Below are 288,358 nucleotides of genomic sequence, written 5' to 3'. Positions count from 1 at the left end.
TCCCAGCACTTTGGGAGGCCAAGATGGGCGGATCATCTGAGGTCAGGAGTTTGAGACCAGCCTGACCAACATGGACAAACCCTGTCTCTACTAAAAAATACAAAATTAGCCAGATGTGGGAGCACATGCCTGTAATCCCAGCTATTTGGAAGGCTGAGGCAGGAGAATCGCTTGAACCCGGGAGTTGGAGGTTGCCATGAGCCGAGATTGCGCCATTGCACTTCAGCCTGGGCAATAAGAGCAAAACTCCTTAAAAAAAAAGAAAAAAAAAAAAAAGAAAGAATGGTACATATCACAATTACCATATAACTGGGAAGAATTGATATTTTGACCAGCTGGACTGATTATAGAGCTTTTATGGAGGAGAGAACATTTGACCAGGATTGGGGGAAATGAGCAGAGTTATAATAGACAGAAGAAAATTATTCAAGTTAAAGAGAATTGTATTACTCCTTTTCTATAGTGGGATGTGAAGAATCTTACTGGACACATTTTGAGTGTGCCCCCTAAAAGATAACTGTCAGGTATGCATGATGCTTTTTAAGAGTGCACTTAACTTTCTTGTTTTGCTGTGCTCAAAATAATAGCTATGTTTCATGAGCTGGAATCCTAATTTAAAAGAAAACAGTAATACAAATGATACATACATAATAAAATCGTGATGTCTGAAATTTTGAGGAGCAAAATAAGCACGTGCAATGATTTACTTTTGCCCCTAACAAAGTTTCACGTGCAAAGCACATATCAAGATTTTTAGTTTGAGATACTTTGATATATGGCCACTTTATTTTTATCCTGGGTATTGTCAGCAATATCATTGCAAATGAAAAATACATGCTTTATTACTGTGGTAGACTGAATAATGTCCCTTCAACCATGTTCTTATTCTAATTCTTGGAACCCCAAAATGTGTGATGGTGAGAGTAGCCTGGACTATCCAGGTGGAACCCATCTAATCATGAGTCATTAGAAATGGAAGACCTTTCTTACTTGAAGTCAACAGGAGATGTGACTACAGTAGAGAACCAGAGAGACGAAAATGTGAAAAGGACAGAACCTGCAATAGCTGGCTTTGAAGATGGAGGAAGGGGGCCACGAGCCAATGAATGCAGACAGGTGGAAAAGACCAGGAAATGGGCTCCCTGCAGAGTTCAGAAAGAAATGCAGTCCTACTAACACCTCAGTTTTAGTCAGTTAGGCCCATGTGAACTATAGAATTTGCGATAATGTTATGGTAGCAATAGAAAACTAATACACCACCTTCTGTAACCTATCACTTGTCACTTCCATATTGGTCCTTCTTAGGATCCAATGGCCCTGAAAAGGCAAAGAAACACTCTCCACTGCCATGCTATAAGTCAAACTTCAAAGCTAAGTTACTTTTTTCAAGACAATAAAAAATGGTTTTACCAATCAGTATGCTTTCGGTACAAGTAAGAGAAAATCCTGCTTCAAGCTGTCTTTAAGTAACAAAATTTATTACTTACATATTAATATGACAAATATTAATTGAGTACCTACCGTGCACCCAACCACTAATCCAGGCTCTGTAGATACAGCTGTGAACAACACAATGTCTTTGCTTCATAGAGTTTACATTCTAGTGGGGAGGGAGTCAATGTATAAATGAGATAAATGAGTGTAATACTATATTATGTAACAGGAAATCCACTGTAGACTAATTGCTTGAGTTGGTTAATTGAGCTATCAACAATGTCTTCACTTCCCTTAATCTGCTCTGTGATCCTTGGTACTGGCTTTGAATTCAGGCAATAGTAAGATGGATACGGAAGTTTCTGGTGCCTATTCTTCCAGAGGAAAAAGACAAAATATTTCTCCTTGTTGCTGTCATTCGAGAGAAAACTTTTCTCAGATCCCTCAGTTGACTTTTCATTACTTTAGATCTACAAGACTTAGTCACACTTCCATTCGAAACTAATTATTGGTGAGGAAAAAGAAGGAATTGTCATGATTAGCTCAGGAAAGTAATTTGGGATGGAATAGATGTCTGAGTTCACTACAATGGCTTGACAGTAACATGTGAATAGTAAACATTTTAAATATAAAGTTTGTTTTAATTAAATGGCTTATTAAAAATATTTTCTGTATTTTCAAAGTCCCTAGAGAAGAAACAAAAAGGGTTCAGAGGGTTTCATTACTCTCTTTTATTCATGATAGGCAAAAATTAAATAGTTATCTTTGAGAAGCTTATTTGTGTCTTATTTTGTTACAGCCTTACTGGAAAATTTTGTCTTCCAATTACAATTAATTTGAAGCAATCTAGGCATAAATTTATTGTGAGCAGAAGTCATAGATTCAACTAATTATATAATATATTTCAAATATTAGAATTATGTGAAAAATACATTCATGTAAGGGAAGTCATTTAATTTCTAATGTGTAGACCAAAAGGCAAACTAATTAGATTCAGTCCGATAAACCTGAAATATAGCTGTTTTGTAGTAGAAATGAGTAAGTTTTCTGTATTTCTTGCTGAGAGTATATCATTTTTTATAGTTGTTTATTAGAGTTCATACCAATTGAAATAGTTGAAACTTCACTTATTTTCCTTAAGCCCACTCTTCATAAATATTAGAGTTAGTTTCCATCAAATATATTCATTACTAAAAATAGTGAATATTTTTAGATAACACTACATTGGTTGCTTCTAAGTAATGCTACACTGCTGTTGATTTGGAAGAGAATCAAAGAAAATGTTAGTAGTGTTGTCTAAAAGCAAAGTAATTAAATTCTCACTCTTTAAAGGAGGGTATCTAGCATAGATATTTAACATTGCCTAGATGTTGCATTTTTAGTTCTGGATTTTAAGTTCATAAAATATGCTGGTAGGCTGAGCTCTAAGTAACATACACATTTAAGATTTGAGAAAAGAAGTAAGGTTGCAGACTATTTCTGTTTCACTTACTAATTATATGCCTTTCAAATGCTATGAGTGAGGGATAGAAATAGCATTTGAGTTCTAAAAGATTATATGAACTATGTATTTCTTTTTAAAATCAGTGGACAAATTGAAAACCAAGATGAGAATTCCGTAAGATACAGTCTTCAATGCCAGTAACATTCAACTATCTTTGTTTTATCTTTGCCCCAAGGAAACAAGTATTTCCTGGCTATTGAGTGATGTATTCATTGGTGTTGGACTCAATCCAAGAAATCTAAAAATGGAAAGTTCAAGCTACTGAGCAACATATTGGTGATGGCCCACATTTTTAGAGTTTGTTGGAGTAAAGGATACATGACTACCTCCCATTGAATAAAAGTGGGTCATTTGAGCAAGCACTGCGATCTCGGGCTACCTTGGGTCATGTCCATGAGAGGTCTGAGGAGACCCTGGCAGAAGGCAGCGGGGAGCAAGCTGCTGAGTGCCTCGGGGGTGAGCAGATATATACATGACCATGAGAACAGACAATGCGATGCATTTCCAGGATCTGCAAAAGACAGATTTCCAGAATCCCACAGTCTCTAGAAAACTCCCAAATCCAATCCAAAATCAAGAAAAGGTGTTCGTTTTAAACCTCTGCCAGACTAAGGGCACTAACAGCTCACAACAGTCTTGGTCAAGTAAGAATATACCTGCCACTCACCTCTCCTGTGTCTCAGAGGAATTTGGGGGACTAAATGGGGGCAAAATGCACCATAGGCAGGAAAATAATGATAAAGGCTACTAGACCTTTCTTTTCCATTGCAGTTAGTACCCCTGATATAGCTATGTGCAAAAAGTGGCCAGAAATCTAAGCATGAGTGATCAAATGTAAAAGTTATTTCCAGGAGAAGATAAAAGCCTCAAAGCTGAAATCGGGACATTAGTGGTAGGTAGCAAAATAGAAATGGAAGACAACTTGTCAAAAATGCCTACTTTGTGCCAGTTTATGTACATTATCTGATCTTTATGGTAATTGTAGGAAAAGGTTGTTATAGTGCCCATTTTATTAATGATGACATCAGGCCTCAGAGAGGTTAAGTTCCACTTCTGAGGTCAAATATCTAGTGATAGAGAGGATTGAATCCAAATCTGTCCAACACTTTTTCTTTGCACCCTATAGAGGACCTGAGGCCACTTACTTAGCAAGTCTTGATGACCTTTTTTATTTTCTACATCTTCACCCAAGGCCCTCCTGCTATCTACCCATTCTACAGAATCAGACTCCTACTTTTCCCTCTTTTTAGATGTATTTGGAGAATGTAGTCTATCATCCTGGCCTTTTCCTTTTAGAACAAAAGAAAACAAAGCAATGCAGAAAAGGACATGAACACAGTGTAGGAAAAAAGAATGCCATGGAAAGTTAGCCCTCCCAGTATCTCTTTGACTTTGTATTCAGGTTATCTTCTCCTTGATTCACTCTACTCCAGACACATTGACCCTTACTTGTGAGCCAGTCAAGCATGGTTCCACTGCAGAGTCTGCATTGAAAGGCTTCTCTTTCTCCAGATGATCTGTATAGCTAATTCTCTCATCTCTTGCCTTGAGGGAGGTGCTATCATCCTCATACCAGCTGCTCTTTTAGCCCTTTACTGATCATCCTACTTAAAATTATAACTTGCTCCACACTCAGTTACTCTGATCCCTCTTGCCTTTGCCCGATTTTTTTGTCTTATTTTTCCCATAACACTGATCACCTTCCCACACTTACTTATTCTTCATGTTTTTTTACTTCCTGTTTCTTCCTATCACATGAATATAAGATCTTTCTGACTGTGGATCTGTCATTGTTTTACCCCAAGCATCTAAAAGAGTGCCTAGCACATGGTAGGTACGTGCCACAGATTTATTAAATAAATGAATGACTGAATACTGATTTTTACTCCCCACCATAGCTATCACAGACTACTTTGACTTCCTGGCATCTTGCTTTTTGCATTGCTTGCTGGTCTTCCACTAATAATCTTGGAAGGGGGCATTCTTAAGTTTTATCCCACCATACAGGTCTGGGTTTCAGCTGCAGAGTCCTTGAGTTGGCCCAGGCCAGCACTGACTGAGCTCCAGCCCTCATTGTAATAATGTTTGTCAAAGTCAAGTGACAAAAAAAATCTTAATTTTTTATACCATTTCTATTGTCAACAACCTTTAGGGATTTATTAATTATGGCCACTGCTTTTGATAAGACATATAAAATTCAATGAAAAAATACTGTTTTACCACAATGAACTCTGATATGTGAGTAAATTCTAGTATTTATTAGGTAAGCTGTTTTCCAAATTCTACATATTGATATTTGATTTCACTTTGTAATATAGGCATAAACTAATGTTTGCATTTAATATATGGTAGCTGATTTTGCATAAAACTCAGAAATAAATGTGTGTCTGAGATTGAAATAAAATAAATTTAACATTGTCTATGGATGTGAAATTCATAATCCGTGATCCTACAATGAAAGATTTGTAGAGAAAATTATCTATTCAAGTCCGTTCCCATGCGTATCCATTTAGTGAAACTTTACTTGCAAGAATCTGTAAAAATGCTAATAAACCACATCCCTCACCAGCTTAGGCCTAGCTCTTTATTTGTTTCTGGCTTTGAGATAACTTTGAATAGGCAATATGGCATCACCATGGGTAACGAATGATGCATGTATAAAATAGTGACCTTAAAACAGCACATTTCTCTTAAAGGAATCAATTTACATATCATTGCTACTTAAATTTTATGAGCAGTTATGTATCATGTCTTTCCTATATAAACGATGGAAAATTATTTAATCAACATTAATTTCCATGAAATTGTAACTTTGCTGGTGTCCATTAACAAGAATGAACTATATATGGGAAATAGTTTTAAGAAAACAAAGATTAAGGAAAAATGCAGGAAAGATATAATAAAAAATGCACTTTGCTTCAAAGTTAAATGTTTTGGAAAAAATACAGAAAATCTCAGCAATGTGCCTGGGGCATAGTAATACTAGCAATCTCTAGCAGATTCTCCCAGTGTAAGTACATTTAGAACAAATGGTTGTAAATTAGAAGAAACTCTAGTAAGTCTCCAATGAAGGCATAGTATTATATAGCACAGGTAATTAGCCATGATGCATATTTTTTAGTTCCCCCCCTTTAAATTCTTTCTTCCAATTTTAATTTTACAGAATCACAATTTGATGAACTATTAGTTTTTTGCTTACCCATGTAATCCAGAAATTCCTAGTAAACAATGCTACAGGGGTAGATAAAATGTATACATTTAAATTTATACCCTGGATTTGCTATTGTTTGCAGATATCCTCAACTTTCTTACCAAAACAAAATAATGCCAGAAAGACTCTAGCCCTGAATGAACCCAACCATCTACTTTTTTTTTTCTTTTGGATTCGTATGGAATATTATGAAAGGGATCCAGTCACAAAACCAGGTTAACTAGTATCACTATAAACATTGTCATGCAAAACTCAAATGAGTACTTACCACCATGTGAAAATTCCATTGTGTTTCTGTATTTTACTCTCTCATTATCCCTGGCTACTATTTTACTTATTCTTAACTCTCCTTTCATCTCCTTACCCACGACCATCGCTGCACCTTTCAGGCGATGCCTTACCTTATGCATCCTGTCAAAGGAAGAAATCAGACAGAAAGGGGCTCACTTTCCCTTGCTCTGTACTGAGGCTCTTGGTCAAATCCCAATTCATCACTTACTAGCTATGGGACCTGTGCAAGTTGCTTATATTTTTGTGTCCCTCTATAAAATGCTGATAACAATACCAGCCTTAAAAGTTATTAGAAAGATTAATAAATTACATTAAAATATTATTAAAATAAAATTAATATACACAAAAACGTATATCAGAAAAGGGTGTGGCACGTAGCAAGAACAATGTGTAAGTTATCATCATCATTTATTATTCTTTTCCATTAGAACAGAAAAAGTGATCTTTTGTCAGAAATTCTCCACCTGTCCCCATCTTTTCCAAAAGTTTATGCTTCCTTTATTTATTTTTCCAGATCATCAACCTTCCCCACTTCATGTACCTTTCCCATTGTTATATGAACAGGCTCTTCTATATTCTTTCTCTAAAAAGTAGTTTCCCTCAATTCCAAGTCTTCAATTTTTACCCTCATTCTCAGCAAACTTTTTCTGACAAGATTTTGAACAGTGGAAAAGGCCTGAAAATTGTTCCTTGGGTTTGACCACATGGAGAACACTCACAGCCCTCTCTGAAGCAGTCAAGACAGCCAACCATCCCATTCTTGAAACCTTCTCCTTTCTTGGCATCCATAACACTAAAACCACCTTTGCAAAAATTATAATTATGGCAGTAAATGACATCTAATCTAACCCACCGCCACCCCCCCCATCTTCCCTCCCCTTAATCGTTCTTGGGCTTAGGCTAACTTTGGAAAACATTTAGTTTACAGTTTAAATGATTACAGGCCACATTTTCTTAATCTAGTCTATCATTGATGGACATTTGGGTTGGTTCCAAGTCTTTGCTATTGTGAATAGTGCTGCAATAAACATATGTGTGCATGTGTCTTTATAGCAGCATGATTTATAATCCTTTGGGTATATACCCAGTAATGGGATGGCTGGGTCAAATGGTATTTCTAGTTCTAGATCCTTGAGGAATCGCCACACTGTCTTCCACAATGGTTGAACTAGTTTACAGTCCCACCAATGGTGTAAAAGTGTTCTTATTTCTCCACATCATCTCCAGCACCTGTTGTTTCCTGACTTTTTAATGATCGCCGTTCTAACTGGTGTGAGATGGTATCTCATTGTGGTTTTGATTTGCATTTCTCTAATGGCCAGTGATGCAATGTTCATCAGGGATATTGGTCTAAAATTCTCTTTTTTTGTGTCTCTGCCAGGCTTTGTTATCAGGATGATGCTGGCCTCATAAAATGAGTTAGGGAGGATTCCCTCTTTTTCTATTGATTGGAATAATTTCAGAAGGAACAGTACCAGCTCCTCCTTGTACCTCTGATAGAATTCAGCTGTGAATCTGTCTGGTCCTGCACTCTTTTTGGTTGGTAAGCTATTAATTATTGCCACAATTTCAGAGCCTGTTATTGGTCTGTTCAGGGATTCAGCTTCTTCCTGGTTTAGTCTTGGGAGGGTGTATGTGTCGAGGAATTTATCCATTTCTTCTAGATTTTCTAGTTTATTTGCCAAGAGGTGTTTATAGTATTCTCTGATGGTAGTCGGTTATTTCTGTGGGATCGGTGGTGATATCCCGTTTATCATTTTTTATTGCATCTATTTGATTCTTCTCTCTTTTCTTTTTTATTAGTCTGGCTAGTGGTCTATCAATTTTATTGATCTTTTCAAAAAAAACCAGCTCCTGGATTTATTGATTTTTTGAAGGGTTTTTTGTGTCTCTATCGCCTTCAGTTCTACTCTGATCTTAGTTATTTCTTGCCTTCTGCTAGCTTTTGAATGTGTTTGCTCTTGCTTGTCTAGTTCTTTTAATTGTGATGTTAGGGCATCAACTTTAGATATTTCCTGCTTTATCTTGTGGGCATTTAGTGCTATAAATCTCCCTCTACACACTGCTTTGAATGTGTCCCAGAGATTCTGGTATGTTGTGTCTTTGTTCTCATTGGTTTCAAAGAACATCTTTATTTCTGCCTTCATTTTGTTATGTACCCGGTAGTCATTCGTGGAATACTATGCAGCCATAAAAAATGATGAGTTCATGTCCTTTGTAGGGACATGGATGAAGCTGGAAACCATCATTCTCAGTAAACTATTGCAAGGACAAAAAACCAAACACCATATGTTCTCACTTATAGATGGGAATTGAACAATGAGAACACTTGGACACAGGAAGGGAAACATCACACACCAGGGCCTGTTGTGGGGTGGGGGTATGGGGGAGGGATAGCATTAGGAGATATACCTAATGTAAATGATGAGTTAATGGGTGCAGCACACCAACATGGCACATGTATACATATGTAACAAACCTGCACGTTGTGCATATGTACCCTAGAACTTAAAGTATAATAAAAATAAAAAAAACAAATAAAAAAGCAAGGAGCAAGGAAAAAAATAATAAAAAATAATGATTACAGGCATTCCCCAAAACTCAACTGCCTTTGTAAAGCTAACAAAAGGCCAGCAGGCTAGGGGGAGGAGAGGAATCTGAATTCTGCTAAAGTATAGTCATAAAAGATTGCCAGCCATTCCTACAAATAAAATCAGTATTCTAGAACTTAATATTGGCCTTTTCAGATAACTTTTCAGGTTTTTTTGCATGTCTGAAACCCATGGCTCCACCTGGACCTGCCAACTCCACTCCTATGGCCCCACCCACAAGCAACTCAGCTCAAGAGGACAGCTTTGACCTCCTATGATTTCATCTCCACCACAACCAATCATCAGCGGGCATCCATTTCTAGCCATCCCCCCTTCCGCTAAACTGTCTTTGAAAATCCCGTAACCTATAGGCTTTAAAGGAGATTGACTTGAGTACTAACTCCATCTCCCACATGGTGTGGCCAGCCTCGAGTCAGTTTAAGTCTTTCATTACTGTAATGCCATGGTCTTTAATTGTGCAGTGGGCAGAAAGCACCTGTTGGGCAGTTACAACACCATCAGTCTGCTGATTTTCTTTCTATGTCTCTGGCTTCTAGTTCTCAGTTTCATTTTCTTTCTCATTTCCTGCTTTCATTGCTTCTTATTCTACACTTTCTCCTTAGGAGAGATCTTTTATTGCCATGGATACCATCTTTGTGCTCAAAGAGCCCACACACATACACACATATATATTTCCATCCAAATTCTTCCTTCTGAATTTGAACCTGCTCCTCTATAGCATTCCTTTTCTCAGCATGTGACCCGCTATTCTCTCTTCACCCAGTTGCTAAAAACAGAAAATTGAAATCATTTTCATTATGGCTTTGTCCTGATGCCTCCTCTCTTCCCATCACCCAATATGAAGCTCAGACTATTCTGAATCCAAATTTATTTGTTAAATTGCCCTTCATTTCTACATTTTTGTTGCTACTCTTAATTAGCTCTAACCATCTTTCTCATTTGGACTACTCCACAACCAAGCTTCTATAGCTATAAAATGATCTTTTAAAATGCAAATTGGACTCTGTCTTTCTCTTTCATCTCTGTTTTAACATAGAAGAATTACTTAGAGTCTTTCATTTTAACATCAAAGGCCTCAGAAATCTGGTCAGCTGAATCCAATGTCATGTGGTATCACTCTATCACTTGTTTTCTAAGCTGGCCACATTGGTCTTCTTTCAGTTCTTAATAGTACCAAGCACTTTTGTGCCTCAAAGGGTTTTCACATGTTAGTACCTTCACCTGGAATGCTTTTATTTCCACGCTTTACTTTGCTAATCTTACTTATACTTCACATCTTAGCTCAAACATCACTTCTCTACATAGGCTGTCTTTGAGTCTCAGATCTAAATTAGATTTCTCTTGTTAGTTTTGCTCTTATAGCACTTATCACAAATTATAGTGTAGATCAATTTATCTCTTTGTCTCTTAAACTAGTCTGTGAACGCCATGAGAGCGGACACCAGGTGTGCTTTGTTCAATCTCAGGTTTCACCCTCTGTAGCCATTTACTATATCAATAAATGAATAATAAATATGTCAATAGCTAAATAAATGAGTGTTTGCCAGTAAGTTACCTAAGCTGTCTGACTCTCATCTATGAAGTTGACACAAGAATTTCTTTCTTACCAGGTTGTTCTATTAACTGATAGAGCAAATACTTCTACCCAGCATAAATTCGGCACAAAAATTTGCTTCCTCTGCCCCACCCTTCACCCTATCCACGCCAGCAGCCTGATAGAGCAGAAAAAGCTTTACAGTTCGATGTAACTGAATTTAGTTTTTTATTTTCTAGTTATTTCCTGTGTAACCCTTGTCAAGTTGCTTAACATCTTTGAGCCTGTTCTCTCACCTATAAAACTGATATAATAACGTCTACCCTTATAGGATTGTGGCTAGGATTAAATAAAGTAACATGTATAAAGCACCCAGCATGTGCACATTCCATAGATGTGAGTTCTCAGTCTCTGAATACCCAAGGTACCATATATAGCATAATTTTTCAACATTTTCATCCAAAATCACGTATGTTTTTCACAGGTTTAAGCTAAAATATTATTTTAGAAGGCAAATAAACCTGAGAAGCATGTCAAATTGCTATCTTCTAAAGGCATATGAAGCACCTGGGGAGCTTAATCAAAATGCAAATTCTAGGCCCCCACTCACTGACATCTGATTCACTAGATCTGGAGTGAGCCCAGGAATTTGCATTTTGATAAAGCCCACAGAGTGAATCAGGTGTTCCATTAACTTCACCTTGAAGACCAGTATTTTCATGTATCCAAGTTTGAGACATGGTGATATTTTCAACTCCAAACTCCAAAAGTCTGCATGAGCCACAGTTGATAATTGAGCCTATGTGTAGTCAAAGGGCACATTTATTTCCTTAAGAGTCGTGGATTTATTCATGCTGCTTTATGAAATAAACTTAATGTTGAACTTAGGAGATATAAGAGCAGCTGCTTTCACAAAGGCACTGTTTATCAGACTATAAAATAAATTGTACATGAATCTTAACTCTCAAAGCTGTGCAAATTCTCATATCTAGCAAGGAACTCTATCTACCAATGAGAATAACAGGCATTATAGATGTACATATGCTTCAGAAATAATGCATTTTCTAGGAAAAAAAACCTGCTGTTACTCATTAGCCTGACAGGTAGGCTTGAAATTTATAAAGGACATACTTTAGAAGAATCATTACTATACAGTAGTAGTAATAAGATATAAAAATATTAGGAATAAAACAATGAAAGAGTGATGTAAACAGTTTTTTGTGAATTTAAAAAGAAAAATTAAGAAAGTTACAAAAAACTCTTTATAATAATCAGTGTCAAATACACTACCTTATTTTTTCTCATAAAATGATTGATAGTAAACATTTTAGAGCTCAATGGCTTCTATGTAAAAGCCATTTAGTTGTCTTTTTTTAAAACCAAAAGTGAAAAAGAAAATTGAGTACCAAGTTACTAAGACACTCAAGACATAAAAGTCTGTAAAGACTATACAGAATATCCCCAGGAGCCATATGCCTGCAACAAACATCCCAAAGTTGCTTCAGCTTTTTAATAACTGTATGATTGATTTTTGTATACTCCATAAAATATTTTTTAAAAAATGATTAAAATGCATAAATGCATAATACTTACATTGATAAATATAAACTTACTTGCTAAGACATGAAAGATGCAATTTATATCATTCCATCTTGCTATGTTGGTGCATTTTCCTCCAAATTTGTGTAAATACTGTTCTGAGTTTTGCATTTGTAACTGAGATGACTCAAAAACACGTTGTCCTTAGTTCTTGAAATGTCATAATAAATATTTAAACTTTGAGAAGCTATCTTAGAGTCCTCCTTCTTGCTGTTGAAACTAGGGTAAATTTTCTTTTATCTAAATTGAAGAAATTGAAAAGTAGAGCTGAAAAGAATCTCAGTCATTGAAGTGCCTGCTCCTTTCCACAAAGTCTGGCTTCAGAAATTTACCTGTTTTTCAGGATCCAATTTAATCATTCCCGTCTACGAAATTATTCGACTCAAAAGTATCTCTGACAATGTTTTGAACCTTACAAATGCCAACGCATTGTCCTAAATAACCTAAGTCACCCTGCCTCCCTCACATACCATGTTAAATTGATCATTGAATCTCAAAATCTCAAAAACATCTCAGTAGCTCATTCTCCCCTTCTCACTGGTGTGACTTTGGCATCAACCCCTTCCATCAGTCTGAAGTATTGCAAGAGTCTCTTACAGGATCCCTAGGTTTGGGGTCTCTCATATTGTCTCCTCTGTTCTCCACATTCCAAAGTTGTGTTTAACTTACATTAAAATATAAAAATTGTCATAAAATACAGAATTATGATCCAACCCCTGCTTCATCCATCTCCTAATGTGTTCACATACACCAAACTATTTTGCCATCTCACAGAGCTTCCTGTCTCACAAAAAAACAAGATTTTTTGTTTGTTTTAATTTTTTATGAATGACTTTACACATTATATTTATCTTCCTGGAATGCTTTTATTTACATTTTCTTTATCAGCTGCCCCCAACTCCTTGGGAGGTTACGAGTAATATTTCAAGAAATATTAGTCACATAACTTCCGAGAGAAGTCAAGGGACACTGTTCAATTAGGCTTATAAACCAGTTATATCTATACATGTGTGACATTATATTAGAGCCTACATATTTCTTGCCCAAAAGACCTTAAATTCTCCAAAGATAGAGCAATATTTGATTCATCTTTAGATCTTCATAATCTATCTAGGTAGTGGCTCAAGGTATTAATAATAATATCAATAATAATAATAAACACTTCTATAATACTGTGTGAGGCACTGTTTTACTTAATTTGCAAACTTAGATATGTACAATCCTATGATGTAAATAATTTTACTAGCCAATTTTATAGAGGGTAAAATAAGGTACAGTGTGGTTAAATAACTTTTTCAATGTCACATACCTAGTAAGTTAAAACATTAGGGCTTAGTCTGGCTTCAGAACTCATATTCTTGTCTTCTTGCTAACTAAAATTTGCTAACTTGCTCAATAAAAATATGAAACTTAAAAAAAATTCATCTCACTCACTATTACTCTGGCTATGGGAAAATCTGACTCTAGGTTTCTCAAAGTGAACCTCAAAGATAGATCTTGGTTAATAAAAGTTGCAAAATATTTGAAGTTACTAGTGAAGATCTAAAAATGGATACTTTGAATATATAACAGAACATGTCAGTGTGCAGATGATGTTGGTAAAATTTTAGGTAATGGAGTTCTATATATGAATCAATAATGCATAGTATCATGAAATAAAATAATTTAAAACAACAGAAGAATTTCATCTGTGAAATGTAAACAGAGGAAAAACTGCGTGTTTGAATGTATTGTGGTGATGAAGGGAAAGGATCCTTGACAGAAGGATCACACATTCACTTACATGAGCAACACACATGTGTCATTCTCGTTCAAGATCCTGCATCATTTCTACAACTAAGCTTTAAATCCTTACTTCAGATGCCTCCAGAAAAATAAACACAGAAGAAACTAACACTGTTGTTCAAGTAATTTACCTCATAATGTGCAAAACAAATAAACACTAGTAAACATATATTAATTCTGCAGCTGGTTAGGGTATAAAGGGTCATAAACCATCCCTGTTCCTCTAGAAATCACTAAAAAATAATAAAGTAAAAATTATACATAGACATACACACATCTGTTTATATAGATTGGTAGGTTATAGTTAGATGGGTGGATGGAGAGAGAGAGAGAAGAGAGGAAAGAAAAAGAAAGAAAGAAAGAAAGAGAGAGAGAAAGAAAGAGAAAGAAAGAAAGAAAAAGAAAGAAAGAAAAAGACAGAGAAAGAAAGAAAGAAGGAAAGAAAGGAAGGAAAGAAAGAAAGGAAAGAAAGAAAGAAAATCTTGACACAATGAGGTCTAAAGGAGCTAAATTTCAAATAGGAATAAGGTTTTCCTATATAAATAGAGATCTGTGACCATCAGGGTCACAGAGGTAAATCAGTCAATAGAAGAAGACACATGCAGAAGTGTGAATTAACACTTTATGAATTAACATAACAGAATTAACAGAAGTTAGAATTAACAAAAACTTTAAAATAAACATAAATATATGAAACCAATTATTTGAAAAGCTGAAGAAAATGAATGGAAAGAAGGATAACATAAACCATGTATGGAATTTTAACAAAAAACCATACAACTAAAACATGCAATATTCAAGAATTTATTGGAGCACTTTAGAGCTCAATAAAAATGGGCACAAACCATTGTGAAAATTGATTGTATAACTTGGGTTATTTTCGTCATACCAAACTAAATCAGATTTGAGGGGCCAGGGGAAAAAACACTTAGGGGAAATAGATAGCACCTGCTGCAAGAATTAAATTTTTTCCATAAGCCCAGCTGTTAAAACTGCTTATTATAAGCTGAAGCCAGTTACATCTAATAGCTACTCAAGCATTTGGGTATAACTCTAAGACTAGTTTTACCCATTTTTGTCACTCAGCAATCAGAGTTTGTCAGCTCCCCAAAACATTGCTAGTGTCGATGAACTTTTTTCAAAGCAATACATAACATTTCTCTTTTTTAGAAAAACTCCAACCTTCTGTTTATTTTTCAGACATAACGAAGACCACCTAGTCTTGTATGTATGCCCTGAAATAAATCTTTGCTGCACAAATACAACTTTCAAATTTTAAAATTTGTCTTTATACATTGTTTGACTTTGACAACCTGTCCAAGCTCAATGGGCCATTAATATGTAAATAGATGCCCAAGATCATTATTCAGCAGAAATTGGAAATTAAAATTCTAATGAGTTATAAGACTGAAAATAGCAAATATGGTTGAGATTGCGGAGCAAGTTAGGCTTTTATATAATGCCACAGATGTGAAAAATAGTATTATCTCTTTGGAAAACCCTTTTGCACTTTCTAATAAAATTAAGAATTACTCTTTTAGATATATATCCAAAAGAAATGAGTGCTTATTTTTACAAAAAGTCTTCTATAATAATATCCATAGTAGTTTAATTTAATAGCAATATAACAATTATAACAGATAAAATCTGTTAACACCCCAAATACTCAACAGGAGAAAGGATAAATAAGTCATGGTATAATCACAAAATAACATATTTAGCAAAAGGGTGAATAAAAAGAATGAGCTTGTGGTATACTCAACAAAATGAATAAACATCATAAACAGTATATTGAGCAAAAGAAAGTAGATATAAATGAATACATACTGTTCAACTGAAATAAGGTTTAGGAAAGGACAAATTAATCCATGGCACAAGAACTAAGAATAGTGGTTACGGAGAGGGTTATATTGTCAGTCCAGGTGGATAAGGTAACTTTCTAGCCAAGGGATGAAAACATTTTTTATTTATAGCTGTTTGGGTTGCACGTGGGTTGCATGCATATATAAATTATTAAACAAGTCTCTTTAAAATGTGTGTGTTTTGCTTCATAGAGTGTACACCCCAATTCAAAATAGTTTTTTTTGTTTTTTGAGACGTAGTTTTGCTCTTGTTGCCCAGGCTGGAGTGCAATGGTGCAATCCTGGCTCACCGCTACCTCCACCTCCCGGATTAAAGCAAATCTCCTGCTTCAGCCTCCCCAGCAGCTAGGATTACAGGACCCCACCACCACGCCTGGCTAATTTTTTTTTTTTTTTTTTTTTTTTTTTTTAGTAGAGACAGAGTTTCACCATGTTAACCAGGCTGATCTCTAGCTCCTGACCTCAGGTGATCCACTTACCTTGGCCTCCCAAAGTGCTGGGATTATAGGAGTGAGCCACAGCGCCTGGCCCAAAATAGCTTTTTAAAAGTCATACGTAATTTTTAAAAAATAATCTTGTGTACTTCTGATGAAGGAAATATCTGTCAAAACTAGTTGATTGAAACCTTCTTTATTAAAAAATTTAATATGCATAACTTAAATGAATACATCTATGCACCCAAGTTTACTTGGTTATTATTACTGTTGTTTTTAAGATAGGGGTCTTGTTCTGTTGCCCAGGCTGGAGTGCAGTGTCACAATCACAGCTCACTGCTCGCTCCAACTCCCAAGCTCAAGCAATCATCCTACTGCAGCCTCCCAAGTAGCTGGATCCGCAGGTACATGCCACCACACCTGGCTAATTTCTGTGTGTGTGTGTGTGTGTGTGTGTGTGTGTGTGTGTAGAGATGAGGTCTCACTAAGTTGCCCGAGCTGATCTTCAACTCCTAAGCTCAATTGATCCTCCTGTCTTGGCCTCCTAAAGTGTTGAGATTACAAGCATGAGACAATGTGCCTGGCTTTGATACTAAGTTTAAATCTAATATCTTATATTCTCTTGGGAGGTTTTAGTGCTTTTATTTTCAGTCATTAAAATACTTGTCTTCATTTATTAATTTATCCACTGAATGATTATTTATTGGGTTCTATTATGTGTCAGAAGCTGTTATGTAAACAAGATGAATTTTTCCATTCATGGAGTTTATATTTTAGTAAATAGACTTTAGAAAAATCAGTCACAAATAAACTAATATGAAACAAACAACTCATAAACTAATAAAAAAATTAGATAACATAGTGTTATTTTCCCTAAGTTAGGAAGAAGGATGTTATATAAATGTATTCTAGAGATACACTTTAAATAGGATTATTTTTAGAAAAAGAAGGTTTTTCTATAAGTGTAAATGCTGAGAAGAGGTCAGACTAGGGGAAAAAAAAGAATAATTCAGTATAAGAGAAAGCAGGAGCAAAGAGTCTGAAACAGGGATTTAACATCTTCAAAAGTAAAGAAAGCAAGCTGGTAATGCTATTTAATAATAGTGAGCATAGGTGAGAATGGGAGGAGGAATGGGGCAGAAATGACATATGAAGGAGTAACTGAGTATTGAATACATAGTTTTGCAAATCACTATTTTATTTTTTTGCTGTATAGAATATTATTACAGACATACCTCATTTTATTTTGCTTCATTTTGTTGCACTTTGCACATTGTTTTTTCACAACTTGGTTTGTGGCAACCCTGCAACAAGCAAGACTATTGGCACCATTTTTCCAACAGTATGTCCTCACTTCAAGTCTCTGTATTAGCCTTTTTCGATAATAAAATATTTTTAATTAAGGTATGTACTTTTTTGACATAATGCTACTGCACACTTAATAGACCACAGTATAATGTGAACATAATTTTTATATATACTGAGAAACCCTAAAATTTGTGTAATTTGCTTTAGTGCAGCATTCACTTTACTGAAGTTAGCTAGAACTGAACCTACAATATCCAAGTTATGGGTGTATTATTCTAGGAAACAAGAAGTTGGAGGATTTAAAGCTAGGTAATAATGTGATATATTTTTATATGAAAAGACTAATGTAAATGCTACGTGCAGGCCTGGTGCAGTGGCTCGCACCTGTAATCTTAGCATTATAGAGGCTAAGGCAAGGAGATTGTTGAGGCCAGGAGTTCAAGACCAGCCTGAGCAATGTAGGGAGACCCGGTCCTAAAAAATATAGACAGCTGGTCATGGTGGTGCTTGCCTGTGATACCAGTGACTCAGGAGGCTGGGGCAGCAGATCCCTTGAGGCTGGCAGGTCAAAGCTGCAGTGAGCCATGATTGCATCACTGCACTCCAACCTGGGTGACATAATGAGACCCTGTTTCTAAAAAATAAATAAATACTGTGTGTAGAATAGATTTTAGGAAATGTAGAGGATTGTCAGTGATGAAAAAGGAGAAATCAACAAATAATTATAATTTATGTTATTCATCAATGTCACAGTAGGTTCCAAGCTTACCTGCAGAAAGGAGACAATTTGATTATTCAATACAACAAAAGCAAATGAAAAAGGTGTTGCTCTACATCACTAGCTATTACAAAAATGCCAATCAAAACCATAATGACATATCACCTCACAACAGTTAGGATGACTACTATCAAAACGTCAAAAGATAAGTGTGGAGAAAAAAAGGAACCCTTATACATTGTTGATAGAAAAGCAAATTGGCACAACTGTCATGGAAAACAGTATGGAGATACTTCAAAAAAAAAAACGGAACTCCTATATGATTCAGCAATCATACCTTTGCAGATATATACTAAGAAAATAAAATAATCTCAAAGAGATATCTGCACTTTCACATTTATTGCAGCATTATTCACAATAGCCACAATAAGAAAACAAGTAATCCCATTTACAATAGTTACAAATTTAAATACAACATCTAAGAATAAACTTAATCAAAGAGGTGAAAGATTTCCACAATGAAAACTATAAAACACTGAAGCAAGTAATTGAAGAGGACACAAAAAAACAAAAAGATATTCCATGTTCACGGATTGGAATAATCAGTATTGTTAAAATGTCCATATTACCCAAAACAATTTACAGATTCAATGCAATTCCTATCAAAATACCAATGAGATTCTTCACTGAAATAAAAACAATCCTAAAATTTATCTGAAACCACAAAAGACCCAGAGTAGCCATAGCCACTCTGAGCAAAAAGAACAAAACTGGAGGAATCATATTACCTGACTTCATATTATACTAGGGTTACTGTAACCAAAATAGCATGATGCTCTCCCCAGTTAAAATGGCGTTTATCCAAAAGACAGGCAATAATGATGCTGGCAAGGATGTAGAGAAAAGGGAACTCTCATACACTGTTGGTGGGAGTATAAATTAGTACATTTACTATGGAGAACAGTATGGAGGTTCCTCAAAAAACTAAAAATAGAACTACAATATGATCCAGCAAATCCCACTACTGGATATACACCCAAAAGACAGGAAACCAGTATGCCAAAGAGGTATCTGCACTCCCGTATTTACTGTAGTACTATTCACAAAAGCCAGGATTTGGAATCAACTTAAGTGTCCATCAACACATGAATGGACAAGGAAAATGTGGTTTATATACACAAGGGAGTACTATTCAGCCATAAAAAAGAATGAGATCCATTCATTTGCAACAACATGGATGGAAATGGAGGACATTATGTTAATTGAAATAACCCATATAGAGAAAGGCAAACTTCACATATTCTCACTCATTTTTGGGAGCTAAAAATTGAACTCATGAAGATAGAGAGTTGAAGGATGGTTACCAGAGGCTGGGAGGAGTAGTACAGGTGGGGGGAAAGTGGGAGTGGTTATTGAGTACAAAAATATGAGTTAAATAGAATGAATAAGATCTAGTATTTGATAGCACAACAGGATGATTACAGTTAACAATAATTTACTGTATAGTTAAAAATAATTAAAGGTTATAGCTGGAATTTTTATAATACACAAAAAAATGACAAAAGCTTGAGGTGATGGATACCCTATTTACCATGATGTGATTATTATGCATTGTAGGCCTATATCAAAATATCTCATATATCCCATAAATATGTACAACTACTATGTGCCCAGAAAAATTGAAAATGAAAAACACAACAAAGTACGAAAACAATCTCATTGTCCATCAACGAATAAATAAATACAGGAAATATTATATATATGAACAGACACCTTTCAAAAGAAGACATACACATGACTGACAAGCATATGAAATAATGCTCAACATCACTAAACATTAGAGAAATACAAATCAAACCACAGTGAGACATCCTCTCACACCAATCAGAATAGCTGCTATTAAAAAGTAAAAAAGAACAGATTCTGGTGAGATTGTGGAGAAAAGGGAATGATTGTACACTGTTGGTGGGAATGTAAATTAGTTCAGCCATTTGTGGGAAGCAGTTTGGTGATTTCTCAAGTTAAAACAGAACTACTATTCAACCCAGCAATCCCACTGTTGGACATATACCCAAAGGAATATAAATCATTCTACCATAAAGACACACACATGTATATGTTCACTGTCACACTATTCACAATAGAAAAGACATGAAACCAACCTAGCTATGATAGATGGGATAAAGAAAACATGTGACGTAGACACCATGGAATACTACATAGCCATAAAAAAGAACGAGATCCTGTCCTTTGCAGTGACATGGATGAAGATGGAGACTGCTATCCTAACGCAAGAACAGAAAACCAAATACTGCAAGTTCTCACTTATAATTGGGAGATAAAATTGAGTAGACATGAACACAAAGAAGGGAACAATAGACACCGAGGCCTACTTGAGGGTGGAGGGTGGGAAGAGGATGACTATGGAGAAGCTACCTATTGGGTACCATGCTTATTACCTAGTGACAAAATAGTCTATACACCAAATCCCCATTGCACACAACTTACCCATATTACAAATCTGCACATGTACACCTGAAACAAAAAGTTTTTTTTTAAACAAATCATGTTTGTATTACACACACTCACACATGCAAGTATACATACACACAAAGGAACCATATTCAACCTTTAAAAAGAGGAAAATCTACCATTTGCAATGACATGGATGAACCTAATAGATAGCATGCTAAGTGAAGTAGAACAGACACAGAAAGACAAATACACATGATCTCATGTATATATGGAATGTAAAACATGGAACTCATAGAAATAAAGAGTAGAGGTGTGGTTACCATGTACCACTAGGTGAGGAAAAGGGGGAGATGTTGGTCACAGGGTACGAACTTGCAGCTATAAAGTGAATCAGTTCTGGAGATCTGGGGTACAGCATGGTCACTATAGTAATAATAATGTGTCATATACTTGAAATTTGCTAAGAGTAGATCTTATTTTCACAAATCCACCAACAACAAAGCCAGCTATGTGAGATGGTTAATTAGCTTTCCTGTGGTAATCATTTTACATTGTAGAGTTGTATGAAAACATCACTTGTACACCTTGAACATATATTATCTTTGTCTATTATAACTCAATGAAGATAAAAATAAAATAAAATGCATTGTTCTAGTATCCTTTTACTCTTTTAATGTAAGTCCTTAAATAATTTTTGTTTTACTTATTTATGTTGGCAGATGGTATCTACTTCATCTTCAATTAAGATTTCATGAATTCTCACTGGGTGCATGGTTTTGCCCTGGAGTTTCATATTAAAAAAGTGTGTGTTTTTTCTATTGAGTATGTTTCCGAATTCTACAGTCCAGGGGTGAATTCAGTATTTTTTTTTTTTATTATACTTTAGGGTTTTAGGGTAAATGTGCACAATGTGCAGGTTTGTTACATATGTATCCATGTGCCATGTTGATTTCCTGCATCCATTGACTCGTCATTTAGCATTAGGTGTATCTCCTAATGATGTCCCTCCCCCCTCCCCCACCCCACAACAGTCCCCGGAGCGTGATGTTCCCCTTCCTGTGTCCATGAGTTCTCATTGTTCAATTCCCACCTATGAGTGAGAACATGTGGTGTTTGGTTTTTTGTCCTTGCGATAGTTTACTGAGAATGATGTTTTCCAATTTCATCCATGTCCCTACAAAGGACACGAACTCATCATTTTTTATGGCTGCATAGTATTCCATGGTGTATATGTGCCACATTTTCTTAATCCAGTCTATCGTTGTTGGACATTTGGGTTGGTTCCAACTCTTTGCTATTGTGAATAGTGCCGCAGTAAACATACGTGTGCATGTGTCTTTATAGCAGCATGATCAGGCAGGAGAAGGAAATAAAGGGTATTCAATTAGGAAAAGAGGAAGTCAAATTGTCCCTGTTTGCAGATGACATGATTGTATATCTAGAAAACCCCATTGTCTCAGCCCAAAATCTCCTTAAGCTGATTAGCAACTTCAGCAAAGTCTCAGGATACAAAATTAATGTACAAAAATCACAAGCATTCTTGTACACCAATAACAGACAAACAGAGAGCCAAATCATGAGTGAACTCCCATTCACAATTGCTTCAAAGAGAATCAAATACCTAGGAATCCAACTTACAAGGGATGTGAAGGACCTCTTCAAGGAGAACTACAAACCACTGCTCAATGAAATAAAAGAGGATACAAACAAATGGAAGAACGTTCCATGCTCATGGGTTGGAAGAATCAATATCGTGAAAATGGCCATACTGCCCAAGGTAATTTATAGATTCAATGCCATCCCCATCAAGCTACCAATGACTTTCTTCACAGAATTGGAAAAAACTACTTTAAAGTTCATATGGAACCAAAAAAGAGCCCGCATCGCCAAGTCAATCCTAAGCCAAAAGAACAAAGCTGGAGGCATCACCCTACCTGACTTTAAACTATACTACAAGGCTACAGTAACCAAAACAGCATGGTACTGGTACCACAACAGAGACATAGATCAATGGAACAGAACAGAGCCCTCAGAAATGATGCCGCATAGCTACAACTATCTGATCTTTGACAAACCTGACAAAAACAAGAAATGGGGAAAGGATTCCCTATTTAATAAATGGTGCTGGGAAAACTGGCTAGCCATATGTAGAAAGCTGCAACTGGATCCCTTCCTTGCACCTTATACAAAAATTAATTCAAGATGGATTAAAGACTTATATGTTAGACCTAAAACCATTAAAATCCTACAAGAAAACCTAGGCAATACCATTCAGGACATAGGCGTGGGCAAGGACTTCATGTCTAAAACACCAAAAGCAATGGCAACAAAAGCCAAAATCGACAAATTCAGTATTTTTTAAATTTCTAAGTTATGTGGAATTATGATTTATGAACTTTCTGTCAATTTTGCGAAGCATCTACTTTATAAACAACTAAGATCTTCTCTAAGGAAAATAAAAGAATTTTTGAGTGAATTCATGTTTTATGACCAAAAACTTTAAATTGTTCCATGGGGGACTCTGAATAAGTTAGCAGTTTAGATAAGCAGCCTTTGTGTTTTCAAGCTTAAATTTTTTTTATTAAGTAAGAAAAATGTAAAGATTTTACATGGTTATTTTCACCAACTTTGAGCTTTCTTTATTTGTACAGCCACTCACTCTTACTTCACCACATCTAGCCCAGTACAAAAAAGCTGGAGAACAAATGCAAGAAATTCTTGGCTTTATGTTTAAAAGTCCTGATTCAGGTTTGAAACAGAAAAGATTCTGAAAGATATATGATACACTTAGTTTATGTGCTTCCTCACACACTTGTATTTAAAAATTTATTATGTATGTGTGTGTTTTTGCTATACCACACAGAAAAAAATGTCTTTGTAGAATGTTATAGTCTACTGTGGCTAAAAATATTGTCACCAGTGTACTGTCCTCCTGCAGATGTTATTTGTTCTCCGAATTTTATACTTCATTATGCTCTAGATGACATTCAATTGCCATTATCTGCATGATGTTGCCCCAGAGCCTTCTTAGAAGCCGCAAAAGACAATTTTAAACCCCTAACCACAGACCTGAAGTGCCAGGGATTAATACACTTGCAGCAACCCTCAAGCTACAACAATCTAAAATCGGTCTTCTGTCATCTTTCAGGTGGGACAGCTCTAAGAACTATGTTACTCACCTTTTCCCAGACAGTCTTGCAATTGCTGCAACGGTAAGCTAGCTTGATAAGATGGTTTTTTACATCTTATACGGAAGGAAGATGGCTTCCTTCCCTTCCCTGTCTCACTATCTCACACCACTACTGAACATACTTTAACTTCCTCCGACTACTTAAATTTAAATTCTTTTCTCAGGGTCTATTTTAGGGAAAAACAAGCTATAGTGCCTACTATATTTTAAGTCTTTTAGAGTTAGGGACAGTACAGTATTATATTATTCTTCATATCCATAACACCCTCACATGAAAGTCTCCTAAACATAGCAAATACTTCAATAAATAATCAATCAAATTGAATGTGTGGTTACAATTGCAAATATTCTCATAATATTGAGAAAATGTGATCTATCTTTCATAAATCTACTGCACCTTTTGTGAACCCCAGTCTTCACCTTTTACTTCACCTCAATAGTGGGAAAAATCCAAAGAATCTGAATAAGGATATTTGATACATGTTTTAAAAATGAAATAAGTTCATTAAACACGTTTTTAAAGTAAATCAAAAGTAAAAATCATTTGTAATTCCATAATTCTGAAGTAGCCATTGTCAACATTGTATAGCTTCTGTCAATAGTTTTTAAAATGTGTACTGAAGTCTAATTTGGAATCATATATTTATTATCTTTTGATCACAATAATACCATGTAATAATAGAAGGAATTTTACTTCCAAACAAGGTGGTTAACAGGGACTATCTTCATCCTGCCTCCTGAGAAAAATGAAAAGAACAAAGTACATGAGACAATGGTTTTCAACACAGTAACATTAGACATCAATTAACAAAAGACAATGATGCCTGAAAGTCAGGAAACAATAGAGGTGGGCCCTATGATTGCCCCCACATTATTGTCTAAGGAGAGATTTGAGGCTTCATTTCAGGAAAGAACTTACGCAGAGAAATGCAGTCATTCTAAGTAATGGAGATACAGCTGTAAGCTCAGGAAGATCAAGAAAGATGGAATAAACAGAGAAGGGTGCCAGAGAGAAGAGAAGAGAAAAGAGGGAGAGAGGGAGGAGGGGGGAAAGAAGAGAAAGAGAGAGAGAAACTAGCCATCTGCAGAGGTGCCCCTCAAGACTTAGCTATGTATTAATCATTGCATGTGTGTGAATAATCTACTGAGGCTGGTAAAAGGATGACCACAAAGGATTTGAGAGAAGAGCCCCCGGATATCCCACAGGATATAGTAGAAAAATTCTAGCCGAAATGGCAAACCTTATAATTATGGAATATTAGGGAAAGTATTCAGAAGGGTTTTGCCTCAATAGTGGGAAAAATTAGGTTTACATTAAATATTATTCTTGCCTTGCCTAACAAAGTTTAAGGGTGAGAAGTGGGCCTAGTGCAGTGCCTTACACCTGTAATCCTAACACCCTGGGAGGCTGAGGCATGAGGATTGCTTGACACCAGGAATTCGAGACCAGTCTGGGCAACGTGGAGAGATTCTGTCTCTATAAAACTTAAAAAAAATAAAAATAATAAAAAGCCGAGAGTGGTGGCATGCACCTGTGGTCCCAGCTTCACTGAGTGTAGAGTAGGGAAGGGCACGTGAGCTGGGAGGTCTAGGCTGCAGTGAGCCAAGATCCTGCCACTGCGCTGCAGCCTGGGCAAAAGAGGGAGACCCTATCTCAAAAAAAAAAAAAAAAAGAAAAAAAGAAAAAGTGAGAAATGAAAGGATTAAACTCTTCCAGATAGCTCATTGCCAAAAACAAGCTCAAATATTATTTATAGGGAATACCTTTACACAATAAGGAGAAATTTACAATGTTTGGCTTCCAATTTAAAAAGTAGCAGATATGCAAAGAAGCGAGAAAATGTGACTTATTATGAAGAGAAAGATGAATTCATGAAATTAGACCTATAAATGACTCAGATAATAAAATTAATGGAAAATGACAACAAATCGTCTCTTATAACTGGAAACCATGGGTGAACTTTCTTTAAATAATAGATTTTTTAGCCTTTGTCTTTCATATTGGCAGGTAAAAAATCAACCACCAAATTTGAAGCATAGAAGAAAATAGTTGCTGAGGTTGCTTATAATCATTCCTACTCTCTGTATTCCCTTAGATGCTCCTATAGTGCTTAATGTGAATAGTTTGTTAATATTGCTGTAAAATATTATATTGTATAATTTGAAGACAGAATATGTTATTTTATTATACTCCATCAATCTATAATATATTATTAGACTGATGCCCTATCAAAAATGCTTTGTTTGTATAATACATTTTGACAAATTTTACTACCATATGTTCTGTAATAAGTATTTATTTTTGTACTTGCAGAAACTGCTGCTAACTTTTAAAGTTGTTTGGTTTTGAAAGCACTGATAATGGACATGTATGAAGTCCATGCTGTCTGCAGAATTAACCATCACACCAGAGCAATATTGCTTTTTGTAGAATTGTCCTACTTAATGAGCCCAAACTCTGCCTGACATTGGAAATTTCACAGAGCGTAATTAATGTTGAATTGAATTTTGAGCTTTTAGTCAGAATCTATGGTCAAGTGCTTTTAGGAACTGTGTTTCATTTTGTTTTTAATTTTAATTTTATTTTGCTTTAAGTTCTGGGATACATGTGCAGAACGTGCAGATTTGTTACGTAAGTATACATTTGCCATGGTGGTTTGCTGCACCTATCAACCCATCATCTAGGTTTTAAGCCCTGCATGCATTAGGTATTTGTCCTAATGTTCTCCCTCCCCTTCCCCCCAACCCCCCAGGTGAACATTTGAAAATAGAGATGAAAATCAAACTTCATCTGTAGTACAAAAAATGTTAAAGGAAACCCTTCAGGCAGAAGGAAAATGATGCAATTGAAAAGCTGGATGTTCACAAAAGAACATGAGAAATGATAACTATATGGGTAAATACAAAAGATTTTTTGTTATTATTCACATCTCTTAAAAATACATAAAGCAAAAATAATACAACTTATATGGAAATAAAATGTATGGCAACTATAACACAAATGTCAGGGGGGAAGAATGAAAACATAATTTTGAAAGTCATTGTATTTATGGTGAACTGTATATCTTAAAGGTAGGGTGTGATAAGGTCAAGATATATACAATAACACTGAAGCAACTACTGAAAGCACTAGTAAGCCAAAGAAGGATATAAAATGAATTTATAAATAATACTCAATCCAAAACACAACAGAAAAAGAAGAAAAATAGATTTAACAAAATATAATATAAATAGAAAATAGCAATATATCAGATTTTAACTCTATATTATCAATAATCACATTAAATGGTCTAAACACACTAATTAACAGATATTATCAGAATGGATTTTTTTATGATTATTATTTTTTTTTATTATACTTTAAGTTCTGGGATACATGTGCAGAATGTGCAGGTTTGTTACATAGGTATACACGTGCCATGGTGGTTTGCTGCACCCATCAACCCATCATCTACATTAGGTATTTCTCCTAATGCTATCCCTCACCTACTCCCCTACCCCCCAACAGGCCCCAGTGTGTGATATTCCCCTCCCTGTGTCCATGTGTTCTTATTATTCAACTCCCACTTATGAGCGAGAACATGCGGTGTTTGGTTTTCTGTTCTTGTGTTAGTTTGCTGAGAATGATGGTTTCCAGCTTCATCCATGTCCCTGCAAAGGACATGAACTCATCCTTTTTTATGGCTACAGAGTATTCCACAGTTTATATGTGCCACATTTTCTTTATCCAGTCTAAGATTTATGGGCATTTAGGTTGGTTCCAAGTCTTTGCTATTGTGAACTGTGCTGCGGTAATGTATGCGTGCATGTGCTTTTAGAGTAGAATGATTTATAATCCTTTGGGTATATACCCAGTAATGCAATTGCTGGGTCAGATGGTATTTCTGGTTCTAGATCCTTGAGGAATATCCATACTGTCTTTCACAATGGTTGAACTAATTTACAATCCCACCAACAGTGTAAAAGCATTCCTATTGCTCCACATCCTCTCCAGTATCTGTTTCCTGACTTTTTAATGATTGCCATTCTAACTGGCGTGAGATGGCATCTCATTGTGGTTTTGATTTGCATTTCTCTAATGACCAATGATGACAAGCTTTTCTTCTTTTTCTTTTTTCTTTTTTTTTTTGAAATCATAACTATTGAGTAGTTTATTGTGAGGGAGGTGTTAAATAATTTTTATGTATTTTTAAATACAAGGCAGTAATGTATATATTTATTTTATATTTTATTTTAACATATATTTCTTTTATTTGAGGATTCCTAATAAAGGTGTTATTTATTTTTTTTTAATTATTATTATTATACTTTAAGTTTTAAGGTACATGTGCACAATGTGCAGGTTTGTAACATATGTATCCATGTGCCATGTTGTTTTGCTGCACCCATTAACTTGTCATTTAGCATTAGGTATATCTTCTAATGCTGTCCCCTCCCCCCTCCCCCCACCCCACAACAGTCCCCGGAGTGTGACGTTCCCCTTCCTGTGTCCATGTGTTCTCATTGTTCAATTCCCACCTATGAGTGAGAACATGCGGTGTTTGGTTTTTTTGTCCTTGCGATAGTTTACTGAGAATGATGGTTTCCAGTTTCACCCATGTCTCTGCAAAGGACATGAACTCATCATTTTTTATGGCTGCATAGTATTCCATGGTGTATATGTGCCACATTTTCTTAATCCAGTCTATCGTTGTTGGACATTTGGCTTGGTTCCAAGTCTTTGCTATTGTGAATAGTGCCGCAGTAAACATACGTGTGCATGTGTCTTTATAGCAGCATGATTTATATTCCTTTGGGTGTATACCCAGTAATGGGATGGCTGGGTCAAATGGTATTTCTAGTTCTAGATCCCTGAGGAATCGCCACACTGACATCCACAATGGTTGAACTAGTTTACAGTCCCACCAACAGTGTAAAAGTGTTCCTATTTCTCCACATCCTCTCCAGCACCTGTTGTTTCCTGACTTTTTAATGATGGCCATTCTAACTGGTATGAGATGGTATCTCATTGTGGTTTTGATTTGCATTTCTCTGATGACCAGTGATGATGAACATTTTTTCATGTGTTTTTTGGCTGCATAAATGTCTTCTTTTGAGAAGTGTCTGTTCACGTCCTTCACCCACTTTTTGATGGGGTTGTTTGTTTTTTTCTTGTAAATTTGTTTGAGTTCGTTGTAGATTCTGGATGTTAGCCCTTTGTCGGATGAGTAGGTTGCAAAAATTTTCTCCCATTCTGTAGGTTGCCTGTTCATTCTGATGGTAGTTTCTTTTGCTGTGCAGAAGCTCTTTAGTTTAATTAGATCCCATGTGTCAATTTTGGCTTTTGTTGCCATTGCTTTTGGTGTTTTAGACATGAAGTCCTTGCCCATGCCTATGTCCTGAATGGTATTGCCTAGGTTTTCTTCTAGGGTTTTTATGGTTTTAGGTCTAACATGTAAGTATTTAATCCATCTTGAATTAATTTTTGTATAAGGTGTAAGGAAGGGATCCAGTTTCAGCTTTCTACATATGGCTAGCCAGTTGGATTTTAAAAGTCAAGAGCCATCTAAGTAGTTTCTATAAGATGTCCACTTTATAAAGACACAACTACATTAAAGTTTAAAAAAATAGAAAATATACACAACACTAACATTAATCAAAAGAAATCAGGAGCATCTATATTAATATCAGACAAGCAATATTTTAAAATGATATGTGGGTCAATTCATCCAGAGAATATAACCATTCTAAACACGTATACATCTAATAAAATGCATGAAACAAAAACTGAGAGACCTGTAAACAAAAATAGGCATATCCGAAATTATAGTAAAAGACATCAACACTCCTCTCTCAATAACTCATGTAAGTAGTCATAGAAATCAGTAAGAATATAGGAGACTTTAAAAGCATTCTCAACCAACTTTATCTTCTTGATAATTACTGAATGCTACACCTAAGAAAAAGTAAAATATACATTTGCTGGAAGTGCGTTAAAACAATTACCGAGTAAGACCATATTCTATGCCATAAAACAAAATTCAATAAATATAAAAGCTTTCATAAAAAGTTCAAGCATGTACAGACCATATGTCATAGCTATTCCACTCCTAGATATTTACCCAAGAGAAATAGCAGCATTTCCATACAAAGAACTATACACAAATGCCAATACCATTTATTTCTTAATAGACCCAAACTGGAAGGAACCCAAATGTCATCAACAGGTGAATAAATAAGTAAATTGCAGTGTATCCATAAAATGGAATACTTTCTGCAATAAAAAGTAATGAGTCATTGTCACTCACAAAGAAATGGGTAGATCTGAAAATAATTACAATGAGGGAATGAAGCCAGATTCCAGGTCTGCAAAATTCTAGAAAATTCAAACGAACTTATAGTGGCAGAAATCGGATCAGTGTTTGCTTGGGGAAGAAGAAAAGGAGCAGTAAGGAGAGATTATAAAGAGTCCCAAGAAAACTAAACTTTTAAGTGTAGTTAATATTCTCATTTTTCTGATTTTGCTAATAATTTTATGAATGTATACGTATATCAAAATATTGAACTATACACTTTAAGTACGTGCAGTTTATTGCATGTCAATTACAGCCTCAATAAAGCTATTTTAACACAATAGTCATTGTATTAGTCAGGATTCTCTTGAAGGCCAGAACTAATGGAATATATATATTTATTTATATTTATTAAGTATTAACTCACATGATCACAATAGGCCATCTGCAAGCTGAGGAGTAAGGAAAGCCAGCCTGAGTTCCAAAGCTGAAGAACTTGGTGTCCAGTGTTCGAGGGCAGGAAGCATGCACCACTGGAGAAAGATGTAGGCCGGCAGGCTAGGCCAAGCTCTCTTTCCACATTTTTCCGCCTGCTTATATTCTAGCCTAGCTGGCAGCTAATTAGATTGTGCCCACCCAGACTAAGGGTGAGTCTGCCTTTCCCAGTTTACTGACTCAAATGTTAATCTCCTTTGGCAACACTCTCACAGTCACACCCAGGATCAATACTTTGTATCCTTCAATCCAATCAAGTTGACACTCATCACAAGCCCACCCCTTGTCAACTTGAGCCCATAAACATCTCCTAAGATCTTACATAATTTTCAAATAAGAACAACAATAGGGTCACAATTATGCCTAACATAATGTAACTATCCTTTGTACCACCAGAAACACACCAATCCCAACCCAAATACTATTACATAAAGTTAACAATACTTAAAGGCTGATGTAAAGTCAATAAATCTTATGTCACATGATAACGGAGAAAGGAAATAAAATAAGATTTTTTTTAGTACAAGTGTACACATGCACAACATGTTTTTAACGAAAGGAGTAAATACTCATGACAATTGCAGTCCTCATTTCTGCATCTGATTACGTGATCATCACTGGTATTAATGACTACCTTCTTCTACTACCCATTTTGTATTCCCTTTGCCTTTAGAAACAATCTCAGCAGGTCACTTTTTTTTTTTCCTGGTGGAGTGACTCAAAGCTTCATTTGTGAAGGGTCTGGCTCATTTGTAGTCCTGTCTGGATTGGGTTGTTATATATTCCCATTGACCTTAATGACGGGGCAGGGTAATAGTAAGAGACACCCTAATAGGTCTTCTGTATTCCATGCATACTCTTCCTTTCCTCCATTGAAGTAGTAGTACAGAGTAGTAGAATGATTTCATCTTGATAGTCCGGGTCAATAACCCTACCAGTCAGGGAGCCAATGTGGGCGTTCTGCCAACTGCTAAGTATGTCTATGCCAATTATGCATTCTGGCACTGAGGAAATGACCCCAGGGTAAGTCTGAGCTAAAACTCCATTAATCGCTTAACCTCCAAAAGCCCCGACTTCAACTAGAGGACCACAGTGACGTTTTGGATCCCCTGGAGTCAACGTCGCTCAGAGCCAGTGTCCAGTAGTCGCTGAAACGTCTGATAATTTCCCCTTCCTCAATGCACAGTTACCCTGGTAAAAGCCCAGTGGTCTTCTTGGGGAAGGATGGGAGAAAGATTTACTGCATAAATTGTCAGTAATGTCTTGGGGTCCTTCCTAAGGGGACCCAGCCTCCCGTTTATTCAAGGGGTTATCAGTCCATAAACTAGAAATTGATTGAGGGGCAGTGATTCTCTGTTTTTATAATTCAAATTAGTCTTTTGTCCATTTGACCTAGAAATTTGACCTAGAAGTTTTCTGCTTATATTAATTAAGTACGAATGCAGTAGGCTCCCTATCAATTTCACTTCTAGGAGCGCTGTGATTAATTAGCCAATGCCACAGCTCTACATAAGTCAGACTATTCTGATTGCCACTTTGCCTCTGCTGTTCATTACAGTAGCTATGCCTACCTTGCGTTTGATGGTTGAGTGCTGCCACTTGGCCCCTGCCACCTCAGGATCCAATTATTCCCATTGTATTTAAGCTTTGTAGTTGAGTGACTGCAGTTCCCACTGTTAGATCTGACATATGGAGAAGAGCAATTACAGGATTCTTCAAAGATGTGGGTGCTGACTTCACAAATCTATTTCACAAGGCATTAGTCAAGGGTATATTTTCTGGATCCTCCCAGCTGGGATAAGTAGGTCTAAAATGACTAATCCACTCCACCATCCCAATCTCCCTAAGCCTTTGGATCCCTTCCTCTACATTAAACCAAGGGAGATCAGGCATTTCCAGCTTGCTCACAGTGGGCCATCTTTTAACCCATATTTCAGCTAACCAAGTAAATAAACTATTAGAAACTTTCTTTTAACTCCCCGAGTTGCAACATTAAATGTAGAATCCCTACTTAGTGGGCCCAAATCAATAAATTCAGCCTGATCCAACTCTATGTTCCTTCCACCATTATCCCACACCCTTAATATCCATTCCCATGCCTGTTCTTCAGTTTTTGCTTTATAGAAATTAGAAAAGTCAAGCAGTTGTTTTCCAGTGTAGTGTACCTCCTCGTGGGTCACACTCTCAACCTCACCTCTAGGGGCCCGCTGAGACTTTAGTCTAGTTATAGCTCTAGAAGCAAACAGGGGTGTTGGGGGTGGTTCCTGAGGAGAATCAATATTATCTTGCTTGGCAAATGTCTCAGGGGAGGCCATCATTGTTGCCTCAGGCAGCACAGGGTTTTCTCCTCAGACAAAGGTGGAAAGGCTGATGGCAGCATGGGTTGGAGAGGGGATGTTGCCATTTCTGGGGACGGGGAAACTGTTTCTTCTGGCAAAAAAAGATTCATTAGACTTTACAAATTCAGTATTTCCAGCTTCAACAGGGTCCTCCCACATATCACCAATCCAAGTTGCAGGGTCCCATTCTTTTCTAATCAATGCCCTCGCTTTAACAGTAGACACCTGATGAGGCTGTGCATGCACCTTTCGTTGCAGGTCAGCCACTTGCATGATAAGAGCTTGTTTCTGTTTTTCCATAATTTCAGCTCTTTCTCTACAGGAGATAAGACTCTCACTCAGGGTAATCTTAGCAGACTTCAGGTTCAGTATCTGTTTCTGAAGCCGGGAGATAGAATCCCAGAGTTCATCATTTTCTTTCACCACTTTGTCCACTAAACTTAGGAGCAAACAACCAGCTTCATTATGTTTCTTGGTTCTGCATATATAGTACAAGGTATTTTGTAGAATCACTAAACTCCTTGCTTCTCATGAACAATGAGTCAGGAGTGTCAAATGCATTTATTTTGCATAACTCTCTAAACAGTTCAAGCCAAGGACTATCAGTGTTCTCCATAGTATTAGAAGTAGAGTTCTTAGAATTTTTCGGTCTAATCATATTAAGCAGCCAACTCCAGAAACCCCAAAACCAAGAATTCCATCCTTAATATTCTGTTCCTCTAGAACCACTCCTGGTACCAAAATCTGTATGAGTCAGGGTTCTCTAGAGGGATAGAACTACTATATATTTTATATACATATATATGTATGTAATATATATTTTATAGATGTATATATATATATGTGTGTGTGTATATATAAAACGGGGAGCTTATTAAGTATTAACTCACATGATCACAAAGTCCCACAATAGGCTGTCTGCAGGCTGAGGAGCAAGGAGAGCCAGTCCAAGTTCCAAAACCAAAGAACTTGGAGCCCAATGTTCGAGGGCAGGAAGCATGCAGCGGGGGATGCTAGGCCAGTCTCTCTTTTCACATTTTTCTGCCTGCTTATATTCTAGCAGTGCTGGCAGCTGATTAGAGTGTGCCCACCCGGATTAATGGTGGATCTCCTCTTCTCAGCCCACTGTCTCAAATGTCAATCTCCTTTGGCAACACCCTCACAGACACACTCGGGATCAATAGTTTGTATCCTTCAATTCAATCAAATTGATACTCAGTAGTAACCATCACAGTCATACATATGACTTCCAGGAAATCATCATTGAGCTCTTTGAAATACACACATAGAAACCTAAAGAGTACTGTGGTTATAAGAAATGGGCAACAAGAACTAGTCTCCCTTATGTTTCTAAAGTTCTTTCATTAATCCAGAGGAAACAAACCTACTAGCGAGATTTTATCATAATGTCTAAAAAATTTTCCCTGGGAGTAATTCAGTCCTATAGGAACATGCTTTCATGGTTTAAACCTCTAGTTACATTAAGTGCAGAGCAGAAGCAATGCATTAAATGTTTCCTCAGTTACCAAAAGGAATGAATACATCTGCCAATGTTTCTAAGCAAGTCCTATGCCAGGAGAAGAAAACTGATTGGCAAAAAATAATATTTTTTTTTTTTTAATTTAACTGTCCCCAAATTACAAAGGCATATCAATCCAGTATAGCTTCAGATTTACATTGCTTACATACAGATTAATAGTGCTTATGTTTATTTTCATGACTTCCTCCACCAAATTATTTGTTTGGGGGTTCAATACGTATTTTGCATTGGTTATAAGTAATTAAACATGGCTTTTTTCCCCTTAGATTACCAGTGTAGTTTGGATCTTTTATTCTAATAAACTTGTTAACTTTTTCTTCTTTAACTTTCATGGTAGCAAATACTAAATTCTCTAATAGAAAAATAATGATAGAAAATAAACTTACCTTTTAACAATAAATTAAACAGTTCATCTTTCACATTTCATGTTTTGATTTGAGCTATCAACAAATAATCTTACCCACAATATCTCTAAATCTAAGTGTCCTGGAAAAAATATTTTGTTTGATTTTCACCATTTCGTCATATCATAGTAGTTTAAAGGGTTTATTTTGGCCGTATCTACAAGAAGAAATTGTGTTACATAGCTACAGGAATAGACAGGATGGAAGATAGATGGTAGAATGGAAAAGAGACTTTTAGAAGTCACTCAGGTTATTTTCATTTGCAACACACTCTTTCAGAAAAAATAATGACAAAGTATGGTAATATGTAATTTATTCAGCGCTTAATATTTTAAAAACACTTCCTTGTACTTTGTTTTAGGTGCACAAAATTTGGTTTATACTAAGTCACCAGGTATCAAAAATCGATATGGCAAAAGACAGACAAGGCAATGGACTGAGATACAAAACTAGTAGTTGGATAGGTGGGTAGGTAGATTAGAGAGATTAGATAGACAGACAGAGAGATAGAGAGATAGATAGATAGATAGATAGATAGATAGATAGATAGATAGATAGATAGCTTTTAGAAATAAAGACTTATTTTAGAAATAAGATAGATTGATAATGGTACTAGGGTATACAAAATTGTTTTCTCTATATTATGAATTACAATTCATTTTATAAAATGTACCAGGTAATAAACAGCTGATTTTCTATATTATCTTTTAATATTTTACACTCACAAAAAATAGTTATTTTCTTAAAAAATAAACTAGACTACGCTTGGCATTAATCATGTGTCATTAAACAAAGCAATCTGAAACCAATATAGCATTACCTAGTCTTCAAAATTAAACACCAAATTCAAAAAGACTATTTGTGATTGATTCCAGAATATATTACATTTTTCCATCCATGCAATTTATCATACATATCTAAGAATTTTTAAAAATTCCTTAAGAAGCCGGGCGCAGTGGCTCACGCTTGTAATCCCAGCACTTTGGGAGGCCGAGGCGGGTGGATCAAGAGGTCAGGAGATCGAGACCACGGTGAAACCCCGTCTCTACTAAAAAATAAAAAAATTAGCCAGGCGTGGTGGCGGGCGCCTGTAGTCCCAGCTACCCGGAGAGGCTGAGGCAGGAGAATGGCGTGAACCCAGGAGGCGGAGCTTGCAGTGAGCCGAGATTGCGCCACTGCACTCCAGCCTGGGCGACAGAGCGAGACTCCGTCTCAAAAAAAAAAAAAAGAAAAAAAAAAAAATTCCTTGAGAGATTGACTTTGAAAGAAGAATAAGCAAAATATTTTTTCACTCAGGAACAGCATATTTTCCAAGTTTTCAAAATAAGAGTATTATTTTAATAATTTCTGCATTTCATAGATTTAACATTTGTATTGTTACTTTTCTAGAGGCTTTAGTCATTTTGCTTGGCCCATTACAAATCTTATTTGAGAACTTGAAAACTTACATTAATTTGATTAACCAAAGGTCTTGATACATCATTTTTCTGTGATGTTCCACTGACCTTTAGAAAAGTTTTGTTATTTTCTTTATGATGTCTTATCTGATCTCAAAAAGAACGTGAACAAAAGACAGTAAGCCTTTGCACTCTGAATCTCAAGGTGACATTTAAGACTGACACCCAGCTAGCAAAAGTACACCTCAAAATTTATTCTTGTCTCATGGGGATAAGCAAATCATTAATATAAGAAGGTATCAGGCCATTACGTGCTTCAAATGTCAACAATAAAACTTCAGAATCAATGCAAACCTTGACAGGAAGCCAATATGAAAACTGGAGGACAAAAGTGATGTACTTTGAACGGGTAAGTAGCCTCACACTGTGAATGAACTGAACCTTGGAGATTGATTTATCAAAAAAATCGAAACATCTGGATGTTGAACCAGTCTCCATGATTATCACATTGCAGTCGTTTCAGTACTACTTGCATGTCTTTACTCAAAAGATGTGCTGTAGAAGATAACTGTTAACAAGAGCAGCATTTTACATTGAAACCAATAACGAGGTTCAAATTAATAGGAACACCAACTTTTTTACAATACTGTAGAGTTCATAACGTGCGTTTTCAAATAGCATTCCACAAGATCTAGGAACAAGGATATTCACAATTGAAAGAATATATTTATGTGCTTACTTTTGTGATACTAATATTCCAATAATAAACTTAAAATTGTTGAATAAAATAATAAAAAGTAAGAGTTATCTGGTTCTAAATCTTACTTCTAATTGGCAAAGTTTGCAATATATGGGGAACAGTTCTAATTCTTTTTCAATATACTTCTCCCCATTTGATGACTTTCATAAAGACAATGATAATAACAGCTAACAGTAACTGAGCACTTATGAACCATGCATGGTCTGCTATAACCTACTTCTGCTGTTCACATTTTATGGATGAGGAAACTGAGGCACACAGACAACACGAAGTGACTAAAATTCCACAACGTTTAAATGTCAGAACTAGGAAGGACATTGACCCCAGAAACTGCTATGTAACATAAGTCTTATATATTTGGTCATATATGTATGCATGTGTGTGTGTGTGTGTGTGTGTGTATATAATAGTATATATGCTATTTTAATGCATGTACTATTTTAATCATTCATATCTTTGTGTGTGTGTGCATATATGTAATTTGAAATATCGTGACACTGTTGTCATATTACAAATAGCAAAAAAGTAAAGTGGGAGGTAAATGTAGTCTTCAAATAATTATCAACCTTTCTTTAGTGAATAAAATATTTGTATGCCAGTGTTTATCGGCAAGTGACTATTTCAAACCTCAGTGATTGGAAAAATTGTTCTGTATGCTCTTTTTTTTCCTTCCTCCCTTAAAGGAACCCTACAGAGGGTGACTTTGCTTTGATTACAGAGGATTGGATAATTATAATGACAAACAAGACTCCCCAAGGTATACTCACATAAGTCTTTATTAAAAGAAAAGGGTATGATACGACAGGAGAAGGACAGTACAGGCAATCAGTGATGGTTTCGAGCCCCTAGGATCCCATATCAGTCACATAGAATGTGCTTTGTTTTCAGATTATGAACCACAAAGATACACACAAACAGTCTTGATTTGAAGGGAGCCTGGGCAAAACTTTACAGCAGGGTCTTTTGTATCCCATTACTCACCTAAGTAAAGCCAGCTGTGTAACCAGTTAAGTAAGGAGTAAAACATTAATCTGAACATTTCTAAACAATGTAAAAAAGCATGCTCCAAGCTGCACCAAGCCAAGGGTCAGTTTCAGTTGTACAGGCACGGTGTTCATTATTGAGTGAAGCAATTTATTGAGCAGGTACTCAATAAGTATTAGTGGACTCTTTGGACACTCACCTAAAACTTGATACTTCTCTCTTTGTTGAACAGAGAAAAAATATACCAGCCTCCTCTGGAAGCAGCGAGGAAAAATTTAAGAGGTTGATATTTACTGTATATCTTAAAAAAATCCAAAACATCCACCCACAATTTTTTTAAAAATATGAATGACAAAGTTATAGCCATCAAATAAAGAGGAAAAAAAGGTGAGAACATGGGAGCGAACATCCTTCTCTGGGGCTGGGAGATGCAACGGTAGTGTTCCCATTCTTCACGTCTTTAGAAGATAAAAACAAAAAACTGGAAGATGAGAATATTAGTAGGAAGCAATAAGAAATGAGACAACTTATTTGAGCAGCTAGAAACAGGATACCCACCTGTGGCTCAGAAACAATAATGTATAATTCATGTGCTTCCAATTTGATTGGTGCCAACCTGAATCATGAACGGCAGCTCAGGTTAGTTGTTCCTGGGTCAGAAGAGAGGTTTCAAGTCAGAATGTTGCTATGTTCACTATTGTTCCTGCACTGTGAGTAATAAATCACTTTATTATCACCACAACCCCTACATCATAATGGTGACTATATGTTGCATATTGACTTCTAACTTATATATTCATTGTTGCTCTGGCAACATTATTATGCATCTAATAAATGTTGTAACATAATTTTTTTAAACTTTTAAATAAACCTGCATGCTAAAAACTCTCAATAAATTAGGTATTGATGGGACGTATCTCAGAATCATAAGAGCTATCTATGACAAACCCACAGCCAATATCATACTGAATGGGCAAAAACTGGAAGCATTCCCTCTGAAAACTGGCACAAGACAGGGATGGCCTCTCTCACCACTCCTATTCAACATAGTGTTGGAAGTTCTGGCCAGGGCAATCAGGCAGGAGAAGGAAATAAAGGGTATTCAATTAGGAAAAGAGGAAGTCAAATTGTCCCTGTTTGCAGATGACATGATTGTATATCTAGAAAACCCCATTGTCTCAGCCCAAAATCTCCTTAAGCTGATAAGCAACTTCAGCAAAGTCTCAGGATACAAAATCAATGTACAAAAATCACAAGCATTCTTATACACCAATAACAGACAAACAGAGAGCCAAATCATGATTGAACTCCCATTCACAATTGCTTCAAAGAGAATAAAATACCTAGGGGATGTGAAGGACCTCTTCAAGGAGAACTACAAACCACTGCTCAATGAAATAAAAGAGGATACAAACAAATGGAAGAACATTCCATGCTCATGGGTTGGAAGAATCAATATCGTGAAAATGGCCATACTGCCCAAGGTAATTTATAGATTCAATGCCATCCCCATCAAGCTACCAATGACTTTCTTCACAGAATTGGAAAAAACTACTTTAAAGTTCATATGGAACCAAAAAAGAGCCCGCATTGCCAAGTCAATCCTAAGCCAAAAGAACAAAGCTGGAGGCATCACGCTACCTGGCTTCAAACTATACTACAAGGCTACAGTAACCAAAACAGCATGGTACTGGTACCAAAACAGAGATATAGATCAATGGAACAGAACAGAGCCCTCAGAAATAACACCGCATATCTACAACTATCTGATGTTTGACAAACCTGACAAAAACAAGCAATGGTGAAAGGATTCCGTATTGTAATAAATAGTGCTGGGAAAACTGGCTAGTCATATGTAGAAAGCTGAAACTTGATCCCTTCCTTACACCTTATACAAAAATTAATTCAAGATGGATTAAAGACTTACACGTTAGACCTAAAACCATAAAAACCCTAGAAGAAAACCTAGGCATTACCATTCAGGACATAGGCATGGGCAAGGACTTCGTGTCTAAAACACCAAAAGCAATGGCAACAAAAGCCAAAATTGATGAATGGGATCTAATTAAACTATAGAGCTTCTGCACAGCAAAAGAGACTACCATCAGAGTGAATAGGCAACCTGCAAAATGGGAGAAAATTTTCGGAACCTACTCATCTGACAAAGGGCTAATATCCAGAATCTACAACGAACTCAAACAAATTTACAAGAAAAAAACAAACAACCCCATCAAAAAGTGGGCGAAGGACATGAACAGACACTTCTCAAAAGAAGACATTTATGCAGCCAAAAAACACATGCAAAAATGCTCATCATCACTGGCCATCAGAGAAATGCAAATCAAAACCACAATGAGATACCATCTCACACCAGTTAGAATGGCCATCATTAAACAGTCAGGAAACAACAGGTGCTGGAGAGGATGTGGAGAAATAGAAACACTTTTACACTGTTGGTGGGACTGTAAACTAGTTCAACCATTGTGGAAGTCAGTGTGGCGATTCCTCAGGGATCTAGAACTAGAAATACCATTTGACCCAGCCATCCCATTACTGGGTATATACCCAAAGGACTATAAATCATGCTGCTATAAAGACACATGCACATGTATGTTTATAGTGGCACTATTCACAATAGCAAAGACTTGGAACCAAGCCAAATGTCCAACAACGATAGACTGGATTAAGAAAATGTGGTACATATACACCATGGAATACTATGCAGCCGTAAAAAATGATGAGTTCATGTCCTTTGTAGGGACATGGATGAAACTGGAAATCGTCATTCTCAGTAAACTATCGAAGGACAAAAAAAAAAAAAAAAAAAAAACACCCATGTTCTCACTCATAGGTGGGAATTGAACAATAACACATGGACACAGGAAGGGGAACATTACACTCCGGGGACTGTTGTGGGGTGGGGAAGGGGGGAGGGGGGAGGGATAGCATTAGGAGATACACCTAATGCTAAATGAGGAGTTAATGGGTGCAGCACACCACCAGGGCACATGTATACATATGTAACAAACCTGCACATTGTGCACATGTACCCTAAAACTTAAAGTACAATAATAAAAAAAAAGTTAAAAAAAAAAGAAAAAATGAGGAGCTATAACTTCACAAAAGGGAATATGTAATTGGCCAATGTGCAAATGAAAAGGAACAACCTCATTTGTATCAGAAAAATTTAAATTAAATCTATAATGAAATAGCACTATGAAGGTAACAAAATAGATTTTTTTAAACGTCTGATAATATCAGATATTAGAAAAAATATGGAGCAACAGAAATTACTCCAATGCTCCTAGGAATGCAAACTTGTACAACTACATTGGAAAAAACCCCAGAAATTATCTAATAAAGCCATCAACGTGCAAAACTTCAAACAGCAAATTTATTCCTTTGTATTTAGCCATGGAAATTGTGGGCATATAGTGTATATGTGCACTAGGAAATAAGTTCACAGATCTAATAACAATATTGTGGGAGTAAATTTAAAGTCCATCAAGAATAAAATAAATTAACTTATTTTGATTCATTCTGGAATGGTATAAAATAACATGAGAAAACTAAATGGACCTGGACCATTATTGGAGAAATGGTTAAAGCAATGCTGGGCAAGAGAAATAGAACAGAGAAGAAATACAGACTGCATGATTTAATTTATATACAATTTTTAAATAGCAATAGTTAAATTATATTGCTTAGGTATACATTTTTGGGGTGTAGAAATATAAAGCAAAACGAGGGGGACATTACATAAAAGTTGAAAAATGTGGGTGAAGAATGGAAAGCGGCAAATAGGAAATTCCTGTGGAGTCACAATGTTCTCTTGACCTGGGTAGTTTAATTGCTGTTCACTTTCTAATAATGTGATGTTGTATACATTTATGTTATATGTACTTTTCTGTATATGCAATTTTATCATATTTAAAGAAGTAAAAATTTTAATGTAAACGGCTGAAATCTGGAAGTCATATGGTTAAACAAGCAGTTGATGGCTGGTATAACAAGAAAATAAGAAATCGAGATATTATATGCAAAATATTTCAAACAAGAGATTGATAGATTTGAAAAGATGAATTAATATTTTATCTAAATATAACATTTAAAATATTCTTAATGTAACATAAGAAAATTTTAAAAGTCCCAACAAGGCTGGAAAATGGATTCATTGTTTTGTTTTTCAAATCTTAATCTGATTTATGCCAGTATTAACCTCCCAGTAATAAGAAGCATGTGAGAAGACCCTGCAACACCTATTTCTGAATGTACCAAAACAAATTAATTTGTCTTCCATTATGAAAAAGAATTACTAAGAAGCAGAATGAGAGGGGAAAATATAAACAATAACTAGAAAAAAAAGCTTATGTAATATTGTTTTTAAAGATGAATGCAATTGAGGAGTAAGAAAGAATCACAATTTTGTGATTAAATAGCTTCTGGAGGGGAAATCCTTAGATCATAACTGTGGAAAAGCTAGCCATCCAAACTGACCAGAGAAGGTAAAACACATTGGCAAAAAGATGATGCAATAAAAGAACAATGAATATCTGGATGTCATTTCTTCAAGAGATGGAAATATGGAATTAATATAGTGTGTGGAATCTTTGTCAGTTTCTTCAAAAATAAGAAATTAACTGTAAATGTATACAATATTAAATCTTATTTTACAATGAAAAATGTGAACACTGCGTGAGAATGGAAGAGATGACATAGTGGAATGAACAGTAAAAGACTAAGTTAACATTTTTCGTATCTTCCAAGGCATCAATCTCTATTTCCTCCTACTTTCATGAGAGTTACTTATTTAAGGGGTCTCTGCTCCTCTGCTACCCTTAAATGTTAATCTATTCCATGGTTCTATCCTCAACTCTTCTATTTTCTTGGTTTCCCTTGGTAACTTCATCCTTTCTAGTGATTAAAACCACCTACATGTCACAGGTTCCTATAAGCAGCTTTTACTTTTTTCTGTTGTTTCAGTTGCCTGCTGGACATTTCCATCTAATGTCTCAACTTTACATTTACAAAAAAACAAAAAAAAAGAAAAAGTGCAACATTTTTATTAAACCAAAATTTCTTGCAAGCCTGATTTTGACAAACAGCATCATTATCCATGAAGTAATCCAAGTAGAAATCTTGAAAGTATCCTTACTTCCTTATTTTTTTAGCAACATCTTCAACCTCCCTCTTCTATATATGCATACATTATCATCATCATCATTACCATTGTGATTATCATGATACGTTTTCAAATAATTTTGTTCTTTATACAATGCTGCCAAAAATCCTGTCTTAAAAGCAATCCTGGATGTATAATATAGATGGTTATTTAACATTCTCTACTACTCCATAATTTTTCTACTTCCCATTTACAGAATTTTTTTATAATTATAGCATATAACAACCTAGTTTGAATATCTAGTTTATACTAGATATGAGTACGGGAGTTTAAGTATTAACTTTACACAATCACAACGTCCCACAATAGGCTGTCTGTAGGCTGGGGAGAAAGGAGAGCCAGTTTGAATTCCAAACCTGAAGAACTTGGAGTCCGAAGCCAAAGTTTGAGGGCAGGAAGCATCCAGCACAGGAGAAATATGTAGGCTGGGAGGCTAGGCCAGTCTCTCTTTTCACATTTTTCTGCCTGCTTATATTCTAGCTACACTGGCAGCTGATTAGATTGTGCCCACCCAAATTAGGTTGGATCTGCCTTTCCCAGCCCACTGACTCAAATATTAATCTCCTTTGTCAACACACTCGCAGACACACCCAGGATCAATACTTTGTTTCCTTCAATCCAATCAAGTTGACACTCAGTATTAACCTTCACACATGTCTATCTCCACCAGAATACAAATTCCTCAAGGACAAACTGTAGGCTTCAATCCTTAGAACAGTATCCAGTACACTAAATTTTTATGGAATGAATGCATTCTTTGCATGGCTGTTTGCTATAGATTGATCATGTTTAAAAGTAGGAACTATTAACCTAGGATCCCTGGATAGAATTCATAGGTCAGTAATAAAAAGAAATTATCTTACTTTTTACTAACCTCTGACTGAAGTTAGCATTGTTTTTAAGCCAACAAACCACAATAGTACCTATAACTTTGTCACTAATAAAATCACAAATTTGCTCATATTAAGTTTAAGTTATTGTAGATATATGAAATATTTTTAAGCCCATAACTGTTTGGAATATGGTAATTATTAGATACACTGCTAGAACATTCTATGTAACATGTAATTAGACACGTTTATGGCTGGGTGCAGTGGCTCATGCTTGTAATCCCACCACTTTGGGAGGCTGAGGTGGATGGATCGTTTGAGGTCAGGAGTTTGAGACCAGCCTGGCCAAAATAGTGAAACCTCATCTCTACTAAAAATACAAAAATTAGCCAGGTGTGGTGGCACATGCATGTAATCCCAGCTACTTGGGAGGCTGAGGCAGGAGAATCACTTGAACCAGGGAGGCGGAGGTTGCAATGAGTCGAGATCATGCCACTGCACTCCAGCCTGGGCAACAGAGCAAGACTCTGTCTCAAAAAAAAAAAAGTATATACACACACACACACACACACACACACACACATATATATATACACACATACATATATATATATATATATATAATTGTTTTCCTTGATAATCCTATGCATTTCATAGTATTCATTTAAATCTGAGAAGGAAGCTTCAACAGGTGGCTAAATGATCCATGACAAAAAAATTTTAGAAACTCCTTTCCTATGAAATGAACACAAACACACCATTAAGAGAATTACTGTGATTTTTGTGTTAGATAAGCAGATCTTCCTGCTTTGCAAGAAATCAGTGAAGATGAATCAGCTAAGAGAATATGAAAGCTGTCAGTACAATTAGAAAGGGATTTAATATCAGTGATTGAACAAGGAGATAAACAGAGGCATGAGTAGAAATAAAGGTTAAACATAGAAAAAAGTTAAAATATAAGAATGTACAGCAAAGGCTGAAAACCCTTGTGTAGTAGAAATGAGATAACATTGAGCCATTTGATAAGAATCTCTTAGTCTCCTTGAAAATACATAGTGAAAGACAGAAGTATCACCAAAGATAATGACTTGCTCAGATAGATAAAGAAAATTTCAGGCACTTAAGAGTACAAGCAAAAACCAAAAAACAAACAAAATTAAAAAAAAAACACATATATAACTTACAATTTAGTAAACTATTATAAATTCCTCATGAAAGATAAATTAGTTGCCAAAAACAAGTCATAATTATACATAGTTTCCTGAAATAAAACTGTTTTTAAAAGCCCACATTTTGAAGATCTACTTGGCTTTTATTAGCAATTCATGAAATCTGAAATCATTCTGTCTAAAAATAGAAGGAGCTCCATTGGGCGTCGCAAAACGGTTGGTTTTTTAGCAGGAACAAGGAAATAGAATAACACAAAAAGCAGATTGGTTAACATTAGGTTACTTCAGTTTATTTTTCTTGTAAAGGTTGAAATGGAGGGGACTTCCTTATTATGCCAGCTCAGGCTGACTGAGCCCTTTCTGATCGGTTGCTGTGAATCTCCTCTTTTTAGGAAAAACCTATCTATTTGTTCTGCTTCCTTACAGTTTCAGTTGGATTATATGCTATTTGGCGTGAGTGACTCCATTTTGGTTTGGTGTGTTCGGGTCTAGTGCAGGAGCTCAGTTTAAAACAATGGACTACAAAACTGTTACTAGTTTTATACATTTAACCAATCTGCTTAGTAAATTCAACATCAATGTTATGGTATACATGCTATAGAGTTATTTACAAATTTTCTGTTTTAATCTTTATCAGGTTCTATTTACATTTAAACGTTAGATCAATTTCAGTAAGTATTTGGTATCTACCTTGTTAATCAGTGTCCAATGCTGAGGTGTTTCTTGAATATTTTTACCTGCACCTGTTACTACAAAGTAGAACAGAGACTGGCGAATGGAGAAGAAAGGGAAACATGAGGCTGGGTGCAGTGGCTCACGTCTGTAATCCCAGCACTTTGGGAAGCCGAGGCGCGCAGATCACAAGGTCAGGAGTTTGAGACCAGCCTGACCAACATGGTGAAACCTCATCTCTACTAAAAATACAAAAAGTAGCCTGGCGTGGTGGCACGTGCCTATAATCCCAGCTACTCAGGAGGCTGAGGCAGCAGAATCGCTTGAACACAGGAGGCAGAGGTTGCATTGAGCAGAGATCGCACCACTGCATTGCACTCCAGCCTGGGCCACAGATAGAGACTCAGTCTCAAAAAAAAAAAAAAAAAAAAAAGGCAAACATGAACTTACATAATAAAACACAGGCTATTTTCAAAAACATTGGGAAAAATTTAAGAAACTGTGCAAAGTTATATGCAAATAGAATGATGCCACATCCAATTCTTTAAATATCATTTATTCGTGCATGCAAGATGTAAGTATTACTGTGTCAGGCCCGGTGTTAGTTACTGACGATTTTTTTAAAAGGCAGACACCATCAGCACCTTCATGAATGTACCGTCTAGGTCGAAGCAACACAAAATTATAGTTTAATATAGCAAGTGTCAAACACTAAAAAAGCAAAGATACTTAGCATATAACAGAGATAACTAACTTAGTCTGGATTCCTAAGGAAATGATATTTAAGCTGAGATCCAAATGATGACTTGTGTAGAGGATGAGGGAAGAAAGCTAGAGGAAGGGGAAACACAGGCTCCAGAAGGGAGAGAACTTGATATGGTCTAGGAAATGAAAGGTAATCAATTATGTGTACTGAGCATGAGGGAGGAGGCAAGAGGTAAAGCAGGTAGATTACATAGGGCTTTATAGGGAGGGTGACCACATATCCCAATTCCTTAGGGCAGTTAGGATTTAATATAAGTAATAATCGATAATAATTAATACTGTCATTTCCACTCTCAGAAGCTTCCCAGGTTGGTGACATATTATTATTCTAATTCTATAAATAGATAAGGGAAGATCATAGTACCAATTAGGAATTGCCCTTGGCTATTAATATCATATGTCAGAAGTAAGAAGAGCTTTAAAAAGATAGAAGATTGATTTTCTCTCAGGGAAAAAAAAAAGTTACAGAGGTAGGAAGTCCTGGCCTGATTTGACAGCTCCACAGATATAGTCTAACTTGGTTTCTCAACATTCCCAGTGTAGGGGTAAAATGGTAGTATGCTTTCCTCACCCATCACAAGGGTAATGGCTGATGCACCTATACAAAAAGACAGGTTAGCGAGAAAGCATTAAAAATATGTTTAACCAGTTTTATTTGGCATGGGAGCCTTCAGAAGTAATGACCTAAAGACCCAGGGAAAACTGTGTGTTTTTACATAAAGTCTGATAAGACACATGGATAGTTGTGGAGATACAAGATTAGACAAAAAGAGCGTCTTCTAATGGTAATAAACTGAGGCGGGAACTCAGCAAAGTCTGTTTGTTCAGACTATTCTAGGCCTCTATGTGTAGCATTCCTTCCCCCATATGTGGCAGGATACTCTGGAAGGGGGTCTTAATATTTCCTTCCAGAGAAGGTAGGTCAGAGAATAAACTTTCTAGGTTTTATAGCTTGTTTTGAGGGAGAGGAATTCGGGTTTCTATGACTCACTTTGGAGGGGAAAGAGGTATGAGAAAAAGGAGGGTGGGAGAATATCAGAGAGACCTTGTTTCTGAGGCTCTCCCAGTCGTCTTCAGTTCAAAGTACTCAGCCTGCCAAGGGCATACTTTGGTGTATAATTTTCTGAGGCCCAGCACTAGGTATGGCTTATCCTCGTGGTTATCTCATGGGTCCAGAAGATTTCTGAAGCCCCAGTCATCATGTCCACATTCTAGGCAAGATAAAGGAAGAGTGAGGAAAGAACAAAAAAGGCCTATATCTATTAAAAAGGCCTATACATGTTTTAGACTGAGTCACCTAAGACTCAGTCTAAAAACCTTCCATTTACATTTCACTGGCAGAAATTTAGGCATATGGCATCAGTACTTGCAAAAGACAAGTATATTGATATTGCACCAAATAAAATAGGGGCTCTATTAACAAGAAAAACAGAATAGATATTAGGTGGAAAATTAGCAATCTGTACAAAAGGCATTAATAGGTTCTTTATTCTAAGTGAAATGGAAGCCATGAAGAGATTTATGCAGGGTAGTGCCTAATCTGATTACAGTTTGGGTGAGTGTGTTTTTTTAATTTTTTGACTGCCATATAAACAATAGATTACAGAGGGCAAGTGTAAAAGCAGAGAGAACAGTCAAGGGGTTCAAGCTGCAATAGTGCAGGAGAAACATGAAGCAGGGCAAATTCTACTGGACATTAAGAAATTGTGCAAAAGACATATTTAAGAACAAACATCCACTGGATATGATGATTTAATAAATATGGAGGTTGAAGGAGAGGCAAATGGTAGGGAAGGCTTAAATATTGTGGCTTTTCGGACTAGATGAATAAATAGCATTGTTATTTGAAGAACTATGGAATATTGGAAGAAATCTAGATTGGAGACTCAGAAGCTTAGGATCGGTTCAAGACATACTGAGTTTCAAATGCATTTAAGATATTTAATGGATGTATCAAGTAGGTTGTTAAATAGGTGGTCATAAAGTAAATTGGGCAATCATCAGCATATAAAAGATAACTAAAGTTGCAGACATAAGTAAGATTACTGAAGAAAAGCATATAAAATAAGATGAAAAGATAGTCTAGAACCAAGCCATAAAAAACTTCAACATTTAGTTTCCTGTAGAAGAGGATGTGGTTGCAAGAAGATTGAAAATGTCTGATTAAAAAGTAGGAGGGAAAACAGAAGAATGCAGCATCATGGGAGCCAAGAAAAGAGAGTTTCAAGAAGAGAGAGTTTTTAAGTGTCACATACTTGTGAGGTATCAAGTAAAACATAACTGAACAGTATCCATTGGATTTAGAAAATGAAGAGTTGCTTCAGTAAAGGGAAGACTGGATAAGTCGGAATGCACTAAACTGAGAAATAATGGGCAGTAAGGTGATGGAGGTAGTGGAGATGGATTGTACAAATACTACCACTTCAAAAACTTATGCTGTAGGCTGGCATGGTGGCTCACACCTGTAATCCCAACACTTCAGGAGCCCAAGGCAGGAGGATTGCTTGGGCTCAGGAGTTTGAGACCAGCCTGGGGTATATAGGGAGACCCCACTTGTACAAAAAACTGAAAAAATATTCAGGCATGATGGCTTGTGCCTGTAATCTCAGGTGCTCAGGGGACTGAAGCTGAAGGATACTTGAGTCTGGGAGGTTGAGGCTGCAGTAAGCAATGATTGTGCTACTGCACTCTAGCCTGGATGACAGAGGAAGACCTTGTCTCAACAATAAAAAAAAGAAAGGTATATTGCAAAGAGATAATGAAGATAGTGAAGTATGTAGAGAAAAGTGCGAGCTCTAAGGAAAGTTTTCTTTTTAATTGGTTCTTTTACTTATACTTTTTTTAAATGGTAGAGATTTAACGAAGTTTAGATACTGCTAAGAAGGATTCTATATACAAATAGTTTCTTAAATGAGAAACTGTGATGAGACGAATAAGAAATTGTTATATATGTTCTTTATTTCTGCCTTCAAATATACCATTTCAGATCTACCTTTAAAATTAAGTACCCTCAGGAAGATCCCACAACCTCAATATCAATCTTATGAATTAAGAAATCTGGCTCTGTCTTCCACTAAACATCCATCTCATACCAGTTAAAGTTTCTTCTCCTTTTCCAATTTAGGCCTCCTTTTGTTCCTAGAGATTTGCTCTGGCAAATAAGTAATTGGTTTGATCTTCCTTCGCTTATTCCTCTCTCTGCTGTTTGCACTGCTAGAAACAGAGTAGGGACTGGAGGAAAGTAGGCAAGGGTCTTATTTTTAGTGCTATTTAATCCAGTCCTGAGTTAACTTTCTTGGATTCCTGATATGAGCAAACGTACAGGCTGACTTCTTGCTACCTTTCTTCAGCTCTTGCCTCCTGGAGGTACATTATAGATTATCCTGAGTGAGTCTCTGCGAGATAACTCAAGCCTAGGTACATTCCCTGGCATCTGATTGCCTTATGGGGAAATTATGCAACTTTGCTTTGCCAAGCGGTAGATGTGTGGCTTCTGAAATTAACACTCTCTCTCTTCCCTTCTGTTATAAGTATCTTAGCCAGCTCCCTCCATCAGACTCCTGAAGACAAGAAGGATGCATGTATTTCTATGTTTCCATGGTAATATATATTCCCAAATATTTGAGAACTCATGTCAAGTCCTCCCAAGGGTACTTTCAAAAATTCTTACAGTGTTTGATTGAAAAGTTAGAAAGTGGCAAACAAACGTGTCCTTTATTTTTACAAATTCCCTTTAAGAACCTTCCTATATTAGCTTTCTAGTCTTCTTTTATCTAGGTTGTGGTCACGCTGTTCTTTTGGCAATTTTGTAGTAGGTGCTTCATGAATGTATCCAGTCTTTTTGCCAGAATTCTGAGACTACTGGAAAGATCCATTACATCATATTATAAAAATAGTCAAGAGAAGAGGTTGACCAGACAACAAAGAGAAAGCACAACAAATAAATTCAGGAAGCCAAGAATGTGCAAAGTGGAAAGATCTGCTTCAGAGAGCCAGTGTCATTCTGTGAGAAATTAGAAACAGGTGTTTTTTTGTTTTTGTTTTGCTTTTTATGTAAAGGATATTCTGGTATTGTGAGGCTTTAAAATATGTTATCTGTCAAGTGACAGACTCAAATCTGTCCTTTAAAGTAAAAACAAGAGGGGAAGGCAGAGAGAAAGTATGTTGAAAGGTTATGGAAATAATTTAAAGGGAGTGGAGAGCAGCAATCCTTAATAAGGAAGAAGCAGCTGGAAGTGGGAGGAGAAGATGGATTCAAGAAAGATTATGGAAGTACAAATGGCAGACTATAATGACTGGTCAGATATGAAGAAATAAGTAGGCTCAATCAAAGATAATGCTAGGTCTGAGAAACTTCAGAGTGAGTTATGTTAATCCTATATGTTGTATTTTACAACTAATTTTGTTACATATGTGCTATACATTTTGGTGCAATTATTACTTCTCAGAGTCCTAGAATCTTTACTTTACAATTTATATCATAATAACAATTCCATAGTGACTTGGAGGATCTAATATATCCCCAAGAAATGCTAACCCCTCCCTCTTCTAATTTCGTTTTTCTCCATGTAAAAAGCAATTTTTACTCTTGTCTTGTAAGATCCTGTTTTATTTATTATTTATTTATTTATTTATTTATTTTTATTATACTTTAAGTTCTAGGGTACATGTGCACAACGTGCAGGTTTGTTACATATGTATACATGTGCCATGTTGGTGTGCTGCACGCATTAACTCGTCATTTACATTTTTTTAATGGATAGATAGTCTGTAGTATGTGCTAGGCATGAGTCTACCTACTTTTTAAATATTGGATCTTTGAATTTTCACAATAGCCCTATTAAGCAATTACTATTATTATTATCAGCATCCACATTTCACAGATAAAAAATTGAGACTCTAAAAGAGGCCCAAGGTTATGTAGCTATTAAGTAGCAGAACACGGGTTTAAATTCAAGTAGCCCAAGCTTTTAATCATTGCACTCTGTTAGCTTTCTGTCCTATAAGAAGCCATTCATGATCCCTTCAACTACAAGAAATTGCTCCATTCACCCTAGCTTGATCTGAATTCATATGTTGGCTATATCTTTCCATCATGAGTTATCATTATTTTTATATATGTTTTAACTAGATTATCTACTAGCTGGTAAAGTTCTTTCAGGCAAGAACCATTTCTCATTCATCTTTGTGCCTATAACTAAAAAGGCATAGCTCTAAAGTGTAGTTGATAATAGCAAAATCCCTGGAATCAGACAGGCTTGAGTAGACTGGATGTTTCTGACTTGCTGTGTGACATGAGCATAGCGCTTAAGATTTATGTGCTTCAGACTCCTCACCTGCAAAATGTACTAATCTTTCTTGTGCTTGTGAAGATTAAAAGACATAATGCACATCAAAGTTTGGACATAGATCCTAATACATCGTGAGTACTCATGAAATACCTATTGTTTCCATTTTTGCTGCACAGAATAATAAGTACTCAATAAACATTTGCTAAATCATTGACTCCATTTTTGAGACTACATGTAGATGTGGCTGGTATCAAGCATGAAAGAGGCCGTACATAAAGTTACAGGAGAAATGTCTTCTAATGTAATTGCAATCAAATATTTCTACTTTCGTGTATATTGACTAATCATCCATTTCAAGTTTTAACTTGTAAGAAACAGCGGTCAATTATTAACTAGTACTTTATTCTTGTGCATATAAAATTAATATTCATTAGATAATATTCAAATAATATCAGATATGGAAAACATGAGGACAACTTAAGTGGAAAATTCATCTAGAATATTGCAATGTTTTCAACTGTAAAATGAATAATAAGTCAGAAGCCCTGATTAAGGCTAATTATATTTATAAGGAAATTGAAATAAGAAATATTAAGAGTAATCATTTTAATTACAACAATTTGGAATGGGAACTAATGGGTTTGTGAGCTGTTTGTTGTTCTAAATAGTAATAAAAATTCCCAGATTTTTTTTCTAAGAAAAAGGTAGCAGATTCATTCATCCAATCTTGAATTATAGATTTTATATAGATTTACCCTTCTTGGATTCTCATAAGGAAATGTTTAATAAAGGATTTTATGACTCAATAAGGCAAATAGTATTGCAAACTTGAATCTCTTCTCAGACTACGAAAAGGTACAAGAACATAGGACTCCCCTAATCTCCAAATTGCTTTCTCCTATTACAACATGAAATTCAGGCTTGGTCAAAAAATGTTATATGAACTACACAGTGTTGCTCTAGTGGAAAAGCAAATATTATATATCTATATTTCTTTCTTGAAAGTGCTTCCCAGAAGAGCAGTCATTGTATTACGTTGGATAGGGAACAGAGGCATTATTTTAAATAAATCTGCACATCACCTTAAATGTTACATCAGCTTCTCATGGGATTTCTTTTTAGTCTTCACTTTTTAATCTTTCACTTTCATTAGAAGAGTTAGTAGGGAGGATAATACAGATGTCCTTACAAAGGATAAAATGCTGAAGGTGGAATAAAATTAGAGGTAGGGAAATCATTTAGAAGAACATTTTAATAATCTATTTGAACCTTAATGAGGGCTTGAATTAAGATTCGTTTCCATTATCTAAATAAACTTTTTTATTCTTCATAATATTTTTCCTGCAACTTCTAGTAGTAAAGGTGTTTCCCATTAAATGGGCTTACAACTTAATGAAGCAGTAAGTCATTTAAATCTAAGACTTATAGGGACAAAGTAGGTGATAGAATTACTAGAGTTGAAACATAAATTCATTTCATTTCATGAGTCTTGGAGGCTGTGTGTGATTACTCAGTTCAAGCAGAGAATCTTTGAGAACCTTAAAGCAATGAACTCTGAGAAAGAAGGAGCTAGCTTGACAGATTAGAAGAGGCAGAAGGTAAAGCCCCAGAGCTAGGCAATGTGGAAAGTGGATGAACATGTCATGTCATGCAGCAGTGGTAACTCTCCCCAGATTGATATAAGATGTTCCAGAACATGCAGGAAAAAAAAAAAAAAAAAGGAAATTCCTGAGGGCTGTCCTGATATCACTAAATTGGAGTCATTCTAAAATACCAGGCATGATCATGAAGGGCAATAAACTGTCAAAAAGAAACAATGTTGCAGAATTTTTTTAAAAAAAGAAAGAAAAGTATTTACAAAGTATTTACAAACCAAAACCAAAAACCTCAATCAGTGGTTTCCATGGGCTGGTGGTAGAGTTAGTGAATTGACCACTTAATTATAGTAATGGTTACACGGGTGAATACTTTTGTCAAAATTCACAAGACTATATACCTACAAAATGTGAATTTTCCTGGGAGTAAATTATACTTCATAAAGCCTGAGTAAAAAGTATTAAAAGTAAATATGATTCACTTAGAAAGGTGAGCTTGCTAATAAAATAAAAAATAAAAATACATTTATGTGTATGATTTAATCTACATACTCAAAATTAAATTACTGCATGTGATTACCAGAGACAACCAGAGTTTAGAAAGAAGGGGCTTAAAATTGCATATTTAACTCTTTTTAAACTACTGGCTTAATGATGATATGTACTCTTTATGTGTAGGAATTTCACATAGTTCTGTGTCTTGAATGTGAATTTCAAAGGCGAAGATGAGAGAAACTGTGCCTGATCTGCAGTTCCTTACTCACTTCTAAACTGAGGAAGTATTTATAATGTCACAGATTGGTTTCTCAAGAAGCATACAATGACACTGAATTTAGTGGGCAAGGTGTTTATTAGAGAAGAGGGAGTAAGCAAGGTTGTGCCATCAACTTAATGCATACACTGAACTCTGGAGAATGGTACCCCATTTTTGCAGACTGGTGGCTCTGGGCTGACACTCCAGCTGTGCCCTCAGAGTCCATTGTAATGCTCTATTAGGCCAGATACCTCTGAATCCAGTCGGTGTAATGACCAGTAGATAATATGGATAAGGGTCCTCTCCAGCATCTCCTTTGCTGAAAAGTGCATCCCCTGATCTGATATGATGTTATGTGAGATAACAAGCCAGTGGATCAAATAAGTTCAGGTAATAGTGCTGGCTGAGGTCCCGTATGCAGAAAAGGCAAACTCATATGTGAAATATGTCTATTCCTATGAGAATGAAATGCTGGCTTTTTCACGATTGAAGGGCCCCAATGTAGACAACTTGCTACACAGTGGTCAATTGGTCTCCTGGAGGAATGGTCCCATATCTGGCCTTGGCATTGGTCTCTATTGCAGCAGATTGAATATTTGGCAGAAGGAGTGCCTAGATAAGCCTTGGTAAAAGTCAGGGTCCATACTTTTGGGTCTATGCGTAGCCTCCATTTTTTTTTTTTCCTCATAGCTGCTTTATATGTGTTCATCATAACTGCGCTGGCATAGCCAATGACAGAAGATGGCTGACATCAACCTAGTGGTCACTTCGAGCGCTTGCTTGTTTAGCGACTCTTCTGTGGTGAATGCTCTCTGGTGGGCACCAACATATGATATAAACATCTTCACACTTTATGACCACTCCCCTACGTTCATCCCTATACCTATATTCCAGACATCTTTGTCCACATTCTCCCTATCCTTTACGTTCCAGGCCTCTGATCAGGAGCCAGATCATTTGTTACTGCCTATGAGTTTGTATATATCCTAACCTTAGACCACATCTTTTTTCACGCAATGTGCATGACAAGGTGCATCATCTGAAGCTCTTCCCATTAGCAAGATCTTTCTTCACCTCTGTTTTTTAAGGCTACCTGTGAATAAGGCTGCAGTGCAGCTGTCTATGCTGAACTGACCCATACATAAAACAAATTTTGTCTTTTTATCTCCTCCCTGATGGCTGTATGGGATCCCTCATATAGCTGTATATGTGGCTAAGGAGGTGTGCTGGTGCAGTAGTTGTGGGTGCCATGGGAGTCTGAGCTAACTGCTCATGTTACTTTCTTGTACCCGCTGGTGCTACTCATGCTTGATGCCACATGCACCATTGCCATTTTGTAATGGATCATTGCTGGATCTGCCTGTGATTTGGTGGGGTTGACAGGATCCAGCTGATAACTGGCAATTCCCTGGCCGTGCTCATTTGATATCAGACACTTACTCTTTCCCAGGGCCCAGTAGCCAGTAGTTTTTCAAAAGGTATGAAATACTATGTTGCAAATGGCATGGTCTTGAAGCCCAGGGAGGTTTTAATGTGATTGTCTCACTAGGAATCACATTAATGCTCCTTCAGGTTCAAGAACATGCCATTTAAATAATTTCCATTATCTAAAAATAAACTTTTTTATTCTTCATAGTATTTTCAGTTCAAGTTCTAGTAGTAAAGGTGTTTCCCATTAAATGGGCCTCTGACCAGCAGCCAGGTCATTTGCTACTGCCTGTAAGTTTGTATATATCACTAAGGATTTCCACAAAGCCCACATGATATAATTTATATATATATATATATATATATATATATATATATATATACACACACACACACACACACACACACACAAACACACACAATCCAACGGTTCCTATGTTGGTGGTGGTAATCAGTGGTATATAACTATACATGTGTATAGTTATATACATATATATATAATTGGGTGAATGCACTATATATATATACGTATGTATAGTTACCACTGCAAAATGTACTAATTATCTAAAAATAAACTCCCTCTCTCCATATATATATAGTTACCACTGATTACCACCACCAATAACATAGGACCTGTTGGATTGTGTTTCTCAGCAGGCAAGGGTGCTTACATTATAAGGACTTTTCTTCCTCTGAACACCACTGAAAGATGGCAGCTTTTCACATAACTTAGTGTATGAGCTAGGGCAGTATTTGTAGGTTTCAAATATGCTGCCAAAAAATGCAAAGAGGTTAATGGACAATATACTGCCTTTTACAAGGCAGGAGGTGCAAAGTGTAATAATGTATCTTTACTTGGGAGGGGCTATTCTGACACACCCTGCACTATTGAATCCCTAAAAATTGTACAGAAGTGGAAGATTTCTAAGCTTCACTATGTTTATCTCCCACCCACAGGAGTGATGTGTCTTTCTAAGAACTCCAATGTGTTAGGCACCTCTCTCTCAACGGGTCTGGTAAATATCACGCTACCAGTGTAATGGGTCAGCATGATGTTCTGTGAGAGGTCCAGATAGTCAGATCTCTTCATACTGTATCATGTGAGAGAAAAGGAAAGTTAGGAAATCCTTGAAGAAAAACTCTAAATGTATCGTTATTATTTTTGGTCTATTCCATATGAAAGCAAACTGGCTCTCATCTTTCCTTTCTCATTGGCATAGAAAAGAGTGCATTCACCCAATTAATGACTCCATGATATGTACTTGAGGGTATATTTATATTTATCTGCTTAAACAAAGATACCATTTCTGGCATGGCAGTGGCAATCAGAGCTACTACTTGGTTGAGTTCATGGTAGTTTACAATGGTCTTTCAGAAATTATTTATTTTCTATAGGAGACAGTTTGTGAATTAAAATATCATCGGACTACCACTCCTGCTTCCTTTAAGGGTGGCACTAATCTCCTGAGAGTCCCCTTTTTCCCCAATATGTGATATTGTTTTTTTGTTTTGTTTTGTTTTGTTTTTGTTCAGTCTCCATAAAGACTGTCAATAATTGCCAATACTTGAAATATATGACTATATTTCAAGTCATCATGGCAGGATATTGTGAAAAAATTTCAATTAGCAACAATTGTGCCTCAGATAAACCTCATTGGCTATGATACTACTACTGTGCAGGGTGACTTAGATTCAGAGGCTTGGCTTTCCTATTATAATATCTTTTACCACAGAGACCAAGAGTTCAGTATGGGGGTTGCTCCAACTTTACAGTTGCCAACAACTGAATGTTTGTGTCCCCTCAAAATTCACATGTTGAAACTCTAACTTACAATGCGATGGTATTTGGAGATGGGGCCTTTGGATGGTAATTAGGTTTAGATGAAGTCATAAGGGTGGAATCCTCCTGATGGAATCCCTTTCATAAAAGTAAATAAGAGAGCTAGAAAGCTATCTCCCTGACGTGAGGGCACAGCAAGATGGTCACCTGTAAACCAGGCAGAGGCTATCGCCAAGAACCTGCTCATGCTGGCACCTTGATCTTTGACTTCAAGTTTCCAAACTGTGAAAAATAAATGTTGTTTAAGCCACCCAGTGTATCGTATTCTGTTATGGCCGAAGAAGAGATGGAGCTGAAGAAAAAGTCAGAGAAGTTTGAAACGTGAGAAGACGCCAGGCTCTGTTGCTTTTTGAAGATGAAGGGGCAATGTGACAAGGAACTCCGGTGGCCTTAAGGAGCTTAAAGTTTCCCAGCTGACATCTACCAAGGACATGGGGACCTCAGCCCTACAACTGCAAGGGCCTGAGTACTGCAGGCAACCTGAAAGAACTTGGAAGATTTTCCCCCAGATTGTGAGACCCAGAGCAAAGGAACCACCAAGTCATTCAGAATTTTGACTTACGAAACAGTGAATTCATACATTTGTGTTATTTTGAGCCTCAAGTAACTTCTGAGTCTAGGTTAACTTCTACCTTGTTCTTGCAAGGCTATCTTTCAGTATGCTACATTTTGGAACACAGCCATCATGCTCTAAGAATCCCAGGCCACACAGAGAAGCCATGTTTAGGTGCCCCAATCAGGAGGCTCAAGTGAACCTGGCCTTTCAGTCATTCCTGCCCAAGTATCAGACATGTGATTGAAGAAGCCTCTAGGTGACATTAGAGGCTTGTGTTTTTGTGTTCCAGTCTTGCCAGCTGGGGCTTCAGACATCGTGGAGCAGAGACAAGCAACACCCATTCAGGAAACAAAATCTATGAGCATAACATTATTGTTGATTTATGTTTTTTTTTTTTTTTTTTTTTTTTTTGAGACGGAGTCTCGCTCTGTCGCCCAGGCTGGAGTGCAGTGGCGCGATCTCGGCTCACTGCAAGCTCCGCCTCCCGGGTTCACGCCATTCTCCTGCCTCAGCCTCTCCGAGTAGCTGGGACTACAGGCGCCCGCCACCACGCCCGGCTAAATTTTGTATTTTTAGTAGAGACGGGGTTTCACCGTGGTCTCGATCTCCTGACCTCGTGATCCGCCCGCCTCGGCCTCCCAAAGTGCTGGGATTACAAGCGTGAGCCACAGCGCCCAGCCTGTTGTTGATTTATACTCCTTTTTAAAACACATAAATAGTAAGCAGAGCAGAAAGGAAGCAAAAATAATAATCATACATTTAGAGTTTTTCTACTTTTTTTTTAGAGACAGTATTTCACTCTGTCATCCATGTTGGGGTGCAGTGGCATAATCATAGCTCACTGCAGCTTCTAACTCCTGGGTTCCAGTGATCATCCTCCCTCAGCCTTCCAAGTAGCTGGGACTACAGGTGCACACCACCACATGAAACTAATGTTTTTTTATTTTTTGTAGAGATGGGGTCTTGCTAGGTTGCCCAGGCTGATTCCAAACTGCTGGGTGCAAGGGATCCACCTGCTTTAGCCTCCCAAAATATGGGATTATAGGTGTGAGCCACCACACTCAGCCAAAAGAGGATAATTTTCAAAGATCCCATATCTAGAGTGGAAAAAAAAAGATAAAATTCTCTCTAGAATAGTTATGGGGAGGAATTTCAGTCTCAGAGTATAATTGGATTGAATTGCAGAGGAAAATAAATATTTTTTTAGTGCACTACTTTATAACTGGGTCTGTAGCTGCTGTGTGATAAATGCTGCTTCATATAGTTAACCAAAGATAAACATCTAATATTAATGGAATAAGGAATTTATTTAGAGTAATACACCAGTGAAGTGATTAATTTTTCTATAGAAAACTATTTCTAGATTTTGCAATTGTCCAATTTTTCTTTTAAAAAACTATAGAGATGAACTTTTACTATCTTATTTCTGAAGGACTATTTATTTTAGAAATATGTGTATATGTTATATATAATAATATCATCTTTTATTTCTATTAAGCTTTACAATTTACAACTCCATTTACATGGAAAATTTAAATGGAAATGTGCCCACTTTGGGACTTACTTCTCAGAAACAAAAGATGCCTTTCAAAATATTACTGCTTATTTACAATGCATCTGGTCACCTGAGAGCTCTGATAGAGATGTAAAGGAGATGAATGTTGTTTTCATAATTGCTAACACACTGTCCATTCTACAGACCATGGATCAAGGAGTCATTTCAACTTTCAAGTCCTATCAATTAAGACGTATATTTCATAGGGCTATAGCTGTCACAGATAGTGGCTTCTCTGATGAATATGGGCTAACTAAATTGAAAACCTGGAAATAATTCACCATTCTAGGTGCCATTAAGAACATTTATGATTCATAGGAAGAGGTCAAAATAGCAACATTAACAGTAGTTTCGAAGAAGTTGATTCTTACCCTCATGGATGACTTTGAGGGGTTCAAGACTTCAGTGGAGGAAATAACTGCACATGTAGTGGAAGCAAAGTTAACTAGAATTAAAAGTGTAGACCGAAGTTGTGACTGAATTTGCTCATTTTATCATAAGAATCTCATGATAAAACTTGCCAACAGATGAAGAGTTGCTTCTTATGGATAAGCAAAGAAAGTGGTTTCTGGAAATAGAATCTACTCCTGGTGCAGATGCTGTCATCATTGGTGAAATGGCAATAAAGGATTTAGAATATTACATAATCTTGGTTGACAAAGCTGCATTAGGGTTTGAGAGGGTTGACTCCAATTTTGAAAGCTCTATTGATCAAATGCCATCAAACAACATCACATGCTATAGAGAAATCTTTCTTGAAAGGAAGACTCAATCAATGCAGCAAACTTCATTTTCAGAAATTGCCACAGCCACCTGAAACTTCAGCAACCACCACCCTGATCGACTGATCTTGCCTCAAGGCAAGACCTTCCACCAGCAAAAAGATGATGACTCTCTGAAGACTTATATGATGGTTAGCATTTTTTAGAAATATGATAGTTTTAATTAAGGTACATATACTGTTTTCTCAGACATAGGCTATTCCACACTTAATAGACTACGATAATAGTGTAAACATAACTATTATATACACTGGAAAACCAAAAAATTCATGTGATTCACTTTATGGCTATATTTGCTTTATTCTGGTAGTTTGGAAATGAAAATGCACTGTCTCTGAGGTATGCCTGTATAGCAAAACAGCACAAAAATTCCTGCCAGATGGAAAGCAGAAGAAAAGTTCCTGAATGGAAAACAGAATGGCAACATGGCCTTAACTTTGGGCAATGAAACAAAGCAACAGCAGCTGAAAACCCAGTTTACTGAGAAACCTTCCTGCAGGTGAGAATGTTTTGCATGAAACTTTCTTGTGACCTATGAGGTATTATGTTGATGCAAACAATGACTAACCCTTCAAGGACATTCCAGGCACATGGCAAGTAATACAAATACTAAAAATTAAGCGAGTAAATTTATGGTCACATTTTATAAAGCATCCTAATTAACACTGTTCTCCAAAACCTGAGAAGTAAACATTTATTTCTAGTTTAATAGAAAAAAACTACATAAATATTTTCTTCATTAGTTATGATTATGCATAAATTCTGTGGATCTTTGCACCCTGGAAGTGCTCGCAAGTATCATTGAATTTTAGAAAGTGAAGCTATTAATAATTATTAAGGTCTTAAAGTAAAAACCTATGACTCAGAGAAGTTAAGGAACCCAGCAAGGATCAACTGTACAGAAAAAGGCACTAAAGCCCTTAGCTTCTTGATAACACATTCAGTCATCATTGATTCATTTCATAAAATATATTAAGTATTAATACTCATTAGCCACCGTTTACAAGATTTCTGCCTGAAAAGTTTACAGTCAGTCTATGATGATAACTTTTAAGTTTCCAATCTTATATGCATTCAAAATAATCAGAATATTTACATGGTAAAGCATCTATAAAACACCCAGAATCCATTAAGTTTAGTTTGTAGATAATAATTGATAAAATGTAAATTTAGAAAAATACCCCAACAAAAAAGTTTTTTAATACATAATCCGTTGAGAGATTTTTGGAGCCAAAAAAACCATTTTGTTTTAAACCAAAGATTCTTGTGTGCTGTTATTTAAAGGCATACCATACAGCAATGCCAATGTAATTGATTCCCCTTTTATATGCTTTGTTGAATTGGACTAGATTGTCATTCCCCAAAATCCTATGGGAGTTTTTCATAGAAGATATTTCCAAAGTAGCCTATATAGATATACTCAAGATTTAAATCTAGAAGCAGTGGAGATATATTTCTATAGTTTGTATAATCTGTGAAACCAGGTCACAGCAATCATATTCACAGCTGCTGGTCAGTTACAATCTCAACCACAGTATGTTGCCACTTGAAGGCAGGTGTACATTTGTTTTCACCCAAGTTGAGGGGAGCATTGGGACATCCGGTCTTTTGTACTTAGCTATAACAAATCTATTGTGTGTAGTTTATAAACACATACACCCTTAATTTAATCTCACAGTCTTACTCTGAAAAGGCTATTATATGAATTTTGGGGTCATGAGACTATATTTTTAGTTTTGACTTAAGAACACATTAGTGCATTTTCAAAAGTTCAATGTTTCCTTGGGGATTTTATGCCTTTATGATTTATAATTTCTTTTTTTTGAGATAGAATTTTGCTCTTGTCACCCAGGCTGGAGTGCAGTGGTGCAATCTTGGCTCAATGCAACCTCCACCTCCCGGATTCAAGGGATTCTTCTGCCTCAGCCTCCTGAAGTAGCTGGGATTACAGGTGCCCACCACCACGCCTGGTTAATTTTTTTTTTTTTTTTTTTGTATTTTTAGTTGAGATGGGGTTTCACCATGTTGGCTAGGCTAGTCTTGAACTTCTGACCTCAGGTGATCCACCTGCCTTGGCCTCCTAAAGTGCTGGGATTACAAGCATGAGCCACTGCACCCGGCCAATTTATAGTCTTTTTAAGTAATATCTTATATTGGTCAGAATAGGCTAGGTTTTGTTCCCATGACAAATAGAGCCTGAAACTTCCAAGGCTTAAAACAATGGTGTCTTGCTCACACAAAGTACAGTGCAATTCAAGCAGTCTTTCTTTCTTTTTCAGTGATTCCATTTTGTAGCTAGTTCATCAGAAACATGGTACTATGGCAGGGAAAGGGAGTGATGAAGGAGGCACACTGGGTCTTAACTCCCTTAACCAGAAATTACACATGTCACTTCCACTCATACTGTTTTAGAACTACATAGTTGCATGGTCCCAATATAACTGTAAGGAAAGCCAGGAAGTGTGGAGCCAGGCAGATCATAGATACTGTGAGCACCAGTAGCTTCTACCATATATCTGTTGCCTACAGCCACACTGTCATCTCTTTTCTTCATTTGGCAAAAATTACTATTTTCTATCTGCAAGGATTTGTGCTGCATGATAGATGATTCTGTTACCAGAAAGGGGTCCTGATCCAAACCCCAAGAGAGGGTTCTTGGATTTCCTGCAAGAAATAATTTGGGGTGAGTCTATAAAGTGAAAGCAGGAGTACTAGGAAAGTAAAGGAACAACAACGAAAAAAAAACGGCTACACCATAGGCAGAGTAGCAGCATGGGCTGCTCTGCTGCTCATACTTACTATTACCTCTTGATTATATGTTAACAAGAGATGGATTATTCATGAGTTTTCTGGGAAAGGGGTGGGAAATTCTTGGAACTGAGGGTTTCTCCCCATTTTAGACCGTATGGGGTAACTTCCTGACCTTACCATGGCATTTGTAAACTGTCATGGCACTGGTGGGAGTGTCTTTTAGCATGCCAATGTATTGTAATTAGCATATAATGAGGAGTGAGGAGGACCAGAGGTCACTTTCGTCTCCATTTTGGTTTTGGTGGGTTTTAGCTGGCTTCTTTACTGCCTCCTGTTTTATCAGCACGGTCTTTATGACCTGTATCTTGTGCCAACCTCCTATCTTATTCTGTGACTAAGAATGCCTTAATCTCCTGGGAATGCAGCCCAAGAAGTCTCAGCCTCATTTTACCCAGGTCTTACTCAAGATGGAGTCACTCTGGCTCAAATGCCTGTGACAATCCCAGAGATGAATAAAATGTCATCTCTACTTTCAAATAGCCTAATATATTGGGGCTACAGCAATAAAAATCATATTATAATATAGTCATATATGAAGCAGAAACAAAATGCCCCAGATAGAGGCCTAAATCATTTTCTGTGGGCAGGATCACAGAGAAAGATGAACTTAACCCTTATTTGTTAACAAAGAATCCTTAAAATGCTATAGAAGTGATGATATATTTGCTGGGCATTAAAGGAGGAAAAAAGGTTTAGACAAGTTTGATATGGAAAAGAGGGCAGTGAATGAGAAAAGACAGAAAAATGTGAGAAGATTGTGCATGACTGAGGGATGAAGAAGAGAAAAAGAACCTAAACCACAAGGATGTGGGTATATAGTAAAAGACATGTGGACTTCATGAGTATATATGTGATGTATGTATTCACAGTTTGCTCATCTGTGGAATATGAGTTGCTAGAATGTTAAGTGTATTGCTATTTGTTTTTCCCACTGTGATTTCAGCTTATGAATAGAAATCAAGGCAAATATTTTACCAGAGCATTCCAAGTTCTAATCATATGGCTTGCTTTTTCCTTAAATTGTGTTTTTTTCTCAATTTCTTAACAATATTAAACTATAAGTCATAAGATAAATTGGCTGAATTTATTCTTAGCTGATTCTCCCTCCTTTCAGATTCCTTTCTAGTCAAATCAAATTTTACATAACATACCTATCACAACAAAGCAATTTAGAAATGAGTTCCCAAATACTAACTCTGTGACAGTAGGTAAATTAGATCCAGAGTTTTAATTGTTGAAAAAACAAGACTTAAAAAGAAGGTTACAATATCATGCTACAAGTAGTGATGTTTGGTGTTCAGCAATAGGTTAAACAGGTCAAGAACATGGGACTATAAGAAAAAAACAACAACAAAAAATCACAGAGAAGGAAAAGGGAGAATAGGATCAAAATTCAGAAAGCATATGGTCTTTCTTCTTCCTCTTCTTTGACAGGATATAAAAGTGATGAATGAGCAGGAAAAATGTCAATAGCAAACACTCAAGACTATGACCTTGAAATGTGCCTTTATGTTGTTTCTTTTAAATGTTTAACTTTTTTGTAATTAAATGAAGTATTTATAGTCACTGCTAGACATTTCATCATTATCAAATGCCTATTATGTCTTATACAAATGTCTATTTAAGCATTTTAGCATAAAAATATAAAATCCTTTCTGTAATTTTCTGCCCTTTTTTCATTTTCAAATATCATTCTTTCAATAAAATTATCTTCCAATAATTTTGAAGTTATTAATCACCATTATTTATTCATCTTGTGTTATGCCTACCAGCCACTTCATGTATATTATTTTACTTAAATCTTATGAAATCAACACAAGATTGATATTACTTTTATTTCATAGCTACAAAAATTGAAATTCAAATTTTGTCCATTACAACAGACTAGCTGTGGCAAAGACAATGTGAATTTACCCAAATGACCTAACTCTTTTTATAAATTCGTAAAATGTGAAGAATCATAGAACACACCTTAAAATGATTATTGTGAAATCAAGGAGGAGAAAGCTAGTTAAACTGGTAGACAAACTGCAATAGGACTTGTCAAGCCAAAACCTACAATTATTCTTTTGGATAGTTTCGATTTCTCTAAAGTGGCAATTTAACTTAAAGATATTAAAGAAACCCAGTCTTTGGGGTTGCTTAAATGTTGCCTTCCAGCCCTTCCTCTTTCCAACTTTACCAAGAAGCATATTTTAGACAGGGGAAGAGACCAAACCAATGACAGCAGAATTACCATTATCTCTAGCACTATTCGTTGTCAAATAACTAAATGCTGGTTTGAAGAACTAAGTAATCTGAGAAATCAAAAATGAAAGGAATTATAAATGATTTGAAAAAAATCCTTCTTATTTTTAATGTCTTTTGGTGCTGTTTTCTATGCCCTTCCTCCTATGGTGTCAATTATATTTTTTTCCGTCAAGTGATTTGGTTGGTGAGTCTAATCTCCAACAGTGCCCTACCTCTTTCTCCCAAAAAGGCCTCAGCTGAAAAATGGCTCAACACTTTCCCTGCAAGCTCACAATGAGGATCTCCTATTCTCCCTGCATTCGGCCAGATTCTTCTCTTTTTGCATGATTTCCTCTCCCATGCATGGGTTGCACAACTGCCTGGGATATCTAGACAGAGCTACCGCACACCTGACTCCCAGGTCAGGCTACAGAGTACTTCGGATACAGCAAGTCACGACCCATCTGGAATGACAGATCTACCTGCCTTTTGGCTTTCTTCCTTGGTCAAAACTAAAATCCGAAGTGGAGTGCCCCGAGCGATAGAGAAAGTGCCTACAGCTTTGACAGCCGCTTGGAGCATGCTCAGTCGGTCTCCAGGCACCGGGAGGCGGCTCCCCCCCACCATCCCCCGGGCCGGCCTCCACTGCAGCCTGTCCGGCCCCCACCCGGGCCCCCACCCCTGGCGCGCGCTCCTCCGCACCCACGAGGGCGTTCAGCAGCCACGCCTCCCCTTCCCGCCACCGCCTCCTTCTCCGCTGGCTGTGGCGGGCGAGGACACGTCAGGGGCCATAAATAAATAAATAATTCCATTCACCCGTTGACAGCGAGGCGAATCGGCTGCGGTTTGCTGGGAACGGAGGGCTGCAGCGCCCACCCTGCGCCAGAGACCAGATAAAGTAAGTACAGCTGGGGAGGGAGGTGGAGAGGAGGAGGAGGAGGAGGCGCCGGCTAAGAGGAGGGCGAGCCTGCGTCTGCGACCCGAGCTGCCCGCGGAGCCGCACGCGTGTGTGCAAATAATGGCCAGCCTGTGACAAACGTGCCAACGCAGAGTTGGCCAGCGAGCCCTTATATAGACAAAAAACCCCGAAGCGGCTGCGGGAGGAGAGCTCGCGTCAGCCAGTGCGCGCCGACAGCTGCCCGGGAGCTGCGGGGGCGCGCGGGGTCCCGGGCAAGGAGCGCCTCGCGTGCTTTCGGCCAGGAGGTGCTCAAGCTCTTGGCTTTCACACCGAGACTCAGCGTGGCGCGGTGCACCCCAGTCTCCCTGGCTCACGGGACTCCGAGAGCTGCTTCCAGTGCGGCGTGTCTCTAGTGCGCGCCCCGCCAGCATCCGGCCGCCGAGCCCCCTAGGGTGGCGTGGCTTCATTGCCGCAGAAGGTGGAGGCGGGGTGGTGAGAGTGTGTGTAGGGAACGTCTTCTCTTTGAGCAGATGATCAGGACAGGAAGAGGCTGTGAGGGGAAGACGAAATACCGGGGGATGGGGGGGTTGTCTTTCTTCATTTCTGGTCCCCAGGAAGGATAGCAGGGTGGAAGCAGATGGAAAAGTATATGCGGGCGAGGCCTGAGCCCAGCAGAAAGGGAGCTCTGACTTAGCAGGGGTTCAGGAGGGCTTGAGCCTTCTGGTCTTCCTGGGCCACTGCACCACACTGGGGGCGCCAGGCCCGGTCAGGTGGCGCCGCAGGCTGCGAGCCCGCTCACGTGCGAACTGCCTGTTTTCTAAACGGATGCTGCATCGCAGCGCCCTTCTCCACCCCCTTTTCTCCTCTACTTCCGCGAAAAGGATTGCAGACTGCATTGGAAAGGGCAGTAGTGCCCAGTGCCACTTTCCCGGTAGGGCTGAGGAGGGACTTTTGTAGTTCCAATTACAGGGAAATTAAAATTTTACACACACACACACACACACACACACACACACACACACACACACACACGAGACATGGAAGAGGAAACGAGGAGTGATTTCTCTACAATTGTTTTTTGATTTCCTTTCCTGGAGAAATAAGTAGGACTAGGCTGCATTGTGTGAAGGCTGGTTAGTGGCATTAGGACAGCTATTATTTCATGTCCTCATTCCCTCTTGGGTCCCAAAGGAGATGCAGCAAAGGAATAAAATAGCGGGCAATGATGAAAGTGATGTGAAAAAGACTTGACCAGAGGAAAGAGTGACTACTGGATGCCATTTCCTGTCACCCCATGCTTCATGGCTAACCCCAGTCTGAACTCAGAGGGTTGCAAACTTTCCACAGACAGGTTAGCTTGAATGTGTTGTGTTACTGGAACCACAAGCACTAAGTATGCATTTGGTGGAGTGTGGCTGAAAAATGAGAGTTGGGTGGGGACCGCAGAGGGCAAATGAGGGTTGAGCAAAGTGACTAATATTTAGCTCTGGTGAAGCAATCCTAACTCCAGGTTCTACTTCTGACTGAGCACATTACATTTAAAGCAATCCAAGTGAGGGACTGAATGATCTCAGTGGAAAGGAAAGATTATAACCTTAAGAAACTCAGTGTATTGTGTAACAACTTACAAACTCAGAAACTATTTTTTGCAAATACATCAACAGTTTGCAGTTACATATTACTTTTTTCCCCCCAAGGCATGTTTGAATAATAAGTGATCTGAAATTTTCACACCTGTTTCCCGATGTTCAAATTAGTGTATCCTTCTATAAACGCTCAGTTTATTTCTAGACATTCATTTGCTCCTTGATAATGTCTGGCTTATATTTTTGGCTTTGAGCTCTTTTAAAGGGAAGGAGAGCAACATTACCTAAATAAACCTCTCTTGTCTAGAGTCATATGCCTGGATCACAGATCTGAAATAAAAGGCATCTCCAGAATTTGCTTTTAATTCTGTATTCATCCACTAAACATTTTTGAGACATTCACATGGAAAAAGGGAATTAACTTTAGAACAGATTGGTTCTGCACTTTTGTAAGGTTGAGTAATTGTTTAACAATCTGGGCTTTACCTTTTTCTTGTCTATAAAATGAGATTGGTGGTACCCACTCTGAAGTGATATGGGGAAGAATAAAGTGTGTGGTACGTACCTAGGATATAGACGGGCTGTATTTCAGCCCCTATAATCAGTCTAGACACCCTGCCAGGGTTACCAAGATGAATGAGGATGTAATTCTGATCTCAAGAAATTCTCATATAGTCAGTCATCCAGGTTAATATTTCTCGTATCCCATTTGCCTTTTAGTCCATTTTTTTCTCCTCTTGGTGGAAGAAACATATATCCAAGTAACTTGAAAGGAACTCCGCAGTTGTAAGAAATGTTGGTAAGATCTGCTAAAAGGCAAATTTGAGAAGAGTGTCTTTTCTCAGGAACCTGTATTCAGCCCATTTTCTGTCCATTAATAGTGATCCTTAATGAATAAAAACAGGTAATGAAGGATTTTTCTTCATGTTATGAGGGGAGGATGATCCTTCTCTGAAGATTATCTTTGTCAATGAATTGATTTCCATTATTTGAGAGAAGAGTTTGAGCTGCAGTTTCTACTACACCTTGGGCAAACCAATCCACTCACTCCGAAGAGTATAAAGTAACTGTAGTATGTAATAACTATAATGACAACTCTGTAATGCTCCCCATATTCCAGGTGCTGTGCTACTACTCTCTGATAGCACGTAACACCCCTTTGAGGTGGATCTGTCCATATCCATATTTACAGAAAAAAGAATTTATGCCCAGAAAGTTTCATAGCTTGTTCAGCTGATACAGCTAGTAAGTGGCTGAGCTGGGGCAAGCACCGATGCGATCTGTTTGGCTTTAACCACTATGTAATATAGCTTCTGCCTTGCATGAAGCTAAATAAGAGCAAAGACCTTACCTGTTGTTTTCTCCATGGCCCAGTACAGGGTCTGGCATATCATGGTTCAGAACAACTGATTATAGAAAGAAGGAAAGAGGGAAGGAAGCAAACTAGAGGGAAGGAGGAAGAGGAGGAAATAAAAATTAGCAAGCCCAAGTGTCTCCTGCCTTCAACACTGAATCTGGCAGGAAATCCAGCATGAACTCTGCCCTGAGAACACAATAGTTGAGGCTCTTTTGAGGATTCCTTTTCCTTGTCTTGCATCTAATCATCTAGTTTGTGATGCTCATTTATGCAAAATGGAAAATATTCTCTTTGGTCTGACAAATTAGCAAAAGGTGCCCATGAAGGGCAAACATCAAAGAGTGACCTACTCAAGGTGGACCAGGAAAAAAAAAAGAAGGAAGAAATTAAAAGGGCAGACCATAATGCAGGGGCACTGGATTTAAATTTTAGTTAAGCCACTGGCTGGCTTTGTCTTATGTAATGTTGTGGTAGTACTTGTATGGTTGTTCTGAACACCAAAGACGACAACAAATATAAGCTGTTTTATACTGTGCCCGATAAATAGAATGGCATGCAGCAAAGAGTAATTACATTCTGTTATTGCCCTTTGTTCCCCTCCTCCCTTCAACCCATCCCAAATAAAAAGTACCCTCCTGGTTTCCATATCTTGAAGTAATCTGTGTTCATCTGAACTACTTCGTAACTTGATCTGGGCTTCTCTTAGGCTGATTCTTATATTTTACCTTGAATTACAATTATTTGGGAAGGCATCCTATCTCTCTTGCTGGGCTACATGGTCTGAGAGTAGATGGTATATCTGATTCATCTGGGAACCCCTGTGGAGCTGCTACTTGGGACAGGACAGGGCAGAGGAGGGGCTCTGAAGTCCAGCCTGTCTGGGTTTTGATTTTAGCTTTGCCACTTATCAACAAAGACAAGTTGCTAAACCTCTTTAAGTCTCAGTTTCTTCATGTGTAAAAATAGAATGGTAACCAATTTTATATATTGGTTGTAAACATTAAATGAGATAATATCTGTGAAATAGCACTGTGCTGAGCACATGCATAGTAATAACTCAATAACTAGTGTTAGGTATTAAATATTTGGCTTTATGTTTTTTAGTTTGTCATAAGCGTCACTGGCTTATTTTTAACAGATTTTTGGGAACTCTGAAATGCCAAACTTGCCATTAGATGGCACAACAAAGTTGAATTGCATAATAAACCATTAAGTGGACTCCCTTTGAGAAGTCATCCTGTTTTGTCACAGGTTTTCTCAAAACTATTTGGATCAAAGTGATTAAGAAATATCTTGGGAAACATCTGCACACTAGCTCTCAGTGAATAATGGGACTTTTTTTTTTAACTTGTGAAAAAGCTTCATTTTCTCGGTTGCTTCTATAAATGGTGAATCCAGGGGCTGAGTCTACCTATGTGAGAGATCCAGCTATTTAAAATCGTAATATGAGAGACTAGCCTAAAATGGACGATTGTAGAGAGGAATAAATAACACTTACCACACGTATTTGGTAATTAGTTAAGAAGTGGAGGGTCTGTGCATTTATATATCAACTGTAATCATTAAAAATATGCGAGAGAATTAAACAAATTGGAGTTGACTATAATAAAACTAGTCCAGCTGGAGCTGGACTAACTGGGACTTGGGTGCACCATAGACAATTTCAACATATTCACAAATATCAGTGTTGATAAATGAAGCAAATATTTTTGGAAATAATTTTTCTGACCTAATATTAAAACTCCTGCAAATGTTTTCATTAATATTCATTGAAGTCTCAAAGGACCTCATGAAAATCCTATGGGACAATTGAACAACAGCTACAAGATACTGGCCTAAAGGTACTTCCGTTAAGTTCCACAAAAATGTCTGTATGGTTCAATTATAGAGCCTGGTTATTAGTTTTATGTAATAGTTGGCATTAAAATAGCAACTTTCAACAGAAAATACTTTGTCTAAGTGGTGAACACAAATGAAATATTTGTTTAGATACTGATCCATATACAATGTTGGTATTTTGTAGAAAGCATTTTATTACAAGCATTTGCTGTTTCTCCACCTCATAACACAATATGTATCATTATTAATTAGTCAATACCTCTAATCAGATTTCTATTGAAGCTAATATGTAAAAGAATGGTACTTTTTACAAAGCAGCTGCCCTACTAAGTAATTAACTGGAATATCTATATCTTTTTTAACTAGATTAGATAAGAATAAAAAATAAAACTACAAAGCATGCATTTGATAAGTTTCTAAGGGATGTTAACATTTATCTTATTTTAAAAACGATTTTCAAAATTTCTAGGATTTGAAGTTCCATCAATTCTTCTCAAATATGTGAAAGGCAAATTCAGTGATAAATGGCAGTCGGTGACAGTATTTTTCAACAGGTGGGATTATTGACATTTGGGGTGGGACACTTCTTCATTGTGTAGGACTGTCTCTTTCATTGCAGAGCATTGGGTGTCTGTGACCTTTCTTAGTAAATTTGGGCTGCGATAACAAACTGTAGACAGATTAGGTAGCTTATGAACAACAGAAATTTGTTTCTCACAGTTCTAGAGGCTGGAAATCTGAGATCAGGGTGCTGGCATGGTCCAGGTGTTGGTGAAGGCCTCTTGTGGGTTGTAGACTGCTGGTTTCTTATATCTTCATATGGTGGGATGAGAGCGAGAGCTCTCTTTTATAAGGGTACTAATCCCATTCATGAGAGTTCCATCCTTATGACCTACTTAACTCCCAAAGCCCCCATGTCTTAATACCACTCCTTTGGGGATTAGGATTTCAACATGAATTTTGGAGGCACACATTAAGTCCGTAACAGTGATCTATCTCTGTTTTCTATAAGTCAGTGGCTTTCCCTTAGTCATTGTAACAATCAAAAATGCCTCTCTACATTTTAATATACCTGTGGTGGAATATACCATATGGTTGAAAACTGTCAGCCAATAAGATCAAATTGAGATTGTTTAAAAAATTTATTTGGGATCAGAGTACTTTCAGAGTACTTTCAAAATTATTTTGCCTTTCATTAAAGAATGAAAATAATACTCTTGTATTAAAACATTTTGTTTTGAAACAATGAGTTCTTTATTAGTAAGGCATAACAACTGTTAACTTTAATAATCAGGGCATCATTGACCTCCTAGGCTCCAAATTATTTGCTTTGGGCTGTCCATAACCTTTGGCAGTATTCATGCCTAATGCTTCTTGAACTCCTGTTTTGGCTTTCATGTGCTCTTTATTTTGTTACTTCTCTCACTGCTCATTTACTGCTTCTTCTCCAGCTCGCCTTTCACCTCATATTCAATATAAGTATGTGTTCCCCAGTTTCTGTTTTGGGCTTTTTTATTTTTATTTTTTTTGAGGCAGGGTTTCACTGCGACACCCAGGCTTGAGTGCAATGATGTGAACTTGGCTGACTGCAACCACCACCTCCTGAGTTCAAGTGATTCTCCTGCCCCAGCCTCCTGAGTAGCTGGGACTACAGGCGCCCGCCACCACCACGCCTAGCTAATTTTTTGTATTTTTAGTAGAGATGGGGTTTCACCATATTGGCCAGGCTGGTCTTGAACTCCTGACATCAAGTGATCTGCCCACCTTGGCCCCCCAAAGTGCTGGGATTACAGGCATGAGCCACTGAGCCTGGCCGGGCTTTTCTGTAGCCTGCATTCTGTTGATAGACAAAGCTCATCTGCTCTTGACCTCCACTTTCACCTCAGTAGGTATAACTCCCAAGCCATTTGCTGCAGTCCTGACCTTCCCTCAACTTTTAGGCATTTCCAGACATTTCTAGATGTTTGCAGGACAGCTTCTCTTTACTGTGCTTTTGATACTTCCGGTATCCTGTGATCTCTTCCTTCGTTTTTGTCTTCTTTCTTTCTGTCACCCCCTCCCATTCTTCATATTGCTGTCAGCAGTATTCTAGCCTAGAAGCTTTTGAGACCACCCTTTCTCTGTACTTGCGTACATCCAAAATAATTTTTTAATTATTTCCTTCTATTCTGTTGTTGCCAGAGGTTTCAGGTGCTTTTGACATACTACCTACAGTCATGTAATAGTCTCTTAGTGGGTATTCCCACCTCTGGTCTCTCACCCTACCAGTTAATTCTGTACATGGTATCAGATACTCTCACTGAAGCACACCTCCGTTAACTAACACTCCCATTACCCAGGTCCAAGGACTGACATTTCAGCCCCTGCATGATGTAATTCCAAACAGCTGTTCCATGTTCATCTCCCACTACCATCATACTCAACTCAAATAGAACTGTCCTCATGCCTCGTTCATTCTCATTCTACTTCCTGCCACCAAATCTTTGGTCATGCTGTTCTTTTATCTTGAAATGAATCTAACTTCCTCTATTTCTAGCTCTAACCTCACCTTCTAAGCTGAGCTTAAACACCACATTCAAATTTTCCTCTGACACCTCTGGATAGGCAGAATACTTTTTCTAAAATTTCAGGAACATTATGTTTATAAGGTGGTGTTTGACATTATATAATAGAATGTCTTAACATTCTATTATAGTTGATTTTATATAATTATTCAGTTTCTTAATATACTATAAAGTTGTAGACGTCAGGAATAATAATGTATTCACATTTACGTCATCTTTAGCATTTTGGTGGATTATAGAGTTGCAAGAAACTTGGAGGACATCTGTTTCCAGTTTTATGTATTGTTTTCATTATGTTCAATAAACCACCATCTATTATTTAAGTGTACCCACTGAGGCAGACTGTTCTTTTAAAGGCAGTTCTACTTGTGACTCAAATTTTCTTGCTTCTACCTAGGGTCTTTGTTCAGCTTCCTGGGGCCACATGAAATGAATCCCTTTCTTGTTTGAATGATATACTGTACCAATGTGGTGACAGCTCACATTTCTTTTGTTTTCTCTATCAATTTAACATATTCAGTCTTTCTTCCTGTTTTTTGCATGTGACCTGTTTACATTCTTTATTTAAGGCTGCTGTATTGTGGAGTAATTCAAGTTTAGGAAAGTCCACAAATGCATAGAATACTTCAAGGATAATAAGGTTTTGAATGTAAATATTTGAACTGTTGTTCATGATGTAACTTGTCAATATCTCTTCAGGTGAAGTCAGGGCGGGAAATCAAGGTATATATGGTGATCTACCTCTGGGAGAATCCCATAGTTATATCAGGGCTGAACTTTCCTTTCTGTGCCCACAGTTTAATAAATAAATAAATGAATAAACCACTGGAGGATGATAGGAAAGCTCACTTTAACTTTTGATTGTAATTGGAAATTAGCCACTCAGTAAAATTATACTCTTTTATAGATTAATGCCCTAAGTAGTAAAATAACAAACATGTCTTGTGTGTATGTGTGTATAATAAGTGAATTTAAAGACATTGGACCAAATAAGTGGCTATTAAGTAAAGTTATAAAGATAAGCTTTAAGTAAGAATAGCTTACATTTGTTGAACACTTCTATATTTAATACCATACATGTTTTAACTAATTTAATCCTCAAAACCTTATGAGGAAGCATTGTTGTTATCCTCATTTTACAGATGGGCAGAGTAGAGCACAGAGGTGAAGTATTTTGCCCAAGGTTACACATCTTGTCATTGGAAGGGTCTGGATTTTAATCTGTTGAACACAATGTACCTTTTCAATAGTATTAATTTCAAGTATTTCATGCTGCAGTAAATTTTAAGACATTCTTGGGGGGAAAAGTCTGATAATTTTGTTTTTCTTTTGTGAGACGGAGTCTCACTCTGTCACTCAGGCTGGAGTGCAGTGGCGTGATCTCAGCTCACTGGAGGCTCTGAGTCCCGGGTTCATGCCATTCTCTCGCCTCAGCCTCCCGAGTAGCTGGGACTACAGGCACCCGCCACCACTCCCGGCTAATTTTTGTTTTTGTATTCTTAGTAGAGACAGGGTTTCACCGTGTTAGCCAGGATGGTATTGATCTCCTGACCTTTTGATCCTCCCGCCTCGGCCTCCCAAAGTGCTGGGATTACGGGCAAAGTCTGTTAAATATTTTTTAAAACAGAGACTAGTCAGGTATAATGAGTTTGGGTCTGTTAACGACACAAAGTCAACAGGAATGATAAGGCTTCCTTACTATTTGAAGGAGTTACCTGGAACCAAGCTAGAAAGCTTAGAGAAAGTAACAACCTCTTGTGGATTCAAGGAGGCTGCAGAACCAGTAGGGACCGAAGGAACAGTAAGTCCAGGATGTCATTCCTATAACTCAGTTTGCAAGGTGGTAGGGATAGAATACATGGGAGGTGGAAAGACACCCACGGAAGCCTTGTGCTATGGGTATCAGTGAGTGCGTGAACAGAGTAGGGTCTGGAGAATTCTCATAGATGGGTATATATCAAATTTACGTTGAAGTGGGATTTTGAATAAAGCCTCTGACGTATTTTAAGCCATAGAATGCAATACTTTAGCAACTATTTATCCCCCTGCTGTGTTCCAGACACTGTTTTGGATGTTAGAGAGATGGCTGTAAATAGAACAGGTAAGTCCTTTTTAGTCTTGAGTTACACAGATATCAAACATATTTTCAAAGCAAGGTTAAGCAATTTATGTCCTTGAGCCCATTTTTTTTGTAGACCTCTCATGTCATCTTCTCTATGTAGTCAGTCTTACTCTGTAGTTATCTCTTTATTCTCTTCTCCTTTTTTCTCAATCTGTGTCACATGTCAGATCAGAGACTTTGAAGACAGATAGATATAGCTCAATGAAATTTTGACTAAACTACTTCTAAGCTGTTTGACCAAAATCAAGATATGTAACTTTTAGAGCCCCAGTTTTCTCATTTTGGAAACAATAAAATATATTTTATGAGTTGTTGTTGGAGAAATAATGTAGGTAGTCAATAAATGATAATCATAATAATGTAATTTTTATCTCTACCTTTATTTTTGGCATATATTGAGGCAGAACTTCTTTACTCCTGAGGCATTCTATTCTGTACAAAAGTATTTATGAGTTATAATATTGGTACTCCCAGCATGACCCAAGTAGGAAGGTCAGAAAATAAACAAATATTAAAATAATGTGGATCTTTTCAAGATGGATAAAATTCTAGTTTCTGGCACATATATGAGGAGATTCAAGTGCTGATATTGATGGTGCAAAAATGTTTAAGTGGTGAAATTTTCACTTAGTTATAAAGTTAGTAATACCAGTTGGGAATACAACCTAAGGGAGTTTTAAGAGGGAAATTCCATTTAGACATGATAGCGTACGTATGCACATGTAAAAACTACCACAAAGAGCAAGACAATAATCATTCTGTTATAATGACTTAGAGATATTTGTTCCAATGAAAACACATGCCAACATAATTATTGATGTCATTTAAGTGTCTTCTGTGTGTTTGCTGTTTTATATATACTTTGAATCCTCATATTGTCATGTAGGATAGATTATATTCATTTACAGACAGGGAGAATAGGGACTCAGCAAGGTGAGGCTGGCCATTATAGCACCCCAAGAGTCAATGCCTCAGCCAATGTTTCAGTGCAGGTAAGATGCTAATGACAACTGGATCTGGGCTCCCATACATTAAATCAATTCAAATCAGTAAATAATTAAGCATTGCTATATGAAGTACTCTGCAAAAATACCTGGACAAATATGTATAAGACATCTTTTCTGTCTGTCATCCTCCAAAGGAGACTGAAATTTTAGAGATATTGTGTGTGTGTGTTTATGTGTGAATATATATGTGTGTGTGTGTGATTATATATATACACACCCACTAATTAAAGGCACAACCCAGAGTAGGATTAGTGTCAAAATTAATGATAGAGAACATGATTTTCTAGGATAGAGATTGACAAAGTATAGCCCCTTGGGCCAAATCCAGACCACTGCCTGATTTTGTAAATAAAGTGTTTTTGGAGTATATCCACACCTGTTTGTTTTCCTGTTTTCTGTGGCTGCCTTCCTGCTTCAGGGCAAAGTTGAGTAGTTGTGACTTAGCCTGCAAAACCTGACATTTTTACTATCTGGCATTTTAGAGAAAAAAAAATTATTGAATCCTGCTCTAGAATTTCAGAAGATACTTTGCTTTCTGATGGAGGAATCAAAGAAGGCATTAATGAAACAAGTGAAATTTATTTTGAGGCTGAGAGATGGATAGTCTTTAGTTAAGAGAGGAGCTAGTCGTAGTAAGTGCCACAGAACTCAAAATCAAAAGTACACCAATAGATAAATTAAAAGTCTGCTGAAGAATAAGGATCATATTACTGTATATAATTTATATAATGCTATAACCATTTGTCTTTGAATATTTTTTGTAAGTATCTGGAATGCTGATTCTTAAACTCGATGAAACATTTGAATCCACTAATTAACTACTTAAAAGTTATATTTTACTCAATAATCTGTGAGGCTAAAATATAATCCATGTGGAAAATCACTGATCTAGGATATTTATTCACTGGATAAAACTGAGTATTTTGCATTGATGGCAGAGACTGTTTTCTCCCCCATGTCTCTATTTTCATAACATGAGGGAATGCTAGATATAACTCTAATATTTTTTTCTAATCACTGTTTGTAATAAATACTAGATACTGAGCATATAACTAAGTACCAAGAGTGTCCCCAGAGCTTTTCATACCTTAGCTCATTAAAAACTTGCAGTAGCCAAATGAAGTAGATGTTATTATTTGCATTTTTGTAACAGGAAAACAGATGTATCAAATAGGAAACAGATGTATCAAATAATTGACATAAGTCTACAAAACTAGTAAGTAGATCCTCTTTATCCAGTAGCATCCAGAAATGGACTCTTAAAATGAAAAACTTTTTGCGCTAGAACATAGATAGGAATGTACTTTCAGAAGTTTATAAAAGTGAACATCCCAATTTGTTCTATCATGTGGCTTAATTCTTTTCTATTCAAAGCATTGTGCCATGTTTTTTAAAAAGTTGAGTTAGCTCTTAATACAAATGGTTCTGCAAATTTTTATTGAATATACTGATTTTTTATGGAACTATAACTTTCTGCATCCTCTCTCTGTTTCTTTGTCACTTTCTGCCCACAACTCTATTTCTCTTTACCTTGCCTGTTAACATTCAGTCATTTGTAATTTTCTCCTTTTCCTGTAGTATCAGTTCTTAATATCCATATAGGTCTTCATTACCCATTACTTGTTGCAGTGTCTTTGATGTAGCAATAAAGTGCTTGAAAGCATTTTCATAAAGCAGTGACAGCTTCCAGAAGAAAAAGAAAGAATCAATGCAACTTCATACCAGCTTCTTGTTCTGAACTGAAAAAGGGGCAGAAGCTGCAGAATTGTTTGAATATCACTAATGGATATGACAAACTAATAAGTAGATAGGAAAAGGTGAATGATTCAGAGGAAGCCACAGATAATCTAAGAAAATGTAAGTCTGTGTTCCCTGTAGGCCACATTAGCATCTGTGTGAATGTAACCTGGCCTCTTGTGCCATGGGGAGAGCATTAATTAAACACAGTAATGTCCTAGTATAGGAGGATTTATAGACATCAGATCTAAGGCTCATATAAAATTGTTTCCTTTTTACCATTAAATTTCTAAGTAATATATGCTGTTAATTTAAGAAAAAAATACTTCTATGAGGAAATGTGTATTTTTTTTCATTTTATTTTTGTTAATAACACAAATTTGTTACTCTACCTCATCAAGATACCTGAATCCGTTATCTACATTTATTTTCAAATGTTCCAAATAAAGGTGGGGAAGAAACACTTCTAAAAAAAGTGTCACCAACAAATATTTTAAATGCCTAGAAACCTAATTATGACTGTTCATTGGGATACTTCAGTATTTATGATCAAAATTATTATGCATATTTTGTCAGTTACTTTAAGTGTGAATATTATGTAGGGGCCAAGGGAAGTTTCCCCTTTACCCTCTGAAGGTTTGCTGAAAAATCAATTCACAAAAGACAGATTAGTTGGAGAAAAGGCATACAATTTATTATCATGCCCAGGGAAGAATCAGCAAGTGAGTTCCCAGTATCCCAATGTAGTACAGATGCTTATATAACCTACTTCCTAGGGGAATGGAAGATGGCAAAGGATGGATGATTTTAGGGAGATACTAAATGATTTTTAGGGGAATTCAATAGGCTTGAAGAACATACAGTGTCCTGGGACAAAGTCCATTTGTACCAAAGAACCGACAAGGGTTGTTGACAAAAATCTGTCCTGGTTTGTTGACAGACTTCAATCTTCCTTTCTGCAATATGAGTTCAGTTAATGAAAACTCAGGGAAGGGACCTGCAGTAATTGTTTTATTATTTGGCATATCTGGATTTTAGGCAGATAAGCGACTTAGAGAACAACTTCATTCTGTGCTTTGGGAGACATAGAAGATTGAGAGATGTGGGTCGGGGGGCATAGGTAGATAGGGGGTTGGAGGATTGAGGATGGTGAAGGGTGGAGAAGGTGAGAGAGACCTTGTGGTTCCTTCTGAATGTCAAAGTGCCATATTTAGGGTGTTGGTTTCTGAGCCAATTTTGTAACATTTCCATCCAACTTTTAAAAATCTATGAGCTATTTTAAGTTGTTCTACATTTTATTAGGCCTCTTATTCTACTAGCTCTTGTCTTGAAGCGGTAATACTTAATGCTTGCTCAGTTATGCATTCAGATAACCACTTGTGGTCTATAAAACCTAAATTTAAATCTATGATTTTTTGGTACTCTCTTGGTGTCTGAAGGATTTGCAAAATCCAGTTTATACACTCATATTTTTGGAATGAGAAAGGAGAGAAGGCAGGTAACAAACTTAGTGCTAAGTGTGTGCCAAACATACAGTTATGGAGTTTTTACAGCATCACCTCATGTAATCCTTAATCATTCCCTGACAACTTCAGCATCTCTATTACCTGGGCATTGCTATCTCCAATTTAGGATGGCTCTGGCTGGTTAGGAAACAAAGGTTGATTTCCAAAATCCATGTTTTCTTTCGAGGTAGAGTGGAATCCTCCCTCTTTGCACACACAATTTATAGAAGAGGGAAATTACAGGGCAGTGAGAGAAATATTTAGGATTCTGTTCTTTTAAAATATGGTAGCTAAAAATAAAAATCATCATATTTTTAAATGTCAGAATTATACCTGGAAGTCTTTTTCAAAAAACAAAAGCCAAACTTAGAAGAACGAGAAAAATGTTGGCAATACTTTACCTTGTGACTCTTCCACATATACAATTCGTCTTTCAGAAGTGTTAACCTTATAAATTGTTTGTTGGGATTGATGCTAGTATCAAGAAATCAAGTAGACACAGGTAATGTTATTGAATTAGGGCTACATTTAAATAATTGGGATTTAAATATTGTTTTCTTCTTTTTTGAGTGCTTGATTATACTTTATTAAACAGGTGTATTCAGCTCCAATTATTTTCTAATGGGAATGACTACTCAAAAAAAACCTTAATAATTTGTTCATTAGAATACCAGAACTTCATTATAATTTGAAATTCAATGTAAGAGTTCATCTTAAACCTATTCCAGAAGAATTAGGAAGTCCCTCATTATAGACAGTTTAGCTCTTAACTCTAGCCCTCTGATAGGAAACTTAAAGATAGTGCTGTAATGATGTTCCAGCATACATGTTTAAAAACATGTTTCTTTATTAGTAATACACCGTTCTGAAATACATAATTGAGATAATATATGTTTCCAACTGTGAGGCAGTTGAGCTGAATGACAGTTTGTCTTGTTTATGTTTTGTCCTAGCTTGGGCTGCTATAACAAAGTGCCACAGACTGAGTGCTTATAAACAACAGAATTTTTTTTTTCACAGTTCTGGAGGCTGGCAAGCCCAAGATCAAGCTGGTGGCAGATTCAGTGTCTGGTGGCTGCTTTCTGATTCACAGATAGCAGTGTTATACCTGTGTGCTTACATAGCAGAAGTGGTGAGAGAGCTCTCTTAGGTCTCATTTATAAGGTCACTAATTCCATTCATGAGGTATCTACCGTTAGGACCCAATCATCTCCTGTATTAGTCTGTTCTCATGCTGCTGTAAGGACATATCCGAGACTGAGTAATTTATAAAGGAAAGATGTTTAATTGACTCACAGTTCTGCATGGCTGGAGAGGACTCAGCAAACTTAACAGTCATGGTAGAAGGGGAAGCAAACATATCCTTCTTCACATGGCAGCAGGAGAGAGAAATGAGTGCTGAGTGAAGGGGGAAGCCCCTTATACAATCATCAGACCTAGTGAGAACTTGATCACTATCATGAGAACGGCATGAGGGTAACTGCCTCATGATTTAATTATTTATCACTAGGTCCCTAACATGACATGTGGGGATTCTAGGAACTACAGTTCAAGAGAAGATTTGGATGGGGACACAGACAAACCATATCATTCTGCTTCTGGCCCGTCTCAAAACTTATGTCCTCACATTTTATAACACGATCATGCCCTTCTAACAGTCCCCCAAAGTGTTAAGTCATTTCAGCATTAACTCAAAAGTCCAAGTCCAAAGTTTCATCCGAGACAAGGCAATCCTTTCCGTCTATGAGCCTGTAAAATCAAAAGCAAGTTAGTTACTTTCTATTAATAGACGCAACGGGGTAAACACACCCATTCCAAATGGGAGAAATTGGCTAAAACAGAGGGGCTCTGGGCCCCATGCAAGTCTGAAATCCAATAGGGCAGTCATTTAACCTTAAAGTTCCAAAATTATTTCCTTTGACTCCATGTCTCGCATAGAGGTCATGCTGATGCAAAACATGGGCACATATGGCCTTGGGCAGCTCCTCACCTGTGGCTTTGCAGGATACAGCTCCTATCACAGGTGCTTTCACTGGCGGGCATTAAGTGTCTGCATTAAGTGTCTGCAGCTTTTCCAGGCACATGGTGCAAGCTGTCAGTGGATCTACATTTCTAGGGTCTGGAGGATGGTGGCCTTCTCCTCACAGCTCCACTAGGCAGTGCCCTGGTGGGGACTCTGTGTGGAGGTTCCATCCCCACATTTCCCTTCCTCACTGTCCTAAGCAGAGTTTCTCCATGAGGGCCTTGCCCCTGCAGCAAACTTCTGCCTCGATGTCTAGGCATTTCCATACATCCTTTGAAATCTAGGCGGAGGTTCCCAAACTTCAATTCTTGACTTCTGTGCAGTCACAGGTGCAAAACCACGTGTAAGATGCCAAGGCTTGGGGCTTGCCCTATCTAAAGCAATGGCTTGAGCTGTAACTTGACCCCTTTTAGCCATGGCTAGAGCTGAAGCAACTGACACACAGGGTACCACATTCTGAGGCTGCATAGAGTGGGGGACCCTGGGCCCAGACCACAGAACCATTTTTCCCTCCTGGACCTGGCCTGTAATAGGAGGGGCAGTCATGAAAGTCTGTGGCATGCCCTGGAGACATTTTCCCCATTGTCTTGGTGATTAACATTTGGCTTCTTGTTACTTATGCAAATTTCTACAGCCTGCCTGAATTTCTCCCCAGAAAATGGGGTTTTCTTTTCTATCACATCATCAGGCTGCAAATTTTCCAAACTTTTATGCTCTGCTTCCTCTTGAAAGCTTTGCTGCTTAGACATTTCTTCCACCAGATACCCTAAATCATCTCTCTCAAGTTCAAAGTTCCACAGATCTTTAGGGCAGGGGCACAATGCTATCAGTCTGTTTGCATAGCAAGAGTGACCTTTACTCCAGTTCCCAAAAAGTTCCTCACCTCCATCTGAGACCACCTCAGCCCAGACTTCATTGTACATATTACTATCAGCATTTTGGTCAAGGCCATTCAACAAGTCTTTAGGAAGTTCCAAATTTTCCCACATCTCCCTGTCTTCTTCTGAGCCCTCCAAACTGTTCCAACCTCTGCCTATTACCCAGTTCCAAAGTCGCTTCCACATATTTGGATATGTTTACAGCAGCACCCCACTCCTGGTACCAATTTACTGTATTAATTTGTTCTTGTGCTGCTGTAAGGACATATTCCGGACTGGGTAATTTATAAAGGAAAGAGGTTGAATTGACTAACAGTTCCTCATGGCTGCGAGGCCGCAGAAAACTTACAACGATGGTGGAAGGGGAAGCAAACACATCCTTCTTCACATGGTGGCAGGAAGGAGAAGTGCTGAGCAAAAGGGGGAAATGCCCCTTATAAAACCATCAGATCTTGTGAGAACTCACTATCATGAGAAAAGCATGAGGGAAACCACCCCCATGATTAAATTCCACCCACCAGGTCCCTTCCATGACATGTGAGGATTATGGTAACTACAATTCAAGATGAGATTTGGGTGGGGACACAACCAAATTATATCACCTCCCAAGGGCTCCATCTCCAAATACCATCACTTTGGGAGTTAGGTTACAACATACTAGTTTTAGGGACATATATATTCAGTGTACAGCAAAGTTTTATAGTGTCTAATAGTATTACAGTATGAGTGGAACTTTTCTTTACAGTTGACAAGAGAATCTGATCCATGCATTGGCAACTAAAATATCTCTTTCTCGACTCTGAAAAGATATACAATCAAGGAAGTGTGGGAAGACTATCAGGTAGACGATACATACTACCCACTCAGTGGTATTTTATAGGAGAGAGATGATGAGGAAAAAATGAAATACTTCATTGTTAATTGAGAATATGGTCTGGTCAAGAGCATAGAACATCTGTGTTTTAGACAATCAATATTTAAGTTGTAATTTACCAAAGCTAAGAGTCTATGACCAATAATTCAAACAAAAAGTTATGTAAATGAGGTATTTCTGTATGAATAGGGTTTCTTTCATCAAAGCAGAACTGGAGATACAAGATGATGAAGAACATGCTAAGATTATGAACAGTAATACTGCTAAAACTCTTACTGAATGAAACAAATATGATATACAAATGGCAGGTCCATTCTGATCCTGATGCAGCATGTGCTCCGAGAGACTTTTTTTTTTTTTTTTTTTTTTTTGTCAGAGTCTCACTCTGTCACCCAAGCTGGAGTGCAGTGGTGCGATCTCGACTCACTGCAGCCTCCGTCTCCTGGGTTCAAGCTATTCGTGTGCCTCAGCCTCCTGAGTAACTGCGACTACACGTGCTACTAATTTTTGTATTTTTAGTAGAGATGGAGTTTCGCCGTGTTGGCCAGGCTGGTCTCTAACTCCTGACCTCAGATGATCCACCTGCCTCAGCCACCCAAAGTGCTGGGATTACAGGCATGAGCCACTGTGCCTGGCCAAGAAACGTTTTTACATGCACTATATTGGCTCCGGAAAATGACCATCTCTTGTAATCAAATCATTTATGATTTCAGATGAAGTGTTTTGCATGTGTTCTTTATGCTATTAAAGGCATCAGAATAATATAATATGGTTGAAGTGCCATGATTCTTTATTTCATTACATAATCAAACTTTATTTTGAAAAATTATATATTCTTTGCCTGTACAGCTGCTGTAATTTGAATGTGTCTTTTTCAAAATCTACATGTTGATGCTTAATGGCCATTATGATAGCATTATTAGTCGGGACCAGTGAGAGGTGATTAGTCTGTGAGGGTTCCTGCCTTATGAATAGGAGTCAGGCCCTTATATAAATGAGGATCCAGCCGGGCATGGTGGCTCAAGCCTGTAATCCCAGCACTTTGGGAGGCTGAAGCGGGTGGATCACGAGGTCAGGAGATTGAGACCATCCTGGCTAACATGGTCAAACCCCAAGTCAACTAAAAATAAAAAAAAAAAAAAATTAGTCAAGCGTGGTGGTGGGCACCTGTAGTCCCAGCTACTCGGGAGGCTGAGGCAGCAGAATCACTTGAGCCTGGGAGGTGGAGCTTGCAGTGAGCTGAGATCGCACCACTGCACTCCAGCCTGGGCGACAGAGCAAGACTCCATCTCAAAAAAAATAAAATAAAAATAAATAAATAGGTAAATAAATAAATAAAAGAGGCTCCATGCAGTGTTTGGGCCTCTTGCTCTTCTGTCTTCAGCTATTTGAGGATGCAGTGTTTCCTCTCAGTAGGACGCAGCAACAAAGCACCGTCTTGGAAGGAGAGACAGGGCCTCTCACCAGATTCTGAACCTGCCTGCACCTTGATCTTGGACTTCCCAGCCTCCATAAATATAAGAAATAAATTTGCATTCTTTATAAATTACTCATTCTATGGTATTGTTTCTATAGCAGCACAAACAGACTAAGAGAACAGGTCTCTCCTTTTCAAATCCATGAGAAGTCTCAAATTCCTAGAAATCTGAAAATGAAAAAAAAATAAAACCACACATCATTCACCAATTTTTCAGTATAATTTTGTTTCAGTTATGGCAGTGACTACTATTAAAAACTTGCTCTTACTTCATCTGACATTGACTTTTGCCTTTTGTTTTTTTACAATCTCTTGTAAGAGGAATTTTCTGATAAGATTAAAAAGAGGCACATGGAGAGGCCTATGTGTCAAGACTGGCAAACACTCAGATGCTGAGTGTTTCCTGCATCAGTGAAACTATCGCACTGTATAGCAACACACCTGCATCAATAATAATACCAACAAAGTTACCAGGCATTCTTCTCTTTGGTGACTGTTCATACTCTTGGAGTATTTGGATATTGTTGCCATTGCCTCAGAAATCTATTATTGGCCTGTTGCTGAAATAGTGTCCTAAACAGCATAAAGATGCTTGTGTAGCTGACGGTGTTTTCTGGACTTCACTTTATTCATGAGAGATGTGAATTTATCCTTGCGAACTCCAAAGTGCCAGGAAATCCAAAAGAGAGTCTGCTGGAACCTGTTTGTTACCTATCTTGCACCCTGGCCTGGTTCCTGCTCCATGACTTGACTCTGTTGGATCTTGGCATTAACTCTGGCCAGGACCTGGTGACTGTTCCCTGTAATGCCCTTCAATTTCACTGGAAGGGGAAACTACAGATAATAGTCATGGGAACCTACCAGTTCCCAGAAGCCAGCCTGACAAAGAAAAGCATAAAGGACACACAAACAGCATGATGCCTGAGGTAACTGGCTTGTTGCTTTACCACCCTGGGCCTGTAACCTTTAGGTATAAATACATAGAATAGGTATTTTATTGTACAGCATTTTGCTTGGCATATAACAGAAAAATTGAAGGCATTTATTAAAGTATTTACTGAAGGCGGGAAGCACCCTGACAGTACCTAAATAACACATCATTTTGTGGAAATATTTTCTTTTACTTCTTACCCAAGCATTTTGTCATTGACTTTGAGCAAAAGTAAAGAGAATTAAACAATGATAACAATTAAAAAATCATTTGTCATGCAATATTCTGGGTAGACTATTAAACATGCCTAAATTTGCATTTATTCTCTGTAAGTTCTTACATTTTTCTGCATTTATTTTAAATTTGATAAATATTTTAGCTTTTTTAATAAAAAGAATTAGTTTTTAAAATACAAAAAAGAAATATGTGCAGTTGATTTTTAAGTTATCTTATTTGCCTTCAGTTGTGCAAAAATAGGCCCATCGCCTTAGGACTTTGCTTGACTCAATTCTTTAGTTATTCAAGTGTCTCAAGTCAGCTGTTTGTGAGGGTAAAAATAGGGAATGTTCAACAGAGTGACACAAGAGAACTGGATAACATTTATTCTGGAAAAAAGTATAGGTCGTGGAAATTAAAGGAATTTTATTTCCAGAGTGAGCCTATTATATGAGGAGAACTATGATACTTGTAATTTATTTTCACATTTTTCCCAACATTCATTATTTAAAAGGTTACTAGAACTTATTTCTACTATGGCAGTTAATAGCATATTTTTTAGCATCATTACCCAGTTAAAAATCATATTCTGCCTGAGAATTTACTTGAGATAAGTGAGATTTTATAGGTTTTAATTGTTATATGTTATAGCATAAATGCATTATTTGGATAGGTGGCTGGCTAACAGCATAATTAATCTAGATTTTTCCAGTGAATAATATTTTGAGTTAATATTGTGGTGTATGAAAAAATCGCTTCTGTATTTTGGTATTATTTTTAGCCTCACTTCTCTGCAAAATAGGGAATAAAAAATTTAATCTGCTAGTATTCCTGCTCTATTCTGTGAGTCTTTAGTCATGGGAATATATCACCTAAATTAGAGTACATTTGTAAAAATTACAAAGGCAAAATGATTTCTTCTTATTAAATATATGCACCCTTCTCATCCATTTTATTAATATACTCATAAAATCCTACTTGATATTGGACAGGCACTAGGCTCCAATCTATAGTCTATATTCAGACAATTGCTAGGTTTAGAAATTTTCAAGCTTATTTGATTATTGATGCCATTTTTGTAGAAGATTTTAGGACATTGGTATTTTATGGAAGACTATTTAGGAAACATTGACTTAAGGAAAGACCTCTGTCTTTATAGACAAACTAGAATTTTGAAGATATTATTTATAATGCCCTGTACGTACCTGAAGAGTACTTAAACTTGGATTTTATTTTCACAGTTCTAAACATGTGACCTGATCTCCGGTGATTTACAATGCATGTCGAAGTAGACTCTGTGCTTGTTTTCATAATAAAAATCACAAATATCAGAATCATATGGTTTATTAAAATTTTAATATGGATATAATAATAGCAAAATAATAACTGAAATTATTGAGGTCCAAATTAATTGTTGAGACCTAAGGTCTGGCCTAATCGACTCAAATAATTTAAATTGAACATCATTAGGCAGTAAATGTGAAATCACTATTGTTGTTTTATTATTGATAGAATCACTCTTTCTTCCCAAACTTTGGAGTTTTAATAATTAGAAAAAGCATTTGTTTTACTGACATCTTGATTTTCCTAATTTCTGTGCATTGCCACATCATAGAGGCAATATAAAATTTTGAACTCATTTCCTGATAAAAGCTTTTAATTACTGAAATATAGCTATTATTTTACTATTGTTAACTGTCAATTTTTTTGTATCCTTGAGATTTTTTTTTCCTCATGGGGGCAAAGACATTTAGATTATATTGCAGGAGTAGTGAATGTTGAAATCATTTCCCGATATCTTTATCCCAAATTATCTTTCTTTTTAGAGCCATAGTATTATAGCTTATATTGCTACACTGCTTATCAGTACCATTTATATGCTTATCAGCTACACAACTCAGCATCCCTAAATCATTTTTCTCACCTCATTCTAAAGCTTTATCCCACATACCATGTACCCAAACATTTGTTAAACCACATGGCTAGCGTAAATTGCTATACTATTATAAATGTAATACTTTTTCTATCTATGTTTCCGTATAATCTCATTTCATTCTTTCTAGCGTGAGAGACCTGTGAAATTACAAATAACGGTTTATTCAATAATGGGGCAAAAAAGATGAGTAAAAGTCACCTATATTCAAGAAGCATGAGTAAGTTTCCTAAATTTTGGCTAATGTTTGCCAATCTGCTGAAATAGCTGGAATTTTCCTTCCACAGTTTTTGCACTCACCACTGTAATTAAAATAAATATTATGGGAAACTAATTCTTATAAAGTAGAATGCTCCCTTCCAAGTCCAAAATACATCATAGTTTGTAGTCTTAATTGTTCGTTAATCACATTCTTAATGTGTGTGATCTTCCCTTTCCAATAGTTGTTCTGGTAATAAAGTACACATAGATATTATGATCAAGAACCTTCAAAGAGAAATGGTATCACTAGCACTATCATCCTCTTCTCCCTGCCTGCAAATCATTTTTTTTCTGAATTTTGTGGAAATCACCTATTTTCCGTAAAATTTTGACATAATAAATGATATCTTTGATAATAGAAATTATGTTTTACTTGGCAGTTGGCTGCGTTTTCTATATAAAGTTTAATGCTGATATAATTTTGTGATTTTTCTGCTCCTGTATTTTCCCATTTGCAACACCTGATTATGAAGAACATTTCCATGACTCTATTTTATTTCTCAACTACTTTAATAGCCCTAAATGTTAAATGTATCTAATGTGAGCGTTTAACCTTTTAGAGTGACTTCACACTTTAACGTGAACATTTTACCAAATAGTTTTTATTCGAATGAACATTTAGCCTTTACCTAATCTGATTTACAAGATTCCTTTTTGGATTTGTAGGATTCAAACAAAGGGAAATTTACATTCCTGATTTGCATTAAAGATTTCATTTCAATTTAATATCATGCATTGTATTACACAATCTCTGTGTAAAATTGAATCGTGCAATCAAAGAATCTTAGAGGTTATTTAGCCCATTATTTTACATGTTTATAAATCTATAAATTAGAAACATTCACACCAGAAAGGCAGGTCTTTGACTTCCTGCTCACAGATTTTAAGATAATCTGTTCCTACCCACAGACCAGGTGAAGGTGGCCATGTGTACCTCACATGACATGGACTGATTATGCCAGAGGTTATGGACACTACAGTTGCGAGATACTGTTAACTCTGAACCAGTGGCTCTGTTGGCATGTGCAAATGTAATAGATTGCTAGGCAATGAGAAGAATGGGGCATATATTCCAAGTAAGCAATTATAATAATGATTTACATTGATTATCTACTGTCCCAGGCACTATCTTAAACACTTTACATGTGTCACCTCGTTTAATCCATACACCTGAGATAGAGACCATTATTACTTTAGTTTTTACAGAAAACAATCCAAGGCACTGAGGCTTTAAGTGACTCCCAAAAATTCACAGTTAGTAAATAATAGAGATGATGTTTGAGACTAGACATTCTAACCCCAGATTCCACACTTTAGCACTTAGATGATGCTAGTAGCAACTGAATTTTTCCTTATAGAGACAGAGAGGGCAGCTGCCTGACAACACTCCACAGCTGAGTTCTGTGTTTTTTTTTTTTTTTTTCTCCTCTTTTTCTTAAAAACTGCACTGTGTGGATTTTGCTTTTTGCAACCATTGGTCCCTGCCTATGAAAAAGGTTTGGATATTCATGTTATTCGGTTTTGCCATAGTGAAGAACTCTGAGTATTATAGATTCATTGTTGAGATTCTAGATGCAAAGCAAAACTGATTGACGTGGGAATTATCTACTGCTTCATATAAAAACCCTTTCCTCTGAAAAAAAAATTTACAGTGAGGTATGTTTACAAAAGAGGAAGACAGCACAAAATGGTCTACATTAGAATTAATGTTAAGGAAGTAGATATCAACCAGTTGACCTTGCCTGTGTGTTCAGGGCATGCCATGGTATTTGGAAGTCATAGTACTTATTTTTGCATTTCTGTCAGCCTGGAAAGTTGATGACTAAGGCCTTTCTAGTCACTCCTGTTCTTGGTTTTGTGAAAAGAATGGTGTCTGTATTTTCACCCTCGAGGCAGCAGGATAGCATAGACATTGTGTGTCTCCACTGGAAGGAACAGAAAATAGGAAATTGGCAAAAGAAATGATTGAGAGCCTGTGTAGTAGAGGAGGAAGTAGGAGGCAAGCATTTGTGAGGAAGAGAAATCAAATGTACGATAAGAACATGGCTCAAAACGGAAGCATATGGGAGTATTAATCAGAAACCAATAAAATTAGGCACAAAAGTTCACCCACTCCAAACTGGGAGAAATATTTATAGTTTTTATTAATCACAGTATTACTTAAAAAAATTATCCTTCACACCAATGTCCAAGCTTATGGCCTTCTATTTTCCTTAGCTATGCAAAGTTGGCCCATCAATTGTATTTTCAAGCCCAAATACAATCTTTTTTTGAGGCAGAATATATAATTAAACAGCCCGCCGGACGATTTCATTTTTAGCAGTGTTTTTAAGTAACAAGTCTGAGGCAAGACTTGGTGCACTATGGTTTATCCATGGGTCTCCACCATTGTTCTCTAAAGTCTAGACTGCTATTTTTCTGGTAAGTTATGTGCCTGCATTCATGACCTTGAATTTCATGTTCCTCTGTTATTAGGGTTAACTCATGACTGCTCCTCACACTGATTATTGATTGTAGAAATCTGTCTCCCAATCCCTGTGAGTATTGTAGCATTGCCATGTTGTTTATAGTCTTCTTTTCTGGATAGAGCAGTCCTTGAACCCCATCCAAAAGCTGAAGTCTGCCTACTGTAAAGTGATCATGGCTGTGATGATTTCTGGATTTCCTGGAACGTAGGCTATCACCCATCATTCACTCTCCATCCATTGAGCAGGAATCCTTGTTTATGGTGTGGATTCTTCCTAATTATTAGTAGTCATTGTCATATGTTTCCTAGTATTTAATCTGATTTGAATGCCTTACTTCTCTGTGCACCATTTAATGCTCTTCATTTTGTACCAGAATTGCCAGGCTACTAATTGTTTTCCTGTCATTCTTAGATTACAAGGACCTTCAGAGGCAAAACACTTAGATTATGTGGTATGAACATAGTTTTGTTTTGAATTTTAAGGTATACAAATATTATTTTTTAACATTTAACAATTATTAAAATATAAAGTCTTTATATGTATAAAGACTTCAAGGAGTTCAAATTTTATATGCTAAGAAAGTATGATTTTAAAAAATCATGTCTATGGTTTTATTTAGGTAGGGGGGTTGGGGTGGGGATGTGGGATGGTGCCAAGTAATACTTATTCATGAATTCCAGTGATGGGAATCTATCTTTGTTTTGAGGAAATTATGCATTTTAGTTATATTTACAGTATTTCCTCATATGTTTATAACTCTGTCTACTTTTTTCCATTCCACCTTCCAATCACGCACACTTTTGTGGTCTCTGATTCTTCTAGTTGAAGTAAATATAAAATTAATGCCTTAGTTACTGTCAACTTCTACAGTCAGAGTGAAACGCGGTGTGAATGCCCTGTGGGCCTCCCAAGTATTCTGCTGTGTGCTCAAAATAAGGTAAAGGTAAATTATTAAGTGAGCTAGAAAGACTATCTTTTAATGAAGGATAAGCTAACATTAGAAGTATCTATTTAATAACATGTTCAAACATTATTCTCAACCTACTTATATGTTGCTGGGCTTCTGTGTAAGCCACTGTAGTCTTTCTTCCAAGCTGAAAAAACATAGGTTGTTGTTCCCCGAGTACTCTTGGTAATTTAAAATAGAACACAGAACTTGGTCAAACATTTCAGTCCTGCATATATTGATAAAATGTTAGACTTCAATTATCTTTTTATTTCATCAACGAGAATGAAGCACCTCGTGAATCTTTTGTCTATTTTTCTGTGATTGTTTTATCTTCTAATTGTTTTATATGTGTTATATATTCTGTATATTCTGCATGTATTTCAGAAACCTTTCAGATTAAAGCCTTCGTTTTCATTTTCTACAGTCTTTTTTGATATGCGATTATGAATTAGCTAAACTTATTAGCTATATTTCCATTGTGATTTTTTTGTTTGTTTACTTTGTGGTTTTTTGTTTAGTACATGCTTCCCAACATCAAGGTCATAAAGATTCTATCCTAAATATCTCCCAGCACTGTTCAAAACATTTTTCTGCACTTGTAGAAATATTTTATATTTGACAATATCCAAAACAATAACTACTAGCTATATGTAGCCATTGAACACTGGAATTATGGATAGTGTGACTGAGTAGCTGAATTTTTAAATCTAATTTTAATTAATGTAGGTTTTAATTTGCATCATGTCTCTATGGACTACTGCATTGGATAATTCAGCTCCAGCTTTGTTTTTTCACCTATGGTGATCCATCTGGTGTTCTTTTTTTGTTTTTGTTTTTTCTGCATGGCGGGAGGGGAAAGGGTAGTGTCATATTTTCCCCTATGGGTGACCAGTTAGCCTAGAGCAATAAATAGCATTTCCCTACTGAATGCTCTGTGTGTGTGTGTGTGTGTGTGTGTCTGTATGTGCATATATATATATATTTTGGGGCTTTTTATTCTGTTCCTTGTTAAATTCATCTGTCATGGCATTAGCACCTCTCATGGTCGAAATCACCAAAGCTTTTTAATAAGCTTTCATAATTGTGCAAATCCCCCATATCCTCACCTTTATTCTACTTTAGAAATGACTTTGTCATTCTTGGCCATTTGATCTTTCATATAAATTATAGATTAGGGCTTTCAAATAGAAAATAATAATAATAGGAGTTTTCTCTGCATTTAAATCAGTACCTCAATTTCAAATTTAGGGAGAATTGGCGTTTTTATGATATTGAAGCTTTCAATTCATGAGAATGGCCTATCTCCCTATTCTGGTCTTTTATGTCTTGTGTTTTTAAAAGTTATTTTATCTATATAAATTTGATATATTTTGTTACATTTTTAAGGAAAACCTATATATTGAGATATCATATATGTTGTCTTTTAAAAATTACATGTTCTATATTTTGTGGATAAATGCAATTTATTTTCATGTGATGATGTTTTATCTATCAAACTTGCTAGACTATCTAATTAATTGTGTTTTATTTGTAAATTTTCCACCCTATTCTGATAGTTTATCTGTAATGTGTGCAAAGAGAATTTTGTTTCTAACCTCTTACATTCCATTTCTACTTTTTTGTCTTATTATTTTGCAAAGGATGTTTAAGAAAATTACAGAGTGTTGTTTTGATCTCTTAAAGGGATAGCACTAAGTATGATGTTACAGATTTTGGTTGTTTTTTGTTTTTATTTGTGTTTTATTATAGATTTCATTCATCAGATTAAGGATTTTTCTTCTGTTTTCAGGTTGGTAGGGTTTTGAGATTATTTTATAGTTTTTTTTTCTGTATTATATCAATGTGGTAAATTACAGTAATAGAGTTTAAAATATTTATTTATTTATTATTTTTTGACCCTCAAGTATTCAGAACTGGATTAGACTAATCATAATCTTTAGGTTGTGCTATATTCCTGTCATAGATATCTCTGTCTTAATTAATTACTAATATAATGAAAATCATGGAACCTACCAGCCAACTCAATAATTAAAATGTTAACAAAACTCTAAACTTGCCTACATGCGCCTCCATAGTCTCATTTTTTTACTCATGTCTCTTTTTTTTGAGATAATCGCCATTGTTAATTTTGTATTTATCATTCATTTACCCTCCCTTGTTTTTTTCTCTTAATAATAACTTACATATGAGCAAACAGTTCTTAAAATAGTTCTCATACAATTCTTCATGTTCTCTAATTTATGTCTTCTTTTTGATAATCTTGCTACTTAATGGTGTTATGAGCCTGATTCTGCTATCTGTATTTTCTCCTGGTTTTGTTCATAGTGCTGTATAAATTAGCATGACTTTGATCTTTATCATGTGGGAATTATTTGAAACTTGGATTAAGCTGAATTCCTAGTTGAGAAAGTTTGCTTTTCTCTCTGCTGGGGTCTGGGGCATCACCCAACATTGTAAACTCCCAAACATTGTCAACATGTTTTGAATCACCTTTGTAATATAAAGTTGGTAATATGAAATTGGAATAACTATCCGTCATTAATCTGCAGGTGATATTTTTTGTTCCCCACTACTAGCACCAAATTTAGAGGCAGACTTGTTTCTTTGCATTGTTAGTTTTGTGTGTGTGTGTGTGTGTGTCTATATGTGTGTGTACTACTTCAAGCATATTTCTGGTATAGTGACAATGCAGTTTTATTGGGTGACAGCAGGGCATATCACCTTTTACACTTTCTACCTCTGTCTGGCCTTGGGCTTTGTGGCTTGTTGCATGTACCCTTTTGGGTTGTAAAACCCCAAGTTCAAGTCCACCAGTGCATCAAATGTCCCAAGAGGATACCTGGAGCAAGTATTAGTCTTAGCCATCTGGTTTCCCCTTTCAGTTAGTTTTATTCTCTGGATATATTGTACTTTCTTGCTATTTGTTTTTCCTACTGTATGTACACTTTCTAGTTGCTTTCAATGGAAGGATTTTTATATTACAAAGGACAGAGGCTTGCACAAATTAACTCCAATAATGAACTCAGAAATTTGAAATATGCAGGAGTTTTCTGAAGCCTGATTTTATGAGACCTTACGGGAATGATAATGCAGTGTTGATTTTCTTCATGGACTACCAATTTTCCATTCTGTTGCAATGCAAAATGACCTCACACTTCTAGTGCCCGGCACAATTCAACTGATGCAGTCTCTCTGTGTATTACTTCACATTCTTAAGATAGAAAATAAAATTGGCTTAGCCTCAATTATAGATGGTAACAAGGGATACTATTTAAGAATAGTATACGTTACAATAGTTAAAGCTCAAGCTCTATAGCCAGACTGGCTGGGTTTGAATCTCAGATCCAAATCTTCCTAGCTCTGTAATCTTGGGAAACTTCCTTAATGATTGTGTGACTCAATTTCTTCATCTATGAATGAGAATGCTGGGTAATACTACCTACCTCATAGTTGTAGTGAGGAATAAATGAATTACTACATGGGAAAATTTGAGAATAAGAGTAACAATGTGGATATGGAAGTAACTCAAGAAATATTAGTTATTTTTCCCTTTCACTTTATGTGACCTGTGGTCTACTTAGCTGTGGCGTTGGGTAAGGATCTTGTGGCATAAGCATGTCTACCTAGGTACGTGCATTCAGCACCATTGAGAAACAAATTGAGAGAAAGGAAGACAATAGCAAATATGCCTAATACACATTGAGGAAATAAAAACAGAACAACTTGTCAGTTTGGGGAAAAAATTACCATATAATTCTCTTTATATAAAAATACTTAAATGATAGAATTGTTACTTAAAGGAGCAGATTTTTTTCCAAAAAGTTACATTGACTGAGTTATATTATTTGTAACATCTAAAATTTTTGCTATTCCAATATATTCTATAGTTATTGCAAATTCATTGTCTATGAAACGCCATATTGTGTGGGCAGAGCATAATGGCAAAAAAGAATATATCAGTAGGTACAATTACAGATTATAAAAGTAAAATCATCATATTATAGAAAATAATCTTAATTTTTTGTGTAAATAATTCTAAGAAAATGTTAAGCATTTTAAGGAATAATTTTTTATGTCCTCCTTCTAAGTGCCTGAAGTTTTTTTGTTTGCTTTTGTTTTTTAAAGAGAAGAACATATGACTTAAAAGCGGTTATCTGGACCCACCTTAATTCTCCACAAATGAGTGTATGTAGTTATGTTCTGGGTTATTTCTAGGCCCTTGATAACTCAAAAATGTATAAATAAAACGACTAATTATTTACAAATTTCTGTGGTCCTTTACAATGAACCCAGTGCTTTCATTGATTCATCTCATTAATTCAGTGAGGTGGACTAATGCTATAATTCTCTCCATTTTACAGATGAGTACAACTGAGCCTCAGGCACTTTAAGTGACTCACTTGAAGTCACATAGCAAATAGAGTAGATCCTGACTCAAACACAGGAGTGCTGATCTAAGCTCAAAATTCTTCCCACATTTGCCAGCCACCCATCCTGGCACAGAAATGAACATATGACTATCATCATATTAAAATACAGGCCTGAGCTCAGAGTAACTCTAAGATGCAGATTTCTACTCATTTTTCCTTTGATTATTTAGCCTTTGGACTGTCAGGCTCACAGCAGATGACAAATTGGTCAGATTGTGTAAGAGGGAAAGCAAGTCTGGTAAAAACATATAGATTGTGACCAGGACAGTTTTAATTCTTTTGCCACTGAGTAAAATAGATGTAAACTTTTCAACAGAATATATTGCATGTGGGAGTTCAACATTTAGCAACAAGAGACATTTGTAAATATTTATAAATATTATTTGACATAGTTTTTTTCCTAGTCTCCAGAACATGGAGAGAGGCTGTTAAAAGTACTCGACCTTTAAATGCAGTGTGTTTAAATTAATTCATGTTATTACTTCAGTTTCACAGTTGAGTTTTCTTGTACATAAAACTTTTCTCTCATTAGAAATGAAGCCAATCTTGCAGTTCCCCACAGGACTCATATCGCTTACAATGTGCTGTGCTTTATGCATTGACCTGGAACCCAAGAGAGTTTATGTACAATTGGTGAATTAAGCCAGAAATAATTTCCTGTGGCATTATGTCACATCCTCAATGATGAAAAAAATCCATTAATTTTTTGCACTTATTTAGAAAAATTAAATGAATTATAAGTACATAAAGTTTGATAGACCAGTATTTACATTTCTTGTGTTGTATAAAGTACACATCAATTTCTTATGTAAATGAGGTTATCATAGTTATCTATATATATGTGTGTATATACTTGTCTTTTGACTTTTATTTATTAGTCTTTTCGTGTCTGCTATTTGTTATTAATTTTGCTAAAAACAGGCTTTAGCCTGCTGAAGAAAGATTTTTTACCGTTAAATAATGACATCCTTTTGCCCACAAAGCTTCAGAGGAAGCCAAATGAAATGTGGAAATTTTCTCTGGATAAATCTATCATATTTACTCAGTTCCCATTCTTTTTTATACATTTGACTATCTATCTTTCTCCTTACCTTTGTCTCCTTCACAGATTCATGTTTTTCTTTCTATTACCCAACACTGTTATTGAAACCGCTTCTTTTTCCCTTTCTTACTCATTTTTTTCAGTGACAAGTCTCTTCAGTTCCAGCTCAGGCCTTCTAAGCTGATGATTTCTAGGCCTACAACTTGTCCTAACTCGTCTCTTTACCAGCAGTCCTGTGTGACCATTATCTATACTATACTATATATAGACTATATATATATAAAAAATATATATATAAATATATATATATTTTATTCAGTGTGCCAGTTTTACAAACTTATGAATTAATATCCACCCAATCTTCCATGTTGGAAACACTAGGGTCATTCTTGACATTTCTTACTATTACATGTAAATTTTCACTAAACCCTTAAGACTCTGGGTATCTCCTTGAATCCAACATCTTTCTATTGTTGTTGCCGCTACTTTAGGTGAGATCTTTAATATTGTCCACCTGAACTATTCTATAGCTCCTCTCTTTTCTTTTTTATAATTCTTCACATTGCCTCAAAGCAGTTTTACTAAAAGACAAATTTAATGTTATTCCTCCCATGCTTAAAACCCCATATTGACCTCTATTTGTTGTTTTCATCCTTAGCTCTTTTTAAATCTTAAATTATCTTGCATCTTATACTATCATATATTTTTAGTGTAAATTTTTGTCCCTTCTGAACACTCACTCAGTTCCTTAGGGCCATCATGTACTAGCCTCCATCAAGAATTATGTCTTTGAATATTCTGATCTTTATATCTGAAATGATCTATCCAGTCTTCTTCTCTAAGTCATGCCTTTCATGACTGAATTCAATTGTCCCTTTCTGTAGGAAATTATGCTGGAGTCCTATAGGAATAATTCATTGCTTTCATAGAGCCATAAACAAACCCTCTGGTAGCTTTTAGCACATTTGAATACAATTATATGCTTATATGTCTGCCTCCCCTGCTATGTGGTGAGGGAAAAAACACATCATATTCTTTGAGTGTGTGTGTGTGTGCGCGCGCACATGTGCGTGTGTGTGTGTGTGCGTATTTTAGTCCAGTACCTAGTTCAGGGCCTGGCATATGAAAGGTTCTCAATTACTGACTAAATAAGTGAATCAATTAATTAATGGCCCATCTAGCCTTTGAATTGAATTTTCCAATCCTTAGGATATAGCTGGAAATAATCCCTAAAGACTACGTTTGATTCTCAAAAGAATTTTTAAAATCTTCATTTACATTGCTTGGAGGTCAGTTTGTCCATTTATCTGGTGGGCATGGGCTGCTATAATGAAATATTGTAAACTAGGGAGCTTACACAGAGACAGTTACTTCTCACAATTCTGGGATTGGAAAGTTGAAGATCAAGGTGCTGGCCAATTCAGTTCCTGGTGAGGGCCCTTTTGTTCTGACGTAGAGATGGCCATCTTCTTGCTGTCCTCACATCATAGGCTTGGGAGAAGCCAGCAAGTTCTCTGATCTCTTCTTATAAGAACATTAATCTCATTATGAAGACCCCTCTCATCACAACCTCATCTAAACCTAATCCCCTTCCAAAGGCCCCACCTTCTAATACAATCACATTGGGAATTAGGCCTTAAAAATAGGAATTTTGGGGGAACACACACATTCAGTCCATATAATTTTTCATCCAACTGTATCTATCTGTCTCAATTTCTGCCATATACAGTGGTAGAACAATACTTGGAGAATCCAGGAATCATTCAAGGTTTTCTCAAATAATTATAATAAAATGTTCTATTCAGAAGCTATGTGCCTATTAAAATGATAATATCTTCTCATATTTGTTTAGCTATTATAACCAGTATCCATATATACATGTTGTACATTAAACTATTAAAATTATCTACTAATAAGTAATAAAATGAACGAAAATAAATTCTTTTTACAAGGAACATTAAAATGGAAGTGGTAGACTGTATTATAAGCCATTGCTATAAACGCCTTCCACTGTAAAGCACTTAAGAGGATGTGCCTAATAGGAATTCTTATCTTTCAGATTTTATTGTCGTTGCCACATATGCTGTATGACTTTCTGTGTCTAAACATTTGATTTCCCAATTTAGTATACTTTTTTTTTTCACTGTGTGTACCTATTGATATTTAGCCTGTCCTTGAAGAAGGACAACTCAGAGTCCACCCTTTTTAATGATGCTATCATGATGACTCTAGCTGGAAGAATCTATTTTCTCTTTTGAATTTTTTCTCACTGATAGAAACATGCTTCTGGAACTCATTGTGTATTATCTTGCCCTTTAAATTTTGTATTCATTGCATGTAAACTTTTTGAAGAAACACAGCATTTTTAAATCTTTGTATTCTATGCAGTAGGTACAAATTGTCTTATACATAGTAGTCACAAATCAACAATTATTGAAACGAAGAACAAAGGAGTGAGAACTGGATTAGCATTGTGGTAATTGCGATACACCCTGACTCTCCTTCTTTCTTTTTGAATACACCACTGAAAATTCGGCAGAATGATGGCTGTCTATTGTGGTCACTTTCCTTGGTGTGGTACATTTTCTCTTTGGGAAGTTTATAGTCTCATCTTGAGCATTATTACAGCTTAATATTAAGTTGCATGTATTGGTTCACTTGTGGAATACTCTTAAAATATAAACAGATTTCCTGTCTTTCATGGGACAAAATGTAATCCAGTACATTTTGCAAATGGTAGTAGTTAGACACAGTTGGAAGATCATGCTTTAGAAGCACTGGCTATTTACCAGTGGTATGAAAATTGACAACTTAACCTCTTTGAGGCTGTTTCCTCATCAGTAAAATGTGTCTGGTGAAATCTCTTTCATCAGGGTTGTTACAAGTATTGAGTGAAACACATACAGAAATTACTTGGCTCACCCTCAGAGTGCTCAAAACAAGTCAGCTTTCTTCTTCCAACTAATGGCTATGAACTAAACAAGATGATTCGTATTTAGCACAGAGTCAAATTGCACTATGAGAAAACCTATCATAGTAGCTCTGAGACTTCAAGTTTTGAAAATTATTATGTCAATGGAATATATATGTATCAAATTTCTAATAGAGTTATTTTTTTACACAATAACTATTTCATAATAAGTTTGTAAAGTTAGAGTTTAATCTTTCCAGGTGCTAGTTAAAGGGTAAGCTAATTCCTTGATAAGATTAAATGATTAAAATCAGTGGTTTCATGGTGTTCACAAGGAGAAGGCCTTCAATTTGCTTTATGTCAAATTGCATATTTAGAAACATAAAATACATTAGATTTGTTTCAAGGACAAATAACTGAAAAATTTGCTGCATATGTATTGTATTCTTTTTCAAAGGGGATATTTATAGTTACATTTAACCTCTTAGGTAGTCTTGGCTTATTTTTGGCTAAAATTCAAAATTAGAAATGTCTTAGAATAGTTACAGTGTCAAGGGTGAGGTAGAGATTGATGGAAATGTGCTTTCAAGCTGCATCAATTTGGTATCCTGAAGAGTTTTACATATACTACAAGGTTCTTTCTCCAACTGTTACTAATAATTGGATTTATTTTCTTTCTGAATTGGAGCTCATAGCTCAGGCAAAGACATTGGGTCTTCTGCTGCTAGAATAGGCCTTTGGGAAGAAAATAGTTTGCCTTCTGTACTTTCAAGTCAGTTATCTACGGAAGACAAACCTCAAACATTCTGGGACATCAAACTTGGAATAGATGGAGATATCTGCTAGGAAAAGAGCATTGGTACTGGATCAACAAGGCCTAGTAATGCACTATTATGTTTATATAGCCTCCAGGAAATATTATGGTTCATGTTGTCTGTTAGCTATTATATATACTTGCCTCATCAGTCCATTTATAATGCACTGAGTATACTACTTGGTTTTGTAAATTTTTATTTTATTTTATTTTAAGTTCCAGGGTACATGTGCAGGATATGCAAATTTGTTACACAGATAAACATGTGCCATGGTGGTTTGCTGCACAGATGAACCCATTACCAATAGTCCAGCATGTATTGGATATTTTTCCTGATGTTCTTTCCCACCCTGGCCCCAGTGTGTGTTGTTTCCCTCCTTGTGTCCATGTGTTCTCATTGTTCAGCTCCCACTTGTAAGTGAGAATATGCAGTGTTTGGTTTTCTGTTCCTGCGTTAGTTTGAGTCCCCTACTTGTTTAAAGCACCATTCCATGTAGAGATGGTTGGGAAAGTAAATATAAAAGCATGATTCATGCCCATAAGTAGCTTAAATTAGTGTGTTTGTATTTGTGTGCATGTTTGTTTGTATGTGGGAAGTGGGGTGGGGAGAAATAAGCAAATAAATTACTGTGAGACAGAGTATAAAAACCCCAAGACGGCAGAATCAAATATGAGAATTTGTTTGTCCTGAGAAGTGAGAGGTCACATTTTTATGGGAAGATGTCAATTAGAAGACATCTTTACATCTATACCTTAAAAGTAGATGGAATGAGTAAAAGACATGCTAGCAGAGGGCAGATGGAACAGAAAGGAAAGGGTAGAATCAATTTAACTTCATTGTATACAATGTAAATAGGAATAAAGAAGATTAAACTTAAATGCTAGAATTTCATCTGCTTTGACTTTTATGCACTTTTAACAACGTATGATTTTAGATTTGTTACTTAAAGTGGTGGAAAAGAAAGGGAATTGAAAGTTTCTAACCTTGATTTTCTTTAGATTTTTAAAACCTGTCTGTGTTTCTTAACCTCAGCACTATTAATATTTCGGATGGGATAATTCCTTTTATGGGGGAGGTTTAGCCCCATCCCTGGCATCTACCCAGTTCTGGGACTAGGGATGGGTAAGGGAGGCAGCTGGGGCACAATATTTAAGGAGGCATTCATTCTCTGGGGCTCTTAAATTTTAATCCTGTACTTGCACAACCCTGAATGCCTCCTTAAATCTTGAGCCCTAGGCACCTTCCATGCCTTGCCTTAGTCCTGACACTACCTCTGTCCTCTAAAAGCCAGTGGCATGCTCCCAATTGTGAAAGCCACATGTTTCCAAGCATTGCCAAATATCCTCTGAGGAACGGTATCACCCCCCGGTTAAGGTGAAATGCAATCCAACTGGAATAACTTAGCATATTTTTTTATTTGTAAAATGCCAAAAGGAGCAGCCGGCATTGTGGTCTTTTTTGTATTCAAAGTAGCAATCACATACAGGTGTACTTTGGGCAGTGTATGAGTGTCTGAGACACACTTAGGGAAGAAGGGATTGAAGAGAGCTGTGGAAAGAAACTGTTGTGAATTAATGGGCTGATGAGTGTTGCGTTAGGGAGAATTGGGGATTGTGTGAAAGTTACCAAAAGGTGAGGTATCTATTCTGCTCTTAATAATATATCCGACTTGCAGGTGTTGGTTGCATTGAAGAATAATAATTCTGACGTTCATCCGGGGGTGGATATGACAAGATTTTGAGTTACATTTTTCTGATCCTTGTAAAAATTCTTCAAAAATCTGCCATGTGCTTGTACTTCATTTTCTTTACATTATACAAAGTTAGGCAGTCTTTCTGGTTAAGATTCCTTTGTACTATTTGTATTTGCTAATATCAGTTCTACCCCACCCTACTCTATTCTATTTTCTTGGGTTTTGAGGGAAGCTATGATACTTCAGAAACTGCAATTTGTGCAGTATGGCTGCCAAAGTCACAGATACATCAGACACTAATGGACTACTAATCATATCAGTTCATATGAGATCACAAAGCCACATTGTATTGTATGTAGTCTACATTTGAAATAAGAGAGATATTGTTACTTAACATTTAGCAATAGAGTTCAGGCCCTACAGTTCCAGGTGTTTCACATTCAGTGATGTGACACCTGGTGTGGTGCTTCATTTTTTTTGCCACACTTACTACAAAAGTTGATAAATAATAATAACAAATTAAATCATTCAGCTTAATAGCTCACTGTATTAGTCCATTTTTACACTGCTATAAGTAACTACCAGAGACTGGGTAATTTATGAAAAAAAAAAGATTTAATTGACTCACAGTTTCGCATGGATGGGGAGGCCCCAGGAAACTTACAGTCATGGTGGAAGGTGAAGGGGAAGCAAGGCACATATTCCATGTCAGCAGGAGAGAGAGTCAGGGGAGGTGCCACACTTCAAAACCATCAGATCTCCTGAAAAGTCACTTACTATCATGAGAATGGCATGGGGCAAACCACCCCATGATCCATCAAATCACCTCCCACCAGCTCCCTCCTTCAACACGAGGATTACAACTGGAGATGAGATTTGGGTAGGGACACAGAGCCAAACCATATCACTCACTAACTTCTGCCAGGCATTGTGCTGTATATCATACTTGCATTTAATGCTTAGTAACCCTTAGTGATGATTACTAACATTATCCCTATTTTATGGATGTGGAAACTAAAACAGCCTGGTTCATTATCTTGTCCGTAGTCAGATGGTTAGGATCACTTGATTCCAAATCTGCCAACTCTGGAATCCTTTCTTACATACTACTTCAGGTCTGCCTGTAGATGGCCTTGTAGATTGTGCAGAATACCTCCAGGTGGTGGCAGCATGCACACTGTGTGCATTATGAGCACACCGAGATTCTACTGGGAGGTACACGATAAGTGCCAGATGAATTCCAGTGCTTTTAAGTGTGGTTTATTTTGTTAAAGAAAAAAAAATTATTCAATATTACTTGTTAAAGCTTGGTAAGAAAGACTTTATTTAATATTATCACCATAGGTATGGGAAACCATTGCAACTGTATGTTAGGGTTGGTGAGAGAGATTGGGCAAGTAAGAATTCATAGCCAAGGAGCAGGGTAGGGGTTAGTAGGTGGAAAATTACTAAGAGGAAACTTTGGGGATAAGGGGGATTCTGGCCAAACCAACCTTAACGAGATTCTTACTGAAGATAGGTCAGGGTAGTCAGATATCACCTGAGGGATGGTGGAGGATGAAGAGCCTGATCTTCATCCTGATCTACTGATGAAGAGTAGATATCCAGGGCAAAGGTGTAAGGTTTTTGCTAAAGCGATTTAGCAGGACTCTTTACTAAAGCTGGATTTTATAAGAAAGTGCGTAGATGGGCCTTGATAAGGCTTAAGAGTCTGACTAAAGTTTGGCCAAGTAGAAAATTTTTGTAAATTAAAACAATTTTATCTTGAATGCTCTACAGTGGGTGATAGGAAAGAGGGAAATGATTTATTTCTTTTGTTTTCCCTGCAAGGATATTCCTAGATATAAATTATATTGAAAAAAGGATGGAAGGGTAGAATTCAAGGAAATGTTGTTTCTTGCCTCTTATGGTTTCCACATTCTAGTTCAGCTGATGCACTTGAAAATGCAACTACCCCTTTAGAACTATTCTTTCTTCCAGTGTTAGTGAAAATTGTATAATGCCAGCACAGTTCTTTTTCTGAGGCCTAAGGCTAGAATATTCTCTCCCCATTATTTATTGTTGTCATGCAGCCATTAGCTTTTGCCATCAGAAACTATACTTACACTAAAGATGTTACAGCTGGATGTATGTGCTCCAAATTCTCATTACATGCTGCTGACCTCTCCCTATAAATCTCAGCTTGGAGTTATCAGATTTCTACTTGTTGGCCCTAATTGGAAAGTTCTCTGCTATATACAGGTACAAAATGTACTATCGGAGCTTGAATTTCTGCCCCTTATTAACATTGATTGCCTTGTTGACTTATTTCCTCAATCCTCTTTCCATTGGAAACCTGGCTGAAACAAATTCCTCAGTTTTATATACAAAGTGAGTTTATGATAGAACACATTACAAATCATGCAATGCAATAAGTGAGGACACAATCTAATGCTTTTGCCATTAGAGAATATTAAAATATCCTTTACTTCACTAATTAATTACTTGAACATCATTTCTTCCACTTAATAATCTAGAAACAAATTCATGAATTTTCCAGCAGTTTGAAACTTATTTTTATCTGTTTGAAAATCCATGTATCAGTTATACAATAGTATTTTCCATGAAGGTTTTGTAAGGAGTTATGTTATAATTTCCTAAAACCTATCTATACTTCAGATGGATTCTGTTTTGACAAGACTCCTATGTAGCCCAGAGGTGGGAGAGGGGATATTTCTGACTTGATTTATCTGCCCATCAGAAAAAAATAATTCCTTCTTCTTCAGAGGAAGGTAGACTGTATACTGCACTTAAAACTCTTAAACACTCAAAAATCCCTGTTCTCGGTTATTTATGCATGTTAATAATGGCATGCTAGAAATCAGTAGTATTCAGAAAGATTCATCTTAAGTGCATACTTAGAAGTATTAATGTTTTAGTACATATTTAAATATTTAAACAGCTATTTCACCAATTTCTATTAAATGCACTTCTGTAAAAAAAACTGTGCAGGGTATGCTGAATGTGAATTTTGTTTTCCTTCCATTTTTATTTATTTTTTTCTATTAGAAACTGAGTAACCAATCTTCAAATAAAGGAAACAGGCTTCATGAACTCATGAGATAAAATGATGAAAATTGTGTAGGTTCTAAATTAATACCTGTTTACACTTATGATATTTGAAGAAATTAAATAAGAACACTTTGTTTCCTTGAGATGAACTTATTTTTCCCAGCATTAATGTCAAGAAACAATCAAAGAGGAAAACATTAACGTAGAAAATTTTCATCATTGAAAATTGAAGTTAAATTATTATTCTCTTTTTTTCTAATGTATGGAACAAAAGTATTTTAGGCCTTTTCTGATTAAGTTATTCTACAGAAATTTCAAGCAACATACTTTTTTTTACATTTGGTGACAAAAATAGATGCGCAAAATAGGAATTTATTTCTTTATTTATTTTGAGACAAATTCTCACTGTGTTGCCCAGGTTGTAGTGCAATGGCACAATCACAGCTCACTGCAACCTTGACTATTCAGGCTCAAGCAGTCCTCTGCCTCAGTCTCCCAAGTAGCTGGGACTGCAGGTGTGCACCACCACACCTAGCCAATATGTTTTAAAGTAGTAATTTATTATCAGATATTGCAATTTGCAGAGTTATAAGGGTGGTGGACAAATTCAGCTGGAGAGACAGTAAGTAGCACATACATTTGGAGATCAATGATGAATTTGATTACATGAATTTAAGATTAGAAATTCCAATGTTACACTAGTTTTATGTAGTGCTGGGCACACTGTGATAATCCAGATGCTAATCCTTAAGCACATCTACTTGATATGTTGTTACTTTTCATGTAGTATGTAGATTATGAGAAAATAATTCCTGATTTCCCGTAACTTTGAAAATTTTGTTTTTATTTCCATTGTGGGCCTGTAGAAGTCAAGTACCTCCGACCTTTTGGCTCATTTCTTTAAACAGAAAATAGTTAAGAATAATCAGCTTCTACCCTTTGAGTATTAAAAAAGAAACTGTCACCATGTCACGTGATTCAAATGTAAATCTAGCTTCCTGCTCTGGCTTAGTAGAAAGATTATCTTTGCTTTAGCCTCTGACTGCTTTTAGTAAAAGAAGCAGTCCCTTCACTGCTCCTTTTGTGTGCACACTGAAAGGGAAAGAAACAAACATGTCACACATATTTAAATTTTTAAAAAATACCTAAATTTAAGATACCACAAAGTGTTATTCTCAAATCTGTCGTGTGCTGCCTACATGCCCAGAGCTCAAAAGAAACTTGTAAAATGCATTTGGGGAAAAAAGGATTTTTTCTGTTAAATATTTTAAATCTAATAATCTGATATTTTATAGTGACTAGTCATTTTCACCTCTGTCTCCTTGAGGCTTTCCTGCTCATTTATCATTCTCTTTCTGTTTCTTTTTTTTTTTTCTCTTCTTTCTGTTTTAGCATTCACCTTTGTAGGGTTAGAAAGGTGTGAGACCGTTTCTCATACATCAATCAGAGGCATTAGACTTACATAATAGGTTGACACTCCTATAGCAAAAGAAGGTTAATGAAAAAAGCATGACAAATTTATTTAATCAAAGTTTTATGTGATATGGGAGCCTTCAGAAATGAAGACCTAAAGACCCAGGGAAAACTGTCTGTTTTATGTTTAGGTTCTCCTGTGATTTGACTGTGTTCTCCAAAGTTCATGTGTTGGAAAGTTAGTTCCCAATGCAACGGTGTTAAGAGGTGGGGCCTAGATGTGATTGGGTGGAGCCAAGATGGCCGAATAGGAACAGCTCCGGTCTCCAGCTCCCAGCCCCAGCGACACAGAAGACGGGTGATTTCTGCATTTCTGCTTGAGGTACCGGTTTCATCTCACTAGGGAGTGCCTAACAGTGGGTGCAGGACAGTCGGTGAAGCGCACTGTGCGCGAGCCGAAGCAGGGCGAGGCATTGCCTCACTCGGGAAGCGCAAGGGGTCAGGGAGTTCCCTTTCCTAGTCAAAGAAAGGGAAAACAGACGGCACCTGGAATATCGGGTCAGTCCCGTCCTAATACTGCGCTTTTCCAACGGGCCTGGAAAACGGCACACTAGGAGATTGTGTCCCGCACCTGGCTCGGAGGGTCCTATGCCCACAGAGTCTTGCTGATTGCTAGCACAGCAGTCTGAGATCACGCTGCAAGGCGGCAACGAGGCTGGGGGAGGGGCGCCCGCCATTGCCCAGGCTTGCTTAGGTAAACAAAGCAGCCAGGAAGCTCGAACTGGGTGGAGCCCACCACAGCTCAAGGAGGCCTGCCTGCCTCTGTAGGCTCCACCTCTGGGGGCAGGGCACAGACAACCAAAAACTCAGCGAGAACCTCCACAGCCTTAAATGTCCCTGTCTGACTGACAGCTTTGAAGAGAGTAGTGGTTCTCCCAGCACGCAGCTGGAGATCTGAGAACGGACAGACTGCCTCCTAAAGTGGGTCCCTCACCCCTGAGCAGCCTAACTGGGAGGCACCCCCCGAGTGGGACAGACTGACACCTCATTCAACCGGGTACTCCTCTGAGACAAAACTTTCAGAGGAACTATCAGACAGCTGAATTTGTGGTCTCACGAAAATCCGCTGTTCTGCAGCCACCGGTGCTGACACCCAGCCAAACAGGGTCTGGAGTGGACCTCTAGTAAACTCCAACAGACCTGCAGCTGAGGGTCTTGTCTGGTAGAAGGAAAATTAACAAACAGAAAGGACATCCACACCAAAAACCCATCTGTACATCATCATCGAAGACAAAAAGTAGACAAAACCACAAAGATGGGGAAAAAACAGACCAAAAAAACTGGAAACTCTAAAAAACAGAGCACCTCTCCTCCTCCAAAGGAACGCAGTTCCTCACCAGCAACGGAACAAAGCTGGATGGAGGATGACTTTGATGAGTTGAGAGAAGAAGGCTTCAGACGATCAAACTACTCTGAGCTACGAGAGGAAATTCAAAACAATAGCAAAGAAGTTAAAAACTTTGAAAAAAAATTAGAAGAATGGATAACTAGAATAACCAATGGAGAGAAGGGCTTAAAGGAGATGATGGAGCTGAAAGCCAAGTTTCGAGAACTACGCGAAGAATGCAGAAGCCTCAGTAGCAGATGCGATCAACTGGAAGAAAGGGTATCGCTGATAGAAGATGAAATGAATGAAATGAAGAGAGAAGGGAAGTTTAGAGAAGAAAAAAAAAGAATAAAAAGAAATGAACAAAGCCTCCAAGAAATTTGGGACTATGTGAAAAGACCAAACCTATGTCTGATTGGTGTACCTGAAAATGATGGGGAGAATGGAACCAAGTTGGAAAACACTCTGCAAGATATTATCCAGGAGAACTTCCCCAATCTAGCAAGGCAGGCCAGCATTCAGATTCAGGAAATACAGAGAACGCCACAAAGATACTCCTCGAGAAGGGCAACTCCAAGACACATAATTGTCAGATTCACCAAAGTGGAAATGAAGGAAAAAATGTTAAGGGCAGCCAGAGAGAAAGGTCGGGTTACCCACAAAGGGAAGCCCATCAGACTAACAGCTGATCTCTCAGCAGAAACTCTACAAGCCAGAAGAGAGTGGGGGCCGATATTCAACATTCTTAAAGAAAAGAATTTTCAACCCAGAATTTCCTATCCCGCCAAACTAAGCTTCATAAGTGAAGGAGAAATAAAATACTTTACAGACAAGCAAACGCTGAGTGATTTTGTCACCACCAGGCCTGCCCTAAAAGAGCTCCTGAAGGAAGCACTAAACATGGAAAGGAACAACCGGTACCAGCCCCTGCAAAAACATGCCAAATTGTAAAGACCATCGAGGCTAGGAAGAAACTATAGCAACTAACGAGCAAAATAACCAACTAACATCATAATGACAGGATCAGATTCACACATAACAATATTCACGTTAAATGTAAATGGGCTAAATGCTCCAATCAAAAGACACAGACTGGCAAACTGGATAAGGAGTCAGGACCCATCAGTGTGCTGTATTCAGGAAACCCATCTCACGTGCAGAGACACACATAGACTCAAAATAAAGGGATGGAGGAAGATCTATCAAGCAACTGGAAAACAAAAAAAGGCAGGGGTTGCAATCCTAGTCTCTGATAAAATAGACTTTAAACCAACAAAGATCAAAAGAGACAAAGAAGGCCATTACATAATGGTAAAGGGATCAATTCAACAAGAAGAGCTAACTATCCTAAATATATATGCACCCAACACAGGAGCACCCAGATTCATAAAGCAAGTCCTCAGTGACCTACAAAGGGACTTAAACTCCCACACAATAATAATGGGAGATTTTAACACCCCACTGTCAGCATTAGACAGATCAACGAGACAGAAAGTTAACAAGGATATCCAGGAATTGAACTCAGCTCTACATAAAGTGGACCTAATAGACATCTACAGAACTCTCCACCCCAAATCAACAGAATATACATTTTTTTCAGCACCACACCACACCTATTCCAAAATTGACCACATAGTTGGAAGTAAAGCTCTTCTCAGCAAATGTAAAACAACAGAGATTATAACAAACTGTCTCTCAGACCACAGTGCAATCAAACTAGAACTCAGGATTAAGAAACTCAGTCAAAACCGCTCAACTACATGGAAACTGAACAACCTGCTCCTGAATGACTATTGGGTACATAATGAAATGAAGGCAGAAATAAAGATGTTCTTTGAAACCAACGAGAACAAAGACACAACATACCAGAATCTCTGGGACACGTTCAAAGCAGTGTGTAGAGGGAAATTTATAGCACTAAATGCCCACAAGAGAAAGCAGGAAAGATCCAAAATTGACACCCTAACATCACAATTAAAAGAACTAGAAAAGCAAGAGCAAACACATTCAAAAGCTAGCAGAAGGCTAGAAATAACTAAAATCAGAGCAGAACTGAAGGAAATAGAGACACAAAAAAACCTTCAAAAAATTAATGAATCCAGGAGCTGGTTTTTTGAAAAGATCAACAAAATTGATGGACCGCTAGCAAGACTAATAAAGAAGAAAAGAGAGAAGAATCAAATAGATGCAATAAAAAATGAAAAAGGGGATATCACCACCGATCCCACAGAAATACAATCTACCATCAGAGAATACTACAAACACCTCTATGCAAATAAACTAGAAAATCTAGAAGAAATGGATAAATTCCTCGACAAATACACCCTCCCAAGACTAAACCAGGAAGAAGTTGAATCTCTGAATAGACCAATAACAGGTTCTGAAATTGTGGCAATAATCAATAGCTTACCAACCAAAAAGAGTCCAGGACCTGATGGATTCACAGCTGAATTCTACCAGAGGTACAAGGAGGAACTGGTACCATTCCTTCTGAAACTATTCCAATCAATAGAAAAAGAGGGAATCCTCCCTAACACATTTTACGAAGCCAGCATCGTCCTGATACCAAAACCTGGCAGAGACATAACCAAAAAAGAGAATTTCAGACCAATATCCTTGATGAACATTGATGCAAAAATCCTCAATAAAATACTGGCAAACCGAATCCAGCAGCACATCAAAAAGCTTATCCACCATGGTCAAGTGGGCTTCATCCCTGGGATGCAAGGCTGGTTCAACATACGCAAATCAATAAATGTAATCCAGCATATAAACAGAACCAAAGACAAAAACCACATGATTATCTCAATAGATGCAGAAAAGGCCTTTGACAAAATTCAACAACCCTTCATGCTAAAAACTCTCAATAAATTAGGTATTGATGGGACGTATCTCAAAATAATAAGAGCTATCTACAACAAACCCACAGCCAATATCATACTGAATGGGCAAAAACTGGAAGCATTCCCTCTGAAAACTGGCACAAGACAGGGATGCCCTCTCTCACCGCTACTATTCAACATAGTGCTGGAAGTTCTGGCCAGAGCAATCAGGCAGGAGAAGGAAATAAAGGGTATTCAATTAGGAAAAGAGGAAGTCAAATTGTCCCTGTTTGCAGATGACATGATTGTATATCTAGAAAACCCCATTGTCTCAGCCCAAAATCTCCTTAAGCTGATTAGCAACTTCAGCAAAGTCTCAGGATACAAAATTAATGTACAAAAATCACAAGCATTCTTGTACACCAATAACAGACAAACAGAGAGCCAAATCATGAGTGAACTCCCATTCACAATTGCTTCAAAGAGAATAAAGTACCTAGGAATCCAACTTACCAGGGATGTGAAGGACCTCTTCAAGGAGAACTACAAACCACTGCTCAATGAAATAAAAGAGGATACAAACAAATGGAAGAACATTCCATGCTCATGGGTTGGAAGAATCAATATCGTGAAAATGGCCATACTGCCCAAGGTAATTTATAGATTCAATGCCATCCCCATCAAGCTACCAATGACTTTCTTCACAGAATTGGAAAAAACTACTTTAAAGTTCATATGGAACCAAAAAAGAGCCCGCATCGCCAAGTCAATCCTAAGCCAAAAGAACAAAGCTGGAGGCATCACGCTACCTGACTTTAAACTATAGTACAAGGCTACAGTAACCAAAACAGCATGGTACTGGTACCACAACAGAGACATAGATCAATGGAACAGAACAGAGCCCTCAGAAATGATGCCGCATAGCTACAACTCTCTGATCTTTGACAAACCTGACAAAAACAAGAAATGGGGAAAGGATTCCCTATTTAATAAATGGTGCTGGGAAAACTGGCTAGCCATATGTAGAAAGCTGCAACTGGATCCCTTCCTTACACCTTATACAAAAATTAATTCAAGATGGATTAAAGACTTATATGTTAGACCTAAAACCATTAAAATCCTACAAGAAAACCTAGGCAATACCATTCAGGACATAGGCGTGGGCAAGGACTTCATGTCTAAAACACCAAAAGCAATGGCAACAAAAGCCAAAATCGACAAATGGGATCTAATTAAACTAAAGAGCTTCTGCACAGCAAAAGAAACTATCATCAGAGTGAACAGGCAACCTACACAATGGGAGAAAATTTTTTGTAACCTACTCATCTGACAAAGGGCTAATATCCAGAATCTACAATGAACTCAAACAAATTTACAAGAAAAAAACAAACAACCCCATCAAAAAGTGGGCAGAGGACATGAACAGACACTTCTCAAAAGAAGACATTTATGCAGCCAAAAAACACATGAAGAAATGCTCCTCATCACTGGCCATCAGAGAAATGCAAATCAAAACCACAGTGAGATACCATCTCACACCAGTTAGAATGGCCATCATTAAAAAATCAGGAAACAACAGGTGCTGGAGAGGATGTGGAGAAATAGGAACACTTTTACACTGTTGGTGGGACTGTAAACTAGTTCAACCATTGTGGAAGTCAGTGTGGCGATTCCTCAGGGATCTAGAACTAGAAATACCATTTGACCCAGCCATCCCATTACTGGGTATATACCCAAAGGACTATAAATCATGCTGCTATAAAGACACATGCACACATATGTTTATTGCGGCACTATTCACAATAGCAAAGAGTTGGAACCAACCCAAATGTCCAACAACGATAGACTGGATTAAGAAAATGTGGCACATATACACCATGGAATACTATGCAGCCATAAAAAATGATGAGTTCGTGTCCTTTGTAGGGACATGGATGAAACTGGAAAACATCATTCTCAGTAAACTATCGCAAGGACAAAAAACCAAACACCGCATGTTCTCACTCATAGGTGGGAATTGAACAATGAGAACTCATGGACACAGGAAGGGGAACATCACGCTCCGGGGACTGTTGTGGGGTGGGGGGAGGGGGGAGGGACAGCATTAGGAGATACACCTAATGCTAAATGACGAATTAATGGGTGCAGGAAATCAACATGGCACATGGATACATATGTAACAAACCTGCACATTGTGCACATGTACCCTAAAACCCTAAAGTATAATAAAAAAAAAAAAAAAGAAAAAAAAAAGAGGTGGGGCCTAATGAGGTAATTAGGTCATAAGGGCTCTGCCTTTATGAGTGGATTAATGCCCTTATCATGTGAGTTGATAAGTTACTGTGAAAGTTGGCTTGCTATAAAAGCAAGTTTGGTTCTCTCTTGCTCTTTCACACTCTTGCTTTTCTGCCTTCTGCCATGAAATGATGCAGCAGGAAGGCCTTGTCCAGATGCCAGCACCATGCTCTTGGGCTTCCCATTTCCAGAACTGTGAGTCAGATAAACTTCTATTGCTTAGAAATTACCCACTCTGTGGTTTTCTGTTATAGCAGTACAAAATGAGCTAAGATTCATTTTGTAAGCTACATCTATTGGATAAAGAATAGACAGCTGTGTTGAAATGCAACTGGATAAAAGTATGGGTAAAATGTAATGGTAATAGGCTGAAGGAGGAAAACCCAGCAAAACCTTTCTGTTCAGATGCTTCTTGGACTCTTTGTGTAGCATTCTTTTCTCCCAGGGAGGGGCAAGATCTTTCTGGAATGAGAATCTTCAAGAAAGAAGAGAGAAGGGAGGGAGTGACTTTCTAGATTTTATGGCTTGCTTTGGAGGAGAGGGGTTCTAGATTCTATGATTCACTTTGGGAAAGTAGTATATCATTTTCATTCTTTCACTGACCTTTGAGATATTCCTATTTTAGAAATGAAGAAAATTTGATTTTTAGAGCTTAACTAAATTTTCCCAATTCACTCAGTTCATTAGTGGTTGACCCAAGAAGACAGATCTGACTTTTAACATCTTAAATATTCTACAAGTAATTCTTATATCTCTGAAAATTTAAACATTTTCAAAATACTTTCTCCAGTCTATTTGGTGTAATTTTTAAAATGTCTTTCATGAAAATTTTCTAGACAAAGGTTTCTATTGATTTCTATCAGAGGAGACTAGAATCTCTGTTAGCTATTTTGGCCTACAATTAACACAGGAAACATGATAGTAAGTACTTATATGAATATCAAATTATGAGAGGAGTTTATGTATTTTTATGTATCCTGATGGGTTATTACATTTTTACTATTAACATGTGAGTTGCATTGTATGTTGGTAGTTGAAACTGATTTGAGCCGGAATAGTTAATTTGTAAACATTAAGTTTTAATTTAATAGCTTACAATCCTATTCAGTTTTAATCCTTCATTGGGAAATATAAACTGAGTAATACATCCATGAGCAAACTGTATAATACTTTTGGGTGATGGGCTTTAGACTTGAATAACTCTTTAAAACTGCATTGGTTTTCAAAGTTTTTTCGGCAATTTTCCACACCTGTTTCAGGAGTTGAGCGCTAGTCTTTCATAACACTCTTGTAATTGTTACCATCATTCTTTGACTTTATCCTTCTGTATTCTGAAACTCATTTTTTAGTTTACTCCATCAATTTTGTTTGAGACAAAACAGTGCATTGTTTTGCTCCTTTCTTATTTTTCCCCTTATAATGTTTTTACAGATGTTACTGTTTATAAGCAATAAAACAAACACAAAAGCAACCTAAAACTACGATATAAAACTCTTTGTAACAATGAGGGGGTTGAAGTCACGCTGTATAACCAAAGTGATTAAAAGGAAAAAAGAAAACTAGTGCTTCTTTTTTGTGGTTCTGGTTTTTGAGACCGGATCTCACTCGGTTGCCCAGGTTAGAGTAGAGTGGTACAATCAAAGCTCACTGCAGCCCCTGACTCCGGGCTCAAGCTATCCTCCTGCCTCAGCCTCCCAAGTAGCTGGGACGAGAGATGCAAGCCACCATGCCTGGCTAATTTTTTTGTATCTTTTGTAGGGACGGGGGTCTCCTGATATTGCCCAAGTTAGTCTCAACTCCTGGGCTGAAGTGATTCTCCCATCTTGACCTCCCAAAGTGCCAGGATTACAGGCATGAGCCAGCATACCTGGCCAGCTACTGTTTATCTACACACGCACACAACGCTTCTGACACCAAATATGTGATAATTTTTCCCTTGCCAACCATTCTCCAATTTTGTCTCATACTAAATGGGTGTCTTACAATTTAACTCAATTCTTATGCTAATGGCCCAGAGTCAGTGCAGACTCCACAGGTTAAGGGCTCAGTCTCACAATACATTTCTATACTTCAGATGCCAATCACATGTAGTATGTCCCCAGATCTCCCACAACTTCTGTCCAACATGGCCACAAATTGGGGATTCCAGCTTCTTACTCAGGTTCAATAATTTGTTAGAACAGCTCGCAGAACTCAAGGGAACATGTTCTTATAGTTACCAGTTTATTATAAAGGATATAACTCAGAAATAGTCACATGGAAGAGATGCACAGGACATGGTGTGGGTGGGGGTACAGAGCTTCCATGCTCCCTCTAGGCATGCCACCTTCCCAGTACTTGGAGCAGTGTTAACAGTTGTAACTATTTCTCAGCCACATGCCAAATTTAAATGGTTGTAAGGAAACTCAGGAATGTTGCTAGAAACAAAGAAGACATTAGACTCAACACAATTAGTAAGAAGAACAAAAGGGAGTTTGCAATTTAATGTTTTTAATATTTGACTTTTGGGGGACATTTCATGATTAGAACTTATGTGTCCTATTTAAATTTTGGTGAATGTCCCTGTTTTATAATTTAAATTAAATCTTGGGTTAACTTGAACTTTATGCCCCCCTCGGAGAAAAAATAATTTAGAATTTCACTTTTCCAAACATTAGGATTGTTATTTTTGCTTGTGACGAGAAATTAAATACGTGACATTCTGAAAAAAAAAAAAAAGTAGTGCTTTTCCTAAAATAGTCTTGAATTCTATCTATCCAGATAACAAGAGGATCCATGCCACCGTTTACTACTAAAACTGTTTATCATCCCATGTGTTTGCAATTGTGTAGGATATTTTTTCAATGATTTTTTCCTTTTTTACCATTTGATTGACAGATACAATGAAAGTTTTTCACAGCCCCTATCAAAAACAAGTGCTGCCATGTATTAAAAACTGAAAATACCCATCCTTCATCTTGGAAGCCTCATAAAGAGTCTGATATTCTAAATGTATTTTCTAAAACATTAAAAAAAGAAAATATTTTGGTGTTTTGCCAAAGATCCCTTAAGAATTTTAAAACTAATATTGTATACGTTTTTTTAAGAGGAACTGCATGTATGAAAAAATGACTTATGTGGTCAAATTGCATGCTTAAAAAGGTTTCTAGTTGAACAAAACACTGAAGGCAACATTTGTATAGACAATTAAAAATATATATATTTATATGTCTATACGTACATATTGTTTGAAAAATCTTATTTAACTCTTTAAGCTTTATCTATAAACTGGAGATGTGATAGCTGCCAGGAAATGATGTAGTGAGAAATGGATGAAATAGCACATACAAAGTAGTTACCTAGGTAAATCTCTATCCTATCACCAACTCTTCCATCCCAGAGCCCTCCTTTATCACACAAGCTAAAGAACCAATTTCCACCATGTCTTATTCTTATAATCCTCTTTAAATTTAATCGATACAAAGCAATCTTTTTAATGTGTTTGTTTTCCCTACTAGGGCAGAGACATTGTGTGTTCATTTGCTGCCAAATTCTCCAGAGTCTATTCTTATACATGGTGTGCATTCATTTATTCATTCATTCAAAAACAATTCTTAGAACCTACTTTGCTTTTGATGGGGTTACCATGCTGAATGAAAAATGAAGTTTCTGCTCTGATAGGATATAAAAATAGTTTATTTATAAGCCAAAACTTTTTTGATGAGTCCAAATATATATAATTGTGCAGTAGTTTCTAGGGCTATTTTTTTTAGCATGTATCAGCATAGGAACAAAATTAGTCTGTTGTACAAAATATTGTCTTTGTAACTTTTCTAATATTTACATTGAAGGGAGCCATTTTACGTGGATATTTCTAATTTGAGGAGAGTTGCATAACATTATTGGATGTCACTGTTTCTTACTTTTTCCATTAGTGAAAGAAGGGGGCCAATTCTGATGCTGTTCTACAATCCAGGGCTTAAGTAACCATTATTCATTGTACTTTTCAATGTGTGTCACTTTCTTTTTATAGAATGTCTTTGTGGCCCTTTCCTAGATGTCATTAATAAGGCGGTGTAGAGTTTGTCCTTGGTGGGAAGATGTATAATAGTGGTAATACTTCACCATTTTGGATTATTAAAACTGTATCTATGTGCCCTGAAACACTGAGTAGCATTTAGCAAACCATGTGTTTTCTAATATTGCTTTATATAGTGTTACAAAAACGTATCCATTTAAAAAATTATAATGCTAATTCATTTCAATTTAAACACAATCTAAATTAAGTAAGTCCTTTCTTATACATTTACATTCTGGAGACAAAGTTTGTGAACTGCATGGATGATCTAACAAGTATTTCAAAATGAATTTGCTCTGTTAGCATTTCCTGTACAGATTCATTATCCTTTGTTTCCGTGCTTCATTTTGACCCTCAGGCTTGGAATTCCTTACCTATGGTCCTGTTAGCCCATTGATTCCTCCTTGTCCTTTAATAATTATTCTAACCATTCTTTTTTTCTGGGACCTATTTCTGCCCTTCATTCACCCCCGGGTGGTTAGATATCCTTTCTTAGTGTTCCCATAAAATCATGCACATATTTATTTCGCTTACCATATTTTTCATAATTATGTTTCTTCCTTTGCATCTCCTACTAGATTGTGACCTTTTTGATACTCAGGATTTTATGTGTTAATCTTCGTAACTCTAAAGTATAACACAGTACCTGTCTTATAGATGGTGCACAGTAAATGTACATTGCATTAGTGGATGCATAAAAGTTAAGAATGAAGATGGATCTGATTCTTCATGCAGAAGATAGAGCCTCAAGGAAGGTATAGTCCAGAAGAGAGAGCACAATTCAGTGATGATGACTTTTTCCACTGTGGTAGTAGTCAAAGTTATAGAATCAATGGGCAATAATGAAATAAAAATTGATTGAGGAAGAACATGCAATCTAGACTAGAGAATTGACTAACCATCAATTAACATTGTCTTTATAGAGTTCAGTTGAGATAGATTCCATAATTGTTGTGAAGAATTTGGAAATTGTGCACAGAGTAAAGAATTTTGAAATTTAGTTGAAAGTAACTTGTTGAAAAACCTTATAATAATTGGGAATACAGGCACAAAGGATGTTGGAAAGTTTATTGTAGAGCCAGAGATTATTGATGAGTTATCACTGCCAGCATATCCTCAGAATACATTTATGTTGTCAATTTTTAAAAGCACTTGGATAATTAATTTAGATTAATATAATTCACTTAGATTCTGTATAAAATATTAATAAATGATATTACTTCCTTGATTTAGACTTTGCTTTCTGCCACAGACTATGCTGCATACTTTCATATGCATTAACTTTAATATTTACTCCAATGTAATTATTCACATTTTACAGATGAGGAAACAGAGGGTAAGAAAGCTCAATCCAATTGTCTTTGATCATAGAACTAATAACATTTCTGACATTAAATCCATTCTATTTGAATTGAAAATCTGTACTTACACTACTCTGCACTGTGACCCCAAGAGTCTCTAATATACATAAAAGTTTTCGGCACAAGTTGAAAGTGGTAAGCATAAATGTCTATAAATCTAGTTGTCTCTTACATAGTTATTCATTTGTTCATTCAGTCATCAAACATTTATTGGCCCTCTAGGCACTGCTAGGTACTGCATATGTAACATATCCATATATCCTCATGGAAGGTACAGTGGAAGAGACTGGCCTTAGAAATATAAACAACTGTATAATGACAATTTTTGATAAATGCTATGAAGAAAACTGGAGTGCCTTTTATTAAGCAGATTACAGAGCAGGCTTCTTATGTACTTCCTTCCCTGTGGGCAAATGTAATTAGATTTACAATATAGCTTACTGTAATTCAAGAAGATGCTTAAAATAGCTTTAGATAAATGGTACCACACCAGTGTAATCAAGCTGAGCAGTCTGAAAACGTTGGTCTTCTAGCAGTCTTTTCACAGCACAGAGGGAATTTTGGCAAACTATGTGGTATTCTTGAAGAAAATCGTGGTGTTACACTTCAATAGGTTCTGAAAATTTACCAAATTTCACATCTGTATTTCAGTTTTGGAGAGTGACTTTGAAACTATTTCAACAATGACCTACATCAGTTCACAAAAGAACATAATTATCCATGGAGATAACTCTTAGGTTGCCCTTTAAAAAAGCAGTATCTGTCCTGCTGCAACTCTGAGCATATGGCAGATTTTGAATCGGAAATATGGATACAGCATTTGATAAGTTTGAATATTTGGCTTGAAATATTGATAACATTTGGCATAAAATCAAAATAGTAATATAACAGGAGAATTTATTTCATTTAGAACTTAGTAAAGGTGGGTGGTCAAAATAAATAAAAAACAAAAAAATACAAACAAAGCAAAGCAAAACTATGTGAAACTTTGCCGGATGTTAACGACAACCTAGACCCTTGCTTTAGTGTGCATCAAAAGTTATAAAGTCTTGGCTGGGCACAGTAGCTCATGACTGTAATCCCAGCACTTTGGGAGGCTGAGGTGGGTGGATTACTTGATGTCAGGAGTTCGAGACCAGCCTGGTCAACATGATGAAATCCCATCTCTACTAAAAATACAAAAATTAGCCAAACATGTTGGCGCATGCCTGTAATCCCAGCTACTCGGGAGGCTGAGGCACGAGAATTGCTTGAGCGTGGAGGTGGAAACTGCATTAAGCCAAGAAAATGCACTCCAGCCTGGGCAACAGGGTGAGACTCTTTCTCAAAAACAAAAAACAAAAATGAAAACAGTTATAAAGTCTTACATTTCAGTTTTAGAAGTTACCTTGGACCTGTAATATAATATCATAAATAACTGGTGCTTAACTAATTTCTGATTGCAAAAAAATTTCTAAGTTAATGATCTGTTTATTTTATTTTTATTTTCTCGCCAACAAATGTGTGTTGTAACTTTACTTCTGAAGTTCCTCCTTCCCCTTTCAAAATTTCTTTATAACAGATAGAAAACATAATTTCCTGACAGTTGGAGATATTTTTGTAATTATTTGCAAACCTGTGAGGCTTAAGACTCTATTTGTTAATGCTGTTAGAATGTGGTTGAAATGATTTTCATGAAGTAAGTAAAAATGTATGTGAAAGATAGAAGTTAAGCATGAAATCCAATATCATAATTGAAACCCATTATCATTTATCAACTTTAAACATTATGAGCCTTCCTTATTATTGTTTTTCCTGGAGTTTCCTTATCCTGTTAGTACTCTTCATTATCTCTTACGTCTTTCTTGTGTACCACTCTCACAGGGGAGAAACCTTTAAATTGGGTCTTGAGGAATAAATAGGAGCTTGCTCAACAGAAAGGTGAGTAAGAAGATTTCTTAATAGGCGCTGACATCTATTCAGGCTAGAAAGTTAAATTAGTTCAGTGTTATTATTGGATGTAGTACAAGGGAAGACATGACTCTAAAAGAGAATAAAGCAATGGCATAGGGTCAGATCAGATAGCAAAACCATTTGATGTGGTTGGGCTATGTCCCCACCAAAATCTCATCTTGAATTGTAGTTCCCATAATCACCACACACTGTGGGACAGACCCAGTGGGAGGGTAATTTAATCATGGGGGCTTTTGCCTCCGTGCTGTTCTTATGATAGTAAATGAGTTCTCACAAGATTTGATGGTTTTATAAGGGGCTTTCCCCTTTGCTTGGCTCACTTTCTTCTTCCTGCTGCCAAGTGAAGAAGGCTGTGTTTGCTTGCCATTCTACTGTAATTGTAAGCTTCCTGAGGCCCTCCCAGCCCTGTGCGATGGTGAGTCAATTAAGCCTCTTTCCTTTATATGTTACCGAGTCTTGGGTGTGTCCTCATACCAGCATAAGAACAGATTAATACAGTAAATTAGAACCACAGAGAGTAGGGTGCTGCTATAAGGTACCCAAAAATGTGGAAGCAACTTTGGAACTGGGTAACAGGCTGAGGTTGGAACAGTTTGGTGGGCTCAGAAAAAGACAGGAAAATGTGGGGAAGTTTGGAACTTTATAGAGACTTGTTGAATGGCTTTGACCAAAATGCTGATAGTAATATGAACAATGAAGTCCAGGCTTAGGTGGTCTCAGATGGAGATGAGGAACTTGTTGGGAACTGGAGTAAAAGTCACTCTTGCTATGCAAAGAGACCAGCAGCATTTTGCCCCTGCTGTAGAGATTTGTGGAATTTGACCTTGAGGGAGAGGATTTAGGGTATCTGGTGGTAGTAATTTCTAAGCGGCAAAATGTTCAAAAGTAAGTAGAGCATAAAAGTTTGGAAAATTTGCAGCCTAACAATACGATAGAAAAGAAAAACCCATTTTCTGGGGAGAAATTCAAGCTTGCTACAGAAATTTGCATAGGTAATGAGGAACCAAATGTTAATCACCAAGACTGTGGGGAAAATGTCTCCAGGGCATGTCAGAGACCTTCACAGCAGCCCCTTCCATCACAGGCCTGGAGGCCTAGGAGGGAAAAATCATTTCCTGGGCTGGGCCCAGGGCCCCCGTGCTGTGTGCAGCCTCAAGACTGGATGCTCTGTATCTCAGCCACTCCAGCCATGGCTAAAAGGGGCCAAGGTACAGCTCAAGCCATTGCTTCAGAGGGTGCAAGCCCTAAGGCTTGGAAGCTTCCACATGGTATTGGTCCTGCAGGTGCATAGAAGATAAGATTTCAGGTTTGGAGACCTCCACCTAGATTTCAGAGGATGTATGGAAATGCCTTGATGTCCAGGCACAAGTCTGCTGCAGGGGTGGAGCTCTCATGGAGAATCTCTGCTAGGGCTTGGGCAGTGCAGAAGGTGAATGTGTGGTTGGAAGCCCCATACAGAGACCCCACAGGGGCATTGCCTAGTGAAGTTGTAAGAAGAGGGCCATTATCCCCTGGAACCCAGAATGGTAGATCCACCAACAGCTTGCATTGTGCACCTGGAAAAGCTGCAGGCACTCAACTCCAGCCCATGAAAGCAGCCAGGAGGGGGCCTATACCATGCAAAGCCACAGGGGCAGAGCTGTTTAAGGCCATGGGAGCTCACTTCTTGCTCTTGGGTCATTGTGACCCAGATGTGAGAAATGGAGTAAGTCAGCTTTTGGAACTTGAAAGTTTAATGACTGTCCTAGTGGATTTCAGACTTGCATGGGCCTGTAGCCTCTTGTTTTGGCCAATTTCTTCCATTTGGAGTGGGTTTATTTACCCAATGCCTGTACCCCCATTGTATCTAGGAAGTAACTAACATGCTTTTGATTTTGCAGGTTCATAGACAGAAGGGACTTGCCTTGTCTCAGATAAGACTATGGACTTGGACTTTTGGGTTAATGCTGAAATGATTTAAGACTTTGGAGAACTGTTGGGAAGGGCATGATTGTGTTTTGAAATGTAAGGACATAAGATTTGGGAGGGGCTGGGGGTGGAATGATATGGCTGGCTGTGTCCCTACCCAAATCTCACCTTGAATTGTAGTTCCCATAATCCCCATGTGTCATGGGAGGGGACCTGATGGGAGGTAATGTAATCATGGAGGCTCTTACCCTTGTGCTGTTCCTGTGATAGTGAGTGAGTTCTTATGAGATCTGATGGTTTTATAAGGGACTTCCCTCTTCATTCAGCTCTCATTCTTCTCCTTTCTGCTGCCATGTGAAGAAGGATGTGTTTGCTTCCCCTTCCACCATGATTGTAAGTTTCCCGAGGCCTCCCCAGCCCTGTAGAACTGTGAGTCAATTAAACCTGTTTCCTTTACAAATTATCCTGTCTCAGGTATGTCTTTATAGCAACTTGAGAATGTACTAATACACTGTAAGTTTCATGAAGAATTGATCACATCAGGTAAAGTTGTGTTTGGTGACCAGAAAGGGGCCCACCTTCATGGCAGAAGCAGAAGAAAATGAGTGAAGGACTAATAGAGATACAGAAATGTGCCCAGGTAACCAAGATGTTGTGGGAGTTCCTGCCTGTTCTGATAGCATTAATTTTTTATTTAAATAAGAAGCCAGGTCAGTCGGGTGTGTGGCTCATTCCTGGGAGGTCTAGTTGGGAGCATCGCTTGATGCCAGGAGTTTGAGATCAGCCTGGGCAACATGGTGACCACAAAACATGGTCACTACAAAAAAAAAAATACAAAAATTAGCCAGATGTGGTAGAACATGCCTGTAGTCCCTGCTATTTGGGAGGCTGAGGTGGGAGGATCACCTGAACTTGGCGAGGTAAAAGCTGCAGTGAGCCGTTATTGTGCCACTGCACTCCAACCTGGGTGACAGAGTGAGACTTTGTCTCAGCAACAACAAGAACAACAACAATAAGAAGCCAGGTCAACTGCAGGGGGAGACTGAGGATATTTAGGGAACTTCAGGTTAAGGGATGACGTTAGAACTGTAATGGAGGAGAGGAAGATACCAAGATATGTGTGAAGAGCTTACTGGTCAGGCCTTGGGGTCCTGCTGAAATTGAAATATATAAATATGTAGTGGTATCAATCTGTGCAATTAATCCATTTCCCTTAGCTCTATTTAATGCAATAATTGCTTAGTCCATTCCAAGTTTGGAATTTTCAGACTTCTTGTTGCAGGAAGACATAGTCATGAGGGACTTGAGATTGTTAGTGATTGATTATAGATGATATTAATATTTACTGAGTACATATGATGTGTTAGTAATTGTGCTTAGTACATTATATACGTTGCCACATTTAAACCTTTTTTTTCTATGAGGAATAAATATTGTTCCCACTTTCTAAAAACCAACTGAGGATTCAGGTATGTAATTTCCTCAAGATAGATTTACCATGATGTAGCATAACTGGGATTTGAGTGAAGAAACATTGCAGCTGAACAGAGAAGAAAAAGTGAGGCTAAAAAAGGGCTCATAGTTTAGGAGAAGATATATCAAGAGACTAACCAGTCTCAAGAGGATTCCAGGACAGGATTGATAGAAATAAAATATTTTTGATTGCGTGTGAAATATAGGGAACTAATTGGTAAGTAGAACATCAATGTTTAAGCCTCTAGTGATAGAGGCATTCAGAGTGGCCATGAGATCCAAGTTGGAAATAGTTTTCTGAAATGAGAGTTGAACTAGAGATCATGAATTCTATGGATAGATTATTGATTGTAATGCATAGGTATTGATTATCAATATTGATTTTGGTGCGATTTTGGAATCAGGAGAAATGGATTTCAAAGGAATGACCTAAAAGCTGATGAGTCCTAGTATTCAGAGTGATACAGATTGGTGAAGTGAACGTTAAGTGAAAAAGAATGTTTTGCATGAAAGTGGAAAAGTAATGGTACAAAAGCCACAAAATGGAAGTAGGATTATTCTGAGCCTCTATCTTGATCTGAATGCGTGAAGACGATGACTTATATAAATCAGGCTTTCAAGGAGAAAACAATTTGGAGACAACCTAATGTCTCAGTTAGGAATAAGGAAGTTTGCTTATTAAAAAATGGGAGTCATAGAGTGTACAACGGACAAGGTTGAGAAGGACATCAAAAGGAGTATGGTAGGGTGGAGAGCATGAACCAAAAGGGAAAAAGTGCATAGCTGTGTAAGTGAGAGATTGCGAAAGAGGATTAGTGATTAGAGGAAACAGTTTATTTGGGGCTTGAGAGTGAGAGACAAGAGGCATCAGTGGAATTTAGAGGCTTTAAATTTGTAAACAGAGCTTTGGTTTAGAGATGTTTTGCTATTTCATTTCCAAATACTGCCATGACCTGACTTTCAACCACATTATTATTTGAGCTAAGTGAGGATGACAGTGTTCAAAGTTCAGTGGTGGTTGGGGCTGATACAGGAGTCTTGTTGGTCAGATCAATGGAAGATTTGGATGATATTAGCTGAATCTATACCTCTGGTTTTGTGGCCTTGCTTAATAGTATTTTACTTTAAAAGTTCAAGGCCAGACAAGGTGGCTCACACCTGTAATACCGGCACTTGGCGATGCTGAGGCAGGCGGATCACCTGAGGTGAGGAGTTCAAGAGCAGTCTGGCCAACATGGCGAAACCCCGTCTCTACTAAAAATACAAAAATTAGCCAGGCGTGGTGGCGGGCACCTGTAATCCCAGCAACTTGGGAATCTGAGGCTGGAGAATCACTTGAACCTTGGAGGTGGAGGTTGCAGTGAGCTGAGATTGTGCCATTGCACTCCAGCCTGGGCTATAAGAGTGGAACTCCATCCCCCCTCCCCACCAAAAAAAAAAAAGTTCTAAAAATATTAGTACAAATTTTATAGATATTGGTCTAATATTTCACTTTTTCAAGGCATTACATTATATTAATATTTAGTGTTTAGGATTTATATATATCTTTTTTTGCTTATTAGAACAGATACCCACTTGATGATATTAATTTCCATTGTTAAATTTTAAAAGGGCATAGTCTTACCTGAGCACTTAAATAACTGTAACGAAAATTTAAATTGGGTCTGTAGATTTACTTGTTTCACAAGACATGAAAAAGAGTGTGTGTCTTATACAAAATAAAGGAGATATGGTATTATGAAGTGAATTCTAAGCATACAATTCATCAAAGTTTAGCACTAGAAGTGTTTTTATACACCACATAGTCCAGCCACCTATTTATGGCTGATGCATATCCATTTGGTGTCTTTTCATGAAAGATATTTCTTCTAACTGGTATTGTGGAAACGGTGAGCAAGATCAAAGTTGGAATATTGTCTCTACCCTTAAAGCTGTATACCCCTGAGAACTTGACTTCTCCAAGCTGAGTATTTCCTCTTCTGTAAAATGGAGATTTTACCATTATCAAAGAGTGATTGAGAGGACTAGAGTGCCCATTTTACTTTTAAATGTCTTTGACTATGAGGTCATACTTATATTGAACAAAAATCTATCTCTGTGTAGTTCCTATCTATTCACTATAGTTCAGTGAATATATCTATTCACATATAGTTATGTCCCAGGAGTGGGTCTGCTTTGATATCCTTGCTGTGCTCAGGCGTGGGTTGGGAGGCGCCTGTGGGACGTGTGGACTCCGTGCAAATTCAGCAATGGATTTCAGAGCTCAGCAGCGTGAGCCCTTGGTCAGTTATACTCCCTCTAGTGGTAGGTCTTTGAGGCACATACTTAAAAGCACCACATCATATTTGTCCATCTTAATTGTATGTAAAAATAAAATTGCTAAAAGCTCTAGTGTACTATTTGCTTAATAGAGTGAAAGATAAATGTAAATTTTGCCATGGGGAGATGGTAGCTAAAAGAAGCTACTATTTATGCTTCTCTCTTACTCCCATGCAGAGCCCCCCTCAAAACCACCCATGCTTCCCTGAAAGTAAGATGATAAACTGAGTATGGCAACATTCCAAGACAAGCTTGGTACGATTTGCCTTTGCAGTGTGTCTTGGCTTTGCCCCCTTCATGGTTAATTTTCAATACACCACTCAACAAATTATATTTTTTCAGTGTTTATTGATTTTTCTTTCATCTTTGACTTCCTCAATTAGGAAAAGGGTAGGCTATTAATGTCTCTATAACAAAGAAGTGAGAACAAGATTAGTGAACTCAGTAATTTTGTTAAAGTTTTGAGATCAAAGCTTATTGTTCTAGTGTTTTTGTTACTCATTTTCAGTATATGATGATGTAGGCCATTTCCTTAGATTCCATTCATGTAACTGTATTACCCTTGCTTAGAGATTTTAAGTTATACTACTTATTAAGGAGTACCATAGAATTTCTTATGTCAACCATGAAAACAGCTATATACCATAGCTGTAAATAGTGTTTACAGTTATATACATGTAGCTGTTTGTAACATGGCTTTTTAGAATCTGTCTCCAGTGACTTTCAAAGATCACCTTTGCTGGTTATGTAAACTTAAAACAATGGATTTGCTTTTGGACATCTAAGAGTATGATGTGGTGTCTCATGCCTGTCATTTACCAGCAAAAGAAATGTTACTCTTCAGCTTTGCCACAATGCCCTCACATTCTTCAACCTTGAGTTAGTCAGCCACTCATCAGCTGATGTGATTTTACATTTTTGCTTTGATCATTAGTCATTCACTTTAAGTTCTCCTTTTGTAGCGTTTTCCAGTTGCTTCCAAAACAAACATGCTTTCTGGGCTTGAGAAAGGGAAAAGCAAAAAAGATTTAAAAGAAGATAGTAGATGGCTTCACAGTTATTTTGGCTTTATTACTAATGCTAACTACTATCATACGGTATAGAACTAAGCTTGAGGTATTAATAAATATTTTATTCAAGGAACTTTTTTTCAGCCCTAATGAGAATTTATAAACATGATTGGATGGTGCTGTTGAGTTAAAGGGAGAAACTCTCTCTCATTAGAGAGTAGATTGTTTGCTGATTTTCTGAAAATTTGAGTGTGGATTTACATAGTTTTAAATACTCCTTTTAGATTTACTGTGGTTTCTAAAACAGTCTCTTATTTTTGGAGGACATTTATTTATTTTGTGAAATAAATTAATAAAATTACATATGTCAGCTGACATAATTTTTCACTTTTATTATCCTGTAGATAATAATCAACCAGGTGTAAACATGAGTAACGTATTTCCCCTATTACATCATACATTCCTAGCCCTTTGAATAAGCACCTTTGCAAAAATATATTTCATTTCTGTCTTGATTAAAATTTGTTTCATGAGTTGGAAGAGATCATGAACCCTGGGTAATGCATTTTGGTTGTAACTAAAATTCTTAAGTCAATTAATTATGAGTTACACCAGACATGGAACTTTATGACACCCAGAGTATTCTATTAAAATAGCAGTATTGAAATAGCTGCCGGCCCTTTCTAAAAAGTATGGTCATTTAAATCACCTAAATAATGATCTCTGAAATTACAGAATTAAAAATACCATACTATTTCCTACCTGATAATTGGATGAGAAATTAGACATTAACCTAGACTTCCAAAGGCCTAGAGATTCCTTTTTTTTTTTCTTTCCTGTTCCTTCTTATTTGTGTTAATTTTATTTTCAGTAAAACAGATCAAGGAGTTTCTCTTAGTTTATGAACCTTTCTAGAAAAGTAAATATAGCATATACTTTTGCTCTTGGTTTTATATTAAAGAAATTATGAAAAAGTTGCCTTTTAATATAAATAAAAGTCTTTGTAGAACTTATCTGTGATTTGCACATGCATGCTTCAGAAGGTCAGATATTCTAAATTTTGTACAAGGTAAAAGTTACTTGGAAGATGAAAAGGCATGCTGAAACAAATAGAAAACATTTTATTTCATTTTAACTACCTTTCTTTTTAAAAAAATATTTGGTAGACATGATTATATAACTGTCAAATTACTCTTTATTGTTTTACATATTAGCCCACAAACATATAACTTTTAAGGTTTGCACCTGTTTAAAAGCAATAAAATCACTCTTTAAGACAAATGAAACTTTTACTGCCCTATTTTTGCAGAACAAAATACTGTAAACTAAAATTAACTGTAATATTCTAATGTTGTAGAGAAAAACCAGAGAATTTCTAAAGTCACATTGTTAAAACAAATTTTTAGTTGAAGAATAAAAAAGAAAAGAGAAAGAAACTTCCTTGACTGATGATTCTCAAATATTAGTAATATTATTTCACATGAGAATCGAAATGTGGGAGATCTCGCTTGTTAGGTATGAGGCAAGAAATATAATTATGCAGACAAAAATGGATTACAGCAAATAATACCAATTTGTCACCATACCTATATATGAAATAAATTCAAAGTTATATAATTTTAGTGGTAGTTACTGAATCAGAAAGTTAGAGTAAGATGTTATGTTTTAAAAATATTTACTATATAAATTTTAATTATTGTGGTATAATAATACCAGTAATTTTGTGAAGTATATCTTAATATTAATTCTAAATTCAAGTGAATTTAATTATTGTTTTAAGGAGGTATTTGCATGTAAAATTCACAAGATTTTTTGTGTAATTTTCACTAAATTACAATGTATATACGTGTTCTGCTTATTATAGTTTTGGAATTTACGAAGGAAACAATTGATTATCAACCTAAAATTCCTTCCATTTTAGATTACAATATCAAGGTTCTCTGGTTAAATCACATAACATTACAAGTGCTATCAAAATGACCTCAGACTATTTCTGTTCTGTTTTCTTTGTCCTTACTCATGTGATTTTTTTATATTTTAAAAACCTTTGCACTGCACTATACTACTGTAGAACAATCTGATTTTTCTTGATTACATCTCAAAGTTGATTATATTGGTTTAATAATAAGATAAATATCAGAATTTGTATACTTAAATATCTTACTTTTTAAATAAAGAATCAGCAGGGATTTAGTGTTTATTCATCTATATATTCCAATTTTTTCAACTGTCTTAAGTAGTAATATTAATATAATTAATTAATGTTATCAATAATTAATTATATTTTAATCAACTATTATGGGGTGCTGTAATTATAGGGTTAGTGGTGATGTGAACAAATTTAAATAATCTGTATCTAAAGGAGTCTTTAAATAGAACCTTGGAGCTTTAAGAGAAGAGTTAACAGTTAATAGGTATTAATAGTTATTAATTAACTATTAGTAACAGTTATTACAATCAATAACAATTGCTCACTCAACAATTTTTATTAATAGCAATTAATAACAATTAGTATTCAAGTTGTTATAATTTCATTGCCAAACACTGTATATATTGATATTTTACAAATGTTAACTAGCTTAATTCAATAGTCACAATTTTGGGGTAAATACTAGTATATCCTTTGTTTTCAAGTAAAGAAGAGAAATGAAATACTTGTTTCAAGGTTCATATCGTCAAAGAACATACAAGAACTGATGATGAAACATTGGTTATATTTTTATAATATTTCTGATGTATTGTTAAACCTTGGTTGTGTCACTGAAATGTTGCTTCAATCTTTAATTAAGACATTTAATGTAAATAGTTTTATGTATTTATGTAACAAATTTCAAGATGTTACTTTATAAACACACACATAGGCATGCACACACCCACACATACACATGCACATACACACATACTCACACTCACATATATTTTTGTACCAAAAATGGAGAGAAACATCACTCAAAAGTTAAAAACAAGCTATTGGTTTGAAATCCCAAAGATGCGGGACTGAAATGAGTCTCTCTGATGTTTTGGCAGGAAATCCTCTGCACCTTGAGAAATTGTACTTGGGACAGAAAATATAAAGGCAGGCACAAATAAAGGCAGGCAGGTGCCATAATTATAACATAGGGCTAGTGGTGATGTGAACAAATTTAACTAAATAATCTGTTTATATCTAAATGGGCCTTTAAATAAATGCTTGGAGCTTTAAGAGAAGGTAAATAGCATTTTCAGCCAGTGCAATAGAAAGCTACATGTTAAGTCTTTCAGATATGGAGTTGGATATATTTTTCATTTTTCTAAACATGCATTGAAATATTTAGATGGTTACTATATTCTTTGATTCTTCTAGGAGTCAGTCTTAAGATGTGATACTTTCCTGTGAAACCTGAAACAAGGCGATCTGGGGAACCAAAGACTCTAGGACTCTTGGTGCCAACAGAGTTACTCTGTGAGTATCCTTGGTGTGTAATGATGTTTTCTTCCATCTAGCTGTTGTAAGTCATGCTCTTTATGCAGTTGGTAAATCTTAATGTGAATGGTAATATTGGCATGACTACTGTTTTAATTCATTTTCTAAAATAGGACATATCTTACTTAAAGTTGGTACTTTTAGCTTCTAGTGTTTCCATGATCCAATATACTGTGTGATCTTGGTCAAGAGACTAAGTCTCAGTTTCTCTGTATATAAAAAGAAGCTAAATATAAACTTCCTTCATTAAAATGATTATAAAGTAGTAAATGATTAAGTTTCAATCATAATAATAGAATTATATTCTATTTTTATTACTAACATGAATTCTGGTTTTAAAATAAATGAGAAAACTAGAGGTATATACTTTTAGTTATTTACCTTTATCATTGGCACTTTTTTTTTTTTAAAAAAACTACATCTTGAACAAAAATGATCATATTGGGGTTTTTTTACACTCATATTTTGTTTGCAAAGGGCTTTATCACTCACAAAGTTTCCACACTCATGATTCAATCTGATTTAATCCTTCATACAATCTTGGTGTAAAGCAGGTCAGGGATTTTAATCCTCTCTGTGCAGATGAGAAAACTGATGCTCTGCATTGTGTCTTGCTGAAGACTGCATAACATATAAGGGAGATAATTTAAAATCCAATGTTCTTATAAACAGTCTATATTCTTTTCTGTAGACTGTTCTTATAACTAGCCTATACTCTTTCAAATAAATGTAACCAACTGTATTTAATTGGTCAAATTTGTATTTTTCATTGGATTGCTACATATTTTAAATAGTTTATAAGAGTAGTATGGTAAATTTACAAAGTTATATTACCTGTTTGTTGTGAACAATTCCTAGACCAACTGTATGGTTGTATTCTGTCTTTTACCTCTGTTGTAGCATGTACTCTGTCTTCTACCTTAAGTTCATGAACAAATCTTGGTATATCTATGTAGTAAACAGAATAACGGACCCGCACATCTTAATCTCTGCCACTTCTGAATATGTTATGTTACATGGTAAGGGGAGAATTAAGGTTGCAGATGGAATTAAGGTTGCTAATCAGGTGACTTTGAAATTATCCTCGATTATGTGCATGGGCCCAGCGTAATCACTAGGATCCTTATAAATGAAAGAGAGAGGGCAGCATGAAAGATACTTCATCCAACCTTGATGGTTTGTTGATGTAGGAATGCAGCCAGAAGCCAAAGAATGCGGGTGGTGGCTTTCAGAGTATGGAAAAGCAAGGAAACAGATTCTCTCCTAAACCTTCCACTCACACCTTGATTTTAGTTCAGTGAGACTCATTTCAGACTTCTGACCTCTGAAACTGTAAGACAATAAATTTGTGCTGCTTTAAGCCATTGTATTTGTGGTTGTTACAGCAGCAACAGAAAACAAATACAACTCAACACTGTGAAATTACAGAGAGCCTCAGAGTAGAAACAGTGGTTTATGCGAAGAGGTTATTAGGTCAGTCATAGGGGTATTTGCTGCTTTGATTGAATTTTTTGTTTCATGGTAAGTATGATCATAGGGCTAGGTTGTAATATGTCATATGGTTCCTTTTGGATACATAGTTTACTAAGGGAACCAGCTTAACCATGCCTGTTCTTATTAAGAGTACAGAATATGGATCTTGGAGTGTTGGGTTCAAATGCTGCCTGTTTGAGCATCAGTTATTTCATCTGTAAAATGAGGACGATACAAGTTCTTTATAGGGCTGTTGTGAGAATTAACTATTAATTTGTGTTAAGTGCTTAGAATACTATTAATACTTGGCATATTGTAGGGACTAATTAAGTGGTAGCTATTATTATTACTAAATTATTCTTCAAATACTGTATTTTCTAGATTCATTTTCTTTATTCAGATATAGATAGGAAAGTATCCAAAACTTTGGGATGAGCGCCTTTGTGGTAGAGGCATTTTAATATAATTATGTGAATTTTGTAATTTGTAATTTTACTTAATTTTTAAAAACCTTTCATGCTTTGAAATACCTCCTGTTTGTCCCTTTTCATCATCATATGTAGATGAAGCAAATTTGTATATTCTATAATAATTCATTTCATTGACTTTACTTATTGTTCTGTCTTAGCTGTTTTATATTGTGAGTCTTTAGGTTTGTTTTGATGTCACTACTTAAGCATGCGAATATCTTGGTAGTAGGGAAAGTATGCAGCACCCTGTAGTAAGAGATCCTGGATTAAAAATACTTCACAAGTGAGAAAACCTAGTCTGAATGGCGTTTTCAAAGACTTTCTTGAGAGAGGAGTCTCTTAATTGGATACACAGACATGACTACTTCGGTCAGTGCCCCATTCTCTGTGTTTGACAGTGGTGGTGGGTCTGCTTTAGGCCTGGTGGTAGCATATATTTGATCAGTCTTTTAGGCCTTCACCACTGTGGCTACATCCCAAGGGACAATATATTAATTAGTTCAACCAACATGTATTACATACCTCCTAATGCCAATAAACAAATGATGTCTGTTCAAGATGTTCACAGCAGTTTTAAAATGTGCATAAGAGCAAGCTGTTTTGCTCTTACAAGTTTCTTTGTGCCGTCTTTTGACACCCTAGGTTTTCTCTAGTATGAGGCAAAACAAAACAAAATACATTCCTTATACAGACACCTGAAATACAAGGGATGCCATCCCTTTAAATTGGATACTTAAAAACTATAATCACAGGCCTATTGAATCTGTGGTTAAGAAACAGATATCAATAATCACATGGTGTGTTTTAGTAAAATGCGATTTCTCTTTTTCCTCAAATACATGTGGTATCTTTGTGGTGCTTTTCAGTCAATTCCTTCGATTTTCATTTTACAGTCTTACTTCTCCCACACTTCACTAATTGGCATCTCATTTACCTGGACAAAGCTAAAAATCACAGAAAATTAGAAGGGGCTTTCCCCAAGGCACTTAACTATGTGGAAAAAGATGGATCTTTGGGTAGCCTTGGAGAACTGTTTGAACACGGAATCTACAAAGGATATCACTCTTTCTTGCCTATGTTTTCACTTGAATCCAGCAGTTAACAGAAGGGTAGCAGAGAAAAATAGGAACTATTTGACCAAAAAAAATCACTGCTATGAGTTAGTGGAAGGTTTCAAGTGAATTATGTACCAAATACCTTGCCATGCCTTCTTTGCCTTTCTGTGCCTTTCTACCTTGAAACTGCATCAAGAAATCAGTATAGAGGCAAGCTGAGCATGCCCAGCTGCTAATATATTCTCCCTAATATTCCATTAAGCCACTCACTATGTTCTCATTTCTTTTACATAGACTATGGATTGTGTAGGTTGATATAAATGCTAACAGTCAAATAATCAGGCTTTTTCTTTCATATTGAGTTGGCCAGATTTACATATTTTGGCAGTCTCTTAAACCTAGGAAAGTTTTTAAATGTTAAGTCTTCTCCATTCATAACATGGTTCAGAAATAATGAATTGAGAGTTTCTGATATGAATAATCAGTCAAATTTGCTAATGTGTCTATAAAAATATGGTTAAAATGAGTATAATGGTTTTAGATACAGGGGAACATTTCTGTGATACCGTCCTGATAATTAAAATCCTAACATTACTTAACAGCTTTATGATGTGACAGCAGATGCCTAGAGTAGGTAGTTTTATTATTTTGGCTTGTACCTTTAGCCTATGTGAATGTATGTGGTGATAATTAAATTATGCAAGGTTCTATAATATATGACATTGCTAATACTACTTTATAACTCTATTTTAGCTTTGACAATTCTGGTTTTAAAATACACGCCCACACACACACACACACACACGCACACACACATATAGCCTCCCACCATGGGAAAGTTAATATTTAAAAATTTTTCTTAATTTATTTAGCAGGTATGAGTACATATTTCTTACATGCATATATTGTGCAGTGGTAAAATCTGGGCTTTTAGTGTGCCCATAACCGAAGTGGTGAACATTGTACCCAAAAGGTCATTTCTCAACCCTCATCCTCCTCCTAGCTTCCCACCTTTTGTAGCCTCCAATGTCTATTATTCCAGCGAGTGACTATTTGAGGAAAGAGAAGCTGCCTTATTTATCCAGGCATCCCTCCTCTACATAATATAATGGGTTTTGTAGCTAGCTACTCATATATATTGGTTAAATTAGTTAATTAATTAAAAACAATGAAAAAATATATTCAGCTAGCCCCTTTGATTCATCTATTTAATTCTTAAAATTGATGCTGAACTGGAGAATATTGCTTGGATATATGGTCAGATGGGATATGGTCATTTGAACTTATCATCAAAACTTAGGCTTTCCCTTGTATGAGAAGAACCTGCTCTAGTAAAATTATCATACATTGTAGACCAGATCAGAATCTGTCTCCTCTGTAGGAAGGCATATCTGGAAAAGGGAGAGCCCAGAATATTTCTGCATCAAGCTTGCTTAATTTTTTCTTGAAAATTCAGCAATCAGATGTGGAATGAATTGAAGTGTTATTTTAACAGCAGTGTCTGCATTAGGAAATATTAGTCCAGTATGTAGGTGAGAAGCCTAGGGGTTAGAGAGGTTAGATAATTTGTTCAAGATGAGAAGTAGAGTATAGGTCTTACCCAACTCTTCTAATACTAAATCAAAGTGTTTTGTTGTCATTGTTGTTTTATTTTGTGGTTTTTGTTTTTGCTTTTGCTTCTTCTTCTTTTTTTAGAATCCTTTAAATAATCCTTTTTTAAAAAGAATCCTTTAGATTTTTTTTAAACTCTTTTTATAAAGAATTCTATGCTACATCATAGTAGTAATAACTGGTGTTCCCAGGGGGGAATGAAGCCTAGTGAACAGGCTGAGGCCTGTCACAGTGCCAGTCCAGGGCAAAAGAGGTCCATGTCCTCCATCTGCTGCTGAGGAGAACAGCAAGAAAGTCTAGTCCCCATGGGGAACCCAGAGGGTAATAAAAGCATTGAAGCCATGGGACTTTAACTTCTAGGGCGTGGTTATGGCTTCTATAAACTGTCTTTGCCATATAATTTTACATTGCTTTTTAAATTGTTATATTCTGACACCATCATATGGAGGTTTTACACTTTTATTTAAAATAACTTAAAATCCCAGCCTGGACAACATAGCCAGACCTTGTCTCTCCAAAGAAATTTAAAAATTATCCAGGGATAGTGGCATGTATCTGTAGTCCTACCTACTGAGGAGGCTGAAGCAGGATAGTTTGAGCCCAGGAGTTCAAGACAGCAGTGAGCTTTGATTGCCACTGCACTCCACCCTGGGTGAAAGAGTGAGACCCTGTCACAAAATTGAAAAATACAATAAAATAAACTATGATAAAAATCCTGAAATAACAACAAAAGTTTACCTTAAGTTTTATTTAAGATGTAAATTTGTTTTGAGGTGTGGAAGGATCTCATGCCCTGTAAGTTGTGACTGAGACAGTAGATTTAATGTTGTCTCAAACTTCATTTATTTATATCTGGTTAATGACTAATGCCTTTGTAGTGTTTTTAAAGCCAGGAGAAATAATGACTTCTTATTTTACAAATGGCAGTAAAAAGCCAAAGCACATTAAAATACCTATTCTAGTATAATTGGCAATAGCAATAGATGGAAACTATATACCTGATCATATTATGTTTTATAACATATCCTCTGTTATTCTTATGTGGTTGTCTGGTTGGGTGGGTGGAAGATGCTTGTGGTATGTGAATGTTGGGAAGGGGAGGGGATATTGACCAGTTTTGAGTAGGAGCATGCCATTGTCTACATTTGTATTAGATGTACAATTTAGGCAAAGATTTGGGGTTTTGAGTAGAGAGATTGGAGGCTGGGATAACAGTTGGGAGGCTACTAAATTTATTGGTGCCTGTGGGAATTAGGGAAAGAAGATAGATTTAACTTCTTCTGCAAGCAGAATTTACAAGGATTGGCAGCTTGCGTTTCATTTTAGAGAAAAGGAGACATTTTTGCTGACTCTGAGACTTTGAGCTGAGTGGCAGAATGTTAGTGCATTTAATAGAAAGCTGTGGGACCACAGTGCATGCTGAGAGTGATGGCAGGGAGCTAAGTGGAACCCAAGGTCCTGAGCTAGAAGGATATTTTTAAAGCACTCTCTCCCTGAACATGTTTCCTCTATTGGCTAAATACAGTAGTATCTTCTATTGAATGGATAATAGCTAAGAAAGTAAGGGTCTTAAATGTACCATGTACTCAAATCACCTTTCCAATAATTCTTTTCCATTAGTGAGTCACTGTTGTCAGCAAGAAGGGAGAATCCATTAAGATGGTAGAATACTTGCTTATTTGTGTTTAGGACCACCCTCCCCCAATTAGGTTTTTCTAGGATGTATTAAAACTTTAAAGGAATTATACAATGAAAGCAAACTTGACTGATGGCATCTTTCTCTTATGCATATCGAGGTTAAAAGTGATGCCTTTTTACATTATAACTCTAAGAGATAATTAATGTGGATTGTTTTCTTCTGCTGTAAGCTAACTTTTAGCTCCATTGTAATTCTAGAATTTAGAAAATAGAATCACTGTTAGCACTCCTCAGTGAATGTTAGGATTATGGGTACTCTTTCCAGGAAAAGAATAGAAAAAAATATTGTATTCAGATGAGAAAAGAAATGTGTTATATTATTTCCATTATGTTGTGAGACCTTTGTTTTTTGTGTTTTCTGATTAGTTTACTGCTGTTTTCCATTAAAATATATACCTGAGCTTTCTGTTCTTTAGAATTTCTTGCACTTTTTATTCAGATAAAAAACTTGGATTTTGCACATTAATTCAGTTTTACTCGTTAGTTACAATGCAAAAAAACATCATAATCTCACAAGGGAAATGTGTAAAATGCTTCGTGAAACTTGAAAATAATATTATAAAGAAATCTGTTGCCGAGAACTTATTGTCATGTTTTAAACACGGAATTAATAACCTGTTCCAAGGGCACACAGGCTATTTATCAAGGTTTTCTCCTAAGACTATCTGCATTTCCTCTCTCCTGTCCTCATATTATTGAAGAATTTTGGAAACCGGAAATTTAAAAAAAATCTCGCATGATCCTATTTTTGGAGTTACTTTTAAGAATTTATAACCTTGGCAAAAGTTAGTCACCTTTGGCCATTCTCTCCCCAGGGCTCCTGGTGAACAGGTCTGTTTTGCATTTGGCTTTTCTTTTTCTCAAAGGTGAATGTAGAAACCTCACTGTCTATGTTTATCTCACATCTCACAGAACTTAGTTGCTCAACTTTAGTAACATGATTTCTCTGTGCTCTAAGTTATATTCTTATAAAAAAAGATGAGTCAAATTGTTAAAGGTGTTACTGTGATTACAAAGGTGACTAAAGTTAATGTTAAAGTCAGTTCATTCTATTTGCTATGCGTTTTACACCAGCAAACATTAATCCATAATTTGCTGCTTTAGGTGAATTTTAATTTTTTGTATATTTGCTTAAAATGTTTAAGATGTTAAAGTAATGTAGTAGAAGAAATATGTGAAGAAAGATGAATTCTACATTTAGAAAGAAAATATGTGATTTATAATTTGAACTCTTTAAACTTTTCGAACGTGCACTCTAGACTTAACAGACCATGGTTTCTGTCAGTGGATAGTATTTTTTGAGGATTTTATATTGTAATGACAGTAAGCAAAATAATACAAAGTAAGTACAAAATACATTATTCGAATTCCTGTCAATTTTGTTCTTCATAGATCTTATCAAGCTATTTTCTTGATAATATAATTTTTACATATAAAATGTATGTCTTTGTATTTCTCTTCTTATTTAACTTTAGAATATTTTGTAATAATACTAACTAAATTAACTATACATATGGGAGCCTTTTAAAATTATTATTCTTGATGTAATAAATAACATATTAACTGAATAAAGTTAATAATAATTTCTTTACATAAAATTGAGTCTTATTTTCATATTATCAATATAAAAAAGTAGTTTATAAAGCAAACAATATTATTGAAATTTTATTCTCTTACCCTTTTTAAAAAAGAAACTACTTTGAGGTATATGTACAGGGTACAAAATAAAGTTATTCATTGGTTAATCACTTATATTACATTTTAGTAATTTTACCCCAAATAAATGTATTGAACACTTACTAGCCACTAAGCACCTTGTTTCGTTGGGACAAAGAAGCATTTGAAGAGTTCTCAGTAAATATATAGACTGCTTTTGGTTGTCAGATGTACTATATAATTGTGAAATCCATAGTACAATTTGTTCACTGTATTAAAACCTCAGTTTGTGTCTAATTTTGTACTAGGTAAAATTTCTTTATGCTTTTATTTCATTTTAGTTTTTAAGCTTAAGTTTTCAGTAGAAATGATAGAAACATACCACATATTTTGTAAAAGCATTTAGTTTATTTGGTTAAATAAATTAGATAAAATTTCTGGAGGTTATTTATGTTATTACCTGGTTATTATTATTTCATTATTATACACATTTAAAAATGCAGCCTTCCCAAATCTTTGGGAAGCGTATTTTACAAGTGGCTACTGCTTAGTGCTTAGATCTAAATAATTGTATCTTTCACATAGGAAATCAGATATTTCTCATCCACTGATAGAGGAGTCTGGCATGTTGTTTGATAGAGAGGAACATGGGCCTCGAATCTAGACAATCTAGAGTTGGAATCCAGGACCCCACATTTCACAGCTATATGGCCTTACATAAGTAATCAAAACTCTGAGCTTCAGCGTCCCCATAGGAAAATATTTATCATAACGTCCATCATGTATCATTTAGAGAATGGGGTAATGGGTATAAATTGTTTGGCAAAATGCTTACCTAGAATATGAGAAGCATTTAATAAATTACAGCACTGCATTTTTCCAAAGGTTATTGTAATTTCTTCAAAAACGAAGATGGTACTAATGATCTATCACCAGATTCACCCTCACACAGGGTTGGGGACTCTTTGGGACAGAGAGCATGCATTTACAGAATGGCTGACCATGTAGGGAGTGTTATGTGTCATCAGGAAATAGATTAAACTGGCCCACAAGAGATTCAACACTTTGACCCTGGCCTCTTTATTATTGTTCATAACTTACAAAGTTACCTAGTCTCAGACTCAGTGAAGAGTCACTAAACTGGCCGGGCGACGTGGCTCACCCTTGTAATCCCAGCACTTTGGGAGGCCGAGGCGGGCGGATCACGAGGTCAGGAGATCGAGACCACAGTGAAACCCCGTCTCTACTAAAAATACAAAAAATTAGCCGAGCGTGGTGGCGGGCGCCTGTAGTCCCAGCTACTCGGAGAGGCTGAGGCAGGAGAATGGCGTGAACCCGGGAGGTGGAGCTTGCAGTGAGCCGAGATTGAGCCACTGCACTCCAGCCTGGGTGAAAAAGCGAGACTCCATCTCAAAAAAAAAAAAAAAAAAAAAAAAAAAGAGTCACTAAACTATTAATGTATATAGTACAGTATTTTTACAATATGTTTTATGCATATTAAATCACGCGATGGAAAATGTGCTTGAAAATGTGGCTACATCAACACAACACATGAGAAGGTTAAATTTAGCAGTTCAAATTGCCAGACTTGGCCACCTTCTTTGACCCATGATATAATTTAAGCCAAGCTTACTTTAGACTCTGAAAAGCATGAATTAATTGCGCATGTCAAAGCAGGTTCTTGAAAAAGAGAAAGAACTAACTTTCCCCTATTTGAGAGGAGAGAGGGAAGGGCAAAGCAGAGTCTCTGGAGATATGTATGTAAGTTTGCTTGTGGCTAAAAGTTAATGATCAGTTGCCTCTGTTCTTAGCCCTGAGCCTGGAGAAAAGTGTCAAACGCGGGTTCTCTCTCTATTCAGGTAACTTTAAAAATTATACAAATCGTATTCATGTTCATTGTAGTTTAGATTATAGAGATGTGATTTTTTTTCCTGTAGTGTCATATGATTTCATGCTCTAAGCATATTGGAATAACAATGAGAAACTTTATATATGCTGGCTAATGTAAAAATATTTTACTTTTGAAGTATACCAAGTTAAGGCCAAGGAGGGATTCTGTATTGTATTAGATGGGAAGAGAATTTTTACATGTTTTTATGAAACTATCAATTGTGCTTCTTAATCCTACTGGCTGAAAGATGTATTAATCATAAGCATTTAAAATAATGTACATTATATAGTGTGCCAAGTCTTGGCTAGTAAGGAAAATTAAAACTTTTTTTTAATATTGACATTCTGAAAATAAGACTAAATCTTTAATCACTAAAATTATTTGTGTTTCATATTATAATGCCAAAAGTAACCTATTTTTCCTATTCTAAATCATTGTATTCTATAACTATGTATGTGTGCTTTGTTGAAAAAAATAGTAAAAATAAATTGATTTTTATTATAGGACTTAGGTAATTTCATTCCAAAACATTTAGGATAGTATAATATTATGGTATAATATGAAGTTATTGTACAGTTATATTTCAGGGATGCTATATGTATAATTATATGTAATTAAAGACATTGCTCACTAAGTTTTAAAGTCTTCACAGCTGGTGTCTAAAAATAAAAATATTGTATATATTTACAGAGTAATCATTTTTCACTGAGCTCTCAACATAAAGAGATGCATTGCTTAAGTTACTGGCATCATGAATTACAGGAATTTATATATATATACACACACACATATATGTAACTTTTATATACATATAACTTTTATATATATAACACGTGTGTGTGTGTGTCTGTGTGTGTCTATGTGTGTGTGTCTTGGTTCTTTCTAAAGTGTCTGACCTTTGTTATCTTTATTCAGCAAGTATCCAAAGCCAAAAAGCTTGCTTTGGCTGGATTTAGATTCAAGTAAACATCAAAAGCTAAATGTTCTTATGGTACTACATATGCAGTTTTCCATTTGTATTCTTTTCAAACTGAAGTTAAATGTCAGGCAATGATTGATGATTTTACAATTGAAGTTTGGAGTTGATAGGAATTTGGAAGAACATAACATTTCATATATGAGGAACTAGGTCCAGAGAGGGAAATAACAACAGTTACTGGGAGTGCTAAAACTAAAATCAAACTCTCTGTTTACTTGCTGAAAAGTCAAGTTGATGGTTATTAGTCAATATTCATGTTGTTTTTGAGAGAAATCATATTTTATTCCTTAATTCTTTTCCATTTTGAAGTATATCTAGATAAGGCCTGGCAGTTAAGGTATAGTTGTTTAGTGATATTTTCCCGATTTACCCTCGGCATTGCTAAATTTATATATCAGTTCAGTTTACATAATCCCATTAGGATTTCCTTAGGTATTTAAGTTCTGTTTACAAAAGGAGATTTTCAAGGTTAGAGAAGAGAGTAATATGGTTTAGTTGTGTTCCCACCCAAATCTCATCTTGAATTGTATTTTCCATAATCCCCACGTGTTGTGGGAGGGACCTGGTGGGAGGTAATTGAATCATGAGGGCGAGTTTTCCCTATGCCATTCTTGTGATAGTGAGTAAGTCTTGAGATATGATGGTCTTATAAAGGGCAGTTCCCCTGCACATACTTTCTTGCTGCCACTATGTATGACGTGCCTTTACTTCTCCTTTGCCTTCCACTATGATTGTGAGGCCTCTCCAGCCACGTGGAACAGTGAGTCCATTAAACCTTTTTCCTTTATAAGTTACCCAGTCTTGGATATGTCTTCATTAGCAGCATAAGAACAGACTAATATAGCAAATTGGTGCTGGAAGAGTGGAGTGCTGCTGTAAAGATAACTGAAAATGTGGAAGTGACATTAGAACTGGGTAACAGGCAGAGGTTGAAAGAGTTTGAAGGTGCATTAGTCTGTTTCCCACTGCTGATAAAGACATTCCTGAGACTGGGAAGAAAAAGAGGTTTAATTGGACGTATAGTTCCACATGGCTGGGGAGGCCTCAGAATCATGGTGGAAGGTGAAATGCACTTCTTACATGGTGGAAGCAAGAGAAAATGAGAAAGAAGCAAAAGTGGAATCCCCTGATAAATCCATCAGATCTTGTGGAATTTATTAACTATCATGAGAATAGCATGGGAGAGACCAGCCTCTGTGATTCCATTACCTTCCCGTTAGTCCCTCCCACAACACATGGGAATTCTGGGAGATGTAATTCAAGTTGAGATTTGGGTGGGGACACAGCCAAACCATACCAGGAGGGCTTGGAAGAAGATAGGAAAATGCAGGAAAATTTGGAACTTCCTAGAGACTTGGAGGGCTCAGAAGACAGTAAGATGTGGAAAAGTTTGGAACTTCCTAGAAACTTATTAATGGCTTTGTCCAAAATGCTGACAGTGATATAGATGATAAAGTCCAGGCTGAGGTGGTCTCAGATGGAGTTGAGGAACTTGTTGGGAATCGGGGTAAAGATTACTCTTGTTATGCAAAGAGTTTGGCAGCATTTTTCCTCTGCCTTAGAGACCTGTAGAACTTTGATCTTGAGAGAGATTAGGCTATCTGGTGGAAGAAAGTTCTAAGTGCCAAAGTGTTCCAGAGGAAGCAGAGCATAAAAGTTTGAAAAATATGCAGCCTGATGATGCAGTAGAAAAGAAAAACCCATTTTCTGGGGAGAAATTCAAGCTAGCAGCAGACATTTGCCTAAGTAACATGAAGCCAAATGCTAATCACCAAGACAATGAAGAAAACGTCTCCAGGGTATATCGGAGGCCTTTGTGGCAGCCTCTCCCATCACAGGCCTGGAGGCCTAGGAGGGAAAAATGGTTTCCTGGACTGGGACCGTGCCCCCTCCTGCTGTGTACAGCCTAGGGACGTGGTGCCCTGCATCCCAGCCATGGCTAAAAGAGGCCAAGGTATAGCTCGGGTCGTGGCTTCAGAGAGGACAAGCCCCAAGCCTTGGCAGCTTCCACGTGGTGTTGAGCCTGTGGGTACACAGAAGTCAAGAATTGAGGTTTGAAAACCTCCACCTAGATTTCAGAAGATGTATGGAAATGCCTAGATGCACAGGCACAAGTTTGCTGCAGGGGAGGGGCCCTCGTGGAGAATCTCTGCTAGGGCAGTGCAGCAGGGAAATGTGGGGTCAGAGCTCCACACAGAGTCCCCACTGGGGCACCATCTAGTGGAGCTATGAGAAGAGGGCCACCATCCTTCAGACCGCAGAATGGTAGATCCACCAACAGCTTGCACTGTGAACCTGGAAAAGCCACAGGCACTCAACTCTAGCCTATGAAAGCAGCTGGGAGGAGGTTTGTACCCTGTAAAGGCACAGTGATAGAGCTGCCCAAGGCCATGGGAACCCACCTCTTGCATCAGCATGTCCTGGATTTGAGACATGGAATCAAAGGAGATCATTTTGGAACTTTAAGATTTAATGACTGCCCTATTGGATTTCAGATTTGTGTGGAGCCTGTAGTCCCTTTATTTTTTGCCAATTTCTACATTTAGAATGGGCATATTTACCCAATTTCTGTACCCCAATTGTATCTAGGAAGGAACTAACTTGCTTTTGATTTTACAGGCTTATAGCTGGAAGAGACTTGCCTTGTCTCAGATGAGACTTTGGATGTAGACTTTTGGGTTAGTGCTGGAATGAATTAAGACTTTGAGGGATTGTTGGGAAGGCATGATTGGTTTTAAAATGTGAAAAGGACATGAAATTTGGAAGGGGCTAGGAGTGAAATGATATGGTTAGCCTTTGTGTCCCCATTCAAATCTCAAATTATAGTTCCCATAATATGTGTTGTGGGAGGGAACTGGTGGGAGGTAATTGAATCATGGGGGATATTCTTGTGATAGTGAATAAGTCTCACAATATCTGATGGTTTTATAAAAGGGAGTTCCCCTTCACATGCTCTCTTGCCTGTTGCCATGTTAGTCATGCCTTTGGTCCTCCTTTGCCTTCTGCCATGATTTTGAGGCCTCTCCAGCCATGTGGAACTTTGATTCCATTAAATCTCTTTCTTTTATAAATGACTCAGTCTTGAATGTGTCTTTATGTGAAGTGTGAGAACGGACTAATACAGAGAGTATTACCAGTTCTCATTTAGATACACACCAAAGCCATGCTGACAGGTTCATAATTTATAAGTTAAACATTCAGATGGCTGAAGTTTTACTATTCAAGAAAATTTAAAGTATGAATAATATCAAAATACATAAATACATATAAATCATGTGCATTTCAAGTTTGAAACAATCCACATACAATTTAAAGATAAAACAATTATTTTACATGATGTTAAAAAGTACAAGATTGTTATTGAGTCTTTAACAATTAAGATTGTGTTTTTTTAAAGTGGGGTATATATAGATTTCTTTTGTTTTTAGTAGACTCTTCAATTTATCTTTTAGTATTGGATATTTATATTCAGAACCTGGCTTTCACATATTAATAACTAAGTGCTAGTCTAATTCACTGTGGCCATTGAATATTCACATTCTTCTCAGTTTCCATTTCAGAGTACACAAATAAATTTAATCGTCAAAAAGTTTGTCTCTGTTCCTTTAGCCCAGTGTTAGGTATCCCTCATGAATTCCTGAAGTTTACTGAGGCTCTTTAGCAGTTACCCATAGATAGTCACACACACACACACACACACACACACACACACACACACACACACACACACACGATTTATCTAAACAGGAGAGAAACAAAGGCTATCAATACTTTCAACGCTGTAAAGGGTGAAGGTGTCAGAAAACCAAGCTTAAAGTCTCAGCAGCACAGTTAACTTGCTTTGCAAATCATGGATAAGTCACATAACCTGTAAGAACTTCTGTTAAGTGAAGTATAATTGGGGGTTATAAGAATAATAATAATGTTTCCCTTCCTTGTCTAGTGTGAGAATAATGTGAATTTATATAAAACTGTACCTGGTAGATTATAAGTTCTTATTAAGCACTTTCTACGGCTGCCATAACAAAGTACCATAAACTGGGTAGTTGAAAACAACAGAAATTTATTCTCTCTCCTTTGGAAACAAAATATCTGAAATCAAGGTGTCAGCTGGGCTGTGCTTTCTTGAAAGCTTCTAGGGTAATATCCTTCCTTGCCTCTTCCAGCTTTTGGTAAACCCAGGATTTTCTTGACTGTGGTAGTAAAATTTCAATTTATGCCTGTATCTTCAAATGGCATTTTCCCTGTGTTTGTGTCTTCACATGGCTGTCTTCTTATAAGATCATCTGTCATACAGGGTAAAAGCTCACCCTACTCCATTGTGACCTCATCTTAACTAACTGCATCTGCATTGGCCTTATTTACAAATAAGGTCACATTCTGAGATACTGGAGGTTACAGCTTCAAGGGATCTTTTTTGAGGGACACAATTGAAGTAATCACAGCCTGCCTTCCAATCCACCCCCCACCAAATTTAAGTCCTTCCCACATGCAAAATACATACATATGATTCCAGCATTCCAAAATGTCTTTCCAACATTCCAACATCAACTCTTAAGAGCAAATTCTCTCTAAATCAATTATGGGTGAGATTTGGGGTACAGCCCATCCCAGAGCAAAATTCCTCTCCATCTGTGGATCTGTGAAACATAGAAAATAGGTTATCTATTCCCAAGATACAATGGTGGGATGGATAGGGAATAGACATACTCATTCCAAAAAGGAGAAATTGGAAGGAAAAACAAATGGTGTCACTGGTCTAAAACAAGTTCAACCTAGTGGGACAAATTCCATTAGGTTGCAAGGCTTGGGAATCATGATCTGTGGCTCAGTACCTTGTCTTCTGGGCTCATCGTGGTGGTCCTGACAGCAACTCTGCCGCCTCCACCCTGGTTGGTGGCCCTGACTGCTGGAACCCAGGAGGTGGGCCTGCCCTCTAGACATAAGACATTCCATTAACCAAGACCTCTGCATCCATGAGTCTCCTCTCTCTTCATGTCATTCTGTCTCTGTTTCTTTCTATGCATTTCTGCTGATAAAATAATTTCAAAAATGCTTGTCAGCCTCTTGTGCAATTCATGAAGGTCCAAGCCATCAGACAAGAAGGTCCTCTACAGGTCATTTCTGTAAATCTGCATCTCTATTCCTGAATTCGAGGTTCTTTATTCTTCTCTTATGGTTTATTACATATGTATGCTTCCCTATACAATATTTTATTGATATCATTTTAAAAGTTACCAAATCTCACATATGGCATTTGAATTAGTCCTTTTAGAAAACCACATGCTTTATTTGTTTAATAATATGTTTGAAATGATATGGTTCAAACACAGCTTTAGCTCATTTATTTTAATTTCTGTGAATTCCATTCTATGAATATGTATACTTTAATTACCGATTCTCCTATTGATACACATTCTCTTATTGATCTAATTTTTGCCTCTTTTATACCATGCTGCTATAAACATTCCTTTGTATTTCTTCTCATGCACAACTGTGCACACCTAGGATTAAAATAGATGATTGTAAGATATGCACAATTTTCCCAAGCAGTTTTTGAAGCATAAATACATTCTCACATCCTGTACTTGTTTGGAAGCTATTAGAATTTAGGCTTCAAGCCCATGGAGAAGCTTCAATCAGTTTTTGTTGTAAAGTTATGCCTGTGTCCCTTCGGCTACAGTGCTATATATATATATATATATTCTCAGGTGTTGATGAGCAACAGTTTTATTTTTTTTTATTCCTCCATTCAGGAGGTTTGAAGGTATGGAAAGCAGGCCGGACCAGCGCTAGGCCTGTATCAGTGAGGCAAACTTTCTTATCTCCCATCTCGCGTGGAGTACTTAGAGCCCCCTCTACCATGCAGAGCATGAACTTCTACTTCATTGACTACTTCCAGTCCCACATTCCAGCAGGCTCATTGTTTCACCATGCTGTTTCACCCTTCTGTTTCTGGGCAATGGAGATGCTTCTTCTTCTTGTTGATATTGTTATCATTATCATCATTTAGGTTAGATATTTAATTTGTTTTTTGATTTTCAGATGTTTTTATCACCATGTGCTTGCAGAAGAGAGGTTACATTCACATGTAAATTTACAGCAACATGTTGATTCTTTGGCTGACTTTGGACTAAAGGTGGATAGCAAATAATCAAATCTAAAGTGCATTGCAGTTCTGTATTGCCTGTTGCAATTAGATATGCATTGAATTCTAATTGTGTAGGTTGCAAGAATGACATTCTTATATAATAATCAAAGAGCTTTATTTGTATTCTTACCTGGATGGAAGGCTGTGCCATCTCTCTATCAAGATAGTTCTGCAAGTGTACTTTATAGTAGTCCAAGGACTTTAATTCAAATGCAGTTTTGGATCTAGTCAGCTATTTGACCCGAGCTTTAACAAAGCCATAGAATTCTGCACTCTAAAGCATAAAAGAGTTGACTTTGTCTCAGGATATTTTGTAGGCTAATGTCTCATTTCCATCACCTATATAATAAAATAACTTACAAGGTTCTTATGAAATTTATAATTTTGAGCAGTATATTAAGTGTGTCAGAATGATTTTTCTACATAATATTTCCACGTATAATGAAGCTAACCTCTTGAACAAAACTTTTAGCATTTTATATCTGAGTGTAAAAGAACATTTGCCAAAATTGATGAATTGGTTTTGGCATAAAAAATATTGAGCTGTTATTTTTGACAATAATTGGCAAATAGATTCAGTTATTTCTTGAAGTTGATTCTAAAATATACGAGTAGGAATGTGCCATGACATAGAATAAGTGCTGAAATTGAGATTCCCATGATGTTGAACAAATTAAGCCCTAACTCAGTGAGGTAGGACCCTGTGTTACTTATAGACTAGACAAGTTGTCAGCGAACATGTTTTTTTTTTCTCTGTCCACAAGTAATCTCTAGTAATTTTTGTTAGGAATAAAATATTTTACGTGAGCACTTAATTAGTATATTTTCTTCTCTTTTGTGCAGCCTAACATCATAGGAGTGAAAAACTGTCTCATATAACCCAAAAGGACATTAACAAAGATGGATAAAATATTGCAATATTAATTTCTTACCCATAACACTGAACTTAATATTGGAACAGGTTTATAAAGATGACACTTTATGTTCAATTCTGTGTATCAGTTCCTCAAATGACTTAAATCTCTATTGGTCTTTGCTGTGATACTTGTTGGGACTTCATTGGTTATCTAACTGGAAGAGGGCATTTATTTATCTGTTAGTTCTCCAAGGATATCATCATCTCCCTTGAGAGGAAGTTTTGCAAATATTCTTGTTGGATTTTTTTACTCTTTCCTTGTCACTTGATGAAATCCTGCTCATCATTCAAGGCTCAACCAAAATATTTTTATGATCTCAGTCTGGTTTAGTTATACTGCCTTATACGATAGTTATTACTATAGAGCAGCTTTTCCCAACTAGATTTTGATGAGAAAATTATTCCCTAATAACCTAAACCTTACACCTGATTTATCCATTTTATGTTGAATTAACATGTCTCTTTTGCATCATGTTGCATAATATTTATGTAATATTAGAAGAACTAAGAAAATAGTCACTAAAACAGTTTTCCATTCTTAGGGATTCAGATAATTCTAGCAGGGAAAAGCTGCCATAGAGTGTTATGTTCTTTTTTCCTTGTTATTATCTCTAAAAGGATTATATACTCCATGAAGGCATAGACTATATCTTGTTTCATCTTTGTACCCCTAGTGCTAGCACACTGGACTTCTGCCACATAGGAGCCGTTTGATAAATATTTGTGAATTAAATGATAGAAAGAGGCTTTCTTCTTCTCACAAAACTTTGTTGATAGAACTGTTTAAGGTGACAGGTAATCCATATCACTGGGTCCAAGGAGCTTAGATTACACATGAACTAGTGTTGATATTTGAAAGGGCCAGTCAGGTGGGGAAAGCAGAGGAAATCTGAACTGCACTGATATTTTTTGTCAGTGCACCAATGTTATATGTATAGGTAGTAGGTCTGTTTATGTTAAGTCAAAATTCTCTACAATGTTATCAGCTCTCTAAAGTAAGAGGTGCTGGGATGAAGGTGCAGAAAAGAGGAGCAGCATGGCAGAAATAAGGCAGGAGATCTATGTTCCAATAAAAAGGGCTAAAATTTAGACAAGGATTTCAGCCCTTTGGGAACTGGAGTGAAAACCAACAGTCAAGATAGAAGTCATGCTACAGAGATAGGAGTACATTTGGGAAGGCTGTTACTCACGTGATATTCTTGTATCCCAGATCTACAGTGGATACAATGGGACAGAAGATAGATCAAATTCAAACATGCTAGAGGGTTTAGGACTTCTAAAATACTAAAACTCAGTTACAGTTGTCTCATAAAGTGGTAGGTCGGATCCTCAGCTCTCAGGTCATCTTACCCATAACTAAGCGAGTCTGGGTCAACAAGAGCAATGATGGAACAAGGCCGTATGCCTGTCATTATCCAGCAGACTAGTTTGTTTCTTCATAGCATGGTGATGACAAGGGCCCCAAGACATCCTTCAGACCTGGCAAGAGAGGACAGGCTCAAATGAACAAATGGTTTCAAATATCTACTTATTTCATATTTTCATATTTCTTATTGTCTTATTCACTGATCACAGTGTTATGGGCTGAGTCTTTGTGTAGCCCCAAAATACCCAGTGTGATGGAATTTGGAGATGGTGCCTTTGGGAGGTAATTAAGTCATGATGGTAGCATCTTGTTCTGATGAAATCAGTGCCCTTATGAGACAACAGAGAACTTGATCTCTCTCACTCTTTTCTTGGACAGAGGAAGGCTAAGTGAACACACAGCAAAAGAGTCCTCAACCTCACCTGACTATGTGGCACTCAGATATCAGACTTGCAGCCCCCGGAACTGTGAAAAAACAAATTTCCATTGTTGAAGCCACCACTATATTTTGTTATGGCAGCCAGTGCAGACTAGAATACACAGCAGATCACATGTTCAAGCCTCAAAGTAAAGGTAAAAGGAAAATGTTAAAAGAGGAAGATACAGAGAGGGAAACCATTTGTGGCCTATTTTGTAATCAACCATAATTGTGCCACAGTCTGAATAAATATAATGCATGATGTAATAAAATCTGTGTAGGGATTATACATTAATGAACTATGCTTCTTTTGATATAAAAAAATTTTTAAATGAACACTTTTAGAAAAAAAATGACCTGGATCAGATGTCCTGATATTATTTAGCACTTCCGATTTCCACATCATGTACTTACATATTAAGTATACTTCAGGACTATTATGTGTTTACTAGTTTTGCAGCTATTGCAAATTCCCCAAATATATATATATATTATATGTCTGTGTATATATATATATATATATATGTCTGTATATATATATATATATATATATATGTCTGTATATATATGTCTGTATATATATATGTCTGTATATATATATATATGTCTGTATATATATATAGCCAAATGACTAAATATTTCTTTAAATCTTCCTTCACATAATCTGTTCAAAAATTAAATTTTTTATTATTTCATTGCCAATTGACCTTCAGGCAAATTGTCAAGAAATTTATGAGGGTAACAGCTTGAATATGTGTACCCAAGTGTCTCTTGGGTAAAATATGACTTATGGCTTTCTTGCTCCTGAAATGATTAAGTCTCAAAACCTGAAGTTGACAGCAGAGTCATTGTACAGATTGATGTTCTCAATGACTAACATTTGACAGAATTTGCTTCTGATTTATTGTGCTTCTAGGTAAAAACAATTTACTTCATTTTTTAGTATTTTTACTATGCTCTTTCACTAATTGGATAAAAAATAAATTTTTATATTGAATATATGTGCATTTTGAGTAAACTAGTATTTTAAATTGAACTTTAATTTTTTAAAGTACAATTTTTTTTAATATGCTGACATGGTTTCTGCTCTTTTCTCTTTTGATGTTAAGTAGCTCCTGATTTTTTTTTAATTGTTGCTAAAATCTATTTAGTAATAATGGATTTTTTTTTTTACCATTTTTTCATTCAAGCATACCAAATGGATGTGAAGAACAATTATAAACAATTAGGTACAGCCCCCACTAACAAAGTTTAATTTCTGGAAAATAGAGAACAATAAATCGCTTTTCTTTACTCCTCAATTACTCTAAGTTATTATAATGTTTAATTTTTTAAGAATTAAAGTATGCGACATTAAAGAAGGAAACAAAATGCAAAAAATGGAGGGAGTGCAGATAATACATAATTCCTTCCTAGAGTATTTGTATCTACTAAGTAAGTAAAGGGATATATTTTTATTTTAAGTTTCCTATATAATTTATACTTTCTACCTTATGCAAACGTTACTTAAAATCTTTCATTAAATGCAAAAGATTTTAGGTAACATTTGCATAAGGTAGAAAGCATATTAACATAATTAATATCCAGAGGACTACCATTCAACTGAAGAATTTACTAGAATGTCACTTGAAATGAGTTTATTCCTCTCCTGTTTCATCTGTACCCTGTTCCATACAGAGACAGCTTATTTTAAACTTTATTATATGTTTTAGCCCATTGCTTGTGTGTGTGTGTGTGTGTGTGTGTGTATTTTAATGTGGTGCTTAGTGTTATTTCTTATAGTAGAAATATTTAATGAATAGTTGTGAGTTTTTGATACTTTGAATTTTATAATGCAATCTAGGATGAGATCTTGGGAGTGCAGTCTTTTTGTGAACTGCATTTTTCTTTCTAGTAAAAAGACAAAATCATGGTTTGTGTGTGAAGAGATTGGTCCAATGCATCATTATTGGGTAGGCCAGAGGCATATTGGAAGGGGTAACACTTAAACTGGAAAAAATTGAAAATTGAACATTAAAATATTAAAGAGATTTTTTTAAGGAGCTCTGAAACCTTGCATGCAAATGTTTATTAACAAAGCTAGTGGTATTTATAGCTTACTCCAAGTTGGAACTTATTCCAAACTAAACATGTTATCTTCTTTTACCTAAAACTTGTCTCAATAAATAAATGGTTTCAGTGAGTCTTTTAGGTCAAATATCTGTCTCATTCTTAATCCCTCTCTTTTCTTCCACTAGTTTTAGCATCCACCTTCCAAGTACAGCAAGGTTCTAGTTCTTTAATTGCTCTCAAATCTTCCCTCTTGTCTTTCCACAAGGCTACTGTTTTGTCATGGCTTTTCTAAATTACTTGCAGTAGAATATAATAGTTTGCTGCTATAACTTCTGTCTTCAACTGTCTTCTTTACCCTATCTCTTAAATGCAAACTAGCCAAATCATTCCCTTACTCCAAAACCAATAAGTAATTTTGAAAGCTTTAAGAAAAATGTGCTGTGTGCTTTTCTACTCTCATTTATGTCCAACCTCATAGGTCATGGTGCCATGGTGTCTGTTACTTCCAGGACATACAAATATTACAGGATCCTTGGGTGTCACTTCACAAGCCAGAAACCTCTGTGGCTGGTGGTGCCTTTGCCCAAGTTTTTATTTGAGCCTGGTAGGCCCATTCCACCCACTTGCCCTCGCAGGCTGCACTTGGCTTGCTCTGCTGGCCTGAATCTCACACCTGCCAAGGGTGAGCCAGGTGTGGAGCAGCGAGGGACATGTGAGTGAGCAAGCATGGGGCTCAGCCACTGTGCACAGCCAGGCGTGCTGGCTGAGGTCACAGCCCTGGCTCAGGGAACTCCTAGGCTTGGGCTCCCTGAAGGGCCACAGCTCTTCTCTCCCTCTCTCTTCTCTCCTTCTTATTGCCTGCAACATGGCGAGGAAGGGGTGTGTTTTAGCCCTGTTGTGTTACAGCTCTTTTAGCCCACCATTCAGCGGGTCTGAGTTTTTGTCCTGTGTCCAGGAAGAATGAGGTATGTGGACAAATGGAGGGTGAGCAAGGTAAAGAGGAGTTTTATTGAGTGATAGAACAGCTCAGAAGAGACCCACAGTAGGTAGCTCCTCTCTGCAGCCAGCATGTCCCGATGAGTGTTCAGCTCTTAGCAGAGAGGATACCCTGAAGTGGGTAACTCTTCTCTGCAGCTGGTAGTTCCAATGTCTGCTCAGCTCTCTTCATAGAGGAGACTCTGGAGTGAATAACTCTTCTATGCAGGCAGGTTGTCCCATCATCTCTTTGAGTCTAGCTGAGTCCAGGGTTTTTATGGGCTTCAGATGGGAGGAAGTGCCTCCTGATTGGTTCATAGGCAGCCACGGGTGGGCATGGGAAAAGCACCATAATTTCCCATTCTGGTCCTTGGTGCTGGCAGCCTGGCCCCCAAGCTTTAGGCCTTCCCCAGCTTGAAGGTGGGGTTTCACCTGGAACCCATCCCTTTCTGCCCAGGAGTCTGTCTCCTGAAGCTGTTCATGATGCACAGGCTGCTTGTGCCAAGGGGTGACTGCAAGCCAGTGCTGAGCTTCCCTCAGCCCCCACTTTGCCTCCCTCCTGTGCTTGTTGATGCCCAAAGTCCATGGGGGCTGAGGTGGCAGGGGGCTGGCATGTCAGTGCTGCCCCTAGCGAACACACACCCAACTGGGTTGCAACAGTGCCCAGGCTTGGCCTCGACTTTGCTTCAAGATCAGAACAGGCAGCAGGGGCAGGGAGAAGCCAGGCTGTGGGAGCAGGCATTTCTGAGCCTGAAGGGGCAGAGGGGCCTTCCTAGGCCCCCAAGAGTGCAGAGATGCCAGTGTCCACAGTGTGGCTTGGGTGGCTGCAGCTGCACCCAGGAAGGCAGGGCTCCTGCCTGCCTCCAGCTCCCAAGAGCACAGGGATGGCCGGGTCCCCAGCCATGGCTCAGTGGCCACAGCTGCTCCCAGGGAGTGCAAGACTTCTGCCTTGCCAAGTTAGAAGGGAGTGGAACTTCCGCCTATTCCCAGCTATTTGGAGCCCCAGCCATACCCCTCCCACTGCAGCTGGCATCATGCCAGTGGCCACTATAGAAGGGCCACCACTGCCATCATCAATGAGTATTTTTTGTTACCTATTACTACTCCCAATTTCACCCTACCTGAACTTATCCCAGGAGTTAATCTCATTCTTCAAGGCAGTTCAAACAGTTCAGTGCAACCTTAACTCTTCTTGTTATAATTTCTTGACTATCATTATCTAGGTTAGGTTATTCTCCTCTTAGCCCCTTAGAAATCTGAACTTACCTGTCTCATGATGTTTATCATATGATGTAATTATCTACTTTATAATTACCTCCTACATTTTGTCCTTTTATAGATCAGAAACTATATCTTATGTCTTAGTCATCTTTGTATTTCCAATGTCTGGCACAGTCTTTGGCATAAAATGAAATACCAAATAAATATTTGATGAATGAATTAATGAATGCTGGAGACAACAAGACATTAAATGCAATGTTCTACCTTGATTTCATCATAAGAGCAAAATTAGAATTAAGAAAGAAGCATGGTAAGGGTTACGTCTAAGTATAAAAACCCAAGGTAGAAAGTTATTGCCACTGAAATGATCATTTCAGAGACAGGCAGGATCTGTAATTGAAGACCAGCACAGTTAATATTCCATAACTCCAAGCTGTGGAACTTATTCATGTTAATCATTTTTACAATGCTCATGTGTTTTTCCACAGTAATGATTAGTAATAACCTGAAAAATAAAGGCGTTTTCTGCCTAACTTTACTGGCATCAAAGAAAAGCAAGTTAGGGAGGCTATCCCACTTTGCAGTCAAAACATCCAAGAATAGAACTTTTACAGAGGATAGAGAGGCAAAGGACAGGAAAAGTAGAAACCAGTCCAAGTCTGTGGGATTCATAGCCAAGAAAGAATGAAACAGGCCGTCAGTGAGGTGGTCCTGAGAGCTTCCAAGAGTCCTGGGGCCGAACATCACAGAAGACAGTGGACTTTTTCCAATGTAGTGTTTTCAAGATATTATTTAACCAGATTTGAAAAATAACCTTGGAATTTATAGGAATTATGTCTAGTCTTATTTCTTTTAGACTGAAAATGAGTTATCTTGATTGCTAATGTGTTCTGGTTTGAGAAGGAGGCAGATAGGAGAGAAGGAGGTTCTTTAGCCTCTACTCTTCAGAATAACTAAAATGAAAATTTCTCCACCTCTTACATTCTTGGTCACTCTCTACTTGCAAACTTTTTTTTACCTTTATCTCTGAATGATTAATGTCTATTATAATACCATATTTATTTTCTTTATATAGAATGCAACCTATAATTATCTTATTTACACTTTGAACTTTGTCATTGCATCTCTCCTCTACTAAAATATGTATTCATTTTTTTTAGCCCTGTAGCCACTGTACTTGACAAATAGTAGGCTTTCAATTGATATTTGTTGAACAAATGAATAGATGAACTGATGACTAAAAATGGAGTTAGGTTGATAGTAATAATTGTAGTTCTTCTGGCTGTTCACCCTTCATTTGCCTTTTCTATGACCCTGAATTCTCTGTAAATTCCTCCACCAAATATTTCTGGGAAGCACATGAGCTGAAAGAGAGGTCAAATGAGTTTTTGCACTACTGCTTTCTCACCATTGCTAATGCCCTCCATGGAAAAAACAACAGCAGCAACAAAAACACTGCCTATGTAAAGTTCTTGTCCTCCAGTGCTTCCAAAGTAACTGATTCCTAAAGACCCAAAGCTGACGTGCAGGCAGCAATGGAAAAAATGACCCCTGTTCAAATCCATGCCACACCTGACCATCTGAATCTTAAAACATCATTGTGTTTAGAGTCTCAAAGTATTTTGTGAAAACAGCTTCTGTAGCATCAGTTCTTAATCACCTATCCCCTGGAACCTCAAATTTTCCTGCAGGCGAGACAAGTGTATGTACCATGTCATCCATCTTGTTTATTGTTTTACTCCCTCCTGGGTATCCATGCACTGTCCTGTCTGTCTTTAGCCACATTGCAAAGCAAACAAAATTGTCAGTTCATGCAAATAAACTCCTAGGATGTTTGTCAGTACACTAGCTCTGTAAGCATATAGTTGGGAGTCCCAGCTTTACCTGTGCCAGCAAATTTTTTTTTTTTTATCTAGTACTTCTGTGGCTCATTGCAAATATGTTTTTATAGAACTGCTTCAAAAATTGTAGAACGATTGTTAATATTTTTTCCTAACCAAATTATTTCCTGTAATAATCTTCCTGTTCATCAGGAGATCCCTACAAGTTAGAGAGATTTAAGAATGGGGAAGAGGATGGAAGAAAAAGGAATGAAGAGTAGTTCTCACCTTGCAGCTCCTTTCAAGTTTAAATGTTACTGAACATAGTATTTCAAACCGTGATTCAATGTATACTATTTATTAATTTCTTATATTTGGGTAGGGATCTCTCTGTCACCGGTTTCTTTGAGAGGGTCAGCTGTGGGCATATAGGGAACCGATAGCATTCAGGTCATTTTTTCTTAGGCCCCTAAGGAGCATGGCTCAGTTCAGTCTGAACTCCTCTCAGAATAGGTCTATTTCTATCACCTATAGGGACCAGCTTAGAGCCAGTTGGAGTCCTGAGACCCCAAGAAGCTCATAACACAGCTTCATTCCCCAAGGTCTTTGAAAATGAATTTTACATGCTGATCCCAAAGGAACTGGGTTAAACTCACCCTAGAAATTCCAAGTAGAATTCTACTGGTCATTAAAAAAAACTTTGATAAGACTAAAATTTCTTTACCTAGCTGTACTTAGTACTTTGCAAATCCTGTACCTCATTTATGGAAATACATTCAGTTTTTAAACTAAATCCATTGAGTAGATCTAAACTTTATCATTATCTGCAGATAATTATTCTAGCAGCAATATCTGTTTTAGGATTGCATGAATAACAAACTACATGTTAGGGTTGTCATTTTGTTTTTAAGTGCTAGTTTATGTAATTAAACATACATACATTTTAACATCTTAGCGGACAGAAGACTATTATAAAAAATAATTTTATGAATAGTTATAAAAAAGTAAAGTTCATCATATCCTGACATGAAGTTATTTCCTTGGGCTGAGGTCACTGTATTAGACACTATAGTGAATATAAATGATTTATTCACTGTTCATGGTCTCAAGATGCTTACAGTTTAGATTTGGAAAGAGTCATGAATAATTTCAAAAATGAAATGTAATATGGTATAATCAAATGTTAATTGAGAATTTAGAGAAGGAAGATTTTCCTTTCTTAGAAATGATTATAAATAATGCAATTTTATTTTAAATGGTGCCACCTATTTGTGTGGAAGGATAGGTGTGATTTCATCATGTGACAATGCAAGTAGGTCAGGTAAATGGAGGGAAAATGGATTTTCTTGAGAAAAAAAACTTTGTATATGAAAGCAAGTCTAGGAGTTCTGTACTGTCTAAGTAAAACAAATTGCGGCCAGGCATGGTAGCTCACACCTGTAATCCCACACTTTTGGAGGCCAAGGTGGGTGGATCACCTGAGGTCGGGAGTTTGAGACCAGCCTGACCAACACAGAGAAACCCTGTCTCTACTAAAAATACAAAATTAGCCAGGCATGGTGGTGGGCGCCTGTAATCCCAGCTACTCAGGAGGCTGAGGCAGGAGAATCGCTTGAACCTGGGAAGCGGAGGATGTGGTGAGCTGAGATCGTGACATTGCACTCTAGCCTGGGCAACAAGAGCGAAACTCCGTCTTGAAAAAGAAAAAATTGCATATTGACATAATGAAGATGTTGAGAAATTGTGAAATAAATATAACATTTAACAGAAAATTTCTCAAATCTACCAATCATTTCCATGTAATACCTGTCAGCATCCTGTGAGACAGGTGTCTTCTGATAGAATGTTATGCAATTTGAATAAAATGTATGAAATTATGAAAAATAGGCAAGAAAGATTTAAGGTAGTCAAATTTTGGTATGCCTTCTATTGAAGATGGAGGAGTGACCCAATCTGAGAAGTACTGTTGCAAGGTTAATCCTGCTAGGATGCGTTGGAGAGAGGCCAGAAGCTTGGAGAGATATGGGAGGCAAGGTTGGGAAACTGAAAGTGAGACAGTCCTTTAGGGGACTATTACAATTGTCCATCTGTGAGGTGAAAAGCACATGAACCATAGTGATCAAGAGAGAAATGAAAAAAAAAGATGCCTTCAAGAGCTATTAAAGGGAATTACTTATTAAAGAAAGGACTTGGAATTTTTCAGCTTAGGAACTGTTCCTACAATGTACAAACTCAAAAATTTAACATTTCAGTGGGGTGCCCATTTGAAAATATCTAGGAAGTAGCAATAAATGAAGAATTTAAATTTAGGAAAAAGATTACTGCAAGAGGTAGAGAGTTAGAACACTGCAAGAGGTAGAGAGTTAGAACACTCCATGAATAAAAGTGTTAAGTGAATCTATAGAGATAGATAATATTATGGGGTGTATGTAAAGAGAAAAGAGCCAACAATTTAACCTTTATGAGAACCCACATATGTTGGACCTAATGAGGAAAAGTAGCCATTGAAGAAAGAATAGTGATATAGTAAGAGAGAAGCCAAGGACTGCAAAATCTCAAGTACAAAGTACAATTGAATATTATTACATACCATTAAAAATTGTAATTAGATGAGGTTCAGTGGCTTTGGAGATTAGAAAGCTATAGCTCATCTTTAGGAAAGAATTTATTCAGTCAGAATTTATAAGAGAAAGGCCCAGTGCAAGAAATTCACAATGCCAATGTGGTGAGATAGTAGAGTTTACAAGGAGACATGACTCTTGCGTGAAACTGAAGTAAATAAGATGAAAGAAATTTAGTGGTGGCTCAAGATAAAGGCAACTTTAAAAGAGGACATTTTTCCTACTTTTTCTAGGCTCAGAGAAATATACACATTTTGTGGGCTAAGAAAAGAACTAGAAAAGACTGATAAATTAAAAATAAAGTGTGAAAATTCCTGACACCAAATCCTTTAGAAAGACAAAAGACTTCATTAAAAATCATAAGTAAACGGATTAGCATGAGAGGGACTCCTTTTCCTCTAGGACAGAAAAGAAAGGAAATGTTGTCTGATAGAAGATAGAAACCTCCTTCCTGCTGTTCCCAGGTTTGAAATGTTGTCCTTCTAGTGAGCAGGGTAGGAAGGACAGCAACCTGGTGCTCCCCACTCAGCTGCTGGTGGGCTGTCTCTCAGGCTGGAGTGAATGGGATTGGTAAACCAAAGGTCAGAAAAACATAGTGTCTCTGGTGGAGAGTGAAGGTGTATCAAAGAAGTGTTAGGACAAGGAACACAGAGCTACTTTTCCACGCTGCAGCAAAGTCAGAGCAAACATGAGTGTGTAGACTGGGGCAGAGTGGAACCCAGTCAGGCAGGGAAATCTCTGGTCTAGGATGATGAGCAGATACCCAGATACAGGAGGAAAGGTCAAGGTGGAAACAAAATTAGACAGTAAAATAATTTAAAATTTGAGAAATTAAATTAGTATCAAGTTGATGCCTGGCATTATTGATATATTTTATTCCCTATTGTCACCAAACCTGAAAGAGGCCGGCCTACAGGTCTTTAGCAGGAGGCAAAGGGGGAAGAAAAATGGACACAATGAGTAAAGATAAAATGTTCCTAATAATTTTGTTACTTCTAATTTGGTGTGGTACAAGTATGCCATCAATTCCTAGAGGACTGTGTGTGCTTGTTGATGTGTTTTAGGGGAGACTCACAATCTTGACTAGTACAGGAAGGTATGGGGAAAATAAAAAGACAAGTTTTTCTTTTCTCTGTATTTAGGATGATGGTTCTTTCTGGTCATCTTCCAGAAGTGACAAGTAGGATCCAACAAACTGATTTTAGCAGCTCCTATAGCTTTCATCTAGGTTATATTTAACTATGGGATCATTTTTATTCCATTCAGCACCAACTTCATTATCAGTGTTTAGTGTTTATTATGTAACAATAACAAATTCTAAATATAAGGACTTGAAGTTGTGAATTCTGTGATTTAATGTGACATTTCGTTGGAGAGGATTTTCATAGTGAATCTTGATGTTTATAGAATGCGATGGAAATGATCTGTTTCAGCTTTGCCTCTTACATTAATGGGTTTTTTTGATCCTTTATAGGAAATGCTGGTGGTGAACAGACCTCACTGATGCCAGTGTTATAAAATGTATATAGAAGCTCAAAAAAGGAAATGCATTTTGGAGTGTCTGTAAATAGTCAACTATTATGCATTATTTATGATATATTTTGTGGCTATATAAATGCTATTGATCATGATATTTTTATCCAACCACATATGGTTGACATGATTCCCACCTGATAGTCATATGGTATAAATGTTTGCTTTAAGAGTATATGAACTGGGCAAATACAGGGTACTAAATAACATACATAGTTTATGAATTGAAATATTAGTTCTTTTATATTTGAATATACAATATACAAGGTTCTGTTTTCATTCTGTCTTTGAAAAAATCTTCATGTGATTTATTTGCAATATTGAGCTAAATTGTTCCAGTTTTATAGGAACATATTTTGTTAAGTAGCATAAAAAATTTTAATAATTTAATCTTCATAAATGAAAAACTATTTAAACATATACCAGATTCTCTGAGGATCTCATATCATAACTTTTATGGAAACTAAATTGTGATTTGAGAATAGGATAAAATTCTAGGCAGTCTTAAGGAACTAAGACTTGGCCTTTGGGAGCCTCTAGTATTTAATTGTTAAGCACAGGCCCTGTCTGCTTATATAATGTAATTTCTTCAACCGATTCTTTCAAAAAGAACTTCTCTTTTTTTTTTTTTTTTTTGCAGGGGAGGGCCCCTGTTCTGTCGCCATAGTTTTTAGGAGCTTGGAAAAGCTGTTAAAACACTGTCCATATGTTTATTACTTATTTTGAATGGCAGTAGCATTTTCTTAGAGCAGGGAAGAAATTTGTGTTTTACATGGTAAGACAGCCAATAAGAGAGCTATTTTAGTGTCATAGAATCAAAGTAAGGGAGCTCAGAGGGGCTCAGAATACTAAGTTCTACACTGTGTTTTTTACAAATAAACTAAGATCCAGTATTATTGTCACTTGGCCAAAACCTTACAACACTTTAGTGACATTTACTGTGATATATGTTTTTAAATATACCATATAGGGTTATATTTTTGCACATCACATAAAGCAAGTTACTGGATATTGAGTCATCTTAATCACTTGGTCATTTTACATTTCCAACAGTCGCTGTTCCTTTCCATATCCAGGTTAGTAGCATGTTTTGCAGTATAATACTCTTAAAAACATTAAAAAGATCATTTGGTTCCAGCTAATACAAATAATAGTACCATCGGTTCTTATAAAAGACATGCCTCTCTCTGTATACTTCATTATAGAAAATTCAAGTTTATCAGACCTGCATGAGACCACACCATTGATCTCTTTTCCCTGCTACATTCCTGACAATGTTTTTAAACTGAAAAGACTTACTGGTGTCTGACTTAATCCTTCAGAAAGATTTCAGTTAGGAGGAATAAGTTCAAGAAATTTATTATATATCATGGTGACTGCAGTTAATAACAATATATTATATATTTGAAAATTACTGAGAGTAGATTTTAAGTGTTCTCACCACAGAAAATAAGTATGTGAGGTGCTATGTATGTTAAATACCTTGATGTAGTCATTTCAGAATGTATATATATAGCAAAACATTTTACATCATAAATATATATAATTTTTACTTGTTTTTTTTTTTTTGTTTTTTTTTTTTTTTTTTGAGACGGAGTCTGGCTCTCTCACCCAGGCTGGAGTGCAGTGGTGCAATCTCGGCTCACTGCAAGCTCCGCCTCCCGGGTTCACGCCATTCTCCTGCCTCAGCCTCTCCGAGTAGCTGGGACTACAGGCGCCCGCCACCACGCCCGGCTAATTTTTTGTATTTTTAGTAGAGACGGGGTTTCACCGTGGTCGCGATCTCCTGACCTCGTGATCTGCCCGCCTCGGCCTCCCAAAGTGGGGATTACAAGCGTGAGCCACTGTACCCGACCCTAATTTTTACTTGTTAATTTAAGGAATATATTAATAAAATGCTATAAACTAATAAAAATGCTGAAGTCATACTCTTGGTTTGGACTTTTCCTTGGGTTAGTGACCTTGTTTTTACTTGTCCTAAGTGTCTTAACTTGAGAATCTTTTACCAGGCTAAAGCTAAGTGGGGGGTGGCGACAGAACATCTCTTTCAATCCTGCAAGTCCTGTAATACCTACCCCTTTTCCTATTTTTGTGCCTGCTCTCGTGCTATTATGGCTTTATAGCTTCCATAGTAACCTTCTAAATGTAGCTAATTACCACCAACTCATGCAAGCAGCATCTCCAAACCACTTTTCCCAGAGCCCCAAATACATTATGTACATTTTCTGCATTTGAAGATATCAGGGAAAAGTTTTACCAAATATTTTGTTACTGTTTAACATAACTTGCCATTTTTCTAATTTCTTCTAACAGATTCCTCACTATTGGCTGCCCATCCTTGAAGCCAATGTGTTTCTCAGGATTTTGTTTTATGCACCCATCTCAGATTTTGCTATTCTGTCAAACAACTGCAATCTCTTAGGGCTTACCATAACAGGTATTTATTTATTGCCCATGCTGCTTAGGCACTGTGGGTCAGCTGTGGCTCTAGTTGGTTCTGAGGGGATCAGCTAACCGTCAAACGTTTTCTTATTTTCTGGGATCCAGGCTAAAGGGACATGTTCTTATTTTGGAAAGCAAGGACTGCTATAAAGGCAAAACATACAAACACAGTTTAAACATACTCTTGGACATGGCCTACACTGCATTGACTTACATTCCATTGGCAAAAGGAAGTCACATGTCCAAACCTAAAGTCAATGGATGGGGGCTATACTTTGCCTACAGAGAAATATGACAAGTATGAGTAGGGGACAAATAAGTATTAACAAAAATAAAATCTACCAATTCAATTCACTCGTAAGTGTATGGTAGAAGAAAGACCTGGTAACTTTATTAAGTTCCTATGAATTCTACAGTCCTTCCCTTCAACATGGCTCTTTCATAATCCTGATTATTGGTATTATTTTCTGACTCCAGTGGATAGTTAATATTCTGTGGGCTCCAGCTTTCATTTCCTCTTCTTGTTTTGACAATTACCAACTAATTGAGTGTCTCCTGAAGTCATTGGGGAAGCACATAGCTGGAATGCTGGAGGCAGAAAACCCAGGCAAGTGACCATGAGGAAAGCAAATATTAGAAGAAGCAAAATACAAGAGGGTGGAGAAGGAGTGGCAATATGACCACTTTAAGGAGTTCATGAATGAAAGATAATAAGTTGGTAGGAAGTGCATGGCTTTTATTTCATTAAAAGCATAGTTCTAGAGTGAGACGAATACTGCAGTAGACTTTAAGACTTTGAACAAGATATTTGACATCTTTGAACTTTATTTTCATTGCCTGCCAAATGAAGACAATAGCTAAAATATAGTATTATGTGAAAATGCATATTAAATTGTTAAATGTCTTGCTTATTGATACTTACCTGTACCGTAACAGGTGGCAGCAATTATATATATGTATGTATGTGTGTGTGTGTATATATATATATATATATATGCAATTGGTAATCAGCAAATGTTATTTATATCTAAATTTTTGTGTGGTGACTATGAGTGTCCTCTTTACAATTATGCAGGAGTCTCATAATTTCATTTAGGTATGACTAAAAACAAATCAATATAAAACAAAAAAGGAGAAACTTAAAACCATGTAGGTAAGATTTCTAAATAAAATACAGCTTCCAGTTTCATTGTATTTCCTTACAAAAACTATATTTGAATCAGTTGTGGACTAATTAAAAGCAACCTATTTTTCAAAGCAGACATAAAAATCAAAATCAGGGCAAATAAGTAAATGTGTAATATTAATTTAAGTACTTTATATATTATGGCATTACTGTGGTATTATACCAACTTAATATAATTAAGGAATTATAATTTTTTCTGCAATCCTTACCCTAATTCTATAGCCTATGTTTATGTTTTTTTAACATGTGTCTTTTATCACATATTTGGAATTATGCTATCATACAGGTTTATATCACTATTTTTAAACTAAAAATTATATAATAAATACTTCCATTTTTATTATGTAGCTTTCATAATCATTATTTAATATATAATAGTTTATCAAGTGAATGACAGTAATATATGCAACTGCTTCTCAGAGTTGGCATTTAGATTAGTTTTCCCATATTATAAGTAAGATTACTCAAGTGAGCTAGGGGAAGGGGTCATAGAATCATGAGACTATAGCTGACAAAGTGTTGAGTGACAAAGAGATATATCATAGATGGAACTAAATGTGTTCAGGATTCTAAAAAGAGCAATGGTTCACAAGGAAACTTCTGCCTCAGGTGGGCAGAGGAGTCCGTACATCAGGGAAACTTATGTCTAGGTGAAATGGAAGACCATGTTTCTCAATGCCTGTGACCAGGTTGGTTCACCTTGCTGTGGTACTGTTCTTAATCCTGCCTCAGTGATATTGTATTTTTTAGAAACTTTAGGGATTCTAACATCTTTCTGAATCTCATCATTGATATCAGGAGATCCTGTGGAGGTTTTTGATTTTTTTAAATGGGCATTTTAATATAAAAGAAAGGTATTCTTTGGCCATGTAATCTTCCTAGAAGTATCCAGGAATTTTTCTTTACCTCCTCTTCTGCAGTGCCAGTTAATGATCTAATGCTTTCAAATTGAGAAAAGAATCAAAACACCAGAGAATCTTTGGAGACTAATGCAAAATGGAGGATCCAAAATCTCTTAAATATAATTCTGGTTTTTTCCTAAGTTGAAAGGTGAGAAAAGTATTATAAGTGGTTTCCCAGCTATGCTCTAAGGAATTCTAAATTTTCTAGGAAGAACCAGGGACCATTTCAGGAGTCAGGGGATGGTGATAAGTGGAGTTCCAGGCTCTCTATGACGCTTCCAACCCCATAAACCAGAGTAGCTGGTTTGCATAGTAGGATTCTGAGTAAGATTTCGTTCCTAGAAAGGATTCTGTGGCTTTAAAAACTTTAGAAGGAGAAAAACAAAAACAAAACGGGATATACACACAATGTTTGTTACTATCCTCTTTCACTGTACAGCCATATACATAATTTCCCTAAGCCATGACTCTGGGAGAGAAGAAAAGACTGCACACATGCTAACATGTAAAACTCTCAGATAAATTTTTCCCTAAAGGACAGGAAAATCATATTTAAAAGTTTGGGCTGACTCCCCTTTTCAGGAGGGGGCATGATGTTCAGCACTGTTCAGGCTTCCCGTGTAAGGGAAGAAAAAAATAATTTCTATACTTTCTGAGTTCTTAGCTGAGACCCCGGTAACTAAATGCAGATTAACAAGAGAAAAACAAAAAAAAGTTTATTAAAGTATATACCTCATTATGCTTGTGAGATATGCAGAAAAATGAGTAAATCTCAAGGAGGTGGATTTGAATTCAGGCTTAAATACCATTGTCCACTGATAAAAAGAAAGAAGGGTGTGGGAAGGGCTAGTTATGTGGAGATGCCTAGAAAAAGCAGATAAACAATGATAAGATTTGTTACACAGATAAAGTCCATGCCTTCTCTTTTGGTAAGTCTCTAGTGATTTAGTTGTTCTTCTCTTCCTGGTGCAGAGAGGGAGACACCACTAAAAATAGAAATTTCCTTTATAGATATAAATTTCCCTTACAAAAGGGTGACTTAACTTTCAGAGCTTCTTCTGTGCCTGCTGGTTCTCAAAATAATCAGCGCAAAGTAATCCTTATGCTAAAGAGGCATATTTTGGGGTGGCATATTCCGGTCTTCTGTAAACACTAGATAATATCTATAAGCAAGGATCGATTTCTCTTTCCTCAAGTATGATAGAAATTTAGCTACAAGGAGAAAATCATTAGAAAAAAAAGATAAGAAAATTTTATATTTAATATGAACAGAAGTACAACTCACAACCAAGTAAACAAGTAAGGAAATATATTTATATTTGCATACTAAAGTTTTGTATTTCAACATTTTTGTATTTTCAAGTTTTTAATAGAAACATAAGATTTACTCATTATATAATATTTAAACATTTCAAAAATATATAAATCATACATGGTCACTTTCCAAAGGCATTATTTGTATAGATATGTAAATATATGTACATTATCGCACTAAAGGTAGAAGCTGAGGAAAAATTAATATACATAGAAAGTTTATTTGGACCAAGCTTGTGGATTGCAGCTCTGGGGCATCGATTCAGTTGCCCTGAATATACACTCCAATTAGTGGCAGTCTACAAGTGGATTTTTAAAAGAAGAGGGGGTTCTTGCGTTGTTTACAAAAGAATTTACATTAAAATAACATCAGCTATTGATTGGCTATATATTGTTTTTGTTTGTTTGTTTTGTGTGACAAACTCCAGAACATGAAGATAATGGATGAAGCAGCTAGTCAATAACAAAATTACTTTGAACAATTGCCTCCAGGCATGGGTGGGGAAGAGGGGCTGGGCTGACTGAAGTCTCATACTCATGTCTCTCTGGGCCTGATAAATTTTGGATACCTCATGTTGCTCAGATTGCTCTGAGCTAGTTTTCTTTTCTCAACCTAAGTAGTCTTTCTGTGTTTACAATTTAAAATAATTATATTCTGTTCTCCATCTTACTTTTTTCATTTATTACACTTTTAACAACATTTCGGCCGTATCAGTGCATGTAAATCTGCCTATTCATTTTATAGTTAGATGATATTAATACTTTTTTATGAATGTACAATTTATACATTTTCTAATGACTTTCAGTTTGCCACAGTGATAAATGATGTTGCCCTGGACGTCATGTGTGTTTGCATACCTGTGCAATTGTGCCTACAAGAAAAAAACATCTTTGTAGTGCAGTTGCTTGGTTAATGGCATTTATAAATGAGTCACCACTACTACTATACTAGTTTCCTGGGGCAGTCGTAGCAAACTACTACAAACTTGGTGGCTTAAAACAACAGAACTGTATTCTTACATTTCTAGACATCAAGGTGAAGAACCACATTCCTTAAAAAGGTTCTATGGGAGACTCTGTTCCATGCCTCTTCTAGCTTCTGGTGGCAGTTGACATTCCTTTGCTTGTGGTCACATCAGTTTCTGCTGGGCCTCCATCTTCACATGACATCTCTCTCTGCGTCTTCCTTTCTGTGTGTGTGTCTCTGAACTCCCTCTGTCTCTTTTTGTTATAAGGATACATGTGATTGCATTTAGGGCCCACCTGGGTAATCCAGGGTAAGATTCTCTCTCAACAGCCTTAATTTATACACATCTTCTGCCATATAGGGTAATATTACAAGTTCTGGGGATCCAGACGTGGACATAGCTGGCATTCACCCTATTATAACTTTTTACACACAATTCTGCAGTTTGAGTATCTCTCGTCTAAAATGCTTGAAACCAGGTCAGCTGTGGAATTTTTCACTTGTGATGTCAAATAGGCACTCAAAAAGTTTTGGATTTTGAAGCATAATTTTTTTGATTTTTGGATTTGGGGATGCTCAACCTGTATTAGAAATCAGGGGAATTGTTTGGTATGGGAGGTCCAGTTCCAATTCTTCATAGATAATTACATACTGGTTTATATATTTTTTTCTAACTTGCCCATTATAAAGCATTTTTAGTTAGTTTGACCCTTATTTCCAATTAGCATTCTCAGAGTCATTTAAGCACTGCAATAGTTTAGTCTAAAAACAGGTTTTGTGTTATTGACATTTTGTGGGCTATGCACTATTGATATCTCTCTTGTCTAGATGTCAAAGTAAATTAGTCAATAGGATTTAAGAGATGGTCCACCTTGAAGAATAAAATAGCCTCTCGGGATTAGAGTCCAATTTTAATTTAATTATATGTTGGGAAAGAAAAGATTTGGTTCAATTTAATTTCTGTTGTAAAATTGGGTGAGTTGTCTCCTAAACTTAAACACTGTACTTTAATTTGATGTTGCTATATCCTTTTGTATAAAAAAAGAAAATAGCTAAAAAACCAGACAATTATTCTTTGAGAACAAATTAACTCATTTAGGTGAAAACATAATATAATATAACTTACTACTTATAAACACTTTATAAGTAGGATGTAGAGAAAAACTCATGCTTTAACTGTAGGGCTTCTAGAGGAATTTATAGTGAAACCAATAGTCTAAGAACTATTGATTATTTTGGGTCTTAGTTTGCTGAGTGCATTGTTTCTAAACTGTATTTTGAAATATAAACTTCTGGATAGCATGGAATATTGATAAGACTTCATAGAATGGAGGCATGCTGGTTTAAGTTTTGGAAGTTGAAGAAAGATTATTCACAAAATAAATAAAGGAACATTCTAATATTTTATGTGACTGCAAGAGCCTTGAATACAATATTATAGTCTAGCCATGGATCATCACTAATAGTTTCATTACTCCTATGTCTTACATATTTTTCTCCATAGTTTAATCAACCCGTATTGATTCTAAAAGAAAAGGCAAAGTTATTGGGCTTCAATCCATCCCACCACATAAATTGTTGAAAAACACTTGCAGGTGACTCTTGTAAACAGTGGTATTATATTGGAGCCTATACACTCAAAAACATTATGGACAGCACAGATGTAAATAAGCTGGAAAGATGATGAATTTCAAAAGACTTTGAAGGATAGTTGTAGTTTTTGAATTGCAAAGATAAGAATATAAATTCTGATGAACAAGACCATCAGAATGGACATGCGTAAGAACTGAAATTTGGAAATTCCCAGAGGAATAAAACCGAAAGAGTATAATTGTATGCAGAAAGAGTTAGCTTTCATGTTGTGTTATAGTGGAATCAGCAACAAAGCCCCTAATAAAAAAAAAACTAGTTGTGGTAGCAATTTGGTCACCTACTAGACATTATACTTAAAAAAGTCACTTTGCAATTCTGATCCTTTATGCCCTCATCTACAAAACGTGATTCAAAATACCAGTTCCTTGGAGTTCATGGGATTATGAAAATATTTGTATTTTTAGAAAAATAAAAAGCTCTAAAACATTGTTTATTTTTTATGCACCCTGTTATAAGTAAAGCCCATCATAAATCATATGGCATATGTGTGATTACTAAGGATCAAAATTAGCAGATGGCAAAGCCCAACTTCTGGCTATAATAATTAAAGCTACTTTTGTAGTGGGAATAAACTTGATGCCTACTTGGACTTCAGGAAGCAGTCCTCTAAATAATGGTTTTTCCAAATTGAAGGAAAGCCTTCTCATTGGCTTAAGGATTGTTGGTTTTCTACATGCTTTCTAGTCAGACACACAAACTCTAAAACACTACCTTTTTTAAAAAACTTTTAAACCACTTTAATGGGGTATGATTTACTTACAAAAAGCTGTCTATAATGTATACAACCTGGTTAGTTTGGAGATAAGTGTACACCCATGAAACCATCACTACAATCTATGCCTTAAATATATCCACACCCAAAAGTTTGCTCCTGCCTTCTTTATTATTGTTACATTTTGAAAAGCACACAACATAAGATCTATCCTCATACCACATGGTTTAAGTGTACGATAAGAGTATTGTTAACTACAGGTACTATGCTGTACAGTAGATCTCTAAGATCTATTCATCTTGCATAATTTTATCTTTGTTTCTTTCACTAATTCCTCTCCATTTTCCTCTTCTAGTCACCTGGTAACAACTATACTATTCTCTGCTTCTATGTTTCCTCATCTTTAATGTTTCCACTAAAACACTACCTTTCATTTTTAAAACTAAAGATTAGTAAATGCATTGTATAAATATATCTGCATAAATGTATACGAAATATATGATGATAGTTTAATATATGTAAAGAAAAGGATGTAACATAGATTAATATAGATATAACTATCAAGCAGAGTCTTCCTGGATTTTTTACCCATTTGTTGAAAGGAACTCTGGATGTGAGTTAGTCTTTCTGGAAGAAAATGGGTCAATTATGTTAAGGTGCTGTGAAATTTCACAGAGATGTTGGTGAGCATATATAATTTGGACTTGTCAAGATCCCTTTTATCTGGTCCCTAAGTTGGCCTGTATAAATTATATTAATTTTTTTTTATTTTCTTGGAGGGCTGCCACATGGAGCCTGTATAAATTATGAGTGTAATTAAGCACATAGACTGGAAGATCAAAATCTAATTTTTAGATATGTCTCAGGCTCTCTTCTGAGGCTTTGCCTTGAAGCCAGGGAAGTTCTCTCTGCCAGAGGAAATAGATAGAAAATACATTTTCTCAAAATATAAAGGTTTTCTACCTTTGGATGAGCTGGTTACTTGTGGTGGGATGGAGCTGCTATTCTCGAATTACCCAGCTTTAAAAAGCCACCGATGGGTCCGAAGCCTCCTGGTAGGACCAGAGCTGATGTATGAGCCTCTTCTCACTGCTCTAATCCCAGGCCCAGGAGACCCATTTAGTGTGAACTCTTCATTCCTAGCACAAATTAGACCTTTATTTCCGTCCTTATGAATTTCTCAGTGTTTATCCCTGACTTTTAAGCCTCTTTACTCATAGTCTTCCTAGTCTCCACTCTCCATTTCTAATGGACTTGGCATGCAGATCACACTTTCTTCATCCTCTCTTACAAACCTCATTTGACCTGGTGGCTGTGTTGCCTTTGTTCAGCACTTTAGAATAGGTGGCCCTAGATGTAAGGCAGACACTGGTTATTTAATTGAAAGTATTGACATTTTCTTAGTTTTGATCTAGGCAAAGAAAGCCTTGGTCCAAACAAAACAAATTCTTAGGTACTAAATTTTATATATTCAGCACTATATTTAAATTGAAACAAAGATACTGGATGGATTAGAGATTTAGCATATTTTTCTGTCACCCCGATTTGATTAGGAAATGTGAATTCTAAATCAGAAGATCTCTAAAATAATTTTTGTTTCCTTCCTAAAACCCAGTCTGTCTTATTATAAGCCGTGTATATTACTGACAGTATTTCTAATACTTATATTTTAATTTTTTATTTTCATTGTCAATGGATATTTATTTAATTGAATTTTAGAGAAAATTATTTAAATGAGTATAGGTAATTCTTTAAGTGACAGCGAATGCCAATAAGAATTTTCTTTCTTATAATCATAGGCTTGTAATCTACTGTTTGTTTTTTTAACAAAACCTAATTTTTTTAATCTTATACTTTTTATTTTAATTTTTTCTCATGCACATGTTTGGTCATTTTAGTCATATCTTAGTTCTATTATTGTATTGACAAAGATATATTCAATTTTGCTAATTATTAAAAGATGTTCAAAATTTATTGAGGTGATTTAAAGGCAGTGGCTCTAATTAGGCTTATTGAATTCAAATATGCATGTAACAATTTGTTTTTCTATTTCTTTAGACAATCCAAAATCTACTCTACCTTTTTTCCTTTGTATTGCCTTCAAATATCACTCTTCAAAGTATAGTGAGTAGGCTTAAAGATTCCACATATAATCCAAAGAAATCTGTTCAAGTGAACATCTATCAACACCTAAAACTATACTTTTAACTCTCTTTTTCTTGGCTGTGCTTACAAGCTGTGCTTGTTAAAAGAAATAAGACACAACAGATATAAATTGTATTAAAATATTACAGAATTGGGCATAGGGAAAAAAGGCGTGAAGCCAATGAGTGTGTATGACTTGGATCTTGACAATTGGTCAACTCAAGAGTCACTAATAAAGAGGAGGTGACAATGTTGGAATTGGAGTTTTTGGAATTGATTCGTTCTGGGTCTCTTTTTTAATGGATCAGTTAAGAGATAATAAGATGTCATTTTATATGAAGAAAAACAAAATAAGTAGTAGATAAGAAAATGAAGAAGTATGTGAGTGGCACCTTGCACCCTGGAACCCATAGTTATCATTTAAATCAAGGAAATATGCTGAAAACAGAAAGTAAAATATCATATAAATGAGAAATAAATTGATGAACTGTGGGAAAAAAAGTAATACAAAAGCAAAAGATTAAGGAGAAAGAACGCTTAATCATATGTTTTTTATTTAAAGGCAAGGAAACTTTTGAAAGGAATGATTTGTGTAGCATCTGAGAAAATAGCTTCACTTTTATAACAAAGCAGGAATAATTTAAGTAGTTGACAATTCAGAGAATGAACATGCAGTACATTAGAAAAACATGAATTTAATAGGCAATATAAATCAGAATTTCTAGGTGATATTCCTTCAGGCCGGAATGTAGAGAAATGTGAAACAGTTGATTATCTATGGAAGGCTGATGTGCAGGTCACCTATTGTCATTCAGAATTGTTAAAGAACATTTGTGCACTAAAATATGTCTGGGGATATGATTGATACTTAGATACTTAGATATGATTGATACTTAGTCCCAGCCTCTCCGAGTAGCTGGGACTACAGGCGCCCGCCACTAGGCCCGGCTAATTTTTTTGTATTTTTAGTAGAGACGGGGTTTCACTGTGATCTCGATCTCCTGACCTTGTGATCCGCCCGCCTCGGCCTCCCAAAGTGCTGGGATTACAAGCGTGAGCCACCGCGCCTGGTGAATAGTTGTGTGTGTGCATGTGCACACGCACGTGGGTGCACGTGTGTATGTGTGTTTGAGATAGAAAAATGGGAAGAGTCGAAGGAAAGGGCTGGTAGTATATGCTATTACTATCCATTTTTACTTCTTTCAGTTTTCCTGATGCTTTTTTTTTTTTGAGCTGTCGCCCAGGCTGGAGTGCAGTGGCGCAATCTCGGCTCACTGCAAGCTCCGCCTCCCGGGTTCACGCCATTCTCCTGCCTCAGCCTCTCCGAGTAGCTGGGACTACAGGCGCCCGCCACTAGGCCCGGCTAATTTTTTTGTATTTTTAGTAGAGACGGGGTTTCACTGTGGTCTCGATCTCCTGACCTTGTGATCCGCCCGCCTCGGCCTCCCAAAGTGCTGGGATTACAAGCGTGAGCCACCGCGCCTGGCCCCTTTTTTTAGTCCTTTTCTGAATTTGGATGGTGGCCTCATCATTTACTTGTATATACCGTAGTCAAGATAGATTTAGCAAATATTCCTTTCCTTTACTTTTCATTTAGGATGTTATCTAAAGCCAACCTCGTCTCAGGCACTTATACCATAATTGCTACCAGCATTTGCCTTGATATTGCTGCCCCTGTCTAGAAAAGACTGTTAAAAAAAAAAAAAAAAAAAGTCTGCCTCAGACAAACATATATGGGCCTAACATTTTATTTCGATTTATTTCTCTTTGTCTTTGTTACAAAACAAAACCTGAAACTTCATACTTACAGAGATAAAATGACAGCGGATGGCGTAATGGGTGAAATGTTTTCTTTTTCCAATTTCAAATATTTACAGCTATTTATTGATCTATTTATCTTTTATTTACCCTATTATATGCTAATAACTGTACTGAGAACTTGGGATACAATAATTGACTTGTTATCTTAGACTCTGATGGGAAAGATGGGTAGTAAATAAATCAGTAGAAATGTTATTTGAAGGCAACAATATTGTAGATGTTTCCAAATTATTCATGGAGAGAATCAGGAATTTGGAGTAAAAATCTATGTTTCCCTGCGATTCAAATTGAAATCAGAACTATAAGAAAAGTACTTATTACAATAGCTTATAATATTGAGATAAGTTAAGAATCTAAACAGTTCTGAATTTTTTATGAAATAATTTATAGAATATTAACCAGTGAAATATTGTTAAAACTGATTATGCAACTATTTATGATTTTTAAAGAAATCCAAATAAATGAGAAATTCAAATCTTAAAACTGTATTTCTACATAGTACATTTTTATTAAATTTATATACATAAATATATACACACATTGAATATACATATATACAGATAAATATTTACTGCATTTGTTGTGTCTTCAATTCTAAGAAGCACATATTTCACGTTTTAACATCTTTGAAATGAAGATGTCTTACACTGGATGGCATCTTATGATCATTGTTGCTAAGGTGGCAGGAATGGCAGAGTCATGGCCTATGCCTATGCACATTTTAATAATTGTTTCTGATCATGATTGGACAGTTTCAGTCTTTTGATATTTCAGTCAATAAACCATTTGTGGACCATTAGAGGAAGGCATATAAGTTCTGTTGTTCACTGAGTATCTTCTGTTGATATTTTCTGGTAAGATGAAGAACATCAGTGTCAAAATTTAAAATGGCCCAAGCAGCTTGAAAGAAATTCCTAGAGACAGTAATGGAGTACTCTGTAGAAATGAAAACCGTGGAGGCTCTTTATAGGCCAGAGGAGGATATTGTGTAAGAAAACACAGCTATTGCAAACTGTGATTCAAAAAGTGATTCAGAAGAATCATAATCTGATGGTGAAAATATTTAGCAATACTTAATGAGTTAGAAGTTGTTTTCTTTTAGTACATATTTATACATGTAATTTTGATATAACTTAAAATTGTTGTCATTTTCAATTGGATAAAATGTATTATGTAAACATGTATAACTGAAGCTATAGCAGGGTATTCACCAGTATGTTTACAATAGTTCAGTGTTAGGATTGTGGGTGATTTACATGTTTTTCTTTACGTAATTTTTATTTTTTAAATTTTAAATTACTAATTAGTATTTATATCTTTGGCAAATGATAGTTACTGATTTTAATATTTAAGTGAAAATTTATTCTAAATGTGTAGGGTAATTACTGAAGTAGAAATATGATGCATAAACTTCCAAATTTTAGGACAAGTTGGAATCTTTTTTCCTTTGGTGTAAGCATAACTAGTAAAATAAAAGAACTGGTATTTAAAGAACAGAATGGCTCTAACTACATGAAAAGATACTCAAAATTATTAGTAATCACAGAATGCAAATTAAAACCACAATGATGTTTTTCGTGTCTACTGCATTAGAAAAAATTTAAAAATTATGCATTGGTCAGGATATGTGGCAAGGAGAACTCTTATGCACTGCTGGTTTCAGTGTAAATTTCTCCAATAAATCTTCTATAATTCCTATCCAGTATCTCTGGAGAATTGTTTGCACAAATGCCCCAAAAGAGAAAAGTACAGGAATGTTCTTAGAAGTATAATGACATCTACCTGGAGACAGTCCAAATCTCTATACATACTTAGTTATAGGTTACATATAGATATAAATACATACACATGTATATTCAGAAATGACATATGGTCAATCTTTATTATGAGTGGCTCCATATTTGTAAATTTGCATATCCACAGAAATTTGTGATTCACAGCACTTTTGCAATCATTTGCTGACATGCACAGAACAGCAAAAAAATTTGTTATGCAACACTTACATTCCCAGCTGAAGTCAAACAAGGCAAGACCCTGCCTTCTGGTTTTAGTTCTCTCTCATATTGTAAATCAGTATTCTTTTTATAGTCTAATACCATGTTTTTCACATTTTGTGCTTTTTGTTGGTGATCTTGCTGTTTAAAATGGTCCCTAAGAGCAATGCTGAAGTGCTGTCTAGCATTCCTCAGTACAAGAAAACTGTGAAGTGTCTTATAGAAAAAATATTTGTGTTAGATAAGCTTCATCCAGACATGAGTTACAGTGCTATTTGCTGTAAGTTCAATGTCAGTGAATCAGCGATATGTATTAAGTAAGGTGTCTTTAAGCAGAAACACACATAAAACAAGGTTTTGTATTGATTGGTTGATGAAAATGTGATCAGAGTCTCACATAAACCTAACCTTGTTTTTCTACTATGTGCAGCGGTTCAGCATTTGGTAATTCAGTGTTCATGGTGACTTTATAGAACACAGCTTCCATGAATAATGAGAATCAACTGTACTCTGTGACATCAGATTTATAAGTCTATGTGCATCATGTCTGAATCTAAAATTATAATATTAAATTAAAAAACTGTTTCCAAGATTACATACATCATATGCATATTATTACATGCATATAATATATAAAATTTAATATATATTTGAAATATTAATAACTATTAAATTATTATTTAATTATTAATTATTAAGAATTAAATTTTGACTCTGATCTATATATATTTTAGGTAATGAAAATTTTATATGAAATATAATATATTTAGTTTATATATTACATATAAATTTAGGAACACATACACATATACACACATACATATATGGTAAAAGTATAAATAAAATTAAGTTAAAAGCCATCATACAATCCAGGATAGTTGTTGCCTTTTGGTAGAGAAAGAGCGATGTGGTCAGAGAGGGATACACAGAGGCGTTTAGATTAAAAATGGCTATTGCTATTTTCTGAAGATCCTAAAATTATTTAATATTTTTAGAGAAACTCTGGAGGATTTCACATTCAGCCTCAACTGTGATTTATTGAACACTTAACTATGTGCAGATCACTAATCTGAGGCAAGCATACACTATTTCATTTAATTCTTATATTACTCTTGTGAGGTAGGTACTCTTCATGCAATTTTTTTTGACACTCGAGATCGTCATGCAAATTTCACTTTAAGATTTGGCTTTTAAAAGTTATAGCTTTTACATTAAATGTAATAAAAGACATGTAATTTGGAAAGTCACATATATATTTTTTCTCTTCAAAAATGTAATTTTAAGATCTTCACTCGTCTTCATTTTATGTATAATTTTAAGAAAAATTAGGATAATGGTAGGTAAATTTGTCTAGTACATATTAGTCATGCCATATAGTTATTATCCTGTTTTTACAGATGAAACCACAGACTCAGTTTTATTACTTTACTGAGTGTTACAGAGTAAATGATGGAGCCAGTATTCCTAGCATTTGAAGCTCTTATGCTTAATTTTCATGCCACAAGATGAAACCATGTAAAGGAAAATAGGTTTAAATGTACAATTTCATAATAAACTAGAATTTTAGAAAATAGAATTGTGTGTGTGTGTGTGTGTGTGTACATTCTTCTATTTTATTCTTTGTATAGGAGCAAACCAAGTAGAATGCTTTTAAAGGGTCATAAGTTCAAATTATTTTAATGTAAGAGTGATACATTTCTTAAGGTGGGGCATATTTAAATGCTGGGAAAATTCTAATTCATAGAATTTATACTAGTGTTGACACCTATTTACTGTGTGAGTCTACACACACCTTTTTACTTTCCTATGGGCGTAGTTTCCTGTCTGTAAAATGGAAATCCCATATTTATAACATGATTTGAATATTAACAAATTATAATATTTGTATTGATATTATTATTTTAAAATACAGGTTTAAGATTACTTAGAAATGTTATTTATGATCTTTGAAGTGAGTGAGAAATAAATCATCCAGTTGTATTTCTGAATGTTTACTGTAGCAGATGTGATAAAAACTACAATAGTTTAAACTCATGAATTAGTAATAAAAGATGGTTTAGTTTTCTTTATGCAAGCAGGAAAACTGCAGAGTGAGGACTTTAAGCCCCATAACTGTTTTTACACGCTGATTATACAACAAAGAGTAGTTTACCATGTAAATGTCCTTTGGTATTTCCTCAGTATTCTTCTAGGGTTTCTTTTTTTAATTTTCAAGCAACAAAATAGGTACTTTAAAATATAGTAATAAAATTTACTAATATATAGATTCAGATTCTTTAGACAACTTTCAAAGATCATTTGCTATTTTCAACTGGTTTCACTAATACTTACAATATTTATTTCCTTTTCTTTTTTCCTTAAATATTATACATCTTCAGAGATACTATTTCCAATGCACATGTGCTGTAAACTCATCATGTTAGGTTAACTGATGACCAAGGAGAAATAAACCTATCTTCCAATTAATAGATGAATAGATAGATAGCAGACAGAAAACTTTTATGTTTCTAAGAAAGCAAAAATGATTAAAAAGCAAGCTGTACACATGCTGAAGACATACAAACCATCTCAAAATAATTCTTGAGAGGTGTGGTATTTTGGGTTGATTTTAGCAATTTTTAGCATCTGCACGACATTAACTTATAGAAGTGGCTTTGCCCCAATTACTGTGATTGACTAGGATCTACATTATGTGCATTATTTGTTTGTGGTTAAAGCCTTTCATTTGACTTTGTCACTATAGTTTCCAAGACATTTTTTGGTAGGCTTCTAACATACAAATGTATACCTATAAAAAATCTTTCAAGTTATTCATTTTTTGAAAATCAGATGCCTATAACTGTTTTGATCAATAAGAAGAATACTACAGATATGCAGAGAGGATGTAATAAAAATGCCGAGGATTTTTTTGCTTGCTTTTTTTTCTCTCTAAATTATATCACTCGGTAGTCTTATTTCTAATTCTATTCATATTATCTGTAGAGTCAGCAGTGATTAGTGAAATCCTGCTATTACTGTTTTTCTTGGGTCAGGCTTCTTAATATCTCTGAAATTTGTCACACTTAAAAAATAGAAGAAATACCTTAAAAGGCTTTTATTGAAACTAAACTGAATACTTACTGAAAATAAAAAGCATTTATTTAGCATAATAAGTACACAGTATTTATTGAGATCCCCTTATCCATTTTTGTATACCTATAGATTACATTATAGGTTACTTTGAGTATCGTGCATTAATGCAATAAGATAAGTAATTGGAACTCTTGAAACTATTCCATCAAATTAATTCCACTGCATCTAAAGCCATATTTTATGTGTGTATTTAGTCGGGAATAATTTTAAATTTTATTTTATTGTAATTTCTTGGAAAAATCAAAAGGATTTGCCTTTTTCATACCATTTAACAATTTTTGAAATTTGTTTCACCTACATTGTCTAATAGAATGGTAGGTGTATTTATCATTTATACCTCTACTTCCTGTAAAAGAGTAATTTGAGACTGCTTTTTTAAAAATAAACATATATCAAAACATCACATTGTACCCCATAAATAGATAATAGATACAAGTAAATATATAAAAAAGCTAATTTTTTTTTATGTATGAGTATATGAGTAAGACATGTAAAATATATTTATAAAAAATATTTAAAAAGGAGATATTTTCTGTACAAATCATTGTGGCAATTAAAAGTCTTATTTAGCTATTTTACTTTACTTAAAAAACATTTTAGGGATAGGGCCTGTCTCTTTCACCCAGGATGGAGTGCAGTGGCTCCATCAGAGCTCACTGCAGCCTTGAACTACTGGGTGAGTATAGTTAGTAATACTGTATAGTATACTGGTAATTTGCCAACAGAATAGATTTCAGGTGTTCTGAGCACAAAAAAGAAAAGTGGTAACTCTATGAGGCAAGGGGTATGTTAATTAGGTTGACTGTAGTAATCATTTTGCTATGAATATGTACAACAAAACATGTTTTATACCTTAAATATAGAATTTTTATTTTTAAAAAATAGTGGGGGCTGGATGTGGTGGCTCACACCTGTAATCCCAACACTTTGGGAGGCCGAGGTGGCTGGATCATCTGAGGTCAGGAGTTCAAGACCAGCTTGGCCAACATGGCGAAACCCCATCTCTGCTAAAAACACAAAAATTAGCCGAGCATGGTGGCGCCTGCCTGTAATCCCAGCTACTAGGGGCTGAGGCAGGAGGATCGCTTGAACCTGGGAGGCACAGTTTGCAGTGAGCCAATATCATGCCACTGCACTCTAACCTGGGCCACAGAGTGAGACTCCGTCTCAAAAAAAAAAAAAAGAAAGAAAAAGAAAAGAGTGAGTTAGAATTATCTCTACAATCATCAAAAAGCGTCGACAACAGAAAGCAATAAAAAAAGCCAATAGATCATGTCAAAAGGCTTTGCATCCATCATTTCGTTCCTTGGCTTAGCCTTAAACAGGAAGGAAAAATGAGACCAAAAGTATCAATTAATGAGGTTAAAACAACTGGTGACTGAAGTAGAATATGCATGAGATCTATCTTAGAGCTATATCTGATGTATAATGTAAAATGGTACTTCAGTTCAGATCTAAATTCTTCACTTGTGTAATTTTTGTTTCAATAATCAAATTAAATTATTTAAATATTTAGCCCACAATAATCAAAGGTATATAACTTGCATTGATTTTTTTTGTACATTTTCTGGTAATTTTCTGAGTATAAGAGTATGAAAAATATTCATGAAAAATCATATGTTATTATAGTTTTAACTAGAAAGTACTATTTTAGTGACTATCAAGAGTGGTAAACAAAAGGGGAAATAAAATTTAAACTGTTATTTCATTTTTTTAATATAGGTTACTTGAATTTTCATTAGAGGAGCAGAAATGCCACCAATGCCAAGTGCCCCACCTGTGCATCCACCTCCAGATGGAGGATGGGGCTGGATTGTGGTTGGAGCAGCTTTTATCTCCATTGGATTTTCCTATGCATTCCCCAAAGCCGTCACCGTATTCTTCAAAGAAATTCAGCAAATATTCCACACTACCTACAGTGAAATAGCATGGATTTCATCCATTATGCTCGCTGTTATGTACGCAGGAGGTAAGCTTCTTGCAATAAATAGAATCTTGAATTAAGAAAATAATTCCTCCATGTCACAATGTTTTACATATAGTGTCTTGGTATATTAAAACCCTGTTTTTATGTTATAGTCACTTAAAACCAATCAAAAGTATAATTAGAACTGAAATTTCAATGATTTTAGTGATTCAGCATCTTAAGCTATTTGCTTCAAATTGAGTCTTAATAGAGGATTTGCTTGAATAAGAATTTATAAGCACAAAGCAGGATTTACTAAATAATGGAATTTCCAAGTGGAGCTACTTCATTTAGTTTGAAACAAAGTGCACAACATGTTGCTGATGTCATTTTTCACTATTGCTACCTCTGGTAGAAATGCTTTCTTCTGAATGAGAAGAAAATTTAAGTTGCTGACAGTTTATAAGCCCAGAAAGTACATCACTTTAAGCTGCAAAAGTGAAGGGTTAACATGTACATGCTGGACCCATTCAAATTTGTGTGACTGAAATAATTATTTATCTCTATAAGACTCATTAAATATGACATCTTTTTAACTTAAATTGTTGCTTGGAAATTATCTTATTACATTCTACGTTCAAATAAGGGTATGAGTCATGAAGGATAATGAATAAATCAAAGTACCATCCCACTTCCAAATGTTAAAAATTTGGAATTATTGGTGCCTTATTATGTCACCTATTTTCTTTAAATCAATCTCAATAGCAGACGAGACTCTCTTGTAGAATTTTTTGAAAGTCATTACTTAAAATATATCTTTTAGAGTTTTTATTTTTCAAGTGGGTATTTGACTTTAAGGGATAGATATAGACTCAGACTATAGTCATTTAAAGAAATTATATCAATATCTTCTGTGATTTCTTATTTTTCAAGTAAGGATAATATGGCTTTTAGTCATGGAGATGTAACATTACTATAATATCCAGTATTTAGTAATATTTACTTTCACCCAAGGCCTAAGTACTTAATGTGTGTGATATGACTTAATCCTCTTAATGATCCGTGAAATGAGTATTATCTTCTCTTTATTCCATAGCTGAGGAAATAGATACAGTAGCTCTCCCAAGTCAAACAACTTGTTAGTAGCAAACAGAGACTGTAACTCCAAGCATTTAACACCTATGGTCTCTTTTCTCATATCTTTCTCTTTACATCTAGAGAGTGACAAAGCCCGATCTAGCCCAGGCCTTCTATAAACCTGATTCAATTCTTTCCACTTCAGCTCAGTGGCTTGTGTTCCACCTCCACCAACATCATTTGTTCAGTAACATAATAATTATTCTTTAGGACATTATCTTTTTGTTGTACTTTGAGGGTAAATAGTTGATCCTAAAATAATTCTGTGTGTGTGTGTATGTGTGTTTATGTGTGTTGGTGTTGGAATGTGTTTTCTACTTTTTATACATAGTGATTTTATATTAATACAGCATATGTTTCCCTTATCCATTTGGTTAGGTTAAACGTGCATTTTTCTTCCAGTATCAAAAGGTATCCTTTAAGTACTATTTGGGCGTGTCAATGCAAAATTCTACTTCTAACACACATTCTGTGAATCTCCTTTGGACAGTTGTTTTATAGATTGTAAGAATGTTATTTTTTATGACCATAGAAACAGTAGCTATTGTAGAGTAGATATTCCTGTATCCTGTGGGACAGGTGTTGTTTAACGATGTTGTGCTAGAGCAGCACACAGTCATCTTGACTTCAGCTCCAAAACGTGCTAATATTAAGATATATAGAGGTTTTTGTTGCCTCTTAAATACAATTGAAACAGTCTCTTATAGTGAATTAATATAAGTCCATTGAATTTGAACTTCAGATCTTATATAGTCATAATTCCTTATTGAGCAGATAGTTGACTAACTCATCAGTAGGACAAAATTTTATATACTGTTTTAGTTAAGCCAAATCTTAATTTACATTCTCTGTTAGTTTTCAGACCTCAGAGTCTCGATGACTTAAAACAATACAGGTTATTTCTTGCTGAAGCAATGTTTAAAAAAGGTGGCTATTCCATCACCCAAGGCTTTGTGTGTTGTTCTCTAAATCTGCTCCATCTGCTGGACAAATAGTAAAGGCAGACAGCATGGAAGATCATATGGACTATTTTAGGGAGTAGGCCTGGGAGGAATAAACATTATTTCTGTACATATTCTATTGATCAAAACTCTTATACTGCCCTACCCAGAGTTAGGGGCCATGGATGCTGGGAAACACAGCCTTCCCAAAAGAAGAAACAGAACTACATAACATCAAGCCAGTCCTAGACAGAGCCTGGTATCTCAACATTCTCCATTAAACAAAAGAAGCATGTGTTTATACACTTGCCTATGACAGCCCTCCACCCTCTGGCTGGATCTAAAAGGAACATTAGAAGGAACAATGGCATAATTAACTTTCTCAAACCACTAAATCTCAATATGAAATTATAAAAAGTAAATATACTATATTTACTACAAATAAATGTTCTTCTTTTATTCATGCTTATTTTTCTATTTTAATATATGTGGTATAAATTTTTAAAAGCACAAAAGAACTCTTTTGAAATTCATGAAGAAAATGGTAGTTTGTTAAAATAGTTATAAATTTGGAAAAATCTGCCTTAAAATTTTTAGGGTGATAGATGAATAAAATATGTCTAAGTTAAATATTAACAGAGATTTTATATATGCTTGTTTTGTGAAAGCAATGCTAGATACATACAAATTCTTAGTATTTAGTAATTGATGATGGCAATATCTAGGTGAGATCCAAGTAAGTACCTGGAATATTGCCTAAAGTCCTCCATTATCAGGGCTAAAACATGTAAACGTTTCATCTCTGGCCATAGAGAAAAGTCAGGAATTGCAGAAATTCTGCTCACCTTTGGTCCTTCTTTTAAAACTGGAAACATAATTCTAGGCCCATTGTTTAGTGGATGAAAATGCTTTTACCTCCCATGTTCACTGTTGAATATAGATCTTATACGTTTACGTAGTTTGTTGGAAATAACATCTGTGTCTTATCCTGATAATTAGTTTCTAATCTTTTAACCAAAAATAATTGGCACATTTAAAATTGTAATCTAATGTGGAAACAATTTTCTTAATGTGGATGCAGATAATTTTTTTCAGAAACATAGTAACTATTTAGAACAAAAAGTCTGATATAGTCAGTTAATCTAAGACACAGGTATTAGTCCTGTTACTCACATTGCAGTCTTTCTTCAAGTGTGGTCTACAGAATGCTTTGCTTCTGAGTCATGAGTCTTGTTAAAAATGAAGCCCTAGGCCTTATCCCAAATGCCCTTTTATCAGGATTTCTGTTGTTAGAGTTCAGAAACTTGCATTGTAACAAGCATCTCTGAAAACAACTTCACTTTATATACAACACAGGGGTTCACTGTTGTAGAAGAAAATCACTATTTGATTTTAAAATACTTTAATTTTCTTATAGTATGTGAACTATATTTATAGGAGCCTTTTAGGTTGATGATTATAAAAAAACTTTAAAGAACATAAGGTGAAAAGACATAGTTTACTATGAAGTATAATGAGTCTCTCTAGCAAGTAGCTGAAATATTCTGTTCAACACAATGCTAATTGCATTAGCCTAGAGAACACCTAAGATCTGACACATTCATTAGGGCTTAGCAGTCAACCTATTAATCACTACTGTGGGGTCACTGAGTAAGACGGAGCATGTTCAGAGGCCTGGCCTGTGATGTCAGGACTGGAGTCTCTTGTAGTAATTAGTTGGCATCTGGGCTTTGGTAGCAAGGTATTATCTTCCCTTCTGATGTCTGAATTAAAAATGAAACTAATGAAAGGTTCACAGGAAGGATGGAAAAGAATGCAAATTATGTTTATACCTTACTTCATCCTTAGAATAATGGCATTACATTACAGCAACCCATCTGGATGTCCATATGTTCTCCTGGAGGTCTAGCAAATTTTAGCAAATAGGTCAAACAGTGTGGTCACCCCATTAATAAAGCACTAAGTAGAGGTAGAAAACATAATTTAAACTTTTACACTGTCTAGAAGGACATAAGGTTTTATTTTGTAAATAGTGATTACATAGGATTGTCTTTCAGTGCAATATTTGTTTTTGTATTCTATTGAATGATAATCTATACGTGGTTACCTGTACAGTTACTGGCTACAGATTTGGACTGCCAGTTTCTGTGTGTACTTTATGTGACTTTTCTGGTAAAAATCTGTTCTGACTTGGAAGAATCAGCCATTCTGGAGAGAAGAATTGGCTTTGTCTCCATGGTAACTTATTTTTCTGTTTTATGTGAATAGTGACAGCCAGTTGTGCTAAAGTAAGGGTGGTAGTTTTGTGATGAACTACTTTACACAGAGATTGAACATTAGAACACTGAGCTTATTTTACTGGAGGCCGAGAAGCAAAAGGCTTTAACATAGCAGGTTGGTGGTCATAATATACAATATGTATTTTTCCATTACCTTAAAATTTTAAATAAGCTCAATATATTATTCTATATTGTACCCTAATATTTTGCAGAATGAGGGAGGCTATTAAAATAATTCATACTGTGCAATATCTTAGCAGCAATAAAAAAGAGTCATTCCATTCCTGTGTTTGAGATGGGTAGAGCTTTCATCTTAGATTTATAAAAAGTAAAAAGTACCAGGTACACTCTGACAGCCCTGTGCAAGTAGGCTGTGGACTTTTTATATCTATGCCATGTTAAACTCTTTTTTTCATCCGTAGGCATAAATATTACTAAAGCTTTCTAGGAAATATGGCACAGTGTGGCAGAAACTGTTATGCTCACCATGTATCCATGTACTCCTCTATATTTCCCAGCTTTCCTCCCCTTAGGCTGAGGCCAAGTGACTGGTTCTGACCAGTTAAATATAAGTGGAAGGACATATGTCCCTCTGGACACCTCCTGGACAAGGTGGTTTGATCTGGCATGCACCTTCCCTTTCTCTACAGTTATATAGACTATACTGATCATTATAAACATGAGGTCTTGGTTTATTGTGTAACAATAATATAAGTTATATAAATTATTACATGGGATGAGAACACACTATGAGATAGCCTTAGTCAATTTAGCTTGTATTATATCATGAAATGTACAAGTGCTACTCTATCAGATCTCTGTTAGAGAAGAGGTATCCTTTGGTAGCCTAGAGAACACCTAAGATCTGACACATTCATTAGGGCTTAGCAGTCAACCTATTAATCACTACTGTGGGGTCACTGAGTAAGACAGAGCGTGTTCAGAGCATGTTCATTTTTCTCAAATGAAAAAAGTTGTGAGTGGATATTATCATTGCCAGTTTTCATGGAATAAAAGTGAGAGGCAAGGACTTCAAAACACAAGGTAGGAATGGAATCATGGCCTTGGAGCTTTCTATAATGAAATTTGTGTGTCTCTTCCAAAACAGGGATGAAGGGGGACAGAGGTCAACGACAGATTGGAAGTGTGCTTAGAGCCTTTGAAATTATTCCAGGACACACTTTCCCTACAGAGGGCTGATAATCTAGTACAAATAATATCAGATAGTTACTAAATGTTATTTTCAACAGAAATTCTAAGAACCTTTATTGAAATCTTTTCTGACTGATATATGTGCCTTAGACAGTGAACCTTTCACTTACTGATGTATAAAAAGAACCAATTTATTAATTTATGACCTGACAAGAATAAGACTATCTTTCCTGATTTTTGGCTTAAAAATTTTCAAAAATATGTTATTATATCATTACTCACTTTATGCAGACGTGTTTTTGTTGCAAATGACAGAAACCTGATACAGATACCCTGAAGCCTAAAGAGAAATGTTCGTATGTACAAATCAGAGGAGAAGCAGAGACACCAATGTCTTCCAGCTCAACTAGCACCAGTCATTCTATTTGTCCATCATGTTGCACTCTCTCTTCTCTCTTCTGCTTCTTCCAGAGGGCAGCTTTGTTTATTTATATTGATATTCTTCCCCTGGCACAAGAGGTCTACCAACATTTCAGCCTCATATTTCAGCTCAAATTTGACACTAGGAAGACTGCCACTATTCCCTAAGTTATACTTTGACAAATTCTAAGGAAGATCGCTAGGACATGGCTTACTTTGCATTTGCCCTGAAGGCAGTGGGTGAATGAGGGACTAACATTGGCAGCCTGAGTGGAACTATGTATCTGAGATAGGAAAGGAGCTGTTCCGTAATGGAAGGGCACTGCTGTTCCCAGAGGAAGGAAGGATTCTGAAGAGACAAAGTATTAACAATAAGCACTTACTACTTTAGTCTTTTTAAAGAGATTAATACGTTATGTTTCAAGAATAAAAATGTGTTGAGTTTTACTGGTCACTCATGGGGAATTTTGCATGTAGATACTTTATAGCTAGCTAGCAAGCTGCATAGATACATAGTTACATGTCAAAATGTATATATCATATTTGGAAACTATTGCCTAATGAAATATGATGCTTAGTAGCCACCCAGAGTACTCAATTGCATTTTTTTTTAAATTTGAAACAGGGTCAAATTAAAAAAAATTGTTGCCCAAGCTGAGTGTAGTGGTGTGATCATGGCTCACTGCAGCCTTGACTTCCTGGGCTCAAGCAATTCTCCTGCCTCAGCCTCCTGAATATTCTGGGACTACAGAGGTGCACCACCATGCCCAACTAATTTCTGATTTTTTGTACAGATGAGGTTTAACTAGTCTTAAACATCTGGACTCAAGCCATACTCCCACCTTGGCTTCCAAAAGGGCTGGACTTACAGGTGTGAGCCACCACACCCACCCAGCTCTAATGTGAGTTCGTGCCTAGAGTGGAACATAGATATGAAAGGTCCTGGGATCTCAAAATGGATTATTAAGGATGTAATTGTGCAATGAGAAGCATAAGAGCATTATAATTGGAGAGTGAGCTCCAAAATATTAATAACAGATATGAAATTGAGACTTTGCTACTTGGCCATTCAGCCTATTTGCCATTTTACCTTGGACACAGTTTCCTTATCTGTAAAAATCACACAAGAATATATACATTTATGTGTGCATATGTGAGTGTGTGTGCATGTATAATGTACACTCTCCTGCTCAGAGTCATTATTAGTAATAAACACCAAATATGATACTTAGGAATTTGTAGTTTTTGATTCATTGCAGTTGTTGCTGCTGTTGTTTTTGATATTCTGCATTATGCAGTGAAACTGCAGAAAAGGAACAAAGAAGATAGTAAGTCTGACTCGAGCAATCTGTGCCAATAACATTTAAAAACAACTGGGAACGCAAGAAATGAATAGGTCAATAATCATTTCTAAAAGAAATCTATGCCCTTTACCCATATTTTCCGTGGCATTTCTCTTGTGCCTCCTATGATTTAGATAGTGGACAAGACATTGTTCATTCTTTTTGGGCCATCCTATATTGAAAAATCCTTCTATGTTTAGGGAATTCCCAACATCATCATTTTCTGCCTCCCCAAGGGAAAAGACAGAAATATACTTTCTCAGAGTTTATTACACTTAAGGGCACAGGCAGGTGACCCAGGCTCCATCAACCTGATGTAGAAAGGCCAGTTTTCATTCAGAAACTACTGATGTGAAGAAGCAGATTCCTCAAGAAAGACATTCAGATGAGGTGGTTATAGGTAATTAATAATCCATTCACGCAAAACTATTTTCAGTGTTTAGGGTCAATGGGACTTGCACTGTAAACTATGTGGTCATTGGTGGCAGCTGTGATGTCCCCACTGGAGCAATCAGTTTTGTCATGTGATTTGGTCAGCATCCTAGCTTGGTTTTTTTAATTCCCCCTCATATTCTCTGACTTACTTTTATGTCCTTATTGAATGCTTTCTTCTTTAACTAGGATATATGATAGATATATGTGGAGTTAAGTTCCCCAAAGGTCCTAGTGAGGTCTAGCATGAAATGCTCTCGTGAACTAACTGGTTATTTTGAAAACTTTCTATGGATCTCTTCTCTTCTCTTCTCTTCTCTTCTCTTCTCTTCTCTTCTCTTCTCTTTCTTTTTTGAGACGTAGTCTTGCTCTGTTGCCCAGGTTGGAGTGCACTACTGGCACAATGTCGGCTCACTGCAACCTCTGCCTCCAGAGTTCAAGTAATTCTCCCGCCTCAGCCTCCTGAGTAGCTGGGATTACAGGCGCCCACGACCACACCCAGCTAATTTTTTTTTTTTTTTTTTTTGAGACAGAGTCTTGCTCTGTCACCCAGGCTGGAGTGCAGTGGCACGATCTTGGCTCACTGCAAGCTCCACCTCCCAGTTTCACGCCATTCCCCCACCTCAGCCTCCCGGGTAGCTGGGACTACAGGCTCCCGCCACCACGCCTGGCTAATTTTTTGTGTTTTTAGCAGAGACGGGGTTTCACCGTGTTAGCCAGGATGGTCTCGATCTCCTGACCTCATGATCCGCCCGCCTCGGCCTCCCAAAGTGCTGGGATTACAGGTGTGAGCCACCGCGCCCGGCTAATTTTTGTATTTTTAATAGAGACAGGGTTTCACCATGTTGGCCAGTCTGGTCTCAAGCTTCCAACCTCAGGTGATCCACCCATCTAAGCCTCCCAAAGTGCTGATATTACAGGCATGAGCCACCGCACCCAGCTGAATGTTTCCTTTAAAAGAAGGAACTTTCCTACTCTCTCCCAGCTCTTCCTCAACAACATATTAGGATTGAAGAATTTACTGCAGTTCTTTTTAATTAACTATTTTAAAGGGCTCTGTAAAAATTGAAATTAAATTTTATATTTTCATATGCTGTGGGTGACTTGTTTGATGGATTATATCACAAAATGCAAAGTAAATACACGTTGAATACTTTTTTATTATAATAGTAGTGACTTTGGCAGAGTAAATGCATTGTTCCAAAGGGATTTTTAAATGGTTAATCTAGATGGCTCTCCTTGAGTGAGAATTTGCTCAGCTGGCTGGAAGTATATGCTGCAGGAATGTGGTTCATAGATTTGACCCTAAGGGGAGGCCCTGGCAATGGCATACACTAGCCTTGCACAATCATTGCCTGAGGATTCATTTGCAGTCACCAGAGGTAGGGATGTCCAGGTAATCCAGCATCACAATTAAGAAGAAAACTATACATAATTTCACTCATTCATTTATTCCATAGATACACACTGAGCATCTTAAATGTGCAAAACACCGGTGTGGCATTGGAAAAACCACAGCGAGCCAACAGACATAGGCTATGCTTTCAGAATATTAAATAGCCATTTACACTTTTCCTTATTTCATTACAGTTATGATAAATCTTAGTAAAGAGGCACAGTGGGTGCCATGCAACAGCAGAAAATGGAAATCGATCTCATAATTGAGTGATCAGGCAATATTTCTTGGAGCTGAATTTGAAGGATAAGGAGGCAGCACTAGTCAAGGGAGAGGAAGTGTTTGAGGCAGAGGAAACAGTATTTATGAAAGCTGTGGAAGAGTCATGGACAGTTCTAGTAGCCCAGAGGAGGTAAATGTGATTGATCTATGGTGAAAAGATGGAGAAAGTTGTGTTTGATGGTCTAAAACCTACTGGAAATGATCCTGGACCATGTATTGTATCCACATAAACAAAAGAGAAGAGGATCAGAGGATAGGCATCTATGCTACCATGTTAGTCCGCTCTAGCTGCCATAAAATAATATCACAAACTGAGTGGATTAAACAATGGAAATTTATTTCTCACAGCTCTGGAGGCAGGAAGTTCAAAATCAAGGTGCCAATACGGCTGGTTTCTGGTGGGGCCTCTCTCTTCGGCTTGTTAAATGGCTGCCTCCTAGTTGTGTTCTCACATGGTCTTTTCTTTGTGTGCACACACCCCTGGTGTCTTTCTCTCTCTCTCTCTCTCTCTCTCTTTTTTTCCTTTTGAGATGGAGTCTCACTCTGCTGCCCAGGCTGGAGTGCAGTGGCACGATCTAGGCTCACCGCAACCTCCACCTCCCAGGTTCAAGTGATTCTCCTATCTCAGCCTCTCGAGTAGCTGGGAATACAGGTGCCCGCCACCATGCCCGGCAAATTTTTGTATTTTTAGTAGATACGGCGTTTTGCCACATTGGCAAGGCTGGTCTTGAACTCCTAACCTCAGGTGATCCACCCGCCTCGGCCTCCCAAAGTGCTGGGATTACAGGCATGAGCCACCATGCCCGGCCTCTCTCTCTTCTTATAAGGAAACTAGTCATAGTGGATTATGGCCCAACTTAATATTTCTTATGACCTTATTTAACCTTAATTACCTCCTTAATGGTCTTAACTCCACAGACAGATACATTAAGTGTTAGGGCTTCAATATGAATTTTGGAGGGATATAATTTAGTTTATAACAGGTAGTACTCTCCTCCCTTTTAATCAATTTTAGGAGCAGATGCATAATCCAGAATGTGTTAAAATACAGGTGGTTGTCATTATTTGTGGTTGTTATGCTCTATAAAGTTGCCACAAACACTGAATGAAAAAATACCAAATTGCTGCTTCTAGGGGAGATTTAGGGTTACAGGTCCCTGAACCTCTGATCACAAAATTTTCATTCACCAAGCAATCCATAACTTTGTTTTCTATGTGTTTCCATTTAAAGACATTGTATTCAATGTATGTCACTGACTGACATTGAATTTTGGCCAAAGGTGCTATAATTTATTCCTGAATTAAGCTTATTAAACACATACCTTTCCTCCATAAGTCATATCACAGCCTTCTTGTGCCTAGGAACACCAAACAGCACTTCAGCATTATGCTTTGAGGCCATTTTATACAGAAGAATTACCAACAAAAAGCACAAAAATGCAGAAAATGTGGTATTATATAGACCCTGAAAAGGACAGTTGTTTACACTCTGGGAGCTGGACCAAGAAAGCAGTTCATCACCTTGTTTGATCTCCTCTGGGAAGGTGAGGTCACACAATGCATGTCAGGTGATCCAAATTTTTCACCACTCTGCACATATCCACCAGTGACTGCAGAAGAACTGAGAGTATTGATTTTAAGGTGACAAATCAATTTTACTAAGTAGATAAATATGTAAATATAGAATCTGCAAATAATGAAGATTGAATATACTTATTCCCTTTCTCTGGTGAAATTACTGCATTTCTTGTACTTTATAAAGGTGTTTGTAATTACCCAATGTTTTTATTACAGTTTATTTGTTGTTTATAAGAATTGGATAAGCCTGCACAAACACAAAGCTAATTTACATTAGCATTTTTGTAGGTAGGCATTGATTATCATCCTGGAGTTTACTGAAGTTCTTTTTAAAGGAACACAACTTTCTTAAGCTATAAAAGCAATAATAATTATACTTAGAATAGTACTAATCACTAGAAGGGCGTTAAGTGTAAAGCTTTGGAAAGCTTCTGTGGAAGCTTTGATGGATTTTTGAAAACTGATGAACAACTGATGATCCACAGCCTTGAATTATTCTGATTAGAATGTGTTGTGCATGACTGTAGCATTCTGTTGGCTGGTGGTTTCCTGCTTTGGCCTTGCATCTCATGCAATCAATGATTGGATTAGCGGCGGCCAGTGGAAGCAACCTGTATATATTCTCAGCACCCCAGGAAATGAGTGTACATTCTTGGAAGGCTGAAATGGAATAAAACCACTAAATAGAACTCTGATCTACTTCATATTCATCTCTTCTCCTTATATGATGAGTAAAGAGCATCTGTAAATAGGACTATGAGAGAAATCTGGATAGTGAACAAAGGGGAGCAAAAGGAGAAATATGATGTGTGCGCAGGCGATTTGGAATTTCTTTTAAATTTTCCAGTCTTCTCCCAGATAATCCTGAGTTCATATATGTGACTTACATTGATATAGAAATACAAGAATCAGCTGGGTGCACTGGCTTATGCCTGTATTCCCAGAACTTTGAGAGGCCAAGGCAGGGGGATCACGAGTACAGGAGTTCAAGACCAGCCTGGGCAACATGGTGAAACCCTGCCTCTACCCAAAATACAAAAAAATTACTGGGGTATGGTGGTGTGTGCTGTGTTCCAGCTACTGAGGAGGCTGAAGTGGGAGGATAACTTGAGCTCAGGAGGGGAAGGTGCTGTGAGCTGAGATGGCACCACTTCACTCCAGCCTGGACAACAGAGCAAGACTCTGTCTCACAATAAATAAAAATAAATAAATAAAAGAATCATCTATAAATCAAAAGCATTTAAAGTATCTTTTTGGTTCTATTAGGAAAAAAATCACATAGTAAGTTCAAAACATTTAGGCTTTTATCTCAGCTGGTGTAAGTGGCTATGATATTGGTGCGAAGATGAAATGATAGGTGTTTTGGCAATGGCAGTTGTAAAATCTACGTAGCAAACAACAGATGGTTGCTTATTTGGCTTTTGGGCAAGAACTGGGATATAGAAATTGCTGTTGAAATAGATCTTTCTCAATATTTCAGATTTCTATCATCTTCCAAAGAGTGAACATGGATCTAGAGACTGAGAACATTTTTAAAGCCTCCCTTTGTATTCTTAGTCTCTTGTTGTGTGGGACAAACTTTTCCCCACTTCCATCAGGAATATGCAAAGGGTTGAATTTAATAATCTTAGTTACAGTGTCCTTGAATACACAGAGGTTGTCATTAACTTTCCAAATGCCTCTTGGGCACCAGGAGTATTTCATTATTAGTTTAAAATGTATGTAAAATATCTACACAGAGTTAGTTTGGCACTTGCAGATAAAGAAAAACAAGTTTAATCAGATGACTCTGATAAAATGAACTATAAGTCCTTCTCATGAACACTGCTTCTGACGAGAAATATTAAGTACCTCTGTTGTGGCAAAAATATTACTTAATGGTTATTTCTTAAATCAAACATGATATGTTTTAGAAGCTAGATACAACTTTTCAAAGGCAACATAACCTCTGCCCCTTAGAGTTGGCTCCCATATTAGATCAAACACAACTGAACTAGAACCCTGAGGCAATTCATGCAAGCTTCTGAAACTGTTTCCCTAACAAAATAGCCTCACCTCTGTGCCCTATAAACACTCTAAAATACAAATGTGGGAGAAAAAAAGGAGAGGTTTGTCTTCACTTCATATTTTAAGTTTATATTTGTAATCTCTTGTTTATTTGAGTGATTTTATTCTCTTTGGCTTATTAAATGAAACAGCAGTGTATGTTGAACAATTATATTTAGATTTTTTTTCTACCTATTTGTGAAGAAACAAAATCGGAAACAGAAATGCCTTTTAAAAGATATATTTTCTGCAGACATTCATGCTCCCTTAGGAGGGTCAGTAATAGTGTCAGAAAAATACATCTCACAAAGTATCTAAATTTCTGTTTGGTTCCAGACAGTTCTCTTTTTATTGCTTTAGCTAAGTCATAAATATTTATTAACCATAGAATAAATTTAATAAGGTCCAAATTAAATTAGCTATATATACAAGTACTAGTTATAGCTTCAATGATACTTATGTAATATTCCAAACTCTTTATTTGTTATGGTAATTTTTTTCTAAGAGGTATTCCTTTTTCCACTGGCAATCTCATTTATTTATTCCTTTGGAGTGCTTAATCATTGATTTTAAGTAAAGAGCCTGCATAAAATCTTGTTTCAAAGCATACCAAAAGCTTTCAGAGATGAGTAACTCATCTTTTTTACTAAATACCTAAACAATTTTTTGCCTTTTTTTTTTTTTAAGAGGCATTGACATAGTGGAATACTGGTAGGACATGGAGGATTTGGCTGTGTTCAGATTCCAGTGCTGCTTCCTACTAATTGGAATTTTGGGAAGATACTCGATACCTCTCTGCTTCAATTCCTTATATATAAAATGCCCATGGTTTATTTGTATGAACTAATATTTCTGAACTCTACTGATTAGCTCCTATCTCATAATTAAATACAATAAGAAAGAGTAATGTGGCTATCTGGGTGAAGATGTCTTACCATCTCAACATGTTTATGTTAAGGTTATGTTCTAACATTGAGCTTATTTAAGCTGTTTGAAAATTCAAAATTATCCAAAGATGTGGACAGCTTCTGCAGCACGGAAACTAGGGAAAATGGATAAGAAGGAAATAAGTATCACATGATAATGCCTGCTTTGCCTTATATTTCAACCTAAAAGAATTATAGACATAAGGGGAAAAAGTGATTCATCTTTCTGTTACTCTGGCCATCTTTAGCCTATGGTACTTCTAGACACTATCTAGATTAGATGTTTTAACATTTAGTCCAGGCTTTATGTTCTATCATCTAGGACCCGATTCCCCTACTTTTTTTGTCTTTTTCAATGCACTAGAGTAAGAAAACTTGTCACATGTGAGAATGTATAAATTGTAAAATCCATTGTAATTACAGAGGTCATTGTGCTTTCCCTTTGCTGTGAATAGCTGTATATTGTGTTCAAACAGACTTTAACACAATAGATGCACAAAATGAGCACCATTCTTCATAACCTGGCATCCAGAGAAAATTAAAAGCAGAGAAGCTAAAATCATGAAAAGCACATATTTGTGAATTCATGTTTGTTTTTGAAACAGACAATACCTGTTCTAGTGAGAAAGACAAATCAGATTTTATCTATACAAGGTAAAAATATCAAGTCTAAGAAGGGATATAATAAAACAATATGAAATCCTGAAGAGTATGCATTATATGAAGAGGTGTTAATTAAATTCCACAATATTGGAATTGCAGTGGGAAAGAAGACAGAAAAATGGGGCCCAAGAGAAGCCTGAAAAAGATCTATTTTATAACATAAGGGAAAAATACACAAAATGTATGATCCCCAAAAAATGAGTTAAACCAAATTTTATAACAATTTGTAATAAATAAACTTTAGATAAATTCATTAGTGATAGCTGTAGGTTTAAAGGGAAACAAAAGTATTAAATATATATTTTATATCAATCCACATTTATTGAGGATTGCTGTATTTTGAATTTACTAAGAATAAACACGTTAATCTTCTTTTTTTCTTGGCAGCATCATAAGCCTTTTATTTTTGTGATCTGATTTCAAATATCCATTGAGAGATTTTTTACCCCATCCCCACCTCCACCCTCCAAAAACAGAGAACTGGTTGCAAATTGGAGCAAATGCTGCCCTAGATTTACACTTTCCAGGATTCTTCACAACATGAATAAGAGCTCCATGGCCTCCCACAGAGTGGCCCAAAATAGACAATTTTCCGTGGTCCACTGGAAAGTTGGCATTTATCAGTGGTGGAACCTTAGCCATTATAAATATGTTAATCTTCTAAGTTAATATTGGAAACAGGATGCATACCTGGGTCTACCTGACTTTGAATCTCATGTTTTTGTTAACTTTTCTGAAATAGGAACGCCTCATGACTATACCTTTCTTTTCTAATTCTTCAGGTTGATGTCATATGCAATAGCTGTATATTCCATCAGTTGATTGATGTGTTATTATGGGATCGCTGTCTAAAGAACACAGAATTGTAAAGATAATAAATGTGTTCCAGTTTGGAATCTTCCTAAGCTATCATTAATTGTTACTTACGTATTTATAGTTGACTAAAATTTATTAGGTCTTTTTCTCTTTTTAAGCACCCTTTCATAAATTTGGTCTGTGTTTTCTTGAAATAGGTTTTTAGTTTTGTGAGACCATAATTAGTACCTATAACAACAGAGATGTACATCTTTTTGTTATTGAAAAGGACCAGTCATAGTGGTGTAAACTTCTTGTATCACTAAAATAAAACGGTGAACAAAAGCATATATTTGATGTCAGACCGAGGAATGTCCTGTTTCCAGTATCTCCTTAAGCGTGTTATCCATCCCTTCTAAATTTTAGTGATTTTTCTACAATATAGGGGAAAATTATATATCCAATCCAGACACTTTGTCATAATTGAGAAAAGGGAATGAATTAAACAATAGCTATCATCACCATTATCATCATCCAATCTCCTCCCCACTCCTTGTCTTCCAGAAGCTCCCCAACTCCCATGTTAACACCCTTAAACTTGTCATTATCAATAGCTTTCAAATAATCTCAATTTTTAAATAACTTACTCCTCAATCACCATGTCGTATCTTCCACCCCACTGTTTTCTAGTACTGCAACTATAATAATCCTTTAACTCCATCAGTAATGTTAAGCTATTGATATACTACCTCATCCATCACTGCTTTCCATACCATTTTCACCTTCCTTACCTAGCTAAACTTCAGATTCAATTAATTTAAGTTTCTTGCATACATTCTTAACTCATCTACCTACCATTAATTTTTTTGTATCTCTTGATGAAACCAGAACTCTGGCTAAAGCTATCGACTTAGTTCCTTTGAATCTCCGTGGCAGAATGTAAACCACACTCTAGGATTTACTAATCTGTTTCACTGGTGATCGATAATCTTAGGTGGACCGGAAATGCTGCTTGGTAACCATATTTTATATTCTATTACTCTAGTCCAGTCTCTTGTCTCTCACTATATGAGATGATTATTTGTCATTTAATCCGTATTCCCCAAAGCCACTGTCTTCCCTCCTTTCTTCATCCCAGAAGTAAGTTCAATTCCTACTTCATTCAGAAAGTTTACGTTATCAGTAGAACTTCCACACACTTCTACTACCACATTATCCTACCTGTTTACCTCCAGATCTGACATACTTTACCTTCTTTCCTGTATCAGTATCTGTCCTAAGGCCAACTATACAATTCCTTTCTCACCCCCTCAACTATTAATGGGTATGACTGTGGACAAAATTGTTTCTTCTCTCTCCATTAGCAATATTCCCTCTCATAACTGGGTCATTCCTGTAGCTTATAACCATGATATCTAACCTCCAACTTAGGAAAAAACAAAACAAATGGAAAATGTTATTTAGATCAACGTTACCTGTCAGCCACAACCATACTTATGTCCTTCCCTTTAAGCAGAACTTCTTCAAAGTGTTGCTCCAGTTTCTCTCTTCCCCTTCTTTTTTCCCCCACTCCAATCAGAATTTTTCTTGTACCCTCATCTGAAATTGCTCTTTCCAAGTTTCCCAGGACTTCAATGCTACCAATGTAGTGGTCATTTCTTAGTCCCCATTGTAATTGACCTTTCTGGAGCATTTGATACAGTACTTAATCACTCTCGGTCTTCCATAAAACACATTCTTGATTTTACTTATAAACTATTATACTTAAGTTTTTTCTTTTGATGCCATTAGCCACATCTTTTCAGTATCTATTTTTGGTTCTTCCTTTCCCCTTAAATCCTCAATGTTAAGAAGTTTGGCTCTTGGATCTCCTTTCCATATATACTTGCTCCATAAATGACCTTGCAGCTTCTCATGACTGTAGCTCATATTTATAGGCTTGATGCCTCCTAAATTTATATCTTCAGTTTCAACTTCTCCTGAACTCTAGACCTATATATAAAGCCTCTTTTCAGTATTTCCACTCAGATGCTTAACAGGCATCTGTGACTTCGCATATCTAAAATTCATCTTCTGAAATTCTCCTCCAAACCTGTTGATCAGGTCAAAAACATTGGGGCCATGCTTTGACTTTTCCTCTCTCTTCTTTCAGCCGCATAACTTTCTATTAGCAAATTTATTGATTCTGCCTTCTAAATAAATCCAACACTTAATCACTTCTCATCACCTCTGCTGCTGTTACCTGGCCCAAGGTACTATTATTTATAGTCTAGATTATCTTTGTAGTCTATGATTTGGTGTTCCTGTTTCTGAATATACCTACCAATGAAATCCTGTCATAACCTAAGTTCAATCATGTCCAAGCGTACCTAAGACTTCCCAACTCACTCTAATTATCTACTCTTCCTGTTATCTCCCTGAACCTGTCTTCTGTTATCGTCCCTTTGGCTCACTCTGCTTTACCTATGCTATCTACCTGCTGTTTCTAGAATATACCAGCTATGCTGTCACCTCAGGGAATTGCACCCATTCTTCCCTTTACTTGGAATGATTTTCCCTTGGATTTAAAAATGCTCATTTCTTTCGGGCTTTTACTCAAAAATCACCTCTCATAGAGGTCTTCTAGGTGTACTCTGTCTAAAATTTCAACAACCCATCACACGGTCCTATCCATCTTCATTGGTTATGTTTTTTTCTCCATAACACTTACCACTATTATTTGCTTTTCATTTGAATAGTAGTGTCCTATAGAACTTTCTGTGGTGATAGAAATGTTCTATAAATCTGATTGTCTAATATATGTTATCCACTAGTCACATGTAGCTATTGAACACTTGAAGGTAGTTTGAGAAAGGAACTGAATTTTTATTGTATTTTACTTTAATTAATTTAAATTTTGAAGACCTCCCTTGGCAAATGGTTACCATACTGGACAATGTGTGTTTAGAATGTAAACTTTCAGTCCCCCACTGGAATATAAATATTATGAGAGCAGAGATTTTTTTCCCTCTGCTTTGTTCATTGCTGTATTCCTAGACATACCCTGGCATATAGTAGACAATATTTTTGAAGGAATGAACAAACTGATCATTATAAAAATTATTATAATAATGATCAAATAAGACATTGAAAGACAATCCTAGTCCTTGCCCTGCCACTCAATAATGTGGTGATTTTTCAGAAGTTACTTACTTTCTTGGAACTCGAGTTCCTTCATTCATATTTTTCTTTTTCATTTAATAAACATGTATTGAGATCCTCCTGTGTGCTAGGAATTATGGTAGATATTGATGTACAAAGATGACAAAGATGTGGTGCTAACAAAGATTTAATTAGGAATAAAGAGAAGTAAAATTTATTAAAGCTTCATGATACTCTTAAAGGCGGAGATGTGAATTGCTATGGGAGAAGGCAGAAGAAATAAAAGACAGCCTTCATGGTCAAAGGAATAATTGATGAAAGGGAAAATGCAAGACTTTCTTGAGGATAAAAAAGGTTTGAAATGTTTAGAAAGAATCAGCATTTTAGTATAAAGGCAACATACAACATATTCAAAATTCACTCCTTCCTATAACATGAAATGTGGAAATGTGGGATATTTAGGCATAAGGCATTGCACAATGACTCTGTGTGCTATTATGAGGTCACAGTGTCAATATGCACAAATACTCGTAAGATCTGAAAATCCTTCAGCTATTTTCTATTACAAAATTCTAAAACAATACGTATTTCTTTTCTACTGTTGTTTCCCTGTTTATATTGCTTTTTTTGTTTCCATTGCCTTTTTTTCTTCCATGTGAGAAGTATATTCCCACTTAGTGAATATTTTACAAATTTTCATCTTTTCATTCTTAAACAGGCATGCAGGTTATAAAAACTCAAAAAGAAAAATGTAATTATAGCAATTAAAATATATATATAATGTCGTTGACCTACCGATTTATATATGTATAGTATATGATTGTAATATTTTAGATACCTCACCAGCTCCATAAGCAGTCAGACACACTTTCCAAGAAACTTTAAAGCAGAAAAGCCTGAAGGCTGTGCAAGTGCAGAGCAGCTTCTGTTAGATCCTCAGCAGAATACAGCTTTTGTGTGTGTCTCTCATTCTACTGCTGACGATTAAGTGACAGTGGAATAAAAAGTACTGGTAATGTGATAAAGCAGGGCAACTTTTCACCTTTCACACCAGCCAAAGGACATATTGGGTATCTCCCCTGAAAGCTAAGCTTGTTGTCATAGTTTAATACAACTTTTCAGGTGTATATTAAGGAAAGAAGAAAATAAATTAGTCTGTAGGTTTTTATGTCAATATAGATAATAAAAAAGAACTATAATTGAACTTGCTAATCTGCTGTATTACTTCCAAGTAAAAACATGTTGCAACATATATTTCTAAGTAAATACATGTTGCACTTTGCAACATGTATTTACTTGGAAGTAATACCTCAGATTAGGAAATTCAATTATAATTCTAAGTAACTATTACTACAGGACTTGCTGGAACCAGCTGGGTGCTTATATATGAGATATTTGCCAAGCTGCATAAAAGAAAAGGGCTAGAGTTTAAAATATAAATGTGACTTTGTATTTAATTTTACAAAGCATGATTAACTAGTTTATGATGTCATTCAGAATATTATCATTAAAATTATATTTAAAGAAGTGGGGGGTTTTATGTATTTTAAGAACAACTTTTTAAAAATTAGGATGTATATGGAATTTCTGCATTTAAGAGGATGACATTAAAAGCAAGTCTCATATAAATTCTTTATCCATGAAATGAAGGTAATAATAGAAAATTTCGGGTTTGCGAAAATCCCGATAAATTAGATGAATTACGCAAAGTGTAGTGTATTTCCTGCCACATAATGCATGCTCAAAAATGATACCTATTGATATTCTTTACCAAGGAATAATAGTATAATTCCAAAAATATTGTTGCATGAATGCTTTCCCTCAAGAACACATCCAAATTTAATCACAGAGATACTGGGAATCATTCATTGCTATGTTCATAACTAAAAGTATAGAATACTATTTCTGATGAGTTCGTAATGCCATTCTACAGGTATGATTCCACTTTCAGCTCCATAGAACTTAATATTATCTAAAGAAATATTTACCACATTGAATCACTATTATATGAATTCATAGATCTTTACAAAGTGAAGGAAACTTTTCTCTACTGCTTTACTTTACATATTAAGAAAGGAGTTTTCTGAATGCCATACAGAGTGTGTTAGTGTGAGGTAGGATGAGGGTGTCTGCTTCCAACTTCCAGGATTTTGTGGCACCTTCTATCATTCTTTGAGAATTATTTATCCTTGTTAGGTCAGTCTCCATTTCCCTATTAAAAATGGTTCATCAGTTTCTTTCATTAGAAATAACTTCTGTCTGCCAAATTATTTCATCAAAAAAATAGTATTTTATAGATTTTAAATGACTTCTTTACTGCTTACACTCTAAGATATATGAGATGTATTTTGAAAACTATACTAAAGAAAATGTCATATAGTGTTATTATTATCCTACCTGGCGAATAATAAATGCTTTTACTTTTCAATATGTTTAAGCCTTTCAAAAAATATGAAGTTATTCCATCACTGTCCTTAGTGTCCTTTGGCCATGCTACTCATTTTTTGTTCTCTTAATCACCCCTCATAAATTAGTCCCTTAGGCTTCAGACATTTCACTGGTCTTTTCTTGAATGGCCTCCTACATGTTCTTATTATTGTAATTTAGTTTTTGAGTGTTGACAGTTTACTTGGCGCTGTTTACAGCATAACATCTTTTTTTCAGAGATGACTAAAATTACCACATTGTGTTTCGTGTATTCTCAGGAAGTCACAGACTGAACTTTAAGTGGACTAAGCCATTCTAATCTTGTACGGACTATGAAGAAGCAATCAAAATTCAATCAGTGGTTAGATTTCAGAAGCATTTTTTAGTCTCAGTCTCGTTTCTCCTCCGACCATGTTTAAAGCTATTTTAGTTAAAGTGATCAATGAGTACACATCTAATTTAATTTGTCTTAGACCTGGAAATTATCAGAATGCTACTCTGAATTCCAGTGGCATTCACGCTGAAATTAAAAGTGATGTGAGACTCTTTTGAGAAGGGTCTTGGGAATATAAAGAATGGCTATTTTTAGGTAGCCAAAATGTATGTTTTTAAAGAATCAATATTTTTAAATCTGTTGAAAGCACAAAATAAAGTTTTTACTTGTAGATTAGTAGAAATATTAAGTGTATGGCTTTCAAGTAGATCTTCCACTTTAAAAATAGAAAAAAATGAAGGATAGGGAAAAAGGGAAAGAAGGGGAAGATTGGATTGATTTCAGGTACTATGACAGATGGCTTTGTTTCATGCAATCTTCTTTTTCTTACTGCTCTTGGATATTGAATTATTTGGTCTAAAATCTTATTAACCAGTTTCTGATCCACTAGATTATAATGATTATGTTAGTTGTGAACAAGTTAGTAAATAATATTAAAAATTAAAAGGGTACAGAACCAAGGACCAGGAGATCTGATTTCTAGTCTTGGATTCTCCATCTTGGGCTGTCAGAGATGCTGGCTGTGGTGTTTCAGGTCACGTTTTTCCTTACCTTCCTGTCCTGAGACGTTGCAACCTCAACTAAGCCCCTCTAGAAACTCACCACCCAGTAGTCATTATATACAAAATCTGAAAAAAATTAGGGATTGTATGGGAAACAACACTTGAAAATCAGATTGTCTAGAGATTTATACTTTATGATCAATACATAATAGATCAGAATAGAGATATGCGAAGTCACCTCAGAAAATTTTAAAAGCATCTAGATTGCAATAGTAATTATACTAAATTCATTTAGTTATCTAAAGAAGGATGACAATCAAAAGGAGTGATCATGAGACAAAACTTGTCAGTATCTATCCAAACACTGACCGGTGTTGGAGGAACTTTAGCCAACTGATATTGAGTATTACAATTCTGTCAGCAAGATCATGAAAAATATGAGATGGATATATATATTATATATATATAATATATATATATGTTGTATTTAGAAGGAGTAAAACTACATATTCAGGTAGAGTGAGGTATTTAGTCATGAAAAGATGAGTTAGTCCCTGGTGATGACATTAACAGTTTCATCACAGGCTGACAATGGAGCAGTGGCTACTTGTGAACAGAGGATAGAGGAAAAGGTGTACAAAATCTCAGATAGTGTGGAAAGCCAAATTACTAGAAAATTATTTCGCAGCATTGGGACACTGTTGAGATTACATTTGAAGTTTGATGTCATGAAATTTAAAGGCACCAGTTAGTATGGTTTTGTGATCTAATCCAGCAATTTTCAGGTCTTTAGTAGAGATGCACTTGAGTTCATCCTGGGTTAGATATTTTCCAGATAAACATGAAGAGAGGAGTGAATAATTCAGAAATGCTTTCAAAGAAGTTGCTGTAAAATTTAGCCATCTAATTTAAGTTCTATAACAACGGAACAAAAAGTAGGATAACTTGATAAATATCGGAGGTTTGAGTGAAGTAATAGCATTTGTATATTGGGAATTTTGGTGAGGCTAAAAAACTGTTAATAGTGAGAGTATTTGAGCAAGTGAAATGAACTGACAGTAGTTTAAGTTGGTGATGGCGATGTTTACATTTTAATTGTATTGGGGGGAGGTAGTGTCATATTGGTTAATGACATTTTAGTTTATGACTTTGCAGTATATGATAAGGTGGAATATAACAAAAAAGAAAGACAAAAGGTCAGGTGAAATTTAAAAATGTTGAGAAACTTAAGCCACATGTATACTGATGTCACTATGAAAGATGATTGGAAATGGAACAGAGATAGAGTCTTAGCCATAAGCCAGTATGAAAAGGTGAGTAGAGACCCAGGTTCCAATAGATAATAACAACAAGGAGGTTGGAGAGGGTGCTATGAGTTGATGGAAATAGCTTCAAAGCATACAGTAAAAAGGTAGAAATTATAAAGCAGGGTATTGCATGGTGGGTTTAATAGAGCAACCTAAACGTTTAAAAAAATCACTTCTGGGGGTGATCAGGATGACCATGGATTTGGGACATAATGGGTCTGGGCCAGGTGGAAGAGCATGGGCACTCACTCACGGCTAATTCTCTGAGTTCAAACACTTCCTTTAGTGACATCCTGGCATCCAGTGCATATTCTCTTAGCTACACACTGGAGTGAGGCCCTATTGGCTGTGAGCAGCTCTTTAAGCAATGTAACAATTTGCAGATAGATGATAAGGTCTTGAACTAAGATGGCAAATGATCAATATGAGTTTGCCCCTGGGAGATGGATATGCTTTCAGATTACTGACAAAAATAGTATTGGAGCTTTCAAGTACAAGAACCTATGGTCATCCAGGTGTGGTGGCTCATGCTTGTAAGTAATCCCAGCACTTTGGAAGCCAATTAGCTGAGCGTGGTGGAGCATGGCTATAGTCCTAGCTACTCAGGAGGCTGAAGTAGGAGGATCACTTGAGCCCAGGAGTGTGAGGCTGCAGTAAGCTATGATTGTGCCACTGCACTCCAGCCTGGATGACAGAACAAGATCTTTCGTCTTAAAAAATAAATAAGAAACTATCATCAAGCGGTGTTTAGATAATGAATGCCATTATGTGACATCTATGGGATGACAATCATCTGTATTTCCCCATGAAAAGACATACACTTTTATACTTTGTAGCATACTTTTTTTCCTAGTAGAGGAAAATAGGAACCTAGAAATTCTGAAAGTTTATTAACTTCTTAAGTGGGGAAATATCAAATAATTAGGTGTCCTACCTAGATACTTGTCTGAGATGATTTTTCCAATTTGTCTCAACTTTCATGTTATAATTCATTTTTATCAATGAAGAATTGCAAAATACTTTTTCACTTCAGATCATTAGTGGTGCCATTAAGTTGGGTGAAAGTTATGTCATCTATATGATGTTGCTGGATACTCAACACATTCTTATTAATCATATTGATGTGTGGTTTGCATAATTGAGTTAATAATTATGCACTTTTCCTTGTAGTCATTTATTCTTCATATTAAGGTTACTGTTAAAGCCTATACAATTTACACAATTTCACAGAATCCATAAACGTCGAAGGAATCTATTGGTATTATAACTCATCATGCGGATTACCATGCTGCCCAGCTGGGCGTTGTCTTTGCCTTTCCTGTCATCTCCTTTTGACTTCATACTTCATGTAAATCTTCCGGGACAAAAGTAAAAAGTAGCATGTCTTTCTGTTTCCGTTTCCCTGCCTCTCTCTCTTTATCCTGTCTTTATTAAATGCCTTATTCTAATTCCCAAATCATTATTTTTTGACATTTTCATTCCTATCATTTGGTTATAATTTTATAGCTTTTAATCCTTTCATTGCACCTGTGTAAACTAAAGCCTTTTATGGTTCATCTTGCTCCACAAGAAGCCCAACTCTTTCCTTCCCACCGCTTAATTCTAGTATAAGTTACATAGATAGATGATTTTGTGGTTCTTAAGAAGATTATATAGCAAGGGGATGGATCCTCATCATGTAAACATAATAGTTTCATTAATTTTTGGCTTAAAATAGGTCTTCATTTGTCACTTAAAATTGACCTATCAAAAGTAAGCGTCTGAATGTGGAATGACGAGTTCAGGAAAAGCTAAACACAGTGTTCAATAGCACAATGTGGCTTGCTGACAATTTAGCTGACTCTACACCTGGAAAGTGCTATCCAGTCATGTGCCTTTGTGGAAAAGCTAAAAGTAAGTTTAGGAAGGGATTCATTCTTTCAAATAAATAAAACTTAATGAGCATCTCTTATTCTTCTACTGAGTGGTCTGCAAGCTTTCACATTTGCAAAAAGATTGTTCTGTGTCTACAAAGAGGTCAGTTATGGCCATACCACTTGTGGAAATCTAGATTTGAAATTTGAGGACTGAGGTTCTTCCCAAAAATTAGTTCAGGATCTACCAGGAATTATTGGAGCCTTAGCTTGCAGGTGTCTACATCAGTTATTGCTAACATATTTCCTCACTGTTTGCAGGGTTCTTTAGGATTCCCAATACAAAAGAAAAAAAAAAAAAAAACACTTCTGACTCATATTTAGCTCCGTTTGCACTGTCTACCAAAAATAACTTAATTTTCTACTCCCGTCCACATGGACAGTCTTATGTCTGCTCTAAAAGGGTGGGCTTCCTAAAATTAAAAAAAAAAAACAAAAAACAACAGACAACACACCTCCTAAAATGGTGACCTACTGGAATTTCCAAAATGCCACCTATTTCCTATGTTTGTATATTAATATAACTGTGGGATATATGTTAGCATATGAGTATTAAGGTTATTGTTATATAGTATAGTTGCAGCTGAGTACAAATATTGGTAAAGCAAAAAATAATAATAATAATAATAATGCTATGTAATGAACAAAGGAAATCACCAAAAGACATTGGGATTGATTTAGCTAAGGAGGACAAGGTAGGTGACCATATGACAGAGGACATTTTATGTGAGTATATATGCAAAGTTCATATATTTTTCTTTTTATTTTCCTAGTTTATTTTGAGAGTCATTCAGATGCCAAATGGCATTTGTATGCTCAGAAACTCTTTCTTGAAATACTTGCTTTTCAGAATGGAATGGCCCAGTACTATTCTCTTCCACTAAAGTATTACTTTGTTATTAGATTTAAGAAAGCTTCATGTTCTCTGAGAGACTTGCTCTCAAGTCTCTTCACCACTTGTGATTATATATAGCAGTGTTTATCCCGAGACCCATCAAGATCTTTGCACTACCGAGTCGATTGGAAACAAAATGGGGGAGGTTGTCACTCTATAAAATAAATTATCATGAAAATCTAAAGCATACATGTTTGTTTATTAAATTTCTGCCAAGACAGGTCCTCAATGTGTTTATGCCCAGTATCTTTTTTTTGGTCTGGTATAATTCCTTTTACCTAATAAATAGTAAATAGTGTATACTGCTAATAAAATTGAATGTAAAATATTCAAGCTTAAATATGTATATATTTTTTAACTTTATTCAAATGCTTGTTCAAAATTTATGAATCAAATAAGAAACTGCCCTTAAGACCTTTTAAGAAAATCATGAGTTAAGTGGCATTTTACATTTGTATGGCATTGTAAAGTTTATAGCATCCTTTAACATGTGTTACCTCATTTGAATTTCAAACAATTTATGAGTTAGAGAAGGATATGATCATCATTTTCCAAATTATAGAAATGAAGTACAAAAAGGTTAAATGGTGAAAGATCACAGGACTAGTTCCTAGGAAAGCAAGCCTGGTAGCCCCAAGCTCAGTGCTTTGAAGTGTTTGATAGTAGGATAAGAATCCCAGATAGCCCTCCCATTAACTTTTCTCCGTATTTCTTCAATTAGTTGAGTTTGCTGGCTAAGAACTTTGAATTTAAAATAAAAAGACCAAATTCCAGTCTTCATTATTTTCTAGCCATGCGATTCTTATTCTAGTGATGTAAACTCTCTGAGCCTGACTTCTGTATCTGCAACATGGTTTTAGTGCAGCTCCTGGATCTTCCACATAGAGCTCATGTGGCCCACACCAATAAGGAAAAATGCTCTGAAAATGACTGAATGCCTTTTAAAAGCATAAACAAATATTGTTTCATACCATCATGGCATTTTGTAATGAGGATTTAACCCAGAGGCAAAAGATATAGGGTCAAACCTCAACTCTACCACTAGAAGCTGTGTGACTCCAGACAAGTCCTTGAACCTATGTGAGAATTTGTTTTGTTCACTGTAAAATAAGGATTTTTGAGTGATATTTAAGTCATTTAAATAGTGATATTTATCAATGACAAATTGTTGTGAGTGGTTGAATGGGATAAACAAGTGTGAAGGTCTTTATACAATGAAAAGGAGCTATGCAAATATATCTATTATATAGATATTTCAATATATATGGAGAAAAGCATTATTTGCATATAGTATACTTAAAAATGCTAATTTTTGGCCGGGCGCAGTGGCTCATGCCTGTAATCCCAGCACTTTGGGAGGCCGAGGTGGGCGGATCACCTGAGGTCAGAGTTCAAGAACAGCCTGACCAACATGAAGAAACTCCATCTCTACTAAAAAAAAAAACACAAAATTAGCCCAGCATGGTGGCACATGCCTGAAATCCCACCTACTCGGGAGGCTGAGGCAGAAGAATTGCTTGAACCTGGGAGGTGGAGGTTGAAGTGAGCCGAGATTGCGCCATTGCACTCCAGCCTGGGTGACAAGAGCGAAACTCCGTCTCAAGGGGAAAAAAATGCTATAGTTTTAGTACTATGTCAGAAAACATAATGGCTCCTGAATCTGTTTGGCTTCTAAGGGAAATATGCCAAAGTAGGTATATGAGAGGGTGCTGTGCACAGAAGGTCATATGTGACTGAAGCCTCATTTGTGACTTGAAACTCACTTATCTTCACATTTTTGCCTTTCTCAGGGAGTTTCAAACTCCTTTCTTCCTGTATTACTTAAATTTCTCAAATACCCAATGTTCTTAATTTTTGTACCACATTCTGAGGGACTTTATAAGAGTTGAACTGACATTTCATATAGACTCTTCCTTTCATGCATAGTTCTTCACCCCACTCATTTATTAAATTGACAGCTTTCTTGAGCTAGATATAGCTAGAGGCCTCCTTATCCTCTCACTGCCAACACTAATTTTGCAAAAGAGAAGGTGTTATATGAAGGGCTGATTGCTATGAATTGACAGACAAGATCACTTTTAAATGTCTTTATGGAAAGGGTATGTAATTCATTCTCACTGATATGTGGGGGTAGAAAAAATCCCTGAAGTTTCCAACACACCCAAAAGGGCTCTTGGGAGGTGAGCAAACACATTTAAGTGGTAACTTTACACTCTCAATGTACAACTCAACAAATGTGAGTTGTCTTAATACACACTGGATCTTCTGGCTATAGAGGGAATCAACAGGAAGATTTAGGTCAGGGTCATGGCATCCTTAGGGGTGTCGCTTCACCAGCCCAAAACCTCTGTGGCCAGTGGCGCCTTTGTCCAAGTTTTGTTCGAGCCTGCTGGGCTCATTCAGCCTACTTGGCCCAGCAGGTTGTGCTCAGCTTGTGGGATCTGCCCAGATCCCATATCTGCCAAGGGTGAGCAAGGTGCAAAGCGGTGAGGGGTGTGTGAGTGAGCATTGGGGTCCGGCCACTGCACACAGCCAGGCATGCCAGCTGCAGCAGGGTGGGCAGCTCCAGGCGCTGGCAAAGGCACTGGCTTTGTGTGAGGCTGCTGGCTGGACCAGGCATACCACAAACGGCTTCTACTGTGGCCACTGGGGAATGCAGTGGTGCCTGGAAGCTTGGCGATGCCAGGAGCCACACAGCCCCAAAGGGTGTCACAGCCCTGGCTCAGGGATCCCAGACCTAAGGGCTTCCCAAAGGGCCACAGCTCCTCTCTCCTTCTCATCACCTGAACATGGTGATCCAGGGGTGTTTCAGCCCTGGTTGTGTTACAACTGTTTCAGTCCTGCCATTCAGCAGGTCCCAAGCTCCCATCCCACCTCCAGGAAGAATGAGGTACACGGACAACTGGAGAGTGAGTAAGGCAGAGAGGAGCTTCATTGAGCAACATAACAACTCTTAGGAGACCCACAGTGGGCACCTTCTTTCTGCAGGCAGGTCGTCCTGACTAGTTGAGGAGACCCAAAGTGGGTATCTCCTTCCCACAGCTGGTAATCCTGACGTCTGTGTGAGTCTGGCAGAGTCTGGGGTTTTTAAGGGGTCAGAAGGGAGGAAGTGCATGCTGATTGGTCTGTGGGCAGCCATGGGTGGGCCTGGAAAAAGCTCCGTAAGTTCTCACTTTGGGCTACAGATTCTACCCAGAACTGACAGTCTGGCCCCCAGGCCTCAGGCTGTCTCTGAATTAAAGGTGGGGTTTCACCAAGGATCCACCCCTTTCTGCCCAGGAATCTGTCTGCCTCCCACCATCAACATGCCCTCCATGGCACCCAGGTAGGGGCATCTGCAGGCTCACACCAAGCTGCCATCAGCTCCCCTGCCCCAGCCTCCCTCCCAGAGCTCATCGGTGCCCAAAGTTTCAGAAGGGTTCCAGGCAGGATTGGCATGTCAACACTGCCCCAAGCTGGTGCACACGGCCAGGTCGCAACAGCACCCAGGCTCGGCTTCAACTTTGACCTGAAATCTGGGCAGGCACCAGGAGTGGGGAAAGGCCAGGGAGCAGGAGCAGGCACTTCTGAGCCTGCAGGGGCAGGGGGGCTTCCTGGGCCCCAGGGAGTGCAGGGATGTCCAGGTCCGGAGCCATGGCTAGGCAGCAGCAGCAGGAGCTGCACCTGCACTGGGAAGTGTGGGTCTCCAACCCCTTTAACTTGGTAGGGGGCGGGGCTGCCACCTGTTCCTGGCCCCTGCCAGCTTTGCACAGTGTGGAGCCCCGGCCACACCTGCCCCACTGCAGCACCTGTCTTTGCAGAGGCCACTCCAGGCAGCCTCTGCTGCCATAAGGATCAAAAATAGTAAAATTCCTTTGAGATTATAGTTGAGTGGATTTGGGGACTTTGATGATTTACATCATTGTCGTTCTCTATTTTATTTGTAATTAGATATTATTCAGATGTTAAATTCAAAAATATATATATAAATAACACATTAAAAGAGGAGTTTCATTAGGTATTTAGTATATTTTTTAAAATCTCACCCATTGCTATAAATTCATGCATTTATGCATTACTCTCTAGTTTCTTAACATTCAGCTTGACATTTCCTTTTCTATGACACCAATAAAGCCCAATGCATTTTCTGTATAACTAAATCATCTTGAAAAGAGTTTAAAACATGATACAAAAATGAAATTGAAATTGTCTTTTATAGCTTATGAATAAATTTTGAACATTCCCTTTGTGCTTTGTGATTTAGGTGGCGAATGGCTAAGGTATAAATAGTACACCACTACTAGGTTCTAAAAAGCCACTTTGATTTGAGATATATTTAACTTCTACCTCAAAGACATAGTTTTTATATTGGAAGAAAATGTTTTTTGCTCCTAGGAAACTTCAGTATTATTCTCATCACAAGCTTAACATGCTATATCTTTCCCAAAGTTGGTGTATTTCATTGAATCATTTTAATGTGCTCTGACTGAAGAATATCAATATCACTCTTCAGATGAAAGGTGGTTCCAGTAATGCCTGATGTCTCAGCATCATTTGTAATACAAATGATGGGGAGCCTGTGGCTTAATGGCCACTAATTTATTTTGAATTTATGATGCATTGCAGCCATTAGTGGTAAGCTGCTTTACATCAGTTCATGGCGAATAAGAGTTCTGTTTGTGGTAGGTTTTATTTCTTGATGTCAGATGAGAAAATATGACTATTTCAAAAGGAAAATAAAGCCAGTCCTAAAGTGGAATCAGGTCAGAAGTCTACCAGTTCTATGTAACAATATATCATGCACTCCACTGTGCCTTATCATAGGTAACTGTGGGGTATTTTTAAATGAAAAACTGTGGCCTTGCTGCTTTTGCATTATATTCAAACATAAATTTAATATGCAATTTCCACTGGGGTTTTTTGAACACTTTATTAATATATATTTATCATGAAATTTTGCAGAGTATTACATTATAAATTTTATGTTATGAAGATTGGCATATATTTAAAAACACACCAACATTAGAATAAAACTAACCTTTCAAAAGGCCCCTGTCAGATGTAAATTCTCTATGACTTTGGTATGATAGGAAAAAAAGAGAAGCAGAATGCATCATTCACCCTTTAAAGAGATCACCATCTACTTGAGGTAACAAGATTTTGGTAGAAACATTATTTTAATGCATAGTTTTAATAAGAACTCAGGGATATAGTAGGTGAGACACCATACAACTGTGAGAGATTTATTCCCGTATCTGAGAATAAAAGGTATCCGTGGTTGGAAATAGGAGAGCAAGGCTCCAGGGACAGAAGCATCATGGACATGGCTAAGTTTGAGCTGGATCTTAAAGGAAGAGCAAAATATTAGCAGAAACAACATGCACACAAAGCATAGTGGAGGCAAAATAATAAGAATTGCTAGAGAGTGGGTGTTAAGTGGTTTATCTGGGAGAAGAGATTTCATAAATATGAAATAATAGAAAATAGGGAGGGCTTGAGTGAAATGCTTTAAATGCACACCAAAAACAAACAAGGTTTTTCTAAAACTAATTTTAAACACCATATCCAAATTACTAACTCCAGCAGCCACCAAGGTCCGTTGTAGGGTGAGTTCTTGTCTTGAACTAATTTTCACTTTGGTCAGGCATCACTCCAAGGCTGGATTGGTTCAGGAGGCTACACTTGGTGACTTTCCCCACTATCAGCTGCTGCAGATGCTGTATTTCCCACCACTGCAGTTAAATCATTCCTTCTAAACAATAGACTAGGCAGATGCCACTTTAGGACCCTATCAGAATAACTTGACCACAGATGACCAGCCTCGTTAGAACTCACTGCCTAATTCTGCCTAGAAATTAAGACCTCATCTTAATTATTCAGTTCTTCATCTCTTTCTAGCCTTTGTTACTAAACAAGTCCTGATCATCTGTCCTCCTTATGCGTAATGTCCTCCACATGCTGACCAATGATTCTCCAATGATTTCTAGTCTTGTATTAGCATGCCTTCCAATCCCTCCCACTGAGCCCTCTGGAACTGCTTTTCCAAGATATTTCCTGTCATCTGTTGTCTACACCCTCAGCCTCGTTTCACTGAACAATTCCTCTGTTTGCTTGTCCTAAGCAAGCCCTGAGGTCTTCTCTGACTGACTTCTAATATGCATATTGGAGATTGCATATTGTTCCACAGCTTTTCAATGGTGAGTCACAGACACCAGCTCTCAAGACTCAGATAACATCTGTGCTTGTGCTGTGAGGCACAATTGCAGATGGGGAAGGGATCTGCAAATGAGGTACAAAGGACATTCAGGGTCAGCATCAAACAGGACGTACAAGTCACCTAATCCTCTCCATGAGGTTATCTTCTTTGAAAGAATTTTGGCACACACCTAAAAGCCTAGATAATAATAATAAAGAGGCTACTCATTATCTTATGAAATCATTGATGAATTAAAATTGAAGATTTATAATATGTTAAAAATGCCAGTGTTTGGGTTGATTGCATTGTTGAGGAAGAGGAATTTCAGACCAGTTTATTAGAATTCTAAGTGATTTTTGCTTAGTAATGGACCTTTTAAAATAATCAATCCAATCTCTAAAACCTCTTTCCTCTTGAAACATCATTAAAAAATTTTACTTTAAACTGTGTCCTCTTAGGCATTTGATTACTGACAAAATGTTTATGCTCTTTAACTGCTTTGGCTGGAATGAAAAGGGAGCTGACTTTGTGAGTAACTGGGTAAATGATAGGACTTCTTCTAGATTTTCTAATGTTTAATACCATTGCTTTTATTTGAAAAGACTGGACTTTTGGGGGGATGACTTGGACTCCCTATCTTTAGATTGTCCTGACTCTAGCCTGTCCCTGTTACAAAATTTTCCCTAGCTCTGAACCAGTGTTCCTGGCCCTAGAAGCACAGTTAAATTAACTGATACTTGGAGTATGGTCCTGTTTTTATCCTGTCAACTCTTATACCAACCCAACAAATGGAATAGTTCCTTTCTTCTCCAATGGTTTAGCATGTTAGCTTGTGCCTGTAGGTCACTGGTCTAAACTAGAGCACACCACACAAAGAGCTTGTGGATTGCAGAGACTGATACTGCTTTGCCTATACAGCATGAGATAATGATCCATTCTCCTGTTTTATTTCATTATTTGGTTGTTTATAAGATTTATATTAAATTATATCCTTAAAGATCTCTAGGCTATGCATTCTCATGGTGCTTTATCACAGAGATATTGTACTTATAAAAAATGTGTTCACATCAACTCCACAGCAGATGTCTGGTCTAAACTATTTTGCCCAGCACGTATACCACATTGGATTTGGGTGGTTTAGGGTTTGATTTGGAGAATTGCTTTAGCAGTCTATGTCCCACCATCACAAGAATGAAATCTTTCTGCCAAGGAATTATTTTATCCATAAAATATGCAACTATACTATAAGATTTCCAAGATAGAATACCTCCTAACAAAAACATAATTCTTCAAAGCATATGTGTGAATGATTGTGAAATGCAAGTACAAATCTGAACTAGTTTCCGTATCAAACTGAGGGCTGGGCTGCTATTTCTCGTGCACCAATAACAAGACGCAGATGAACTGGGGAGGAAGAGAGTTTTTATTTTCTGCAACCGGTTATGGGAGAAGGCCTGTCTATTCTGACATAGACCAAGTCTCTGTCCTCGTTTCCAAAATATAAAGTGTTTTTCATTCATCCTACCCTTTGCTGGCATTTCAACATTTTGCTTGTCACTAATTTTGACTCTTTATCTTAACGTGGGTTTATGGCCGGGAATAGTATTGACCCACAGATGAGCTTTGCCTCAGAGAAAGAAAATGCTAATGACTGCTCATAGGTGAAAGACTATGAGCACAGAGCTTAGCTCTCAGGAAATTTAACACTTAGGTACAAAAGAATCTCTTGAGGATACTGATCCTTAGTAAGAGCAGATTTTGTTTCCTATCCTCAAAGATTCTTATGCAGTTGGTATCAAAGTCCGCTTTATACTTTGGAGCACTTTGAGAAACCTTACCCAGTGTGTTCGTAAATGTGGTGCCAGGAGGAACAAACTTTTCAAAGCTGTCCTGGACAGATGCCAGAACTTTCCCCTTCTTTGCTCTTAGTGCTGGTTAGTCTTAGGAATAACAGGCTTCCTAGGTTTTCTTGTAGATGCTCATTAAAAATAGGGCAAAAAATCCAGGGATACAGTGAAGGGTTCTGCTCCTTCCCTTCAGAAGGAAATGAAAAGCAAGTTATCGTAGGGATAGCATGCTAATACAGTCACCGTTTTCAGTTACCATCATCCTTTTCACTCAATTTTAGAGTTCTTTCAAGAAGCAAGGAAACATAGATTTGAATCTGAAGAAAATTCGCGGGAATCTCTGAAGCCAGCCAGTAGTTAAAAACAATAACTTTATGCTATTGGTTAGTTGATTTACAGCTTATTTTCGGACAGAGAGGAAAGGAGTGTGTGTTCAATGTTCACTTTGTTGCCTGCCAGTCCTCCTGTTATGGTAGAAGGTATCTGAGTTACTGGTGGTGAATCCAGCTGAGTCTGCAGCAACCTCAATTCCTGCCTCCCCAGAAGAAATAATTTGACTGAGGGGCATAAAGCAGAAAGAGACTGAGGCAAGTTTCAGAGCAGGAGTGGACGTTTGTTAAAAAAGTTTTAGAGCAGGAAAGAAAGGAAAGAACACTGAACAGAGATCCTAACGGGTGACTTGTAGTATTTAACTGTGAACCTAGGACTTTATAGGCTGGCATCTTGCAGCCCTTTCCCATGATTCTTCCCTTAGGGTGGGCTGCTCACATGCACAGTGCCCTCCTTGCCCTTGGGAAGTGAGCATGAGCAGTGTGTTTAGGAAGTTGCACACATGTGCATCTGAGGCTTTCTTCTCTTTTCTGGTAGAGTGCCCCTGGAAAGTCATATTCCAACATTTTGCCTCTTAATGCTCATGTCCAGGAACTTGCTTCTCCCTGGCACTTGCATTCTGTTAACACTTTAATGTTAACAGCTCTGGATCATCAGGAAATTGTCTCTCCCTGGTGGCCTAGGTGGGGCTGCTGAATTATCGTTTTTAAAAAGGCAATGTGCTAATTGTCAAACCACCACCTAATATTCCTAGTGGATGTGGGAGAAAAGCCCGCTCTTGCCCTGCTCATGCCTAACAACCTGTAACACTCCGCAGTGTCCCTAAATGTCAACCTAGGAGGAAAGTGAGAAATCACAGTGGAGGTGGGAAAATCAAGTGTTCTGCAGTTTAAAGAGAAATTAAAGGCAAGGAAAAATATCCTCACGAAAGTTGATGAAAATGTATAGAGAGGTTTGAAACAATCAGGCATCTGTAGATAATGGTCCTGATCTAAACGATAAACCCAAACAAGAGAAACACTTATCAAAACGAATTTCTCTAGAGATCTTTTAGGCTCTACTGAAAGTAAGGATGGGGAATTAATGATATTCTTGGGCTACATCTTTATCAATATCTTTATCAGTCGATATATTTTAAAGATTCTCTTTCCTTCAGCATGTTTTTCCTCTCTGTATAAATCCACGCACAGTTAATTTTCTTCATAATTTCACATTTTAGTTTTGTTTTATTACTAGAGCTACATTATTGGAAGTTTAAGAAAGGATCTTCCCACCCACAAGAAATTGCGTGCGTCTGTAAATTGTCAAAAAAAAGTAGATGATTCAGTGCACAGAAATTATTCTGACAAAGAAGAAACCACTCTTTCAGAACTTAATATGTATAATGCTGGGCTGCAGAAGAAGCAATGCTTGAGGTACCAGAGGGAAAATGCATATGAATACCAGTTACTCAAGGAACTCATCATGCTGTTTCACTGATAATTAGCCATACTGTGTAAAAAGAGAAACTTAGGATGCCGGCACTAAAGAAAGAGGCTAGAATAATTACTGAGGAGTCAGAACAAAAGGCAAACTTTGTAAATTATTTACCTATAAATCAAAACGTCGTTTTTCTACATTAATATTTTTGGACTTAAGAAAATACTTGTAAAAGTTGTATTGACAAAAGATCATTTAAATGCCTTTGCATTTAAAATTCATTCTGATAATTTGCCATCTCTAAATTAGAGAAAAGGATACAACATCATAATCTTACATGACATGCTTTGCATTTTTAGCATTTATACAAATCATTTAAAATATAAACTCTTTAAAGGCAGGCATCATAACTATCTTGTTCATCATAATCCCTGCACATAGGCTGAAAGATGCTCAGTAAATATGTGGTGAGTAAAGGAATGAACAAATTTTTTCACTTGTATTGTTGTAAAAATTGCCTAAATCAATTTTCAAGTAAATTAAGACTTTAACAAATTTTTATTAAACAAATTAAATATATTTAGCAGCTACTACATCCAAATATTACATTTAAATGTGTACAATTGATACAGAAATTTTCCAATTACATATCAATTTCTAATTTTGAAAATGAGGAATTTTTATAATGAACTTACAATAATCTTAAGCACATAGGATTTGCAATGAAAAAGACTTAGATTCAAAGCCTGGCTCTGTAATTTGTTCAGTCACAAGAACTTAACTTTCCAAGCTTCCATTTCCAAATCTGTAGAATATGAGTTCAACTATTTAACTTACAGTCTTACTGAGAGAAAATGAAATACTGAATGCAAGTCACTTAGTGGAATACTTGTAATTCAGATAAAACTCACTGTTGAAAGTTATTAGAATATTTTCTATATGAGAAACAGAAAAAAAGATTCAGTTTAAACAAAATGCACATATATTATCTTGCGTAAGATTATTGATAGGGACTGAAGGCAGGGAAATTCTGAGCAGAAGAGGGCGAGTCCCCTGGCAAGTGCCCCACTCTCAAGCCTGGAACAGCAGCCCAAAGTGAGAACATACATTTCTTTTTTCCTACTGGAATGTTGCTTTTTCCAAAACCACTCATAACCCCCCACCCGGTACCCCCATCCTATACCCATAAAAACCCTCAGCTCCGCTGGCGGAGAAGCGGAGAAGTAGCTGGACATCAGAGACTATGGTTGGACGTCAGAGAGAAGCAGCTTAACTTCAGAGTGACGGCTTGACAATGTTGCTTCGAAGAGGAGTCCAGCGGGGAAGGCTGGACTCTGGGGGAAGCTTATCTTCCAGCTCCATTCCCTTTGCAGCTCCCCTTCCTGCTGAAAGCCACTTTCATCGGCAATAAAATCCTCCATATTCACCAACCCTCAATTCATTCGTGCAACCTGATTTTTCCTGGATGCCAAACAAGAGCTCGGGTGCCACAGGTGCAGATGCTAAAGGCTATCACACTGACCCTCTGCCCTCACTGGCAGAGAGCAACCACCTCATGCAAAAAAGGCAGAGGGCCCACTGAGCTATAAATACTGAAGCCATCTGTGGACACTAAAAGCTATAAGAGTGCTGACTGTAACACATGCCCTCTGAGGCTTCGGCAATAGCAGGCACCTCCTAGACACTGCTGCAGGGCCCTGGGTGGAGACTGGTCTGGCCGGCACCCAAAAGCGCTTGCCCCAACTCCTGTACGCACTCATCTGTGCGCTCCCTCTTGCGAGGGGTGAAATGTAATGGGTCCCAGTGAGTGGAGTTTGCCCCTACCAGTGCTGAAGTGGCCGGCTACATCCAGTGCCCATGTACTCTAGATCCCCCCATCAAAGGTGTCAGGGAAACTTTTCTGCTTCATTATGAGAGCCTCATCTCATTGAATTGAGAGGTAGGGTAGACCCTAAGGTTAGTTGATTCTGGAGTTCAAGGATGTCATCAGAAACCAGGTATTTACACCCCTCCCCTCATCTCCCTCATCACCTTCATCCTTAGACTACTTCTCTTTATGATTATAAAATGGCTGCCAGGAGCAATCAGACAATATGATGTCTTTTTCATATCTGAAGTAAACAGAAACAAAATTTGTCTTCCTTACCCTCAAAGCCCTAACCAAGTCTATTCTCCCATTTTATTCACTCAAATGAGTTTAGGTCTAACCATTCCCATAAAGTACTAGCAAAAGAATGAAGTCATTGTCACTGGCATAGAGTCCTATTGGGTTGGGAATGGATGTTGGAGAATCAAGCACAGTATCCACTACAATGATGATAATGACAATGGGGATGATGGATAATTGCCCTATGAATTGATACAAAAGTAGTAAAATTTCAAGTTAAGATTTAAATCAACAAATATAATAATAGAAGAAACTCTATACATAGGCACTGAAGTAGAAATTCAATGGGTTGGTCACCAAACACACAATGAATGACACAAAATAATTCACATTCTACTTCAGGAAACAGAAGTATCAGAATCAAAGTAACATGTCATTATATAGAACTGTGGCAATTATGATACATGCACACATAAACAAACATATTCTTCCTGGAAGGTTTAGAAGGTGTACATAGAGGTTATATTTAAGATGAATTTTGACATTCTTATAGACATTTCTTATGTCTGCAAAAAAGGCATATTCGTCAGAATTACACTGAAAGCACTAGAAGACTAGGAAGTTTAATTATCTTTTGTTCATTCTGTATCATCAATGCCTAGAGCTATGTTTAAAACATAGTGGGTACTCAATATTTATAAGAATATGAACAACATTCACAAAGGTAATCATGAAAGAATGGAAAACATAAAGTGAAAAATTGTGAAGTTGAAGACAGGTCACATGATGAATGGGACATGTCTTATTTTAAAGTATTTAGTCTTTATTCTGAAGCTAATAGTCAATTACGGGTTTTAAAAAGGAGAACCGGCTGGGCGCGGTGGCTCACGCTTGTAATCCCAGCACTTTGGGAGGCCGAGGCGGGCGGATCACGAGGTCAGGAGATCAAGACCACGGTGAAACCCCGTCTCTACTAAAAATACAAAAAAAAATTAGCCGGGCGTGGTGGCGGGCGCCTGTAGTCCCAGCTACTCGGAGAGGCTGAGGCCTGAGGCAGGAGAATGGCATGAACCCAGGAGGCGGAGCTTGCAGTGAGCCGAGATCGCGCCACTGCACTCGAGCCTGGGCGACAGAGCCAGACTCCGTCTCAAAAAAAAAAAAAAAAAAAAAAAGGAGAACCATAATCAATAATATGCTTTTTGAAAGATCACTCTTGGTTACTTCTTTGTGTACAGTAAAAGGTCAGATGAACTTCAAGTAAGGAAACATCAACAAGGAGAAAAGAAATAACTGTCTTCAAAGTATATTTAGAAACCAGACTTGTCAGTACTTTGTAATTAATTTGATGTCAAATGTGAAGCACAAGGAGTAATCTAAGATGATGTCTGGCTTTCAGGCTTGATTGAATGGATAGTGATGTCTACCAATGAAATCAGCAATACAAGAGCCAAAGCAAATTTTATTTCAGGGCATGAATTAAACAATATATATGACTCAGTTTATTTTGAGGCATCAGTGACATGAGCACTTGAAAATGCTAGAAAGGTCTTGTTTGTCTTGTCCTACAATCAGAAAAGAGTTTTAATCTACAATTTTTAATTTGGTACCCACCTGGTAGTTAAAGTCTAAAGAAGACTTAGAAAGTGAGATGAGAAGATGGCTTCACATTTAACGTTGAGCTGAGCAAAAGTGGACTCTGAGTTAATGTTAACTCCCTCAAGAGCATCTTTAATAGTACCCCAGTTTGGTTCAAGCTATGTTAGCATTCCAAATAGGCTGTCCTCTCATGCATCTGAACCTAGCAGAAAGTTATTTTATCTTTTCCTTCAAAGAATATTGACAAAGTAACAGCAACATAATTAAGAAATTTATGGATGAGGATGTCCTTGCAATATGATCCCTACCCCCTCAAAGTCAGAAAGGCAATATTTAGTGTGTTTTTTTACTGTTGTTTGTATATATGTGTTTTTGCTTTTGTGACAGGATCTCACTCTGTCACGCAGGCTGGAGTGTAGTGACGATCATAGCTTGCTGCAGTCTCAAACTCTTGGGCTCAGGCAATCCTCCTGCCTCAGCCTAACAGGTATCTGGGACTACAGGTGTGCACCCCCATGCTTGTCTAATTATTTTATTTTAGTAGTGACAGCATCTCACCATATTGCCTAGGCTAGTCTCTAAATCCTGGGCTCAAGAGATCCTCCTGCCTCAGACTCCCAAAGAGCTGGAATTACAGGTGTGAGCTAGTGCGCCTGGCCTATTGTGTTCTAAAACAAATGACATTTTACTACCAAGAACTGCACACGCATACATATATGTGTATACATCTAATGATAATATGAAAGAAAGGCATTAAAAATTAAGTTACTATTTAAGCAGAAATTTTTACAATTATTAGACTATTATAATAAAGTTATTATGTTGTACATTCAATAAATCATTAAATAACTCTAAACAACAATGAAATTGTTATTTAATGCAAAATTCAAAATATATTATACAGAAAATAGTATAATGTATTGTGTTTCAAATTAAAAAATTATAAAAGATTTTTCTAATTAATTGTTTTAAACTCTTTTCTAATAAATGAACATTTGATTTTATCATTCTGTTTCGTGATCCCCACCATATATCTAGAACTTGTGATCTTAACTTCTTCTTTCAGGCCAAATGGAGGGAAACAATCCAGGAAGAGGAGCACATAGGAGGCACCATAAGTGAAAGGGTTCAATTGTCTAGCTCACACTATTTAAAGCAGACAATACTGTCAAACAGGTTGAATCCATTTGCAGACTCTAACCAATTATTTGAGCAGTTCTTTCTCTCTAGCCCTAGACTAGGGAATGGGTAGGGTAGGGTTGTATAACTGGAAGCCGTGTAAGCAGAGGCAACCTTAGTGTAGGAAGAAAAAGTGGATCTTATTTGTTTAATAATTGCAAAACTCTTTCTCATATATTACTTCACTTGATCCTCCAACGCGGATCCTACAACAATCTGTGAAGTAGTCTAGATACCATTAATCGTAAAAACAGAATCATAGGCCAGGCACTGTGGCACACACCTGTAATTCCAATACTTTGGGAGGCCGAGGAGAGCAGATCACCTGAGGTCAGGAGTTTGAGACCAGCCTGGCCAATATGGTGAAACCCCATCTCTACTAAAAATACAAAAATTAGCTGGTCATGGTGGTGGGTGCCTGTAATCCCAGCTACTCGGGAGGCTGAGGCAGGAGAATCGCAAGGGTTAATCGAGGGATTGGTAGAAGTGGAGAGGCGTGGGTCATAGGATACAAAATTTTAGCTAGATAGGATTTTAGCTACAAGTCTATTATAAAAACTTAAATTTTATCAGAACTTATGCACAGGAACCCTTACAGACACTACAGGCCATCATTCACAGTGCAGAAAAATGTAAACAAACATAAGGACACGGTATAAAATCAAACTGCCTGAAATTAACTGTAATACATACTGTACTACTGTAATAATTTTGTAGCCATCTCCTGTTGCTACTGTGCTGGGCTAAAGTGTTCTGTCATGCTTAAAACATGTGTGACACTTATCTCTATGTGAGCAGTTCTTTCCTCTAGTAAATTATCACAATAAAAAATGGGCTCTCAGAGTTCTTGCATGTTTTGTATCATGTTTAGTGCAATACTATAAACCTTGAATAACACCACGGGACCCATACAAAGTTGAATTGCTTGATATGTACCATAGCCTGAAGTCAGCTACTGTAGTTGCCTGCCATTTCAATATAATTGAATACAGCAAAAATACTACTGTAAGAAAATAAAAGGAAATTTATGAAATTTTTGTTGCGGACTCTGCCAACAGGTGTGAAAACCTTACACTTTTTGCAAACTACCTTTTTATCTTGTATTGAAAATGCAGCTTTTAGGTAGGTTCGGGATTGCTATAAGACATACCTATAGATATGCACTTTAATATGATTTGAGAACAAGCAAATGACAACTTAAAGTAAAAGCTAAATGAAATATCTAAATCCAGAGTATTTAATACCAGCAAACTGTGGTTTGATAATTTTAAGAAGAGATTTGGCTTTAAAAAAATGTCAAGATAACAGGAAAAGCAGCTTCTACTGACCAAAAAGCAGCAGATGACTTCCAAGACACCACTGAAAAAATCGTTGAGAAGAGCGGATATCTGCCTGAACAGGTTTTTAATGCAGACGAAAGTACACTAGTCTGGGGAAAAAATGCCACAAAGGACATTTATTAGTAAGGAAGATAAATTAGCACTGAGAATTTAAGGTAGGAAGGGACAGGCTAACTGTACTGTTTTAAGCAAATGCAGTTTTTGATCAGGACTGCCCTTATCTACAAAACCGATAACCCCTGAGTTTTGAAGGGACAAGATCAACACCAGCTGCCAGTCTTTTGGCTGTACAACAAGAAGGCCTGAACAATGAGAACCCTTTTTCTGTATCGGTTTCATTGATGCTTTGTCCCTGAATTCAGGAAGTACCTTGCCAGTAAGGGCTGCCATACTGGCAGTTTTTTTGATACTGGATAATGACCTTGACCACCCAAAACCCCATGAATTCAATGCCAAAGGTGTCGAAGTGGTCTACTTGCCCCCAAGCACAAAATATCTCATTCAGCCTCTAGATCAGGAGGTCATAGCACCTTTAAGGCTCATTACACATGGTACTCTATGGAAAAAATTGTCAACGCTGTGGAAGAGAACCTCTATATAGAGAGTATCATGGATGTCTGGAAGAATTACACCCTTGAAGATGTCGTTATTGTTATAGAAAAAGCCATGAAAGTCACCAAGCTTGAAGCAATAAATTTCTGCTAGAGAAAAGATGTTTTGCAAGACTTCACAAGATTTATGATAGAGCCAATCAAGGAAATCATGAAAGAGATTGTGGATGTGGCAGAAAAGGTTGGAAGGTAAAGGACTTCAAGATATGGATCTTGGAGAAATTCAAGAGCTAATAAAAATCACACCAGAGTAATTAGTAGAAGATGACTTGATTGAGATGAAATTTTCCAAACCAGCACCAGACAATGAGGAAGAAGACATAGAAGAAGCAGGGCAATGGGGAAAGCATTCCCTATATAACAAATGGTGTTGGGAAAACTGGCAAGCCATATACAGAAAACTGAAACTGGACCTCTTCTTTACACCTTATACAAAAATTAACTCAAGGTGGATTAAAGACTTAAATATAAGACTTTAAACCATAAAAACCCTAGAAGAAAACCTGGACAGTACCATTCAGGACATAGGCATGGACAAAGACTTCATGTCTAAAACACCAAAAGCAATGGAAACAAAAGCCAAAATTGACAAATGGGATCTAATTAAACTAAAGAGCTTCTGCACAGCAAAAGAAACTATCATCAGAGTGAACAGGCAACCTACAGAATGGGAGAAAAATTTTGCAATCTATCCATCTGACAAAGGGATAGTATCCAGAATCTACAAAGAATTTAAACAAATTTACAAGAAAAAAACAACCCCATCAAAAAGTGAGCAAAGGATATGAACAGACACTTCTCAAAAGAAGAGATTTATGCAGCCAACAAACATATGAAAAAAAGCTCATTATCACTGGTCATTAGAGAAATGCAAATCAAAACCACAATGAGATACCATCTCATGCCAGTTAGAATAACAATCATTAAAAAGTCAGGAAACAACAGATGCTGGAGAGGATGTGGAGAAATAGGAACGCTTTTACATTGTTGGTGGGAGTGTAAATTAGTTCAACTATTGTGGAAGATGGTGTGGCGATTCCTCAAGGATCTAGAACTAGAAATACAATTTGACCCAGCGATCCCATTACTGGGTATATACCCAAAGGATTATAAATCATTCTACTCTAAAGACACATGCACTTGTATGTTTACTGCAGCACTGTTCACAATAGCGAAGACTTGCAACCAACCCAAATGCCCATCAATGATAGACTGGATAAAGAAAATGTGGCACATATACACCATGGAATACTATGTAGCCGTAAAAAAGGATGAGTTCATGTCCTTTGCAGGGACATGGATGAAGCCGGAAACCATCAATCTCAGTAAACTAACACAGGAACAGAAAACCAAACACCACATGTTCTCACTCATAAGTGGGAGTTGAACAATAAGAAAACATGGACACAGGGAGGGAAACATCACACACTGCGGCCTGTCGGGGGGCGGGGGGCTAGGGGAGGGACAGCATTAGAAGAAATACCTAATGCAGGTGACGAGTTGATGGGTGCAGCAAACCACCATGGCACGTGTATACCTATGTAACAAACCTGCACATTCTGCACATGTATCCCAGAACTTTAATAATAATAAAAAGAAGAAGACAAAGCAGTGCCAGAAAACAAATTGACATTAGATAATCTGACAGAGGGTTCTAATTATTCAAGACTGCTTTTGATTTTTTTTATAACTTGCACTCTTCTGTGATACAGGCACTGAAACTAAAGCAAATGGTGGAAGAAGATTAGTACTATATAGAAACATTTTTAGAGAAATGAAAGTGCAAAAATGTCAGACAGAAATTTCTGTGTATTTTCACAAAGTTACAGCATGTGCCTACCTCTCCTGCCTCTCCTGCCTCCCCTTCCAACTCCTCCACCTCTTCCATCTCTGGCACCCCTGAGTCAGCCAGGCCAACTTCTCCTCTTCCTCCTCCTCCTCAGCCTACTTAACATGAAGATAATGAGGATTAAGAACTTTTTGATAACCCACTTCCACTCAATTAATAGTAAATATACTTTCTCTTCCTTAGATTTTCTTAATAGCATTTTCTTTTTGCTAGCTTCAGTTATAAGAAGACAGTATATAATACATATACAAAATGTGTGTTAATCTATTATTTACCAGTAAAGCTTCCAGAGTCAGAAGAAGGCTATTAGTTTTTTAGCCATTTTAGCTATTAGTTATTTTTTGTTAATTGACAAATAAATATTACATACAATTGACCCTTGAACAACACAGGGTCCAACACAGGGGTTAGGGGGACCAATCCTCCATGCATTCAAAACTGCATACACAGAGTGTGTTGTTCAAGGGTCAATTGTATGTAATTTTTATTTGTCAATTAACAAAAAAAAATTAGAAAAAAACTATACCATGCTTTACTGTACACTTAAAAATTTGTTGAGACTAAATCTCATGTGAAGTGTTCTTACCACAATAAAATAAGTTTTTCAAAAAGATTTTAGAAAACTTAGGAATAATTATTAGATTTTAATTTATTAAAGGATATTCAATATTTTCCAGCAGATACTGTATTTTCTCATATGCTACTTCCTCTACAAAGGAAGATGGGAATAATTTACATTTAAATGTTAAAACTTTGTTTTTAATGAAACTAGCACGAGGTATCCTCGAAAAGGGGAGTAGAATCTCTACAACAGATAGCATAATTATTATAGGGTATTTATTCAGTCATAATAATTCATAACACAAATAGAATAAAATGATAATATTGATGTAAAAAAAAAAGCAGGGAGAAACAAAAAAAAGAGATAGACCCAGCAGAATGTGAACGGAATCACTAATGATTACCAGTTTATATGTACATAATATGTATTTGAGAAGAATGTGTAAACCACTCTCATATGATTGGCATTTCTATAAATTTAACAAATTTCTTAACTATGATAATTATTCATTGTTGCTACAGTACCACATGCACATCTCTGTGCCACTTTGTTTTAAGATAAGTCTGTAATTCACAGTGAACTGGTTCTTGGGCATCAATTTATGACAAATTCATTTTCATTTGTCAGATAGCTTTAGGATAACATTATTTTAATGCATGTATGTATTGTTTCATCTCCAAGTCTTGTTGCCATTTTTAAGGGCTGTCAGCTGTATTACATAATTTGATATGGAAAATATTTTGGGTCAATCATTAGTCTTTTTCATGAGTCTTCTGTATGGACTTTTTTTTCTATTTAAGGAAAGACATGTACATTCTGAAACTGGACATATATTAATCTACTACTACATATACTAATCTAATCTGATGACTACTGAGTATTTTAATAATAACCATGTAACTTGGAACTTTTATCCTTCAGAATTATGAAAGTAAGCAAATATAGTATTTAGGGTAGAGTGTAAGGAAGTATCTAGCATAGTAGTTAAGTTAAAATCAATCCATCTTTCTATCTGCCTATCTACATAGCTGCACTTTTATCTGTCTGTTAAAGTCTGTTCTTTATATATCATTGGAAACATTCGAGGGTCATTAAAATAGGACCCCATTTTCTTGTTCACTGAGTAAGATTTACTTCATATTTATGGGCATTTTTCTTAAAACCTCTTGACAATAGTTAGGGATACAAAGAAACATAGTAAATTATATCCTTGAAGTTCTTATTTTGTTGGTTATTTGCCAGATACTTTTAATTTTATCATTTGCCTTTAGAATACAGTTTTTTATTTATGTTCCAATGTTTCTTTACAGATTACTGAACTACAAAAAACAATATTTATACTTCAATAAAAGTAACAGTTTTATTAATGAATGTAAATAGACATCTTTCTTGTGATTTATGTTATTAAGGCACAATAGTAAATGTTTTATAAAATATTTGTAGGCTATATTTGAGATAAATTCAGGGGAAAATATTTTATTTCAGAATGCTCTGATGCTCTGCCTCTGAGATACAGAACAATGCAATGGTGTGTTTAGGATAACTTATGCAATATTAAAGGCTATCTTTTCTGTAGAATTATTTTTGGTCAGTTCCTATAAACAATCTTTTTTCTTCCTTAAATTGCACAAGTAACTAATATTAGCATGACATTTTAAACCTAGCAATTATGTTTTTCTAATGAGATTTACGTGTAGATCAAAAATAGATGGCCTCTGATCTTCATGGCCATGGAGAAAATAAATATGTTTCTTGTGAACACCCTGGAATTTTCCCAGTTTTATGGATCACATTAATTTAAAAATCTATCATAGATCTTAGTGTCTGAGAAATACACAGAAACTATACCCATTATTACAAAAACAAAACAATTCAAACTTGGCCTTGCGAAACTAAAATAAATCTAAACTTGAGACTTTTATGTAGAGTGCAGACAAAAAGCATTGGCATTTCCAGGAGTAAATCTAGATTTTATTCCCTCTAAAGATTATACCATTTGGGAAAAACTGTTTGAGAAAAAAAATATGAATATATCTTACCTTTCAAATTTTATTAAGCTTATGACCATGTGAACACATCTCTAGGTCCTCCCAGGTCCTTGGAAGTGACCTATAAAAGAGCAGGGCTCTGGAGATTAAGCTGCATTTCATAGTAAACTCACAATTGAATATACAGTAATCTCTCCTTATCTGTGGGAGATATGTTCTAAGACCCTCAGTGGTGACCTGAAATCACAGATAGTACTCAACACTCTATGCCCTTGAAATAGGCACAAGAAGAGATTAACAACAATTCATAAAAAAGAACAATAATATACTTTAATAAAAGTTATGTGAATGTGGTCTCTTATTCTCAAAATATCTTACTGCACTATACTTGCCTTTTTTCTTCTTGCAATCTGTTAACCTGATAACCAAGAGGGCTGCTAAGTAACTAATGGGCAGGTAATCTATACAGCGTGAATACACAGGGCAAAGGAAAGATCCACATCCCAAGCAGGTTGAAGCAGGACAACACGAGATTTTATCATGCTACTCAGAACAGTGCAAATTTAAAACTTATGAATTATTTATTTCTGGAATTTTCCATTTAACATTTTTAGACCTTTGTTGACCACAGGTAACTGAAACACTGAAAGTGAAACCTTGGGTAAGGGGGACTACTGAAATAAAAAGACATGAAGCAAGAAGCAGATTGGTTAACGGTTTCATTGTTGTTAGTGAAATATATCATAACATTGTGCATGGATTCTTCTGTTAAATATTAAACCACATGTACTTTTTAAACAACTAGTCTTCAAATACTTTAAATATTAAAAAAATTCACATATGTCTTGACAATATGATATTTAATTGAAGAAGTTACTGCAAAATGTACTTGTGTTTACAGGTAGAATATTTGAAAGCTTTTTGATCTCCACGTCCTTGAGGATTCAGTGCAGCTTTGCTCAATCAGGATCATTCCTAGGAACATGAAACTATGTATTGTTAAATACTTGGTGGATAAGATTTAGATTTCTTTTTTCGTCTTCTGTTTTAGAAGCACTTATGTTCTCTCAAAGTCTGATGGTTAGGTTTCTAACTTTTCCAATATTTGGATTGGTAAATGTACTACATAAGTTACACAAATGCTTTATTATTGGTAATGGTACATATAAAATCTCAATGCATTTATATAACTCTCTAGTAAATGGTTACACAAAGAGTATAGAAAACAGTGATTTACCATAGACTATTGTTTACATCTGAATCTATTTGTTCAACTCTTTTATTACCGTTGCCTTGTTTGGCTCATATAAATTTTATTTAATTTTTCTTTCTAACTAATCACAATGATACCAAATTGTAGTATATAGTTTTATTTGTAGCATAGATTGCTCTTTAAAAATACATCCATGAGTACATGTGTAAATCAATGAACATCAACTTAAACAGTAGCTATTTCATGCGAACCACACACATTCTTGTAAAGAAACAGAAGTAAATGGCTGAGGCCCAGGCATAATTCCTTGGAAATGACAATGCCAAAATGCACAAGGAAACTCTTGGCAGGGCTACTCATTTGTTTTCACATATTTATCTATTTGTTCCCTTGGTTTCAAGGCTCTAAACAGAAATTCAGAGCATTTTCATGGTATCTGGGCATCATTACAATATTTACTAAAAGAGAAGTCCTAAACATCGTCATTTTATGGGAGAAATAAGTAGCACATGGTGTTTATGCAATGTTATATATGATTTTACTCATTATGCCAACTGTATTAAGGGGATTCCATCTTTCTTTGGGCCCTCATCAGGCTACCACCATATACAATGAGTGGTATATTTAAGCTCTGGCTGAATTGTTCTGTAATGTAATCTGACTCAAGGAGAACAAATGGAGAGGGTCTTTGTCATTCTACTGTGTCATGTGAATTTTCTCTGTTTCTGGAGTGTAAGTTGTTCTGTTTTTCACCTGCTATTTGAGAAATTTTTTATAATTTTCATATCATAAGCCAGAATGCAATGGGATGAATATGGAGCCTTTCTTTTTATACACTCTCTTGAAACTCTTCATGAAAAGCTTTCTTATTGAATTGTTTCATTCTAGCTTGAATATCCAATTGGAATGTGTTAAGATAAATTCATAAGTACGTTTCTTTTACTATTCTATGTATATAGTTATGACACATTGTGAATTGAATGAAAGGTCTTATAAAATTCTGAAAAGCTGTGCTGTTGCTTATGTATTATTTATTTATATCTCTAAAATTATCCGCTGACTGCAAATTGTCCATAAGGGACATATTCAATGTAAAACAATCATTCTCAGAACTAAAAAAGGTCTAAAAATTTCTTTTGAAGTTTCTTTCTACTACACATTTTTGCATAAGAACAGAAACAGTAACTTCTTTCTAAAACAACAATGGAATCTCAGTGTCAAAATTAGGTTAAGTACAGCATGACTGTAGGCCTAGCTGCTTGGGAGGCTAAGGTGAGAGGATCAGTTGAGGCTCAGAGTTTGAGGCTGCAGGAATAGCCACTGTACTTCAAGCTGCGCAGCATAATGAGACCACATCTTTCTCAAAAAAAAAAAAAAAAAAAAATCTGATGCTCAGTATCAGTCATTTAAAAATAAATGAATGAATGATCATGGGACAGAAAAATGGTAAATTCTGTATTCAATCTATATTTGAACTTCTATTTTTGTTACATCTCTACAAATTATTTTCATGGGTTTAAGTATTTTTAATTCATTTTATTTTTATTTGCAAAAACATTGCACATATATCTAATTTTTAAAAATTTTCTGGGATCGTAAGACTACATGGTTAAAATATTCTATTATAATACTGTTATAGCAGATTCAATCAAAATAAGATAATTAGTAAATAAAATGTATTCACTAGAAATGTGCCTTTTAATGAAATCAGTAGGCATCCTGTATATCTATAGATGAATAATTTTTAGTGCTAGTTAAGCAGATACAGGTTTTTGTCTCAATTATATTTCTTTCTTGGTTTTTAATTGAGGTATGTGCTGAGTAACTTGTTCACATAATAAAGTAGATTACAGTGAAAAGTATTTTATTTCAGTATTAGTCAATTATTTGAACTTGCCAAAAATCACATAATGATTTATTATCAAAAATTATTTGTAATGATCTGTGGACTGACAATTCATTTGAATCTTCCCTCGATATTGTGAAAAGCAGAAAATTGGAAACCATTTGATTAACAAAAAGATTATTTCTAGTCAATAAACTTAGCACTTCTGAGAAGTATATCAAAAACATTTACCAAAACTTAAAAAATGAAAATAACTATACTGCCTTTTTATCATTTAACTTGAAAAATTAAAACACAGGTATACTTATACTTATTGCATTTCACTTTATTGCACTTTACAAATACGGCATTAATTACAAATCGAAGGTTTGTGGCAACCCTGCCTTCAGAAACTCAGTTGGCACCATTTTTCCTGACAGCATGTGCTGACTTTGTGTCTTGTGTCACATTTTGGTAATTCTCACAGTATTTCAAACTCTTATTGTTACTATATCTGTTATGGTTATCTTTGATGTTGCTATTGTAATTGTTTTTGGGTGCCATGAACTGTGCCCATATAAGAGGGTAAGTTTAATGTTGTGTGCGTTCTCACTGCTCCATAGACCAGCTGTTCTGCTATCTCTGCCCCTCTCCTAGGGCCTTTCTATTGTCTGAGATACAACAGTATTGAAATCAGGCCACTTAATAAACCTACAGTGGCCTCTAAGTGTTCAAGTGAAAGGAAGAGTCGCAAGTCTCTCATTTTAAATCAAAAGCTGGAAATGATTCACCTTAATAAGAAAGGTGCTGAAAGCACAGGCAGGCTGAAAGCTAGGTGTCTAGCACTAAGGTTAGCCAAGTTGTGAATGCAAAGGAAAAGTGAAGAAAGTTTTACAAGTTTGGATACGAGATCAAACCACCCACAACATTCCCTAAGCCAGAGCCTAATCCAGAGCAGGGCCCTAACTGTCTTCAGTTCTATTGAAGGTAAGGAATCTGCAGAAGAAAAGTTTGAAGCTAGTAAATTTTTGTTTTGTTTTGTTTTTGTTTTTTGATTTTATTATTATTATACTTTAAGTTTTAGGGTACATGTGCACAATGTGCAGGTTTGTTACATATGTATCCATGTGCCATGTTGGTTTGCTGCACCCATTAACTCGTCATTTAGCATTAGGTATATCTCCTAATGCCATCCCTCCCCCCTCCCCCCACCCCACAACAGTCCCCGGTGTGTGATGTTCCCCTTCCTGTGTCCATGTGTTCTCATTGTTCAATTCCCACCTATGAGTGAGAACATGTGGTGTTTGCTTTTTGTCCTTGCCATAGTTTGCTGAGAATGATGGTTTCCAGCTTCACCCATGTCCCTACAAAGGACATGAACTCATCATTTTTATGGCTGCATAGTATTCCATGGTGTATATGTGCCACGTTTTCTTAATCCAGTCTATCATTGTTGGACATTTGGCTTGGTTCCAAGTCTTTGCTATTGTGAATAGTGCTGCAATAAACATATGTGTGCATGTGTCTTTATAGCAGCATGATTTATAATCCTTTGGGTATATACCCAGTAATGGGATGGCTGGGTCAAGCGGTATTTCTAGTTCTAGATCCCTGAGGAATCACCACACTGACTTCCACAATGGTTGAACTAGTTTACAGTCCCACCAACAGTGTAAAAGTGTTCCTATTTCTCCACATCCTCTCCAGCACTTATTGTTTCCTGACTTTTTAATAATCACCATTCTAACTGGTGTGAGATGGTATCTCATTGTGGTTTTGATTTGCATTTCTCTGATGGCCAGTGATGATGAGCATTTTTTCATGTGTTTTTTGGCTGCAAAAATGTCTTCTTTTGAGAAGTATCTGTTCATGTCCTTCACCCACTTTTTGATGGGGTTGTTTTTTTTCTTGTAAGTTTGTTTGAGTTCATTGTAGATTCTGGATATTAGCCCTTTGTCAGATGAGTAGGTTGCAAAAATTTTCTCCCATTCTGTAGGTTGCCTGTTCACTCTGATGGTAGTTTCTTTTGCTGTGCAGAAGCTCTTTAGTTTAATGAGATCCCATTTGTCAATTTTGGCTTTTGTTGCCATTGCTTTTGGTGTTTTAGACATGAAGTCCTTGCCCATGCCTATGTCCTGAATGATATTGCCTAGGTTTCTTCTAGGGTTTGTATGGTTTTAGGTCTAACATGTAAGTCTTTAATCCATCTTGAATTAATTTTTGTATGAGGTGTAAGGAAGGGATCCAGTTTCAGCTTTCTACATATGGCTAGCCAGTTTTCCCAGCACCATTTATTAGATAGGGAATCTTTTCCCCATTGGTTGTTTTTGTCAGGTTTGTCAAAGATCAGATAGTTGTAGATATGCAGCATTATTTCTGAGGGCTCTGTTCTGTTCCATTGGTCTATACCTCTGTTTTGGTACCAGTACCATGCTATTTTGGTTACTGTAGCCTTGTAGTATAGTTTGAAGTCAGGTGGCATGATGCCTCTGGCTTTGTTCTTTTGGCTTAGGATTGACTTGGCAATGCGGGCTCTTTTTTGTTTCCATATGAACTTTAGTTTTTTCTAATTCTGTGAAGAAAGTCATTGGTAGCTTGATGGGGATGGCATTGAATCTATAAATTACCTTGGGCAGTATGGCCATTTTCATGATATTGATTCTTTCTACCCATGAGCATGGAATGTTCTTCCATTTGTTTGTATCCTCTTTTATTTCATTGAGCAGTGGTTTGTAGTTCTCCCTGAAGAGGTCCTTCTCATTCATTGTAAGTTGGATTCCTAGATATTTTATTCTCTTTGAAGCAATTGTGAATGGGAGTTCACTCACTATTTAGCTGTTTGTTATTGGTATATAGTAATGCTTGTGGTTTTTGTACATTGATTTTGTATCCTGAGACTTTGCTGAAGTTGCTTATCAGCTTAAGGAGATTTGGGGCTGAGACAATGGGGTTTTCTAGATATACAATCATGTCATCTGCAAACAGGGACAATTTGACTTCCTCTTTTCCTAATTGAATACCCTTTATTTCCTTCTCCTGCCTGATTGCCCTGGCCAGAACTTCCAACACTATGTTGAATAGGAGTGGTGAGAGAGGGCATCCCTGTCTTGTGCCAGTTTTCAAAGGGAATGCTTCCAGGTTTTGTCCATTCAGTATGATATTGGCTGTGGGTTTGTCATAGATAGCTCTTATTATTTTGAGATATGTCCCATCAATACCTAATTTATTGAGAGTTTTTAGCATGAAGGGTTGTTGAATTTTGTCAAAGTCCTTTTCTGCATCTTTTGAGATAATCATGTGGTTTTTGTCTTTGGTTTTGTTTATATGCTAGATTACGTTTATTGATTTTCGTATGTTGAACCAGCCTTGCATCCCAGGGATGAAGCCCACTTGATCATGGTAGATAAGCTTTTTGATGTGCTGCTGGATTTGTTTTGCCAGTATTTTATTGAGGATTTTTGCATCAATGTTCATCAAAGATATTGGTCTAAAATTCTCTTTTTTTGTTGTGTCTCTGCCAGGCTTTGGTATCAGGATGATGCTGGCCTCATAAAATGAGTTAGGGAGGATTCCCTCTTTTTCTATTGATTGGAATAGTTTCAGAAGGAGTGGCAGAAGCTCCTCCTTGTACCTCTGGTAGAATTCAGCTGTGAATCCATCTGGTCCTGGACTTTTTTTGGTTGGTAAGCTATTAATTATTGCCTCAATTTCAGAGCCTATTATTGGTCTATTCAGAGATTCAACTTCTTCCTGGTTTAGTCTTGGGAGGGTGTATGTGTCAAGGAATTTATCCATTCCTTCTAGATTTTCTAGTTTATTAGTGAGATAGCTTCTTTCCTTAAACCTCGTGAATCAAGATTTACTAGCTTCTAGTACACAAATAAACTACAAGCTAGTAAATGTTGATTCATGAGGTTTAAGAAGCCATCTTGCTACCATAAAAGTGAAAGGTGAGGCAACAAATGCTGATTAGAAACTGCAGCAAGTTATCCTGAAGATCTAGCTAAGATCACTGATGAAGGTGACTACGCTAAACAACAGATTGTCAGTGTTGATGAAATGGCCTTCTATTGGAAGTAGAGGCTATCTATCTAGGACTTTTATAGGTAGAGAGCAGAAACCAATGCTTGTCTTCAAAGTTTCAAAGGACAAGCTGACTCTCTTGTTAGGGGCCAATGAAGCTGGTGACTTTAAGTTGAAGCAAAGCTCATTTACTATTCTGCAAATTCTGTGGCCCTTAATAATTATGCCAAATCTGTTCTGCCTGTGTTTTATAAATGGAATAGCAAAGTCTGTATAATAGCACATTTGTTTACAGCATAGTTTGCTGAATATTTTAAGCCCACTGTTGAGACCTGCTGCTAAGAAAAAAAGTTCTTTTCAAAATATTACTGCTTATTGACAATGCACCTGGGTCACCCAAGAGCTCTGATAGAGATGTACAAGGAGGTTAATATTGTTTTCGTGCTTGCTAATACAACATTCATTCTGCAGCTCATGGATCAAGGAGTCATTTCAATTTTCAATTTCAGCAAACTATCGCAAGGACAAAAAACCAAACACCGCATGTTCTCACTCATAGGTGGGAATTGAACAATGAGAACTCTTGGACACAGGAAGGGGAACATCACATACCTGGGCCTGTCGTGGAGTGGGGGGAGGGGGGAGGGATAGCATTAGGAGATATACCTAATGTAAATGATGAGTTAATGGGTGCAGCACACCACCATGGCACATTTATACATATGTAACAAACCTGCACGTTGTGCACTTGTACCCTAGAACTTAAAGTATAATAAAAAAATTTAAATACATTTTGTAAGCTTACAGCTGCCATACATAATGATTCCTCTGATGAATCTGGGAAAAGGAGATGGAAAATCTTCTGGAAAGGATTTGCCATTCTAGATAACATTATGATCATTCACTATTATGGGAGGAGGTCAAAATACCAACATTAATAGGAGTTTGGAAGAAGTTGATTTCAATCCTCATGGGTGACTTTAAGAGGTTCAGGACTTCAGTGAAGTAAGTAACTGCAGATGTGGTAGAAATAGCAAGAGAACTAGAATTAGAAGTGGAGCCTGAAGGTGTGATTAGATTGCTGCAATCTTATAAAACTTGAATCAAGGAAGAGTTGCTTCTTATGGATGAGCCAAGAAAGTAGTTTCTTGAAATATAATTTACTCCTGATGAACATGCTGTATATATTGTTGATATAACTACAAAAGGTTTAGAATAGTACATAAAGTTAGTTGATAAAGCAGTGGAAAGGTTTGAGAGAACTGACTCCAGTTCTGAAAGAAGTTCTACTGTGGGTAAAATGCTGTCAAATGACATCGCATGCTACAGAGAAATCTTGCATGAAAGATTCAACTGATGCAGCAAAGTTGTTTGTCTTATTTTAAGCAATTGCCAGCCAGGTGCAATGGCTCACACTTATAATCCCAGCATTTAGGGAGGCTGAGGTGGTAGTATCACTTGAGCCCAGGAATTCAAGACCAGCCTGGCAACATAGCAAGGCCCCATCTCTATGAAAAAAATTAAAAAGAATAGCCAGGCATGGTGGCACACACCTGTGGTCCCAGCTACTAGGGAGACTTAGTTGGGAGGATCTCAAGTCTAGGGGGTCAAGGCTTCAGTGAGCTATGATTGATCCACTGCACTCCAGCCTGGGTGACAGAGCAAGACTCTGTCTTAACAACAACAACAAAAAGATTGCCACAGCTACCCCAGCCTTTAGCAACTGCCACCCCGATCAATCAGCAGCCATCAACGTCAAGACAGGACCCTCCACCAGCAAAAAGACTGAAAATCACTAAAGGCTCAGATGATCATTAACATTTTTTAGCAATAAAATACTTTTAATTAAGTTATACACACTTTTTAGATATAATTCTATGCACACAATATAGTGTGTAAAGTGTAAACATAACTTTTATATGCACTGAGAAACCAAAAAATTTGTGACTCACTTTATTGCAATATTCGCTTTATCAAGGTTCTCTGGAACCTCACCTGCAGTGTCTCTGAGGTATGTCTTATATAATATGTGTTATATATATTCTCTACATGTATAATAATTTATTTTCTTCAGCTCTTCAGGTGAACTTTACCATGTTAAGGACAGAATTATATTCTTTTTATACAACTTGTACAATTTTCTTTTAGTTCTTCCCTCCAAACCCTGTTGTTTTTATAGAGCTTTCTTTCATGTGGCCTTTTTAAAGTTTTATGTTGCTTGCTATTATAAATGCAAACTTTTGTATTCTGTGTTTGTTATCTCTTTCTGAAATTGTGTGTTATTACCAATATTCTTTCAAAAGATATTGTGGAGTAGTAGTATTAGGCACTGAAGTTTAATTTTAAATTTTTTTGCAGAATAAAAATAATTATACTTGTATAAAAGGATACGAGTGCATTGATACATGAATCTCAATGTGTTTTATATATTATCCATGTAAAAATTCTCAAATACAATACACTTGGAAATTCTTAATACCATAGTATTAGCTAAAAAATTATGTTTTTTAGGCCAAATATTGGATTGAAAATTCTGATCTAACCTAGTATTTATTTCCTCCAAATAGTGTCCCTAGTTTCAGATGAAATACAATTTTAATTTAAGAATGAAATGTGAAAGCAAGCCATTTATATGTTGAGAAGTCCCATAAAATACTATGGAATTTAATCGAGTCTAAGATAGTCTCAATTGTTAAGTTGCAGTGTTATTTTATAGTACACCAAGAAAGAAAATAATGCTGTCACTGAAGCAAAACACAGTTTCTTAATATTTAGAATTTTTATAACTACCAAAAGAACTTTTTTAGACTTAAATGCAGATTATTTTAATAATTTTAATCACTTGTGAATATTTTATGTATATACACACACAGACATACATTGGAAAATATACATTTAAAAAATTGGTAAGGCATTCCTAAACCTTCTTCCCTTTCACTACCGGACTCTTCTAAATTACTTTGGAGTCCGAGTTTTCAACATTCACATCTCACACCTAAGCTTATTCTCTTTGTCAGTGTGCAATATATTTTAACAGAGAGATCCACCATTTTTCCGGTAATTTCATCTAAAGAGCTACACCCAATCTTTAAGTTTTGATGTTGCTATTTACTCTAACTTACTAGAACGTGTCAACAGAAGATTTTTCAGTCAAAAATCAGGATTTATATTTATATTCATTTTTCAAATGCTCCTTAAAAGCTTCTATTGAAATGCGATTAAGCATTGTCCAATCAAGCCACAGGAAATAATAACCAAATTCAGACATGCATAGTCCATGGTAACAACATTACTACCTATGACTGCCTCTTGATGAACCTAGATTGGAAAAAGTCATTAGGTGTAAGACATCCTTATTGCTAATATGATAGGATGTGAAAACAATAGGTGTCTTAGAATCAACAAATTATAGTATTAAATAAAAATCACTGTTGAAGATAATTTTAAAAAACAATTTCGGCTCTAATTAATGGCATACGTATGTGTATACACACATATTATTCTAGAAAATAAAATTTTAACAGATAAGTCATTTATGTAATTCCTAGATTTTTTTGTTACATAAATTTACCTGCATCTGTTAAAATGTTTTGGATATTTTATCTATGTTCTATTGAAAAACTTTTCCATCAAGATTTGAATGATTATGGTTACAACAAAATATATGTTCAACACTTCTAATTTATTATTTCGTGTGCTTTTATACATATGACTGAAAATAACCTGTCAAACTGATCATTTGTGAAGTATTGAAAAGTTCTCATTATATTTCATGTGAACTACTATTGCTCCTCTGACCATTAAAATGTGCTTTCTCGCCTTTCCAAATGATTGGATGTTAAAGATAAACAAATAAATGACAATAGCAACTGAGTATGTCTTTATCTATCTCCTCTCTGCTCTAGGTCCTGTAAGTAGTGTTTTGGTGAATAAATACGGCAGCCGGCCGGTGGTGATAGCAGGAGGCTTATTATGCTGTCTTGGAATGGTGTTGGCCTCCTTTAGTAGCAGCGTGGTACAGCTGTACCTCACTATGGGATTTATTACAGGTAAGTCGTTTAGTCTTCAGCTTATTCTTAACTCTTCTGTTACTTTCAAAGCTCTATGAGAAGAATGAACAACAGAAAATTCTTTTTTTCTTTGAATTTATTTTTTATAAACAATGCAGTTTTAAAGAAGTATTTTCATCTAGTACATTGAAATTCAAGCTATATAATGGGCAAACATTTCATTTTTTAAAAAATAAAGTTATCAGACAAGTTACATGTTGTCATATAAATTTAAAAAGAAAACAGCTTTAGTTTGCTTTTTTTCCTTTTTTGCTTTTTACTCTTCAGCTAATGGAGATGGTGTTGTTGGACACAGACTTTCTGATGTAAATAAATACCTTAACTATTATAAAACTTATTTTCATGACTTATCTCCATTTGCAGTATCTGACTTTCCACTCATAATATGCTAAAACGATGCCAGAGAGATATTGTCTGGATGCACTGATTTAGCTTCAACAATAAAATTATTGTTACTTGTTCTGATTAGTGGTAGAGCTCATTAACCCTGTTCCTTCTTTTTCTTACTGAAATGATACTGTTTAAAAGCTTGGTGAGCCACACTTTCTTCTAACACAAATATTAAAAATGACCTACTGTCACTTGATTATAGTTGTTTCTCATGCACATATCTATTGACTCAAAATGACCACAATATGTACACCTGGAAAGCACTACTTAGTCTAAATAAAAAATTGCATTACAAATTTATATTCAACATATTAGGAAAAATTGGACTTCAATATATAAAGAGACTGAATCTTTTCTTTCTGCCCAGAGATAAAAAGGCAAACATGTTTACACTCATGTAATCTTACACTCATGTAATCTTACACTCATGTATCATTTGATGAAAAAAATGTATTGAAGCTTACAGTAATAGTGATATTAAAATCTTTCTCTTTACAATCTATCCACATCTCTCTCCTTTTTTGATATAACAAAATGCATTTAACATTGTAAATGAAAACTGTCTTATATCTAAGCATTGTCATAGTGAAGAGAGTGCCTTTTCTTTTGTGTAGAAAAATTGACTACTGCATTTGACTGTAGAAGTCGGGATGGGCTTTCAAGTAGGGAAAAGATGATTTTGTTATTTCCTGCACTACAGATATCAATGGCATTATTGGTGTTTCAACTTATAATTGTATTCCTTTGGCTCTTAAATACTTTGATGCCCCCAAAGTCAATTATTAAGTCCATCTATGAGGGATTTACTTTAAATCATTATCAGCAAATACTTTGGTTTCCAAAAGTAGACAGATCTAGCATTTAAACTTGACACATATTATCTGTGTGATCATGGGTACGTTAACCTCCTTATACTTTGTCTATAAAATTGGATAAATAATAGCTCTTTTTAAAGGAGTTATTAGAAAAATGTAAAAAGTGAATACGTAGTACTTTACAGAGTACCCAGAATTTTGATGATCATAAATAAATGTTTGCAAATAATCACAATAGCATTTATATAATATCTTACAGTTCTAGAACTTACTTTATTTTGGCAAAATCTTTTTGTGTTGTTAGGTGAAGTCAAGCTCAGGAAGTCTAAGTGTTTTGCCCTGTAATATAAAGTAGGTACTTATTTGGAGGAGATCAGTTCTATTGATTTCAAGCCTGTGTCTGTTTTACCATGCCAGAATGAGAAAGAGATGGCAACCATTTCCAAATGAAAATATGGATTAAGATTTGAAGGCAAAAGTTCCAGGCGACAGAATGGGGAAAATGATATAAGATTAAAAAAAAAAAAAAAAAAACTTACGCTCTGAAACATAATACCTGGATTTTAGTTTGGGTTCTTCTACTTACAAGCTACTTGACCGTAGGCTGATCAGTTTTGTTATTTATAAATTGGATTTAATTACACTCATTCTGCATATCTCACAGGTATGGCTGAGGTATAGCTTTAGAGAACATGCTGTCCTGTTACTCTCCAAAGCATGTTCTTGTTCCTTCTTGTCAGCTTTTAGGGGTCCTGTTACTTGTAGAAAATGTCTGTATTAAAGGGTTGGAGTATTTGTACACAGACCTGTGTATTTCACAACTGGAATACTTAACCACTTTGCAGAACTGTTTCAATCTAGGTAAATTAGTTAATATAGAAGAACTCTTACCTCTCTAGCCCCTAAAATAAATATAGAGTAATTCCTAGTTTAAGGGAAAACAAGAGATAGTTTATGTAAGTCAAATTTTATATAAACCAGTGTACTTTTTTTTTTTTTTGAGACAGAGTCTTGCTCTGTTGCCAGGCTGGAGTGCAGTGGCATGATCTCAGCTCACTGCAACCTCTGCCCCTCCTCAGTCCAAGCGATTCTCTTGCCTCAGCCTCCCATGTAGCTGGGATTACAGGCATGTGCCACCACACCCGGCTAACTTTTGTAATTTTAGTAGAGATGGGGTTTCACCATGTTGGCCAGGATGGTCTCAATCTCCTGACCTTATGATCCATCCGCCCCAGCCTCCCAAAAAGTGCTGGGATTACAGGCATGAACCACCACTCCCAGCCTAAATCAATGTACTTTTTAAAGGATCTTATTTATTACAATCGCTCAGTAGTGCCTTAATGAGCTACAAGAGGTAATGTATTTTCCAAAGGTGATACTCAACACTGCCAAGGAGCTCCCTAGACAGTGGGACTTTGGCTCATATAAACAATCAGTGTTAATCCCTGAATTAAAACTATGTTTCAAGCACAAAATTCCTTTTTACTTAGCACACATGTGCATCTATATACATTAAATGTGGAATGTGAGGGATATACAGCATGAATTTTTTGTTATTTGCATAGTATTGAAACAAGTGTTTGTGGGGAGACATAAGATTGTTACAGATTATGACCTTTTTGTCTGTTTATAATTCTTCAATGCCGAAAGTATTCATTTTTATATTGCCCTCTTGCTCACAAGGAAGAAATCTATTCTATATATGTGTATATAAGTATATGTCAAGAGGAAAGGATCTGAGGAATTAAATGATTTTAATTGAGAACTAATAAGTTTGTCCTAGTTTCAACCTATTGTATGACTGTTGATATATCAGTAGAAATTCTTAGTTTTATTTTTGTGCTTTAAAATTAAAGGAATTAAACTCGAAACTGTCATTTCAAGTATTCAGTTATGAAAACCTTTTTGTTTTTGTGCAATTACATTTATAATAATCAAAATGTGCTATCTGATATTGCATTAATTCTGCCTTTCCCACTTGAATGTACATTTTGAGGAGTAATTTCTTTTGTGAGTGCCATAATGTGTTTGTGTTTTCCCCCACTTTTGTTTTGTTCTTTTTAGGTTTAGGTTTAGCCTTCAACCTGCAACCCGCCTTAACCATAATTGGCAAATACTTCTATAGGAAGCGACCCATGGCAAATGGATTGGCCATGGCAGGAAGTCCTGTTTTCTTAAGTTCATTGGCTCCTTTCAATCAGTACCTTTTTAATACTTTTGGCTGGAAAGGAAGCTTCCTGATTTTGGGAAGTCTACTTTTGAATGCCTGTGTGGCTGGTTCCCTCATGAGACCCCTTGGACCCAATCAAACCATTTCTAAGTCTAAAAATAAGACTGGCAAAACAGAAGATGATTCAAGCCCAAAGAAAATCAAAACGAAGAAATCAACTTGGGAAAAAGTTAATAAGTATTTAGATTTCTCCCTTTTTAAGCATAGAGGATTTCTGATATATCTGTCTGGAAATGTCATTATGTTCCTAGGTTTTTTTGCCCCCATTATATTCTTGGCTCCATATGCTAAAGACCAGGGAATTGATGAGTACTCGGCAGCTTTTCTGCTATCTATTATGGCTTTCGTTGATATGTTTGCTAGGCCTTCTGTAGGATTAATTGCAAACTCCAAATATATTCGACCTCGAATTCAGTACTTCTTCAGTTTTGCAATCATGTTCAATGGAGTGTGTCATCTCTTGTGCCCACTGGCACAGGACTACACAAGCCTGGTATTATATGCTGTATTTTTTGGCCTTGGATTTGGGAGTGTTAGCAGTGTTCTCTTTGAAACTCTCATGGACCTCGTGGGTGCACCAAGATTTTCCAGTGCCGTCGGACTTGTCACAATTGTGGAGTGTGGCCCAGTTCTTCTTGGCCCTCCTCTTGCTGGTAAGAACATTTTTCATCAAGGAAAATATAAAGCATAAAATTAATATCCATTAACTGAGACTTTATATACAGATTTTTAAATGTGTTTTATAATAATACTAATAGCCTGAAGGAATATGGGCAGGTTAATTTTAGGTTTTATTATAAACTTTAAAATTTCACAATTAGTCAATTTTAGACCTAAATTTGTTTCAGAACCTGGACCTGTGAACTTAAGAACTTATGTTAGACTGATAATTAGTAGCATAATCTTCAGGATTTTTATCTACTTCAGTTGTTTTGGTCTCTTAAAAATATATCAGAAAAAAATGCTATTTTATCTTTATCATTGGTTAACAGATCTCTCATCTGTTTATATTGAAATGAGCCAAAAATGTAAAATATTCTCTCAAAAGGTCAGAATCTATTTTTTAGTTGAGTACACTGGATATATTAATTTGAAATTTGTTACATGCTGAGAAAATACATTTATAATATCACCGATAGGAATATATTCATGTATCTATTCCATAAAGAGAAAGACAGGGATGACCGAAAATTTATTCACAGTCTTTTTGAGGGTCACTCATGTTCCATGTTTATAAATTGGAAAGATTACCTTCAGATTTTAAGATCTGAAATATTTTCAAAGATGCCAATTAAAGTGTCTATGCTAAATTATTCAGTAAAAAGATGCAGTACATGTTTAGAGGATGACCAAAGAATACCCTCACAAATTGAGAAGCTGGTCTGATATTCAAAAGAGAGAGAGAGAAGTAGATAAAATATATGTCACAAAAGCATTAGATTTTTTGTTGGAATCGCTTGTGGTTATTTTATAGTTTCCTTTTGAATTACAGTGGTGAATGCTTTTAGAAGTAAATTATGCTTTCTGAACTTATGGTTTAAAGAGATGTATAAGAGCATTTTGAAGTTAAAACTTTGTTTAGTCTTAGACTTTAAATGTTATAAATATTACATTCTGTTTGTGCACCAGCCTTTGCCAGCAACCGCTGTATATTGTTTTGGTTAATACTGGACTTAGGTATTCACTTAGACTCTTGGCCTGCTCTCTCATGGTCAGAGTCATTGCCAGGCTAAATGTAAATTTTTCCATTATTTAGTCAGTTTTTAAACTGTTTTCTACATGACATCAAGGAACCATTCTGAAAGTGTGAAAATTCATGTTTAATTTGTTAATTTTAATGACATCATTGACCTTTTGTCTCTTCATTTTTTTTCACTTGGTTAGGAATGAATCAAAGTTGGCTGTAAGACCTAGGTGGTGTGGTTGTTGTCTTTCTTTGTCCACCAGGGCTATCCTATGGTATCTAGCACAGGTGTTTTAGGTGGTATATCTATCTCTCAATATAAATATACCATGACATCAAAACAATTGTCAAAAAAGAGTGAAAGCCAGTAGGTCTTGTTATTTATCAGGCAGTTGATTTTGTTACATAAGATAAGCACAATTGGTCCTTCTTTTGATACAGAATTAGTTTGATCAAATGAGTTTTAGAGCCTATTCTTATCCACACAATTCTTAGTGTCAACAGAGAAGTTACCATGCATGAGGGGATGAAAAAAGAATCAAGTCCAAATACATAGTGGGGATACACTCTAAGAATTAAAATAAAGGCATCTTATTTGGCCACTCCCACCTGAGCAGATAATGTGCATTAATATTTTTAAAAAACAGTTTCAATATTTTTGAATGCTTATTGTGTTAACATTGCCAAACCATGTGCCACTGGTAGCAAATGGCAGTAACTGATTTTAGACCTATTGTTGAAACTCTCAGACTATAGCCATTATATATCCATTTTTTCATTCCATGTCTGCCATCCGCTACCCCTAATATTTCTTGACTTTTAGATTGGCTTCTCCTCTATAGTATTTGATTATTGCTAGAACTGCTGGCCCATAGTAGGCACTGAGTTAATATTTTTGAATGACTGAATATTATTGCTGTTATGTCTTACATAGTTGCAGCACAGCAATGAAAAGTAGGGAGTGTGTGGTTTCTATTTCGTATTTGTTTTTTTCAGACTGAACTTTCACTGCTCCTCTCAGAAAGAATTGAAGCTTCAGTTCTGGAAAGCATATCTGGTTTCTTGATGATGCTAAAAAAATCTTAAAACATTTAGAAAGTATGCTGATGTGGCAGCCCAAAGTGGTATTAACTCTGATGGGCCATGGACCTAATGCTTTTATATTTAGAAGTATAACAATCATTGTAGAAATAGAAATATTTGACTCAAGTTAGGAAGGCAAATTAAAATTATGCCATTTTTGTTATGTCTCTGACTATGTCATGCTTACTTAAATAAACCCATTCTACCATCTACCTGATTAAAACAGAAAATTTTGTTTAGGTAATATATTGCAAGTAGCCAAATTTAATGTTGAGCCACTGACTAGATTCTAGGGAGAATGCTATGGATTCTGACTAAACAGACTGGTTTGAAAGTTGTATCAGAATCACTTGGAATGCATATGCTAATTTATATAGATTTGTATACACTAAATTTTGCTGTTAATAATTACTAAGAATTAGATGCCTGCATAAGCAAGAGACAAAACTAAATATAAGCTGACAAAATTTTAAAAGTCAATAAATCTTCAGATTAAATGGCACCAGACTAGATTTTAAATGGTCTCAATAATCAAATGGAACAAATAGTTTTTTTACTGATTAGTTTGCCCTTAATAATTTAGACTCAAATAAAGTAAAAAACTAGGATTAGCTCAAATAGTGACATGGCACTTAAACAACACGTTAGGTGAAGCCATTCTGCAGAGTAGTTAAGAATGAGTACAGACAGACCTCAGTTAGGAGTCTAGATTCTACCACTAACTAGCTACATAACCATGCCCCGATTACTTCACAGTACTCCTTGTAAGGATCAAGTGAGATATTACAGATAAAATTATTAGGCTAGTATGGGGCATAGAGAAAGCACTTAGTAAGTATTAGACACTGTTAGGAACCATGTAAAAGCCTTTAGGTTTCTCCTAAAGAAAGTAACTTTTATCTATTGAAGAGAAAAGGAAGCATGGAGGAAGCATGGAAAAGGTGAAGCAATCCTACCGTGTGCTGTAAATAGAGATATCTATATTTACATGTATAGATATAAAAATATACCTCACTCATGTATGTATTAATGTATACACACACAAAAAATGCCTAGTTTGTCTCGTTTGTATATTTTACTTGGAGAAATAATTTTTAGTAAATTTAATGTATTAGTAATATAATACTGTGTCTCTGCATACCTTTACTAAGCATATATAGAAGTCATAATCTAGATTTTTTTTATTTTTAAAGTCTTATTTGACATTAATTTAAATAAGAGGAATATACTTTGAAGAATAATTTATTTGAATTTTTATAATTATATGACTGTTTTATTATGCCAACTTAAAAGATGTTCTTTGTCTTCTAGGTAAATTGGTGGATGTAACTGGAGAATATAAATACATGTACATGTCCTGTGGGGCTATTGTGGTAGCAGCAAGTGTGTGGCTGCTCATTGGCAATGCTATCAACTATAGATTGCTTGCAAAGGAAAGGAAGGAGGAAAATGCAAGGCAGAAGACCAGAGAATCTGAACCCTTGAGCAAATCTAAACATTCGGAAGATGTTAATGTCAAAGTTTCAAATGCACAGAGTGTAACCTCAGAAAGAGAAACTAATATCTAACAAGAATCACATCTCTGATTTCAGTGTTTATGACTTTCCCTAGGAGTTTGTTTTTCATTTTGTTTTTTTAAAGTGTTAGAAAAGGTTTTCGCTGAAATGAGGAGTCACAATTAAGGATGGAAATGATATTTTCCTCAATGGCAAATTCTAAATTAGTTTTTAAAAACTTATTTGGGTAGTTAAATTTTGAGATTATGCATAAAAAGAATCCATGCTATAGGTTTATTTCCATACCTGACTCTGGGTGTGGTGGTTACAATACTAATTTTAAAGTCTTCCAGTGACTTTCAGTCTTGGTTATATGGAGAATTCTGAATCCCAAACTCCTGGTTTAAGTAGGTAGAAGGAAGACGCCTAATCCTACAAAGTGACCCTTTATACATTTCATTTTTTATTTGATATTAAAGTATGAGATAGAGTTGAGAGACAATTAATTATCTCCTCTTACACACAAACATACATATTCCCACATGCTTACCCACATGTACACAGAGAATAAAACCCAAATTCAAAAAAAATCATGATTATTTTTAAGGTAAAAATAATCCATGAAGATAAAAGAAACATATGTCTGCGTGTGACTTTACAATGTTGGTTTTAAAGATAAGCACATGGGTAAAAATGAGGGTGATCCTTATTCAAAAATACATCTGACTACTATAAAAATATTTGCATATATAAGTTTGACAAAGAAAAGAAAATCAATGTTAAACCATTAAATCTGAGCACTGTTAAGACTTGACTAATCCATGCACATGATTTTTTTTGAGTAGGGGGCATTAGTACCTGGTGCTAGAGAATAGAACCCTCAAATAATTTTTAGAATTCTTACCTAATATGTAAAAGTCGGCATGACTCTTAACAATGAGCCACATCCATTGATTTCACAAGGATTTTAGTTCGTAATCCAGAAAGTAATAATCAGGGATTTTATTTTAATCAGGCATCAATCCAGATTCACTGTTATATTGAAATATCAAAGTAAAGTCCTAGTTGGCAGGATTGTAAGTAGACCGAATTCTAATTTTTCCCAACACATAGTGGTAATTGGAGGTTACTCTTATGAATACTCCATCTGAATACGACTAAGAGAGTGACAGGTGGTTTTAATGAACCCTCTAAGCTCTCTCAGCTCCCTCCCTTCCACAAAATGCAAGAGCAAAAGCAAACCACAAACAGGCCTTGTGCTCAACCACTGGAAATGCCTCCTAGGATAAGAATGGCAGCACTTGAAAATTCTGCCCTCTACTGATGAGACTTCCTGCTGCCTTTGCACATAACTAAGCCAGGAAACTTAAAAAGCCTAGAAATAGAGGCACCGTATGACTTGCTATTGTAGGTATAGTTTATAACCTGATTGATAGTAAAAAACTTGAAATATTGCAGCCCAGGTTAATTCAGCACTTTCCCATTTTCATAACTATGTGAAAACATCTGGGAATTTGAATCACTCCTGAATACAGAGGCATATTCTTTTTAAACTATAAATACCATTTTGAGTGGGAAAGTACTTTTAAACAACAAGAAAGAAATTGTACATTATGACTGAAGTTATAAATATAATATTTACATCTATAAATCTGAAGTTTGACATTATGATTAATTGAAAAAGTATTTAGTGCTTGACTATTAAAGTAGTGTCACTCTTAGGATGTCAAAGGGAATTAGCCATTTTTTTTATTGTAATAAAGGCAGGTGCTATTTTTTTCTGGTGAGATTGCACCTGGATACCAGGCTTTTGTAATAGTTAACATTAAATATTTGATTCATAAAGTTAATTCACTGCTTAAGCATGTGGCTCATATTTAGGAAGCTATATAAAATTCAGTTTTTCATTTAACATTTGCTCCTTTGCATATGAAGAGATATTTGTATTTTTCAAAATGTTAAGTAAAGATGTGCCAATATCATAGGTAAATAAATTAGGAAAAATGTGGGACTTTACGGCTGTTTTTAATTTAGTTTCACTTGATCTTGATTCTTGAATTAGCTATGTTTATATTTTTAGTTCTTTTTTATTCAACTCGGATTTGTCAAGAAATGTAACCTCTAAATTGTGTAGTACCTCTCCAATCATAAATTTCCAAAAAAAAATTCTACTTTCCAAAAAGTGTCTTGAATTCTCTGAAAAGGCATATTAAACTAATATGAATATCAGATACCGGGGGAAATAAATGGCAAAGTAATAATCATGAGGTTTTAGGTCAAAGACTATATTATATATATTTTTTATTACCTTCTAGTAGAGACATCCTCCTGGGTGCATTTCAGTGGCCTTCTCCAGGGAGGAGGTTTATTTACTTACTGATGAGTTTCTCGTCACGTCAAAACCCATTCGCATTTGTCTGGCTGCTCTTTGGTTGTCTTCATTCGTTATTTATTTCTAACACTGATTGTATTAAATTGTTAGAAAAGAAAGTAAAACTTGCACATTCAAAGCACGTGATTTGTACAGTCACACCTGGCAGTAGCAGTGCACAGAGTTACAAATATGCACACATGTTAACTGCTATGCATCAATATTGACAGTTAAACCAGAACACACTTGAAACAGTGACATAAATATCTACAGGATTCAGAATTGTTCCAGGGTAATATAAATTATTCTACTTGTTCACTCTCCCCACACTCTTGAACTTGTTAGAAGATTTGCTGCTTTAGCAGAATCTTTCCAAGATTGAGAAAAGTGTATCAACCTAGGATTTTCATTATTATATAGTCACATAAATGGAGGACGAGATATATTTGGCTTCTGCCTCTACAACAATTAGTATGAACATATTTCTTTCTCTAGAGAATAATAGGTTTTAAACATTTGAGATATCATGAAGCAAAGTCGGTATACCACTACAATGCCCACTAATCTCTATTCCCCCATTATGAAATTGTACAGAAGAAAGGGTGTCATTAAATCAAGGTATCCAAATAATTCATGGCTACTTTAACTATTTTTTCATTCATGTTAACTAAGCCCCCCATATTTTTCACTACTTAACCTTAAATATGCTATCACTGATTTATGAATAGAACATTGGGTTTGCACTTTTCCTGACCCATCCTCACCCCCTTTCCTGATCCTTTTTGCATTCGCCTAGCACACCTTTAGTGTATTTCACATTGGAAGACATGATGTTTTCTCAGTATAACTCTACATGACTCATAAATAATCACTTTTTTGGTACCAAGTTTCAACACTTTAGCTCATGGACTCATTGGCCTCAGCCTACTACAAAGAAATAAGTAAAATAATTAGATTTGTTATGTTTGAACGTGCACTTTAAAAAATCTAGATAATTTATACTCATTCCTTTCTGGCTGTACAACATGACAATCAAGAATAGAGAAAAGAAGACTAAGAGATATATGAGAGAAATGTAAGTTTTTATGTAGATGACGTAAATATGAAGAGATACTCTTGGTCAGTTAGTTGAAACATTTTTTATCTAAAACAGCTTTAAAAAATCCCTTTCGTATGTGGAATGTTGAAGACTTTTAATAAAACAAAATAAAAATTATTATTTTTAGGCTTAATAGGGAGATTGGATGCATAATGGAAAGGGAACTAATATTTATGTGTTACGCATTTCGCTTATGTAATGCCTTTCAATATTAAAACCAAAACCATGGCAGAATTATTACTAGCTTGATATGACAGATGAGTGAAAACAAAAAACAAAGAAGCTCAGCAAACTACCCAAAGTTAAAAGGTAGTATGAACCAAAATTAAAACTCAGGTTTAGCTAAAACCAGAAAGATCCCCTAGGGTGTTCACTACCATGCTGCCTCCCAACAGAGGCCAGAGAAGCAAAGGAAGATAAAATATAGGTACAAAAAAGGTACATCCTATATAGTAAAACAATTAGGTTTAACTGTAACTTGTATTATGATTTATTTAGTGTTTATTAGACTGCATTTGCTAGAACCTGAATATGTAATTTCTTTCTTTTCTTTTTTTTTTTTTTTTGAGACTGAGTCTCGCTCTTGTCGCCCAGGCTGGAGTGTAGTGGTGCAATCTCGGCTCACTACAACCTCCACCTCCTGGGTTCAAGCAATTCTGCCTCAGCCTCCCGAGTAACTGGAATTACAGGCATGTGCCACCATGCCCAGCTACTTTTGTGGTTTTTTTTTTTTTTTTTTTAGTAGAGACGGGGTTTCTCCTTGTTGGTCAGGCTGGTCTTGAACTCTGACCTCAGGTGATTCGCTCGCCTCTGCCTCCCAAAGTGCTGGGATTACAGGCGTAAGCCACTGTGCCCAGCCTTGAATATGTAATTTCTGATTGCCTGCTTTTCTCCCCAATGCAAATTATCTCAAATAATGATAATTATTACGTATAGACATAATTACTTCAATATAACTCTTTTTCTCATAAAAATAATGACATATTTGAGTCAGGCATAATACATTTTTTCTGAGGTTGGAGTTAGCAGGAAAATGTTATCTTTTATGAATAAATAATTCCCAGATTGGTTGCTACATATAATGATTCAAAAAGTAAAATAATTACCTGGATGTGGTCGTGTGCACCTGTAGTCCCAGCTATTCGGGAGGCTGAGACGAGAGGGTCATTTGAGCCCAGGAGGTTGAGGCTTCAGTGAGATATAATGGCCCCACTTGCAGTCCAGCCTAGGCAATAGAGTGAGACTCTGTCTCTGTTAAAAAAAAAAAAAAAAAAAAAAAAAGGTAAAATGTACTTACTAGAAAACATTATATTTAGAATTTTAGTGATCATTTCATTTATAATATTATCCCTAGCTACCAAAAAAAAAAGATTATAAGATTCAAGTGATTTGGTTTACCTATACAGTTACATATTAATTTTAATCATTTAATACAACTTACCCTACACTCTAGCTTATTTTTCAAGTTTCTCTGAACATCTTTGTTGTCATTCACCTCTTTGTCTGTTTGTTCTATAGAGAAAACAAGTGTCATTGCTTTTGTCTTCTCCATCTAGACTTTTGAAGTCCTTAGACTATAGTTCTCCTTACCTCTATTCAGATAGTGCACTTGCAAGGCACTGCAATTCTTCTCAAAGTCAGCCATGATGCACATGTTTATAATTACATACACATATAATTGAATATGATTTTAGAGTCTTGAAAAACTGATCTTCTTTGGCACTATCCTGAATGTTTTTAATTTTCTTAAAGTGCCTGACAACATTGAGTAACAAAGCTTACCATCACCACATTGCACCATTACGTATTATTCTGTAGTCTCCATCAATGCAGTGACATCACTGATGCATCATACCAACAAGATTTCTAACCACAACCATTCAGAGCACCAATCAGCATCTATATTGAGAATATAAGGCTAATATTACAAACTTGACTTTACTCATCTCTCTTTAAGATTTTGATTTCTGCACAACCATATGCAGAGCTCATGTTTGAGAAGGCACTTAAAAGCTGAGAGGCCCAATTATCAGTAATTATGATGCTTGCAGGATCAAAATTATGAATTATCTTTGCTGATACAATTAAAAATGAGTAATTTTCTGAGCTTATGTAATTTTTTTATAGTTCTGATTTTTTCTTCTTTCCTATCAGTTGTTTGTACACTGGAGATTTTTGCTCTTTACAGGGTGCTACAATCTGGTTTCAGTCTTCTCTACTGCTTTTTCTTCACTTTAATTCATTTATGTGCAAATCATGGAAGAATTGCTGTAGTATTGAGAATGGTCATTTTAAAAGTCTCTACCTTAAGAGCAAAATTAATATTGCAAAATGAATTTTTGATTTTACAGGAGCATGTGGGAATTTAGATCAAATTACATCTCCCATCCCAATCTCCTGCTTCTTCATCTCCCCCCTTTCTTTATATAATTATTTTTTAAATGTTTTCCTTTCTCTGTTTTTATAGTATCTGGGTAAAACTTGTTTAGCATTTTTTATTTAATTATGGACATATTTAGTATGGACTTTTGTTTCTTTGGTGTATTTAGTTACACTTGTTTGCATTATCTACATGTTTTTCGGTCTTCATATATACTTGTTAATAAGGTGAGCAATATTCAGGAATATTTCAGTAGGCAATTAATGATCATAAATTTATTCACATTTCAGCAAGTATTTTTCACATGATCATACAGGATTTTTTGTTTCTTTTTAATTTAAATATGGCAAAATAAGCTAGAGAATCTCAGTGTGAAAACACTGATACTGAACATTCTATTAAAATAGAATAAGTTGATAAAAAGCTCCTGTGTTCAGAAAAACAAAAGAATGGCATTTTATCTCACATAAATGTAGGATGAAATTCTAAAACATTCTTTTGACTAAGACTTTAATTCTTATATGCATCTAAAATAAATGTTTTGAGTTAGACTCAGTTTATATAGCTTGCTCATTAGAGTACACATTATTTTTCTCATCCTCCGAATCTCAAGAGTACATATTTCTGACAAGCTTTTCAATGGTACGATGAATTTATTTTTCTACCATCAACTTTCTATATTTAACTAAAGCATTAATATTTCTAGATTTAGTGAAATAACAAATATGAATTAAAATATTTATTTCTTAGCATTAGATCTAATTGTATTTTGATTTGTTTTGATATATTTATGTCTCAGAAGATATATTTAATGAATTCATTTCATCCTCTAAACCCTCAGTTTTGTTAGGTATCCACATTTTTACCATGTAAAACTAGACTGGATTAAGGATTTTGCCTAAACCTATACCAATACTCTGAGTAAATGCAGGGTTGGGGATAGAATTCAGGTCTTTTAACTTCTAACACACTTTTTTCTCCATTGCACTACAGAAGCCATAAGGTCATAATGATGACCTTTATAGAGTAAATAAAATATTTTCCTAGAAATATATTTAACAACCCTACTTGATAGTTTATATCCCAAATGAATATATTTTTCCAATCATGGTTTGCAAAATCATGTTTGCAAACTTACTTTGAAGACTATTTCCTGATTGCCACATCAGATAATTCTTTGCAAATCAGAAATAATATTTAGTGAGATTAATTATTTTGCACAATATATGTTGTTATAGCAATATCAAAATCATTTAAAACATATCAATATTGTATTAATGGAAAACATGTCAATATCTCATTAATTCCTTTTTTAGTTTATGTTCCTTTTTATTTTAGAAGCAGTGTTCACTTTTTTCTAAAGTAGAACGCCAGAGCGCAGAACACACGGTACAAGTTTGTTAAATTATTAAATTGTATGCAAGAAATTATTGCCATAGCATAATCTTGAGGAGAACACCTCTACAGTATTTCTTGATCTAAGAACATGAACATGTGTTAATGAAATTATTAGAATAAGTTCTATCTCAAAAGTTTCTTGTTTTATGAATGTTTTCTTCACCTAATAAACAATAGTAAAATCCACAACAGCTGTCTGGCAACAGTGTAACTAGAGCTTCTTTTATGTTGGAGATTCCATCTACCTCTGCATCTTATCTAGCTAGATGTAGTCTTTCTAGATTTTCTCCTTTATTCCCATGTAGAGAACAAACAAAAATCACACCTAAATTAAAGATCTGTGGTGAAGGGGAAGAGGGGTTGCTATTAGGAGTTTTCCCGGTAAAACTGTAAAAACAGTAATCTGCATTCAGTATTTGTTTGCCTAGTTCATCAAGATATTTACCCTAAAAACACATTTTAATAAAAATGTGGGTAAACTCATGTATCGCAGTAAAATCTTTTATGAATTGGGTGGGCCCTAAAAACATCTGTAGTACGTGATGTGTTTGGTTAGATTCAGCCAAACCGACACCCGTATGCTAAGATTGAATTGTCATTCTGACAGGAGGCAGGCCTCAGTAATTGCAGTGAGTGCATTTACTAATATAAGGATCCTTCTTTGTAGTGACAACAAAAATGAGATTGTAACTTAATCAAATATGAGTCAGATGTAGTAATTCCTTATATTGCAGATGAAAGAGCAGGGTCTTTTCAAGTGCTTGCTACAACTGACTAAATTTGAAGCTTTTTATGTAAAAGTTCTTCTCCCAGATATTTTAAACCAGTATGTTAATTATTTCCTAGAATGAATAATTCTCCTTTTTTGATAGATTTTTGAAATTATTTTACTTACTACTTACATTCTTTGAACAAATATGTTTTTCTCATCCCAGTATTAAATTGAAACAGATATTTAAAATAAGATTGTTGGAATAAAAGTTATACATAGTCACTTATTGCTAATAAGTAAGACATTCCTTGGCAACAGCCATATCCAGCTAACTTTTGCAAGAATTTTTTAAGGGATTAGATTTAGGGGTTAATGTTTAGAATTATTTTTAAAATATAAATTATATTTTAGGCTGTATTTTTGTGATTTTTAAGTGCAAAAAATAAAATGTAGTTGTCTTGTTTATTCTATAGATATCTTAATGACCACTGAACAAATGATCATATTGCCACATGGTCTATCAACTATGGTAACTGTGATAGTGAAATAAAGAAGATAGTTTTGCTTGATACCTAAATGATCCAAACAGTTGTTTTTACATGACTTAAATCATGGCTGTATTATTTCATTTTTAAAGAAAATAAAGTATAAAATAATACATTTAAATACCTGTCAAAGTTTTAAAATATAAGATAGAACCTTCTTTTTTTGCCTTCTTACACATGAATGTACTTAAAGTGACTGTTATGTGATCTTGGGATACTTATTTATTTTTGAAATTTTTGTATATATAGCACTTCTGAACTTAGCAAATAATATGTGTAAAGGAATTAACCAAAAATGAAAGAACTGGCATTTTCATATGGATACATATTTTGCTTAAACTAAATAAAATAACTTAGATTTATTTAAATCAGGAATATTTTATGTTGTTGATCATTTTTAAAGTATATTTTGTTCAATTATTCCTACTTTGTTTTTCAGCATACTTGTTTAAGTTTTTGCCTTTCAGGTATACTACAGCATTATATGAACATAATGTTTTAAAAAAATCTCGGTTGTAGTTTCTAATTTTCACTGCATAACAAATTTGAAACCAAATGTTAAATTTCTCTGTGGGGGTACATATTTTGCCTACAGTTTCAAATATATTTTCAAATTCATCTCTTTCTTACTAGACTTTGAGCTCCGTGTGGACAAGGATGTTATTTTAGTTATAATGACAACTTTAATATCTAGCAAAGTGCCAGGCATAGAGTATTCCTTTATCAAAATGAATTGATAGATATTGATTATTAAAATGCTACTACAGTATTCTATGATGCAGGCTGAATGTATATAGAGTAATTCTCTGGCTAATTTTAAAAGTAAGACATAGAAAACAAAACACCTGTAGCATTTCCTTTATTTAAAATTGAAACTCTGTTTTGAATCCTTTTTATTTTGTCAATCAAACATTCTATGCAAATATTGAAATATGCAACAGCTAAACTTTATGGTACATATTAATTAGTTTTACTTTCTTTTCAAAATCAGAAATGCTGTATTTAAGCTTCCTGGAAATGTCGACAATCATTTTAATGACCAAAGGTGCTACTTATTTTTCAACATTGACCTTGATCATAAGTGCTTCTATCTGCTGAGCTTTATTTATTGTTTTCGGACAGAAAGTTTGGTGGAAAGGATGCAATAAAATCAGAATCTCTTTTGTCTGAATTATGCAGTTTAACCCTGTCCATGTTCCTCTGTACTCTATTCTTACTGTATTTTAGTTATTATTTCTTACTTATCACTAATTTTTACTGCAGGTCTGTGCTGTTTCTTAGAAAGTACATGCATATATATTTCTATAATATGTAAGAAAAAACCTGTATTGCTTATTAAATTAAAATTAAAATTAAAAATGTTCATGTTAAGTTTTTGAAATGAAATCTTTACTACATATTCTTAAGGGCCATTAAATGCTGTTACTCTATGCTAATCAAAACATAATTTCCCACACCAGACCAAATTAAGGGCCTTTCTTTTGTCTGAATGTACATAATTGATAATGTCAATGGAAGTCAGACACGGCCAAAAATACAATGAATTCCTAAGGGCTGAAATGAATTTTTACTGTTGTTTTTCATGAGTATACATTTTAATAGATTTATACAGAGTAAACAAACAGAGTTCAAAAAGAGAACATTACTGGCATCACAGAAGATCCCCTCAAACCCCTTCCCAGCCTATTCTTGTTCTCTGGACTTTTTGTAAAAATAGACCATTTTTTTTTAGAGCAGGTTTATGTTTACAGCAAAATTGAAAGTCCAGGGATTTTCCATACACCCCTTGCCCCAACACATGCATAGCCTCCCTAATTATCAACATGACTCCCCATCCCAGCCCCTCGAGTGGTAAATTTGTCACAATTGATGAACCTATATTGACACATCATTGTTACTCAAAGTTCATAGTTTTTACATTAGGGTTCACTTTTGGCATTGTGCAGTAGTTTCAGTGCACTGAAACTCTGTACTCCAAATAGTCATCCCAATCCCTTAAACCCTGGTAACCACTGATTACTATCTCCATAGTTTCAACTCTTTTCAATGTCATTTAGTTAGAATCATATCGAATGTAGTCCTTTCAGCTGGCTTCTTTCACTTAGGAATATGCATTTAAGTCTCCTCCATGTATTTTCATGGCTTCAAAGCTTACTTTTTTCTAAAGCTGAGTAATATTCCATTGTCTAGATGTTACAATCTAGATGTCCTACTGAAGGACATCTCAGTTGTTTCCAACTTTTGGCAATTACTAATAAAGCTGCTTATAAACATCCTTGTGCAGGTTTTGTTTGGACATAAGTTTTTAACTCCTTTGCATAAATACCAAGGAGTATGATTGCTGGATTTTATGGTGTTTGGTTTTATAAAAAGCCATCAAGCTGTCTTTTGAAGTGGCTGTACCATTTTGCATTCCCACCAGCTTTGAATGAGACTTTCTGTTACATCCTCTTCAGCATTTGCTATCATCAGTGTTCTGGGTTTTGGCCATTCTAATATGTGTGTAGTATCTCATTGCTGTTTACTTCCCTGCTGATATATAACGTAAAACATCTTTTCATATGTGAATTTGCTATCTGTATATATTCTGGGTTGAGGTGTTAGTCCAGAGTTTTGGTCAATTTATAAATTGGGTTGTTAGTTTTCTTATTGTTTTAAGAGTTCTTTGTATATTTTGGATAACAGTCTTTTATCAGCTAGGTCCTTTGCAAATATTTTCTTCCGGTGTGTGGCTTTTCTTCTTAGTCTCTTGACAGTGTTTTTTGGGAGGCAGAATATTTTAATTCTAATGAAGTCCAACTTGTCAATTCTTTCTTTCTTGGATTGTGCCCTTGGGTTGGCATCTAAAAAGGCATTGCCAAACCCCTAATCATCTCTATTTTCTCTTCTGTTATCTTCCAGGAGTTTTATATGTTTTTGTTTTTTGCATTTAGATCTGTGATCCACTTTCAGTTAATTTTTGTGAAAGATTTAAGGCCTGTGTCTAGTTTCTTTTTTTTTTTGTTTTTGTTTTTGCATGTGAGTGTTGTTTCAGCACCATTTGTTGAAAAAATTTTGCTCCATAGTATTCTGTTGCCTCCATTGCTCCCATTGTCAAAGATCAGTTGACTATATTTATGTAGGTCTATTTCTGTACTCTCTATTCTGTTTCCTTGATCTGTTTGTTCATCCTTTTGCCAATACCACACTGTTTGCTTTACACTGGCTTTATAGTGATTCTTGATGTCAGGTAGTGTTAGTCCTTCAACTTTATTCTTCTTCAATATTGTGTTGGCTATTCTGGGCTTTGCCTCTTCATTTAAACTTTAGAAATAGTTTGTTAATATCCACAAAATAACTGGCTAGGATTTTGCATTGAGTTACAACATTCTCCTTTAGCTCAGCAGAGTTCATTAGTATCCACCTTCTGAAGCCTACTTCTGTCAGTTCGGCCATCTCAGCTCTAGCCCAGTTTTGTGCCTTTGCTGGAGAGGTGTTACGGTCATTTGAGGGAGAGAAGGCATTCTAGCTTTTTTGAGTTTTCAATGTTTTACATTGATTCTTTCTCATCTTTGTGGGCTTATCTACCTTGTATCTTTGTGATTGCTGACCTTTGAATGGAGTTTTTGTGGGATCTTTTTTGTTGATGTTGCTGTTGTTTTCTGTTTGTTCATTTGTTTTTTCAACAGGCAGGCCACGCTGCCTTAGAGCTGCTGCAATTTGCTGGGGGTTCGCTCCAGACCTCAGTCGACTTGCTTTCTCCCATACCTGGAGGTTTCTCCAGTGAAGGATGTGAGACAGCAAAGATGGCAGCCAGCTTCTTCCTCTGGAAGCTTTGTCACAGGTGGGTAGTGACCCATTGCCAGCCTGCCCTACCTGTAGGAAGTGGGCTGGAGACCCACATTGGGTGGTCTCACACAGTCAGGAGGAATGGGATCAGGGACCCAACTAAAGAAGCAGTCTGGCTGTTTTTTGGTAGAGCAGTTGTGTTGCATTAGGGGTGGGAGGGTCTCTTCCTCATCTGGGCCACCTTTATTCTCCAAACCTGGCAGGCTGGAGTGGCTGAGTCAACTGAACCGCAGAGATGGCAGCCACCCCTCTCCCCAGGAGCTCCATCTCAGGGAGAGATTGCTTTGTTAGTAGAACCCTTGCTGGAGTGGCCAAGGGCCCGCAGGGAGGTCCCACCCAGTAAGGAGGGATGAATCAGGGTCCCACTTAAAGAAGCAGTCTGGTCACAATCTGGCAAGGCAGCTGTGCTGCATTGTGGGGGATCCTTTCTCATCTGAGCCATCTGTATTCTCCACAATCGGCAAGCTGGAGTGGCTGAGTCTACCAAACCACAGAGATGGCAGCCACCCCTCCCCTAGGGAACTTGGACCTGGCTCAGGCAGACTTCAACCGACTGCCATTAGCTGCCTGGGATCCAAGCCAGTGAGTCTTAACTTGTGAGGTACCATGGAAGTGGGGCCCATAGAACAAAGTTACCTGGCTCCTTGAATTCAGCCCCCTTCCTGGGGATATGTACAGATGGATTTCCCACTTTGCCAAGGATCCCAGGGCTGGACTATGTAAAACTCCTGGGTCTCTGTGAGTGCGTGAGCAGCTGCTCTGCCGAGACTCCACACACCTCTGTGTATCAGACCCAAGACCCTGGTGGTGTGGGCTCACTAGGGGATCTCCTGTTCTGTGGGTTGCAAAGATCTGTGGGAGAAGCATGGTTTCCCAGCAGGCTCACACAATCACTCACCACTTCCCTTGGCTGGGGTGGGGATTCCTTTGGCCCTGCCCACTGTTCTTAGTTATCTGTGGGTTAAGATGTTCTTCCAGTCAGTCCTAATGTGAGAACCTGGATATCTCATTTGAAGGTGCTGAATTCATTTGTCCCTTTTCCTTCCTCTCCATGCATGCCACAGACAATTGTTGTTTCTAATCAGCCATCATGGATCCAGCCCCCTGGCTGGGATTTTGATTGGGATTAAATTGAATCTGTAGATCAACTTGGAAAAAACTGATATCTTGATAATATTGTCTTCATATCAATGAGCATGGACTATATCTCCATTTATTTAGTTATTCTTTGGTTGCTTTTATCAGATGTTTGTAGTTTTCCTTACGTAGATCTTGTATGTGGTTTGTTAGATTTATGCTTGAGTATCTAATTGGGGGGATTCCAATGTAAATGGTATTGTGTGTTTAATATCAAATGTCATTTGTTCATTGCTGGTATATAGGAAAGTGATGAACTTTGTATTTTGCCCTGATATTCTACAACCTTGCTATAATTGATTATTAGTTCCAGGAGTTTTTTGTCAATTAGTTCAGATTTTCTACATAAATGATTATGTCATGTGTGAACAAAGACAGTATTGGGCCTTATACTTTCTGTTTGGGGATATTATTAATTACTGATTTTATTAATTTAATCAGTACAGGCCTATTCATATTGTCTATTTGTTCTCATGTGAGTTTTGGCAGATTATATCTTTCAGAGAATTGGCCCATCTAGGTTATTAAATTTGTGAGCATAGAGATGTTCATAGCGTTGCTTTATTATCCTTTTAATGTCCATAGGAACTATACTGATGTCTTCTCTTTCATTCTAACATTGGTAATATGTGTTTTCTCTCTCTATTTTTCTTACATGGCCTGACTAGAGACCTAACAATTTTACCGATTTTTTAATGAGCCAGTTTCTGGTTTTATGAATTTTCTTCATTAATTTCCTGTTTTGAAGTACACTGATTTCTGCTCTTTTATTATTTTTGCTTTCACTTACTTGGATTTAATTTTCTCTTTTTTTTCTATTTTCTAAGGATGGAATATTAGATGGTTGATTTCACATCTTTTTTCTTTTCTAATATATAAATTTGGGTATGAATTTCCCTCTAGGCATTGCTTTAGCTATATTTCACAAGTTTTGATTTTTTTATGTTAGTATAGTTCAAAATATTTTAAAATTTTTCTTAAGGTTTCTTCTTCCATCTAGTTTTATTTAGAAGTGTGTGGTTTAATATCCAAATATTTAGGCATTTTCCAGCTATCTTTCTGTTATCAATTTCTAGTTTAATTCCATTGTGGCCTGAGAGCAGACATTATATGATTTCTATTCCTTGACATTTGTTAAGATATGTTTTATAACCCAGAATGCGGTCTGTCTTGGTAAAGGTTCCATGTGACTTCGAGAAGAGTGTATATTCTGTTATTGTTGGTTGAAGCAGTCTATAGATGCAGGTTATGTCCAGTTGATTGATAGTGTTGTTCAACTATGTCTTTATTGATTTTCTGCCTGCTGGATCTGTTCATTTTTAATAGAAGTGGGTTGATGTCTCCAACTATAATAGTGGATTCATCTATTTCTCCAAATCGTTCTATCAGTTTGTGCCTTATGTATTTTGACAACCTGTTGTTAGGTGCATACATTAAAGATTGTTCGGTCTTATTAGAAAATTGATTCTTTAATCATTATGCAATGCCCCTCTTTTCACTTGACAACTTTCCTTCCTGTGAATTTTGCTCTGTCTGAAATTAATACAGCTCCCTCTATTCTCTTGATTAGTGTTAGTATGGCATATCTTTCTCCATCTATTTACTTTTAATCTGTATGCATCTTTATATTTAAAGTGGGTTTTTTTGTAGACAATATACATTTGGGTCTTGTTTTTTGATCCAGTGTAACAGTCTCTTTTAACTTGTCCTTTTAAACCATTGACTTACTACTGATATAGGTGGATTAATATCTACCCAATTTCTTACTATTTTCTATTTGTTGCCCTTGTTCTTTGTTCCTATGTTTTTCTTTCACTCTTTTTCTGCTTTTTGTGGTTTTAATTTAGCATTTTATTCTATTTTCTCCTCTTTCTAAGTATACCAGTTATTTACCTTTTGAGTGGTTACCCTAGAATTTACAATACTCACTTACAACTAATTCAAGTACACTTTCAAAAACACTGTCACTCCATGGGTAGTGTGAGTAACTTATAATGACAAAATCATCCTAATTATTCCATCCCTTGTATCATTACTGTTGTTCATTTCACTTATACATAAGCAGGCATAAGAATATATACGTGTGGGAGGGCAAGGCCAAGATAGCAAACCAGAAGCAACTGCAGTCAAAGGCTCCCACTGAAAAGAATGAAAACAGCATGCAAATCCTGCACTGGTAACCAAAGTATCCAGGTTCTATCATCAGGACTGACTAGGTGGTTGACGTGACCCACAGAGGGAAAGGAAAAGCAGGGTGGTATGTCAGCCCACCTGAGAGCCACACAGGGCAAGGGGAGCCCCAACTCTTACCCAAGGGAGGTGGTGAGCGATTGTGCTACCCAGACAGGGAAACCATGCTTTTTCCACAGATCTGTGCAACTCATGGATTAGGAGATCCCACTTGTGAGCCCACACGACCAAGGCCTTGGGTCCCAACCACAGAGCTGTTTTATTCTCAACAGCCATTCAGCTGGAGTCTGCCTAAGACTCCCAAGTTCCCAGGGGCAGGGGCAGCCATCATCACTGTGGTTGCCTGCTGCCTAAGTCATCTGAGCTCCCTGAGAGAGGGGTGGCAGCCATCACTGCAGCTACCTGCTGCCTAAGAAAACTGAGCTTCCCAGGGGAGAGATGGCAGCCATCACTGTCACTGCCAGCTGCCTAAAATGCTAAATTCCCAGTGGGGAAGGGCAGCAGCCATTACTACAGCTACAGGCCATCATTGTTCCCCGCTGGTGCTGGGAAACTGGACAGCTTGGACCCAAGAGGTATTCCCCACAGCACAGCAACTTCAGCAAAGTCTCAGGATACAAAATCAATGTACAAAAATCACAAGCATTCTTGTATACCAATCACAGACAAACAGAGAGCCAAATCATGAGCGAACTCCCATTCACAATTGCTTCAAAGAGAATAAAATACCTAGGAATCCAACTTACAAGGGATGTGAAGGACCTCTTCAAGGAGAACTACAAACCACTGCTCAGTGAAATAAAAGAGGATACAAACAAATGGAAGAACATTCCACGCTCATGGGTTGGAAGAATCAATATCGTGAAAATGGCCATACTGCCCAAGGTAATTTATAGATTCAATGCCATCCCCATCAAGCTACCAGTGACTTTCTTCACAGAATTGGAAAAAACTACTTTAAAGTTCATATGGAACCAAAAAAGAGCCCGCATCGCCAAGTCAATCCTAAGCCAAAAGAACAAAGCTGGAGGCATCACGCTACCTGACTTCAAACTATACTACAAGGCTACAGTAACCAAAACAGCATGGTACTGGTACCACAACAGAGACATAGATCAATGGAACAGAACAGAGCCCTCAGAAATAATGCCACATATCTACAACTATCTGATCTTTAACAAACCTGACAAAAACAAGAAATGGGGAAAGGATTCCCTATTTAATAAACAGTGCTGGGAAAACTGGCTAGCCATATGTAGAAAGCTGAAACTGGATCCCTTCCTTACACCTTATACAAAAATTAATTCAAGATGGATTAAAGACTTAAATGTTAGACCTAAAACCATTAAAACCCTACAAGAAAACCTAGGCAATACCATTCAGGACATAGGCATGGGCAAGGACTTCATGTCTAAAACACCAATAGCAACAAAAGCCAAAATTGACAAATGGGATCTAATTAAACTAAAGAGCTTCTGCACAGCAAAAGAAACTACCATCAGAGTGAACAGGCAACCTACAGAATGGGAGAAAATTTTTGCAACCTACTCATCTGACAAAGGGCTAATATCCAGAATCTACAATGAACTCAAACTAATTTACAAGAAAAAAAACAAACAACCCCATCAAAAAGTGGGCGAAGAACATGAACAAACACTTCTCAAAAGAAGACATTTTTGCAGCCAAAAAACACATGAAAAAATGCTCATCATCACTGGCCATCAGAGAAATGCAAATCAAAACCACAATGAGATGCCATCTCACACCAGTTAGAATGGCCATCATTAAGAAGTCAGGAAACAACAGGTGCTGGAGAGGATGTGGAGAAATAGGAAGACTTTTACACTGTTGGTGGGACTGTAAACTAGTTCAACCATTGTGGAAGTCAGTGTGGCGATTCCTCAGGGATCTAGAACTAGAAATACCATTTGACCCAGCCATCCCATTACTGGGTATATACCCAAAGGATTATAAATAATGCTGCTATAAAGACACATGCACACGTATGTTTATTGCGGCACTATTCACAATAGCAAAGACTTGGAACCAAGCCAAATGTCCAACAACCATAGACTGGATTAAGAAAATGTGGCACATATACACCATGGAATACTATGCAGCCATAAAAAATGATGAGTTCATGTCCTCTGTAGGGACATGGATGAAACTGGAAAACATCATTCTCAGTAAACTATCACAAGGACAAAAAACCAAACACCGCATATTCTCACTCATAGGTGGGAATTGAACCATGAGTACTCATGGACACAGGAAGGGGAACATCACACTCTGGTGACTGTTATGGGTTGGGGGGAGGGGGGAGGGACAGCATTAGGAGATATACCTAATGCTAAATGACGAGTTAAGGGGTGCAGCAAAACAACATGGCACATGGATACATATGTAACAAACCTGCACATTGTGCACATGTACCCTAAAACCTAAAGTATAATAATAAAAAAATAAAAAAAAACAAAAAAAAACACAAAAAACTACAGCATATACATTCTTCTCAGTGCAACATGGCACTTACTCTAAAATTGATCACATAAGTGGAGTCAAAACACTCCTCAGCAAATGCAAAGGCACTGAAATCATAACAATCAGTCTCTCAGATCATAGTGCAATAAAACTAGAACTCAAGATTAAGAAACTCACTCAAAACCACAAAACTACGTGGAAGTTGAACAATCTGCTCCTGAATGACTCCTGGGTAAATAATGAAATTAAGGCAGAAATCAAGAAGTTCTTTGAAATCAGTGAGAACAAAGAGACAACATATCAGACTCTCTGGGTCCCAGCTAAAAGTGTTAACAGAGAAATTTATAGCACTAAATTCCCACATCAGAAAGCTAGAAGATCTCAAATCAACACCCTAACATTACACCTAAAAGAACTAGAGAAACAAGAGCAAAGAAATCCAAAAGCTAGCAGAAGACAATAATTACAATCAGAGCTGAACTGAAGGGATATAGACACACACAAAAATCCCTTCAAAAAATCAATGAATCTAGGAGCTATTTTTTTCAAATATTAATAAAATAGACTGCTAGCAAAGTTAATAAAGAAGAAAATAAAGAAGACTCAAATAGACACAATAAAAATGATAAAGGGAATACCACAACTGACCCCACAGAAATACAAACAACCATCAGAAAATACTATAAACACCTCTATGCAGGTAAACTAGAAAATCTAGAAGATATGGATAAATTCCTTGAAACATACACCCTCCCAAGATTAAACCAAGAAGAAGCTGAATCCCTGAATAGACCAATAACAAGTTCTGAAATTGAGGCAGTAATAAATAGCCTACCAACCAAAAAAAGCCCAGGACCAGATAGATTCTACCAGAGGTACAAAGAGGAGCTGGTACCATTTCTTCTGAAACCATTCCAAACAACTGAAAAGGAAAGACTTGTCTCTAACTAAATTTTATGAGGCCAGCATCATCATGATAGCAAAACCTGGCAGAGATACAACAACAACAAGAAACTTCAGGCCAATATCCCTGATGAACATTGATGCAAAAATCCTTAATAAAATACTGGCAGCACATCAAAAATCCTTAATAATCTTAAATACTGGCAGCACATCAAAAATCCTTAATAAATCTAGCAGCACATCAAAACGCTTATCCACCACAATAAAGTTGGCTTCATCCTTGGGATGCAAGGCTGGCTCAATATACACAAATTAATAAACATATTTCATCATATAGACCTAAAGACAAAAACCACACTATTATCTCAGTAGACATGGAAAAGGCCTTTGATTAAATTTAACATCCCTTCATGTTAAAAACTCTCAATAAACTAGGTATTTATGGAACATATTTCAAAATAATAAGAGCTATCTATGACAGACCCATACTCAACATCATACTGAATAAGCAAAAGCTGGAATCATTCCCTTTGAAACCCAGCATAAGACAAGGATGCCCTCTCTCCCCATTCCTATTCAATGTAGTATTGAAATTCTGGCCAGGGCAATCAGGCAAGAGAAATAAATAAAGCATATTCAAATAGAAAGAGAGAAAGTCAAATTGTCTCCGCATGCAGATGACATGAACCTATACCTAGAAAACCCCATCATCTTAGCCCCCAAACTCCTTAAGCTGATGAGGAACTTCAGCAAGGTCTCAGTATACAAAATCAATGTGCAAAAATCACAAGCATTCCTATACATCAACAACAGATAAGCAGAGAGCCAAGTCATGAATGAACTGTCATTCACAATTTCTACAAAGAGAATAAAATACCTAGGAATACAGCTAACAAGCAATGTGAAGGACCTCTTGAAGGATAACTACAAACCACTGCTCAAGGAAATAATAGAGATCACAAACAAGTGGAAAAACATTCCATGTTCCTGGTTAGGAAGAATCAGTATCATGAAAATGGCCATATTGCCCAAAGTAATTTATAGATTCAATGCAATTCCTATTAAACTACCCTTGACATTCTTCACAGAATTAGAGAAAACTACTTTAAAATGTATATGGAGTCAAAAAAAGAGCCTGTATATCCAAGACAATCCTAAGCCAAAAAAAAAAAAAAAAAAAAAAAAAAAAAGAAACAAAGCTGGAGGCATCACACTATCTGACTTCAAACTATACTACAAGACTACAGTAACCAAACCAGAATGGTGCTGGTACCAAAACAGACACATAGACAAATGGAACAGAATAGAGATCTCAGAAAGAAGATTACACATCTACAACTATCTGATCTTCAACAAACTTGACAGAAAACCAGGAATGGAAAAATGATTCCCTATTTAATAAATGGTACTGGGAAAACTGGCTAGCCATATACAGAAAATGGAAACGGGTCCCCTTTTTCATACCTTATACAAAAATTAACTCAAGATGGATTAAAGACTTAAATGTAAAACCCAAATCTATAAAAACCCTTGAAGAAAATCTAGGCAATACCATTCAGGACATAGGTACAGGAAAAAAATTAATGACAAAAATATCAAAAGCAATGGCAACAAAAAGAAAAAATTGATAAATGGGACCTAATTAAACTAAAGAGCTTCTGTATAGCAAAATAAACTATCATCAGAGTGAACGGACAACCTACCGAATGGGAGAAAAACTTTGCAATCTATCCATCTGACAAAGGTCTAAAATCCAGAATACACAAGGAACTTAAACAAATTTACAATAAAAAAACAACCCCATTAAAACGTGGGCAAAGGACATGAACTGACACTTCTCAAAAGAAGAGATTTATGTGGCCAACAAATATATGTAAAACCTCAACATCACTGATCATTAGGGAAATGCAAATCCAAGCCTCAATGAGATACCATCTCATACCAGTCAAAATAATGATTATTAAAGGGCCAAGAAATAACAGATGCTGACAAGGCTGTGGAGAAATAGAAATGCTTTTACGCTGGTGGTGGGAAAGTAAATTAGTTCGACCATTGTGGAAGACAGTTTGACGATTCCTCAAGGATCTAGAACAAGAAATACCATTTTACCCAGCAATCCCATTACTGGATATATACTCAAATGAATAGAAATTATTCTATTTTAAAGATACATGCACATATATGTTTATTTCAGCACTATTCACAATAGCAAAGACATAGAATCAACCCAAATGCCCATCAATGATAGAATGGATAAAGAAAACTTGGTACACCATGGAATACTTTGTAGACATAAAAGGGAATGAGATTATGTTCTTTATAGGGACATGTCTGTAGCTAGAAGCCATTATCTTCAGTACACTAACACAGGAACAGAAAACCAAACACTGCATGTTCTCATTCATATGCAGGATCTGAACAGTGAGAACACATGAACACAGGGAGGGGAGCAACACACACTGGGGGCTGTTGGGTGGGTAGCGGGAGGGAGAGCAGAAGGTAAGTAGCTAATGCGTTTGGGGCTTAATACCTAGGTGATGGATTGATGGGTGTAGCAAACCACCATGGCACACGTTTACCTATGTAACAAACCTGCACATCCTGCACATGTATTCCAGAACTTAAAATTAAATTAAAAGAAAAAATATCTATCTATATACATGCATACATAATCAAATACATTGTTGCCATTATTATTTTGAACAAACTGTTATCTTTTAGGCAAATTAAGAATAAGGAAACTAAAAGTTTTTACATTTACCTTCACCTATTTCTTCTCAGATGTTCCTCCTTTCTTTCTGTAGATCCAAATTTCTGATCTATATAATTTTTCTTCTCCTTAAAGAACTTCTTTTAACATTTCTTACAAGGGAGTTCTACTGGTAACAACTACCCTCAATTTTTGTTTTTCTCAGAAACTATATTTCTTCTTAACATTTGAAATTTAATTTCATAGGATACAGAATCATAAATTAGTCAGTTTTTTTCTCTCAACACATTAAATATTTCACTGTGTTGTCCTTCTTGGTTACATGGTTTCTGAGACATTAGATTCAATTCTTATCTTTGCTTTTCTAATAAGTAAGGTATTTTCCCCCTCTGGCCTCTTTCAGGATTTTTTTAAATCTTTAATTTTCTGTACTTTGAAAATTATATGCCTAGATGTAGCTTTTCTGATGTTTATCCTGCTTGGTGTCCTTTGAAATTCCTCCATCTGTGGTTTGGTGTCTGACATCAAATAGGAGAAATTTTTAGTGATTATTTTCAAATATTAATTTCAAATATTGCTTGTTCCTTTCTCTCTTCTCCTCCTGGTATTCCCATTACACATATGTTATACCTTTTATAGTTGTCCCACAGTGCATTGATATTCTGGGGCATTCTCAGTCTCTGTCTGTCTCTCTCTCTGTCTCTCTCTTTTGGGGGGCTTTGCTTTTTAGTTTTTAAAGTTTCTATTGCGATATCTTCAAGCTCAGAGATATCCTCAAGCTCAGTCATTTCTAACCTACTAAGAAGCCTGCCAAAGGCTTTCTTCATTTCTGTTACAGTGTTCTTGATCTCTTACATTTCTGTTTGATTCTTTCTTAGAATTTTCATCACCCTGCTTACATTGCCCCCTCAATTCTTACAGATTGTTACTTTATCCATTAAAGCCCATTACATATTAATAATAGTTGCTTTAAATTTGTAGTCCTATAATTCCAACATCCTTGCCTTATCTGAGTCTGGCTCTGATGCTTGCTGTTTCTTTGAAATGTGCTTTTTGTCTTGTTTCTTATGTTTTATTATGTCTTATAATTTTTTCCTGATATCCAGACATAAATAACTGGGTAAAATAAATGGGTGTAAATAGGCCTTTAGTAATCTGGTGGTAAGGTGTGGGGGAGGGGAGCATTCTATAGTCATCTACTTACGTTTCAGTCTTTAGTGAGCCTGTGTGTCTGCACTGTGAACTTCACCTGCTTCTCAATCTCCTTTCCTCCCCTTCTGTGGGACAGGATGGCTAGAGCTGGATGGAGCTGGTTATTTCCCTTCTCTAGGGTCACTTAGACTTGGATACAACTCCCGAAGGTTAGGCTTTGGTTAACTAGTTTCTTCTTGTTAAGAATTGAATGCTCTGAGGTATTTCTAAATGGTTCATTTCCCCCTCACTCTGCCAGAAGCATGAGGTGTTTCTCTGATATTCACTGTGAAGACCTGGCAGAGCTCCGTGAGGCAAGTCTTATAAAAGTGTGTGGTAGCCTCTGATGGCTGGGTCCCCCTAGAGTACTTATCTCTCAGATTTGTCCTCATTGAGCCTCTAGCAATTCAAGTGCAATTCAGGTTTGCTACCTGGGCAGTGGTGTTACAGGACAGGGGTTCTGATCCAGACCTTAAGAAAGGGTTTTTGGATCTCACATGAGAAAGAATTTAGGTTAAGTTCACAGTGCAAAGTGAAAGTAAGTTTATTAAGAAAGCAAAGGAATAAATGAATGGCTAGTTCATAGACGGAGCAGCCCCAAGGGCTGCTGGTTGCCCGTGTTTATGGTTATTTCTTGATGATGTGCTAAACAAGGGATGGATTACTTATGCCTCCCATATAGGGTAACTTCCTGACATGGCCATGGCATTTTTTTTTAGACCATTTTTAGACCGTATAGGGTAACTTCCTGACATGGCCATGGCATTTGTAAACTGTCATGCAGCTGGTGGGAGTGCAGCAGTGAGGACGACCAGAGGTCACTCCTATGGCCATTTTGCTTTTGGTGGGTTTTGGCCGGCTTCTCCACTGCAGACTGTTTTATTAGCAAGGTCATTATGACCTGTACTTTGTGCTGACCTATCTTATTCTGTGACTTAGAATGCCTTAACTCTCTGGGAATGCAGCCCAGTAGGTTTCAACCTTATTTTACCCAGCTCTTATTTAAGATGGAGTTGCTCTGGTTTACACGCCTTTGACAGTGGTTCCTGCAGAGGTTATTACTCATGGTTTCTGCTTCCATAAATTGTGATTATCTGTATTTACCTGTTGGTGTCTCCATTTGAGCAGGAGGGTAGCAGCTTGCCCCCTGATCTTCACTCTTATGGAGCCAAGAAGAGTTGCTGTTTTTTGGTTTGTTCAGTTTTTTACTTGCGGTTAGAACAGAGAAGTGACTTCCAAGTTTTTAGATGCTGAGCTAGAAACTAGATTCACCCCATCCTTTTTTAAAAACTGCTTCTAAATTGGATCTCATCTTCTAATCATTATTTTTAATGCAAGTATATTATTCAATATTTTCATTTTTGTCCTGAACTTTTATCACACAGTTTATTTCAAGATAGTAATTAAAACTACATTTTTTGAATGAAGGAAAAGGAAACAGTTCTGAAATCTATCAACCTGAAAATTGTTGGTCATCACAATGGGAAGACTTATGTGCTTGCATTTAAAGTGCATATTAATGGAGTACTGATAATCAATCTGTGCCAGTCTCACCTATTAACCAAACTATCTTGATGCAGTTCTATTTTGGGTGGTATTAATTATGTAACATTCTGTTAATAGATACAGAACATTTTACAATGTGGAAATTAGAGAAACTTTTGTGGGAAAATGATATATATGCAACAAAGAGAGCTTGAGAAATATTAAGTAACAGATTTACATTTGATTTGATACAAATTAATAGAATTATCTTAAAAATTGGATGGAAAATTAAATGTGAAACACTTAAAACTCTATTTCACTTATAATAAGCAATATGTATTAGCTATTATTATCTGTTATAAGATCCTACCTCTCAAATATAATTTTACCTCATGAAGCCATTAACCCATGTCAGTAAGTTAAAATTACATATGAAGTTCCCTAATATTCCATTTTTACTTTAATATAACTTATTGCTATCAAATAAAGGATTTCACAAGGAATGTAGTATTGCAAATAAGTAAGTTATGTATTATAGTACTCTTAATTAACACAAACTATCTAATCAACATATTTGAACCACTAACTTACTACTGCAGTCGTTAGGAATGCATTTAGAAATACAAAACCAAATTGCAGTGGCCTATGCAAATAAGTTTTATCCCCCTCATGTAACAAGAAATCCAGAAATGGCTGCCTAAGAGCTGTTTCAAGTCTGAGTGATGCCATCAGAGACCAAGAGTCTTTCTGACTTTCTGCTTTTTCAGTCTTAGCACTGACAAATGATTTTCACTGTGTTTATCACCTCATGACTGCTGCACCTTTCACCATCACTCCCACCAATCATTCCGGGTAGGATGATTGGGAAAGTGCAAACGATGTAGTGCAGAGGGGCAAAGTGCTGTGCCAATTGAACGTGACCCTTCAATCATTAAATAAGGGGCCTTTTCTGAAGTCCATTTTGAGGAGCCTCCCACTGCCATCTCACTAGCCAGAACTGGCTGGGTGACCATGTGACCACTCCTAAACAGTCCAGTGGTGATTCTTCCCTGAAGCTTCAATAGACTCTGTCTTCCCTGAGCTCAAGGGCCTTTCATCTATTTCTAACAAGTTAGTAACAATAAGAGAAGGTCAGACAGGCTGGGCACAATGGCTCATGCCTATAATCCCAGCACTTTGGGAGGCCAAGGCGGGCAGATCACCTGAGGTCCAGAGTTCGAGACCAGCATGACCAGCATGGTGAAACCCTGTCCCTACTAAAAATATAAAAATTGCCAGATGTAGTTGTGGGTGCCTGTAATCCCAGCCACTTGGGAGATTGAGGCAGGAGAATCACTTGAACTTAGGAGGTGGAGGTTGCAGTGAGCCAAGATTGTGCCATTGCCCTCCAGCCTGGATGACAAGAGTGAAACTCTGTCTCAAAAAAAAAAAAAAACCCAAAAAACAAAAAACAAAAAGAAAAAGAGAATGAAGGTCAGATAAATATTAGGTGCCTGTCATGGTGTGGAACTTGACATAATAAGCTACATATATTAGCTTAATATACATGAATGAATTTCACCTAATAGATAAAATTAGGTAAAAAACATTATGTAATATAGCTTTCATCCACAAGGCTATTAAGCCAAAATAGAAAATATTTTTCTCATATATTTTCTTCTAGACAGAAAGGGAGAAAGAAAGTGTGTTTGTGTGTTTGTGCATGTGTTTTTAGGGACAGGGCCTGCTGGGCATGGCGGAGTTGCATCTTGTGTTCAGAAGTTTTCTGCACGCAAATTTGGCCAAATTCACAAGTGGTAGTGGTAGGGTGGTATATATGACAAATGAATAAAAATATTAAAAGCACATAAACAGCCACATAAACTGTAAAACATATTACTTTATGCATTTGACAAATATATTTGAGTACTTATAATTGTAGAGATATTCTAAATGCTAAGTTTACAGCAGTAAACAAAATAGTAAAACGTTTAGAACACATAATTTTCTAGTGGAGAAAACAATAAACAAAAAAACATTAAATATGTTAGATAGTAAGTGCTAAGAAAGTAACAGTGCAGGGAAGGGGGATAAAGAGGTTGCAATTTTAGACAGAATGGAAAATGTAAATTAGGTGATATTTGCATATAAAGATAAAGGAGGTGAAGAAAGGAGCCATGAAGATTTCTGAAGAAGGAACATCCTGAGCAAAGAAAACAGTAAGTGCAAAAGCTCTAAGTTAGGAGTATATCTGGCATGCTCAAGAAAGGGCAAGGTGTTCAGCAGTGTTCAGAGATAGAAAGGGAGAAAGCAGCAGATGAGATCTTAGAGGGAATTAGGGACCAATTTTAGAAACTTACTGATCAGATAAAGGACTTTGACTTGTACACTAAGAGAAAGTAGCATTGGTTACAATTATTTTTCATAAAGATAGAAAACAAAAACAATACAAATGTCACAGATCAATCAACAGGGCTCTACCATCTCCATGTACATTACCACACTCCACCTGTAGTCCCTGTTCTAATTCACATAGGTCTTCAGTCTATTTTTTATATCTAATCCCCTAGTTCTTTATATCCCATAAATATGCCATATCTAATCTTTCACTCAAATTTTCCTCATGACTATTTAACCTTCATGTTCTACCTAGATTCTTATCAAATTACCACCACCCTTCCAAATATTCAATGAATTTTTTGTTTTGTAAAGTAAAAAGATCAATATCCAGAGCATGGTATGAAAATTCCTCATTAGGTATCACTACTTAGCTTTCCAGACCTATTTCCTAATAAGTCCTTTTATAATTTCTAAAATACAGACACATGTGTCTCCTTTTCATAAGTCTGCCCTTTTTTTGCCTCATGCTATTTAATAAGCCTATAATGCTCTTTCCCATTTCTTGACCTGATGAACTCCTACTTACTAAGATTTGGTCCACGATTTTCAGTTATTGATTTTTGCAATAAGATTTAAGATGGAAGCTTGACATTTAATTCTTCTAATACATCTAGTTCCACACATTCTAAATTTTGAATAAAATTATCATAGGCTCAGAAAGATAATCTACATTTGTATTTGAAATAAGGAAAATTACGTAAACACATCAGAAAACAAAATTTCTTCTTTATAATGTGTAGAATGGCTATGTGCAAAATGCTTTGGGACTATTTGCTGTTTGCTCCTCATCAAATGTCCCCTGCTCCTCCTGCAAACTCCTATCTTATCATCCATTAACATAGAAATCAAGCTCAAGTATTTGCATCCTCTGCTAGCAAATAATCTTCCTCTCCTTGCTAATAATCTCCCTAGGTTTTGCCCTTTGTCTAATCACTAAATTCTAAATTTACAATGCTACTCTGACCAAAGAGTTGCTTGCTATTCAGCCCTCTAGTGGATGAGACGTGTGATTTTTATGGTAAGGTGCACAGACCCAGTGAGGAAGTGCTTAATCAGAGCACTTAATTATAAGACATAGGGAGCAGCTCTTGCTTAATATATCTTTATTTTCTTCCAAAATATACTATAACTTTCTTAACAGCAAGCATCATGCTTTCATCCTTAAAAAAATTATCAATAAAGTGCTGAGCATGCACTAGATGACTGTGCATCCATACTGATTGTCTTTGAGAATTTACTGAAGTCTCAACTTAGTTCACAGTGTGGAATATTGACAGTAAAATTACATAGGATTATGCTTCATTTAACTAGTAATATGAATTAAACATCTATAAAACATTAAAAAATCAACTCCATGTGTAGTTTATAAGTACACACTCTTCCATTTTTGACAAAAAAATGCACCCAAGTTAGATAAGTAAAAGAAATTTCTTCCTCAGAAATGTCTTGACATGCCACTTGATTCAAGGATCTCAACTTAAGTCTTTAGGACTGAGTCTATTTCCATTGCTCAGTATGAATTTCCTCTACACAGGTTACATTCTAAGACTTCTTATAGTTTCAAAATGTTTGTCAATTGTTCCAGGCTTACATACATGATCATAGCTTCAAGTCTAGCAAAACAGAGAGCATTTCATCCTAGTGGCTCCTCACAAGCCCCAGAATTCTGCTTCAATATAGTTGGCCAAATACTCATCATTCAACCAATCCCTGTGTCTAAGGAAGTTCCGGGCTCTGCTTGGCTAAGCTAAATCTCAGATGCAGAGATTTAGCCTGTGACAAAGACCCTCCTGAACCTTGTGGTCTGAGTATGGATGGAGGATATTTTCCTGAAGGAAATTTGAGATTTTATGCCAGAGAGGAAGAGCTGCTACACTGAGAGGCAAAATGGCTACCATATATTGAAAAAAAAAAGATGACATTAAGTTACTATGTTTCTATTGATTATATTTCTTCATTTCCAATTTGCTTTGAGATAATTTATGTCTCAGATTCAAATTAAAAATATAATTGTCATTGTCATCATATCAAGCTTCTTGACTTCTACGTGAAAGACACTATATTAAAATTACATTTGCTCATTATCCTAAGTTGAGATGAATGTAATCATTTCCTATTTTAAAGAATAACTATAGAGCATAATTATATTCACTATCACCAAGTTAAACTTTCATTATTATATTTTACTTTTCAAATTAATTATAAGAAAATCTATTTAAAGCAGTTTTCCCATTTTCCTCTTCACAGAATTTTCCTTATAAATTTTGTTTACATAACTTTTATGTTAAAATTAAAAAGCCAATCTTAAGCTTGGTGTTGTTAATTTTATATAATATTAGCTCGAAGTTCTAGCAAATGAAAATTACATTGAAAACATGATTATATGATACTAATCATTTGAATACTATTTTAAGAAAAATATATGTCAAGTTGTATATGTATATTAGGAAAACAGTGTAATCACACATATTCCTCTGAAGTTCTATTATCTCACAGGTTTTTTATATAACATATTAGCTAAAGAATACTTTTTAAAAAACTAGTATGAGAAAAAAGAAGTCCAAATATATCACTAATAAAGAAAAGCATAATAGATGCAGTCATCCTCACACTGACACACACATAGTCATGCACCACATGATGACATTGCGGTTAATGATGGATTGCATATACGATGGTGGTCCCATAAGATTATAATGGAACTGGTCTATATAGGAATACCATTTTTTAAAATCTTTCATGCCATATTTTTAATGTACCTTTTCTATGTTTAGATATGTTTAGATACACAAATACCATTGTGTTATAATTGCCTACAGTGTTCAATACAGTAACATTCTGTACAATTTTGTAGCCTAGGAGCAATAGGCTATACGTATAGTCTAGATGTGTAGTAGGCTATACTATCAAGGTATGTGTAAGTACACTCTATGATGTTCATACAGTGACGAAGTTGCCTAATAACACATTTCTCAGAACATATTTCCATTGCTAAGTGACACATAACTGTATTATAATAAGCTGGGATTCTTAGCAATTGTATTGACCATTACAATTGCAAATGGTTGGGACTCAATTCAATCCATCTTAAGCAAATACACACATAAACACATACACACACACACACACACACACACACACACACACACACACACACACGTATATATACAAGATATTAGCGTACTTCACAGAATTGAAGGAAGAATTGTAAGCCTCAGGGCATCTCTGGCATATTGAAACTTGGCACTCTCAGGATAGTCTGCTGTCTCTCATCTCTGCTTTTCTCTGTATGCAGGCTTATTCTTTCTGTCTGTGTAACAGGTAAATATATTCTGGGCCTATATTCCTGCAACTCTATATCCATAGAAGAAAGAGATATTCACCATCCTCTAAACATGCATGTGTACATAATAGCTCCAACTTTAACATATACACATGTTCTAGTTAAAAAGCCAGAGGAGGGATTCTTATTGTCCCTTCTTGTATTTTTATGCCTACCCCTGGACCAATACCTTGAAGCTAGTTTATAGATTATGAATCTCTCAACTTGGGTCACATGTCGCCCCTGGGGTCAGGGGCCAGGTTAGGTTATCAGAAATGAGGAGGAGATCTACTGGGTGAAGATGTTAAGTACCACAATAACCAAAGAAAAAGTTTGGTTAGAATGATTTGAACAATTACTCTAATTCTTTATTTATTTTTGCTTCCCTCTGGGTCAGAGATATAAAAACATTAGGTAAGTACATGCAAGTTCTGGAGTTAACGAGGGCAATATATGAGGGGAATGAGCATGGAGAGAGGCATATTGGAATCCTCAGGAGCCAATTAATTGGAAAAAGTTTTCAAAATTGTCAATCTATTCAAACATTTAGTTGCAATTTCAAATGACATTAAATGAGAGCTCAATATTTTTATGCTTAGCAAAAGTGACCATGGGTTTATAAATAGAAAATTAGTGTAACAGAACTTACTTTGTTCTATTGACAAAACCCAAACCCTGAAATTGATCCCAAAGTAATGCTTGGAAACGAAATGCTGAATGTCAGCAAATATATAATAATTAACTTTCTACATATGTGCCATGCCATATCTAGGGAATATTTAGTAAGTCTTTAGAATATTTCTTGATGAACTCTAATTTCTAATTGAACTTGAGATAACATATTCAATCTCTTCTCTATTATCCTTATCACATTGTCACCTAGAGAGATAGAAAGCACAATATTAGCATTCCTGACATAGATGATTCTTGAATACTATCTTTTTTTCAATCGAAGAGCATTCCTCGCCCTTCCTTGTAAAATTTCTAATTTTACCAATTTGATTTAATTTTTACCTATTGAAGACAAAAACTAAGGGAAGAATGTTAATGAGCCAATCTATCTCCAGAAACATTTAACAATTTTTGTGTGCATATGATTGTGTTTATTTACGCATGAACATATATGGAGAGGGGACTCATAGCTTTTATCAGAATTTCCAAGGCATCTGTAAACTAAAATATGCTTAAAAACCATTTAAAATGGGGGAAACACAAACTTACTGCTTATTTGAATAGAAATATGTCAGCAGCTGCCAGTCTGGAGGCGTTCCCACAGCTGTGCAGAACTTAGCACCGCGCGTGGCTGTTGCCGCTGCTGCTTCCCGGGCTGGGGCTGTTGCCCGCTACAAATACGCCTCCAGTGTTCGCAGCCCTCATCCTGCCATACAGCGTCTGCAGGCACCCCAGCCTGAGGTCCAAGTGCAGGGACAGGAGCCACTGACTGCCTTCATGCTGGCCGCAGCACACCCCCAGGAACAGAAGCAGATGCTGGGAGAACGCTTGTTCCCACTCATCCAAAGAATGCATTCAAACCTGGCTGGGAAGATCACGGGAATGCTGCTGGAGATCCACAACTCTGAGCTGCTGCACATGTTAGAGTTCCCCGAGTCTCTCCACTCCAAGGTGGATGAAGCGGTAGCAGTTCTACGGGCTCATCATGCCAAGAAAGAAGCTGCCCAGAAGGTGGGCGCTGTTGCTGCTGCTACCTCTTAGACAAGGAAAAACAGATTCAAAAGCCAAATAACCCCTCATGGAGTTCAGCTCAAGATTTGTAGACTTCCTAGCTTGTCCTATGGACCTCAACACGAAGAACTACGAATTGCAAATTTAATAGGTCATTTTGTATCAAAAGGTCGAATATGAAGCGCCTAGAACTCTTCAATTATACGAATATGTTCTCGGGATTCTGCTGTGGCCCAGTGTGAACTTTTTTTTTCTATTGTGGGTTTTGATTTGTCCCCCAGAAAATTGGTTTTATTTCATGTACCCAAGTATTACGTTTCTCAAAAAAGAAAAAAAATCTCCATTAAAAAAAAGAAATATGTCAGCAATTTTTACCCTTTGGTCCTAGTTCATTCCACTAGGGATCTGCTAAATACATTGAATACTAATACGAAACGAACAATACTCAGAAATACATATCTGGAGCTTGTTACGAGACAGACTCTGTTACATTCCATACATTACCTAATTTAATACATGGCACCACCCTTTGAAATAGGTATTATCATACCCATATTACAGTTGAGAATACTGCAGCTCAGACACATGAAATACAAAAAAGCAAAATACTTTCCCAGGGTCATATAACAGCAAATGAAAAGAGCCAAAACTGGGATCTGTTTCTAGTTCTCAATCCCATCATGGTGCCAGGAATAGAGTAGACACTCAATAAACATGAATTGAACTTAATTACCGTGTCGGCATGAGGAATGTGTGATAGCAAGATAAGAATAAACATATCACCTCTCATTAAATTGTCCTTCAAGTAAATAAACTACAATATTCTTTGTATCCCATCCTGTCTCATAAATATTATTTTTCAAATTTTAAATTTTTAAAAAATATTTGATTGTTATTTTATTTAAAGTCCTCTTAATGGGAACAAGAGACACTGGAGACTGCTTGAGTGGGGGAAGGTGAGATGGGTGTGTGGGCTGGAATGCTACCTATTGGGTACTATGCTCACCTACCTTGGTGACAGAATCATTAATACACCAAACCTCAATAACACGCAATTTACCCATGTAAGAAACCAGCACATGTACCTTCTGAACCTAAAATAAAAGTAGAAAAAAAAAGTCATCTCAACATTATAATCAGTTGGAAAGAACATGTCTCCAGAATAAGGCAGAATTCCTTAAAAGTGCAAAGCTGTTGAACTATCACATCATTTCTTCTGGGCACCCTACTGCCATTAATGATAGCACAAGGTCACATTAGCCTCTTAGATGTACATATCACATTGTTAATTACAATCAAGGAAACCTAACTCATCTTCATGTAGGATTCCATTAAAGCACATCTTCTTCATTTATACAGATGCTGCAGGTTTTGGGACACAATTATAGTATTTTACTTTTATTTCTATGACAAATATGAATTACTAAGTTCAATTTATTCCAATTGTAACCAATTAAGAACTTTAGGATGCTGATTGCTACCTGACATTAGCATTCCTTCCTTTTTTAAAACAAAATGATTGAACTTACAGATTAATCCAAAGGAAATATAAATGTAACTTGAAAAGGGAGAAATTATTATCATTATCTTATCTTTCATCCTTTTATGTCTAATGATGAAATTAATAAGTGGTTATTTAGATAACACCTTTTTGTTTGCCCTCAGAGGAGAGAGAGTGATTGAATCTTTTTATCTAGTAGAATTAGCCATAAAATATTTCTTCCTGCTGAGAACCTCCTCCCCTTCCAAAAAAAAAAAAGAAGAAGAAGGGAATACACTGTGGGAGAAAATCCTTATTACTCTAAATCAACAGGATATAGGTGGGGGGGTGGGGGGGTGGCGAGGTGAGAGACAGCGGTAGAGGAGGACATCACCTGTCACTATTTCCCTTTAATCCCTGCTGCACCCCCTGAGGCAGCACAGACAACTGGGAGTGATTAGACTTTGTCACATTTTAAAGCTATGTGAGAAATTAATTAAACTGTAGAGTTGCTGGAAAGCAACTAAAACAAAATGGAAGATTATTTTCTGTGTGTCCCGAGAAAGAAATGCAGTCACATCATTTAGAAAGCCAAAGGAGTTTCTCTGAAATCTGTCCTGTGCCTTGCAGTCATACGGTTGGGCACTGAAGCATGTCTTATGAAAATCATCAGTCTGGCTTGTTATAAGTAAAAATTTATAAAAGTCTGACTGGAAATATTCTATCCTAACTTAAATCACCAAAGTCTACTGCAGGCCATGATAGAAATAGAGATAAGATCTGAATCTCTCATAGACCCAAAGGCTGTCCCAGCCTAAGACACAAGAAACACAGGTGGAAAAATAATCCATGGAATTAGTTTGATAATTATACTTTAACCTGATGAATATGTGACAGCTGTCAAGGGGAAGGAGCCAGGAAGGAATAAAGTCGGGTAGTGGGAGGTTGCTTATCAACTTTCAAGGTGCCTGGTTTTAAGCTTGGCTATGGAAAATTATTATGGTTTTTGAAATGCACCCTGAAAAGATAAGATAGGATGTTGGAGTGACACAATCTCAGGGCATAGATAGTGAGGTATTGCCAGTATTTAAAATGAGAGATTTAAAATTCCCAAAGTTAGGGATAAATTTTATTAAACATCTCTTTAATCTTCTTAATATCCTGTCTTTTAAAGATTATCTGAAGAACTGTGTTTTAGAACTGATAAATGAAGAGGCATATTTTTTTTTTTTTTTTTTTTTTTTTTTTTTTTGAGACGGAGTCTCACTCTGTCGCCCAGGCTGGCGTGCAGTGGCGCAGTCTCGGCTCACTGAAAGCTCTGCCTCCCGGGTTCACGCCATTCTCCTGCCTCAGCCTCTCCGAGTAGCTGGGACTACAGGCGCCCGCCACCACGCCCGGCTAATTTTTTGTATTTTTAGTAGAGACGGGGTTTCACCGCGGTCTCGATCTCCTGACCTCGTGATCCGCCCACCTCGGCCTCCCAAAGTGCTGGGATTACAAGCGTGAGCCACCGCGCCCGGCTGAAGAGGCATATGTTTAAGCCTTATTTCAGTTTGAAGATGAAGGTAAATCATCTTATTTAAAATTAAAATGAGAGAACAACTATCCACTGAGGTAGCCCTATAATATGATGTTTGTATTTGATATTAATATTTTATTTATTTTATGTATGTATGTATGTATTTTTTTTTTTTTTTTTGAGACAAAGTGTTGCTCTGTTGCCCAGGCTAGAATGTAAACTCCACCTCCCAAGCTCAAGCCATTCTCCTGCCTCAGCCACCTGAGTAGCTGGGATTACAGGTGCGCACCACTACATCCAGCTAATTTTTGTATTTTTAGTAGAGACAGTGTTTCACCATGTTGGCCAGGCTGGTCTTGAACTCCTGACCTCAGGTGATCCACCTGCCTCGTGCTCCGAAGGTGCTGGGATTACAGGTGTGAGCCACCATACCCAGCCTACAATTAATATTTTTAATTTGTGTTTTTTTAAAGCTGAATATGGGAGGGGAAAATTAAACATAGAATTACACATGTACAAAATAGGTAGCAAGTCCATATCCGTGAGCTGTTGTGATCAGTTACAAATGGTCAGTGGTCTACTTAATAAAATTGTGGCTTTTACTCCTGTGTCTTTGGTAAGTGTTAAAAAGATGTAATGGCATATATCTCCTTACCTTTAGCTGAGATATATAAAAATATTTTTCTTCTGAATGAAATAAATGCAACAGAGGGAAGTTACATGGCATGCCCAAATTTGCAAATCATGGAAGAGGGAGACTTTGAATACCTAGCTTCCTTCCAGTACACAAAATATCCTCAATTTCTCCACTTTTTTGCATATTAGAAAAGAATAACAGAGAAACAACATAATATCTAAGCCTAATTAATAATCCATAGTTGGTAGAAATTCACTATTTGATTTGCTGCCTAAAAGAAAATATTTATGCTCTTTAATGACAAAGAAAAGTAGTAGAAAGAAATCAGGATGATCAAGGAGAAACATATTGGGAAACTTTGAGAAAGAATCCACAACAGGAAAATTTTTACATCAATTAAGTGTTTCCATCCAACAAGAGATATTTGTACAGACAGACCAGAGGAAATTTAACTCTAAGTTTTAGCTTTTAACATATTTTTAAGGACTCAAGCATTAATAAGTTAATATTGAATATTAATTTCCTATGATAGTATCCAGGTAATCATTTTCAGAATAATCATCTACTTCTTTAAATAGCAAAAGATCATTAAAGTGATTTTCTTTTACAATTTTTAAAACTTCCTCAGCAGTATAAAACTGGCAATTAAAAATTTGTTTTATCCTCCAAATTTCTCCCCATATGCTACAAATTAAATATACGTGAAAAGCTCTGGGTTAAATATAGTAGTTGTGAAAAAAAAACTCTATCTAATGAGTATATAAGAATTGTCTGAGGCCAGGCACAGTGGCTCACACCCATAATCCCAGCACTTTGGGAGGCTGAGGTGGACAGATCACGAGGTCAGGAGATCAAGACTATCCTGGCTAACATGGTGAAATCCCATCTCTACTAAAAATACAAAAAAATTAGCCGGGTACAGTGGCAGGCACCTGTAGTCCCAGCTACTCAGGAGGCTGAGGCAGGAGAATGGCATAAATCCTGGAGGCGGAGCTTGCAGTGAGCCGAGATCACACCACTGTACTTCAGCCTGGGTGACAGAGCAAGACTCCATCTCAAAAAAAAAAAAGAATTGTCTGAGACATAATCATTAATAATAGTGTTCTATTATTACATTTGTACATGTATGGAAAGGACAAAAGAACTTTTTTACTCTATCCTCTTATATTCAACAGATGGGGTCGGCAAATTAGACTGACAAAAGACAGATTAGCAGAAGGAAGAAGACAGAGTTTATTTATGCACACAACATGCCTATGCATGACAGAACTCAGTGACAAGTAACTTGAAGACGTGGTTTGATTTGGGAGCTTATATACCATCTTAACAAAGAGTGACAAATTTCTGGAGAAGTGGCAAGACAAAAGAAAAGGAGTTTGGGCTTCTAGGGGCAGCAAATTGTAGGAAGAGAAATATATGAGAGAAAATAATGGAAGATGCCACAATCTAAATGTCTGTGTGTCCCCAAATGTTATAAGTTGAAATCCTAACTTCCAAAACAGTGGTATCAGCAAGTATGGCTGTTGTGGAGGCGATCAGGTCTTAAGGGTACAGCCCTTATGAAAGGGGGATTAGTGACCTTAGAAAGGAGTCACAGGGGAGCTCATTTGCACCTACTGCCACATGAATACATATGAAAAGACAGTGATCCTCCCACCCAGCCTCTGGAGTAGCTGGAAACACAGACACATGCTGCCATACCTGACTAATTATATCTTCTGAGAGTAGTGCATGTGGAGAGGTAATAAACATGTTATCTAAATTATGTGACACTGAAAGTAGCATACCATCAGTGAATTCTTCTAAGTGGTTCATGTTTCTATAGAATTCAATTTATTTTCCTGCTAGCCTAAATCAGAAAATGTTGAAATGTTTCGTCTTCAGTGCCAATGTTGCCAAGTGAAGAAACAACCATGGGAATTACAACGAATTAGATAGTCAGATACTGATACATTGGAAACTGAAAGAATTTGGAAGAGGGTAGATCTATTAACCTTCCAAATCTTTCTTGGACCCATGCAATAACTAACAGAATCAGAAGAACAAGTTGTAGACAAAAAGTGACAAAATGCTTAAAATGTATTGAGTTTTGAATAGTTGCACATCGTTTCAGTCACTAATTATGTTGCAGTAACAAACAAATCTCAAATCTTGGTGACTTATTTCCCATTCACGTGACATATCAGTTGTAGGTCAGCTGTGGCTCTGCTCCATAAGTCTTTATTTCAGGATCCAGAAAAGAAGAGAGCCCCTTTTGAGGATGTATTTTTCTTCTGGCAGAGCAATGGTTGGAGCTATAAAATGGCTCTTTAAGTTCTGCTCAGAAGCAGCATACATCACTTCCCTTCACATTTCATATTCAAAGCAAGTGATATGATTAATACTGATGTTAATGGAGTGAGGACTTTAAATCCTCTAAAGGATATCATTTTGAACAATAATACAATCTCTTGCATAAACACAAAATAATTTCCTATAACAAGTCAAAATTTCTTTGTTCCTAATTCCTACACAGTATAGTCTATTGTTTCTCCTTACAAATAGGTTCTAGAGTTCTCCTACCTCTGCTTCCACTGCCACCATCCTTATCCAGGGCACTTTTCTTTCTTTTTTCAACCATAATAACAGATTCCTAGCTGACTTCTCTTCATTCCTGGCCTCTACCTTCAATATACTCTCTAAAACAAGGGCCATCTCCTTTAGATGTAAATAGAGTCATGCTAGTGTTTAAAACCTTATCATCATTTTTCTTTCACTCATAACAAAACCTAAACTCTCCCCGATGGTGAACAAGGCCCTGTGTCACTGCTTTTGTTTTCCTCTCCTATCTGCTCCTTTGCTTTTCCACTTTCTTCAGACAATCAACATAAAACATTTTCCTTAAACTCTTCAAATGTCTCATCCCTTTCTTATATTTTGGTTTCAGTTTAAATGTCACCTTTTCAGACAAGCCTTCCTCAACTACCCTATCTAAAGTGAAACCCCTCCCCAATGTCACCCCACTTCCTGTCATTTTCTATTTCAGCTAGTATTTACAGCATGAAGCACAATTTATGATTATTTCATGTGCTGGTCTTCTTGTTTTGTTTTCTCTCCCCTGTGTAAGCTTCATATTGGAAAAGACCATAGCTATATTATTATTGTATCTAAGCCCTAAGTACTGTGTCTAGAATATACCATATTAGTTATTTTAGAAATATGTGCTAGTTTAATTCATAAACAAAGTAAGTCTAGGATTTAGCACTGTCTTACAATAAATAAAAGTATTATACTTTCTATGAATAGCGTGGGACACGAGTGTATTAATAAATGACATACAGTACCAAATCTAGCATGTACTAAAAAAAATCTTTCTAGCTGAAGCCACTTTTGCACAATTACACTAGGAGAGAAGGTCTGCTAATGTTCTAAAGGACCACCCCACAGCCTCTAGAACAGAATTCAACTAAAAGGAAGAAATAGATGGTTACACACATTATATTCTGCCCCATTACATGTGACCCAGCAACCCTGAAGACGTGAAGTGATAAACCATGACCGAGGCCAAGCAGATAATGAATAATCCAACAACGCTACTCAACCTGGAATAAATGTAGAAGGACCCCAGATACACAGCAAATATCTGAATCCTTTAATAGCTCAGAAGATCCAGAAGTCAGTTTGTGTGAGTCTGTTGCATTTTAGAGATGACTTACTGAAATCTCATCTATTTGCCTTCGTTATTGGATGATAGAAGCAAGCAGAATAGAGCAGAAAGTCTAGAAGAGTAAAAAAAATGATTTTTTATGTCTCTATTTCCTTCAGTTCTGCTCTGATTTTAGTTATTTCTTGCCTTCTGCTAGCTTTTGAATGTGTTTGCTCTTGCTTTTCTAGTTCTTTTAATTGTGATGTTAGGGTGTCAATTTTGGATCTTTCCTGCTTTCTCTTGTGGGCATTTAGTGCTATAAATTTCCCTCTACACACTGCTTTGAATGTGTCCCAGAGATTCTGGTATGTTGTGCCTTTGTTCTCGTTGGTTTCAAAGAACATCTTTATTTCTGCCTTCATTTCGTTATGTACCCAGTAGTCATTCAGGAGTAGGTTGTTCAGTTTCCATGTAGTTGAGCGATTTCGAGTGAGTTTCTTGATCCTGAGTTCTAGTTTGATTGCACTGTGGTCTGAGAGACAGTTTGAAAACCCTTCAAAAAATTAATGAATCCAGGAGCTGGTTTTTGTTTTGTTTTGTTTTGTTTTGTTTTTTGAGATGGGGTCTCGCTCTTTCGCCCAGCCCAGAGTGCAGTGGCGCAATCTCAGCTCACTGCAAGCTCTGCCTCACGGGTTCACGCCATTCTCCTGCCTCAGCCCCCCGAGTAGCTGGGACTATAGGCGCCCGCCACTGTGCCTGGCTAACTTTTTGTATTTTTAGTAGAGACAGGGTTTCACTGTGTTAACCAGGATGGTCTCCATCTCCTGACCTCGTGATCTGCCCACTTCGGCCTCCCAAAGTGCTGGGATTACAGGTGTGAGCCACCGCGCCCGACCCAGGAGCTGGTTTTTTGAAAAGATCAACAAAATTGATAGACCGCTAGCAAGACTAATAAAGAAGAAAAGAGAGAAGAATCAAATAGATGCAATAAAAAATGATAAAGGGGATATCACCACCAATCCCACAGAAAAACCATCTACCATCAGAGAATACTACAAACACCTCTACACAAATAAACTAGAAACTCTAGAAGAAATGGATAAATTCCTCGACAAATACACCCTCCCAAGACTAAATCAGGAAGAAGTTGAATCTCTGAATAGATCAATAACAGGCTCTGAAATTGTGGCAATAATCAATAGCTTACCAACCAAAAAGAGTCCAGGACCTGATGGATTCACAGCCGAATTCTACCAGAGATACAAGGAGGAAATGGTACCATTCCTTCTGAAACTATTCCAATTGATAGAAAAAGAGGGAATCCTCCCTAACACATTTTATGAGGCCAGCATCATCTTGATACCAAAGCCCGGCAGAGACACAACCAAAAAAGAGAATTTCAGACCAATATCCTTGATGAACATTGATGCAAAAATCCTCAATAAAGTACTGGCAAACCGAATCCAGCAGCACATCAAAAAGCTTATCCACCGTGATCAAGTGGGCTTCATCCCTGGGATGCAAGGCTGGTTCAACATACACAAATCAATAAATGTAATCCAGCATATAAACAGAACAAAAGACAAAAACCACATGATTATCTCAATAGATGCAGAAAAGGCCTTTGACAAACTTCAACAACCCTTCATGCTAAAAACTCTCAATAA

At 36.3% G+C, this 288,358-nt stretch overlaps 2 protein-coding genes and 1 pseudogene across 2 annotated transcripts; 2 read left to right on the top strand and 1 right to left on the bottom strand.

The window, feature by feature from the left end:
- Nucleotides 1-57,367: 57,367 nt before the first annotated feature.
- Nucleotides 57,368-57,518, bottom strand: LOC129467177 (uncharacterized; annotated as a pseudogene).
- An 8,913-nt stretch (nt 57,519-66,431) lies between these two features.
- SLC16A7 (solute carrier family 16 member 7) lies at nt 66,432-252,374 on the top strand. The gene is made up of 6 exons (XM_055248375.2): nt 66,432-66,505; nt 131,516-131,614; nt 181,532-181,778; nt 239,754-239,897; nt 243,188-244,006; nt 247,432-252,374. Exons 3-6 carry the CDS (start codon nt 181,562-181,564, stop codon nt 247,686-247,688), a joined length of 1,437 nt encoding a protein of 478 aa, XP_055104350.2. The 5' UTR covers nt 66,432-66,505; nt 131,516-131,614; nt 181,532-181,561; the 3' UTR covers nt 247,689-252,374.
- Nucleotides 252,375-263,749: 11,375 nt separating this feature from the next.
- On the top strand, nt 263,750-279,627 carry LOC129466780 (polyadenylate-binding protein 4). Its single transcript, XM_055250791.2, has 2 exons — nt 263,750-263,851; nt 278,984-279,627. The coding sequence occupies exons 1-2, from the start codon at nt 263,750-263,752 to the stop codon at nt 279,458-279,460; spliced, it is 579 nt and encodes a 192-aa protein (XP_055106766.1). The 3' UTR covers nt 279,461-279,627.
- The last annotated feature ends 8,731 nt before the right edge of the window (nt 279,628-288,358 follow it).

This window comes from Symphalangus syndactylus, chromosome 17 (genome assembly GCF_028878055.3).
Source record: "Symphalangus syndactylus isolate Jambi chromosome 17, NHGRI_mSymSyn1-v2.1_pri, whole genome shotgun sequence".
Classification (NCBI taxonomy): Eukaryota; Metazoa; Chordata; class Mammalia; order Primates; family Hylobatidae; genus Symphalangus; species Symphalangus syndactylus.
Note: the sequence above shows the minus strand (reverse complement) of the source record. Positions and strands in the feature narration are given on the sequence as shown.

Bases quoted from the DNA above. Each gene is read 5' to 3' on its own strand.
- SLC16A7 (XM_055248375.2), top strand. From the start codon at position 181,562: ATGCCACCAATGCCAAGTGCCCCACCTGTGCATCCACCTCCAGATGGA. The intron at 239,898-243,187 runs GTAAGTCGTTTA...TGTTCTTTTTAG, and splicing joins CACTATGGGATTTATTACAG to GTTTAGGTTTAGCCTTCAAC. The intron at 244,007-247,431 runs GTAAGAACATTT...TTTGTCTTCTAG, and splicing joins TCTTGGCCCTCCTCTTGCTG to GTAAATTGGTGGATGTAACT.
- LOC129466780 (XM_055250791.2), top strand. From the start codon at position 263,750: ATGCTAAATTCCCAGTGGGGAAGGGCAGCAGCCATTACTACAGCTACA. The intron at 263,852-278,983 runs GTATTCCCCACA...TTATTTGAATAG, and splicing joins GGACAGCTTGGACCCAAGAG to AAATATGTCAGCAGCTGCCA.